At 40.4% G+C, this 243793-nt stretch overlaps 13 protein-coding genes across 15 annotated transcripts; 7 read left to right on the top strand and 6 right to left on the bottom strand.

Moving 5' to 3' along the window:
• The first annotated feature begins 2057 nt into the window (after window positions 1-2057).
• vps35 (VPS35 retromer complex component) lies at window positions 2058-49229 on the top strand. The gene is made up of 17 exons (XM_044144157.1): window positions 2058-2182; window positions 6056-6154; window positions 8957-9053; window positions 9930-10053; window positions 27217-27399; window positions 28420-28639; window positions 34531-34614; window positions 35214-35323; window positions 36297-36393; window positions 36525-36673; window positions 36770-36977; window positions 38593-38748; window positions 38995-39117; window positions 39196-39375; window positions 39498-39737; window positions 41380-41523; window positions 48472-49229. Exons 1-17 carry the CDS (start codon window positions 2135-2137, stop codon window positions 48649-48651), a joined length of 2442 nt encoding a protein of 813 aa, XP_044000092.1. The 5' UTR covers window positions 2058-2134; the 3' UTR covers window positions 48652-49229.
• A 3362-nt stretch (window positions 49230-52591) lies between these two features.
• Window positions 52592-59571, top strand: snrpa1 (small nuclear ribonucleoprotein polypeptide A'). The gene is made up of 9 exons (XM_044144143.1): window positions 52592-52881; window positions 53243-53390; window positions 53834-53912; window positions 55190-55236; window positions 55337-55439; window positions 55515-55594; window positions 55767-55839; window positions 58616-58709; window positions 59323-59571. Exons 1-9 carry the CDS (start codon window positions 52800-52802, stop codon window positions 59466-59468), a joined length of 852 nt encoding a protein of 283 aa, XP_044000078.1. The 5' UTR covers window positions 52592-52799; the 3' UTR covers window positions 59469-59571.
• Window positions 59572-63214: 3643 nt separating this feature from the next.
• On the top strand, window positions 63215-81368 carry LOC122820784 (mucin-5AC). The gene is made up of 30 exons (XM_044098387.1): window positions 63215-63282; window positions 63606-63647; window positions 63748-63997; window positions 65296-65410; window positions 66185-66269; window positions 66780-66886; window positions 67103-67313; window positions 67420-67545; window positions 67634-67751; window positions 68265-68403; window positions 68903-69013; window positions 69536-69605; window positions 70008-70145; window positions 70230-70394; window positions 71748-71842; window positions 71929-72055; window positions 72183-72438; window positions 72848-72897; window positions 73085-73194; window positions 73281-73432; window positions 73595-73733; window positions 74015-74125; window positions 74471-74647; window positions 74941-75180; window positions 75812-75968; window positions 76311-76439; window positions 76900-77047; window positions 78298-78341; window positions 78444-78629; window positions 78727-81368. Exons 3-30 carry the CDS (start codon window positions 63753-63755, stop codon window positions 81366-81368), a joined length of 6393 nt encoding a protein of 2130 aa, XP_043954322.1. The 5' UTR covers window positions 63215-63282; window positions 63606-63647; window positions 63748-63752.
• A 5221-nt stretch (window positions 81369-86589) lies between these two features.
• LOC122846882 (intestinal mucin-like protein) lies at window positions 86590-98723 on the top strand. Its single transcript, XM_044144132.1, has 19 exons — window positions 86590-88201; window positions 89058-89311; window positions 89826-89997; window positions 90238-90482; window positions 90639-90822; window positions 91705-91930; window positions 92477-92649; window positions 92731-92800; window positions 93371-93492; window positions 94042-94073; window positions 94159-94327; window positions 94529-94624; window positions 95097-95137; window positions 95939-96157; window positions 96370-96471; window positions 96657-96785; window positions 97638-97677; window positions 97835-97955; window positions 98389-98723. Exons 1-19 carry the CDS (start codon window positions 86590-86592, stop codon window positions 98588-98590), a joined length of 4209 nt encoding a protein of 1402 aa, XP_044000067.1. The 3' UTR covers window positions 98591-98723.
• A 1907-nt stretch (window positions 98724-100630) lies between these two features.
• Window positions 100631-105613, bottom strand: LOC122846871 (toll interacting protein). The gene is made up of 6 exons (XM_044144119.1): window positions 105392-105613; window positions 103666-103815; window positions 103239-103421; window positions 102760-102912; window positions 101642-101726; window positions 100631-101577 (listed from the first exon to the last, which is right to left on the bottom strand). The coding sequence occupies exons 1-6, from the start codon at window positions 105422-105424 to the stop codon at window positions 101354-101356; spliced, it is 828 nt and encodes a 275-aa protein (XP_044000054.1). The 5' UTR covers window positions 105425-105613; the 3' UTR covers window positions 100631-101353.
• An 843-nt stretch (window positions 105614-106456) lies between these two features.
• Window positions 106457-115225, bottom strand: spg21 (SPG21 abhydrolase domain containing, maspardin). The gene is made up of 8 exons (XM_044144106.1): window positions 114889-115225; window positions 109609-109770; window positions 109121-109201; window positions 108474-108619; window positions 108285-108393; window positions 108066-108173; window positions 107833-107973; window positions 106457-107009 (listed from the first exon to the last, which is right to left on the bottom strand). Exons 1-8 carry the CDS (start codon window positions 114949-114951, stop codon window positions 106884-106886), a joined length of 936 nt encoding a protein of 311 aa, XP_044000041.1. The 5' UTR covers window positions 114952-115225; the 3' UTR covers window positions 106457-106883.
• Window positions 115226-115377: 152 nt separating this feature from the next.
• On the top strand, window positions 115378-120312 carry pdcd7 (programmed cell death 7). The gene is made up of 5 exons (XM_044144093.1): window positions 115378-116980; window positions 117046-117184; window positions 118797-119027; window positions 119119-119206; window positions 119844-120312. Exons 1-5 carry the CDS (start codon window positions 116036-116038, stop codon window positions 119980-119982), a joined length of 1542 nt encoding a protein of 513 aa, XP_044000028.1. The 5' UTR covers window positions 115378-116035; the 3' UTR covers window positions 119983-120312.
• Window positions 120313-123683: 3371 nt separating this feature from the next.
• On the top strand, window positions 123684-133293 carry ubap1lb (ubiquitin associated protein 1-like b). The gene is made up of 5 exons (XM_044098378.1): window positions 123684-123791; window positions 126758-127351; window positions 130556-130762; window positions 131659-131760; window positions 131833-133293. Exons 1-5 carry the CDS (start codon window positions 123684-123686, stop codon window positions 131965-131967), a joined length of 1146 nt encoding a protein of 381 aa, XP_043954313.1. The 3' UTR covers window positions 131968-133293.
• Window positions 133294-133402: 109 nt separating this feature from the next.
• On the bottom strand, window positions 133403-135784 carry kbtbd13a (kelch repeat and BTB domain containing 13a). Of its 3 annotated transcripts, none has more exons than XM_044144072.1 (2): window positions 135059-135784; window positions 133403-134875 (listed from the first exon to the last, which is right to left on the bottom strand). In XM_044144072.1, the coding sequence occupies exons 1-2, from the start codon at window positions 135687-135689 to the stop codon at window positions 134223-134225; spliced, it is 1284 nt and encodes a 427-aa protein (XP_044000007.1). In that variant the 5' UTR covers window positions 135690-135784; the 3' UTR covers window positions 133403-134222. The 3 variants fall into 3 exon arrangements, with proteins under 3 accessions (XP_044000007.1, XP_044000015.1, XP_043999997.1); XM_044144080.1 differs by having other exon boundaries at window positions 133403-135334; window positions 135584-135784; XM_044144062.1 differs by having other exon boundaries at window positions 133403-135784.
• Window positions 135785-137389: 1605 nt separating this feature from the next.
• On the top strand, window positions 137390-141384 carry rasl12 (RAS-like, family 12). Its single transcript, XM_044144050.1, has 5 exons — window positions 137390-137538; window positions 137870-137926; window positions 138580-138653; window positions 139428-139618; window positions 140623-141384. The coding sequence occupies exons 1-5, from the start codon at window positions 137457-137459 to the stop codon at window positions 140954-140956; spliced, it is 738 nt and encodes a 245-aa protein (XP_043999985.1). The 5' UTR covers window positions 137390-137456; the 3' UTR covers window positions 140957-141384.
• Window positions 141385-141526: 142 nt separating this feature from the next.
• si:cabz01068815.1 (solute carrier family 51 subunit beta) lies at window positions 141527-148383 on the bottom strand. The gene is made up of 6 exons (XM_044144038.1): window positions 148128-148383; window positions 146003-146044; window positions 145534-145917; window positions 145139-145261; window positions 143986-144076; window positions 141527-143901 (listed from the first exon to the last, which is right to left on the bottom strand). Exons 2-6 carry the CDS (start codon window positions 146040-146042, stop codon window positions 143589-143591), a joined length of 951 nt encoding a protein of 316 aa, XP_043999973.1. The 5' UTR covers window positions 146043-146044; window positions 148128-148383; the 3' UTR covers window positions 141527-143588.
• Window positions 148384-152511: 4128 nt separating this feature from the next.
• Window positions 152512-155104, bottom strand: LOC122846824 (cytochrome b-c1 complex subunit Rieske, mitochondrial). Its single transcript, XM_044144025.1, has 2 exons — window positions 154700-155104; window positions 152512-153417 (listed from the first exon to the last, which is right to left on the bottom strand). Exons 1-2 carry the CDS (start codon window positions 154947-154949, stop codon window positions 152807-152809), a joined length of 861 nt encoding a protein of 286 aa, XP_043999960.1. The 5' UTR covers window positions 154950-155104; the 3' UTR covers window positions 152512-152806.
• Window positions 155105-165126: 10022 nt separating this feature from the next.
• vstm2b (V-set and transmembrane domain containing 2B) lies at window positions 165127-186939 on the bottom strand. Its single transcript, XM_044144010.1, has 6 exons — window positions 186839-186939; window positions 186659-186713; window positions 180746-180918; window positions 179404-179433; window positions 178555-178990; window positions 165127-165779 (listed from the first exon to the last, which is right to left on the bottom strand). Exons 2-6 carry the CDS (start codon window positions 186705-186707, stop codon window positions 165691-165693), a joined length of 777 nt encoding a protein of 258 aa, XP_043999945.1. The 5' UTR covers window positions 186708-186713; window positions 186839-186939; the 3' UTR covers window positions 165127-165690.
• Between the last annotated feature and the right edge of the window lie 56854 nt (window positions 186940-243793).

Here is a 243793-nt window from a genome sequence, read left to right as displayed (position 1 = left end):
ATGCAGTGCAACACATCTTCTTCACATATAGTTTATCAGATTGTCAATTGTGGCCTGTGGAATGTTGGTCCACTCCTCTTCAATGGCTGTGCAAAGTTGCTGGATATTATACGCCGGTCAAGCACATCCCAAACATGCTCAGTGGGTTACATGTCCGGTGAGTATGCTGGCCATGCAAGAACTGGGACATTTTCAGCTTCCAAGAATTGTGTACAGATCCTTGAACATGGGGCCGTGCATTATCTTGCTGAAACATGAGGTGATGTTCATGGATGTATGGCACAACAATGGACCTCAGGATCTCATCATGGTATCTCTGTGCATTCAAAATGCCATCAATAAAATGCACCTGTGTTCTTCGTCCATAACAGATGCCTGCCCATACCATAACCCCACCACCACCATGGGCCATTCGATCCACAACATTGGCATCAGCAAAGCGCTCACCCACACAACTCCACACACACTGTCTGCCATCCACCCTGAACAATGTAAACCGAGATTCATCGGTGAAGAGAACACCTCTCCAACGTGCCAGACGCCATCGAATGTGAGCATTTGCCCACTCAAGTCTGTTACGGCAACGATCTGGAGTCAGGTTAAGACCCTGATGAGGATGATGAGCATGCAGTTGAGCTTCCCTGAGACGGTTTCTGACAGTTTGTGCCGAAATTCTTTGGTTATGCAAACCAATTGTTTCAGCAGCTGTCTGACTGGCTGGTCTCAGACGATCTTGGGAGGTGAACCTGCAGGATGTGAAGGTCCTGGGCTGGTGTGGTTACACCTGGTCTGCAGTTGTGAGGCTGGTTGGATGTACTGCCATATTCTCTGAAACACCTTTGAAGACGGCTTATGGTGGAGAAATGGACATTCAATGCACGAGCAACAGATCTGGTTGACATTCCTGCTGTCAGCATGCCAATTGCACGCTCCCTCAATGCTTGCGACATCTGTGGCATTTTGCTGTGAGACAAAACTGCGCATTTCAGAGTGGCCTTTTATTGTGGGCGGTATAAGGTACCCCTGTACACTAATCATGATGTCAGATCAGCATCTTGATGTGGCACACCTATGAGGAGGGATGGATTATCTCAGCAAAGCAGAAGTGCTCAATATCAAACATTTAGACAGATTTGTGGACAACATTTGAAAGAAATGGTAATATTGTTTATCTGGAATGAATTTTAGATCTCTGAGTCCATCTCATGGAAAATGGGAGCAAAAACAAAAGTGTTGCGTTTATATTTTTGTTTAGTGTATTAGCTTTAGAATGAGTGGAGGATACTAATATAAATAAAATAGTTTGTAGTGATTCATTATCTGCATTGTTGTGTATTGAAAAGGGAAGTACAAATAATCATCAAAATATGTTATATTAGATTATGGCAATTCATCATAGAACATGTGAACAAAATAAAAATTGAATATTATTTCTAACTCCTGCTCACGTGGGTATTTTGGGTAATGAAAAAGCAGATAGCTTGGCTAAAGAGGCTATTAAAAAAATAAGATATTGATATGCCTGTTAAGTTATCTAAATCTGAAGGCAAAAGTATAGTTTGGAGAGAAAGTAAGAAAATATGGAATATAAGGTGGGATAATCAAATAAATGGAATGCATTTATATAGGAAACAAAATACAGTTGATGTAGTAGGACTAGAGGAATAAACAGGAGGGAGGAGTTAGTTATAAATAGAATACAAACTGGTCACAGCTTTTTTAAATGGAACTCTTTAAGACGTGGAAACATCTTACTGGTTTATGGAGTTGGTGTGATACTGTAGAAACAATGGAACATGTTTTATTAGTTGTAGGAAGTATGTAAATCCAAGAAGATTGCTAAACATGGAATTAGGTTTTAATAGGGAATTAAAATTTGAGAATGTGGTTGATTAAATAGTATTGAGGGGGGAAAAGGAGATTTTTTGTTTTTAAAAAAATACTGGGCAATATTGGGCAATACTGGGTAATAAATATGAGAATTTGAGGTATAGATATTAGGATCCAACAGATGGCAGTAGTGCAACAATAATGGATGCAAGATGCCGTTAAAATCTAAAGAAGAAGAAGAAGAAGAAGAAGAAGAAGAAGAAGAAGCACCACCCTTCACTGGTGAGACGTCATTGCGAATCACATGACAGGTCACCTCTCTGCTTGTACTGAAAAACGTCCAGTAATCATGGTAAGTACTATCTAAATTCAAAGTATTGGCCTATATTTAACATTACCATTGGCTTGGTGACATGTTTTAAACAATGATGAAGAAATCAGCAGATGTTGATGGTCCTTTGGGTGATCTCTACTTCGGATTCTTTTATTCGATCTTTTGGCCTAATGCTGCGCACACATCAGCTAGCTGAGCTAACCTCTGCTGATAAACTCATTAAAACTTCCCGTTTCAATGTTTGCAGATTTATTTAGTCCATGTTGTAGTGATATAGTGTTTTTATATTTAGTTTGTTCGGCCAGTGTTTTTCTGGAAGATAAAAGCTGAGTTTGTCAAACCTAACGTTAGCATATATTAGCTGAAGCCACAGCTCTGCTGGATCTTGTTCTTATAAACTCTTGTGAAGTGAGTTGGTTTCCTCATCTTGGACAATCTGTCTGTGTTCCTATCTAATTTCTAATTGAAATTTATGTGGGCATAACGCATGGCTACACATTTCTGCCTGTACATTATTTTTCTATATTTAAAATCTGCCGGTGTTACGGATTAATTGGTTGCGAATTTGTCTGGTTGAAACTTAAGCGCACCGCAGATGTTCTAAATTGTAGTACGTTGCGTTAATTCCTGTTAAAAAATGCTACCAGTGTAACAACTCTTTCGCAAAAAAACACACACATATATATATATATATATATATATATATATATATATATATATATATATATATATATATATATATATATATATATATATATATATATATATTTATGAATTTATGTTTAAAAACTATTCTTTCTACAGCTCAATCTGCTTCGAAAACACCGCATTTGAGCATAACAAGATAAATGAGCAACTCAATTCCATTCACATTCAGGTTCACCAGAATGAATCAATTTAATCTCATGAATAGCTGCAATCTAAACCTAAGTTGACAGTATGGATGTGCGATATGGCATTAAATTCATATCACAATGCATATTGTGATTGGTGAATATAGAATATAACGATATATACCAATATATAATTTGTAGAAAACTTAGAATAGAAACCAAAACTCATACAAATTGAGTGGAATGTATATAATCTATAAAAACTCACTTAATACTTGTTTTTGTGGGTATATGATGTCTGAAGCAGTTATGTTGCTGCCTATCACTGCTGGGCCTCCCTTAAAAAAATCTTATTATAAGGGAGACCTGGTGATGATGGGCAAAAACATACTCTTAATGATGACTACTTGATTAAATACATTATCTATATATCTATCTGTGTGTGTGTGTGTGTGTGTGTGTGTGTGTGTATATATATATACACACACACATGCGCATACAATAAACTTAATGTAGTGGATAACTGGGTCAAATCCTGCTTTTTCTTCCCAGTGTTGTGACTGAAACTTGTACTTATCTGCATTGCTGGTATTCAAGCACATGCTTCGTTTTAAGGTGGTGAAACAAAATGTGTGTATTTCCTCTCTTCCACATTCTTTGCAGATTACATTTTTCTACTCCTAGTCTGAGTTTTAAAGCTGCAGTATGTAACTTTTTTGAAACTGTGGACTTAGACTGAAAATTTGAGCAAGCCTTGCCCCCTTGCTCTCGACTGTGTCACGCAGTCCTCCCTCCACATTCCCTCCCGCACAAAGAAGACTTGCGCAGGCTAGTAAACAAGTCTCCATGGCTGCTGCTATGGCAACAGTAGGTATTAACATATGCTTTACACTTAAAAATAGTCTGTTAATATTTTATCGTTGCACTTTTTGTGTCAGCTATAGCTAGCTAGTAAGCTAACATAAAACCAGATATGTGTGTAATTACTTAATGTTAGATTGCTAACTATCTAGGTAATATGTCAAGTCGGTGAGTTAGCGATTTATATTTTTTGCTTTGTACTATATGACATTTCATCTATGTTATGCAACTAGAGTTTTGACATTTGGAATTCAGGGCTCTGATTAAGGATTTGCATTAACAGTGACGGATAGGGAGAAGAAGACGCCAATTCCATGGAGCATCAGGCAGACAGGTCAGAGGTCGCTGGAGTCAGTCCAACTCGTTACCATCTCTGTAGAGGACGTGGCTTGTTGGGAATTTAAGATCTGAGGTTGCGGCTTTTGAACGTGTAATATAGCTGTGTTTCATTTTTTTCCTTTGCACATCATAAATTATATTTACATTTTATTTTATGTGGCATAATGTTAGCCACATAAACATTATATTTATCTGTCACTAGGAGCACATTCAACAATTGAATTTACAGCTGACATAGCAATGTGTGGATCGGGATCCGGGCCTTGAGTTACTCAGCCATTGTGCTGCTTCTCCAACATCACCTCCTGTCTCCAGCAAACCATCCTGGAGCATCTACTAGAGCAGCAGAGAGATGATTCCTTATGTGGTGGAGAGAAAGTGCAGCATGTAACAGACACCTTGTTGTATTTCAGCCTTACCACACATGGAGCCTTACACTCTTAAAGCATAAGTCCTGCGTCTGGGCAGGAGCATCTGGAATGACGTGTGCTGCTGTTGAATTTCCAGATGTAGGTGAAGAACAGGCTGCATACAGACAATTTATGCCTTGGCACTATGGGACTCTGGGTCCTGATCACAGAGCGGTCATCCCAAACTGGAGTGTTTGGACAATCCAGGACAGATTTCTAGATCCCTTTGGAGAGTACAGGAGATTTATTTCAAGCAGAATATAGCTGCAGTACTTTTAAAATGTTTAATGCTTTCTGTCTGCATATTAATATTTGCCTTATTCAAAATATTTCTAATACATTTGTTGTGAATACTTCTCAGTAAATGGTTTAAAAAATATTTATCGCCTATTGCTAATTATTTGAGAACTAAGGGACAACTTTACCAAACACATTACTAAAGTCACTGTTGGAATAATAAATATTAACTTGATGAAAGTCTATGGGTCTATATTAGTCATACAACGTCAAGGAATCTTAGTAAGCCATGGGTTAACATCTTGAACAGGTTTTAGTTCGCATATGTGTAAAGTAAATTAACTTTTGTTGCAAAGTACTCCTACAGACGTAAATATGTGAATATTTTGAGATATGATGACAGATTATTCCATTCTCTGTGTCTGCTGCAATGTCTGACCTGTTGAAAAAGCAGAAACAATTAGATGGTTTCCCCCAGAAAAGTTGCTAAGTTCGGGGTGCTGAGGTGGTCCAAAGTGTTTTTGTATTAAAAGATATTGAGTTGACAGGAAAAGTAAAAACATCGCTAGTGAAATGGGCTTCAGTGCACAGAGGCGCCAGCTGTGTGATTGGTCTGCTATCCCGGCTTTAAATGCATAAACTATAAACCTTTAGGAATAAATTTTCTCACCCAGTGAAACAATCAGATCAACACACGCTTGCAATATGGCATTAACTTAAAAAAACTATTTATTTTTTATATATTGTCTTTTGCATTATTCATTTTTCTAACAAAAACAAATAAAAAAATGCTTGCCCTGGCGCAGGGGTTAGTAAAGCATGGTGGGCCGCCAGGCTTCTAATGCAGTGGGGGAAACCTTGAGACTGAAAAAAAAAAAAAAAAAGCCACACAGCATTAGCCCAATAAAAGTCTCTTTAGTAAGTTACTCTTGAGATCTTAATGGGTATCAGATAGTATTTTGCAAAGATTTGGAGTTATTTCAGCTTATCACATTGTTTATTTCCTGGTTCTGTTTTTTTTAAGTGACCCTAAAACAACCATCTCCACAGAAACCTCTGCCTCTCACAGCTCCCACCACAAGTTGGTCTCCCCACCAGTGAATCCATAACAGCGACATGGGCAATCGCCCAGGTCGGCATGTTGTGTGGGGCAACATGGAAAGACTTTTGTAGAGGAAATGCGAATAATAACTTGTTGTGGTATTTTTCAGCCAACCACGCAGCAGTCAGCTCAGGATGAACAAGAGAAGCTTCTGGATGAAGCTGTTCAGGCTGTCAAGGTCCAGTCATTCCAGATGAAACGATGCTTGGTAGGCTGATATTCATTTTGTTCTCTCTGCTTTCAATACCATTTTCACAACTTCAGTCATGTTTATTTTTCTATACAAAATATCTGAAAGGAATGCAAAACAACATTGTTTTTGTTTTTTTTCTTAAAAACAAAAACACTTTAAAATAAATATTCACAAAAAACAGCTATAAATGTATTTGGAAACCCAATTTAGGCATGATGATTTCAAGTTATGTGATTTGTTTTCTCTTTTTCTATCTATTCTGATTTTGTAAAGATTTGACCTGCCAGTATTGACTTAAGATGACGCCAGTTTCTCTTGAAAAGCTTTAATTATATAACGTTGATCTTTTTTTCTTTTCTCAAAAAACTTAATGGTGCCATAGCTTGCAAAATCCACTTTCTTTTATCCCTTAAAAGCACGTTTTGTCCAAAATTATGTTTATTCTCTGCTGGGACTGCATAGATATCTTTATATATTTTTTGGTTTATATTTTTCAGTCTCTTAATTTTTCTCTATTGCCTATGACATCTTCTTGTCTATGAAGATGTCATAGTCATGACTTGTTTAGAACTGCTAAACAAGTCATGACTTCCGGCTAATCAGTTATGTGAATCCACCATTTTTTTAAAAGCTTATTGAGGCCCAAGCAGTGAAATGCTGAGAATGCCTATTTTATCTGAATGAATTCTTCTTTTTCTATATTCTTTTCAATCCGAAATCAAAAATTTGGGACGGAAATTTGTCTGTTCCAAATTCCGGCTTGGATTTGGGACATGCCGGAGTGAATACTCACCAAACGAGAGTTTGGTGAGTATTCAGAAGCTCACCGGGTTCCCCACTATAGACAGTGTTGGTGCTGCACTGCTTCCCCCTTCTGAGACGCCGGACAGTGGACCAGAATCGCTTCGAAGCCGTGTGGAAGTCTTTCTCCATGGCCTCTCCAAACTCCTCCCACGCCCGAGTTTTTGCCTCAGCCACCACCTGGGCCGCATGCCGCTTTGCCCGCCGGTACCCATCAGCTGCTTCTGGAGTCTCACAGGCCAAAAAGGCCCGATAGGACTCCTTCTTCAGCCTGACGGTATCCCTCACCGAAGGTGTTTGCCAACGTGTTCGAGGGTTGCTGCCATGACAGGCACCGACAACCTTGCGGCCACAGCTCCGATAGGCTGCCTCGACAATGGAGGCATGGAACATGGTCCACTCAGACTCCGTGTCCCCCACCTCCCCCGGGACATGTTCGAAGTTCTGCCTGACATGGGAGTTAAAGCTCCGCTTCACAGGAGATTCCGCCAGATGTTCCCAGCAGACCCTCACAACACGTTTGGGCCTGCCAGGTCTGACCAGCATCCTCCCCCACCTGTAGAGCCAACTCACCCCCAGGTAGTGGTCAGTGGACAGCTCCGCACCTCTCCTCACCTGAGTGTCCAAGACATACAGCCGCAAATGCGATGAAACGATGACAAAATTGATCATCGAACTGCGGCCTAGTGTGTCCTGGTGCCAAGTGCACATATGGACACCCTTATGCTTGAACATGGTGTTCGTTATGGACAATCCATGACGAGCACAGAAGTCCAACAACAGAACGCCACTCGAGTTCAGATCCCATCCAGGCTCCATAGAATGGGCCTGATCGCCAATAACTTATGCTGGAAATACAAAACGGAACCAGGAACTTTTATACATGCGATATGGGAGTGTAAATGTATCTCCCCATTCTGGAAAGAAGTATTAAAACACATTGGAAAGTGGATAGGTGTGGGGATACCCATGTCACCAAGACTGCTTTTTGGGAGATCAAACAGTGATGCCTAATATGTCAAAACACCAAAGCACCGCGGTGCAGGGGGGGACGGTCACGGCTGCCAGAATAATTCTCAGACTATGGAAATCTTCAACTGTTCCAAATATTAAAAACTGGTTGGAGTTGATGTTGGAAATAGTGTCATGTGAACAAATGCTGGCCAAGTCAAATAATGACAGAAAACGTCACGAATTCCTGGTACGGTTTTCTTTTCTGCAATACTGGGACAAGTAAATTCATGTGATAAACTGCTGTTTTTGAAAGTACTGACGAGTGATTATTTCTGTTTACTGTGGTTGTTTCTGCTAAAATCGAGGATATTTGTATATGCCAATTTTTTTTGTGAAACTTTTATTGATTAGGTATGCGCTGACCTGGTGGTTTTGTTTTTCTCTGTTCTATTTGTGTTTTTTATTCATTCATTCTTTTGGGGGGGGGTTGGGAGAGGTTGTAAACATTAACTTTTATACATGCGGGCGACTGTGGCTCTATGGTAGAGTAATCGTCTTGCAATCGGAAGGTTGAAGGTTCGATTCCAGCTTCCTCCTGCCACATGTCGATGTGCCTCTGGGCAAGGCACTTAACCCCAAATTGCCTACCGATCTGTGTATCGGTGTATGAATGGGTGTGTGTTTGTGAGTGCGAATGGGTGAATGTGACTCTAGTGTAAAGCGCTTTGAGCGGTCAAAATGACTGGAAAAGCGCTATATAAGTTCAGTCCATTTACCATTTTACCATTTACATGTGCGTTCTAAAATAATAAAAACTTTAATAACAAAACAGATTTTCTAAATTTGTTTGCGAATCATTTTATCAAGTTTGCTGATTATTAATTCCAGTTTCCTGATTAGTTTATTGAGGCTGCCGGTTTTTCAATCAGAATCTTTAAGTTAAAATACACATTTTCAAATAATCATTGCACCTTTTTTTGCAATATGACAGGGCCTGAATTATGTGTGCTATTTTCAGTTTTATAATGCATTCAAAGATGGACTTTGTTTTGTGTTCTGCAGGATAAGAACAAACTGATGGATGCTTTGAAGCATGCCTCCAACATGCTAGGTGAACTGAGAACATCCATGCTCTCTCCAAAAAGCTACTATGAGTTATGTATCCTTTACATTTGTTTGTATGTTGGTCTTTTGCTAGACTCATGTGTCATTGGAAAAACAGTTGAAGTACTGCACAACATAGAGTTTTCAGAGATGGGCATTGATTTTTCTCATTTTGTTCTCCAAATTTAAGTACACGTGCATATTTCTGGGTCCCATCTGGCTTCTGTAGAAACATTCTATAACCATCAGATCTTTATATATTCATCTATTTAACAAGGACAGTGCATATAAACATAACAGATGAAAGTTTGTTACTGATGATCTGCAACAATAGTATAGAGCTACAGATAATTTGCAACTTCAATAGTTGGTTGGGCAATTCTATAAAATAGGATTATATAAATGTATATAACAGTATAATATTGCATGCATTTATTTTCCTAAATGATCATGCATACTTCCTCACATTTCATTCCCTCCTCCCCATCCTCAGACCCTCGCATAACCACATATACACTAAGCTGCATTTATGTTCTAAATGATGTAATACTAATTCACTTTTCCATACAGTTCCACATTTACTTTTTCCCTCATTGAAGCATATTACAAATGAACACATTTTTGGTTTTCTTTTAGCCAAGATTTGGTCATATGAATGAACCTTTTGAAATCAGTTTTGACATTAGTCTGAGGGCAATAAATTCCATAATATTGCACTTTTATACGAGAATGCATTCTGATCAAACGAAGTGCTACATAATGGAGGATGGCAATATCAGACCTTTCCTAATTAAATTATAAATGATGAAAGTATATTTTGTAGGTGAAAAAAGTTCTGGTACTGCAAACTTATGTTGACATAAATCTATTGGCTAGATATTGTGTTGATATGAAAAGACTGATTTTGCTTTAGTTCCTGACAGTGTTTCAGACATGGCCATTTCTGATGAACTGCACTATCTCGAGGTTTATTTGACCGATGAGTTTGCCAAGGGACGCAAGGTGGCAGATCTTTATGAGCTGGTCCAGTATGCTGGGAACATCATACCCAGGCTGTGAGTAATAATCTCAAAAAGTGTGTTGTTTTTACTCTGTGTTTTTGCAGTGCTTCTGGGTCAATCAAAAATGATGCATTAAGCAAACTATTTTTTGTGTCAAATGCCTTTATTAGAGCTAATCAAACAAAATAAATTACACTGTAAAAAACTTATTATACATCTAAAACTATTTAGATGTATAATAAAGCCATTTAATATAATGCTGACAAAATAGTGAATTACAAAAGACATAATGCACCAGTTTCAGCCCGTTTTTTTGTTTTTCCAACTAAAGGAATAAAAAATAAATAAAAATAGAAAACAAGCCCCCCTTCCCATTTCAGCTCCCCAAAGTCAACCTTTTAAACCCCCCAAAAACTCAGACATGCATACCCATATTTATAAGAATAGGAAAAGAATGACAAGTAGCATCAGTTGGGCAAAAGTTCCAAGTCTGTAAAATAGGAAAGAAAACATTTCCATTTTTTGGTAAGATCTTTCTGTAGATCTTTGTAAAGCGTATTTAATTTTTTCAGGCTTTAAAAAAAAACTTGTCTTTTACCCACAGCGATATTGTGGGACATTTATCAGACTTCCAGTGTAACAATAAAGAACATCTAGCAATTAAAGATATAAAAACAATGTCCTTTTGAGCAGAATTTAGTACTAATGAAGACTACAGGATACCAAATATAGCAGCAAATGGGCACGACCCGCAAATTTACTGTGAGATTATAAGAAATGGAGAAGTAACTAGACCAAAGCTGATAAAATGTAGGACAGAAAAAGAACATGTGGCCAAGATGACTTGGAGAGCCTTTGCATTTATCACACATATCCACAGCATTTGGGTAAATCTCAGAAACACTAGCAGTTGAGAAATGAACCCTATGTACAACTTTAAATTGAATCAGACTAAGACGAGCACAAGAGGAAGAAGACTGAATTCTGTCGATAGCATCATCCCAGGACTCTTTTTTTATCATGCATTTTTATTTTTGACACTAGAATCAACCTCTGGAGTTAAAATTATAAATCTTTGAAATCAGTCCTTTCCGAAGTGGATTATATGCAATAATTTTTTTGCCAGGACTGTTCTGGGAATACAGAAGGAAAATTTGGAAAACATTTAGAGGCAAAATTCCACATTTTTAATTGATGAAACAAATGTGTACCAGGTAAATTATATTTGTAAGACAAATTAGCAAAACTATAAAATACCCCTGATATGTATAGCTTTTGTGTTTATTAGTACATAATTATTGCATCATACCAAACTGAAAATGATGGATCCGAAAGAGATGGAGGAAACAAGTGATTGTTAGTCAAGGGGCACAAAGAAAAGGCAGCAACAAACTTAAAACGCCATCTAAATTGAAACCAGATCTTCAGTGTATTAAGAACTTGATTATTACTGAATAAAGAAGGATTTATAGGTAATGAAGAAAAAATTAGACCATATAATGAAATCCAGTACAAGAAAATGGGTCCAATTTGCAAAAAACTGGACAATTTTAATCAGTTTTTTGTATGTGAGCAGCCCAATTGAAAATCAGGCAATGCAAGTCGACCGCTGAGTTTTCATCTTTGCATATTTTACAAACTCGAGTAGGTTTCTATTTTCAAATGAAGACCCAAATTAATCTGTCCACAGAATCAAGGAATTTTTTTAGCAGATAAAGAGGAATAGGCTGAAAGAAAGAAATTTAAGTAAGATATTCAACTTTGCAACATTAATCCTACAGTTTGTCTTGAGTTGTGTCTTTTATTAGAAAGAGATGTGTTGGAAATTATTTGTCCTCTGGGAAAGGACTTTAGTTGCTGCCATAACAAAGAATGAGAAGTACAGTCATTCTTATTAAACACCAGAAACTTATCAATTGCATTAGAAATAAAGTTGCAAAATTCTTCATCTGCCAATACAAGAGAATTAAACCGCCATAGAGGTTGGATACGTTTGTGGGAAGTCAACTAAATATCTAATACTAATGGCGCATACTCTGGTATCATCACAAGAAACTACATATGAATTGATAATCTGGTCAATTAAAAAATAATCAGTTCTGGAGTAGATATTATGCACCTCAGAAAGAGATAAAATGGTAGATAAAAATGGTAACTTCTGTTGATTTGGAATTAAAATCTGAATAAAAAAAAACTTTACTAATCCAAGGGCAATGTAAAATTTTGTGATTTATTTTTTATTTTTTATTATTTTTAAATTTTTTTGGAAGAAATATTTTTTATTGAATTTTATAACAAAAGAAAGAAGAAGTGACAGTGATACACTTAACACAGATTCTCATTAAATAACTTGGTTCCCAAAGCAAACAAACACAAATAAACAATAATGAACAATGAGAAAAACCCCCCCAGCAGTCTCTGCACAGTTCTCTTAATGTCCTTTAACGTTTCAGAAACTCGGTCAACGGTGACCATGTCTTTTCAAATTTCGCTCCTTTTCCTCTGACAATATAAGTGAGTCGCTCTAGAGCCATACAGGATGACATCTCCTTCACCCACATGTGATTTGATGGTATATCCATTTTTTTCCAGTATAGAGATATTAATCTCCTGGCCTGCAGGAGTCCAAAGTCAATCAATTTTAACTGTCTGGAATTAAAAGCACAGTTCTCTGAATAAATACCCAAAACACACAATTTGGCCTCAGCAGGTACATTCACTCCATCGATCTCTGACAAAGTTTGCGTAACCAAGTTCCAATATTGTTGTAACTTTGGACACTCCCATACACCGTGAAAGAGAGTACTCCTTCCAACCAAACATTTACAGCAGATATCTGGGATGTTAGGTGCCCAGCGGTTCAATTTGACTGGAGTTATGTAAGTTCTCATCAACCACTTGTACTGAAGGAGTTTCATGCTTGTATTGATTGATTGCTTTTGGGCCTTTACACATGCAGTATTCCAGTCCGCTACTTGTATCTCTTCTCGAGTGTCAGCTCTCCATGCATACAATTTATCTATAGTGGATTCCTCATCGTGCCTTAATAAAGCTATATAAAATAAAGAAATATGACCTCTCCTCTCTAAATGTCCTAGCACAATATTCTCTAGGTATGATAGTGGTGGTTTGGATTCAATCGTTTTATGTTTTGACATAATAAAATGTTTAATTTGTAAATACTTATAAAAGTGTTTCTTTGGAATGCTATATATTTGGCATAACTGCTCAAATGTCAGAAGCCTGTCATCCTTATAAAGATCTGCCAGTTTCTGTAAACCTTTATTTGCCCAGATTTTGAAACCTCCATCAGCTGTCCCTGTCTTAAAATATCTGTTCCCCCAGATGGGTGAGAAAGAGGAAATGGAAGGGGTATCTCCAATATATTGATGGGTCCTATACCAAACATCAATTGTGTTTTTCAGAAAGGAATCTTTTTTATCAGTTGCTTTAGTCTTGCGAAATACAAATACAGATTTAATCTAAGGTTTAAATCAAATACAGATTTAATCTAACCAATAATGCAATTTAAGATTAGGAAGTTGCAACCCCCCTCTCTCATATGGCAGGTACAACAGGCGAAGTCTTAATCTAGGTTTTTTTATTATTCCAAATAAATCTACTGAAAATACCATTTAAACCATCAAAAAATGTTTTGGAAGAAGCAAAGGAATTGTCTGAAAAAGATACAAAAACTTTGGTAATATATTCATTTTAATCACATTTATTCGGCCAATCATTGATATGGGCATTATCATCCAATTATTCAGTGACTCGTTTACTTCACTGACCAGAGGATCATAGTTTGCTGATACAATTGTTTTAATGTCTGGGGTGATCTTAACACCAAGGTACACAAATCCCTCTCTTGCATTGATAAAGGGGGTTTGTATAACCGGGTTCAGTCTTTCGTCCCTGTTCAAAAATAGAATAGAGGACTTTGAATCATTTATTTTGTAGAAAACTGACCAAACAACTCTATTTGTTGCATTAAATTTGAGATGCTAATGGACAAACTTGACAAAAAAACGATCAGATTATCAGCATACAATGCCAATCTATGCTCTTGGTTTCCCAACTGAATGTCAAATAGATCAGTTCGCATTCTTATCATCATTGCCAAGGGTTCTATAGCCAAGACAAATGACATAGGAGATAACGGACAACCCTGGCGGGTGGAACGTTCCAATATGAAAGGTTTGGAGGCTAAATTATTTGTCCAAACACTGGTTTCAGGAATTGTATACAAAAGTTTAACCCATTTGAGGAAATTGGAACCAAATCCATACCTCGGAAGAACGTTAAATAGATATGACCATTCAATTCTATCGAAGGCCTGACGGGCATCAAGTGATAATAAAGCAGTATCTTTAGCATCAAATCTCTCATGAATTATATTCAGGACTCTTCTTATATTGTGAAACCCTTGACGCTTTGGTATAAAGCCATTTTGATCATTATGAACTAAATGAGATAAAGGGGTCCAGTCTGTTTGCTAGAACTTTGCAAAGTTTTTTAGTGTCCACCCCCATCAGACTGATTGGTCTAAATGAGGAGCACTCCTCAGGGGGTTTACCAGGCTTTAACATCAGTATGATCATTGCATGTCTCAGAGTAGGTGGGAACTTCACTTCTAAATGCTTCTTCATACATATTGAAGAGCGGGGTTATAAGTTTTTCTTTAAAAGTTTTGTAGAATTCAATAGGGAAACCGTCTGGCCCAGGAGCTTTACCACTGTTGATACTTTGTATGGCCTGTGAAATTTCTTCAATCGTTAAATTTGTATCCAATTCCTTTTTTGTCTCTTCTGTAAGTGTCTGAAACTGAAGTTGATCTAAGAACATATCTTGTTCTTCGAGCGTGTGCACTCCGATTTATATAGATTTACATAAAATTGCCTAAAGCTGTCGTTAATTTCAGCTGGATCTACTGTTACCCTACCAGAGGGGGTCTTTATGCTATTAATTGCTCTTTCACTTTGTATTTTCTTAATTCTCCACGCCAATAACTTCCCAGCTTTCTCTCCTTGGTCATAATAAGATTGTTTTAACCACATTAAACTTTTTGCTGCTGCTTCATAAGATAATTTATTATATTCAGTTCTCAAACGTAACAATTCACTCTGCTTTGTTTGGTCATCATTGGTATTTAATTCTAATTCCAAGAATTTTATTTGTTTATACAAAATTTCCATTCACTTCTTTTGTTGTTGTTTTTTGTACTTGTATAGCTAAGAATTTCACCTCGAATAAATGCTTTGAATCCTTCCCATCTCACTGAGGCGCAAGTCTGATCCGTATTTAATTCAAAATAAGTATCTATCTTCTCCCCTATCAATCTGACAAAGTTTTCATCTTGTAGCCATTTTGCTTGAAACCGCCAACGAGGTGTATTATGCACCAAGTTTTCTATGTAAATATTCAGTGAGATAGGTGCACGATCACTGATCACTGCTGTCATACTGACATTGTTTGATCATTGATAAAAGTTCTCTTGAAACAAGGAAATAGTCTATACGTGAGCGGGACTTATGTATACTCGAGTGACAAGAGAATTCTATTTTATCAGGATTTTATTCTCTCCACACTTCCACCAAGTTGATATCCAATATATATTGACTTATTCATTTTCTAGTTTGATTTTTATAAGCATCTGGGCCAATTGATCGGTCAATATTTGGGTTTAAAGTGCAGTTAAAATCTCCTCCAATTATATAAAGTCCTTTAAGAGTAGATATAGTAAGAAACGGGTCTTCAAAAAATGTTGCCTTATTTTCATTTGGGCCATATAAACTCACTAAATTTAAAGTAAATGAGAAAATGTTACCCTGGACAATTACATACCTACCAGCTGAATCTTTTATTGTTCTTACAATTTTGAATGGTATGGTTTTATTGATCAAAATAATTACACCTCTTGCATAATTATTATATGATGCATATATCACCTGGCCCGGCCATCTATTTTTAACAGACTATCTCACAATTTGTTAAATGTGTTTCTTGAAGAAAAATTATCTTCGATTTAAGTTGCTTAATCCTGTTTATAACCTGTTTCAGTTTAGTTTGTTTCCGAAGACCTCTCGCATTCCAACTTGTAATTTTTATGTAAGAAATGTGAGTATTAACTTGTTCCATCCTTTGTTTTTTTTTGGAAGGTTAATAACAAAACATGATGCTGAGTTAATGGAAAATACACACAGATTTGAGTAAAATAAAATAAGTAACTAAATAAAAGAAAAAAAACCCTGAAAGTGACACATAATCCTTAACTTCCCCCCTCCCTTACTCAGATTAATAAATTGGGGCTTTTGCTAATCCACTAATAAGAGGAGTAGCTGATCTATGAAATCCACTTCAAAAGCAACAGTGGTGCCCGTGAACCATACACCATAGTAAAAACATTAATACAGCGAACCCATAAATAGCCATAAATTCCCTCTTCTGAGAGGCGTTTAACCGAAGATATTTCGTATTAACGTGACATACATAACCAGCAAGTACAAAAGTATTTGTTAAGTGTTATACGAACATATAGAACTATCCCTCATAAGAGAAGAAAAAAAAGCCAAAACAAAGTCACTCCGTAGCTACCTATGACTTATATATACACCAAAAATTAACTGGATATTGTGTCAGCTGAGACAGAGAAAAACAAATATCAGTTATAAGCAGCTGATTTTGTGGTTCAGGAACTGAACCGCTCACCAGTACTGTCAGTTCTCTCCAGCGTAAGTGCGGAGGAAATCCCCAGCCTCCTTAGGAGATGAAAACAGCTGCATCTGCCCCTTGTGGAGGATCCTCATTTTGCATGGATTATATTGAAACCCGCGGAACATTCCCTTTTCAGAAAAAGCCTTCCTGATGTTATCGAACTCAGCTTGCTGTCGGATGGTTTCTGCTGAAAGATCTTGAGTGAAGAAAAGTTTATTCTCATCGTTTTGAATATTGCGTTGCTTTGTAGAGCGGAAAACAAATTCCCGATCTTGGAAATTCAGGAAACGAATGAGGACGGCTCTGTGCTGGTTCGGCTTCGGAGGTGCCAGGGTGCGATGGGCCCTCTCAATGATGAAGGATCTATCGGTCTCCAGCCAGCGCGGCAGCATCTCCTGTATAAACTCCAGTAAAGGCCGCTGACCCTCAGCACTCTCCTGGAGCCCAAAAAGGCGCAGATTCTTCCTTTGGCCTCGATTCTCCAGGTCGTCGGTCTTCGTCTCCAAGTAGGATATTCGCTTCAGGGCTTTGGTCAGACTAGCCGTACTAGCTTCTAAAAGTTCCTCCAGCGACACGATTCTGTTTTCAGCTTCCTCCAGTCTAGTAGCATTAGCCGCAACATTTTGCTTCACCTCTGCTATGTTTTTTTTCCAGAGAAGCGATGGACTTCGTCATTTCACCCATACGGTTATCTATGCTATCCAGTTTATTTCCAAATCCACCAAACTCGGAATGTAACGACCGAAGCTCAGCTAGTACTGTGCTAATGGCACACATGTTATCAATGCTAGCGGCACCTTCTTTGTCTTGATCTGTTCCCGAAATATCAATTTTAGTTGGTTTTTGGGAACCGCGTTTTTGTGTGAAAATATCACAATCCTTACCAGTGCTCGATTTTGACATCTTCAGATCCAAATTACATTTCTAATCTTGGGTTTTATTGAAGTTTTGGTGCAGGTCACACGGAGCGTCCACTTTAAGCTGCCATCTTGATTCACGGCTCCACCAAATTTTGTGATCTTTAATACAAAGATGCAGTCTCCTGTATGAACACTACAAAAAGTTTAACCGTTTCAGATGGGGGGTGACTTTTGATCTTTTGACCATGTGACCCCTGCCCTTCATATTCCAGCTAATGAAACGAAGAGATGTTCCTGGTTCTGCCAATACCAGTGTCTATATTCATATTAACCATTCAAGAAAAAAGAAAAATTATAAAGGCTGAGTTTTACGTCTCCACGCATCACACCAGAAAACAAGCGCCTCAGTGAAGTTGGGCCCCCACACCTTCTTCAAATCACACATAATTGGTGTCAAATGTTTGAGCTACATTTATGTTGGTTTGTGCAGAAAAAAAGTTTTGTTTGTTCCACTATCATTTTAAAGATATTAAGAAATATTTCCTGATGTCATGAAAGGTCAACCATTCCCCCATTGTCTTTAAATCAGACATAATTGGTGTTAATCAACTCAACTAAATTTGTACTGGTTTGTGCAGCAAAAAAAAAAAAAAATAAAACTGTTGTTTGAACTGCTATTATTCTAAATATATTAAAATGTTCATCAGGGGTCATCAGAAGTCAACCACCCATCTTCCTCCTGCTCAGATTTGCGTCTATTTGTCATTTGATCCGTTATTTTCACTATAAGGCACACCACATGATAAGGCTCACCTTCAATGAATGGCCCATTTTAAAACTTTTTTCATATATAAGGCGCACCGCATTATAAGACGCATACAATAGACGTACAGTAGAGGCTGGGATTACGTTATGCATCCATTAAATGGAGCTGCGCTAAAGGGAATGTCAACAAAACAGTCCGATAAGTCAGTCAAACTTTATTAATAGATTACAAACCAGAATTCTGACAAATCCGTTCACTCCTAAAATGAATAAACAGCTGTTTTATTATTTTCCCCGAGGTAAAGTCAGTGACATGGTAACATGTAGTGCAACATTTATATCATAGTGGAGGGGAATTTTTCCTTGATTCAATAAACACGTAAAAACATTCTGATACTGTTACAATAAATCAAACGTTAGTGCAATCGCAATATAGTAACACTCTAAATAGTGCAAAGCAATAACAATATATCAATAACTCAACGTTGTTCAAACGTTAATGTCCATATTCACAATATGACCAACCTTGTTCAGCTGTAAACACAGAAAATAAACATGTAAAGCTCACTTTATTACTTTATTCCTCATCTACAAATCCCTCGAATTCTTCTTCAGTGTCTGAATTAAACAGTTGGGCAAATACGACGTCCAACATGCCTAGCTCCTTCTCGTCAAAGTCGTCATTAATGGAGTCAGTGTCGCTGCTGTTGTCCAGCAGTTCAGTGACAATTCCTGCCTTCCTGAAAGCTCGGACCACAGTTGAGAATGATCTATCAACCCAGGCATTTACGATCCACTGGCAGATAGTGGCGTATGTCGTCCGGCGCTGTCTCCCCGTCTTGGTGAACGTGTGTTCGCTTTCTGTCATCCACTGTTCCCACGCAGTTTGCAGTCTAAATTTGAATGCCCTGTGACACCAATATATAGCGGCTGGAGTTCTTCTTCTTCTACGGGGTAAAATGAAGTCGACAGCTGCTTTCCGTTGTTGCGAGACCTGTTGTGGCTCAATATTGGTCCATATATATAAGGCGCACTGTTGGCTTTTGAGAAAATTGAAGGTTTTTAGGTGCACCTTATAGTGTGGAAAATACGTTAAAGTTTCTAGAGGTCATCAAAAGTCAATGAAAAACTGTTCATATTGGAACTGTGAATGTCCTTTAAAAATGCTTAGGTGCTGACCTATGAACATTAATAATTAGAATTTAACATGGATAAAATATACTTTGAGCTAGATCTTATTTAGAATGAACTGATACAACACCTTTCAAAACAAACTTGTACTCAATGGCCACTTTAAACCTTGCTAATACAGGGTTCGACTCCCTTTTGCCTTCAGATTTGCCTTAATCCTTCATGGCATAGATTCAACAAGGTACTGGAAGCATTCCTCATAGAGTCTGATCCATAATGATATGGTAGCATCACGCAGTTGCTGCAGATTTGTCAGCTGCTCATCAATGATGGAAATTTCCCATTTCATCACATCCCAAAGGTTCTCTATTGGATTGAGATCTGGTGACTGTGGCGGCCATTCGAGTACATTGAACTCACTGTTCAAGAAACCAGTCTGAGATGATTTGCACTTCGTAACATGGTACATTATCCTGTTGGAAATTGCCATCAGAAGATAGTCATAACGTCAGCAACAATACTCAGGTAGACTGTGGCATTGACACCATTCTCAGTTGGTACTAATGGACCCAAAGTGTGCCAGGAAAACACCCTCCACACCATTGCACCACCACCACCAGCCTGAACCATTGTAGGAATCAATGCAGGTTGGATACATGCTTTCATGTTGTTGATGCCAAATTCTGACCCTACCATCTGAATTTTGCAGGAATTGATGGAAGACCCATCAAACTAGGCAATGTCTGCATGCCTCGGTTGTAACAAGAGGTTATTTGAGTTGCTGTTGCCATTCTATCAGCTCAAACCAATCTGGCCATTCTCCTCTGGCATCAACAAGACATTTGCGCCCACAGAACTGGCGCTCACTGGATATTTTTTTCTTTTTCAGACCATTTTTTGCAAACCCTAGAGATGGTTGTGCATGAAAATCCAGTCTGAAGTACTCAGACCAGCCGTTTGGCACCAACAAAGGCACTTTAATCACCTTTCTTTCCCATTCTGATTCAGCAGATTGTCTTTGCTATGTCTACATGCCTGAATGCATTGAGTTGCTGCCATGTGATTGGCTGATTTGACATTTGCGATGATGAGCAGTTGGACAGGTGTACTTCATAAAATGGCTGTGAGTGTATTTGTGGTACTTCAAAGCAGTGCATAAAAGTAAGTTTGTCCACTTGCAGCTGCAGTATGGAAGTTTCATAAAATACATTTATTTTTACACATTTTCCAAAACTTTGTTTAGTTTGTTTATTAGTTTTATTAATACCTTGAAAATGACATCAGGAAAATCAAAAACTTTTTGCTGCAAAAACTTAGCCAAGTTGATTGACACCAGTTTTATTTATTTTTGCAAACGTGAGCAGGGGTGAGAGGGTGGTTGACCTTTAATGACCACTGGAGAACATTTCTATTATCTTTAGAATGATAACAGCACAAATGAATTTTTTTGGTCCACAAATGTTTGACACCAATTTTGTTTGATTTTGTAAAAAATCAGAACATCATGGCATGGAATGTATCCCAGTAGGCCATAATCAGTAGGCCTAGCATTACGACCTGTTTTTTTTAAGATCCTGTAGCTCCTCCTCACCTTGACTTTCCTACTGATAGGAAGAACCAAAGAGCATTGTTAAGTTAAAAACACATCTTGTGAAGTTGGGATATTTTTCCTCCAACAAGTTCCAGGGGTGTCACCTCAAACCAGATGTTGGGCTGGAATTTATTTTAGTGTCATTTTTGAATGTTAGCTCCTCATTTTCAACTGTGGAGCTACAAAGGTTGAAAAAGGTTATCATTTTGGTGAAAGTCTCAACATCAATATTTCCACTAAATAAAAGAATATAAATGGCATGTTTGATAGAAGAAAAGCTTCTCAGACTAAGTGCTCAAAACAAGATGCCAGACAGCACCAAACACTTTTTTAAAATATTGGACAATTAATTTAATTTCACATAATTATAATGGTAGAAGCCATTTGTTTGTTAAATACTTAATGAAACATATTTACTGTGTTTGATGTTTGCTGTAAATGTGTATACTCACAAACAAACAAGGTAATTAGTAGAACGGCTGTAATGCACCACAGCAAAGGTAAACAAAGGCAAAATTACGCGAACTGGTGATAAACTCAAAACCACTTGTACCTTTTTACTCTTTGTGTTGTAAACAGACTTTCATAATTGCGCAACACTTGGTTGAAACAATAATTGCTGACATTATTTTTTGGGGGGGTCATTAATTGGAATACATTTTCTTTAATATTTTTTTATTTAATTAATTTACAGACATTTTGGATCTTAGTGAATATTTTAATAAGTGAGTCAGAAGAGGACGTGCTGGTCTCCGTGTCCTGGCAGCGTTCAGTTTGTCACCTACCACACAGATCGACTCAAATAATATGAAACGAGTAAAAAAGCTATTTATTAACTGGTTAAGTTGTGTTTTAAACTGTTCTTAAAAAACTAATCAGTCACGGCTGATTTTAAATAAATAAATAAATATATATATATATGTATATGTATATTCTTTTTTTATTTTTATTTTACAGCAGACAGCCACTCCCCTCTCTTGCCAGTACTGCGTACCGGTGCCAAATCTTTTGGTGGTACGCTGTACCTGACCATACCTGCTAACTTTCACCCGAGTATGGATATCAATTTACATAAATGTGAAAAGATTACCAATTAATAGTAGGTACTAATTGAGTACATGGTAAGCTATAACAAGTTCATTAATATGTATTTTCTCAATATATTCTGTAACAACTGGTCCTTTGAGAACCATTTGTGTTCTTCATCTGGTCTGTAATTAAAAAATGAGTTTGAACCCCCTCTGCACTACAAGACAAAATAAAAAGGGTTGAAATAAAAAAGTATTTCATCTCGTATCACTAATTTTTCATAGCTAGTATCACCCTATTTTCCTTTTCATAGTATGCAAAGTCTTTCCTGAATTTTGAGATGCCATTTAAGACTGCCATAATTACCAAATCCAACATGTTTTATGGCAACCAGAGATTAAAGCTCAATTAATTGAACAGTATAGTGCCTCTTTGCTACAGACAGCCTTCCTGTCTAAACTAAAGTAATCTGAAGTGGCTTAATAAGTTGGTTGTTTCGACATTCAAAGAAAACCTATTCACTAATGGTTGATGGAATGCTCACAACCTCATGTTGGGTGGAAAGTGATGTCATTCCTAAGAAAAGAAAAAAATTAGAGGGTGCAGCAAAAAAAGAACTCTAGTAGGACAAGTCTGTTATAATGCTGGGTCAAAAATCAGTATGAAGTTGCCAGGCACATTATTAGAATATATTCACTGATGGGTATTGATATCAAAGATTTGATTTAAGGTGAGAGACTCTTATGTTATTTCAAAAGAGATACACCTGAATGACTTGAAGTTTCTATGGATGAAATCATTTCTTTTTTTTCTTGATTACCCAAACCTACTTATCGCAAGAATTGTATGATTATGTGAATCAAGTTCTGAAATCAAAGGCCAAAATCAACTATCTTTTTTACAGTTCAAAAATGCTAAAAAATACTTTAACTGGAATGTTAAAATGTCTCATTTAAACTGGGATAACAAGTCAACATTAGCTTTATTATGTTAAACCTTTCCTCAGGAATACACTGCAACTTATGTGACACATGAATTTCTCATTGTAGCTATATGAAATGATCACAAAGCACCAGCTTCATTTTCTCTTTGGATCAAATCAACACAAACAGCCATTTGGATCTTGGAGTTGTAGGCAGTTTGAATATGATCCTATCGCAAGGTTTTCCCCTAAAAATCTGCTGAACCAAGTGGTTGGGGCGCCAAGGCTGTCCACCGGTGGTTCATCATGTTTTTGTATCAAAAGATGTTAAGTTGACTAGACATGTAACAATATTATATATCACTAATAATGATAATGTAATAATGTTACTGTAAAACATTGCAGACAATACTTAAACAAATAACTATAGTACAAAAAATCAATAATCAATCAGTCAATCAATCAATAAAAAACATATATAAAATATAAAACAACAAATCAAAAAAGTGAAATTAAAATAAATATCAATTTATTTCTCCATGGGCTGTCACCTTATCATGGTGGAGGGGTTTGAGTGCCCCAATGATCCTAGGTGCTATGCTGTCTGGGGCTTCATGCCCCTGGTAGGGTCACCCAAGACAGACAGGTCCTAGGTGAGGGACCAGACAAAACGCAGCCCGAAGACCCCTATGATGAACGGAAACTTTGGACTTGGTGATCCCTCACCCGGACGCGGGCCTCTGGGGCCCTACTCTGGAGCCAGGCCTGAAGAGGGGACACAATGGCGAGTGCCTGGTGGCCGGGCTTTTTCCCACGGAGCCCGGCAGGGCTCAGCCCAAAGAGGAAACATGGGTCCCCCCTCTCATGAGCCCACTACCTATGAGAGGGGCCAAAGGGGTCGGGTGCAATGTGAGACGGGTGGTGGCTGAGGGAGGTGGCCCTGGCGGTCCAATCCTCGGTTGCAGAAACTGGCTCTTTGGGTCGTGGAGTGTCACCTCTCTAGTGGGGAAGGAGCCAGAGCTAGTGTGTGAGGTCGAGAGGTTCCGGCTAGAAATGGTCGGTCTCATCTCAATGCATGGGTCTGGTTCTGGAACCAGTCTCCTTGAGAGGGGCTGGACGTACTTCCACTCTGGAGTTACCCACGGTGAGAGGCGTCGGGCAGGAGTGGACATACTTGTTGCTCCCCATCTCGGCTCCTGTACGTTGGGGTTTACCCCGGTGAATGAAGGGGTAGCCTCCCTCTGCCTACTGGTGGGCGGACAGGTCCTGATTGTCGTTTGTGCTTACAGGCCGAACGACAGTTCAGATAACCCACTTTTTTAGAGTCCTTAGAGGGGGTACTGGAGAGTGCCCCTCTTGGGGACTGCTGATGGATACTGGTAGCCAAAGCTACCAGTATCGGGTGGTTGCTGAGGCAACAACTCGGGCGTGGGAGGAGTTTGGAGAGGCCATGGAGAAAGACTTCCACACGGCTTCAAGGCAATTTTGGTCAACCGTCCGGCGTCTCAGGAGGAGGAAGCAATACAGCACCAACACTGTTTATAGTGGGGATGGTGTGCTACTGACCTCAACTCGGGATGTTGTGGACCTGTGTCAGAATACTTCGAAGACCTCCTCAATCCCACCAACATGCCTTCTATTGTGGAAGCTGAGCCTGGGGACTCTGGGTTGGGCTCTCCAATCTGTGGGGTTCCTAGGTGGCAGGGCCCCGGGGGTGGATGAGATCCGCCCGGAGTTCCTTAAGGCTCTGGATGTTGTGGAGTTGTGTTGGTTAACGCAACTCTTCAATATCGCATGGACATCGGTGGCAGTTCCCCTGGATTGGCAGACTGGGGTAGTGGTCCCCCTGTTCAAAAAGGGTGGGAGGTTGTGCTCCAATTACAGGGGGGTCACACTCTTAAGCCTCCCTGGCAAGGTCTATTCGGGGGTTCTGGAGAGGAGGGTCCGTCGGATTGTTGAACCTCGGATTCAGGAAGAGCAGTGTGGGTTTCGTCTGGGATGGCGATCAGTGCCTCCAAATCCGAGGCCATGGCTCTCCAATCTCTGGGGATGAGGTTGCCAAGGTGGTTTAAAAGCTCCTCGGTGGCAGGGCCCCAGGAGTGGATGAGAAAGCCTGCTCGGAGTACCTTAAGGCTCTGGATGTTGCAGGGTTGTGTTGGCTGATGCGACTCTGCAATATTGTTTGGAAATCGGGGGCAGTTTCCCTGGATTGGCAGACCGGGGTGGTGGTCCCTCTGTTCAGAAAGGGGGACCGGAGGGTATACTCCAATTATAGGGGGGTCACACTCTTAAGCCTCCCTGGCAAGGTCTATTCAGGGGTCCTGGAAAGGAGGGTCCGTCGGTTAGATCAACAGGCAGATTGGTGCAGCGTCGGCCATGAAGCGGGTGTTCTACCGGTCTGTTGTGGTGAAAAAAGAGCTGAGCCAAAAAGCAAAACTCTCGATTTACTGGCCAATCTACGTTCCCACCCTCATCTATGGTCATGAGCTTTGGGTCCCGACCAAAAGAAAATCAGGGATAAAAGCGGCCGATATGGTTTTTTTCCATAGGGTGTCTGGGCTCTCCCTTATAGATAGGGTGAGAAGCTCGGTCATCCGGGAGGGACTCAGAGTAGAGCCGCTGCTACTTCACGTTGAGAGGGGCCAGTTGAGGTGGCTCGGGCATCTGGTCAGGATGCCTCCCTGGTGAGGTGTTCCAGTTACGTGCCACTGGGAGGAGGCCCCGGGGAAGATTCAAGACACGTCGGAGGGACTATGTCTCTCGGCTGGCCAGGGAACACCTTGGGATTCCCCTGGAGGAGTTGGAACAACTGGCTGGGGAGAGGGAAGTCTAAGCTTCCCTTCTTAAGCTGCTACCTCTGCGACCCGACCCCGGATAAAGCGGAAGAAAATGGATGGATGGATGGATAAATACAATTATTGGCACTTGTGTTAAATATAGAAGTCATCAGTCATCCATCCATCCAATTTCTGTTCACCCTTGTCCCTAATGGGGTCGGGAGGGTTGCTGGTGCCTATCTCCAGCTACGTTCTGGGTGAGAGGTGGGGTACACCCTGGACAGGTCACCAGTCTGTCGCAGGGCAACACAGAGACATACAGAACACAACACACTCACACACACACTCACACCTAGGGAGAATTTAGAAAGACCAATTAACCTGACAGTCATGTTTTTGGACTGTGGGAGGAAGCCGGAGAACCCAGGGAGAACCCACGCATGCACAAGGAGAACTCCATGCAGAAAGACCCCGGGCCAGGAATCGAACCCAGGACCTTCTTGCTGCAAGGCAACAGCTCTACCATCTGCGCCACTGTGCAGCCCAGTTATCAGTCAGTGGATCTAAAAACACAATCTAATCCTGATCATATTTAGGACCGGCCCATTTCATAAATGAACAAAGCAGCTGCATAAGGCCTCCCCAGGCATTCAGGGGCCCCATAAATGCTAACATTTTAACACAGAACACAGATATAGAAATGTAACATTTGTTTATTGAGAATTCCAATGCTGATGCATTTGGTTTAATTGTTTCAGCATAAAGATTTTAAGGAGCTGCAAGTTTACTTTGTAAAGGTTCAAAGAATAATTCACAATTTGATGCTGTAAATTTAATATTTGTGTATGAGCTCTATTTATTCACAGTACATCTCAGTAAATTACAATTATTAGTGATTGCTTTTAAGGTTGCACAATTAAACTATGCCGCTCTCCCGGGGAGATTTAATTTAGGTGGCTTTAGTATTTCTTATCTATTGAGTTTTTATTACGCACCACAGCAACTGTTTTGGTTCCACGAGCCCTATGTAAAGAGTATCTCTGATCTTTGTGCAGCTGCATGCAGCAACTCTATCTAACTGCAAGTAGACAAAGCATTTGATATGACACAGTTTGATTTATCATGTCACTGCAAAGAAAACAAAAACCAAAATTAAACAAGCGGGTGTATGACTACAAGACGAGTTTGACACCTCTTCCACAAGCTGAACCACTGACCTCCAATGCACTGTCTAAGCGGAAAAACGTACATAAACTTTTATTAGCTGCACTGCAGACTTGCTGAGCAGGGCGTATTATATGTAAACACAGACACGTTGCACATAATTCAACAGTGGATTGTTGATTGGTCAGGTTGTAGAAAAATAATTTCAATTTCAAACTGTTCAAAATTCAAAAACTTATGTTACCTTCTTGTTTCCTTCCTTAGCTATCTTCTGATCACAGTGGGCGTAGTGTATGTTCGCTCCTTTCCCCAGTCTCGCAAAGACATCCTGAAAGACTTGGTGGAGATGTGTCGTGGCGTCCAACACCCACTCAGAGGTCTCTTCCTGAGAAATTATCTGCTGCAGTGTACCCGTAACATTCTTCCAGATGATGGAGAACAAGTGGAGTAAGTCACTTACATTTTTTTCACTTCCTATACTTTTTAAATCCTTTTATTAAATGTTAAAGAACAATGAGAGTATGTTAGATTAAAACATGTTTTGTTGTTCTTCAGTCTCTGAATTTGGAATTTTAACTATTTCTGATTTGAAATTATACATTTCTGATAAGAAGTACCCATTTGCAAATGATAGGGACAATAGACAACCGAGTTAAAATTATAGTTATTATGGCACATCCACACATTGATTTGTTCTATACATCTACTCAGTATGTAATTATGTAGAGCTATGCATAGTCTGCACAGTTATGGTTATAAAAAGGTTTCATCACTTTGTAATTAGGAAAACTAAAAACTAAAGATTAGATATTTGAAAGACTTTGAGCTATTTTTGGTATAGAATTGTACAGCAAATCTATCTGAAAGATGGTTGATATTCCTCTTTGCCCAGTAATTTGAAATCCTATTTATAGTTTTCCAGACAATACTGGAACACAACTTACTGAAGTTTTTTTTTTGTACTGTTGTGACCATTAAACAAGCTCCTCTTCAGGTCAACCTTATAATGGAGACACATTGTTGATGTTACCATTATAAAAGACTTTTTTGCAATTAAGTATTGGCAAAGCTCAATTTAATATTCACAGGTGGTGGAGCGTTGTTAGCAACTGCTGAAAACATCTAACAAAGTTACTTTTTAAAGGCACATATCCACTGAGCCCCTTCTTGGAGCTGAAAGCTCCAGCTGAGCTTCTGCCTCACAGAGAACCTCTGCCCTGTGAGGACGGCGTCTCCATACAGCTCCTCCAGACTTGTAGCAGCACCAATTAGTAAACACCTGGTGGAACTACTCAGTACAGTGCCTGTAGGAACATTGTAAACATTCCTATGTTCACTGTTGTGAAGGGATTTTGACATCTCACCTTTGGAATGTGTACCATTACCATTTTTCAGCTCTCACTCAAATTTTTTGGTTGGGTAATAGAAGAATAAAAGTTTTGAGTCATCTTTGTTTTTGTTTCTCAGGGGCTCAGATGAGATGACTGGAGATATTAATGACTCCATAGACTTTGTCCTTCTGAACTTTGCTGAAATGAACAAACTGTGGGTTCGGATGCAGCATCAAGGTCACAGCAGAGACCGAGAGAAGAGAGAAAAAGAACGACAGGAACTTAGGATTCTGGTGGGCACCAATCTAGTTCGTCTCAGTCAACTAGAGGGTGTGAATGTGGAGAAGTACAAACAGGTCAGTGTGTCTCTTTCTCCCAGAATATCCAAGCTTTATCATTTATAGCTCTAGAGTTCAGGGCGAGAACATTGAATTTCTGTTGTTAAGCTGGTCTGTTTTCTGTCAATTTAATTTTCATGTGAATAATTTTTGAGTTTGGTAGCAAAATACTGAAATGGATAAATTAGCATGAAATACAGCAGAAGCTTCAAATTGAAGTTGCGAAACAAGTAACCTTGATAAATTCTAGATGAGTTTAAGCATTCCAGATAGCACAACTAATTATTATGTATTAATTACATTATAAAAAATTGAGGCCCAAATGATATTCAGAGACCCAGACAAAGTCAGGTTCTCTAGCAATTTTTGGATCAAGCAGGTCTCTTGAGGGGGCAGAGCTACTGTAACAACCATCTCTGTCAGTTATTATTTCAGGATTTCCCACATTGTATTAAAAGCCTGGCAGCCCACCATGCCTTACTAGCCCCCTGCCAAGCCAAGCATTGGTTGTTTTTGCATATAGATTAAATTAATAATCAAAAATAAATACATTTTTTATATATATATACATGTCGGATTGTTGAACCTCGGATTCAGAAAGAGCAGTGTGGTTTTCGTCCAGTGTTAAGTGTTCTTTTGAAAATAAAGTGTATCCGTCTTTTGCAGGAAATCACATGCATTATTATGTCATTTCCATTAAATCAGTGTAAAAAGGTCTTCAAACAGTACTATCATCTATCGCAATAGTTTTTTGAGATAATTAATCGTTCAGCAAAATTTGCTATCGTGACAGGCATATATATATATATATATATATATATATATATATATATATGTATGTATATATATATATATATATGTGAGTATGCATTTGGAAGAGCAGACCAATTACAACGCTGGGTCCTCTACGCATTGCCTTCCACCCTGCTGATTTTTTTTTTTTAAGTTTACCTAAGAGCGGATTACGCGCGCATCCTTTCACTCAAACTGGACACAGGCTGACCTGTATGGATATTTATATCAACTCCTATGTGGAGTCTTTTTTTCTCTGGCGAGCTCCATATGAAGGTAGGAGTTTAAAACGAACTGCTTTAGCTCTGGTTGCGCAGATGAATATGAACCACAGGAATAACTTGTAGTCGCACTTTCAGAATGATTTCTCTTTGTGAATCTCAAAACGCTGTCTAGCGTTTCCTTTTCCCTCTAAAGTTTATGTACCGTATTTTCCGCACTATATGGTGCGGAAAGCCTTCAATTTTCTCAAAAGCCAACAGTGCGCCTTATATATGGACCAATATTGAGCCACAACAGGTCTCGCAACAACGGAAAGCAGCCGCCGACTTCATTTTACCCCGTAGAAGAAGAAGAACTCCAGCCGCTAGATATTGGTGTCACAGGGCATTCAAATTTAGACTGCAAACTGCGTGGGAACAGTGGATGACAGAAAGCGAACACACGTTCACCAAGACGGGGAGACAGCGCCGGACGACATACGCCACTATCTGCCAGTGGATCGTAAATGCCTGGGTTGATAGATCATTCTCAACTGTGGTCCGAGCTTTCAGGAAGGCAGGAATTGTCACTGAACTGCTGGACAACAGCAGCGACACTGACTCCATTAATGACGACTTTGACGAGAAGGAGCTAGGCATGTTGGACGTCGTATTTGCCCAACTGTTTAATTCAGACACTGAAGAAGAATTCGAGGGATTTGTAGATGAGGAATAAAGTAATAAAGTGAGCTTTACATGTTTATTTTCTGTGTTTACAGCTGAACAAGGTTGGTCATATTGTGAATATGGACATTAACGTTTGAACAACGTTGAGTTATTGATATATTGTTATTGCTTTGCACTATTTAGAGTGTTACTATATTGCGATTGCACTAACGTTTGATTTATTGTAACAGTATCAGAATGTTTTTACGTGTTTATTGAATCAAGGAAAAATTCCCCTCCACTATGATATAAATGTTGCACTACATGTTACCATGTCACTGACTTTACCTCGGGGAAAATAATAAAACAGCTGTTTATTCATTTTAGGAGTGAACGGATTTGTCAGAATTCTGGTTTGTAATCTATTAATAAAGTTTGACTGACTTATCGGACTGTTTTGTTGACATTCCCTTTAGCGCAGCTCCATTTAATGGATGCATAACGTAACCCCAGCCTCTACTGTACGTCTATTGTATGCGTCTTATAATGCGGTGCGCCTTATATATGAAAAAAGTTTTAAAATGGGCCATTCATTGAAGGTACGCCTTATAGTGCGGAAAATACGGTATGTCGTCCTGGTTGGCTGGTGTGTTAATGACTAATGAACCACCACTAACCACTCATCATGCAGGTTCAGGCTGGTGAGGAGCTTTTGCGCTTGCCTCATAGTCACTCATCACGCTGGCTTTATTTTTTTATATTTTTAAATTTTTTTTTTTTTTTTTTTTTCCGGTTACACGATGCACCAAACCATATCGAATGCTACTACTTAGTCGCCAGAGTGGATGCGCGCGGCTGTGTGCAAATAAGAAAAACTTGTCCCACAAACTTGAGCAACAGGTCAGTTTCTATGACTCTTATTAAAAACTCAACAAATACAAAATGGAAGAGCTGCTAAAGCCACATTAGCAGCATTTAATTAAACCTCCCATTTGTTGTACATCTCTGCGCAGTGCAGCAGATTTAGTGCATCATGCAGGGCTGGTCCAAAGATGTATGGGGCCTTGAGCAGAATTTGATTTAGGGCCCCTCTTGCTGCTAAAAACATCAGCATCTCTAACAGTTTCTTTATTAGATTTAGTGAAATCTGGCAGATTTAATTCGCCAACCTAAAAACAATCTGTTTACTAATTTGTATTTAACAAACAGAGTTCAAACTCAAAGACTAAACTTATAGCATCAGCTTGTTGCTGTGGTAACAAAACTTTTAAGCGAATGTGTTTGTAGACTGTTTTTTGTTTGTTTGGTTTTTTTCACAAATTTTTATTCAAAAAATAAGTTTTTCCAACGTTTTGAAATTTAGTCTGTTACGATTTTTTGACAACTTCTGCTGTAGAAAACACCCTGTCACATGGCACAGATGAGGCTGGAGTGCAAAGGTATTCCAACCAAATTATTATATTTAGATTAAAGATTAAATAAATTGTATATATGTGTGGAAATTACTTTAGGTAATTTCCACACAAATCTTTCTGGCTGTCAAAGCATATGAAGGTTTAAGGACTTGAACCAGTTCCTTAAACCATTCACTCTCCACAATGCTGAGAGGCGACCAATCCTTCACAATAAAATTCAGTAGAGCCTCATCCAGCATCTGCTTCTTTGCTGGTTAAAAATTAAGTAAACAATACATTTATATAAAGTAATTTCTAAAAAGCAACTGAGTAATTTGTAGGATGGCTGTATACCTGAGTTTATCCTAGGTGTATCTTAAACTTCATTCTCATGTCTGGCCTTATAATGCCACAGCATCAAGGAGGTGGATTTGCGACACATAACCTGCAGAACATAATATGAAAGTAAACCAAGAGTCAATTTCAGCTGAATTTGGATCCAGACAGATCAAGTAAAAACTGAAAAGAACCGGATGAAACAACGAAATAAAAACGAATACCTTATTTTCTGATGTAAGATCAAAATGGTCCCACACTGCAGAAATCTTTTGTCTGACTTGAAGTTGCTCCATAGTTGAACCTGCACCGTAAAAGATCAAGAAATCTTTTGGCAAATGCATTCCATTGACAAATTTGCTTCCTTATAAACACAGTTTGGCGAATCAGTGTCATTTCGAAACAGTTCCTGTATCGGTCATGTGACTTGCCGAAAGCAATACGATCACGGACACGGGGTTTGGTCTACGGACTTGATGCATGCGCCGTTGCATCTGTGTTGCCGGACCCATCTGTCAGGCTCAAATAACCTAAGCACCTTCACGCAGACATAGACAAAGGAAAAAGAGATTAGGGAATTAAATTTTACTTGCAAGGAGATACCGACAGAAATGTGCTTTTGTTACAATTTCTTGCTGCTCTGAAGCACATTCTGCCATGCTTTCCCTTTTTAATTTACTTAGGGGCAGTCCCTAGTTAGACAGATCTTTTTTGTCATCTCAAGTCAGTTACATAGCATTGTTGTTTATGACTCAGTTTTTCCTTCTGTTATCTGGAGTGCAGACACGCTGCACCTACAAATTGACAGTTGAGTTCAGTTTCTGTTTTCTCCCTTCTGCAGCTGCAAGGCAGGAACTGAAAAATTCAGAACAATTGGAGAACACAACAACTTCACACACAAAAACAGTGAACATAGATAACATAGAAAACTACTAACTATGAAGATTGCTCTTTGAACTTTTACAAAGTAAACTTACTAGTTCCTTAAAATCTTACATTTGAATGTTAAACAATTTAAAATATTTTAATTTATGTATGTTGAAACCATTAAATCAAATTTAGCAGCATTGATAATCTCAAACAAATGTTACATTTATATATCTGTGGTCTGTGTTAAAATATTAGTATTTATGGGGCCTTCTGGAGCTGCTGACTTAATTTGGATTAAACTGAAGTGGAAACAATTAATATTAATTTTAAATGTATTTTTTGATTTGTTGTTTTTAAGACTAGTTGTGGTTGTAGATAGTGTTTCACTGGTGATGTTTTCCCACAACATATAATTACTCAGTAGTATTTTTACTTTTCCTGTCTACTCCACATCTTTTAATCCAAAAACACTTTGGACCAACCCGACCACCAGGTTTAGCAACTTTTCTAAGAAAGAAACCCTGTATTTTTTTGTGTATTTTTGGCTAACATTTTCTTAAACAGGTGAAGTGTTTCCCACTGAGGATTTGTAAGATGGATTAGATGGGCTTTTCTGCCAATCACAAGACATGAAGAGCTGTGATTTAAATAACTGCTAAATACTTCTCTCTGAAGCATAATCTAAATAGCATAGTAAATAGAATAGTAAATGGAAATTAAATAGTTCCTTTCTAAAAATTTTGACCACTAGATGGTCTGTACAGAAGAGCCACATTCAACCATTTTCACTCTGAAACATGACTCACATTTTTTACACCATTGTCCATATTGGTAGGCACCTTGATTTTAAAAGGGGTAGAATTACATATTTTTCAGGAATGAGCCATTTTATAGCATAGTATAATCAGTATACCTGTTGGTTACCTGAAGCTACTAGGTCACTGTTAGCTTCAGTTGTTTTAAAATTCCTGTTTATATCAAATCTGACATAAGAGAAATTTGTTGTAATTTAAAGCTACAATATGCTTGGCCAAGTCGGAAAAAAGGTATTTCCACTAAGTTTGACGATGTTCAGATATCCAAGCTTTTCTTCTTCCTTGGACACAGAATTACAATTACAATTGTCAGATATCCCAGCTTTTATCCAGCCTTGAACGCATCATCTCGCTTGCAAATATCATACAATAAGAAATCCTTAAAAGTCGAAAGTACAGGCAAGCTGATCCATGCGCTTGTGTTGTCCACAGCTGGTGATTTGTGCACACGCTTTTGGCAATTTCTATCCATACTTTATTATTACTTGTGCAGTTTGAAACACGTAAATTATACAAATGTGACTGGTAAGGTACATATTTATGTTGTACACACTTGTGAATTATGTTGTATGCTTAGAAATTTTATTTTACACATGTGGATCTTATTTTACACTTTGAATCTTTCTGAGATTAATTTAGCGCCATACGATACAGTTCAGCTGTTAATTCCAATAAAAAATATACATGCTTTACAGTATTTATTGTGCTGATTGCACATTATCCCTCTGAGGAACAAATTAAAGACTGTTCTTTTCTATTCTGTTGTGGGATATTCATGTTCCCTTTATGCCTAGTGAGCATTGCAATAGAATTGTTGCCTTTCCTATTATCCACAGATTGTCCTTCCTGGAGTCCTGGAGCAAGTTGTGAACTGTAGAGACTCATTGGCTCAGGAATACCTAATGGAGTGCATTATTCAGGTATATGGTGCAGAATTTCTTTCTTTCTGAGATTCTGCTTTTACCATTAGTTAGGGTCTTAGAAACATCTTGCATGATGGTAAGTAGGAATAATATGGTGTCTGCAAACAGAGAATATATTTTGGGTACATTGTTCAAATTCTTAGCCCAAGGGAACAAGATTTACAGTGAATTCTAGGCCTACACAATTAAACTTTGAGCTGATTGGTATTTTGCATGCCATGCTATCTTTAACTGCTGTAAGCATGGTGGATTGATATGTCTGTATGTGGTAAAATGAATAACAGGGGCCTTTCTGTTGAAAGACTTTTGACTATTTTTTTCAATATGAATTACAGCAAAACAGTATTCTCAAACATGCACACAGTGCATGCATAAATTAAAATACTTTCGTAGCACTCAATAAAAAATTTATTGTTTGTGTTGCTGATTCTGACTGTTTGGTTCACATTTAGATTTATTGGAATAGTAGCTGTTTAAATATATTCTCATGTTAAAGATGTCAAATATGAATGAAAGTTGTGTAACTGATTTTGTTAGCTCTGTCAATCAACAGTCTGCTCTTCCTCAATGTGTCTCCAACTCTCTGGTTCTGTTAGGTTTTTCCCGATGAGTTCCATCTTCAGACCCTGAACCCTTTTCTGCGTTCCTGTGCTGAGTTGCATCAACATGTCAATGTTAAGAACATCATCATTGCACTTATTGACAGGTACACTTTTACTTAACTCAACATGGGAAAGCCAAACGTTTTGCACTTTCTTCACCATAGATGAAAACATTTTGTAGTTTCTGTATCTGTATGCCTTCCACAGTAACAAATGATCTTTTAATGGCTGTATAATGAAATCATGACAACTGTTCATAGTTAGCTTGTAAGACATCTAAAACATCATACCTTCTCTTCATATTTTCTGTGTTTTTCATACTCTTTTGCACATTAGAGTGGACATATACCGGTGCTGGCCATAAAATTAGAATAACATGAAAAGTTCTGGAAACCATCGTAGAAATATTTACAGTAACAGTGTGGAGTGGTGACTGAGCTAAATAGCCACAGTCAGGATGGATCTTTTACTTGTGTAACCTGCACAACATTTATTTGTTTATTGTTTTCTTGTTGTGTTTATTATTTATACTTATAAGAAATTATTCTTATTATTATTTATTCAATACATTCCTAAATATATAGAAAAATATACATTAAAATACTACAAGTTTACTTTTTGTCGGATGGTGTTTATTCACACACGGGCTCCTCAGCCAAATCTTTCTGATTGCCATTCCACCATAATTGGCCGTAGTCAGGCGCCTAGCCTCAATTAGCGTTACACTTGCAGCATCTCTGGAACAAAACAGTCTGCTCCTTCTCATTTTCCACAGTAGATGACTTTTAAGTCTGTATTCATTTCACCTGCAAATACAAAACCCAGATAGTGGAAATGAACTATTTAGGGGCATTTCTGCATAAAACATGTCAACCAACTTCTGACCCATCACACAACATTTTGTGTACTGACCATTTGACCCGATGTTGAGAAGTGGAGGTGGATTCCTCTCTGAACAAAATGATGCAATTTTTATCACACATTTTATCACACAGATTGTTCTTTGTGAGTCACACACAGAACAATCTAAAGTAGATTTTACATGCTATTTATAATATGTGCTGTTTCCTCTTTCAGACTTGCTCTATTTGCTCATAGAGAAGATGGTCCAGGTATTCCACCTGAAATCAAATTGTTTGACATTTTTTCTCAACAAGTGGCCACTGTTATTCAAGTAAGATACCTATATTCATACACACAATAATGCAAAAATATATGTATCTTGTGCATGACTAGAGAAAACAAGCTAAGTTTGAACAGTATGGTGTACACATTTAACATACTACAGAATTATGTCTTCTTCAGTCACGCCAGGACATGCCATCAGAGGACATAGTATCTTTACAAGTCTCTCTCATCAATTTGGCTATGAAGTGCTACCCTGACCGTGTTGACTATGTGGACAAAGTTCTGGAAAGCACGGTAGAAATATTTAACAAGCTCAACTTGGAACAGTAAGTTTTGCAAATTCGGAAAAGCATAAGTCTGAACTGATGTATGTGCAGTGCCAGGTTTTAGTTTGCTTATTTGGACCCTCTTTTATTCTATAGCATAGCAACCAGTAGTGCTGTGTCCAAAGAACTTACCCGTCTTTTGAAGATCCCAGTGGATACCTACAACAATGTGCTGATGGTGCTGCAGCTCAAGCACTTCCCACCTCTCTTTGAATACTTTGACTTTGAGTCCCGCAAGACCATGAGTTGTTACGTACTGAGCAACACACTGGAGTCCAACACCATTATTGTTTCACAGGAACAGGTTTGCACAAATACTTCAGTTTCTGCACAGTCTTGTCGTTTTCCTAACCTCACAGTAAAAGCTTTCTTGTAGGAATATTTCATCCATTGATATGTGTGATAAATCTACATTTTATGCATACATACTCCTCTAATTCTTCTTATAGGAAGCTAATCAGAATCAAGATCAGCTTTATTGACCAAGTTTGTGCACAGAAAGGATGACACTAATTTCTGTTCCACTTTGCTCTCGGTGTACAGACATTTTAAGTATAAACGTATATATTTTTTCTGGGAAGAAAAAAATGAGAAGAGCAGGAAAAAACTAAAAGAGCTATAAAATACTCTCATTGCTCATAAAAAAAAAATGACAAAGTGCCCAGCAGATCTGTTCATCAAAGTGAAACTTTGGGGGGAAACTTTTGACTTTCTTCCAATTGTTTTTCTCAGATAGCACTGTGTAGTACAGGCAAAAAGGTAAAAGTCCGTGTCCTGTATGTGTGGGGACTGCAGAGATTTATCTACCCTTTTCTTGATCCCTAGACCTGCACAACTCCTGGTTGTAGGGAGGGCTAGCCCTGATCCGCTCTGCAGTCTAATCCTGTCCTTTTTTTGTGGCTGACCCAACTCACAGTGATTGACAAACACAGAACAGACTTAATAATGGCCATGAAGATGACCAGCAACTCCTGTGGCAGGTTCTACTTCTTACTACAGAGAACACAGATTTTTACTGGGCTTTCTTCCAAACAAAGATATGTGAGGATTAGCTCAGGTTCCAAGGAAAGGTGTATCCCAAGACTCTGAAGAGCAGCACAATAGACTGTGTTGCTTAGTATACAAAGAGAGAGGGGCGTGGGGGGTTTTCCCTCCTAGTCAGTTGTCATTTGCACAGTCTTTATCGAGTTAAGCTCCAGGTGGACCAGCTAATCAACCTTGACTTCTATGCACGGACTTGTTTACAGGATCAGACAGAGGTGTCTTATGTTAAGTTTAGTTTCACAGATTTTCACAGATGGCTCTACCATGGTAGACATTTCTAAACAGAGAAGATCACTGAAGAGAGAACACATCTCTTAGGGACTCCAGTGCTGATAGTTTTTATTAATTAGAAGAGGCTGCCCAGCCTCATCTTCTGCTGCCTGCCACTTAGGAAGTGGGCACTGTAAGCTAAGCATACTATGTATACTATGAAGTTGTATATATTGGGTGGAGGCTGATCGCCGATTACCAATCTTTAAAAAGTCTGATCTGCCAGTTTTGATTTTGACCGATAATTTGCTTACCACTTTATTGCAATAAAGTCACTGAGTTGGCAACAGTGAAGTGACTATTGTTAAATGCAAATGTGTAGCCATGACCTGAAAGCTGGTCTATCAGTCAAAGCTCTCTCAGAGCAGAGCAAAAGAGGACAGTATTTAGACCTTTGCCAATGTAGATAATATCGGCTGATGACCCAAAATTAAGGAAATCGGCACCAATAAATTTGTGCACTAATAATGTTATTTTTGGTGTGGTGTCCTTACCAAACATACGTCATTTTTCAAACCAACTACTGAATACAACAAATTCATACTGTATTATACATATTTTTAAATGATTGGATATTCCTAAATACTAATTCAATGTATATGTAGGTGGACTCAATATTAAGCTTGGTTTCCACACTGATACAAGACCAGCCAGACCAGCCAGCTGATGATCCTGACCCCGAGGATTTCGCCGAGGAGCAGAGTCTTGTTGGCCGCTTCATTCATCTTTTCCACTCTGAAGATCCTGATCAGCAGTATCTTGTAGGTTCTTCCCTTAAAGTTTGTTGTAGGGGAATGGTAAATTCTAATAGTGTGTCGTACTGTAGTGAGCTGCTTGTTATGGAAATATTTTCATACCAGAGGCCTGTTGCCAAATGCTGTTTTAAGAGCAAATAGTATTGTACCTTACAAAGGGTTTTAATGTGTTAGAGGGAGGTGTGTGGTGTTCACTGACAATGACGATGACAGTGATGCATTTTTGGCTGTAATGTTGTTTTTGGATTTTAGATTCTTAATACCGCCCGGAAACATTTTGGTGCTGGAGGAAACCAGAGGATCCGCTACACCTTGCCTCCTCTGGTGTTTGCTGCCTATCAGCTGGCCTTTCGATACAAAGCCAACTCATCAGTGGTCAGCATACTTTTATTTTCCAACATCCACCTGCTACACTCTGTTGGTATTGAAATACTGACATGTTTCTATTTTTAGGATGATAAGTGGGAAAAGAAGTGCCAGAAGATCTTTTCCTTTGCCCACCAGACTATCAGTGCACTTATCAAGGCTGAGCTTTCTGAGTTGCCTCTGCGACTGTTCCTGCAGGGAGCGCTGGCTGCTGGTGAAATTGGTTTTGAGAATCATGAAACGGTGGCATACGAGTTCATGTCACAGGTAGAGTAAATGTTTGTCTCTTGTGCTAAAACAACAGGAGCTAGGTCAGACAGAAAATCATATTTGTGAGATTGACATGAGTCGGGATGTTGTACCTCCTCCTAATGTTTCCATCTCTTTAGGCCTTTTCTTTGTATGAGGATGAGATTAGTGACTCCAAAGCCCAGCTGGCAGCCATCACTCTGATCATCGGCACCTTTGAACGAATGAGATGTTTCAGTGAGGAAAATCACGAGCCTTTGAGGACTCAATGTGCCCTGGCTGCTTCCAAACTTTTAAAGAAGCCAGACCAGTGCCGAGCCGTCAGCATATGCGCCCATCTCTTTTGGTCAGGTCGCAGCACTGACAAAAATGGTGAAGAGGTGTGTCTCATTTTATGCCTGCTAATTCCACAGAAAATATCTTGATAGATATGTTTTGTGTGTGTGTGTTTTAGCCTGGTTGTGGGCTGAATGTTTACTTCAACAATGCAGCCTATCCCTACAGTCCCTTTCAACACAAGACAAAGTTTTAAAAAAGGCTGAATAGGGTAATCTTAAAAGTCTAAGATTTTGCAACCAAAACTGGGCCCATGTTCTCAAAGATTCTCAGATTTGTTTGGGAGAGCTCACATCTTAGCCTAAAAATTCTTTCTGAGCCTAAGAGTGGTTCAGCCTTCTGCTAAGAGCAATTGAGCATGGAGTGGACAGAAATTCCTAACTTAGTGAGAAGGTGTGGTTCACCCTGAAAACATGAAACAAGACTTAAAAAACAAAAAAATACGCGCCACTTGGCAGTCAATAGAAATTAACCAATCCTGGGATCCGTTCATAATAAGCTTAATTTATAATGTTCCAAAAGCACAATTCTGGTCAATATAATTTGTGTAGCAATCCAAAATGAGCATATACTCCACAATCAGCACCTGCCATTGTTCTAAAAAAAAAAAAAAAGGTCAGACTCAACTAATCGGACCACCTTTCTGCTCTGCTGCTGATAAAGAAGTCTGGGATGATGTTCTGTTTTTTTTGTTCTTTTAATTCTGCATAATACACCATCTCAATATTTATGGAAATGTAGCCACAAAGCCTGCTGCTGTTAAGCATTTTCACTTCACTGCGACAAGTCTGTTGACTTTTATCAATTTGATGTTGACTTTAAAACAATATAAAATTGTTTAACCTCTATTCTCAACCTTATCAGCCTGGTGTCAGCTTGATGTTAACACTGTTTCCACCAGGTAGTTTAATGTGCCACACCACAAAACGTGTATGCAGTCATAAAAATGTATCTTTTCCCAGGAATGGCCAGCGGACATCCGCTTCAAGTCGATGTAGAGTTTTCAGAGTATGCACAGACCTCTGCAGACTGAAGTACACCCGAGTATGTGTGGGTCTTTAGGCTCTCTAAAAGTCCTCCTAACTACTCCTAAAATTTTGTCACTTTAGGAGCTCTTGCTAGGCCTAAGTTGGTTTGTAAATAACTTTCATCTTACCAAGTTAAAATCGTAAAATTCTAGAAATTCTATGAATTTTGCTAAACTAACTAACCCCTAGTGATGTAATTTTTGGAATTCTGGAATTCTAGAATTATAAGATTCCTTATGATTCTTCTAGAATCCTAAGAATTCTTAGTGTTAGGATTCTTTTAGAATATGAATCAAATGTGTAAAAAATAATGATGGTAGGGGTGCACTGATAAATTGTCCCAGACTTCCTTAATTTTGGAAAACTGTGATTGGTGAATACTTGCATGTGACGCCAATTTTATCCACCAATATTAACTACCTCAACAAAGATTTAAAAATCACAACGCTGAACAGCCTCAGTTAGTGAACATTCTCTTGTACAAAATTCATAAAATAAAGTGTCTATCTTATTGTTTGTTCAAATATTCACTGCCAGTAGAATATTTGAACAGTTTTTTCATGGAATTGTCACATGTAGTACACATTTAAACCAGTATACCAGGTAAAAATGTGTGCTTTGGTCCTTATTCACTTGTGTCGATTATCTTTTTCTTTAGATACGTGATGGGAAACGGGTGATGGAATGTCTAAAGAAAGCCCTGAAGATTGCCAACCAGTGCATGGATTCATCATTGCAAGTCCAGCTTTTCATTGAAATCCTCAACAGATACATCTGCTTTTATGAGAGGGAAAATGATGCGGTAGGCTTTCATCTATAAACTTCCTCTTCTTTTTTTTTGCCTTTTATGAAATATTTCTTGTTGGCTCTGCTGGGAGGATATGACAGTTTGTTTGCATTTTCTCTTACTGTCCTTTTGCACTGACAACAAATTTATTTCCTGAATATTTGTGTCCTAATAGTAGTGGCGCAAAAGGTGGCTATGTAGTGTATGCAACGCATAGGGGCGCTGCACTAGAGGGGGCGCAAAAATGATGTGGGGAATTCTTTCCTAGTCAGCATTGTATGTAGTTAACAGCTGTTTGTGAAATGATCAATAACAGAGGAACAGCACTGATTAGGCGCCCCTCCCCTCCTGCCAGCCGCTCTCCCTTCTCATACAGGTAGCTTGGGCAGCGTCCCTTCGAGAACGCGCTGAGGCGCGTTTTTTTTTTTTTCTTTTAAGTTTGTAGTAATGCCTTGAAAACAAGGAGCTAAAGATGGGGCGCAGAAAAAACTCCAGGCACAAAACAGAAAACGGAAGAGGGGGAAGGATAAAGATGTTGGAGAGACGAAGAAAAGCTTTTCAAAGTGGTTGAAAGACAGTAGGTAAGTAATGTCAGAGTATCAAGAAGAGAGTTGTAAATATGCAGGTTAGCTTAAGCTAGGCTAAAATGACAGGCGGTTGTTGTTGTTCAATACGGGACACGATTTATTCCCTATTGTTATAAATGTCTGATAGACACACCGATCACACACATCTCAACAATAAGTGTAATAATAATGACCAAAACAAAACTAGGAAAATATTAAGGTCAGCTAAATTGTGGTCGCGGGACCTAAATAGGACCCCACGAACTGATGCTGTTGTCGTGGTTACCTAGAGACTGACACTACGCAGCCGCAGTGAGCTGCAATCAACCAGTGTGTTTTTAAAATGTCCACCCGATAAAACACCGTCCTTAGAGATAAAACTTCTGGCAGAAATACAGACGGTAGTGGGAAGACACGGGCTAAACAATCACAGTGAAGTTTAATAGGGGCATTAAAATAAATGTGTTGGTGACATTCAGTGGCAACCAGTGGGTTTGATATCAGACAGAATGGATCAGGAGAGGAACCGCAGAACCTAAAGAACCTAAAGAACCAGACATCAGTCTCTTCATCCCTCAGTCATTTCCTAAAACCGAAGTAATATAAAATAATAACACAAAATAATATAGATGGCAGTTTAAAGAACAAATCATACAAATAGATTGATAGTAAATAAATAAATATTGTGAAGAGAACATTAAAAACGTTTGTTAGGATTGTGTAAGAAAAATGTTGATATCTTTTATAAATAGTGTTTCGTGGTTAATATTATTTCACCATTTTATTAATGTGGGTTGCCAGTTTGGATAAAGAATGATAGACAAAATGCTAACAAAAAGTCTCAGACCTGGAGTTCATAGGAGGTTCTAGACACAGGCTCATTGGCTCACTGGTACAAGTTTATGTCCTGGGGGGGGCGCCGGTGAGATGTTCGCATCCATCTCAAAAATATGTAGTTGCGTCCCTGCCTAATTGTATTGATTTTTCTGTCATTTGTGTGGCTGTTGTCTTTAGTTTTGCAACAAAATTATTCTTCTGATAAATACAATAAAATTATTGCTTAGATATAGCTGAGTGAAAGTGATAAACTAGATAGTTGTTTTTTTCCTGTGGAACAGTCGGATTCTTAAGTCGTCCCTTAAATTTTAAAGATGAAGTATCTTTAGAAAATTTCAGAATTTTTTTTTCTTAGGTTTCTGTAATAATTTACCTTTGTTCTTTAGCGCAGAAATTTTTTATTTTTTTCATGTTTTCTCACTTCTAGACTTCTGTGGTAACTAGTCTTTGCATCTTCTCTACAAATATCTGTCTTTACTTGTCCATATTTGTCTCTTCCGTTGCATCTTGATTTTTGCATTCCCATTAATTTCAGCAGTTTGCTTTAGAACTTTGAGACGAAAGCAATGTTTGACTTTGAAACTCAATCTTGAATTAGTTGAAGGTCTCATGTTCTTCTACATGGAGACCATGTGAAAGTGGGAAATAATTACTATGGCTTTAGCACAAACTGTAAATTTGGAGTTGAAGATTAAATGGAGCTGCCTCTGAACTGCTAAAAAATCTGGTTTAAAAGTAAAAGTCCTTCTCCATAGCTGTGAAGAACTGAGGGTACATTCACACCAGCCTACGATTAGAGACTTGAATCAGACTCTAAACTAAAATAAGCGAATTTCAATCTGCCTAACCACCTTGGTCTCGGTCCAGTTGAAGCAAACTCTGAAACGGTTGGAAGGCAGTGAGAATACAACTGGACTTGAGATAGCTACTGTGCAGGGCATTCTGGTCAACAAAGATGTTGTCGGTTGTCATGTCAACGGGTCTGCATGCCGACACAGAAAGCGAGAATAAGCAGAATATAAATGGTTTAACGTTGTTTTACAACTGTTATCAGCTTATTTTCCCTTTGCTGTGACGCACTGCAGCTGCTGTAATTTTTAAACCTTTAATAAATGGCAAAAATGGACTTATTTGCCTCGTTTGTTTGAACATAATCATCAAATAGGATAACATATTTCATGTCATATATATATAAAGTATATGAGTCATGGTTTGTTACATTTTGACAAACAAAATAAATGAAATTAACAGCGACAACTATGTAATTATTCACCAATAAAAAAGAGCAATTTGCTTAAACTCTCTTGCATCTTGACAGATCTTGCATCTGTTTATAGGGGAGAAGGAAGAATACTTAATCAGTACTAAGAGTCTTCAAGGGTTTAAACACACAAAAAACAACTGGCCCAGACATTATGTCTGCTTTCCTTTTCAAGAACTTTGCAGAGGAACTTTCTCCAATTTGGCTTAATCTTTTTCAGATCTCTATAGACACTCATTTGGTTCCAGATTCATCCATCCATCCATCTTCTTCCGCTTATCCGGGGTCGGGTCGCGGGGGTAGCAGCTTCAGAAGGGAGGCCCAGACTTCCCTCTCCCCAGCCACTTCTTCCAGCTTCTCCGGAGGAATCCCAAGGCGTTCCCAGGCCAGCCGAGAGACATAGTCCCTCCAACGTGTCCTGGGTCTTCCCCGGGGCCTCCTCCCGGTGAGACATGCCCGGAACACCTCACCAGGGAGGCGTCCAGGAGGCATCCTGACCAGATGCCCGAACCACCTCAACTGACTCCTCTCGACATGAAGGAGCAGCGGCTCTACTCTGAGTCCCTCCCGGATGACTGAGCTTCTCACCCTATCTCTAAGGGAGAGCCCAGACACCTCATGGAGAAAACCCATTACGGCCGCTTATATCCGCGATCTCGTTCTTTCAGTTATGACCCAAAGCTCATGACCATAGATGAGGGTGGGAACGTAGATCGACCGGTAAATCGAGAACTTAGCTTTTTGGCTCAGCTCTCTCTTCACCACGACGGACCAGTACAGCGCCCGCTTAACGGCAGATGCTGCGCCAATCCGCCTGTCGATCTCCAGCTCCCTTCTTCCCCCATTCGTGAACAAGATCCCGAGATACTTGAACTCCTCCACTTGGGGCAGGACACCCCCCGACCCAGAGAAGGCACTCTACCCTTTTCCGGCTCAAGACCATGGCCTCGGATTTGGAGGCACTGATCGCCATCCCAGACGAAACCCACACTGCTCTTCCTGAATCCGAGGTTCAACAATCCGACGGACCCTCCTCTCCAGAACCCCCGAATAGACCTTGCCAGGGAGGCTTAAGAGTGTGACCCCCCTGTAATTGGAGCACACCCTCCCACCCTTTTTTAACAGGGGGACCACTACCCCAGTCTGCCAATCCAGGGGAACTGCCCCCGATGTCCATGCGATATTGAAGAGTTGCGTTAACCAACACAACTCTACAACATCCAGAGCCTTAAGGAACTCCGGGCGGATCTCATCCACCCCCGGGGCCCTGCCACCTAGGAATCCCACAGATTGGAGAGCCCAACCCAGAGTCCCCAGGCTCAGCTTCCACAATAGAAGGCATGTTGGTGGGATTGAGGAGGTCTTCAAAGTACTCTGCCCACCGGCCCACAACATCCCGAGTTGAGGTCAGCAGCACACCATCCCCACTGTAGACAGTGTTGGTGCTGTACTGCTTCCCCCCCTGAGACGCCGGATGGTGAACCAGAATTCTCCATGGCCTCTCCAAACTCCTCCCACACCCGAGTTTTTGCCTCAGCTACCACCTGAGCCGACATGCCGCTTCGCCCGCCAGTACCCATTAGCTGCTTCCGGAGTCCCACAGGCCAAAAAGGCCCGATAGGACTCCTTCTTCAGCCTGATGGCTTCCCTCACCGAAGGTGTCCACCAACGGGTTCGAGGGTTGCTGCCACGACAGGCACCGACAACCTTGCGGCCACAGCTCAGATGAGCTGCCTCAACAATGGAGGCACGGAACACGGTCCACTCAGACTCCATGTCCCCCACCTCCTCCGAGACGTGTTCGAAATTCTGCCGGAGATGGGAGTTAAAGCTCCGTCTCACAGGGGATTCCGCCAGATGTTCCCAGCAGACCCTCACAACACGTTTGGGCCTGCCAGGTCTGACCGGCATCCTCCCCAATCAGCGGAGCCAACTCACCACCAGGTAGTGGTCAGTGGACAGCTCCGCATCTCGCTTCACCCGAGTGTCCAAGACATACGGCCGCAGATCCGATGAAACGATGACAAAGTCGATCGAACTGCGGCCTAGGGTGTCCTGGTGCCAAGTGCACATATGGACACCCTTATGTTTGAACATGGTGTTCGTTATGGACAATCCATGACGAGCACAGAAGTCCAACAACAGAACGCCACTCGAGTTCAGATCAGGGTGGCCGTTCCTCCCAACTACGCCCCTCCAGGCCTCACTGTCATTGCCCACGTGAGCGTTGAAGTCCCCCAGCAGAACAAGGGAGTCCCCAGGAGGAGCACTCTACAGTACCCCCTCTAGGGACTCCAAAAAGGGTGGGCAATCTGAGCTGTCGTTCGGCCCGTAAGCACAAACGACAGTCAGGACCCGTCCCCCCACCTGTAGGCGGAGGGAGGCTACCCTCTCGTTCACGGGAGTAAACTCCAACGTACAGGCGCCGAGATGGGGAGCAACAAGTATGCCCACTCCTGCCCGACGCCTCTCACCTTGGGCAACTCCAGAGTGGAAGTATGTCCAGCCCCTCTCAAGGAGACTGGTTCCAGAACCAGAGCCATGCGTCGAGGTGAGACCGACTATTTCTAGCTGGAACCTCTCGACCTCACATACTAGCTCCGGCTCCTTCCCCACCAGAGAGGTGACATTCCACGTCCCAAGAGCTACCTTCTGCAACCAAGGATCGGACCGCCAGGGCCCCCTCCGTCGGCCGCCACCCATAACACAAAGCACCTGGCCCCTTTGGCCCCTTTCATGGGTGGTGGGTCCATGTTTCCTCTTCAGGCTGAGCCCGGCCAGGCTCCATGGGTAAAAGCCCGGCCACCCAATGCTCGCCGTCGTGCCCCCCCTCCAGGCCTGGCTTCAGAGTGGGGCCCTGGTGACCCGCGTCCCGGCGAGGGAACACATAGTCCAAAGGTTTTATTCGTCATTGGGGTCTTTGGGCTGTACTTTGTCTGGCCCCTCACCTAGGACCTGTCTGCCTTGGGTGACCCTACCAGGGGCATGAAGCCCCGGACAGCAGAGCTCCTAGGATCATTGGGGCACTCATACCCCTCCACCATGATAAGGTGACAGCCCAAGGAGAGGTTGGTTCCAGATATTTGGAAGAAATCAATTGTCATTCCATTTCTAAACAATGCATGTCCTTAGACTGATAACGATTAGCGCCCAGTAGCGCATGCTTCTATTGTAATTAAATCATTTGAGAAACTCATGTTGGAGCTACTACAAGTGGAAGTGCAGCCATTTCTGGATCCTATTCAATTTGCTTACGTCAGCAGACGTAGAACCGGTGATGCTATTTTGACACTAATGCACCTCGTACTAAAGCATCTGGAGATCTCTGCAGCATATACCAGACTTCTTTTTGTCAATTTTAGTTCAGCTTTTAATTTTATAACAACTAAGAGAGACTACAATTAATATTGATAATCACAGCAGGTAGATTAAGAAAATGTGGTCCAGTCAGCTGTTGAAGAGACGTTTGTAGAAATATTTGAACCTCTGGCCTTGTTTTTTCCTGCTGCTTATGAAACTGACAGAAGAGGTGAGGGTTGAGAGGGGGAGTAATGGAGGCGTAACCGTCAGTGACATCAACCATTGTGATTCGTTGATGTTAATAGTCTTAGTTTACAAGTAATTTGAGTGAATCAATATTTAAGGTTAAAACCTTAACCTTCCAACAAGAAAGATCAGTTTTCTCGCACACCATGGTGTTATAGGCGGAATACTTTACTGCAGTCCTGTGTGTGTGTGTGTGTGTGTGTGTGTGCTTTTGTAATGCCTGGTGGAGATCATTTTGCCTAACATAGGAGTTTTTGGGTCAGGGGTTACATTTAGGACCAAGGTGTGAATTGAGTTTTGGTTCAGGTTAGGTATGTAAGGGTTAGGGTTAGGATAATGTAAGGCTTAGGGTGTAGAAATGAATGGAAGTCAATGGAAAGTCCCCACAAAGATCACCACACAAACTTGTGTGTGTTTGTTGGCTTCCAGCATTGATTGTCTATGCCAAACTGAAATTGTAAAAGCAGCATCATAAATAGTCTGTGCGTTTTCATTGTCCAATGCTTCAGCTGCACGGCTTCTGGATGTGGTCTGTTGTCATTCAGTTTTCTCTGTTAGCTGAATAGGTGAACAGAACAGCTTGAGGAACTTCACACTATTGACGGTTGATATTTTGTTGCAGCCAGTCAGGTTTGGGTTTCAGTTTTCTGAACTCCAGCATGCTTCTACTGAACAGCTTAAATCATGTGAACCTGGGAACAATTCAAACCTCCTCTGTTCAATGAAATATTAATGTTGTTCCTCTCCATCCAGGTGACTCTCCAGGTACTAAATCAGTTGATCCAAAAGATCAGGGAAGATCTTCCTAACCTGGAAGCAAGTGAAGAAACAGAGCAGATCAACAAACATTTCAACAACACGCTGGAGCATCTCCGTCTGCAGAGAGAGTCTCCCGAGTCCGAGGGACCTGCATACGAGGGACTGGTCCTTTGAAACCAGTAAAGTTTGCCCTCTGTTACATTTCAGGGAGCCATGTAAATGTATCACTATCATATTGTGACATGCATCTGCACGCCCACTTACTGAGAAACATCAGGTAGGCCAGAAATAAACAGAAATGTAGAGAACTAAATCACTCAGTCTTTCATGTTATTGTATTTTCCTTTGTTTTATTTACTTGTTACTTTCTCAAATATATATTTTTGTGCAGCTGGTTAGATCAGTTAATAAGCATGTCATTACTGCTAAAATTGTCAGTCCTCCTAGCTGGACACAGGCCGTATACGTTTAATGCCTGTTGCTGTGAGAAATTAATTATCTACAGAATTGAACTGTGATCTTCGAAAATGTACAATTTCACAGCTTTTTTGGTTATTCAGAACGTGTCTGTAGCACAAAATCTTCTTCCAAACTACAACACATCAAATGATTTTGCTCCAAGGAAAGGATTCCAATTTACAAGTTTTCAATTAAAATGTAACCAAACATTTGAACAATGAGCTAATAAATAAACACTGCATGATTATTGTTTGTAATAAATAAACTAATTAAATGTAGAAAATGTCCTGGATCTTGTGTTCTTCTGTACTTGTGCTTTTTCTTTTTTAGCTAACCAGTAGTGACCTGTTCTAGGTTGCCTCAAACTAAAGTCCTGGCAGTCAGTCAAATCTCTTTAACTTGAGCTGTGTAGTTCATGAATTAAGAGCAGTTACATTTTTCCAAGAACTGTGAGCTTCTGAACATGCTCAATTTTGTTGTTTATTTTTAGGCAAGGCTGATTATGTTAGCATTAGAATGTGTTTAAAAACATTGATTGATTGATGCATGGTTAGAATGGAAGTCATTGGGACCAAAATGGTACTGAAGGTAAAGAGTAAACACAAACTGCATATAACTTGTTCTACATACCTTACAATGAAAAGGTATGTAGAAAGGATAAAGACATTTTAAATTGAAACCAAATCCTTGCTAAGTTTTATGGAATTGACCTTCACACCGACATGGATATTGAGAATTAAAAAAAACAACAAATAAGCAGGATGTCCCACTTTGGGTCACCAAGGTATCTTGAACTTTAAACTGCTTATAAAACATTGAACTAATTTATATTAACACTGATGGTAATGTTGGCTAGCTAAAGTATCAATCTTTTGTAGTTGTTTGATTCGAATTTTGTGATTAATTTACCTTTAACTACAGATGGAAAAAAAATATTTTGAAAAGAAAAACTAAAGGGGCACTAGGGGCATCAAGGATAAAAGGGGCAGGGGCTCTAGCCCCTTTACCCCTCCCCTCCCCTCCCCACACAGTTGCCTGAAGCCATTTATAAGCTGCCTGTCATGTAAAGCAAAAACATGAAGCAATACAGCAGCTTAATAAAAGCCAGTTATAAAATAAATAAAGCTTACCATAATCTGCAATGAAATGAAACACATGAAACAAATCTTCTACAGGTAGGACGTATTTATAAGAAATCTGCTGAGTAAGCCGTATGTGACGTGCACATTACCACAAGGTAGGACGGATTAACAGAAACAGAACAACACCTGTTGGAACCGACTTTGGGCTTCCTTGTACTAGAGCTTGAAGAAGAAGCGGGAGAGAAATCTAAGGTAGAAATCTAAGCATTTTGAAACCACTGATATTGAAAGACCTACATTTTTGTTAGAAATACTTTATTAGATGTTTATTAGAGAAATCAAGTACATAAGTTGTACATTTACAAAATAAAAATGCTTTCTGTCCATAAAGGCGCATTCACAAAGCAGGCGGCTTGACGGAAGGATGACTGCAGCTGGACCGGTACTGGTACCGGTACTGGTACCGGTACTGGTACCGGTACCGCACGGCTCCTTCTTTAAGTTTTGGTCAGAGCTTCAGGATGATCAGTCTGGATTAATGTATAGCAGCAGATCAATATGATCTCTGTACACACACTCCCTCTGAATCCTTCCATTGGCGATGTTCTCTATCAGAGCCAAAGCGCTCCACAATTACACGGTTCACCTTTGTGCAGCTACTTATATTCATGTGATTGAATACACACCTTAATCACTTTAAAAATAATCAAACCTGACCCTGTTTGGAGTTAATCTGCTGATCCAACCCCGTTTTCTTTTTTAGTCAGAATGAAATTACCCCATAGATCCTTTTCATGCGCTTTGGCGCACAGACCAAGGCATTTTGCCTCATAAAGTTACATCTTTATGAGACAAAAACTGAGGAAAAGTACTATTTACACTGGAGCCAGGTTTTCACATCCTTTTAATTTAATTCCTTTCATTTGTGTGCGCGTTAGGTTTTTGTCTGAGGATAAATGGGGTTCAGTTTAATCGTTTACATTTAAACAATAAAATATTAAAATCATGAAAAAAGACATTGGGTTTGATGCTTCTTGGTCTAAATAACTGAATGTAGTCAGATTTCACTGTATTTATATGAGTTTTGATGCTTTGAAGTTTGATGTTCACAGAAAAAAATGGCTTTGCTGCCGCACATTTTATGCAAACTTTGACGCAAAGTACACTCAACAAAAATATTAACACAACACTTTTGTTTTTGCTCCCATTTTCCATGAGATGGACTCAAAGATCTAAAATTCATTCCAGATAAACAATATTACCATTTCTTTCAAATGTTGTCCACAAATCTGTCTAAATGTTTGATAGTGAGCACTTCTGTTTTGCTGAGATAATCCATCCCATTGTTGTGCCATACATCCATGAACATCACCTCATGTTTCAGCAAGATAATGCACGGCCCCATGTTCAAGGATCTGTACACAATTCTTGGAAGCTGAAAATGTCCCAGTTCTTGCATGGCCAGCATACTCACCGGACATGTAACCCACTGAGCATGTTTGGGATGTGCTTGACCGGCGTATAATATCCAGGAACTTTGCACAGCCATTGAAGAGGAGTGGACCAACATTCCACAGGCCACAATTGACAATCTGATAAACTATATGTGAAGAAGATGTGTTGCACTACATGAGGCAAATGGAGGTCACACCAGCTACTGACTGGTTCTGAGTCCCCAGACCCCAAATAAAGCAAAAAAAAAAAAAAAGAGCACATTTCAGAGTGGCCTTTTATTGTGGGCAGTATAAGGTACAGCTGTACACTAATCATGATGTCAGATCAGCATCTTGGTGTGGCACACCTATGAGGTGGGATGGATTATCTCAGCAAAACAGAAGTGCTAACTATCAAACATTTAGACAGATTTGTGGACAACATTTGAAAGAAATGTGTGTGTGTGTGTGTGATGCTGAGAAGCAGTAAATCTGGTTGTTTGAAGCTGGAACCAAGTCAAGATTTTGAGTTTTAAGCTTTTTTACTGTTAGTGACCAAAAACGCTTTATCTCAGCGTACTCAGCAAGTATAGATTTCAGTAAGATGGAGGCTAAATCAGTCTTAACTCTATTATCCATAGAATATGACAGAAATGTAGGACTACAATTAATATGCATATGCTTTAAAAATGTTTTAAGGTTGGATATAATCCATAGTCAGATTTTCTTTAAAACGCAGGAACCTCTGGAGCAGAGTTTCTGTGATTTTTCACTATCTGCTCTGCTCTCTATATTTAGAGTACAGATGTTATTTACCTATTTTAATTTCTTCTAAATAGTCAGTTGTTTTTTTATGTACACATGCAAAATGCTATTTCTGTATATTTTTAATAACTCACTCAGCTGCACATTTCTTTTGATGTATGTATGCTATTTATGTTTTTCTTCTATCCATCCTAACAAAATGCCAGAATCACCTCAGCTGATACCTGATACTAATGTGGAGGAGCAGCAGCTCTACTCTGATTCCCTCCCAGATGACAGAGCTGACTTTGGCACCCGACACTTTTGGCCCGGTCGAGCCCCGTGGATATAAGCCCAGCCACCATCTAAAGCAGAGCTCCACTGACCCCCTCTAGTTCCGCCCCTGAATAAAGACACACCTCAAACCAGTAGGTGGCGGTAATAGTGCTTTTAGGACTGTTTGCCAACCCCCCACTTACTTACCGCCGAAGAAGACAATAAAAACACGAAGAAGAAATCTTTGTTCTGGCGGCAGTGTGTGACACGTTTTGATTAGTTTGGTGAAGAAAACTCGTTCCGCCTAAAGCCTGGTTCTGTTGTCGACATGGTGAAGTTATCTGCGGAGCTCATAGAGCAGGCTGCTCAATACACCAACCCGGTGAGAGACCGAGAGTTGGACCTACGAGGTAAGTCTGAGCGCCTCCCACACAGCGGCATCAGGCCTCGTTGCTTTTGACTTCATTCAGTCGGAGAACACCAGGATAGGAAATAGCTGTGTTTGCGGACTGCAGAACCAGGCTTTGCAAGGTGTCCAGAAGAAGCTGCTTCACTTGCTTCCTTTCTAATTATGCTGGCTGACCCGGAGAAGCTAGGCTGCTAACTGCTAGCATGATAGGAAGTCAGAGTCAAACTACAAGCAGGAGACTTTCTGGCGTTTTCAAAACGGCTCTGAATGCTAGTTGAAAAAAGCAGCTGAGGACACGGTGTGTTTGCATAGAAACTATTCAAATACTTTAACTTGAACCTTTCCTGTGTTTTACCCTAAAGGTTATAAGATCCCGGTTTTGGAGAACCTGGGAGCGACTCTGGATCAGTTTGATACCATTGATTTCTCTGATAATGAAGTGAGGAAACTGGACGGCTTCCCTTTGCTCAAAAGACTTAAAACGTTGCTGATGAACAACAACAGAATCTGGTAAGATGTCATATTGAAGTGATCAGATGCTGATTGGAAGAAACTGGATCCTGCCTGGTCAGTGTTAGACCCGACAGGTGGTGCCAGTGATCCGAGGCTGTGGTCAGGGTTGCCAGCCACAACACAATGAAAATCCCGACCAAGAAAAAGGCAAAATCTCATATGACTAGAAGGGTTTTATTTATTGTTGTGTTTTAATTCTGGATATTTAAAACGTCTTCCAGTTCCAGTGATAAATGTTCTTTACAAAGTTAAAGTTTCCTGTTTTTTGACAGGATGCATTATTATGTCATCATCTATGAATTACTTGAAAATAGTCTCAAAACAACAATATTATTGTCATCATAATGATCACTGAGACAACTTGTTGTTATTGTGACAAGCCTCCATCATGTGAGGTGTTAATGTGGCTGTTGTCTCTCATGCTGCTGCTGTTCCTCCAGTCGGATCGGGGAGAACCTGGAGCAGTCCCTGCCAGATCTCAGAGAGCTGGTGCTCACCAACAACAACATCCAGGAGCTGGTGAGTAACGTTACCATGGCGCCCCAGTTTCTGCTGTTTGGAATACATGAAGGGTATAAAATCAGAGTAAACACAAGACACTGTTGAATAAAAATTGTGACCAGAACTTGGGCTGGACCAATTACAGTTTTCTAGCCGATCACAGATTATGAACTTTAAAAGGTCTAACCTGCTGGTTCCATTTCTGGCCGATACCAACTGTTTTGTTTTTGTTTTGTTTTTTGACTCAACTATTTCTAAATACAACAATAAAGTTTCTGAGTTAGCAACAGTGGGTTCACTATTGTTAACTGCAAACATGCAGACATGACCTGGTGGGTCGGGCTGTCAGTCAAACCTCTTACAGCAGAACAATAGAGGACAGTGGCTGATTTTTAGACCTTTGCTGAGAAAGATAAAATCAGTGGATAAGATCAGCTTCACACGTGTCAGCTGATCACCGATCTCCCAAAATTAGGAAAGGACATCTGGGTTGATTTACTGGTGCACCAGAACAGACAGATGAGACCTCAGTGGATCAGCAGCTCATCAGGCTGAATTGGAAGATCAAGAGTCGTTGCTGTTTGGGTCATTTGCAGCGTAGGGAGTTCAGCTGGGAGGGAGCAGAGGTCAGACCCACAGATACTTGGATCCAAGGATCACTTTGGATTCTCTACTCAGGAAAGTAGAACACCCTGAAACAGTGCAGTATTTTCCTATCTGTCATTCCAGAAAATTAAACTCATATTATATAGATTCATAACATAAAAAATGAAATATTTCAAGCCTTTTATTAGTTCCAGAACTGAACTGCTGCTCAGTGGTCCAGGACAGCAGCTGATTTTAACCAAGCCCTCCAGGTCCAATCAGTTACTGAACCTTCAGGTCTGATCTTCTGAGTTGTTACGTTCCTGAAAGAGCATTCAGGAACATCACAGTTTGAGCTCATCAATACATTGTTGTTGTCGGATTGTTCTGGTTTCTTTTCTTCCAGCATTATGGAAGCATTAAGTTAAAAAGTCAATGCTTATTTTGTCTCCATCCTGCCTTAAAGGCCACATTCAGGCAGCTATAAGGAAAAGCTGCTCAGACTCAGATCTGTTCAGGTAGCTGTATGAGATTGAAGTCAGAGCGGCTTTCATCCTTCTCCTCACTGGTTAGAAGTACAGCCTGTTGAAAGTCTGATCTGATGCTGCTCACATCTGGGCAATTTGGGGTCTAATTTAAGTAAAGTTAAAACCTGTCAATATTCATCTCTATCAGAACTTAGTTCTCCTTCTGCTCTCCTTTGGTCTCAGGGAGACTTGGATCCCCTGGCCTCGGTGAAGACGTTAACCCTCCTCAGGTAAAGCTCTCACACACATGTTCAGCTCTAAAGGGGCTGAGTGTTGGACCCCTCTTGGTCATCGCCTCCAGACATGCAGCCCTGTCCTCTCTGCTTGCAGCTTGTTGAAGAATCCTGTGACAAACAAGAAGCACTACAGGCTTTACGTCATCAACAAAATCCCACAGATCCGTGTGCTCGATTTTCAGAAAGTGAAGCTCAAGGTAAGGTCTGGCAAACCCAAAATACTGATGTATGTTAATAAAGATGAACATGTTCCCCTGTCTGTGTTGTTCCAGGAACGACAGGAGGCAGAGAAAATGTTCCGAGGCAAACGAGGCGTTCAGCTCGCCAAGGACATGGGCAGGCGAACAAAAACGTGAGTCTGATTCGACAGCAACGTCTCAGGATCCCTGATGAACTGCTTCCTTTCAGCAAACCTGAACTGCCATTATACATTTAAATGCGTGTAGTGAAGAGGACAGCAGTTGTTTCTGTTCCAGTCTCACAGACGAGGAGAAAGTTGTCTAAATGAGCCATGTCCCTTCCAGGTTTACTCCTGGGGTTGTTCAGCCAGAGAAGAGGAGGACGGGGCCGTCTCAAGCTGATGTGGAGGCCATCAAGGTCAGTTTGTCAAGTGCGATCTCTGACCCCTTCCAGTCACACAAAGATAGATGTTTTTCTCACTTTCATCCTTTTATAAAAGGACTGATGAGGACTACATCATCCATCAGTAATGACTATCTAGACTAATAGTCTAGAGCGGCGGTTTTCAAAGTGTGAGGCGCGCCTCCCCTGGGGGGCGCCAGAGCACTTTAGGGGAGGCGCGGTGCCAGGGAAAAAGTAAACCGGAAAAGCTATCTGATGTTAGAGAAACGTCTTTTACGCACACGATCAACTCTGTGGATTTAGGAAAAAGTTGGTACTGTGGGGTGCGCGTGTGGAGCGGGGATCAGTGGAAATGTTTCCCACCTTAGAGGATGTTTTGGCCAGTGATGTCAGTAACGTTACTGACGTCGGACCACTTTTTCCTTAACGAGTAATCTAACGCGTTGCTATTTCAAATCCAGTAGTCAGACTACAGTTACTTATCAAAATCATTTTTGCGTTACTGCGTTACTATCTTCTTTTGTTATTTAATCGTATTTCCTCTACTCGTCTTGTCGAGTGACCGACGTCTCTATGCGACAGAAATGTAAACAATGGAGGGAGATGCGCATTTTGTTGGTGGAAAAACTGGAACTATTTTGAGTTTCTGTCGCCAAGTCCGATTATTATAAGCGGCTTTGGGCTTCATTTTTTAAAAGTCGCTTGCAGATTTAATGAGTGGCGGGTTGCGCCTTTTTGGGCTCGTTTTTGAACGTGAAGTTTCTCATTTGGGCTTGGAAATAATCAGAGACTCATAATAAATCCCAGAATTTGTCCGTCATTAAGGTAGTTTTAGTCAGTCTCTCCCTGTCCATCATTTCCCCGATGATCCGTCCCGCTGTGTCTTTGTTAATGTCAAGTTAGTATATTACCTCTGAATGACGTCGAGCTTCGCGTTGCGCTCCAGAAAACTGCAAACAACGAGACCAATATGAACAGCGCAATAAACGTGAAAACAGCCACGAATGAACGTGTCCGTAGTTGGCAATGATTATAATGGCAAGTTAGCATCGTTATAATTATTAATATTACGGTAAGTGTCACAGCCATCTGAGCTGTGGAGCTGCAGGAGGAGATCTGTGCGCTGCGACATCAAACTCAGGGGCGTAACGCAGAATCTGGAGGCTGGGGGGAGGGGGGCTTTAAAATCCTTCTTACAGTTTTCCAGACAACAGTGGACCACACAAATTACTCATGTTTTTTATTTTTTGTACTGTTTTTTGTACAATCTCCTCTTCAGTTCAACCTTATCAGTGGAGACACATTGTTGATGTTACCATTATAAAATAACTTACAATTAAGTTTTGGCAAAGATCAATGTGATTTTCACAGGAGGTGGAGCGTTGTTGTTAGCAGCTGCTGAAAGTAACTAAAAAGTTACTTTTAGTGTAACTTAGTTACTTTCCAAGTCAAGTAATCACTAATATAACTAAGTTACTTTTTCAAGGAGTAATCAGTAGTCCGATTAAAGTTACTTTTTCAAAGTAACTATGCCATCACTGGTTTTGGCCAGAGTGGGGCTGAAGGTGGAGTTTTTACAACTCCACCCCTGTCCGCCCCCCTCCATGCTCCTTGGAGGGGGGCTCACCCTTTCATACTTTGAAAACCCCTGGTCTAGAGAATGACAGTGGGTCATTATCTATCTGCAGTAGGCTCCATTTGGAGCGCTGCAGACATATCTGTAATCAGGGTCATAGTTTGTGTTTGCTTTTTTTAAAAATATACTCCAACTGTACAACCAGCATGAGGTCCTGATTCATTTGAGAAGAACACATGAATCAGTTCTTTAGCTTCCTTTTAATGTGTTGTTAATAATCTGCATCGACTCCAGCCCAGATTGTAATAACATTTCAATAGTAGTTTTATCTGATCCCAGTGCAGCATCAGACACAGTTTACCATGACATTTAATGTCCTTATTGGAAAATTTCTGGCATGGTGCTCAGTTACCTTTCAACATAAATGAAATTATCTGGAGTTTCCCAAGGATCCGTCCTCATCCTCTCCTCTTCAACATGTACAAGCTTCATTGAAATTCTATGCAACAATAAGACAGAGTATCACATGTATGTTGATGACACACAATTGTACTTTAGGCTTTCACCAGCACATTAAAGTCTGGTGTAAATACTCACTAAATAAAGTGGAAAAAATTTCTTCAGCTAAAAAAAGATTCATCTGAAGCTTTAGTTTTTGAACCATCGACCAAAAACCAGCCCCCTCCTTCTGTCTGTTGGTTTAAAAAGCTTTGACAAAACCAGGAGTCTGGGGATGTCAGGGATCCAGATCTGAATCTCGACAGTTGCATCCAATTTCTGAAAAAGACAGAAATTAGATGTATGATCACCTAAAAAATATTTCCAAAATTAGATGACTCATGTTCCAACAGGACTCTGAAAAATGAGTTCATACTTTTGGTTTTAGCAGACTCAATAATTGCAGCACAGAAGGATCAGCATTTAGTCCAGTTCTGAGGTCTTCACACTGCCTGCCTAATGCTCACAGAATATAGTTTTAAAATCTGTTAACAAACCACTTAGCAGTAAAAGCCCAGACTATATTCCTGATCTTCATCTGCTGTAAACCATGGAGACTTTAATATCATTTGAATTAAACTTACTCTGCATTCCAAGAGTCAAACCAAAACATGCTGATCAGTGCCCTGGATCCACTTGCAAGTACTGCAATACTGACTCATCCAACTGACTGCCAGGTCCTGGATGGTGCTGAGGTTGTGTAAATGTGTGTTTCAGAATGCCATCTCCAACGCTACGTCGCTGGCAGAGGTAGAGAGGTTGAAAGGCATGCTGCAGGCCGGACAGATCCCAGGACGAGATCTCAGACAAGGTGGGTTCCAACCTGCTGCTGCTGTCCTGTGTGCTTCTACTAACAGACCCGCTCAGGTGGATGTGTGGAGGTTCTGAAGAGGCAGGATTGTTCCCTCTCAGAACTACTTCAGCACTGTTTCAGAACCACCAAACCAGTGACTGAAAAGTCAATTTGAGCAAATAATCTGCTTCCAAAGACAACAAACCAAATTTTAGTAGTTTTGGTCTCCAGGACTCTTTCCCTCAGACAACATGGAATTATTTTTTCTTTTCAATATGAGATTTTGTTGCTTAACACTGAAGTCTTAGAAGGAGTTAACACTCTGAAGAGTAAACCTGCTAGGAAAGGTTTTCTTCTGTGTTTTTTTGTGTTTTTTTTTTTTTTACATTAAGGTTTCCATTTACTGCCAAATTATTCCAAATATGATAGAATATAAAGAACCCAGCTGTTTACACAACCCATCCATGATAGAATGTGGAGCTGCTTTCTGTTGTCACTGGACTGAAGACCTGAAGTTTCACATTTCTCCATCACAATGAACCCAACGAGGTCTCAACATCACAGCAGCTTGATGTTAGTCTTCTATGTGATGATGAGTCAGAAACTCATGTCTCTTCATTTGTTGAATCAGATCCCAGTGGGATGGAGGAGGAAGAAGAGGAAGACTATAATGGTGCAGAGGCGCATATGGAGGAAGGTTATGGAGACGGCATAAACAACGGTGACCAAGCAGAGGGTGAAGACATGGAGGAGGAGCCGCATGAAAACGGCTCCTGAACCTGCGAGATATTTTTTTTCTTCCTCAGATTTCTGGTGTCGCACTGCAGTGTGCTGTTTTTATTTTGTATATTGACTCATTAAAGAGATTTCTTGCACTCTCTGAGATCACAGTCTTTTGTCAAATAAAATCTCACTTTGTTGTTTTTTTTTTTTTGTTTTTTTTCTGCAACCTTTGCTACATTCTGTTGAACCTTTCAGCCACATTTCTGCAACATCAGAACTTTTCAGGTAGTTGAGGTCCAGCCTCCTGTCAGGACGGTTCAGAAGCTGAAGCAGAGCAGCTTAGTGGTTTGGCTACCAGGCAGAGACCCAGTTGGTTCAGACAGTGGAGGAATAAATCACAGGGCTTGGGTTTTTAGATATTTTGTTTATTCTTTTTTTCTAAAATAGAAGAGTGTGAAAGTAATCAAACCCCATGAACTTTTTCTCTTTACCACCACAAGCTGTCCTTGATTTGTACACAACTGATCAGTACGAAATGGCATCATTTTGAATCAGGAGTAAAGTACTTTCTTTTGTTTGTGCCTATTTATATATTTTTGTATTTAATTTATTTGACTGCGATAGTGCACATTAATCAACTTTGTCACAATTTTTGGTAGTGTAAATATGCAGGAATTAGAACAATGTAATACAAGTAAACACAAAACAAAACACCTCACTAAACAATTCACACGACAGAACACTATTATAAAGTTCAAAAACATCAAAAGATTGACACGTGAAAATAACCAGCAGACAGAAACATGATAAAACAGGAAACAAACCCTCCACTCTGAGCAGAGGGATTCACTGGTTAGCTGCCAACCAATGCTTGAGTTTCTGTAGCTTTCATTTCCTCTGATGCTGCTAGGCTGTTCCCTAAAGGCTCTGATAGACGCCACCTTCTGGCTTCAGAATGGTTTAGCACCCATTTCTATTCCTCAGTCTACTTCAGAACCACGTGTTTGTACTCCAAGTACTATGAGAGTTACTTGTTTACTGGCTTTATGCATTCTTTTGATCAAAATGGTTGAAACTCAATCGGGTTAGAGAAAGAGAGTCTGAAAACAGAAATCTTCAAGTCCTACTGGAGATGCTCAACTGGATTTAGATCTGGACTTTGACTGGACCATCAAAATACATGATCTTCTGTAATCTAACCCATTTTGAGGCTGAATGTACAGAGCTGTGGTCCTGCTGGAGGGTGAGCCTTCATCCCAGTCTCATCTTGTGCTTCTTCTAGTCATCCATCACTGCTGAAGGAAAGCCTCTCTGCATCACCATGCTGCCACCACCATGATAGTGGGGATGTTCAGTGTGATCAGTGATATGTAGAGTGTTTTCAGCCAAAAAGTTTCACTTTGGCCCACATTGCTTGTTTGAGCAAAAAATACACAATTAAATATGTTATTATTATCAAAATTGGTCAAAATGACAGACAACAAAAGAGTCTAGTTCAATCCCTTGTTCCATCCACAGTAACATGTCCTGATGACAGTCATTTGTAGCAACTCTGCTAATCCACATCATTTGCTTTTGCTGTTCCTATTTAAATCTCCATCTGATCAGAACTCCTTTTTCTGGATATTTGAAAATCGTAAGCAGTGAAACAGAATGGTTGTCAGAATTGGATGTTGTTTCCAAAATGTGAGATCACATTAAAATACTAACCAAACTATCAAAGTGTCTCCAAGTTTCTTTTAGTAGAGGGAATGTTGTTCAAATGTCAACCGTCCAAAGTATGAGACTTTTGTGCAGGTATCTGTTTAAGAGTCTGATTCTCTCAGCTTGGTTTGAGGAGGTTCTTGACATCAAGCTGAATCCCATCAGTCAAGCTTTTCCCTCGGACACCTGCTGCGTCTTTACTCAGTGGCTCCAGCCACATCCTGCTCTCAGTTGATCTCCTAACCCTTGATATTTGCCCAAGACTTTAGAGATAAATCTCTCAAAGAAACAGCAGGGCTCTGCTAAGAAACCAAACACAACATGGCACTGAACAGAACACAGTACCTTTGGGCAAGGCGGTACCACACAGCAAACATTCCCAAGTCAGATCTTTCATAAACTAAAGGGTGGAGAAAAAAGGGATCCATGAAATCCCTGTTAAACAAGGATGTTTACAATTTGGATTTAATCCAGTCTGATATGTTAGGAAAGGTTTTGTAATCTACGTCTCTTAGAAAGAAATAGAAAGAGAAAAAGTCCTTAATAAAGTGTCTATATTATTAATATTTATTGAAATGAGGAGAATCAGAGGCTCTAAAACAGTCCAGAGCCATCTCCTAACTGCTCGTCTCAAAGATCAGTTAATGTTGGAGATTTTCCCTCAGCAGAAGAATGACTCTGCTGTGTGGAGACGGTAAGTTATGAGGTACAGCTGTAAAACATTAAAGTTGATGCTTCATTTATATCCTTTATATGAAACCCCGAGGAGAGAAAATGATGTGACCTGACAGCTTAACTCATGATATAATTTATTCAAGACTGATGATGCAGATAGGACTACAGAACCTTTCTAATGGATTGAAACGGCCGCAGACACATTGAAAGCATCTAATGTACTTTATAAAATCAGCTACAAAGCATATTAAAAAAAGATTTACTCTTAAATGAGAACTTCTAGGGCTAAGTCCAACTCCACCATGCAGACTGTTGCATTAAAAGAGAGAAGTCAAAATGTTAGAAACAGTAAAAGTCAAATATCACATATTGATACATGTAATCCCTACAAGTTAACAGGGCTAGGTGGTTAAATGTACACCACAGGATGAACATCCTGCACTGAGGGAGCTGAGTCACTCGCTGACGCAGGTTCCCATAGGCCAAAATGAGTTCAGTTTCCAACATGACAAGTGGAGACCATGATACAATATCTGCGAAATTCTAGCAAATAACTTACAACTATTATCTGTGCCTGGTTATCCCTGCAGGGTTCCAGTGGTATAGGGTAAGAATCAGTGTTCACCCTGGAGAGGTTAGGGGTTAGAGGTTAGAGGTTGGTGTTAGGACAACACAGAAGGTCAGCCATGCAGACACACACTCACCCTGCAAGTATATCTCTGGACTGGAAGCCAGAGTACCCAGAGAGGACCATCATAAGCCCAGAGAGAACAAGCAATAGAGCAGTGCAAACACTGATGAAAGCATCCCAGCATAGTTTCTGAATCAAGCATTGGTTCAAAACAGAAGCAATCGTTGTTCCCTCACAATAGTTGAACATGGATTGATGACATAAGCAGGAGGAAATGTCCACCATGTCCACGTCAGCAGTCCACCACAGACAACACGGACAATATCCATATTACTGCTGAAATACTGTGCATCCTATTTAGTCCTTAATTTCTACACACTCATGAGGAAAACAAATGTATGTCAGATGATAGACCTAAAAGACAGAAACTGTGCAGTATCTTTGATTTTGTTTCATTTTGAAAATGTAAAATCTAAGCCCCCAAGCGCTTAGATATAGTGAACTTTATTTTGGTAACAAAACAAAGCAAACAAAATCCGGCCCAGACAGCACCAGTTCTTGTTTCTTAACTTTTTATTTAATATTTTTTTTTATCAAAAGTAAAGATCAGCAGCTGTTACTCAGATGTTACTCCGGATGTAGAAGGAGCTGGGAGCAGAAACATGTTTCCTGAGTAAACAGTTTGTAATCTTGTGTATGTCCAGCTCCACCTTTGCTGGAATATTATAAAAGGACTTGATCTCCCATTGAGTTCTGTCATTGAGTCAACCTGTTGGACCGACATGGGCTCCCAACGGCTGCAGCCGACGCCATGGATCGTCTTCCTGACTCTGCTGGTCGGCTCTCTGTCTCAGACTGGTAACACATTTCTCAGCTTCACTAACTAACAGCTCAAGTAATTCTACATAAAAATGCTTTGGGTGTATGAAGTTAAATGTTTTAACCTGAGAATTTTCTTCTACTTTTAGTACTTTTGTGTTGAATTCACACGTTTTTATAGAAAGGAAAAATATTTCAAACTGAAAAACGGAAATTAAAGTCTTGTCAAACTGATTTGGAGACCTCACAGATACCCAGGCTTCATTTACTGAGCTTTGATGAAGAAGCATAAATATCTGATATTCCAAATTTTATAATAATGTGTTCAACTGGTCAGTTATAATTTCTTGTTTTCACCACAGTAACAATCGTCCCTTCTCTTCAAACACTGGATCTGACTTCAGGTAACCATGCAAAGACCAACAGTTTGGGGTTCTATTACTGCTACCAGTATTTATCAACTTGTTTGTTCATTTTTTTCTTGCTAACGTTCTCATTCCACAGCCAACATGTCTCACCTGGACCGAGTCTGCACAACTTGGGGAAACTATCACTTCAAGACCTTTGATGGGCATTTCTTCCAGTTGGCTTCCACCTGTAACCATGTGTTGGTCTCCCACTGTGGGGGAAGCTATGAGAGCTTCATCATCCAGATGAGGCGGGGCCTGATCAACAGCATCAGCAGCATCGCCATGAAGCTGGATGGCTCAGTGGTGGAGCTCTCCAACAGCTCCGTCATATTCAACGGCCAGCTGTGAGTTCAACCCAGATCTGGTCTCTGGTTCATGTTGTGTTTGCTACAGGCTGAGTCTCTGCAGGAATAGATACAGCTACGGTTAAGTTGCAACTGCATATTTACATTCATTGCTGTTCATTATTCTCATTGTTTGATATATATAATAAGAGTTTAATCATAAACTTGTGGCAAAGTTATGAAACAGCTTAGCTTTTCAGATCCGAGTTTAAGGTTTACTTTAAGCCAGAGGTGTTTATTTCTTGAATGGAAAATGTTTGGTACAATACAAAGTAATTTTGATTGTAATATCATTAAATTCAGGTCACAAACATCCAGCTCAGTTTTACTCAACAGACTCTAAGCACTCAGTCATCAAACTTCGACCAAAAACCTGAACTCCTCTCTTGTTTTTGTAAGGAAAATGTCTGAGAAAATTTCAACGACTACATATTTATATCCCCAAAATAAAACATTTACAATAAAATAATATTGGATTTTAAGTTGGAGAAAATATGGCCCCTGAATGCTTTTAACTTGGTGATTTTGGCCCACAGCACAACCAGTTTGGACACCTCTGGTTTAAGCCAATGGAGAACTGAGTTAACTTAGAGCTGGAATACCTGACATGAAATCCTGATTTTTTTTTCTAAACCAGCTCTTTGCACATCGTCTCTATGTTTGTTTCTGTCCTACAGCCTCAGTGAGGCTCACATACGCCTCATATCAACATTTCTGATCTACCTATGGCATTACTGTTGTTAATTTGATTTATGTTTTTAAGTTTAGAAGGTGAAAGAATTCTCAGCCAGTTAAAAATGCAGGATCCCTTTGAAACAAAGATGGAGAAAGTAACAGACTTGTTTTCAGCTGTTCACCTTCTATCTGCTGCACCTGCACAGTAAAACCTCAGCAGAGTTCATGCAGAAGGCTATAGGCAGACACAACGCAGCATGTGGTGTGGATTGCTTAGAAAGGAGAAAAAAAAAAAGCTCCATTAATAAGACAGGAGAAAAAGTGTTTGTGTTTTCCCTTTTTTCTCTTGTTCTCTTTGCTTTTTTTATTTTCCTTTCTCTTTTCTTGTCTTTCTTATTATTTCTTTCCCAGGGTTGTTCTTAAAGTTTGTGGGTTCCCAGAACTTGTAAAATATTAAAGTTCTTCAATTAAAAGATCTTGAAGTCAAAACTGAAGAGTTTCCTGAACATGTTTGCTGACTGATGTTGCTCATGTCTAATGCTGAATTCTTTCACCTCAGAAAGTTTCCTCAGTTTTTAGCCTCTGCTGTGTTGCTCATCCCGGATCATGTGTGTTTGCTGCAGGGTGTCTCTGCCACTCGTTGCCTTCGGAGTGACAATCAAAAGGACCACATCCAGCATCTTTGTTGAAGCCAATCTTGGGATCAAGGCTGTTTGGAACCTGGAGGACTCCTTAGATGTATGAAGGACACAAACAGACTAAGCACATTATGAAGTTTTCCAAGCAAATGTTATTCAATCTTTTACAATGAACACAAATGTCTCAGATGTAAAAACAAAACAGTTAATTTCTTTATGTGACTACATTTCAAACAAAAAGTAAGAAAACTTGTGTTTGGGAGATTAGTTCTTTGAAAGCCTGTCCCACATTCGGAATGAAAATGTGTTTTCTGGCTGAGCAGCAGTGACTCATTTTATCAGGCTGGAGGTGAAGACCCCAGCCAGGCCTGTCTGTCTGTCCTCAATGTTCCCAGATTCCAGAGGTAGTCTCTGATAAACGCGGCCATGTGGAGGATAAGTCTGAGGACAGAGTTTACTCCCTAAGAATGGAGATATGACATTACCTCCAAGCCAGACAATGATAGAACAATTAGAGAGGCAATTACTGCATGAGAGCAATCCACATAAATGATTCAGGTCTAAACTCACATACTGATTTTCTCTATATTTAAGGTAAAATTGACAAGGTTTTCAATAGTGTAAAATTATAGTTTCAAGAAATAAAACCAAATTCTAAACAAATGTATTCCTTCACTTTCTGTACTAAATGTAATTATGTTGGAGCATTTATAGCTCTGGCCTTTGTTGTTATGAAACTAAATATCTGCATTATATAGTAAACCTTTGCTAGGAAGACTGTTGACAGTAAACTTTGATATATTCATCCATGGACATGTCTTAGTGCTCACACATCACACATGACTTCATCTCTTTATGTGTCGTATCTTTACAGATCGAACTGGATAGCAAATATCAGAACCAGACCTGCGGACTGTGTGGAAACTTTGATGGGATAGCTAATGATTTTATGAAAGATGGTAACATCATTTAAAATCATATTGCAATTAATTTAGCTTCTACCAGCTATGAGAAACTCTGTACTTTTTCCAATGACAGACTTTAGGATTTAGAACACAGCACCAGATTTCAAAAGAAACGACTTCAAGCTTTCCTTGGCTGTGGGATAAAGTTTCTGGGGAAAATGTTAATGTTTTCTGCAGCTCCGAGTTTATTTTGGATGGAATTTAATTTGTCTGTAAAATAATGTGCTTCAGTATTTCTGTGCTTTATAACAGATTATGATGAGAAAATACTGTAAGCCCTCTGTTGTTCATTCAGTCAGTTATTTAAGAAATCTGGATTAATATCTTAGTTTCAGAAAGACATGGAAATTATATTTATTTATGTTTTTCCTTACTTTGTTGAATTCATTTACTTATCGATATGCACTAAGTTTGGATTGTCTTTGCTAAATATTCTACAATCACACCTGATGTGAGAGTAGTTGCTGGTTTGTGACAGGATGGTTACTGTGTGACTGACTGTAGGGGCTGTGATGTCGGTGGTGGACTTGGCTGAGACTTACAAGGTAAACGGGCCCACTGAGACGTGTGTGGAACCCGACCTCACCCCGACCCGGAGCTGTGGGGATAAGGTAATGATCCAGATCATCATCAGTCACATTAATATCAGAACAGACCCCCATCAGACCCACACACTGGGCTGTGACACTGAAGTTTGCGTCTGACTTAGAGTTTCCATTTCTGCTGTTGAATGAATGAAACAATTTATATTCAGCCCTTAATTGACCAGAAGCCTCTATGAACTGAGCTGGCCACAGACTGAAAGTGTTTGTAATTTTTACCCCCAGCTGCTTTGTGAGGAGACCTTCTCTAGCAATCCGTTCAGCAGCTGCCAGAACCTCCTGGATGTGGAATCGTTTACTAAGGCGTGCATGGCAGACATGTGTAACTATGAAGAGAACACAGAGTCCATGTTGTGCAAAACCATCTCAGAGTTCTCCAGACAGTGCGTCCATGCAGGAGGAAGCCCCCAGCCTTGGAGGAACGAAACCTTCTGCTGTAAGCTGAACACACAGTCTGAAAATTAGAGTCCTTCTTTACCATTTTGTTTTAAGATTAGCTTCCTGGACTTGATACCACAAAAAGAAACAAACTGTCTTCACAGACAAGCGATGCCCATACAACATGGAGTTTCTGGAATGTAGCCGGCCATGTCAGGACTCCTGCTCCAACCCACAGACCAGTCAGACCTGTGACAGCCACTGCCACGATGGCTGCAGCTGTCCTGCAGGTAAACACACGCTCATTTTCTAACACAAGCATCCATGCTGAGTTATTTACTGTTCAGGCATATTAATAATCATCTCTCCTGCCTTCAGGAATGGTGTTTGATGACATTGGTAACACAGGATGTGTCACAGCTGATCAGTGCCCATGTCTCCATGGCAACCAGATCTACCAGTCAGGAGAGTCCTACTCATTCAACTGTAGATCCTGGTAAGCTGGGAACATGCGTCACTTTACCAGGTCCATATATGGAAAGAGAATCTGAGTTAGTCAGTAGCATGTTCCGTATTTGACGGACATATTTTGAATAACTAATTCATTTGAAATGCATTTTATTCTTATGCTAATGTTGTCAAGATCGGTTAAAAAGTATGTAGCTGTCATAGCTTAAAATTAAATATTTACTTCCATAGTGAGTCTCTATTTGCCAAACAAAACGTTTGACTTTAAAATCATTTTCAAATGAAATATTTATTTTCCAAACAAAATATTTAACTGGCCCTAAAAGTTTAGCTATCTAACTAAATAGATAGCAACGAATATTTAAATTGCTAGCTAGATATTTACCTTGTAAGTAAATAGCTAAATTAGCGAAAGTCGATAATCAAAATGAAAGCCAGGCTTTGCTGACCCCATAGTTAACCATAGCAAAATCAGTACTATTTTTAACACTAACACCTTTCAAGTCAATTATTAACTAAATTTTGAGTATGAATTTAACAGTGTTTGTGAGAGAGGCCACTGGACGTGTAAGGAGGAAAACTGCTCGGGAACCTGTTCGGTGGAGGGAGGAGCTCACGTTACCACCTTTGACGGGAAAATGTACACCTTCCACGGAGACTGCTCCTACGTTCTGGCTAAAGTAAAGAGCTTTATACCTCTGTATACTTAGACAATGCTTAGATTCATTTTGTAATGAACATATTTAGTGCTTAACTACACAGGTGTAACATCAGTATCAAGGCATGCTGGTTCACCGAAAGACACATAAAAAACAAATGAGGGATAACAAACCAGTTTATGTTGTCTCAACTACAGTTTTAAAACTTAATGTGAGTAAAGGGGGCTGCCCAGAGGACCAGCTGTATTGTTGCCTTGCAGCAAGAAGGTCCTCGGTTCAAATCCTACCAGTGTTCTGACTATCAGTGTTGTTTGTTTCCCAATGACAAAACTGCTGCCCTCTGCCATCCTGCAAGTTTCACATCCTGTTGCCCTATGTGCTATTTGCAGTCAAAAACAATAACCTTTTAAACTCACAATATATCTTGATACTGGTCACCAGTCAGTGCTCACGCCAATATGCGTGTGTTCTAACTGGGATTGCTATTTCTGCTGACAGGTTTTGTGTCACTGTGTTGCAGCAGAGTGAAGGCTCCCTGTACACTGTGTTGGTGGACCTGGTCAAATGTGGTCTGACAGACAGCAGGACGTGTCTCAGAGCCGTTACTCTGGCCCTGGGCAGTAATGCCGTGGTAAGCTTCAGACACCGACACATTAACTCCCCGGGTTATATTTCTGTCGTTTTTCATAACATGTAGGCACAATGCAAAGACTTTCAGATCATTGGATTGTGCCCACAAGCATTTACTCAAACCTGGGATAGAACAGGTTTGAGTAGATGCTTGTGGAACTAGTTTGAACTAGTTCTAACATTGTCACTTTAAAGTTAAAATACATAAATATATAAATATTAAGACCACAGATTTTTGAGAAAGCTAATAGAAAGCAATAGCTGCAGCTAAACAAAAAGATCTGGAACAACAACCAATATATATATCTATATCAGCTGTCAAATGACAGGGAGACAGAATCTCTTCTGAGAGTGGTACATCTAGCAATATTAATTATTTTAACTGATAAGTCTCTTGATTAATATTTGACTTTTATATTATGGCAGACTTGTTTTGAAAGACAATAAATATTTAGGTTTTTATTCAGAATACAAATTAATGTATGTTTAACATAATCTAAGATGTCTTTCCACTAAACACCAGGTCATCAAAATTCAAGCATCTGGGCAAGTCTATGTCAACAATATTCTTTCTCAGCTTCCATTGTTTACATGTGAGTGAATATTATTATTACTGTTCATCTAACACACCCACACATGATGGCCATATAGCTCTACATGTAGTATTTTATTCTGCTCAGGGTTGTAAGGTTGCAGCCTTTTTTTTTTTAGCTAATATTCAGTGTGCAGCAGCATGGACTAAAACATATGACATCTATGATCAGTTTTTGAAGGTAATTAATGAAAGAAAATGGAGGAAAATCAGAAAACTCAGACACAACACCAGAGAAAGATTGAGACAGAAACCCACAGGCTGTTAGAAGACAGTTTATCACCACAACACACCATGGAAATGTTAATGAACTGTGATAAGCATGTTGATGAAATGAAACTTGTAGGACATGTTGCTTCAGTACTGACAGCTCACTGAGTACTATGTGTTCCGATCTCTGCAGCTGAGCTGAGCGCCTTTTGGCCATCCTCCTTTTATGTTGTAATCAGCACCAAAGTGGGAATCCAAGTGATGGTCCAGCTCTCTCCTGTGATGCAAGTCTTTGTTTCAGCTGATGTGTCACTCAAAGGAGCCACCTCCGGTACATCTCCATGTGTTTAACTGGATGTGAATATGCATCTTTCAGGTTACCAAAAGCTCATCTATGTTCCACAATGCTCCACAGGATTATGTGGGAACTTCAACAACATAATGAGTGATGACTTCCGGGTGATTAGTGGACTTGTGGAGGGAACTGCTGCAGCATTTGCCAACACATGGAAGACCAGAGTCAGCTGTCCTGACGTCGTGCCACACTTTGGAGATCCTTGCAGCCAGGACATTAGCAGAGGTACAGATGATCTCCTGCACACAATGTTATGTTGAATGTTTTTAAAGACAACCCAAATTCAGAAAGGTAGGCAGCAGGTGATGTTTGAATATTTAGTAATAAAAAAGATAAACCAGCAAACTTACAGATATACAAAATTCCAGAACTGAAGAAAAATAAACCATAGCAAAAAGCCAGCCAGGAGGCATGAGAAGAATGTAGCACTGGAGAGGTTACAGGGAATAAAAGAAGGAACCAGTGAGGAGTAACTGAGAAAGAGATGCTTAAGTACTGGGAGCTTGAATGCTGGACCAAAGGAACTGGGCTGATAGCTAATGGGTTCCAGGTGTGAATGGCAAGAACAGGAGGTAGACTGAGGAGAGGGAGAGAGAAAGCGGCACAGGGGGCAAAATAAACATTATAATACTAGAGTAACTAAAAACAAGTAGACACAAGACACTAGAATCACTGCGAAAGGACTGAATTAAAGAAAAATTGAAACAAGATTGAACAAAGTAAGAAACACAAAATAATGAAACTAGAATCAAATCAAATTACAAAACAATCTAACAACCCAGGATCCTAACACATAACGTGTCATCACAGCTTACCAAAGGCCCTGCAGGATGTTGTGTTATGCTTTTGTGATTGTTGTGGCCTAAAATAATTACTTTTGCAGCACCGTTTTCAAAACGTTACAGTCAATGTTTAATCTTAAATTTTGCCATAACGTGATCTTACAATAAAGTTGAAGTTGTTGAACATAACCTTCCCAATAAAGACAGAATTTTAACATAATTAATATTTAAAATGCAAACAATATTTTCAAATACCTTCTTGAAACAGCCGCCTTAATGCAAATAGAATCATAGCCTGAGAAGTTGCTAAAATGCAAAAGAGGAATTTCATGTTGATCATTCTAATTAACTTAGACTGTTTACACAGCTTAAGCAAATCCTATAGAATATTTCAAAATGTTTTTTGCCGAAAAGCAAGAAACATGCTTTCATCTTTTAAATGAATCCTTGGCCAATAATTTTAAAATGATAAGTAAGTAAGTAATTTTATGTATATCACCATTCAAAGATCAAAATTACAAAGTGCAGATTAAACAAACTAAAACAAAGATACACAGATAAAACATGATGCCAAAATAAAATACCAAATTAATCAGAAGACAGGTTTTCTGGACAAAATCTAGTTTTTACATTGGTACCATCAGCGGCAGCTTAAGTATGAGCCTTAATCCTAAAATCTCAGAAACATGTTTATGTGTGAAGCGACATCAGCCTGGGTGCCTTTCATCAGAGAAACACTATTTATTTTTCAAGATACACCTTTTATTATGACTTCTTTTATATTTGTGTGTTTCAGAGAACTTTGCACAGTACTGGTGTTCCAAATTGACTGATCCCCTGGGAGTGTTTGCCCCTTGCCACTCAGTTGTCAGCCCCAGCTCATACAAAGACGTAGGTTTGCAAACGTGAAGCATTGAGCCCGTATAAAACTCTTCTACTGTCATAGCCTTCTCCATGTCCGCTTTGTATTTGAGCAGAACTGCCTGTACGACGCCTGTAACTGTGAAAAAAGTGAGGACTGCATGTGTGCTGCGGTCTCCTCATATGTCTACGCCTGCTCAGCGGCAGGAGTCCACATCAGCGGCTGGAGGGAAACCATCTGCGGTGAGCAAAAATCTAACCTGGGATAGAAAAGCAAAAAATCAGTGAACATGTTTTTACTGTTCGGAAACTGCTTTCACTGCTGGGTAGATCGGAGTGTCTCATGACCCTTTTCACATTTTTTCAACAGGAAAATTTAGTGAATCATGTCCATCAGAAACAGTTTATGAGTACAACATGACATCCTGTGGTCGGACGTGTCGGTCCCTCAGCCAGGCTGATTACTCCTGCCAGGTCAGCTTCGCCTCTGTGGACGGCTGCGGCTGTGCTGAGGGAACCTACATGAATGAAGGGGGACAGTGTGTGTCCAGTACAAACTGCCCCTGCTACGATAAGGACACCTTTATTCCTGCTGGACAGACCATCCTCAAAGATGGAGTAACATGGTAACGACTCATAGATGCTCATTGGGGATTTTTATATCCACATAAATATGAACTGTTTTATCACCAAAGAACATTTACTTTAAAGATAAATTGTAAGCAAATCCCCTAATCTTGCCCCCGATACCAGTCCAAGTCCTGTAGGTCCAAGTAGATTAAGTTTACTAAGTTGTTATGCTGATTAAATTTGACAAACTTTATTTGACTACATGTAACAAATTAACATTTTTTTTAAGTTGGCGCTCCATTTTCTTGTCAGTAAACTGACATGGCGAGTTAGGCTAAAACCTGGAGTTTAATGGAGTTTTCAGCTTGTAAAAAATGCCTTGCCAAAGCTGTTGTTTGGGATCAGATTACTAGATCCCCACATGCCTCACATGATTCATATTGATTCTATTTGTCTCGTCCACAGTGTCTGCAGACATGGGGCCCTCAGCTGCTCAGGAGGAGCCAGACTACAAAGTAGGTTTCTACACGTCACATCTCTCTATGGGAGGGTAATTGTATCCTGTGGTGTTTCTACAATTAACACCTAAATACAACCTATAATGAGGTTTATGAATACTGTAATGTTTGGTCCTTCAGTAAAGGATGTGTTAGTCCATGATCTATAGTTTTAACATAATCTGCACTCAATTTCAATCTTCAGCCTCCACATCATGTGTCCCCCCCATGGTTTATTTTGATTGCTCCACTGCTCCGCCTGGCACCACTGGGGCTGAGTGTCAGAAGAGCTGCAGCACGGTGGACATGCCTTGTGTAAGCACAGCAAAGTATTTCAGTATTTTGATGTAAATCCACGCGCCTTGTTCAGCCTAACGTCTCTTCACTCTTGCCGGGAGCAGATCAGTACAGGCTGTACATCTGGATGTGTGTGCCCAGAAGGCCTGCTGTCAGACGGAGCAGGAGGCTGCATCAGTGAGACAAGCTGTCCATGTGTCCACAATGGACACGTCTATCAGCCAGGACAGACTCTCACAGTGGACTGTAACACCTGGTATTTATGAGGCATTTATAACCTTTGACCTTAAAAACTGTAGCACAGATATTAACTCTCTCAAGCCAATTCTCTCCCTTCCAGCTCTCCCATCTGACTTAGATATGATCAGATATCCATATATTTCTTTGATTTATTTCTGATGTTTGTATGTCACCACAGCTCATGCAGCGGACGAACGTTCACTTGTACCAGCAATGTTTGCAATGCAGTTTGTGGGATCTATGGAGATGGTCATTATATTACATTTGATGATAAAAGGTTTGACTTCAGTGGAGAATGTGAATACACACTCCTACAGGTAAGGAGGCTACTGGACAAATCAACATTGTTTATTTGTCAGAATTAAAATCCTTAAATGTGATGTACATTGATGTACAAACCTGTCACTAATACACACTGGCCCAATAACTAATAAACACTCCTGGACAGTCACCTTTTAGACATATGGAGGAGTTCAATATTGAGGAGAAATCAATCTTTCTCTAGCAATAGAAGTGATTTCAGGAACCTGTTAGTGGAGTAAACCATCAGCTGTATCAGTAATTTCTTATGACTGTATTACTGTGTGTTCTCACTCAGGATTATTGCAGCCCTGGTCAGGGAAACGGAAGCTTCAGTATTATCACTGAGAATGTTCCATGTGGAACCACTGGGACCACCTGCTCCAAGACCATTAAGATCTTCCTGGAGGTAAACACACAACACTAATTCCATCTACACATGTAATCTAGCTGTTAATATCTTCCAACTGCTGGACAAAGAGTTAAGATTCTGACAGCTTGACAACCTGCTGAGGCAAAAATACCACTGCCTCATCATAGCATAGTCCTAATCTTTCATCAAAAACCAGTTTATTTATAAAGTTTTTAGCATGTTATGTATTAGTATGCAGGGAGTTGGGAAAAAGATCAAACCTGTCAATCTTTGACATGTGAAACAAACTATATACAAAGAAAAATAGGAAGTTTCACATAAAGTCTGTGCAGTGTTTAACATTTTTTATGGTTTTTGTTTGCTTTGTAATCTTCTGTACAGGATAATGAATTCCATCTTAAGGATGATAGTTTCCACGTGATAAAAGGAAATATCAATGTTCTCCCTGGTTCTGTACAAAAAATGGGTGTTTACCTGGTGGTGACCGTCCATTCAGGGCTGGTAGTCATGTGGGACCAGAAGACCAGCCTTTTCATTTCTCTCAGTCCACAGTTCCAGGTACAGCATTAAGTGTGTGGGTGTGTGTGTGTGTGTGTGTGTGTGTGTGTGTGTGTGTGTTGTGATGAACTAAATCTGAGCTTGGTTCCTTAGGTTTTATTTTAGACGACCCAATAAAAGAAAACACTATCAAAATGCTTAAACATGAACACAAATCCTTGTAACGTTTCGTTTGATATTTAGACCAACTCTGATCAATGTTGGATATTTTTACTAAGCTGGTAATATACATGTTGTTGATAAGATCAAATCAAATCAAATTTGTGACTGCTCTGTTTTTTTCACCATGCCAGGGTGAAGTGTGTGGCCTGTGTGGGAACTACGATGGCAACAGTAAAAATGATTTTACCACACGCTCTCAAGAGACTGTGACAGATGTTTTAGAGTTTGGGAACAGCTGGAAAGTGTCATCTAGTTGCTCTAATGCCCAGCTTCTCAGTGATCCCTGTGCCTCCAACCGCTACCGGGCAGCCTGGTCTCAGAAGCAGTGCAGCATCATAACCAGCGACACCTTCCACAGCTGTCATGCAAAAGTAACATGCACACTGCACAGCTACACCTAAATGGATCCGTCTTTACTTTAATTTAAAACTGTAAATGCTCCACTCTTTGGGAGATTACATACTTTTTTCTTCTTCTCTTCATCTTTATCACTACATGCACAGAATGCCTCTTTCTTTGCCTGGTGATGCAACTGTTGTTCATTTATCTATCGAAAACATCTTGTTTTAGAAAAAAATGACCAAGCACTGTAAGGTGAAATTTCACTCAGTCAGGTTTATTTTATACCATGCTTAAGAATATAAAGCACTCATAAACAGGACAGAGTAAAAGCTCTGAGTCATAGTATAGTCTGTCAGAGTCCAGATATTTGTCTTGTACCAAGGATAAGGGATCCTGAAGAGAGGAGAGACAGTCTGGTTTTTAATATATATCTTAACTTTACCGTATGATAAAATTTTCCACTACAAGCCTAACAAACTTTATTTTAGAATGTTTTAAATATGGAAAAACTTGATGGGAGAATATTTGTAGTTTTTCTGCAAAGTCTTCTATTTATTGGCCTCTTTTGAACTTCTTTCAAAATATGTAACAGTACAGCTTATATGAGTATAATTAGAATGAGAAAGACACCATGTTTGATGTAACTGCTTTGTGTTTCAGGTTGATCCTGGCCCATACTATGATTCTTGTGTGAGAGACTCCTGTGCTTGTGATACTGGAGGTGACTGTGAGTGTTTCTGCACCGCTGTGGCTGCCTATGCCAAAGCTTGCAGCACAGCTGGAGCCTGCGTCCGCTGGAGAACTCCAAAGTTGTGCCGTAAGTTTGACCATCACAACTGCTGTCATGGTGATGGAGCTATTCGATGATATAACAAAATCAAAAATTGGATTTTGTTTCATTTCAAGATAATTTTATCTTTACAAGCACCAGTTCAAAGCTTTAGTAATCTCAAAACGCACACAAAAAAATCACATGTAAATCACATTAAATACATATTTCGATATAACTGACTTTTTAAGTACCAATGAAATTATTCCAATTTGAATGAAGTAAGCCTTCAACGGGGAATGTAACGAGGAGTTTCCAGTTATATCAGGTGAAACTTAATTTTATATATATAAATAAAGATATATAATGTTCACATTTTGTGTCTACTAGCTATTTTCTGTGACTATTATAACTCCCATGGTGGCTGTGAATGGCATTACAAGCCTTGTGGAGCTGACTGCATGAAGACTTGTAGGAATCCCTCAGGAAACTGTGCCAAACTCATCACTCACATGGAAGGTAAACATTTGTTCAGCATGCTAGGTAAATGACTTGTAACTTTACTTACGTATTGTTTTTGTTAAACACAGTATTGTTTAACAAAAACAATACTGTGTTTGTTAAACACAGTATTTTGTTTAACAAGCAAAATATTGTTTATTAAACAGTATTTCAAATAAGACAAAATATTTGGGGCTAAGGAAAGTTGGATTACTGTTACTAAATAATATTCATACCACAACCTAATTTTCCTACAATATTATGTACAGTAATCAAATCATTACGAGTGAAAAATTAAGATGCAAGGAAGCTAATGTTTGGTAAAAGTGACTTGTTTTTCCACATTACAGGAGGCATGTTATGTTTTTACTGAGTGAGTCGTAAAAATATCATGATGGAAAAGTCAACTCCTCACTTTACACCCTTAGTGGACATTTCATTTCCCATTAATTAACATATATATTCTTGTATTACATAGGTTGCTATCCACAGTGTTCTCACACCAAGCCTTTCTTTGATGAAGACTCAATGAAATGTGTGAGCTGGGACCAGTGTGGATGCTATGATGACAAAGGCATTCATTACAGCACAGGCGAGAAGGTTCCATCCAACAGCTGTTACACTTGGTATGTCTCATATAACACTGATCATCGTATTAGCATAACTGGTCCAGTAAACACTAACAAATTGGTGATGATGTGTATACTATCTGATTCATACATGCATTGTCATACTATAGAAGGTTGTATAACTAGACGTTGTGGGTTTGTGTGGTCTTTATTTTGGGCAATGTTTCATTTGGGGCCTCACACAATAGTGTGAATCTTAGTTAAGGATTTGTAGTTTGCCCCAACTGTAATTTAGCATTTATTTTTGTTATTACTTGGGCAACTCCTTCTTGAATTGTCTTTTCTGTTGAATCTAACATTTGTTATTTGGGGTTGTTATTTTTTTTTTGCCTATGACAAAAGCTAAGGCAAAAAAGGTATGCAACTTAACTTCATTAAAAAAGTATTTATTTATTTACTTTACATATTTGTTAAATTTTCACTGTTTTGTGGCAGTTTGACAGAAAAAAATGAGCTCCTCTGCTTTCTCCAAGTGCTATCAGTAATTATTGAGAAATAAATCGCACATTCAGAAACACCCAATAATGGCCAGGAGGAGGTTTTTAGTCTTATTTAGTAACAATAACACAGCCTGAGTCTAGGAATCCCTACTTAGGCTACTACCTTCATGACCCTTGTCCACATAAGCGGAAGAAGATGGATGGATGGATAGATAGATGGATTGATGAATGAAAGGAAGGAAAGAAGGAAGAAAGGAAGGAAGGATGTTCTTTGTACTGTCAGTCATGCTTGTGTGTTCAGAGCTTAGACAATAGCATTGTCCCAAGAGTAGAGCCTGTCATGAATGACAAGCTCTACAGCAATAATGGCCCATGAACAACTGAGGAGCAATTTTTCTGTAACAATAAGATGTTTCTCTGCCATTAGTAGATTAAGAGAAGTTGTTGAATCTACAACTGGAATACCAGGAATCATGTCAACATTAGTACATAGTTGCCATAGAACACCTTCCTCCTGGCTCTAATAGGTTGTTTTTGACAGGGAGTGGTGCAATTCTGCATATTGATATAGTTGTTGAAGGAGGAAGTGGATGAGTGTGATTTTTTCCATCTCTATCATAACACATAGTGACAGTTAAAAAAAATAAATTAAAAACTGTTTTTTAAAGATAAAAGTTACATGTGCAACTTTTATTTGTGTCACATGTTTTTAGAAAAATTATGAAATTTAAATTCATGAGGAACAATTCTGTTTTTAACCAGTTAATAAAAAATTGTGGGATTAACACAGTGTTCTATTTTTCAAAGCTCCTGTACATTATCTGGGATAATATGCATCTACAGTGTTGATTGTGAGTATATATTGCAATTTATAGTAATCAGGATATCTAATAAATGTAAATATTGAAAGTATTATATTGTTTAAATTAACAATGTAATATATCTACCTACAGCATGTACATGTACGATTAATGGAAAAACTTACAACTATGGTGCCACAATATATAACACTTCGGATGGTCTGGGAAACTGCATTGCAGCTGAATGTGGCGCTAATGGAACTATATCTAGAAGCATGTACACATGCATGAATACTACAACCGCTGGGCCTACAACAACTCCATTTAAATTTAGCACAGGTTTGAGACTGACTATTATTACTAGAAAACGCTATGATACTGTTTGAATTTGAAATGTTTGCCATAAATGTTTTAAGACATGTTTCCAACCCCACAGAGGGCCCTATAACATCCACCCAGAGAGCCACAACTGAATCTGTCGAAACTACGTTCTCAGAAACAACAGTGAAGATTGGAACAACAAACCCCTCAAAGGTTGGCACAACAGGTCCAGTGACTGGCTCCATTACAGAAGTTGTTGAATCCACAACTGAAGTACCAGGAATCATTTCAACCAGCCCAGAAACAACACTTGTCACATCTAAGCCCTCTGTTGTTACCAAAACTACAGCTACACCTTCCAGAACAACCGAAGCAATTACAACCAAAGCTTCTGAAGCATCTACAACCCAAGGTCCCTCAACTAATGTAGGTACAAGAAAGCCCATTGAAGCTACCTCTGGTCAATTAACATTCTCCACCACAGCAATTGTTGAAATGACAAGTTCAGTGCCAGAAGGAACAAGCAGAAAGAGTGAAACTACCACCATATCATCAAAGCCATCTCGTCATACAACCACTACAGAAGGCCCTGTAACATCCACCCAGAGAGCCACAACTGAATCTGTCGAAACTACGTTCTCGGAAACAACAGTGAAGATTGGAACAACAAACCCCTCAAAGGTTGGCACAACAGGTCCAGTGACTGGCTCCATTACAGAAGTTGTTGAATCCACAACTGAAGTACCAGGAATCATTTCAACCAGCCCAGAAACAACACTTGTCACATCTAAGCCCTCTGTTGTTACCAAAACTACAGCTACACCTTCCAGAACAACCGCAATTACAACCAAAGCTTCTGAAGCATCTACAACCCAAGGTCCCTCAACTAATGTAGGTACAAGAAAGCCCATTGAAGCTACCTCTGGTCAATTAACATTCTCCACCACAGCAATTGTTGAAATGACAAGTTCAGTGCCAGAAGGAACAAGCAGAAAGAGTGAAACTACCACCATATCATCAAAGCCATCTCGTCATACAACCACTACAGAAGGCCCTGTAACATCCACCCAGAGAGCCACAACTGAATCTGTCGAAACTACGTTCTCGGAAACAACAGTGAAGATTGGAACAACAAACCCCTCAAAGGTTGGCACAACAGGTCCAGTGACTGGCTCCATTACAGAAGTTGTTGAATCCACAACTGAAGTACCAGGAATCATTTCAACCAGCCCAGAAACAACACTTGTCACATCTAAGCCCTCTGTTGTTACCAAAACTACAGCTACACCTTCCAGAACAACCGGAGCAATTACAACCAAAGCTTCTGAAGCATCTACAACCCAAGGTCCCTCAACTAATGTAGGTACAAGAAAGCCCATTGAAGCTACCTCTGGTCAATTAACATTCTCCACCACAGCAATTGTTGAAATGACAAGTTCAGTGCCAGAAGGAACAAGCAGAAAGAGTGAAACTACCACCATATCATCAAAGCCATCTCTTCATACAACCACTACAGAAGGCCCTGTAACATCCACCCAGAGAGCCACAACTGAATCTGTCGAAACTACGTTCTCAGAAACAACAGTGAAGATTGGAACAACAAACCCCTCAAAGGTTGGCACATCAGGTCCAGTGACTGGCTCCATTACAGAAGTTGTTGAATCCACAACTGAAGTACCAGGAATCATTTCAACCAGCCCAGAAACAACACTTGTCACATCTAAGCCCTCTGTTGTTACCAAAACTACAGCTACACCTTCCAGAACAACCGGAGCAATTACAACCAAAGCTTCTGAAGCATCTACAACCCAAGGTCCCTCAACTAATGTAGGTACAAGAAAGCCCATTGAAGCTACCTCTGGTCAATTAACATTCTCCACCACAGCAATTGTTGAAATGACAAGTTCAGTGCCAGAAGGAACAAGCAGAAAGAGTGAAACTACCACCATATCATCAAAGCCATCTCGTCATACAACCACTACAGAAGGCCCTGTAACATCCACCCAGAGAGCCACAACTGAATATGTCGAAACTACGTTCTCAGAAACAACAGTGAAGATTGGAACAACAAACCCCTCAAAGGTTGGCACAACAGGTCCAGTGATTGGCTCCATTACAGAAGTTGTTGAATCCACAACTGAAGTACCAGGAATCATTTCAACCAGCCCAGAAACAACACTTGTCACATCTAAGCCCTCTGTTGTTACCAAAATTACAGCTACACCTTCCAGAACAACCGGAGCAATTACAACCAAAGCTTCTGAAGCATCTACAACCCAAGGTCCCTCAACTAATGTAGGTACAAGAAAGCCCATTGAAGCTACCTCTGGTCAATTAACATTCTCCACCACAGCAATTGTTGAAATGACAAGTTCAGTGCCAGAAGGAACAAGCAGAAAGAGTGAAACTACCACCATATCATCAAAGCCATCTCTTCATACAACCACTACAGAAGGCCCTGTAACATCCACCCAGAGAGCCACAACTGAATCTGTCGAAACTACGTTCTCAGAAACAACAGTGAAGATTGGAACAACAAACCCCTCAAAGGTTGGCACAACAGGTCCAGTGACTGGCTCCATTACAGAAGTTGTTGAATCCACAACTGAAGTACCAGGAATCATTTCAACCAGCCCAGAAACAACACTTGTCACATCTAAGCCCTCTGTTGTTACCAAAACTACAGCTACACCTTCCAGAACAACCGAACAATTACAACCGAAGCTTCAGAAGCATCTACAACCCAAGGTCCCTTAACAAATGTAGGTACAAGAAAGCCCATTGAAGCTACCTCTGGTCAATTAACATTCTCCACCACAGCAATTGTTGAAATGACAAGTTCAGTGCCAGAAGGAACAAGCAGAAAGAGTGAAACTACCACCATATCATCAAAGCCATCTCTTCATACAACCACTACAGAAGGCCCTGTAACATCCACCCAGAGAGCCACAACTGAATCTGTCGAAACTACGTTCTCAGAAACAACAGTGAAGATTGGAACAACAAACCCCTCAAAGGTTGGCACAACAGGTCCAGTGACTGGCTCCATTACAGAAGTTGTTGAATCCACAACTGAAGTACCAGGAATCATTTCAACCAGCCCAGAAACAACACTTGTCACATCTAAGCCCTCTGTTGTTACCAAAACTACAGCTACACCTTCCAGAACAACCGGAGCAATTACAACCAAAGCTTCTGAAGCATCTACAACCCAAGGTTCCTCAACTAATGTAGGTACAAGAAAGCCCATTGAAGCTACCTCTGGTCAATTAACATTCTCCACCACAGCAATTGTTGAAATGACAAGTTCAGTGCCAGAAGGAACAAGCAGAAAGAGTGAAACTACCACCATATCATCAAAGCCATCTCTTCATACAACCACTACAGAAGGCCCTGTAACATCCACCCAGAGAGCCACAACTGAATCTGTCGAAACTACGTTCTCAGAAACAACAGTGAAGATTGGAACAACAAACCCCTCAAAGGTTGGCACAACAGGTCCAGTGACTGGCTCCATTACAGAAGTTGTTGAATCCACAACTGAAGTACCAGGAATCATTTCAACCAGCCCAGAAACAACACTTGTCACATCTAAGCCCTCTGTTGTTACCAAAATTACAGCTACACCTTCCAGAACAACCGGAGCAATTACAACCAAAGCTTCTGAAGCATCTACAACCCAAGGTCCCTCAACTAATGTAGGTACAAGAAAGCCCATTGAAGCTACCTCTGGTCAATTAACATTCTCCACCACAGCAATTGTTGAAATGACAAGTTCAGTGCCAGAAGGAACAAGCAGAAAGAGTGAAACTACCACCATATCATCAAAGCCATCTCTTCATACAACCACTACAGAAGGCCCTGTAACATCCACCCAGAGAGCCACAACTGAATCTGTCGAAACTACGTTCTCAGAAACAACAGTGAAGATTGGAACAACAAACCCCTCAAAGGTTGGCACAACAGGTCCAGTGACTGGCTCCATTACAGAAGTTGTTGAATCCACAACTGAAGTACCAGGAATCATTTCAACCAGCCCAGAAACAACACTTGTCACATCTAAGCCCTCTGTTGTTACCAAAACTACAGCTACACCTTCCAGAACAACCGGAGCAATTACAACCGAAGCTTCTGAAGCATCTACAACCCAAGGTCCCTTAACAAATGTAGGTACAAGAAAGCCCATTGAAGCTACCTCTGGTCAATTAACATTCTCCACCACAGCAATTGTTGAAATGACAAGTTCAGTGCCAGAAGGAACAAGCAGAAAGAGTGAAACTACCACCATATCATCAAAGCCATCTCTTCATACAACCACTACAGAAGGCCCTGTAACATCCACCCAGAGAGCCACAACTGAATCTGTCGAAACTACGTTCTCAGAAACAACAGTGAAGATTGGAACAACAAACCCCTCAAAGGTTGGCACAACAGGTCCAGTGACTGGCTCCATTACAGAAGTTGTTGAATCCACAACTGAAGTACCAGGAATCATTTCAACCAGCCCAGAAACAACACTTGTCACATCTAAGCCCTCTGTTGTTACCAAAACTACAGCTACACCTTCCAGAACAACCGGAGCAATTACAACCAAAGCTTCTGAAGCATCTACAACCCAAGGTTCCTCAACTAATGTCGGTACAAGAAAGCCCATTGAAGCTACCTCTGGTCAATTAACATTCTCCACCACAGCAATTGTTGAAATGACAAGTTCAGTGCCAGAAGGAACAAGCAGAAAGAGTGAAACTACCACCATATCATCAAAGCCATCTCTTCATACAACCACTACAGAAGGCCCTGTAACATCCACCCAGAGAGCCACAACTGAATCTGTCGAAACTACGTTCTCAGAAACAACAGTGAAGATTGGAACAACAAACCCCTCAAAGGTTGGCACAACAGGTCCAGTGACCGGCTCCATTACAGAAGTTGTTGAATCCACAACTGAAGTACCAGGAATCATTTCAACCAGCCCAGAAACAACACTTGTCACATCTAAGCCCTCTGTTGTCACCAAAACTACAGCTACACCTTCTAGAACAACCGGAGCAATTACAACAAAAGCTTCTGAAGCATCTACAACCCAAGGTCCCTCAACTAATGTAGGTACAAGAAAGCCCATTGAAGCTACCTCTGGTCAATTAACATTCTCCACCACAGCAATTGTTGAAATGACAAGTTCAGTGCCAGAAGGAACAAGCAGAAAGAGTGAAACTACCACCATATCATCAAAGCCATCTCTTCATACAACCACTACAGAAGGCCCTGTAACATCCACCCAGAGAGCCACAACTGAATCTGTCGAAACTACGTTCTCAGAAACAACAGTGAAGATTGGAACAACAAACCCCTCAAAGGTTGGCACAACAGGTCCAGTGACTGGCTCCATTACAGAAGTTGTTGAATCCACAACTGAAGTACCAGGAATCATTTCAACCAGCCCAGAAACAACACTTGTCACATCTAAGCCCTCTGTTGTTACCAAAATTACAGCTACACCTTCCAGAACAACCGGAGCAATTACAACCAAAGCTTCTGAAGCATCTACAACCCAAGGTCCCTCAACTAATGTAGGTACAAGAAAGCCCATTGAAGCTACCTCTGGTCAATTAACATTCTCCACCACAGCAATTGTTGAAATGACAAGTTCAGTGCCAGAAGGAACAAGCAGAAAGAGTGAAACTACCACCATATCATCAAAGCCATCTCTTCATACAACCACTACAGAAGGCCCTGTAACATCCACCCAGAGAGCCACAACTGAATCTGTCGAAACTACGTTCTCAGAAACAACAGTGAAGATTGGAACAACAAACCCCTCAAAGGTTGGCACAACAGGTCCAGTGACTGGCTCCATTACAGAAGTTGTTGAATCCACAACTGAAGTACCAGGAATCATTTCAACCAGCCCAGAAACAACACTTGTCACATCTAAGCCCTCTGTTGTTACCAAAACTACAGCTACACCTTCCAGAACAACCGGAGCAATTACAACCAAAGCTTCTGAAGCATCTACAACCCAAGGTCCCTCAACTAATGTAGGTACAAGAAAGCCCATTGAAGCTACCTCTGGTCAATTAACATTCTCCACCACAGCAATTGTTGAAATGACAAGTTCAGTGCCAGAAGGAACAAGCAGAAAGAGTGAAACTACCACCATATCATCAAAGCCATCTCTTCATACAACCACTACAGAAGGCCCTGTAACATCCACCCAGAGAGCCACAACTGAATCTGTCGAAACTACGTTCTCAGAAACAACAGTGAAGATTGGAACAACAAACCCCTCAAAGGTTGGCACAACAGGTCCAGTGACTGGCTCCATTACAGAAGTTGTTGAATCCACAACTGAAGTACCAGGAATCATTTCAACCAGCCCAGAAACAACACTTGTCACATCTAAGCCCTCTGTTGTTACCAAAACTACAGCTATACCTTCCAGAACAACCGGAGCAATTACAACCGAAGCTTCTGAAGCATCTACAACCCAAGGTCCCTCAACTAATGTAGGTACAAGAAAGCCCATTGAAGCTACCTCTGGTCAATTAACATTCTCCACCACAGCAATTGTTGAAATGACAAGTTCAGTGCCAGAAGGAACAAGCAGAAAGAGTGAAACTACCACCATATCATCAAAGCCATCTCTTCATACAACCACTACAGAAGGCCCTGTAACATCCACCCAGAGAGCCACAACTGAATCTGTCGAAACTACGTTCTCAGAAACAACAGTGAAGATTGGAACAACAAACCCCTCAAAGGTTGGCACAACAGGTCCAGTGACTGGCTCCATTACAGAAGTTGTTGAATCCACAACTGAAGTACCAGGAATCATTTCAACCAGCCCAGAAACAACACTTGTCACATCTAAGCCCTCTGTTGTTACCAAAACTACAGCTACACCTTCCAGAACAACCGGAGCAATTACAACCAAAGCTTCTGAAGCATCTACAACCCAAGGTTCCTCAACTAATGTCGGTACAAGAAAGCCCATTGAAGCTACCTCTGGTCAATTAACATTCTCCACCACAGCAATTGTTGAAATGACAAGTTCAGTGCCAGAAGGAACAAGCAGAAAGAGTGAAACTACCACCATATCATCAAAGCCATCTCTTCATACAACCACTACAGAAGGCCCTGTAACATCCACCCAGAGAGCCACAACTGAATCTGTCGAAACTACGTTCTCAGAAACAACAGTGAAGATTGGAACAACAAACCCCTCAAAGGTTGGCACAACAGGTCCAGTGACTGGCTCCATTACAGAAGTTGTTGAATCCACAACTGAAGTACCAGGAATCATTTCAACCAGCCCAGAAACAACACTTGTCACATCTAAGCCCTCTGTTGTTACCAAAATTACAGCTACACCTTCCAGAACAACCGGAGCAATTACAACCAAAGCTTCTGAAGCATCTACAACCCAAGGTCCCTCAACTAATGTAGGTACAAGAAAGCCCATTGAAGCTACCTCTGGTCAATTAACATTCTCCACCACAGCAATTGTTGAAATGACAAGTTCAGTGCCAGAAGGAACAAGCAGAAAGAGTGAAACTACCACCATATCATCAAAGCCATCTCTTCATACAACCACTACAGAAGGCCCTGTAACATCCACCCAGAGAGCCACAACTGAATCTGTCGAAACTACGTTCTCAGAAACAACAGTGAAGATTGGAACAACAAACCCCTCAAAGGTTGGCACAACAGGTCCAGTGACTGGCTCCATTACAGAAGTTGTTGAATCCACAACTGAAGTACCAGGAATCATTTCAACCAGCCCAGAAACAACACTTGTCACATCTAAGCCCTCTGTTGTTACCAAAACTACAGCTATACCTTCCAGAACAACCGGAGCAATTACAACCAAGCTTCTGAAGCATCTACAACCCAAGGTCCCTCAACTAATGTAGGTACAAGAAAGCCCATTGAAGCTACCTCTGGTCAATTAACATTCTCCACCACAGCAATTGTTGAAATGACAAGTTCAGTGCCAGAAGGAACAAGCAGAAAGAGTGAAACTACCACCATATCATCAAAGCCATCTCTTCATACAACCACTACAGAAGGCCCTGTAACATCCACCCAGAGAGCCACAACTGAATCTGTCGAAACTACGTTCTCAGAAACAACAGTGAAGATTGGAACAACAAACCCCTCAAAGGTTGGCACAACAGGTCCAGTGACTGGCTCCATTACAGAAGTTGTTGAATCCACAACTGAAGTACCAGGAATCATTTCAACCAGCCCAGAAACAACACTTGTCACATCTAAGCCCTCTGTTGTTACCAAAACTACAGCTACACCTTCCAGAACAACCGGAGCAATTACAACCAAAGCTTCTGAAGCATCTACAACCCAAGGTTCCTCAACTAATGTCGGTACAAGAAAGCCCATTGAAGCTACCTCTGGTCAATTAACATTCTCCACCACAGCAATTGTTGAAATGACAAGTTCAGTGCCAGAAGGAACAAGCAGAAAGAGTGAAACTACCACCATATCATCAAAGCCATCTCTTCATACAACCACTACAGAAGGCCCTGTAACATCCACCCAGAGAGCCACAACTGAATATGTCGAAACTACGTTCTCAGAAACAACAGTGAAGATTGGAACAACAAACCCCTCAAAGGTTGGCACAACAGGTCCAGTGACTGGCTCCATTACAGAAGTTGTTGAATCCACAACTGAAGTACCAGGAATCATTTCAACCAGCCCAGAAACAACACTTGTCACATCTAAGCCCTCTGTTGTTACCAAAACTACAGCTACACCTTCCAGAACAACCGGAGCAATTACAACCAAAGCTTCTGAAGCATCTACAACCCAAGGTTCCTCAACTAATGTCGGTACAAGAAAGCCCATTGAAGCTACCTCTGGTCAATTAACATTCTCCACCACAGCAATTGTTGAAATGACAAGTTCAGTGCCAGAAGGAACAAGCAGAAAGAGTGAAACTACCACCATATCATCAAAGCCATCTCTTCATACAACCACTACAGAAGGCCCTGTAACATCCACCCAGAGAGCCACAACTGAATCTGTCGAAACTACGTTCTCAGAAACAACAGTGAAGATTGGAACAACAAACCCCTCAAAAGTTGGCACAACAGGTCCAATTAATGTAACTGTTCCACTCTCAACCTCTCGTACTTCAATTCCTACTCCTACAACCAGCTCAATCTTTCAGTCTTTACCGACACATCATAGAAGTACAACATCATTTTTTCCTTCAATATCAACACAGGTATTTCCCCTTCGTACAACAAGGGTCACAATTCAGACCGAGTCTCCAAGAATATCACCTCTTGTCACAAGCTCTGAAACAACCTTTGCTGTTATAACCGGACAGCTACACACATCAAGCGTGCTTACAAACCCATCCATAAAAATCACAACAGGCTTAACCACTGAAAGTCCAGTAACTGCTACAACTGTCATTGCACCCATGACAAAGACACTCCCAGGAAGTACAACAATTTATCCTCCTACATCAACTACACACACAACCGGAGCAACTTTTCCTTCAACGTCACAGTTTACCACTGCTTCATGTGTGTGTAATATTAACGGAACATCTCATCTTCCGGGTATGTTCTTTTACATCTTAAGGTTTATTTTTCTTTATTTTTATAGCATTTTCAACAGTAAGCATTTTCAGATATGTGTAATTAACGTAATAAATATGAACAATCATTTATAAATGAACAGTTTCAGACATAAAATTACAAATCCCTGATAATATCACAAAATTTCATAGATAATACACCTATACACACACTTCTGGGAGGCACATTCTGTTGCAGTAGTATCTATATAAGTTTGACTCCTCAAGAATGTAAGCAAACCGTTGAGCTTTAATTTTGTTTTCTTCTGTTTTCAAAATTTATCTTATGTATACATGTATAACTACCATTTGTTTTTTTTTCTTTATCTGCTACATAAACAATTTGGTCTCCAATGACTTATTCATTACAGAATTTAAAACAAACTTGTCAGATTTATCAGTATTGTTTTCCAAATTAAGGACTGATTGACTTTTGACCATCGTGCCGTCTTGTTGCAGTTTTTTTAGGGAATCAGATTTACAGATGATCTTTGAGGACTCCACATAAGGCCAAAACAGCTTTAGAAAATTACATTATGTTGGTAATTATTATTGGAATAGAGAGTACAGATATCTTCTCAAACTCATCCACACTTCATGATACTCGGTACATCTTTTAGATTGATAGGACTATTTTTGTTTAAATTAAGCAATGCATTTCTAAATTCTGTGAGTACTACAGCTAAATCTTTAAAGGCTGTAATATTTATCTTAATATAAAAATTTTTCAGTATTCACTTTTTTGATCCTTATTTCATTACTACCCTTGCATTTAAAATGTAATGAATGCATTTGTTATTTAATGTTCTAAACTTTGCTCTATAATGTTTTATTCACAGGAGACTTGTTATACAATGTTACTGATGGCCTTGGGTGGTGTTACAGTGCATATTGCAATGCATCCTGTAAAGTTGAAACACAGTCCAGCCCATGTCCAACCACATCAATGTCTAGCACTACTGCACGTTCTTCTACTTCATTACTGAGCTCAACCACAAAGGCCCCATCTTCAAGCTCTGGACCCCTGACCACAGTAACAACAGTAGCATCTACAGCTACTCTAGAGTGCTCTGATGTGTATCCACCTAGAAAGGTAAGGCATACATATGTCGTCAGCTAATGTATGCAATTCATCAATAATTGGTTTCAACAAAGATAGATTTTTTTTGGGAACAGTCTGAACTTAGAGCACAAAGTACGACCAAAGATATCCAGATCCTGATCAACTGAGGGAATATTTTAATGCACAAATAATTTATGCATTAAAAAGATATAGTTTATCCTATAAATGTAAAACAAATTGACTACTGTTTAAAAACGTTAACTTTCCACTATTGATTTGATTTCATTACTAGCTAAAACAAATCCAGTAAGCTTTCTTTACTCCTTAATATTGCTTATTGTTATTATTTGTCAAGATATATACATTTCATGAGTCAATTCTGCAGTATTGACTGTAGAATTGTAGTCATCATATTGGATTACGATGACAAATGACTTCTGACTTGATTTATGCAAAATAATTGGTATTTCCAGTTTGCAAGAACAAAGCCCTTCAGTGATAAATGATATCTTACCGATGTGTTTTTGATTTTGTTTCCTATTAGAATGGAGAGTCCTGGAATACTAGCAATTGCACCACAGCGACTTGCGTCGAAGGCAAGGTAACGGTCACAGCTACAGTCTGTCCAAATGTAACCCTCCCCATCTGTACCAATGGGAGGAAACCTGTCAAGATTTATGAACAAAATGGATGTTGCTTCCACTATGAATGTGAATGTAAGTTTAAAATTGAATCGTTCCGTAATAATTTGCCTGCCTACAAGAAACTATACGGTCCTTTATATCTTTGCATTTAGTGTTCCATTTGAACCAGATGACATACCTTTGTAGCCTTGTATTAGCATTTCATATAGTCTCATTAGTTGATAACATTTCACAAAAATACGATCATTTTGGCAGCACTTCCTAATGTCATGTTTTTTTAATTCTTGAGATTTTCTCTTTCTCTTCCTGAAGGTGTATGTAATGTCTGGAGTGGATCCAACTACATGACATTTGATGGACAAATGTATAATTTTCAACAGAATTGCTCTTATTACTTAGTTAAGGAGATTATTTCAAAATATAACTTGACAATTACTAGAAGCAATATCTGTGATCCTTCAGACAGCACATTCTGTCCTCTGGCTCTAAGTGTCACATATCAATCAGTAAAGGTAGTTTTGACTCAAGTGAAAACTTCAGGAACACCAACCAATGTGGTAAGCAGCAGTCTAACTGGAACAATTTCAGCTTGTGATATTTTTTGTACAGATAAGACGTAATAAATATTCTGCATAATATGATGTAATTGACAGTTGTTTCGACTTCACAACCTTCATTAATGTGATATTTTTCTTGTTTTTGGGGTCCTACAGGTGTATGTGAATCAGAAACGTGTCTATCCAGCATATAGCAATTCTGTCATGCTGCTCTATGGCACAGATATGGAGATCACAGCAGTGATACAGGATATCAACACAAAAATAGTCTATCGGGGCTCCTCCTTCAGTATTGACCTTCCTTATTCTCTATTTGGGGGAAACACTGAGGGACAATGTGGTGAGTTATCAGAGAGCTTGCTATCAGTCGTGATTATTGATGATTATTTGGACATATGAAACAAAAGACAATGGATTAGATGGAAAAATGATCTCACTTGGAAAGTTAGGGGTGCATTTATATTTACACTTTTTTAGGATGACTGAGAATGATCCAAAGGTCAGTAAATGTAGCAAGAGCCAAATCAGACTTGACTTCATTTTGATTCCAACCCAAATCAAGTAGGTAGAAAAGTTTTAAACAGCCTTTGTTTAAGGTTTTCATGCATGCCAGGTAGATGTATATATTCTTTCACATTAATCAAGGACACATTGGAGGGGTTAGATGCCAACCTTCAAATGTTGGTGCACACAGTAACACAGAGATAAACACACGAGGTTCTACTGGTAGAAAACTGCCTTTATATTATATCTGAGATTGCTGAGCATGATTTCTCTTAGTTTCTTGTGCCATGGAAAAATGTTGAGCTCAAACAAAGCAGAAACCATCTCCTGAACTTTAGCTGCTCTGCCTGAAATTCGTTTGTTTTGTGTAAAATAGACAATTCCTGCCTATTTCTTTTCTGTACATTTTCTGTTTTAGAATGAATATCAACTGGTTAGATGGTCTTTATTTAGGTTTAAGAATATTTCACACTTACAATTATGCAATTTTACTGTAGATATTGAAATGGATTTAATGGATATTTTCCTTCTACAATGACAAATAAAAGGAAACATATTTGTTCCATATGTTAAGGATGGAATATTTATGCCCCTTCCACAAGATGAAAGAAACAAGTCAACTTGTTGTCTGAGCTGCTTGTGAATTTCCAGAGAATATCCAGAGAATGACTTCTTTGAGTTTTCTAGCTCTGCTGCTAACTGCTTCCTCTGTTGGTAGGTACCTGTGACAACTCGCAGGCCAATGACTGCCGTTCTCCAAATGGCCAGATAGAAAGCTGCTCAGAATCTGCAGGACTCTGGACTGTCCCTGGGACCAGCTGTGTCTCCCCAAGCCTCCCTTCTGTTACTGCAACAGCACAACCTCTAACATCTTCATCCCAGCACCCAAATCCAACAACACAACCAACCTGCAAACCTGCCATCTGTGAGCTACTTATGAGCAGGTCAGAAAAACTCAAAATGTGTCATTCATTTTTTTTTATAAATCTATCTTAATGTTTATTATATTTCAAGTGATATTTGCAGAAACTTGAGATTAATTCCAGTCATTTTTTCTGCATCTCCTAGCTTCACATGAATGGCACTAAGTTTTAACAGACAGGAAGAGGGAAGCTGTTGTGATTCTTTCATGCTTATTTGAGAAATCCCTTAATTTGACCTGTGTCTTACAGAGACAGGTCAAATTCCAAACATGTCAAATTACAAAGTCAAATTTATTTATATGTTTGATATGTACAGTGTTTTACAATAACTGAAGGTAACATAGTTAGTTGATTGTGTTATAAAATGGAGCTTTTTTGTCTGGAAAATACATAATATCGCCTCTTTAAAGGTCATCCAACACTTGCTTTAAGACGGTGGGTTAAATTGAGTTGTCAGTTTTTTCTTGTTCTGTCTTTGAACATATTGAATTGCAGTTCTTTGAATTTGTCTCTGCAACTTTTTTAACCATTTTCTGCTGATCTAATATGTAACTATGGTCTTTGTAGTTTATTCACCCCGTGCCACTCATTCATATCCCCTTCACCATTTGTGAGCTCTTGCACCTATGAAATTTGTAATGGCGGTAATGACACGTGCTCCAGCCTGGAGGCGTATGCTGCTGAGTGTTCCAAAGCAGGAGTCTGTATTGACTGGAGGAGTGACACCAACGGACTGTGTGGTGAGACATTTAGTCATTATCACATATCTCATCTTCTGGAGATCTGGAATATATTAAAATTAACATGATTATATGTTACAGAGCACAGATGTCCAAACAACAAAGTGTACATGGCCTGTGGTCCCTTAGTAGAGCCCACATGCAATGACAGGTACAGTAAACATTTTCTCACTCTGCTGCATTTGTATTATTTGTTGCAGGTTGCTTATTTTTCTTTGTAGATGGTAAAATTTAGAGTTAAATAAACTTACTTGTTGCACAACAGCTACAAATGTCAGTATGTTCAATACAGGATTTCATTTTGCATCAGGAAGTAGTGCTTAACTGTGAAGTGAAAGAAAATGTTAATCTTTTATTTCTCAATTGAATTTAAGTTTGGACTTTGACTGGACCATCCCAAAACTTGACCATGCTTTGATCTAATCATTTAGCAATGTCTCTTTTCAATCAATGATGAATTGAACAGAGCTTTATTAGATACATTGTTTTACAACAGAGGTGTCCAAACTTTTTGACCAAAATTGTTGTACTTGCAAGCATTTTCTATTGTAAGAACATTTTGTCTGTGATTATTTTCTTACAAAATGTGAAAAAGTTCAAAGGGTGTAAGGGTGAAGATTAAGTAACAGGCTAACCTTCACTCCACCCCCAGATCAATTATTAAAAATGAAAAATGTAATCAGAGCTTGGCAGTAATCCACCTTTCCATCAATCCCATCAGATACAACAAGATGTTTCAGGCAGATGTGACATCTTCAGCCAACTACACCCAGGAAGGCTGCTTCTGTCCTCAGGGCACCACGTTGTTCAACACAGTCTATGACACATGTGTCGCCTCCTGCGGTAAGATGATTGAGAAGAAAAGCTTGGAGTGAGTCTTCAGAGAATTTTAGGTTCAGTCTGACTGAGCAGTCTTAGTGTTTTCATGGGAGATCCATTTTTATCACCTGTTTCTCTTAAAGTTCAGAAAATTACACATAAATTAACACAGCTTTTAAAACACTTTTTTATATGACTTTCTGCCTTTTCATATTGTAAAGGACTTTGTTTTTATGCTTTTATTATCTACAAGGTTTTTATGAAGCACTTTGAAGTGCCTTGCTGCTGAAACGTGCTCAATAAAGGAACTTGATTGATTGATTCCCTACCAGATGAAATGCTGGTAAAAGCTGTAGAAAATAGAGCTGACAACACATTTTGTTCAAGTTACTGAAATATTTCAGTTTTGAAGAAATGAGCCAGTCAGTGGAGCTCAGTCAGATATATGCACCATTATTTTACTGGATTCCTCAGAACTGGGATGGTGGTGGCCTGCCCTCACACTCAATAAAGCAGCAAATTATTTGTCAATCATAAATTCCCCCTGTTCCCCTTCCTGTGCTTTGATTGCAGATTGTGTTGGACCAGATGGAAAACCCAAACAGGTGAAAACTGCACCCAGCAGACATCTACATGTACTCTGTTAAATCATAACCTGCTGGTCTAAACTAGCTCATGTGTCCCCATCAGCCAGGGGAAACATGGACCAGTGAGTGCAGCAGCTGTGAGTGTGACCAGGACTCCATGAGTGTCCGCTGTGAGCCGGTGACCTGTCCTGAGGTCCAGGAGCCCAACTGCAGTGAGCCCGGCCAGCAGCTGACCAACACAACCCAAGGCTGCTGCACAACGCAGACCTGTGGTCAGTTATGTTACATGTTATCATGTGAACACAGCTGATTCGCTGCCATTGTGAGCTCAGACTTTCTGGACACAAGGTCCAGCAATAATAGCAAACAATAAGAATGAAAATTTCAGAACTCCTGCTTTGATTCTTGTTGTTTGTGATGAGAAAGTTTAATTCAGGTTTTACAGCAACATGTATTGCCATTGCCTCCAACAGAATGCAACCTGAACCTGTGTGCTGGTCCTTCGGCCTGCCCTCTGGGCTTCCAGCTTCACGTGTCCAACAGGACCTGCTGCCCATCCTATGAGTGTGGTGAGTGACTCCAGTCTGGACCAGTTACTGCATCAGTTCTGGATGCCAGGAGAGGATTTAAAACACAACGAAAAGGTCCAACATGATGAAAGACGTGACGAAGCAGGCAGCCCCGTTGTCCCTACAGTCTAACTACCTCCTGCTTTTCTTAATTCCCTTATTAATGACAGTGAAATCTGCAGTGCATCTTCTATGATTTCAATGTTTGATTTAAATCATTGTACAACCTGCTAACTATCTGATTCTTCACGTTAAACCACAGAACTGATGCAACTAATTCATGTTGAGGAAAGTAATTAAACAGCTCAGGATTTTCATAAACTGTAGATTAAATACTCATATGAAGAACTTTGTTTAACATCAGTGAATGAATTCATGTAATCGTTTTAAGTCCAGATTTCTGTTCACTTGAAATAGAGCTGGATCATTTATTTTACATAATAACTGTATTGTCTCTTTTCCGTCTCTGTAGTTCCTAAAGGTGTGTGTGTCTATGACATGACTGAGTTCCAGGTGAGGAAACTAATCTTTTTGAATGATTATGTCAGACTGTTCAGTTTGCTATCAAATCATTTATTTTCCCTATTAAAGACTGACAGGTTCTGTTCTGTTCATAACTATAATAAGCCTTTTCTTTTATTTCATCTTTACCATAAAAGAATGATGTACGGCGTCTCATTCATGCCCACATCCACTCCTTTTGGCCTGTTTGGTTAGTTCATTTAGGATCCACGTTGAGCCTTAGCAATGCTGCCGCTCTTCTTACAGTGGTCCCACATCATTTCATTAAATCACTAAAACAATTATTAGGAATGAAATAAACACTAAATGAAAAGACAGGGAAGACAAAAAAGCTGCCTCACTTCTCAGCCAAAACGTTTTCATCTGAACTTCCAATTGAGATAATTTGGATGCTAAGGTTGTTTTAAGTCAATAATTCTTAAAAATAGATAAAATAGTTTTTAGATTTTCTTCATTTAAAACTGGAAAAATGCCTTGATATTAGTGAAAAAATCAGCCAGTGAAACTATTTCATCTATATTGAAACATTATTGACGTTTATTTATCTTGGTAACGAGTTACTACTAAGTTATTTGTGTCTTATTTCAAGTGTAATACATATTTGCACTAGAAACTAGATGGAAACATTTAGTAAAATGTTGTGTTTTTGCTGTAGCATCCAGTATCTTTTTACATTTTTTGGACTTTACTGTCAGACTGTTTGAACTCAGTCACTGTAGATGCAAATCTCTGGAAGAGCTTCTTTAGAGTTTAACACCTGAGGAAAGTAACTAAAGCTGTGTGGCTTTACAGCCTGGTACCAAGATACCGACACCTCAGACAATAACAGAAGCTCCACTGGAGGAGGTGTCGATCGCCGCAGCACCATCCGGGACAGGAGGAGGTGGACAGGAGGAGTCTTTCATTCCTGCAGCCTGCCAGGAGTGTTACTGCGGCCCCGACACACACCCCACCACCAAACTCAACGTCATCACATGCACACCTGTTGTCTGCCACACAAACTGCTCTGAAGTAAGAGAATTCACCGAACATCACTCAGGATGCTGCTGCACGCTTTATTACTGTGTACATTCTGGTACCAATCAATGACTGTCTGTCTGTCTGTCTGTCTGTCTGTCTGTCTGTCTGTCTGTCTGTCTGTCTGTCTGTCTGTCTGTCTGTCTGTCTGTCTGTCTGTCTGTCTGTCTGTCTGTCTGTCTGTCTGTCTGTCTGTCTGTCTCCAGGGGTTTGAGTATCAACCTGCAGCAGGTCAGTGCTGTGGTTCATGTGTACAGAAAAGCTGCATTCTCACCACTTCTGGGAACAACACAGTCCAGATCATTGAGGTCAGTCAACATACTGTGTTTAAGTGTATTAAGAATTGACATATTAATCACAGCAGTATGAAGCTATGTAGCCTTTAGCACTACGGAGCAGACCTTTCATTCCTGACCTTACTGGACATGCTGTGTGTGTTTTAAACATGTTCAGGCCTGCTGCCTTTAGCTGACTGCTCTTCATTTCTGTTCAGGTCAACAACACGTTTGTCCCACCTGGTGATAAGTGTGTGCAATACACATGTGAGGAGATTAACGGACAGATTTTGATGAAGGAAACAAAGACCATTTGTCCTCCCTTCAACCCGCTGGACTGTGAACCTGTGAGTTCCTCAGATGTAGACAAGCTTTCATGTTTGATCTCATTGGGAAGATGGTGGCAAAGGAAGAAAAAGACAAAAAACTTATCCAACAATAAAAAACTTGGACTAATGGATTCTTTGCTGGAGACACAAAAAGACACACTCAACATCTCACACTGTTTGGGACACTGTGGGTGTATGCTGTATTTATTTACATGACTTTCAGTTAGCAGTTAGCATTGCTTTATGGGGTGAAGCCACTAAGGTTTGTGTGAAAGAATCATCACCTTTCCTTCTACCAGTAAAACCTCAAAAAATGTGAATATTAGGTGATACTTCAATATTTCTAGTCGGTCATCCCAGAAAATGAAGCAGTCATTTTACAGGGATTCATTGTACATAGAGTAAAGTATGACAGGTAAAACAAAAATCTGTTTCATAAAATCAAAATATCACATTAGATTAAAAAAAAGCAGATGTTTTTAGCATAAATGTCAGGCATCTGAAAAATCTGTACATTTCTATGCACTCAATACTTGATTGTTCCACTGGCATGAATTAGTGCTTCAATGCAGTCTACCTACACAGTGCTGCACAGCCTGTAGCACTGTGTAGGTAATGGAGGCTCAGCATGTACTAGCAAACTGAGGAAGATGATAAACCAGCAACAGCTTTCATAACTGACCCAAACTGACCGGCTCAGTGGAGGCGTTAAACTTCCAGAACCTTCCAGTCACATTATGGTGATACACGGTGATGGATGTATTATGCTGTAGTGTTAATGCTTTTTCAAGAGACTGAGAACTAGCTGAACTCCACACTGCTTCCATAAAGCTCTGCTGCTCTCTGCTAACCCTCCTTGTTGTCCTGCAGGAAACTGAAAAGACCGACGCCTCTGGCTGCTGCACAACCTGTAAGTTTCCACATCCTGCATGGAGGGAGGCATGAGCTGCAGCACAGAACACAGAATACACAACACACAGCACAAAACACACAACACAGCACAAAACACAGCACAGAACACACTACACTCGGCACCCGGGTGTATGATGAGTTGTGGTGTGTTCCAGGTCGGCTCCAGAGTGTCTGCCAGGTGGAGAGTCAGCAGATCAGAGTTGAGGTGAACCACTGTGTCAGTGCCATGCCGGTCAATGTTACATCATGTGTGGGAAACTGCAGGAGCTCATCTATGTAAGTAATGTTCTTAGGAGTTCCTAATCTTACACTGAGGCATAGAAAATGTTAGGCATGAAAACAGAGAAATATTTTGTAAATACCTCGAGCCAAAATGAGAATAATTGCAGTTAATTTGTGACTCCACTCTATGAAGAGAAAGATTTTACATTGCATCAGTACCTGGATAACCAGACTTAGCTGTTGAGTTTGCATTTTATTTGCATGTCTAAATAAATTTGTCACTGTCAGTAAACTGAAATAATCTATGAGAACCCCTATTATGTCAAAATTTGTGAAAAATCTTTTTACTGAACATCTATTCACATTCAATTGCTAAATTTAGTCTAAAGAATAAGTTTGGGGGAAGAGGAGCCATTTTAAATGGAGAACAGGTAGAAACCATGCGGTTAGAGGCTGACGCTGTCATTGTCTGTGTGGGTTTCTGCAGGTACTCAGCTGCAGCCAACTCCATGATGCACCAGTGTGAGTGTTGCCAGGAGGCCACAACCAGCAGGAAGCAGGTGGAGCTGACCTGTGCTGACGGCTCCACCCTGCAGCATAGCTACAGCCATGTGGAAAGCTGCCGCTGCAGGACGGAGACGTGCTCAGCTGGCGCCACAACCAGAGCCCAGCGCCGCAGGAAGCGCTGACCTGTTCCTCAATCACACCAGGGAACAACTTTTTCACACTTTATAGCACAATATGCTCTTCTACAGAGTCTGTTAGGATTAAACTATGTCTGTATTTCTCACTGATAAGAAATAAAATATGTCTGCAAAATGATGTTTTGTATGCAGAACTTTTGTGGCACATGGGGAACATTACTGAATGACAACACAGTGAGGATTGGAGGAGCTCAGGCCCCTGCAGGGGGGAAGGGCATCGCTACAGGTTGATGTAGCTGAACAAGCTCAATAAAATGTGTGAACCAGAAATTCAGCACATTGATTTATGCAGTTATGATGAAACAAATAGATTTTTAAAATAGTTTTTATTAAAGAGAGAAGCTGTTGCTGTAGGCAGATGACTGTTCATATAATCATCCATCCATCCATTTTCTGAACACCCTTCATCCCTAACGGGGTCAGGAGGGTTGCTGGTGTCTATCCAGCTGCGTCCCGGGTCACCCTGGACAGGTCGCCAGTCTGTTGCATGGCAACACAATCATTCACACGCACACCTAGGGAGAATTTAGAGAGACAAATTAACCTGACAGTCATGTTTTTGGACTGTGGGAGGAAGCCGGAGAACCCGGAGAGAACCCACCATGCACAGGGAGAACATGGAAACTCCACGCAGAAAGACCCCGGGCCGGGAATCGAACCCAGGACCTTCTTGCTGCAAGGCAACAGCTCTACCAACTGCACCACTGTGCAGCCCTCATATAATCATAATGACTGTAAATAGAATTAGATGGTTTCCATATTAGCATCAGCAGCATGTAGCATCAGCTGTCCTTCCTTACATAAAACAGACAGATTACATTTACACAAATCATATTACAGATGAAACATTAAAACACTTTATATCACTTTTAAACAGACACAGACCAGTGTAAGACAGGGAGATACTTCAGATATATTTAACATAATAAAAATATAGAGCTTCATTTAAAGTGTGCTTCCCTTTTACACACTAATACACATGTAGTTGCATCTGGCTTACAGAAATCAGATGCAACTACATTCAGAAATGCAGAACTGCGCACAGATATTTAAATGATAAATTATTGTAAAATAGATTTCCAGTTGCTTCTTAAACCTGTAAGCAGTGATTTGTTTCATGTTTCATGGTGATGAGTTTGTTCATGTTTTAGTTTAGACCACTCTTCCATTTTAGCAGAGTGAAACAATCCCACCATGTTGAAGAATCAGGAGTATTTTTGACAAAAGTTAGTTCTTGGTAAAACAAATGGTTTGTGGGTGGTGTATATAATGGTGTATATTTTACTGTAATAATATTATTTAGAAAATGCAGTTTAAGGAAGCCAAGGAACCAAACATGCAGGTTCTGGATGGTAGGATGGAGCTGGAGTACTGGAGTTCAAACCCAGAACCTTCCACTGGGTTCTAACAACACATCACCAACCAGCCAGTCACATACAGCTGATTATAAAATAACTAGTAACCAAGTTACATCTCCAGTCAGTTACACTGAGCCTGTTCTGTTGGTCCTTCATCAACTGAGAATCCAGTTTGGAAACTAAACTAGTTATGAGACTAACTTATACTTGGACTAGTTCCCCATTTCTCAGATCAGTAGACTCAGTGGCTTCTTTCAAAGGTCAACTAAAAATGATTTAAATCCGCTTTTACTTAAATTTGTTTTGTGTATTTGTTATTTTGTTTGTCGTAGCACTTTCATTTTTATCTTAAACGGTGCTATAAAAGTAAAAAATTAACTTTAGTTCTGCAAGGAAAATTAATCTCTACTTGTACAAAATGAAGATTTCTATTACCTGCAAAATCTCATTCCAAAAAGTCAGAACTATACCTTTAAAACCTGGAGATTGTTTTTTAACAGATGCTGCGTGTAGCTACTGGTATCCATGTATTCTTGTGTCCGTTGTGTGTGTTGTGTGTGTTGTGTGTGTGTCGGTCCTGTCAGACTGTGTTCAGTTCTAGATGAAACCGATGAAGATAAAACTAATGACTGTTTCAACTTGAAGTGAACAAAGAAAAACTTCAAAGTATTTTGGCCTCAGAAGCTTTATTGGCAAGCTAATCATGGAACAAAGCGACATCGTCACGCTGCACTTCAGACACTAAGGTTCATTAACAAGCCACTGCACAGACACTTTTAGATTTTATATCAAAATAAATTTAAAATACTTTTCTTAGTGTTTTTAAAGACACATCTAAGACAGTTGGGTAATATTTCATAATTTCCTTATGATGGATCATTTACCCCAAATTTTGTATTGTATAGATTTCTATATAATTTATAGATTTCTCATATAGCTAACATTTTATGTCTAAAGGTGAAGGAGGAGCTGTACAACACAGAGACACAAACACTATTCAGCTAAAAACGCCAAAACAAACGGCAGATTGACTCGATCAGTGCAAATCAAACCCTGAAGTCAGCAAACCTTCAACAACTCAAACCAAACATCTACACACTCCACCGCCGAGTCCAACCTCTACACACCTGGCTGCTCCTATCAATGCAGCCACTCAGCGTGTGTATCTACACACACTCTGCCAGGCTAACTGAACTGAGAGGAAACGGACCTCTGAGCAGCAGCCGGTGGATCAATCTCAGGGTTAAAGTTCTTTGGGAGAACTGTGTGTACATGTGGAAAGCTGCAGTAGTCTCTGTGGGCGATAGCTGACTGGTCAAGGCCTCCTTGCTGCATCATGCATGTTTCTGTTGGAATGTCTGCTGCCCGCTGCGCCCTGCTGCTGCTGCAGCTACAGCTCCTCGGTCATCTGCAGGAGGGAGTTGATGGCGGCGTCCTTGTTGCCCTGCTGCGCCTCCAGCACCGTGCGGACCACCTCCTTGTCCAGGTTGGGAAACATGTCCTGAAGAGCCTGCAGGTCCTCCTCGCTGCACGCTGGGCCCTGGCCCCCCATAGCCGGCATGCTGCTTGGTACGGCCATGGGGACCACACCCTGGTTATAGACTCCTGGCACCCCTTAAGATACCACATAGGCAGTGAGACAGCAGCCATTGTGTGCGTGTGTGTGTGTGTGTCTTACCTGCAATAGGCACATAGCCTACTCCTTCCTGGTAGACAGAGGGCATTAGAACGACAGGCTGGGTCATCATTGCTGCTGGTAGGGACTGGAATAAAGACATTAACCATTAGAACAGACGGTTGCTATGGACACTTGTGATACTCATTGTAGTGAACTTGTTCAGCTTTCTATAAGCTCCATTATGTGGAAATAATGCAAGGCTGGTGTTTAGGGAGCAGCTTCTATTGGGTCTATGCACCACCAGAGGAAGGAGTTATGACTTTATTACAGCAGAAAAACACAAACATCTGGAGTATCTAGAGTGACGCATCACCGCTGGACGTTTTCCTCAACATGTTAGCACCGAGTGTAGAACTAGAAAACACTTAAAGCCTGGTGGCCTACCAGGCTTATAACACACTGAGAGAAACCTGGGAACCTGCAGGTACCTCAACTAAAACTTTTATTGAAGTCCCACCACTAATACTGACAATGTTATTGACTCAGTTTACCTGAGATCTTACAGAAACATTCATAGACTAGAAATATGATTTGGCCAAAGATCCAAGCTGAAACATTCTGACTGTAACCATGAGAGCAGCAACTGCAATTCATAAAACTGTCTAAAATCTAAACACTTTACCATGAAATATCAATACTGTCACAAAGTTTCCTGGAGTTCTAGTTAGTTAACCAGTATTATTGTTAGAGTAAATCTGTAGAACAGCAGGTTTGTGTTTTATTCATCACTCTGTGAGTTTTATAACAGACATAAAAATCATTCAGAATGTCAACCAAAGCTTCAGAGTTCTGACCATTACAGTTTCCTAAACTCTGAACCCAAGTCAGAAGAAACAACAGTTAGTGTGTTAGCTAACCATGCCTCCATCTCTAGTACACACACACACACACACACACATACACACGAGCCCGCACGTAGACACACACACACACACCTGTCACTGCTGCTGACCTAGTTTAGATTTCATTTCAATTCCTAGAGAAGTTGGAAATAAAACTGTTAGGATGGTTCACCTGTAACACTGACATCTTTATTACATCATGTTGGATTAGAAAATGTGTGTCAGTTGTTAAGACTGTGCATGTGTGTGTGTATGTGTGTGTGTGTGTGCACTCACAGCAAATGACATGACCAGGTTAATCATGCCCTCCTTGTCGTCTCCCTGCCTCCCACTGAGGCTGAACCACTCGTCCACCACGTTCCCGTCCCTCAGGCCCTCAGGAATGGTGACGTGTGTCCAGGCAATCCTGTCATCCATGGAGAACGCTCTCTGCACGCACACGCACACACACACACACACACCCACACACACACACACACACACACATCAACTCAGACTAATTCAGCCAATTTAGGATCATTTCACTAGAACCCACAGCTCCCATTTCAAATATCTATTCATATTTTTGGAGACAGACATTAAATAAATTCTGAAAACATAAACTTGAATTGTTTTATTTATTTCAACTGAATTTATTTGTTCAGATGGTTGAACTATAGTTCAGCCCATCAGCAGTGTCCACCTACAAGTTGCAGTTTCATCTCAGTGTACTTTAAGGTTTAGTTTTTTGTTGGGTATTTTCCAGAGCTCCTCACCTCATCAAAGATCTCCAGGTAGAAGGAGTCGACGCCTGGTGGTACCGTACACTGGATCACTTTGTTCCAGCGCGGGTTCTTTGCTCCGTTATGAGCAGTTGGGGTCTCATAGACCGCATAGCCCAGCCTGATCCTGCAGTACGGATCCATCCGGGTCATCCCGTAGTTTTTAGCCAGCTTGGCCTGAACAGGTAAAGACACAGCAGCATCAGTAAGGAAGTAAACACAAGTTGGCTCCAATCAATGGATGGGAGGAAAAAGGGTTCAAATCTATGATGAGGACATAATGCAAAATTCTTTCACATGTTCAGCCCAATAACTGCAATTTACATCATGAATAACAAATAGTAGAGACAGCTGGGTGCTAACATACCCAGCTAAATACACTAAGTTGACACCTGGCTGCCGCTTGAACGGTCCATCTTACCTGGACCACAGTGATGCTGAGTCGCCCCACAGTGTTCACCGAGCCTCCATACTGCAGCTGGCGGGCCGTCTGGGCGTCCAGCTGGACCTGCTGCTGCTGCTGGGTGGGAGCGATCCGCAGGAAGTCCTGCGGCAGCTCCCCGATGTACACCTGGAGACACGACACACTGCTGAGGACGAGGCAGGGCAGGCACCGAACACGACTAACAAGAAGGCCTGGAACCAGAACTAATTTTGCTGGATGATAAATTGACCAAAAAGCAGTGCACCAATTTATGCCCCAGTCGATTTATTGGTTTCGATTTCCGTCATTTTGGGAGATTAGTGATCAGCTGATACTTACATGTGAAGCTGATCTTATCTCCAATCTTATTTACCTCAGCAAAGGTCTAAAAATCAACCACTGTTCTCTTCTGCTCTCCCCTGAGAGGTTTGACTGACAGACTGACACCACCAGTTCATGTCTGTCACCCCCACTGTTGCAAAGTCAGCAACTTACTTGCTGCATTTAAAAACATTTTAATAATAATAAAAAAAATAAAATAAAAAAAAAAAAACAAACAAGAAAATTATCGGCCAAAATCAAAATCACCAGGTTAGGTTTTTTAAAAGATCCGTAATCGGCAATCATCCAGAAAATCAGTGCACACCTAGTTGCAATAATTGATTATGTTGTTTTGTGATCATTTTAATATAATATAATGATAATGACATTACAAATACACCCTCTGGTGGTAGCTTTTAGCCAGTACAACAGTCCCTTAGTCACTTCACATTGTTGGGAAAGTTATGCTAGCCTGATGCAATTACTCTGTTGCATTAAGCTGCTTGTCAACAACAATTTTACAGCCTACTACATAGGGATGCTCCAATATAAAATGTCTATTAATATTTATAGCCAATATTAATACTGCTGTTATGTCCGATAACGGACATTTACCAAAGTCATATACTCATTATACTCCTTACACTTACTGTAAAAGTGACCACACCAACTTCATTCTCTACTTCAGCTGAATACTCCATAAACTTGCACTGCATCACATTTCCATGTTTTCCAAACAAGATTTTAAATTAAATTTGTAGTGTGTCCGCTGGTAAATACAAATTTAAATGATGTGTCATGTTTAGTTGAACTAGAACGAGGGGGTGGGGGGGTTGAATGTTGTTTGCCCAGCCCAGGGCACCGAACAGGCTAGGACCGCCTAAGCTCTTTAATGTATTTTATCCTGATTTTAACTTTAGTTTAGCACATCCACTAGTATGAATCTCTGCTGTTGTCAGCGAGGAAACGCAGTCATTAAGGAATCTGAGCGCGGCTCAGCCTGGCTTCAGGCTCGGTCTGAAGAGCTCCTCCATCATTGAGGTTAAAAACAAAAAACAGACATGATGCGATCTGATGAATCCCTAAATGTGGTAGAAGAAAACCATTAGTCGACGTGTCTGTGTGTCATGATGTGACCGCAGCAGCGCAGATCTGACAGGGAACTGAGCAGAGAAATGGGAAGATGTCCAAGATGCGGAAAACATTCAACAAGAAGATGAAGCTAGCACCGACAGAACAGAAGCTAGCTGACCAACAGCTAACTAGCGGCTAATTGGACGATAAATCCGAGTAAATGAGTCTGTCACAGGCTGAGGCTGTCTGTCAGCGAGAGTCAGAAATCAGGACACAAGTTGCGCCTAGCTGTCACTCAGTCAGTCCTGGAGCTAATTCAGTCCGTTACCTGTCCCCGCTGGGTGCTGATGGTAGTCGCCATGTCGTTCCTCCAAGAACTGGACTCAAATACTGTCGAGTCGTGACGCTTCTTGAAACAATAAAAAAAAAAAAGTCCTTAGTGACTCATTAAAAACAACCGAGCTTCTGTGTTTGGGCTGAAACTGACTCCGGAAATGTCTTGCTATGGAAGATAATGGTGCAGTGCTGCCTCCAGTGTCCGGCGGTTTGCTTCCTGCTTATTCTCGCTTTGTAGCGCAGTACCGCCGCCAACCAGCAGAGTGGGCCAGAAGCAACCATTTTCCCCAGTCAAAAATGCAAAACAGAACAATCAAATTTACTGTTCGTCTCTACAAAATACTTGCCTCCTCCTTTTCAGTGCAAATTGTAAGATGTTACTTTTATTTACTTTTAAGAACTGAAAGAAAACATTTCTTATTAAACATCCTCTTTCTATGGTGCATTCCTAACAATTTAGAATAATTTATCAGGTGTAAGTTTTTAATAAATCTTATTTGGTCACCAAGCAAGATTTATATATCAGATATTTTCTTAAATTTGTTTCTTTCAATCCCTTTTTCAATATGGACACTATTGAGTAATACATACAGCTTCCTGTCACCCTGTCATAAATGTCAAGTTTCAACTGATTGTCATTGATGGGTCCTTAGGATTGATATGAACATAAAGCTTGTTCATATCAATGGACCCACTCATCCAGGATCAGATTCTTTCAGGGCTACAAAATCGATGCAGAAAAACTCCAGAATCCAGGACCCTGTTTGCTGCAAAGAATTACTACTAGGAACTACTGTATGAAGATTGCCACTTTCATAACATGTTGAGATTATGATTCAAACTATTTTCCTACTTCTTTGAGATTAGATAAAAGTGAATAAAGGTCTTTGGAATAGACTGTGGAACAACACTTGGTCAACTCTAGAGAGTTGGATCATTCATTTTAACGTTAAAATTCAGTAGCATCCATCCATCCATCGTCTACCCAGATGGTGCTTCTAGTACTTCAAGCACTAGAAATTTGTTGGGAAAAAAAAGGACAAAAGCCAACAAAATATGAAATCAAAAAGAAAAATTGTATTCCAAAAAAACAAAACAAAAACAAAATTCTTATTGGTAAATTACACAAACTTTCAGATGTACAGTGTGTCTTTGTATATCCAGTGTGTTCAATATTCTGTCAACAGCTGGTACAGTCTACAACAATTTCTCTTTCAAACAGACGTGAACACACCATTCAGGCAGTTTATGAGTGCAGGAATCATTCCACATAAGGCAAGGTGTTGTGTATGGTTTGCAGAGCAAAGCAGCGGTAATGTACCACACATCAATATGAAAATATTGCTCCATCTGACAAATAAAAACATTCTTAGTTGAATTTTTGATTATATGTTAGACCCCACAGGAAAGTCCCAGGAGCCTGGTATGAAATGAGTTCAGGAGTCAACGTGTCCTGGTGAGCCAGACTGCAGGGAAACGTCGGCTCATTGGTTGTCCTCAGAGTCCTGGTTGTAGCTCAGGTGGCTCCGCTGAACCTCTAGCTCCTCTGCACTTACCATGGCAGGATCTATGGCAGCATACCTGGTTCCATGGAACTGACGCAAGTGAATCTGAAAAGTGGTAGAAACCAAAATGCCATCATTTAACATTTACATCACATCATATAGGTAGTGTTTTGTGGTCAGATTTCTGTGTGCAGGTGAGAGGACCTTGTCTAAAGTAGATTGTGAAAAAGTCACAATATATCATAGACATGATGTGATACTCTTATAAATCTGTATGGTCTTCTTGTAGCACAATCTGCTTTGGAATAAATTTCTTAATTACATTTCATCTTAAATGAAATATAGTCAAGAATCAGACTGCCGAGGTTCCCGCCTGGAATGGAAGAAGATGGATGGATAAAGTCACAAGATGTCGGTCCTTTAAATAGAAGGTACCTCTCACATAGCAAAAAGACTCACCTTTCAGATTGATCCTTGTAATAAATGACAGATTAATATTCACTAAAGATGATACATTTTTGAAACATTAATAGAGTTTAACAGAACCCATTACTCTGTTAAATCAACTTGTCCAGGATTGTTCCTGCCTGAACAGGGTTGAAGTCAGGAGTCCAATTAAGGTCAAGATGAACTTTGAGGTATTTGCAGATAATTCATCCAGTAAAAGATGAATTATCCCATTATCTGTTGAACAGACAGACTGTTGTCAATCTTTGCTTCCCAAAGATTGAGAATACTCCCAGTAAAAATCTTCTCTGCATCCTAAATCACAAATCTTCCTTGGACTTTGTACTCAGAACAATGAAAGCTTCCTGGCAAACACGCAGGGCGTTGGCCCATTTCTGGTTGCAAACAATAACTTTCCTCACTTCAGAGAGAATGCAAATACTGTAGATTAGTGGGTTAAACATTGTGAATCAGAACCAACCTGTATGTAAAGGTTGACCTCAGCGCTCCTGCACAAATATGGGAAGTTTCCTCCGGTTTTCAGATGTGCCCGTCTAGCATTGGGATACAGTTTATACATCTCTTCTTTGGCCTCCAGTGAGAGGGCGCTCTGATCAAACACCTCAACACCGACAATATAGCTAGGTCAGACGTGCTTGGAATACACAGGATAGAATCAGATAAAGGAGATTTTAAAAAAACAACAAAACTTACATCTATGATGGTCACAGCAACATCTTTTATTTTGTGAGGCTCAACGTAGGAGTTCTGACAGTTAAGTGTTAGCCTTGAAGCTAGCTCGCTTTGGCTCAGACTCTCCAGCTGCATAAGGAAAACACAGACTGATGTGTTTAACATATAAACATAAGCATGAAGACAGGAATCAACTGTTAATGTCATTCCTAAAGCTGACTGACATCCATGGTTACATACCCTATCTACCATGAAGTCGATTGCATCTGCCATCTTAGGGTCCACAGGCCCTTTAGCAAAGTTTCCCAGGACGATCTTCTTCAGCAGGAAAGCTGGCATGAGCCAGAAACTGGCAGCAACACAGAAGCAGCATGATTAAAGAGACTCTAAAATGAAACCATCATGTCAGTGAGAGTAAGTCAGTGGCACCTGTTTGCAGTCCATGTCTGGTGAAATATGGACGTGTCACTGAATGAGTTACACAGGATCAAAGAGTGCACTCTGGGAGACTTGTGAGTATACTCTGCAAACTTCTGAGCCAAGAATCCTCCCAAAGACGCCCCGAACAGGTGGACCTGAGTGTGACATGAGGTCACCGTTACACAGACGTCATAAACACGTCACACATAAACCAGTCATATTGGGCCAGGTCATTTCCAAAAGTGTAGCCAAACACAACAAAAGGTGCGATATCACCAATAATCATTTAGAAGGTGTGGCACACCTCATGCACGACTAGTGCAAGAAACCAAGAAGAAGAAGACAGAAAAAAAAGTTAATCTTTTCCATCCACATACCCTGATGGCTGCACAGAAAACGTCTGTCTACTGCAGGACCTCTACTGAAGTTTTTTCAGAGAATGTGAATTATCAAAATTTCCTCCACCTTTATTTTCCTCTGAATGAACTCTGAACTGTCTTATGATGGCTATATTGCCTAACAACAATGGCAACCTAACAACACATTAAAAGCATGAGGCTGTCTGTTACTCAACACATTAACAGACATGGGGACTTATTATCATACGTAAGGAGGCATAAATGGGCCTCAAGGGATCTATGAGAACAAAGTTGGACCTTGTCCAGTTGAAGGTGATCCAGAAGCTTCCGGAAGCCATCACAGAACTCCATGAGGTCCCAGTACACCGGATACTGCAGCTAAAACAGAACAACATATGATTAAAACAAATCGGAAAATTAAGCAACCAATATTTCTGATCACTTATCAATAAATTTGAGATTTGATACAAAAACAAATGTGAGGCATCAGGAATTGCTGAAAAGAGTCACAACAGCTTGAACAAGAACAGGCTTTGCACTGCATTGGCTCTGTAAGAAGATATGGTAACAGCGGCGCAGGGGTCAGTCCTGTAACCAGTGGGTTGCTGGTTCAAACCCCAGCTCCATCCATCTCAGCCGTTGTGTCCTTGGACAAGACACTAAAACTTTAGACTGTAAAAAGTTTATGTGTATTTCTACACAATGTTGGAGGTAAGAAATGAGTGAAGCAGAGATGATTTATCCTGGCAGTGATCACATGAGGATTCCTGCTGTGGTGAACTCACCGAGATGACCCTGTAACCCCAGCCAGTCAGGGCCTGCACCTGCTGGAAGAACACCTCCGCAGTCCCACTGACTGGGGGAAGGAAGATGATTGGACACCTGATACTTTTTGGGCCAGCATCATACAGAGACCACACCTTGCTGTCGTCATCGTCAACAATAATCTGGAAAACACACACACACACGCACACACACACACACACACACACACTTTATTAAATGCCCATAAAAATAATAAAATCCCACATGAAACATTACTATTCTACCTGGTTGCTGCTGTACACATTTCAAAACATGATTCTCCTGACAGCTTAAAGCCGTCGTCTCAAACTCCAGTCCTGAAGGGCCGGTGGACTGTTAGAAGTCTCTTTGCTTCAGCACACCTGGCTCTGATTGGCTCATCAGCATGAAGTCAAGATCAATGGTGAAGCAGTTTCAGAATTTAATTCCAGAGTGTAGGACGATTCACACTTCTAAAATTTGCTGGATTCTGGTCTTTGAAAACTGCAGTTTGAGACTGCTGGCTTAAGCAGGTGGTAGCTGACTTCTTCTCTTGTTTCTTAAGAAAGTTTTTCCTCTCTTCAAAAAGACTTCTTCAGTTCTGAACATATGGGAGCCCAAATAGGTTTGAGAGTTAAAGAACACTCACAATAATAAGGTTAGTAAGGTTACTGATGAGGCAATTAGGACACAAGAGTCACCAGCTTTTCCCTCTATTGAGCTCAATGTTCAGGTCTTGTTCCTTTAAAGTGGCCAAACCATGGCACTTTCTAAACACAATGTACCAGGCCATGTTAAAACTAACAACACCCTCAAACAGAAAGTAGTTCACCCCAAGGCCAAAACACCCAAACACAAATTGAGAGGTGGGGTCCGGTCCAGTGAGGAATGTTTAAACCTCTACACTGGAGAAACTAAACAGCATGGGCCAAAAGAACAGCCCAACACAGAAGAACCAGCACTTCACTTACATCTTAGGGACAATTTCTTGAAGACAGTGATGTGGACATTTCACACAGGAAGACAGGTGGTTTGAGAGGAATGAAAGAAGTCATCTTTCAGTTAAACATGAAAAAACAACACTAAACATAAGAGACAGCATCAGATTTCATCTTTCTGACTTACTCTTCGTTAGGAGTAGGGCTGTAGTGATACACTAATCTCACGATACAGTATGTGATATTCTGCTCACAATACGATATATATCACGGTGTTCAGCATTTGATGCGATTCGCTACATTTGTAAGATTTTCTGAGAGATTTTAGAGGGACAGAGTGATTTTGGTAACATTTTGTGACCGTTGCATAGATTTGGATCGCATTAATTGAACTAATGGTGTAATACTGGTGTAATAAATGTTTTTGTTATACATTTACTTGGTTTAAATGTTGTGTATTTGGTTATGCATAAAAGGAACCTTTTTTGTCTTATGTACTTATATTAGATAATGTAATTTATCCATTTAATTTGATTATTTAATCAATTGTAAGTGGTTATTTCATTACGCGTCATTTTAATGTACATGTGCAACTGGGTAAAAAATGTCATCTGTGATAGCTGTCATTTAGTTCATGTGGATTTGAAATTAAATTCAAAGTAGGATTTAATGTATCAATACTAGTGGATGAAAAATCAATACTTTATGAGTAAAAGAATATTGATAAAAATTGTAGAACCAATAAAATTACACAGCCGTTGTCCATGAGGAAGTTTACAGCAGTGCTCCTGGAACTGTGCTCAGACATGCAGTCCATTTTGGAGAGCAAGACGCTAAGGGAGGTCTTGGTAACAAAACCTTTACTGAAAATATCATCAAGGTTTTTCATACAAGTATCTTTATGTCTTGCTTGTTGACTTAAGCTGAAATTGGGCTTTTCCTTTCACAACAAATGTTACTTTTCTCCTAAGATGAAGAAACAGCTTACTGCAGCAACATTTTTATCCATTTTGGATTACTCAGACCTGTTTTGTATGAACACCTCAGCTCCATATCTTTTTTTGTAAGACTATATTGTATGTCAAAAATAAAGATTTTTAAAATGTGCAACTTGGTTGCAATTTTTTTGAAAAAGGTTCCACAAAAATCTGTTATTTTAAGCTGCAACAATTACAAAAAACATTGCAGCATCCTGGATGTAGCAGTGCGACTGATTAAAAGTCCCACTACTGTGCAGCTGGTTTGTCAGATGTAACAGAGCATTTAGAGGCTCACCCCAAGATTAACACGAGAAGCATTTTTATTCAATGTACAAAATACGTGATGTGCATCGAACCAACCTGGAGGTGAGGTGGCCTTGATCAATGCACAGTCCACTTTTGTAACCAGACGGTTATAAACAGATTATAAAGTGTCATAATGAAAGATTGGTGGTTTCATGGAGAATACATCCATTTATTGTCCTGATAGCAACTTGAAGAAAATTACTAGTCAGTGGTTCAAGTGAGCAACTTGGTTAAATTAGTTTCCCAGTGTTCTGTCAAGCCCCCAGTGCCTCTGTGTTGACAGTATCGTCACGCCAATAAACAGGTTTACAGGTTCAAAGGCCTCAGCCTCTTCCCTTCCCACGATCACTTCCAGTAACAGCGTGTCGGTCCATGTCGGTGCAATGAAACAATAACAGGACAGGCTGATTCTACTGTTCAGAGCCTCTTGCTTCATAAGGACCATCTCTAAACAGATTCTCTTCTCTTCATGTGTGGAGATGATGTTGGGTCATGCAAAAAAGAGAATGGAGACATGTTGAAAAAGAAGACTGGAACTCCCTCATTGAACTGAACTGAGTGTGTATCAAAAGAGGAAGTTTATATTCCTTTCTCCACACTTCATCCCTCAAAGTAAACATGCTTGGATTCATGTGTTCACCCTTTCATACAGGTTTGTTTGGACACATTCTCTTATTTGAATTTATGACATACATCAACAGGACACCTCAGGTGTTTCAGATATTATATTACAATCTTAAAAATGACACACGGTGGGCTTTACATTTTCTTTTTTAAATGCGACATGTTCAAAAACTGCAGCTAGACTTTGATTTTTTTAACATTTCCTCACAATATTCAGGAAAAACCCTCATACCACACTGATGTTTACCTTCAGATTTTCCAGTGAAAATCATGCCTCACTCACAGCTTAGATGCAACATGTGATAGTGAGCAGCGTGTGATCCAAAGGCCCCCGAGAGTGGAATCATGTGACCATGACTGAATAAGCTCAGTGCTGTTGGATAAGCACCTTCAGCCCTCATTCAGGGCAGAAAGCAGTGAGTTTCCACCAGTGAGGCCAAATAGATTCTGTGATTAGCAAACAACCCACTCCTGATAAGTTGCTGATGCACCACAGCTCAACACAGAGCCACTGTGAGAACCTCACATCTGAGTGGAACCGCAGCGACACAGAGTGAGTGGCTATTAGCAAACAGTGGCCTGAAGTACAGTGTAAAACTACTGAATAAATGGCCGTGCTTAATCCATCAGGAGAAGAAAGTTAGTGGACCAGTCAAAGTCCAGTCCCAGATCAGCAGGATTTACATAGCAGCTCTTTAAAAAGCAAGGTTTTAGCAGCTGGTTGGACTCACAGCAGAATGTTTGGGAGCTGAGGAACACCAGCTGAGGAACAACTCTTCCTGACTGCATTCATTTCAGTTGTTCAAGTTTATTATATCAGAATAGCTACTGACATTCTCAAACTATGAACTTTTTTCCAACTCACACTTTTTAATCTATTAGAAGTTTTAAACAGACCACGATGCTGGCCTTTAGGATGTCCCCCGCCCCATGCATGTAGCTGTGGCTGAGCTGGAGAAATGCATCCTGGGTGCTGTAAGCAGGGTTACCACAGATCCTTCCTCCCAGCAGTGGTCAGACTCTAGAACCATCCCTGCTGTTATTTACAGTTTTGCCATGTCTTGTAAATAGTTTGTTTCTTTCTGCGACAAATATAAATGCAACATTATTTTTCCACTGTGTCAATCTGACTATGCTATTTTAGTATTTCTTTCATGTGCTATAAATCTGCCTGTCCTCTATAGTATCTTTTCTTACTTCCTGTTTTTATATTTTTGCCTTGATGTGAATCTACATGCTTTGCCTTGCCTGTCACTTCACTTCGGTTATTTCTAGTCTCTATTCTATGATTTATACCCCAGAGATCTCACTTTTTAAAACCAGACTGACTGCAGCAGGGGGGGGGGGGGGGACGACAGCTCTGCTGGAGAGTGCAGCTTCAAGGAGGAGCTTTGTGGAAATAGGTGGGGCTTTGTGAGAGGAAGAGTTTAGGCACCCCTGAATGGTTGCCATAGGAGATAAAATGATTTTTACAAGCATACATGAAAGAATCAAAGCAAAACTAACAGTATGTTTATGATGAGGGAATATTATAACATGACGTGAAGCTAGATTTTACATAACACTTCCACTTTAATATTCAAATGCAGACATTTCCAGGTGTTTTAATTAAATCATGGCAAGTCTCTGGTTTAAGCAACTTGCATGTACATTGACATAGCAGCCAATTACAACTTTACATATGAAAATATACTGACCAATTATACCTAGAGCTCTGAAATACACAGTTAGCCTGGCAGGATCAGCATGAGCAAAATCATAATCGCACAGGACAGCTGGGGTGCAATTTATGGTAGGCTTCAACATCTCAAGTTCAAAGAATTAAAACTCTGCCAATACTTCATCAAACTGACACAGAATATCCGTTTTGCCCACAGCCAATTCTTTCCTAAAGCCTTTGGGATTAATAAAGCATTTCTGAATCAAATTTAGCCATTAAAAAGGTCTTTCAGTCCCCGTTGTCTCCTCTTTGTTTTCTCCCTGATATCACTATTGCTAATGAAGATCCTAAAGCTCCAAGAGAGCAGTGAGGACCGTGATATGATAGAGTAGTGTATAGATATATATAGCGTAGTGTGTTCAATGTGGTTGACTGATAATATTTCCTGTTATTGTAACACACAGGCATCAGCCCACAAACCCTTCTTCAGTAACTACCATCCACGCCATTAGGAGGGCCAGTCTGGACCGTATCTGGCACCACACTGTCAGTAAGGATGGCTGGGATCTCCATTGACTGGATCCCTTCATAAATCTGGAGATTCCGGAGCTCCATGCAATATTTCTGATCTGACGGTAGCACACCTTATTAACAGGCACATGAGCACATCCAGTTATGCTTCCTAATACAAAACACATGAGTGTTTAATCAACCTTCCAATGCTGTCTCCGGATAACTTGATGGATCTTAACACCAGGAGGTGGGTGTACTTACTCTCTTCAAGGGTACCGTGCTTCTGAACCAGTTGTAGTCAGGAGACACTTTGATCTCCTCCATCTGAGCTGTCACATGCAGGCGGAACTGAATCAGCTCGGAAAGCGCTCCCTCTCCTCCGGACAGCCAGCCGAACAAACCCCGCTGCTAGCTGCTAACGGTGCTCACAAATTCACCGGGTCGGGCCGCCACTTCAGGCCGCTGCTGCCGTCCTGCTGCAAGTGGCGGTGAGTCACGGTGCCCGGGGGTGTTCATCCATGTCACGGTTGCATGTTTTTTCTATCTTCAGGCTGGTCTTATGACTCTTTTTTATCTACTTCCGCAAAGCGTCTACCGCGACTCACGCAAAAAGGTGCGTTTTAATACAACCGGAAATCGGAAACCATAGTTTTTTTTTTGGCTGCATCAACCAACTACGGAATATTATCTTCCTTGCTTTGCTATTTTAAATCAAAAGATTTTCGGCTGTGTTTGGAGTTCTGTCAAACGATTGCAACTGCCCACACGTATTAACAATAAATTAGTATTGCAGTATTTTAGAACTAAAATAACCATTACTTTTACATTTACATTTTCATATCTTCTCTGACTTTCTTTCTTTCTTTTTTTTTTTTTTACATAAATGTCCAAACCGGGAGCAATCGGTTGTGTTTTAAATTCACTTCAAGTATGTGCCATTAAGTCATAGCTGGTGCTACCTGAAGAAACTGGCAGACACTTAAGTCCACATATTTAGACGAAAAACACTTTTCACATTTTTATTGTAAACGCTCAGATATTCTGACTGAATGCAACAAACTTTTCTAGTATTTGTATGTGGCCATCTTTGAAAGCCAAGAAATCTGACTACGTCTGTTAAACAAAAATGACCAGTACTTTAAACCATAGACACAATAAAAGTTATTATGGTTGTGCTTCAAACTTCATTTTGCCTTTTTGGTATTAGTTTGACAGGGCTGATCTTATACCCAGATTGCCCTGGACCACTTCACTGTCTGACTAACAAAATAAGATTTTGGAAAATGTTCTGCTACACTCCATTCCAGATGGTGGCAGTAAATGCACCAAAAGCTGGTTTGTCTGCCGCTAATCAACAACAGAAGAAGGGGACGAAAAAGTTGTGTGAAGGTAGTAACGGGCAGACAGCATGGAGGGTTCATATCAGCACGGACAGGTAGATGTTCCCCAGCATCATGTCTTCCGGGGAGGGATACAACAGCCCGCCTCAGAGCAGCCGAACCACACCGCTCCACCATGGATTCCTCCTACCGCTAACTTCCCCGCACTTCCTCCTGGGGGAGCAGGTTTCAGTACATCTCGGTTTCCCCTTCCTTATGGATACGACCCATCTTTCCCTCCGCCTAATTTTGTCTGTCCTCCACCGGGACACTTCCCGGGAATGGCGCCTCCCGCCCCTGAAAACGCGCTCCGTACCCCTGGAGTCCCTACGTTTCAGCCTGCGTCCCAGCAGCTCGGTGCCGCTCCTTTCCGGATAGACTGCGGACTCAGGCAGCGGGAGAACTACCATGATGGAGGCCTCTCCTACCGGGGCTTATCGGCCCCCCCCCAGCCTCATTCTCTGCAACGGGACAGCAGCTGGGAAACTGTAGCACACCCAGAGGATGAGGAGGAGTTGCAGAGGAGGCAGGACCGGCAGTGGTTAACCCGGTTCCTCCAGAGCCGAGGTGGACCTCCCGACAATCCGCAGGAGCAGCGGTCAGACTTCGGCTCCGTCCCCGTCTTCAAAGCGGCTCTGTACGGCACAGGTCGGCTGCTCTCCCGGCTGAAGGAGCTCTGTCTCTCTCTCCAGCACAATCTTCACTCAGACAGCGGCTGGTCTGAGTCCTATCAGATGGCTTTGCATGTGAAGAGAGAAGTTCAGGACAAAGTTCAGAAACTCACTGACTCCCAGAGTTTAGATCTACTTAAAGTTAAAGTGGCTCGCATAGCGAAGAGGAGGGCCCGGCGCCTGAGAGCCAAGAAGGACCGGCAGGTGGAGCAGGTGCTGGCAGAAGAACTCAGCACTGAGAAAGAGGCCTCCATAGACAAATGGAGGATGAGACAGATACAAAAAGTAGAAGAAAAGAAGAAGGTAATACTGTGTTTATGTAGAGAAGGATGAAGATGAGGGTTTTGCTGAATGCCTTTGGTTCTCAGGAGCAGGAGCTGAAGCTGTCTGCAGACGCCGTCCTGTGTGAGGTGAGGAGGAAGCAGGCCGATGTGAAGAGGATGCAGGACATAATGAGATCTCTGGAGAAGCTGCGCCGGCTCAGGAAGGAGGCGGCGTCCAGGAAAGGTCGGTTAATGCTGTTCTGCTGTTTATTATTGGAACAGAAATTTAAGCCATTTTCCTCAGAAATAATTCAGCTGTTGAACCGTTAAAATGTGATGGAAACTCGCTGGTGTTAAGTCAACTAGCAGATGATAGAATCAGTTTTTAAGAGACGGCACAAATCTGAGATCTGCAGAGGGACAGCTTCACCATCATTCCCCTGTTTCTCTTTTCATGTCCCAGTTAGAAAAGAAGTGAAGTTTCCAGGAGTTAGTCATATAAAAGACAACAGAAACATCCAAAATAGAAAAAAAGTAAAGTTGTTCTCAATGTTCTGCTCCAAATTTATCTAAGTTTTTAATGGTTTCTACTCCCTAAAATGGAACTTTTATCTCAGCTTATTTACCCAGATTAGTCCTCATATTTATCTGATCAAATGATCATAAAGATAAGTCAGGTCAGCTGTCATTTTACTTGGAATCTAGATACCTTTAGGTGCAGTGATGTAATTAAATCTGTGGAGGTTTAAATCTGATCAGTTCTGATCCAACAATTGGTTCCATCAAACTCAGATGGTTACAAAAGTCTGCTTTCATTTTCCATGTCAGATCTTTAAAGATATTGTTGAATATATTCCATCATCTTTATGATGAAATGTGATAAAACTCCGACTTTCATAAACAGGCTCTGTAATATTGGACATTTCGTTTTTAGGTTTTTGCACCGTTAAACCGAAGAGGCCGGCAGTGAGACGGTTTTAGGCAAAATAATGCAGAACTAAGCAAATTTACATGAAAATGTTCAAGTTCACACAGCCATATTTATGGCTCTATATTTATGGTTGTAAAAATAGAATCATAAATAACATTTAGACATTTTATCAGCAAAACAAAAGTTGATTTGGGGGTTACTGTAGTTAACAAAAGTTCTCCATTTCAGAATCATCGTTTAACTTTAACGTAATACCACTTCCAGCTATAAAATGTTTTTTGGAAGCATTTTCAAAGCTAGATCTTAAATAAGAATCTTTACTTCTTCTACTTTAAACTTTTGATCTGGTAGAAGTTGGTCTTCTAGCAGGGACCAAGCATCAAAGTGCAATAATAACAATTTAATATTCGGACTACATTTTCATGTTGTTTTATAATGCACCCCCCACGTCCAACTGTTCTTATTTTTAAGGGTTATTTTACTTAAGAAAGCACTAAATTGTTGCAACGACACAAAATGCCAGTCATTAATATCATATACCAATAATTCACTTTAAAGTTCTTGTGATGATTTCTACTATTCATACCAAGTTGCTTGTTTTGTATTTGAATTGTCTTTTATTGACTTTTCTGTTCAGTTGTATTAAATTTCCCTTTTATGTTATGAAGTATGCCTTATTACATTGTTCAGAATTTTAACAAAGTAAAAAAAAAAAAATTAAAGCAGAGGTGGTTTGTTCCTCCAGATCAGCAGACTCTTTTTGGCTCTGAAGCAAAAAATGAAAACATTTCCAAAAATCTTCTTTGATGATGACATTCAGGATCAAGTGGCTTAAAGGCTAACTCAGCAAAACTGCTGCTGTTCTAGTGAGCTGACTACAGAGCCGTAAGCGCAGCCATAACTCTGTAAGCCGTGCTGTTTACAGGGATCGGCACGGAGCTGCAGTGTGACGAGGCGTTCAGCGATCAGCTGGAGCAGCTGAGGGGCGTGATGAAGAGGAGGACGGAGCTGTACTCGGCCGAGGAGAAGGCTCTGATGGTGATGCTGGAAGGAGAGCAGCAGGAGGAGCGGAGGAGGGAGCAGGAGAGGCGAGTCCGGAAGGAGAGGGAGCGGCAGCTGGAGAGGAAGCGTAGGGTGGACTCCATGTTGTTTGGAGGTAGCAGCTCTTCCAGCCAGGCTGTCAGATTCCTCCAGGTCGGCTCTGGATCTTCATCCTCCTCCTCCTCATGGCTGTGTTTGTCTTGCAGATGAGCCTCCAGCTGACGGCGTCCTGCAGCCTTTCACCGACTACTACAGCCAGGCGGAGCACTCCCTGCAGGCGCTCATACACATCAGGTTGGGCTGCACCAGGGCCGGCCAAAGCCTTTTTAGGCACCTAGGAAGATTTTCATCTTGGGCCCCCCACATTTGGTGTCAACACCACATTGAGGTTTTATCAATATACTGTTGGCCAGATGGAAAAGCATCTGATCAACACCAGATGCTTTATCATTCCTACGCCACTCTGTATGTCCAGTGTTATTATATCTATTGATTTTAACTTTACAAGAGTAGCAAACTGAAAAAAAAAAATTCTGAAATGAGTAGTTATTTAAGCGTAATACTATTTATTTGAAAGTAATATTCAACTGATAAACACTACAGTAAACAAGTCAACAAGTTTTATATTTTAACAATTGTTCCAGCAGACTATAAAGTATAACAACTATACAGATAAAACAGAAAAGGTTTTCTTGCTGTGTGGTTGGGGCCCCACACAGACTCTTGAGGAGTCTTGCCTTGGGGCTGCTCTGGTCTTTTGCCTCTAACTTTAGATGTAGAATGAATTAACTGGTTCGTTTGACTTTTTTGCTACCAAGGTGACTGAACACCATCCAGTCGTAGCAACACTGTTTTTTTTTAGTTCTCCATCAGCAGATGTTGTGAGCTCTGTGTTGAGAGAAGGTCCTGATAAGGTGTGTTGATGTTTCAGGAGGGACTGGGACGTGTTCCTGGTGGCAGCAGATCATCCTGATGGATCCGGGGTTCCTCAGGGCTGGGTCCTGCCTGACTCCCCGTCCGACCAGAACTGGGCCTCGGCCCTGCAGGCTGCTGATGCTGACGGCCTCTGACTCATCCAATCAGCTGGATCAGACGATGAACTCGCTTTATAGTGAACACGTCTTCTTTAAAGATGGTATTTTCATTATGTGGATTCTAATTTAATGTTGCAGTCTTCCTTGGGATGGGTTTGTGTTTTTTTTTTACACCAAAATGTGTATTTTGGACATGTAGTTTGATATTTTTATTACATCATCTGGCGTAAAATGTCTACCAATTCCATGTTCATTCAGCTGTGCATTGGGACACGCTGGTGGCTTTGGAGGGATGTTTCAAAGCAACTATGTTCATTTTCTATTTTGCCAGTCTATGCGTTTGAAAATAAAGCTGAATGAAAACAATGTATTTGCCAATTTGAGTCATGCCTAAGTGGAAGTAAACTCTAAATTTTAAGTTTTTGCAAATTAAAAATAAAAAAATTTAACCCTGGTGCTCAAAGTGGCTGGATTAGAAAGAGATGAACGGTGTCTGGTTTTGCTTGTTTTGAAACCGGCCTGCAGACCTGACTGGGAACAACCCATTCTCCTCAGAGGTTTACATTTAATTAGGCATCAGAAATTAATGTCTTTTTCTGGTCGAGGTAACATGGTTATGTAAAAGTTTTAGTTTTTAGTAATTAATTTCAGAATTATGGCTGAAATCTATTAATATGGATCTGGAGGTTGTATGATCCCATTGATGGCAGTTATTATTGAGTGTAGCTAGGAGTTTATCACTACTCAAAACTTCCTCAGCGTCAGCTTGAATCAACTTGGTTTATATTTGGACACAGTTGGGTGTTTCAATAGGATAATGACCTCAAACACACATCCAGACAGGTGATGGATGGATTAAACTGGCTAATATCTCAACCCTTGTTAAAATTCGTGACTTAATAGATTCATTAGTGCCAAGAAACCTACAAACCCACCAATTGAGTAATTCACATAAGACAGAAATCTGTAGAGAAATCATAAGATTACCATGAAGACCGTCACCCTCATCTGTGCACGTTGTTGGACTAAAGCAGGTACCACTTTCTGCCAGAAGGGGGCATTCTATTATAAAAGTATTGGACTCAGCACGTACTACTGCCTGGCAGTGATACATTTCTGCCAGGCAGATGAGTTTCATCTATTTGAAGTGACTGTTAACAAAAATGTAAACTTGTACGGAAATAAATGTGGTGCTCTAAGCGCAATGTGTTTTCAAATCTTTTAAAGAAGGTTTTTTAGAGTTTACCATGTAACATAAAGTCAGAAAATTACAGAAACTTGATTCTTGTCACCTAATTACTGAAATTCTAATTAATAAAATGAACAGCAAAATGTTAGTAAACATGGGATGCTGTCTGATATGCGCTCTGTGCCTCCTAATGGGGTTAACTGAGGTTAATGGATTAGAGGTTCAGCTGCTTCTGACAGAAGAGGGAGGTTTCACTCCAGCTTCACACAGCGATTCACTGAGGCACAGAGAACTCACAGGTAGGTTCCCTCTTCATGCTGGTTTTGGATCATGCGTAACTGATTATTTTCAAGAATTACTTTTCTATGAAATTTCTGTGCTTTTTGTGGATAATCATCTTTTACGTCTATTTGCTTTGCTTGCTTCAGAATAAAAGCTCACAGGAACAAGAACTTAGAAAGTAATGTTACAAAACTCCTGAGTCTCAAAGTCTTGGAATCCTTTTGCTGACTGTGTGCTATTGGTTGACAGTGCAGAGGTAGAGAAATAAGTTCATTGTTATGACTGCTGAATCTGGAAAATATTGTTGTGATTTTTCTGTTAAGTTCAACTCTGAGTGAGGCGAGGTGAAATGTTCCTTCATCAAAGCCTGATGTCTCCTAGGACACTCAGTAGAGTTACTGAAAAGTACAGAAGCGTATCACTGCCAGTCAGACACTTTAGGATGACAGTTATATTTTTATAATGACATGAAAATATATCCCTCTGAAAGATTACTACTTCTTAAAAAGGCACAGAGATTTAAGACACATTAAAACAAGAGCGTTTCTTGTTATAACGCAGTGGTTCCCAAAGTGTGGGGCGGGCCCCCTAGGGGGGGCGCAGGAAGCGGTATGGATGAATGGAAAAAAAAACCCAAAAAACAATAAAACAGTTACGCAAAAGTGTTTCACTGTAAAGGTGGTTTGTAGTGTGTTTTGTTGCAATCTGAAGTGTGAAATAAACTTCAGAGGAGTTTGAAAACAAAATATGTGTGTAGGTTTATGTCTGGCTGAACGATGTGTGTGCCCAGTTGATTCTTTTTTTCTACTTTGGGGAGGATTTTATTGTAATCCATAGAGGGGCTTAGAAAATATTTGGGAAGGGGGGGCAGACGAAAAACTTTGGGAACTACTGCTGCTCCTGATAGTGAAAAGACTCCAAAAATAGTGGTGAGTATTTACCACACTTTGCATAATGCTTGCTGGAAGAACTAAAATTTTATTAAAACCTATTTGAAAAAAATCAAGATGATAACACTATGTCTGGTGTTACAGTGTAGTCTGTGTAAACGGGGTTTTGTAATGTACATTTGCAATGTAATGTTTTGTACAGACCTTTAAAGAAAATCTTGTTCTGGTTTAGCTTTAAATGAGCTTCTCTGTTAGCACCAGGATTTGCATGTCAAAGACAACACATTAAGCTCAAGAAACATGTTTCCTCTGCTGTTGGAAGTCCTGCACCATCTGCTCTGGGTCTTATTCTCACTACAGCACATGTCTGATTAACTTTCAGTGGACAGAAGGAGCAGAAGCTGAGCATCTGCTCTGACGTCACTGCACATAAATACTTACGTGTGAAATGTTTATGTGGCTTACTCTCTTGTCACCGATACAATGCCGTAAACTTGCATAGTATCTAATAGGAGTACATGGCTTTTATTCTTCACCAAACCAATAAAGGAATGTATGAGTGAAATCAGTCAGGGTTCCTGGGAAAGAAAACTGATTTAGACCTCAGCTTTCCTCTGTACTCTGGCATCTTGTAAACAACTACACTTTTTTTGCCATCTGTTAACTTGGACATCGCTACTGAACTGAAAAATAACTTCTAAACACCTCTTTCGGGGACTTTAATATTTGCTCATTCTGTAAACATCTATTTCCTTGGTAGAGTGAGGTTAGAGAGGACATGTTTGCTTGGTTAGGAACAGACTGGACTCATCAGAATCCTCCCGGCTTTAAGGTTCACAACACAAGCAGAGCACAAGCTTCCTGTTTACAAATATATGCATATTGGCCAAGCAAATCCCACCCCCATCCTATATAACACACACATACCCCCCCACCCCCCCCCACCCCCCCACACACACACATATGTTTGTTTCTCTATCGTTGCAAAAAAATTTTATTGACTTCCATTCATTTCTACAACATAATCCTGATCCTGACACTGATCATTCCAGTACATGCTTAACCCTAAGCCTAACCAAATATCATTTCACACTTTAGTCCTAACCCTAACCCATAAAACAGAATTTCCTCTCAATGTAATATGTGTTATGAAAATAGTCCCTGCAATGTATTAAATAAATAATACAAACACAAACAAACTGTTAAAATGGTGACAAGTGTTTTGGAGATATAGGTTTAAAACAATGCCAGTTAACTGTGTTTACAAGATGGGTGTACTCTTTCCACATCCTGTGTGTGTGTGTGTGCGCGCGTGTGTGTGCGCGTGTGTGTGTGTGCGTGTGCGTGGGTGTGTGTGTCTCAGTGAACTGAATAGGATGGAAGGTCTTCCACTGAAGATGCCCCAGGCTGTCGTCTTACAAGAAGTAAAAGATGATGTCAAAGTGACAATGCCTGATTACCTCAGCATATTACGAGAAACAGCGGTACGGATTCTTTCTTTACTCTGTGTGTTTCTGTGTTTCATTTGTTTGCTTGTTCAGTGTTTCATGCAGCTCTGGGCATGCTAGAGAACAGAATTTTATCTAGCCTCTGAGGAAAATTTAGCTTACATGACATGGCCCATGTCATCAGAATGTGAACCAAATTTCACTGTATTTTACACTAAGACTGAAGACTCCGATGATGTATAATAACTTTGGACTACGTGTTCCCTCGCCCGGACGCGGGTCACCGGGGCCCCACTCTGGAGCCAGGCCTGGAGGGGGGGCACGACGGCGAGCGTCTGGTGGCCGGGCTTTTACCCATGCTGGGTAAAAGCTGCTGGGGGACTTCAACGCTCACGTGGACAATGACAGTGAGGCCTGGAGGGGCGTGGTTGGGAGGAACGGCCCCCGTCCCCGTCTGAACTCGAGTGGTGTTCTGTTGTTGGACTTCTGTGCTCGTCATGGATTGTCCATAACGAACACCATGTTCAAGCATAAGGGTGTCCATATGTGCACTTGGCACCAGGACACACTAGGCCGCAGTTCGATGATCGACTTTGTCATCGTTTCATCGGACCTGCGGCCGTATGTCTTGGACACTTGGGTGAAGAGAGGTGCAGAGCTGTCCACTGACCACTACCTGGTGGTGAGTTGGCTCCGCTGGTGGGGGAGGATGCCGGTCAGACCTGGCAGGCCCAAACGTGTTGTGAGGGTCTGCTGGGAACGTCTGACGGAATCCCCTGTGAGACGGAGCTTTAACTTCCATCTCCAGCAGAACACGTCCCGGGGGAGGTGGGGGACATGGAGTCTGAGTGGACCGTGTTCCGTGCCTCCATTGTCGAGGCGGCTCATCTGAGCTGTGGCCGCAAGGTTGTCGGTGCCTGTCGCGGTGGCAACCCTCAAACCCGTTGGTGGACACCTTCGGTGAGGGAAGCCGTCAGGCTGAAGAAGGAGTCCTATCGGGCCTTTTTGGCCTGTGGGTCTCCGGAAGCAGCTGATGGGTACCGGGTGTGGGAGGAGTTTGGAGAGGCCATGGAGAAAGACTTCCATACGGCTTCGAGGCGATTCTGGTCCACCATCCGGCGTCTCAGGAGGGGGAAGCAGTGCAGCACCAACACTGTTTACAGTGGGGATGGTGTGCTGCTGACCTCAACTCGGGATGTTGTGGGCCAGTGGGCAGAATACTTCGAAGACCTCCTCAATCCCACCGACATGCCTTCTATTTTGGAAGCTGAGCCTGGGGACTCTGGGTTGGGCTCTCCAATCTCTGGGGTCGAGGTCGCCGAGGTGGTCAAAAAGCTCCTCGGTGGCAGGGCCCCGGGGGTGGATGAGATCCGCCCGGAGTTCCTCAAGGATCTGGATGTTGTAGGGTTGTGTTGGCTAACGCGACTCTGCAATATCGCATGGACATTGGGTGCAGTGTTCCCCTGGATTGGCAGACCGGGTTGGTGGTCCCCTTGTTCAAAAAGGGGGACTGGAGGGTGTGCTCCAATTATAGGGGGGTCACACTCTTAAGCCTCCCTGGCAAGGTCTATTCGGGGGTTCTCGAGAGGAGGGTCCGTCGGATTGTCGAACCTTGGATTCAGGAAGAGCAGTGTGGTTCTGGTTCTGGTCGTGGAACACTGGACCAGCTCTACACCCTCAGCAGGGTCCTGGAGGGTGCATGGGAGTTCGCCCAACCAGTCTACATGTGTTTTGTGGACTTGGAGAAGGCGTTCGACCGTGTCCCTCTGGGAGCCCTGTGGGGGGTTCTCCGGGAGTATGGGGTACCGGGCTCCTTGATACGGGCTGTCAGGTCTCTGTATGACCGGTGTCAGAGTCTGGTCCACATTGCCGGCAGTAAGTCGGGCTCGTTTCCGGTGAGAGTTGGACTCCGCCAGGGCTGCCCTTTGTCACCGATTCTGTTCATTACTTTTATGGACAGAATTTCTAGGCGCAGCCAGGGTGTTGAGGGGATCCGTTTTGGTGGCCTTAGGATTGCATCTCTGCTTTTTGCTGATGATGGGGCCCTTTTGGCTTCATCGGGACGTGATCTGCAGCTCTTGCTGGAGCGGTTCGCAGCCGAGTGTGAAGCGACTGGGAAGGCGATCAGTGCCTCCAAATCCGAGGCCATGGTCTTGAGCCGGAAAAGGGTAGAGTGCCTTCTCCAGGTCAGGGGGGGTGTCCTGCCCCAAGTGGAGGAGTTTAAGTATCTCGGGATCTTGTTCGCGAATGGGGGAAGAAGGGAGCGGGAGATCGACAGGCGGATTGGTGCAGCGTCTGCCGTCAAGCGGGCGTTGTACCGGTCCGTCGTGGTGAAGAGAGAGCTGAGCCAAAAAGCGAAGCTCTCGATTTACCGGTCGATCTACGTTCCCACCCTCATCTATGGTCATGAGCTTTGGGTCATGACCGAAAGAACGAGATCACGGATACAAGCGGCCGAAATGGGTTTTCTCCGCAAGGTGGCTGGGCTCTCCCTTAGAGATAGTGTGAGAAGCTCAGTCATCCGGGAGGGACTCAGAGTAGAGCGGCTGCTCCTTGACGTCGAGAGGGGCCAGTTGAGGTGGCTGGGGCATCTGGTCAGGATGCCTCCTGGACGCCTCCCTGGTGAGGTGTTCCGGGCACGTCCCACCGGGAGGAGACCCCGGGGAAGACCCAGGACACGTTGGAGGGACTATGTCTCTCGGCTGGCCTGGTAACGCCTTGGGATTCCTCCAGAGGAGCTGGAAGAGGCTGGGGAGAGGGAAGTCTGGGCCTCCCTTCTGAGGCTGCTACCCCCGCGACCCGACCCCGGATAAGCGGAAGAAGATGGATGGATGGATGGATTTACACTAAGAATGGATACAATTTTGCTAAACAATGAAAATAAAGACAGAAGCCACATGATTTCCCTTAATGGGGTTAACAAAAAGTCAGTCAATTTTAAAAGTTCATACCTCCAGTTAAACAGGTAGTAAAAGGTTGCATATTGTTTCCTGATATTACAGTACGAGTTCAGCTTGGAGAACTGGGTGTTAACTGGCTTACAGAACGGCCCCATCCACCATCAGCGGCCTCAGCCATTCACCTCTCCAGCCGAATTTTTACCATCTTGTCCTCCGTACTGGATGATGTTCAGCAGCCCACAGCAGAGTCGTCTGGCCAGCCGCCACAGTTCTGACTTTTGGGAACCAAACCCTCGACAACGCTCCCACAGCCTCAACCCTGCTGTACTTCGCACCACCTTCGCCATCTCAGACTGGGAGGATGAAGGAGGAAGTACTGCGCAGGAAGCCAAGGAAAACCTGACATCTAAAGCTTGTTTGAAGGAAGAGCACCCAGCTGCTTCATGTCAGAGCGGTCAAAGAAAAGCACAGAGAGCCTTCATCCCAGACCTGCTGAATCCTCCGTCCTGCCTGAGCAGCCTCCCCCACAAGCGCAGGAAGAACCTCCGGCAGTGTTCTGTCTCTGGGACGGACATGTCCAAAAATCAAGAGTCCAACACGGACAGTCAGCCTCTGAGCTCATTCTCATACAAAGCTCCCAACACCAGGACCCTTACCACCAACAAATACACTGACAACCATAAAACAGCAGATATGGTAAGACATGCTCTTCATATTACATCTAAACAACTTGATCATTTGTGGGAAAAAGTACTTCTATCTTTCAGCTGAGACAGCCATTATTATGTGTGTGAATTAGGACATAAACATACATGCACTGAGTTTTTATTCTTTACAGTATAATTTGCTATTTGCAAACATTGTCCATCATTACCGTTAATTCAGCTAAAAGTCAGTCTCAGAGCTCATTACCACGCTCATCCAAATGAGGATTTTTATTGCTTTTTTTGCACAATATGAGAACATAACCATACTATAAAGCACTCCACACCAAGTCAACGTAGAAATGATTGATGATGACACGGGTTACTTTTTCAATAATTTTCAGTAAGATTAGAGAGATTAATGGATATAGGGAAAGCTAAAAGTCTCACAATATGCTTTGCAAAGACTTCAATTAAACTTAAAACCAGACATTTCACCACTAGATACTAAACACTTACATATTTACCAGGTTCTGAACTTAGCCATAGACTAACTTGGTCCAGTTCAGATGTAACTCCGTTCTGTTCATATGTCCTGTCTTCATATATCTTCTCTCTGCTTTGTGTTAAATTATGTCCAGGAGTTTTTTGTAACTGTCTAATCTGCATGGAACAAAATATGCACTGGTCAACAATCATGGATTCACTCCAGTGGGTACAGCATCTTATGAACAACAGCTTTTCACCTTAGCATCAAACCAGTGGATATTTTTAAAGTCTGTATTAATCCATTGCACTGTTACTAAATCCACAAATTTACAACATGCAATTCATTAGGATTCTGACTGATATCAGTACATATAATAGTGACCCAATGACCAAATTTACCAGCTAGCCCAGGGTATGAGGGCCAGTGCTTTTTCATGAGAGCACAGAACAAAAGAATAAAACAAACAAACAAAAAAAAGAACAGGCAATATTTCATAGTCTAATATATCAAGTGAGCCACTTGCATGTCTGCAACTACAGGTTGGAGACCCCTGGAATAATACGGCTGAGGTTAAAAGTGCAATTAATCATTAAAGTAAAGCTATGACGGTAAAAATGGTCCACTCCTTTCAGTACAGGACCAGTACTGCAGGGACCCTGGCCCCTGTGGCCCCCCTGTGTAGAACCGCCCATGCCAGGAATAGGGGTTGAACGACTACATATTTTTTAAGGTCGACTACATCATGATAATAGTCGAGTCGATGTCGAGTAGTCGCGGTGACGTCACAGTGACGTAAGCGCAAAAACCCTTCACAACTACTTGGAGGCTTTATTAGCTATTTTCACGGCAAATATTGACCCCCCGCCCACCCCCTCCCACACACACACACACACACACACACACACACACACACTCCCCTTCTCCTGCTTTTACTAAGTCTATTATGGAGAATTAAAAGAGCAATAAACAGATCATTCTTCCTGAGCAGCGGGGAAAATGTTGTTGCACAAAGTCGGGTCTGACTGTTTTTTTCTAAACACCGGCTGATGCTGATGATCTCTGGATAGTTACTATAGGAGTCAAATGATCACACTGACTACATGGTGCTTTTGGAACATCACAAGCCAAACTTGTTATGAACGGATCCCGTTTGGTTACAGCTGAATTCAACGAAACCACCTGCTTCTCCTCCGCCCGATGCGCGGCAGGAAGCTCTGCTGACTCAGCAGATTGAACGATTTAAGATATTTTCTAGTCAACGTCAACATGATAAAAGTCGAGTCGATGTCGAGTTGACTAGTCGTTGTGACGTCATAGCAACGCAAGACGCAAAGCTTTGGAGTAACGTACAGGCTTTATTACCCGTTTTCACGGAAAAATACGGCATTTACACAGAACAGCAATAAATGAAACAACAAAACATCGGGATAGTTTATGATAAATAATAAGTTGCTGGGAAACCAACATTCAAAAGGAAACGCACATCTTTTAGATGGCATTACCACAGATCTTTATTTAATCAGGAACATAACATCATAATGTATTAGTTAGATCGTCGTGACAAAGACACTCGCGAGCCGGCTAAGTGACATCCTTAGCGGGAAGGGGGCGAGTTTTAGACGGCTCGTGTTTTGTAGTTGACTGCAGCTGCAACTCCATCTCCTTTTAAAAACACTGTAAAACCACAAATATGCATCCATCTACATATCATTTAAACTAATGTATTAACTTATTTTTCTTGTGTCTTGTGATGTTTACTGTGCTGTCAGATCAGCACAGGCTGTCACATGACTGCGACTAGTCGACATGAAATGTAAAAACTCGCGAGACTAGTCGACTAATTGGTTCAACCCCTAGCCAGGAATAATAAAAGAATAATAAAAGAATAATAAAAGAGGAAGGACAGTTACGATGCTTTACCATCATGATAATATCAGTGAACTTCTTGTCTGTCTCTCTCAGAATGTCAACATGACCCCTGTGCCCTTTGCCCTTGTCACAACTAACTACCAAAAGGAAGTGCTGTTTCCACCATAATACAGAAACTCAAATGAAAAGTAGTGACAGCTGAAGTCATGACTTTAAACTCTGTTTCATTTACTCTGGTAAAAGTTAATCAACTCATGATTCCACATCCTGTTGTCTGAACACAACTAAACCAGCTTCTGCTCTCTGAGAGCTAACATCAACAAAGCTTCTGTTTTAAATACATATTCAGTTCCTTGAGAACAAATCAGGACAGTTTAACATGGAGAAAGTCTCTGTCAGCGAGGTTTTTCTAACTAACTGTTTCACTTGTTTCTGTCAAATGAGCAGCTGAGACTCATCATAACAGATCCTTTACAGGTTAGCATAAATCTGCTCCGTTAACAGATTTACTCTGAATATCTTTATCAGATGACCTTTTGAATTTCTTTAGAGCTGCAATTTAAATCCAATCCCAACAAATTCTGTTTTCTTCACAGTTTCAAATGCTGGAAAAATTCTGCTTGGATGTCATCACTTAACATTTAGTCATTTAAAGATTAAATTAGTTCTCAGCATCTATTTTTATTTTTCTTAGCAACTTTAAAATGCTTCCATGGTGTAAAAATAGACTTGGTAAAGCCTAGGAGCAGACATGTTACCACCTTGATCAGGATTACAGTGTGTGACTTGTCTCCTTCCACTGCTGTGTGACGCTCTGACCTGCAGTCAGGGTTCTGGAAAATATGAGTTGTCAAAGCCATGATTTCATAACTAACAGCTGTCTGCTGCATTTTCCAGATGCGTCTCAGACCAAACTGCTGCAGAGCTCACCTCAGAGCCTCTCCATGCGGGAGCCTGAGCTCTGCTCTGGACTCGTCTGTGGAGCTCCTGTCAGCTCTGAGTCCAGAGGAGAGAGAGCTGCTCAGGGTCATCACTGGCCGGGGATACCCCCTCCGCACTGCCATCATTGCCCTGCAGAGGGCAGGACAACAGACCCCAGATCAGGTTAGTGTCAAAATGATCTTACCAGGTAAGGAATCAACCACTAAGGCTGAAACAGGAGATTGCCAACTCATGATGTCTGTTTATGCAAAACCTTTTAAAAGTCCTGACTCTATATTTAGAACCAAATCGGCCAGACATCTGGTAATCTTTAAAGTGGTCTTGATCAGTAAGTTTCCAGGATTCCTGTAAGTCCTTTCAAATCTGGAAATAGAAAACAGAAGAGCACAAAGCAGTAGTGGATATGGGTTGTGGGAGGTGAAACAGAAATACTGTATACTAAGCCACTTTAAGCCAGTTTAAAAATAGTCAAGACTTCCACAGCTTGTGTGTTTTCCCATGACATGAAAAGCCCTTTGCTCTGAGAGGAGAGACAGTCAAACTGCAGGACATACTGGAACATACTGGGACAACAGGACAGGAACTTATGGGAGACATGGAAACTTATACCATAAAACGGTTTCATGAATAAAGTTTAATTGAAACATGTTTATTATTTCCTTTACATTTCTTCACATCTCATCTTTAACTCATTTTTTCTCCATGGGAAACAAAACTGAGACTACTCATTTAATGTTTTCTGGTGGAGTTTCACCAACATGAAGCTCAGAAAGTCAGCAGGCAGGCAGTGGCCAGACTGATCCGCCTCGTCTCGTCTCAGACTAAAATATCCATGATATTGATACCAAGTCAATAAATAATACTGTGGTACGAACGATACTTTAGTTTCATATCTCTTCTTAAAATTAAATTTTATTATTGTATTGCAATTCCTCAACTCAACCTCAAAAAATTTTTTTTTAGGATTTACTCTCAAATGGCATTTATTTCACAATTTTTGTAAGAAAAAAAACGCACACCTATCATGTTAATATGTTTGAATGTGTTTCTGTTTGCAGATCCTGAGTTACCTGGTTGCGTGTGATCACCTGTGTCAGCTGGGCTATGACATGGCGCAGGTGGAAGAAGCCCTGGAGATGTTTCAGAACTGTGAAACAAAGGTAAGCAGCGTATGAATCCTGGAGACTTGACTCAATTCAACACTCGACTCATTTCAACTTCTTCCTGTTTAGGCAGAGGAGTTCCTCCTCCTCCTGACTCAGTTCAATGAGATGGGCTTCCAGCCACACACCGTCAAAGAAGTGCTGCTTGTCCATGAGAATCACAGAGAGCGGGCGCTTGAGGAGCTGATGATGCGTGTGGCGTGACGGCACGGCTCCATGCAGCTCGTTTCAAACTGGAGAGTGGGTTTTAGGCAGTGGGTTTTGGTTGTGTTCAGTAATGCTGTGTTCATGATTGTCATATTATTTTTTTGTTCTAAAGCACTTAAACGCTCAGCATGTCACAGTGAGTTTTGGGACAGTTTTATTTTGTAGAAGTTATTTTAAGAAGCATAAAAACAAAACCATGAATTATTGCGTTGTATCTAAAAGCAAAGAAGGTCCAGATGTCATTTTATTTATCTCCATTTAGCTCTCCTGCCTGTGTTTGATGTTCATTGGTTTGACCGACTGCAGAGTGAGGGGTCTGGGTTGTTCAATCAAAGTGGACCTGCAGCTGCATCCAGCAGGCGCAATGACTTCCTTTTTAAATTCTTTGGTTTATACTTCAGATCAATGTTACACTACAAAATGCAGCTCATTAATGAAGCCCACCTGATGGGGCCACTCTTTAGAGACAGTTTACATGGGCAGCAGCCCAGGGCCCTAAAGTGTTGTTTTTTTCTTTTTCATTTAATGGAAGGGTCTTTTGAAACATTTCACTTTATATAAAAGTCATAGACTTAAATCATGTGAGTTGTATTATTTTAGGATTTTTAGACTGTAAACATTGACCAAGGAGTTATTGACTATAGGACGTATTTAACCGAGCAAGCATCTGGTCATACCAGCTGATGTATATAGGGTTATATTATTTACTGTAATTTGCATTAGCAAAATATTTCTTTGTTAGCAGATAGGGCACCAAAGCTGGCTGCACCCCAGGGCCCACATCCTTTTAAATCCAGCCCTGGTCATTAATGACTTTCCACGTCTACAGTCAGTCTACAGAAAATACAAACTCCATCAGCTCAAGAGTCAGTACATATGAATGATTTAGTTTATACCAGCATTTAAAATGATTATTACAGATGAATTATTATCACCACAGCAATGAAGGGGTGAAAACCGAAAGCTGCTTAAATATTTATTCAGTCTTTTTCTCTTTGGTTTGCTCTGATCAGTTGCTCTCCGTGCTGTCTGCAGGACGTAGGCTAAGAGTGTTTTGTCATTTCTTTGAACACTGAACCATTGCCACACAGCACCAAGAAAGCACCCAGTGTCAACTTTTCTATTTTTACTTCTTCTTTGTATAATACCTAACAGTGCAGAACCTGTTCCACATTTAGATCTGAATCATTTTCGAACCTGATAAATACCAGATATTGGTCATACGTTCTGACATGGAAAATCCAAACCTTGAAGCAGGGTGTACTTTCTTTTTATCAAGGCTGTCTGTGCTGGATGATGATGATGAGCTCACAGAGTATAAATTCCCAAATTGCTGTAAATGCTTTCATCTTAACTGTAATTTTGAATCACAACTAAAACATGTTCAAATATAAAAACTGCATCTTCTGATTGAATTCAATGACTTCTTTATTTTTTTTATGCTTGTATACTAAATCATGTATTTATACAAAATAAATACCCGAAGAAATAAAATGTTGCTACTGTAGCTACTTTAGTTTAACAGACAGAAAAGTGAGGGCTTCTCTGGGAGGCTGGTGTTTTGGCATCCCTACTGGTTGCCATGGGAGATTCAAGGATTTCTCAAACATGCATGAAAGAATCAAAGCAACATAAAACTACAACATATAACATAAAACTGAACTCAACACAACACATTTTAAGCTGTGACAGGAGAAAGTACCCAACACACAAAATTCCATGATCATCCGTCATATTAGTTCAGTCTTTTTCTCATTGTTCAGCTATGAACATTAATATAATCTAATATATTATCTAATTTCTGCAGTCTGACATAGACTTCTTGATTTTTTTTCTCTTAGTGTTGATTGATGGAGGAATTTACTGGGATGTCCACTCCTGTGGAGACTGAAGTCTGGGTTGCTTTCCACTCATGAATAACTTTCCTCTCTGTGGAATGATGATCTTTACATAGATCAGAAATGGTTTTTCACAAAGCTAAAATGTTCTATGTGAAACATTCTTCAAAACGTCTTCAGTGTAACTAGCAGGACTTAGCACATTATTCAAAAATGTGATGTGAAAACTTAAATTATCAACATGCTTCAGATATTATTGAACTGTTTTTCCATCAAAAAGTTTCTTTGACTCCACTTGATGAAATCCGTGATCCGTGTTTCACATCATACTACTCTGGAACAATCCTACTCCAACAAGTTTTTCATTCTGACTGCTTATTAGTGCTCCACAAAAGCCAACTTCAGAATTTCTCTTCAGAAGTCATAGGAGCACTGTAAAGGCAGGGTGGGAACAATATGTTTGTCTCTAAAGCTTCCTTCTGAAGTTTGATCCAAACATCTATCCCTGAGAGAGACGGTGTGCTTAGGAAGCCTCATCTGGAACGTGTAGATGGATCCAACCCGACCGAAACCTTCCATCTCACACTTTCGCCTCCACTGGGTCTTCTCCACCGTGTACTCAGTGGTAACATGTCTACTAAGGGTGAACACTGAATCGCCCCTGACCACAGCGGTGAACAGAGAGCCTTTGCTGTTGCAATAGTTACCGGACATGGCCGTCCACTGACCTGAGGTCAGGTTGTAGCAGTCCATCACGCAAAGCAAAAAGTCCTCAGCTGGTCCATTCCGCATCATGTACAGATTATCCCTGTGGCCCACCATGTAAAGTCCATAGCTCTGCTGGCGGATGAGGGTTGTGACCAAAACCCAGCGGTCGTCCTCTGGGATGTACTCATGGACCTCCGTGGCCCCTTTCCCTCTCCAGAGACAGATGAAGATCCTGTTCATGGCTACAGCCGACACAACGGATGCTGCCTGGCAGGGCAGGGCTGAGACGAAGCCCCAGCTCCCCTCAGACGTCCGAAGTTTCTCCACCGATGACAGATCTTTCATGTTGAACGTCCCCCCTAAGGCATAGAGACATCCCTCATGACCAATCAGTGTGAAGCTGTAGCGCAGCTGCTGCGGACCACAGACTGTGGACCAAGTATCATCTGTAGGGTTGTAGCAGAACCCGGCCTCCACAACCCTCTTACTGACATCATGCACTCCTCCTATGATGTACAGTTTGTTGTCAAGGACAGCCACACCTGCCATGGTGGTGCTGGTGCTCAGTGGCAGTTGAGTGAGGGTCCTCCACTTCCTGTGTTCCTCATCCAGATAGCAAATTGTTCTCTGGACATCATGTAGCAGCTCTGAGGATGGAGAGTGGCTGCACACGGCCATGTAGCTGCTCGGGGAAACAGACTCCACGTACTCCACCATCTGGCTGGGTAAGGCGTGCGCATCCTCCTTCAGATCAGCATACATGTCCCTGATGAATAAGGCCGAGTGGTGGGACAGCTCCCACACCCCGTAGACAGCAGCTGTGTGATACATAAGCAAACAGTTTTCAGAGCTGATGATGTTCATCATGTGTTTGGTCAGAGCTGGTACCTGGAGAAAAGCTGTGCATTCAATAGATTCAACAATCTGGTCACAGTTGAGCATGGGCCGCTCCCCCTGCAGCACCCGCAGCAGCACCAGGAACCCCTGAACGCCAACGCTTCGCAGCTGTACCTCTTCCTGCTGGCATTCTCTCATTCCAGACTGGAACAACGCTCTGAAGTACTCACAGTTGTCTGCCATGACGGTTCTGTCCACGCTGAAAATATTGCCGTTGACGTTGACCCTCACCCTCTCTGCTGCCTCACCATGTCCCTGGCAGCTGCTGGCCGCCATTACTTTCTGCTGCAGCTCCCTACCAAACGCTCATTCATTTAAAGCAGTTCAGTCTGTTTTAAAATCCAACCACACGCGCAACTTGTTGAACTACCAAAGACAGTATTCTCTCTGTATCTGTTGAGAGCACACTCTATACATAGCAGCAGCAGATGCAGAGGTGTGACACAGTCCAAGACCAAATGTAACCTGAGTGGAGAAGTGAGCTGGATGGTGTAATGGTGGCTGGAAATCAATAATGATTCCCTCTTTGTTTGTGGAACAGCTGAAGATTTGACCTTGAGCATCAAGCCAAGTCGATGAGACAATGGTTGACTCCTCTGGGAGTCATACCACACATGCCACCACTTCAACACCCAATCTGTTCACAGGACAGCTGTGCTGTCAGGTTTATGGCTCATCTTCTACTGAGACACAGAGAGCTGTGGTGGAACATTTTATTATGAGGTTTTACATTATGACTTTGATCATATGATCAGCTGGTTATGTTATGTTACTCTGATAATAAACTCTCACCAAATCAACCTGTCTGGGTGATAATTGAAGATGCCCCGATATAATATTAATATCTGTGTCAATCCCGATGTTGAAAACATTTCTAGGTCAGGTATTGGTGACAATGTGCCTGATCCACAATGGTGGATCTATTGAGTCTAATTCTATGCTTTGTTCTCTAGTGGCATCTTGCTTTATTTATTTTTTACATTATATTTAGGATTTATAACTGCACTTTTAAAACCATTTCAAGTCTGTTACAGCTTATTTTTTGTCAGTTTTAGTTTCTTAATTATTTATTTTACATTGACTGTTATGCTCCTCATAGGACTTATAGACTTTACAAATGAAAGTTGTGTTGTTTTAATATGTTTGATCAAGCTTGTCAAGCTATTGGTGTATTTAAATGTGCTGTAGTGGTGCAGAGTTATCGAATAAACTTGTAATTCAGTACACTTACGTCTGAATTTCTTTTCTTTTGAACAACTATTGAGTCAAATAAGCTCTGTTACTCTGTATCAGAGCGGTATTGACTGATATTAAATCAGCTGATACCGATCCAAAATATAAAAAGTCCAACTTCTGGGTATTGTGAATTTAATTCTGCTGATATAATTCAGAGAAAAATAATTTTCAGCTAATGTATGTGTTTATCTGTTATCAGAGTGATTTGAATAAACCTGCTTGTTGACTTTATTAAGAATTTTTCAGAAGGAATTAAAAGCTGTAAGTCAAACATCACAACTGTTTTGAAGAGGAAAGTTGGAAATGTTCCTGTACAGAACCAAAACAAACAGCTGCAAAAATATCAAAACAAGGATGTCTCACATATCTATGTCACAAGCACTGAACTGTATGGAAGTATTGAGTCTGACCACGCAGCTTTGACTCAGCCGACGTTTCCATTAAGTTTATTATTTGTTTATTATTTTTCTTTGAAGCTTTTTTACCTAAAATGGCCAGATGAGTGAATGAGCTGCACACGGCCCTACTCACTCTGGACTGTGACCACAGGTCTGAAGCATCATCATCATCATCATCATCATCATCATCATCATCATCATCATCATCATCATCATCATCATCATCATCATCATCATCATCATCATCATCATCATCATCATCATCATCATCATCATCATCATCATCCCTCCCTCCTCAGTGTCAGCTTGGGGCTTCTGCCACATCTCCTCTCCCTGCTCGTCTGTAAGGACATGATCCCCAGCAGAGGGAGGACAGTCAGAATCATCGTGCAGCAGTCTGGACCTGACCATGACCGGGATGTTTGGGAAGGTAAAGCCATGTGCTGAGTGCAACCTGGTTCTGCTCGGAGCGATGGGCTGTGGAAAATCAGGTCTGTGTTCCTTTTTAACAACTTGTTAGGAAAACATTGTAGATGAACCTCCTTCATTTCTTGGTTGTAAATCTTCTGATCAGGATTTTAGAATCTATTTTTAGTTCAGAGAGAATCCGACTGACTTTATGTCAGCTATTATTTGTGTAGCAAAGAGAATTTGTTTTCACGGTGGTTCATCAGAACAGTTCCACCATTACTCCTGGTAAACGGGACAGTTTATGAAGCTCTGACTTTCCCAGGACTCTGACTGACCCCCGGCTGCCGTGGGTCCCCTGAGATCCAGATTCACTTACGCAACTTGCTTTATGCTCCTTTTCTCATTTTACAGCTCTCACTGTCAAGTTTCTCACAAAGCGCTTCATCAGTGAATATGATCCTTATCTTGGTGAGTATTTTATTCCACACTGATTAAAAAAGATAGTTAAAGTTAATAGATTTACTGCAATGATTGCATTACTCATGCCAACATGGGACTACAATGTGAAACCAATAAGTGGGTGAGAGACCACAAAGAACTTTGAAATATAATACAAATTTCTATATACAGTTATATTTAGCAGTCTATAATGATACAGTACATTACCAGTAAGTCAATTCATTGAGTGAAACATTATATAGATCAATTCCAAACTACAAGCAGATATTGTGTTTGTCATAAATTGTACATCTACTGTATATTCTTTTCAAATGATCCCTCTAAAGATGGTGGGAGAAAAATAATCCTCATCTCAGATACTGGGGCAGAAAAATTTGCTGGGATGTGTTTGGCTTGAACATTTGGGTCCAGAATTTTGATCAACACTTTGACAAACATCAGAGGATCACAAAACAAAAAGTGTTATTTTCGACTGGAGGAGATTTAATAAATACAGGAACATACAGGAACATAGTGAGGTTTGGTCTACACCACCATGATGTGAACATCCCACAAAATCCTGAAATCAGACAGATATTTGACCATTAGAAACTTAGCTTCATTCAGCTATGAGACAATACATCTAGAAGAATCTCAGCTCTTCTGCTGTCTGTGTTTTTCAGAGGATATCTACTCATCAGATGAGCTTGTGGACCAGCAGCCTGTTACAGTACGAGTGATGGACACCTGTGACCAGGTATGAGCCTCAGCAATAGGCTCCACATTTACCAGAACAGCATCAGACCTGCAGTGACGTTCTGAGCCATCAGATGATTCTACTGCAGGCACAGGTTAGCTCTGAAGGTTCATAGAAAAGAAGTTAGTCAGAAGCAGACATGCGGGGAAGGCGCTCCCTCTAGTGGTGAAACACTGGAATAGTCTGATTCCAGGCCTTGAAACATTGCAGATCAAATGAAAGCCACTCGGAGGAGGATTTGTTTTAGGACTAAATGTAACGCTGATCTGAAGTTCTTGTAAACAATACTTTCATTTCAATGCCACCAGTATGATTGCAGCCAGTTTAATGACATCATGTTTTCCCATGACGGTATAATGTATTGAAAATTGCATGTATTAAATATTTATTAACACTTCTGGAAGTTTTAATCATACTAAGCTGTTGTAATAGATGATGTTTGTGACCTTGTTAGCACATTCCTTTTCAACATATTAAAGAGAAATACAATAATATCAGCTTCCTGCCAATAATAATCAAAATTATTAGCAAATCTCACAATTTCCCAGTTTGCAAAACAACTTGTTATGAATAATTTCATGAATGTTGTGCCAGTTCAACCAAGTTCAAAAAAATTAATCCCTGAAGTCATTCTCAGCTGTTTATTTATTTGAGCGGAAAAAACAGTTTTGGCTTAATGGTAAAAAAAATAACTTGTCATGAATGTGTGTGTGTGGGCGTGTGTGGGGGTGCGCTTGTGTGTGTGTGTGTGCGCGCGTGCACATGTGTGTGTAGGAGGGTCCAGTGAATTGTGAGCGCTATCTTTCATGGGCCAATGCCTTCCTGGTGGTCTACAGCATCAACGACATGGAGAGCTTTAAAGGCTGCCAGCTCTACCTGCAGACTCTCTCCATGCATAAGAACACCTTCAGGTCCCAGACTCCCATCATCCTGGTGGGCAACAAGCTGGACATGGACAGATACAGGCATGTAAATCTTTCTGTGGGTCTTTTTTATACCTGGTGGGTTGCTTGATGTGTGTTATATGGGTCTGCAGGAAGAAAGCTCAGCCTTTCAGGCTCCATAGAGCTGAAGTTTGTGGTAACATTTTACTGTTAGGGATCTAGGCTGAACACCTTATGTATGTAATATTTCAATAACTGATGCCAAAGTTATTTATTTGTAGCAGTGGGTACAATAAGATAACAGCTCTTTCATTACACGGTGAGCCCATCATGAAAACTAAGGACAGTAAGTAACATGGAAACAGCTTTGAACACTGCCTGAGGTAAACCTAGAGGATTTTGGCAACATAACGGTACACTGTAGAGATAAATGTGTTTGACTACAACTTCAGCAAATAAGCTTTATTTTTCACCAGCGAGAGAAAACCTGTGAAGGAAAACTAGAAAGCATAGAAGTAGAGCTCAAGAAAATAAAACAAACTTTGTTTTCTTGAGATTCATTCATTATCTCAAGAAACCCATTGGGGAAAATTTCTGCTCTTGGTTTTCATACAAAATCAACCAAAATACTGATCATTTTTTACTGTGTAATTGTGCAAACAGCACACACAGAAGTGTGGCTGAAATGTTCAGAAATGTTCTAACTTAGTAGACACTAACTGCGTCTGATGGTACAGTTAGATAACCAAAGCTGATTTCTCAAGAAACATCAGGTTAAGGTTGGGGATGCAATGATCCACTTTTTTCACTTCTGGAACCGATACAAACGTCTGAGGTTTAGTATCCATAGACATCGATCTGATGCAGAAAAATAGCTGAATTGACATTAATAAGGAATTGGTGCATCTCTAGTTGATGTTGTAAAAGCAAAGTCTGATCTTCTGTCAGACAATGAAGAATGAAAGGTTATGTGTTTTTTTTCTACAGCTGCATGAAGACGTCTGAACGACTAGCTTGTAAAAGAAGAAGAAACAAAAAAAAAAAGAATTCAAAATAAGTGTCTAAAGGCTGATTTCTCCTGTCAGGCAGGTGAGTCAGAGTGATGGTGAGGCTGTGGCGATTCGCTTCGACTGCTCCTTCTTCGAGGTGTCCGCCTGTTGGGACTTCCTCTCTGTCCAGTACATCTTCCATGAGGCAGTCCGGAGGGCCAAGCGAGGTGGTGAACGCAGCAATTTGCTCAGTGCTGCCTACGTCAGTGAGGACAAAGCTCTGCTGGGTGTCCACTCCTTCTCCACTCTATGCTACAAGGAGCTGCCGGCGCCTGCCACCGCCAAGCTGGTCACAGTGAAGACATCCAGAGCTCAGAGCAAACGGAGGGTCGCCACACTCACCCTGCTCAAGGGCTTTAAGATCTTCTGACACGTCTGCCATCCAACTGTGACTTTGATGTCTTTCAGACCGAAAGACATCTTGATGCAACACAGCAGAGAACAGAGTAGGAAGAAGAGCTGGTATACTAGTATGGTATATTTTTCCTTTGTAAGGAAATCAAAGATTCTGGTTCATAAAAGCCTTCCTACTGGTTTGGATCTGAACTTTGAACAACTCCTGCTGGGTTGTATTTCTCCTACACGTTCTGGCTGTATGCTTCAGTTGTTTGTGTCTGATTCTGATTTACTCCAGGCTTTTTGTATCACCCTTAAATCCCAACAAGTGGAAGACCAGAAATCCTTCAAAGGAATCGGTCATCACATCCTGTAGATGGCTGTGTAAGATGTAAAGTCATCCTCGCTCCTGTCAGACTGCACCATGGCAACTGTAGCTACAATGTAGCTCTCCACCATCAGTGTGTAGATGTGTGTAGGTTCAATTTCAGCTTCCTCCTGTCACATGTCAATGAACCCCTTGGTAAGGCACTTAACCTCAAGTTACCTACTGATCTGCATTCAGATGTATAAATGTGTGTGTGAATGAGTAAATGTGAGTCTAGTGTAAGTCACATTTATTTTAGTGATTAAAATGATTGCAAAATCAGTTCAGTCCATTTACCACTTAGGTATAACCTTATTCCATTTTGGAAAAAGTTTCAACAAAACAAGATGGAAAATTGATTTAACAACACATTACAGAGAAGACAGACATATGCTAAATGGAAACTTTAACCACTTACTTCTAATGTTGCGCTTTTACTGTCAAGCAGATTGTAAATTGATTTTGAATATAACACATACAAGTTACCATATACAGGATGCAAAGTTGTGAAATTAGTCATACTTTGGCTTACCGAGTTCACTACATGGCAGCAAAGTGGCATAATTAGTCCTTCTGATCAGCCACAAATGAGCAGTGGAAATGAATAAGATGAAGCAGAAAGTACAATGTCCCACTGATGGTGGTGAGGAGTTGAACCAAATAGACACAAAGGGCAACAGGTGTTCTATAAATTAGAAAGACTGAAAACAATAAGAAAAGTACAAGAACACTGAGTGAGAATAGAACTGTTCCAGAACGACTCTCCTCCATGCTGATCAGCTCCATTAAAGCTGCCAGATTTTTAAAACTGAAGCAATTTTTTACAAAAGTGACACAAAGATTTGTGGGAATAGACTTTATATTAAAAACATAGTGAGATCATTTTAAATTTTAGTTAAAAAGGAATCAACCAAAAAAAAATATTAAAAAATCTAATTTCAGTTTATATAAAATAGTATTCTGTTGTTTTTGCCATAGTGTTGTTATCATGTATAGAATTGATTAAAGCACAATTGAAAGCTTCTAATACAATTAAATGTTTAAGTTAAGGCCAAAATATCAGCTAAATTTAAATCTCAGCTTCTATTTTGGGTTTTAATTTGTACACCTGACTCCAGAGGAGTCATGAATCTCATTGGATGACACTGATGCATACTCCATGTACTCCATCAGGTCACTGCATTAAGACCTGCAGTGGTTTCAGGTGAGCTTGTGGCAGCAGTCATCATTGGGTCAAGATTACATAAGACAGAAACAGAAGAGGTTGAGGGGATTTAAAGATTTCTGAATAGTTCACATCAAAGAGTACCGAGCAGGTAGTCAGTCACATGATTGTTGAAAAAACATCTTTAGAGCTTTGTAGTTTATTAAATCTGAATGAAAGGAAATGTTAAAGTGATCCACAGTTAGTTGAACATGTCCTAAATTTGTTCCATCTTTCCTATTAACTCAAAAATTGCAGTTTGTGAGATGTCAAAAGTCATAATTACTTCAAAAAATTTAGATCTATCATATTTTTCACCCATGGATGTAGTCATTTTTCACCTTGCTGGTTTGATGATGTGGTTGGTCCATTTTGTACTGGAATCTGAGAGTAAACACAGGAAGGCTAACTTAACCCAAGTTGTTCATCATATTGCATGTTGTGTAATTTTAGACTTAAAAAAAGTAATGAGGTGAGTCTGCTTTGCTTCCCACATGAAAAAAAGAGAACAGTGGGACAGAGCTGAACACAATTTCTGAAGGACACAATAGTGCCCTCAACATTTCTCTCCAGAAGACTGAATCATTAGTATGAGCAAAACTGATGAAGGATCTAGCAGGTTACCTTCACAAGCTAAAACCAAATGCAATGCCAACAGTTTTTATCCACAAAGCACATAAATCCCGCATTTATCGTTTCATTTATGAAACTGAATGTGGCAGCAGCACAAAGACCAGATTCTTCAGTGACTTTGTCCTCTTCCTCTGTTTGTTTCTCCTCATCTTCATTATTTCTTGTGATTTCTACATCCAGATCAATTTCAATGAACTCCAGTTCAAATTGAAAAGTCTTAATGTTATCATTGCTGTTTTAGCTGGACGGAGCTAGCACAACTGGACCAAGCAAACGTCATTTACCCAGAATGCATTGCAGTGTAAACAATATGGCAACGTCCATGTGACAATATTTTATTTAAATTTATAAAAACGGTATTTTCACTGTATTGTTTTTATATCTAAATAAATATTTCTCAAATAAAGTCTATTGTTACAACTAATGGTGGATCCGTTTAAAAGCTAAGGAACAGACCAGTATTCACTCTGTCATCCTCCCCTCATCATGAGCCTCTCGTTCCTGCCACACTTCCTCCTGTTTCTCCAGCTCCTCCTGTCTCTCCTCTAAAATATGATCTGGATACAAGCAGGAGGTATTGCCGTCTTTCCATGTGACCACAATGTCCCCTGTTTTCAGTTCCTTTGTGTCCCCTTCAGACACGGATGACGTGTGGCCCTGTGGCAACGGAGATGTGCCGTTATCCCAAAGAGCAGAAACGACTTGAAGCTCTTCACCTTCATGCCTCTTAACAAGGGATGCTTGGGCTTTGTATTTAGCTATCTTCTTTCTGCTCCTGTTGGAGATGAAGCAGGAAATCTTTAAAATGGAACATTACATTTTTCTCCTTGGTGCTAAGATTTGATGTGTAATTTCCTACTTATTGGCCATGGCTCCCATTCCCAGCAGCAAAAACCCAATGAGCAAACAGACAAAAGCCAGAACCAAAAGCACAAATGTCCAAATAGTTGCTGCAAGACAGAAAAGAACATAATCACAAAGTTAGGCCATCTCTGCACTGGATCAAGACCTAGCAAAGCTAGAACCTTCTGAAACAACGTTGGGCCACAGAAATTACACACTCAAATCTTTTCTCCTGCCCTCATTGAGTTCTGTAAGGAAGGAGTAGCTGGGGGATGATGCTGGCAGGACCCAGAACTCCAATCAGCTGCAAACATGATAATAAATCACTGCTATCTGCTGCCGACTGTTTCTATGCTGGCAAACAGCTGGGAAACTCTCTTGTTCTGTGACTCAAAGTGAGAGGCCACTGTAGGTGGAGTCAAAGTCAGTTTATTAAAATATTAATTTATTACAATCAAATTCTCTTTTATATAAGTACTGACCTTATGTTAAAGCTGCAGTATGTAACTTTCAATTTTAAAAAGAGACTTTTACAGAACTGCACAGTGGCACAATTGGTAGCAGTGTTGCCTTCCAAAGAAGGTCCTGGTTTAAAATGCAGTTTGCGTTTTCTTCCTGTGTTCCTCTTGCCTGTTGTCTGCTGGACATGGGCACCAGCACCCCTTGTGGCCCCACTAGGAATAAGCATGTAAGATAATGGATGGATGTTTTTTACATTTTGCTAAAACTGTCACCAGGTTGTGACCTCTGCCTCCTCCCTATGGTCCACCACAGTGGAGTCACCATGAACGCTCTGGCTAATTAGCATGGCCACTGATGACAGCAGATAAACAGTTTTCCTGTAAAGGTTGTTTCTCTGCCATTAGCACATTGCATATACAGGAGCAGCTGACAGCACTGAGAGGAGATGGAGGAGGTTGAGTCTTTCAGATTATCTGTCTCATATTGTGCTGTCACAATACGGTGACAGCACAATAAATGTATACATATTGGTTTAAACCAATATGTATAAGCACTTTTTTTCTTTAAAAGGAACATACTGTAGCTGTAGCGGTATGCTTTTATGTATGAAAGATTCAGATTCAGCTTCTGAATTCACCAAACATTTTAACGTGAACCATCTTCAGCTGAAGGATTTTATAACCTTTATGAAAAGCGGTGGTACTTACGGTCCTCGGTACGGTAGAACCAGCGGAAATACTCTCTCTGCTCCTCTGTCATGCCTTTCATCCCGTCTGCTGCCTCCTCCGGATCCTCTAACGGGTCCTGGTCCTCAGACGCTCTCCGGAGCCCTGAGAGGAACACACAGGAACACGGTAAATCCTTCGGTTTTCAGAAACAGATCAATTACTGTGCTGGTACACCAAATTCTGGAAGAAATTTAATACACAAGCAGTTATTATTGACATGACTTTTACATGTGATAAAGTATTACTGTATTGCTTTGCAGTTTAGTTGTTGAAAGTGCTGCAAAGAAATGACACGGTTGGCTTTATATTTCAGATATTGCTGTATATTTCTGAAATCGACTGCACCAGATCTACTTTGGTTCATTCAGACTTACGGAGGCTCGTCTGACAGACGTCCACCTCGTCAAGAGACTTCCACTCAAAGTGCTTGAGGTGGTTTGTGAGAATCACACGCTGGCCGTCGGTGGACAGCATTAAGGAAGTGTTTCTGCTGCTGAGTCTGTTACTGCTACAGTCCCACATCAGCTCTGGAGCTTCCTGGTCTGACTCCGGACAGGCCTGGGTTTGGACCGGATGGTTCTGCTGAGCCGACAGACACCTGGAGGATCCGACACACGTCAGCATGCCCTGGTTGATCCAGAGCCACTGCTGAGCCTGAGAGTCCAGGTCACACTGTTTCAGGAGAACTTGACTAGTGTCAGCTGACTCCTCCAGACACAGGCCATGCTGCGTGTTATGGATCATAAACATCTGCCCCCCTGCAGAGGTCAAAAGGTTGACTTTTTGAAAAGCATGGATGCTAACTCGGTTAGTCAGTTTCTACTTTATTTTACTTTTATTTACCTGGAACAAGGAGAAGCAGGAACAGGCAAGAGTCAAGCATTTCTGAAATGAATAAAGAACTGTAAGAACACAAAGAAATTACGGAACTTTTTGTACCGCCTTTTACAGTTTTGGATTTATGTAGTCACATTTAACCTTTTAACTGCCATGATGACACCGGTGTCCCCATTCACCCATTGACCTGCAGCTGCAGTTCTACAGAGATGGTAATCTACGTATATCTCCATCTCATCTCAGAATTTATGGTGCTAAGATCTTTATCATAGTTGGTAGGGATATGACTTTTCACTGAATGAGGATCAATAAAGATACTAATCTACTCTCTCTGCATATCCACCCACAATCAGATGACCCCAGCCTGCATGGCAACACTAAGGTCACTGTTTTATACCCTGTTTTATTGTGAAATAAAATATCTTAAAAAGAGTAAAACATTTACTAGATATGACTTAAAGCTTTGATTGTGTAAACTGTAAAATCTTGTGGATTCAATTTCCCATGAGGTGCCAAAAGTGAATAGAAACAATAATCTACCGGTAATTGATAATAATCTGTTAAAACCAGAAGCTCCTCTCCTCTCCTTTATTCGTCCACAGGTGTCTCACAAGAATGTATTTTGGGACCATTACTCCTTTCCCTTTGCATGAATTATCTTTCACCTCGGTGTCCTAATAACTGCTGTATATCCTAATAACAAAACATGTGCAGATAATAAAGTATTTTCCATATGTTAACAATACCATACAAGTTGTGGAAAGACTAACATCTCATAGAATTATTAGATTACGGTTGTTAAAACTTCTTGTAACAAAAACAGAAAATATGTTTTTAAACCAGATCCAGCATAACTGGAATCAGTCAGAATATCTGCATGATTGGACTGAAATGACTTTTTTGCCTAAGTTGATATTTTGTGAATTGGTTCAATAGAAATGAACTGAACTGAATCCAGTATTGCGTAAGACGTTTCAGAATCATTGGGTTTGGATTGAATCTAAATGAATTTTTAAATCCCAAGTAAAAGGTCTGGTCAGACACAATAATCACAAATTATTTTCACCTGGTCACATTTATCAATGCAGGAAGCTAAATTGTGCAAGAATGGACATTCCACATTTCAATTACTTGGCATTAAAGTATCTAGGAGTACCTGACAGTATCACCACTGTGCAATGTTACAGAACTGTAACCTACTGAGCTATGAGACTGCCAGAATATACATGTACAAAATTGTTCACGGTGTGTCATCTTCTGCCCTTATTTTGTTAATATTAGCACTGACTCGTATTGAAAAGACAGCACTGCATTGTTGGTCATTGTTTGTGATATATCACTTCCTTATTTTCAGGAGCAGGTAAAATCAGTGCTAACCAGACTGTTGTTCATGATGGATCTTCAAAAGAAATGGCATATCCAATTATTACTGAACATACAATTTTACCAAGTGGTTCAATTTAATTCAGTTTATTTAAATAGTGCCAATTCACAGTAAATGACGTCTCAAGGCACTTCACAAAAAACAACAAAAACAGTCAATTCAGTCATACATACATTCTAAATGATCCCAGTTATCAAACAGTACATTAAGTGCAGTTAATTAGTTAAAGTCGTTTAAGAAGTTTCTATGGAGACCCAGTAGAAGCAGAAGACTACTACAGCAATTCCTCAAACTGAGCATACATGTAGAGACAGTGGAGAGGACAAACTCCTCTTTAACAAGAAGAGACCTCCAGCAGAACCAGAACCAGAACCAAAACCTGGCTCAGTACAAGCGGCCATCTGCCACGACTGACTGGAGGTTTGAGAAGAAAGAGCAGAAACACAAGAAGAAACAGATGAACTGATGTAGGATTGTTTTCTATCCAACCATTTCCTCCTGCATCATGAAAAGCAAAACCCACTACACTGTTAATGGAAACCAGCTAGAAATTATATTCACAGTTAATAAGCAACAATTCAAAACTGGAGCTGGACCAAATCTGCCTCTCTGGATGAATCCTAAACTGAACAGATAAACAAAATCATTCCATAACACCCAGAAAATAGCAAATATTTATGTAGCAACAATTTCCTTCCCAGCAGCACTCATCTGCTGTGAATTGATTAGATTTTTTGTTGTACTCACTGTAGATTGACTTCTGCTGCGTCTGTGGCTGAGATGAGGAGGAGGGAACATGTAACTCAGCAGGTGCTCAACAGAATGAAAAACTCTGAAAGATTTTACAAAGGTCACGGGGAGGAGTCTGCACTCTACTTGTTTTTCCTGATGAGGGAAATGCAGACGGAGGCTACATTTAGCTATTTAGCTCCAAAAATCTTCTCTATTCACTCTGCTGCTCAACTTTTTCATTTTTGTCCAACAAGCTCACAGACCTCTGCATGTTTGCTTTACCAATTCAGTTCTCCTTGTCATATTGAGAATATCTACACGTGATATGAAACATAAACTCACCCTAACAAATGTGTTTGTGTTGAGCCTGTAAAGCAAAGTTCAGTGAGATCCTTCAGGTCTTTGACCTTGTTATATGGTTACTGTTTACTCAGCCTCATAGTAGCCTTGGTTCCTGTGTGTGTGAAGGTAAATGACTCATCGGTCAAATCCCTGCCTGCTGAGCATGAAACGTACAATTAACTGCTAAGAGATTTGATTTTTATGCCATTGAGGTGGGTCTGTGGCTTAAGTCTGTGCTGTTAAAAATTAATCTGAAACCTTCATTTTAAATTAAACTAACAGTTGTAGGAATGAGAAGATGTGAATATTATACTGTATGTATTTTTACAGAGAGCAACAAAACATATTTTACTGCTTCTGCAGCATTTCTTTACCAACAGAAACGTTACGGGGTTAAAGCGGACCACAGGATCAGGGCTGGGATGTCACTGTTGGTCTATTGAGCTGATTTTGTTTCTCAGGGTAATTCTTGCTGGTCCACCCAAAAATGTTCATTTCTCACCTTTTCAAACCACCAAACAACCTCTACTCTGAATTTGGATGGCCATTTATTTCAAATAAAGAGAAGTGAAAAGAAAAAGCATCATATTTCCAGGTTTTTTTCCTGACCCACATCCATATGTGGTACCATTTGTACACACACACACACACACACACACACACATATATATATATATATATATATATATATATATATATATATATATACATATATATATATCTGCGACAGACTGGCGACCTGTCCAGGGTGACCCCGCCTCTCGCCCGGGACGCAGCTGGAGAGGAACCAGCAACCCTCCCGACCCCATTAGGGACGAAGGGTGAACAGAAAATGGATGGATGGATATATATAGATATATATATATATATATATATATATATATATATATATATATATATATATATATACACACACACAAGAGAAGACAAGATTTTTATATATTTCTTTTATTTTGACAACATTTAAAAATGTTCCCTAATATTATACTCTGTGGCACCAAGTCAACATTTATCAGAAGTCAAACCAATATTCTCAGCCTCACTAGAACCAACACAGATGTTTTTATCAATTCAATAATGCAAAGTCCCCATATACAATATGGTTGACTGATTCACAGGGATATCTTCACTTAAATGTTTTCATTCTATCACAGCCAACACCCATGGAAAGAAACTAGTTTTAAATCCAGCCAAAATTTTTGGAAAATTCAAAATGAAAACCCAACTTCTGTTCCTGTTCTGTGTTGCTAGCTGTAGAAGTTGAATGAGTACAATCAGGACATTGAGATATTTCTTTCTCCAATTCCTGTGATAAAGAAGAAAGATTGATTGTTTTATCCCCACAGAAGATTTTCTGACGTAGCAAACAAAGTAATTTGGTGGTTAACCCAAGTGTTTTGAATTCTGGAAACAGTCTGGAAGACAAACGCTAAGAAACACGATGACTATTAGAGTTTCACCAGCACTGACCAAATTGAAGTCTGATTCTGTTAGATTAAAATCACCAAAACGAAATATATTTTTTGTAACCTAAAAGAAATTTAAATATTTACTCTCCCAATATATTCTGTGAAGCCAAATCAACATTTATCAGAGGTCAAATCAATATTTACAAGGTCACAAAAAACCAAAACATATGTTTTTATCAATTCATTCAGGTCCACACACAGACACACTGAAGTTGAACAGGTTGGCTGACTGACATCATTTAGCTGCACCTTAAAAATAAAATACCTCTGAATTGATGGGCAGTGAATCCAGGACTGGATCTGTCTCGTTTGGGACATTGGTTGTCATCTGATCCTGGTCATTTTCAGCTCTGATCTGAAACAGAAAATAAATACAAGTCAACACCATACTGCCCTTGACTAATTCAAAGAGAGTTCTTCACTTATATTCAGATTTTGTCTTATTAAAACTTTCAATAGAATCATTTGCCCACAGCTTTATTTGGTCTTTGCTTGATACCGTTCCATAGTACGAAACACACTGTGATGTGGATGGTACCTCAACATCTTGCCCAGTTGGAGACATCGCACTCAAGTTCTGTTAAACATTTGTGACTGTAAATCATTTTAAAAGCAGCTCCACATGCAACTTTATTGAATAAGTAAGATTTTTTTAAAATATGTCCTGAGAAATTCATGAAATGAAATAAAAGCGGAAGCAGAAAACCAAAGTTGAATTCATGGGGAACATAAGAGAGCTGCCCTGCATGCCAACAGAGCAGCTCAGCCGTTAGGAACCTCCTGGCATAACCCACTCACCTTAAACAGTGGGGCTCCGTCCTGAAAGCCGTGACAAGTGAAAGGCTCTGTAGTGGAGCAGAGATGACAAGAGATGTCAGAGATGCAGAAGAATCCCAGAGAAGAAGGAGTTGGGTCAGACCGCAAGGCTCTCTGCCCTACAGCAAAGCTGTCACTGTGGATTCAAGTATGAAGCTTCCACTCTGCTCTCCCTCAAGTGATGGAAGCATTTCACCTCCTTCACCTTCCCCAGTCACACCTGACTGCTTTCTAAAACTCTAAGGGCAGCCATGAGGAAAGGCAGCGCTCTGCTACAGCAGGACGGAAACATCCATCCATCCATCCATCCATCCATCCATCCATCCATCCATCCATCCATCCATCCATCCATCCATCCATCCATCCATCCATCCATCCATCCATCCATCCATCCATCCATCCATCCATCCATCCATCCATCCATCCATCCATCCATCCATCCATCCATCCATCCATCCATCCATCCATCCATCCATCCATCCATCCATCCATCCATCCATCCATCCATCCATCCATCCATCCATCCATCCATCCATCCATCCATCCATCCATCCATCCATCCATCCATCCATCCATCCATCCATCCATCCATCCATCCATCCATCCATCCATCCATCCATCCATCCATCCATCCATCCATCCATCCATCCATCCATCCATCCATCCATCCATCCATCCATCCATCCATCCATCCATCCATCCATCCTCTGTTCAAAGCTAGCCTTAAGATATTTATTTAGAATGACTTTTAGTACATGGAAGTAGTTTTTTGTCATTTTTATGTTTCTACTAATGTTATTTTATTGATTTATTTTTTTGGTTTCTTTTCTCATTTTCTTTTCTCATTTTCATTCCTGAACTACTGGAAAGTACATGGCTAGACTGTGTGCAGTACATCATTCTTTTGTTTCTAGCTGTGTGTCTTGGGTCGTTATCTTACTGGAAGACCCATGAGCAAGCTTTCTGACACAAGGAACCACATTTCTCTCCAGAATGCCTTGATAGTGTCGAGACAAAGTGGATGAATGGGACGTAACTGTTAAAGTCATAGGAGAATAAAAGCTGCACAGGGAGGAATATTACAGAGAGCTCCACCGACTGAAAGAAACCCAACCACCTCCTTCTGGAGGTCATGCAACACAGACATGTCACACAACATGTCCTGTTTTTTATCTTGCACATGGTTGAACTAAGGTTATGTTGGTACCACAGCAACTTTTGGACAGGATATATCATGTCTCTTTAGCGTGTTCTGTAATTCCTTTTATAGGATAACATTTTTTTTTTCTGTCACCATGAGGCCAGAGGCATCAGAGGTGTGAATGAACATGATTAAAGAGTGATTACACATAGAGAACCATGGTGAATCTGTCATGCTTCCAGGCTGCAGTGTGTGCAGGGGGATGATCAGTGGTTCTGAGCGGCAGTATTAATGAGACTGCTGGAGCTTTGCACGTCATCAGCTGCTGCTTGTGTGAGAATATAGAATATAGTAGAATATATGAGCTCAGCCAACACGCAGTTCCACCAGGTGTTTGCTGCTGACTAGTCTGAAGGAGCCGAGTAGGGGAACCAAGGAGATTAAAGGATTTCCCAAGAAAACAAAAAGAAAATTAAGGCAACAATCCAGGCTATGGTTTTGATGAAGGAATAACTTTATAACTTCATATAAAGCTCAACATTGTTGATTTTACATAACACTGGCCCTTTAAGCTCGTGGTGTGTTAACAGAACCACGAGGCTCTGAAGAAGGCTCAGCAGTCTCTCAGAGGTCAAATAAAATAGAAATCTTTATTGAGCACAACAGGAGATGGAGCAAGACATGTGATAACGTATGGTTTAATTTACATTTACATCATATTCAACCAATGAGAAGCAGAAAGGGTGGCATCTTCCAAGTGTCCAGCTGCATAACCGGAGCTAAGGTCAGAGCAACTTCAGCCTCCACATCTTAACATAACTGGAGACGATTCAAAGTTATGAAATTAAAGACAAATGTTGCCATGGAGAACTGAAGTCTTGTTGCTCCCAGTTGGGTTAGCTCAGCCTTTCTCTGACTGGGAAAGTTTATCCCACTATCACCGTGTCGTCATCTGGAAACTCATAGTAAGGGACCTCCAGGTTGAGAGGGGCGGGGCCTTTCCTGATGCGGCCGGAGGCGTCGTAGTGCGAGCCGTGGCAGGGGCAGTAGTAACCTCCATAATCTCCAGCGTTGGCGATGGGCACGCAGCCCAGGTGTGTGCACACACCGATGACGATCACCCACTTGGGCTTGACCACCCGATCCTTGTCGAGCTCCGGGTGCCGCAGCTCCGAGAGGTTGACGGTGGCTTCGGCTTCGATCTCCTTCTCGGTGCGGTGGCGGACAAACAGCGGCTTGCCTCGCCACTTGAAGGTCATGTTCTTCCCTTCAGGGATGTCGCCCAGCTTGATCTCGATCTTGGACATGGCCAGAACGTCGGCGGATGCGCTCATGGAGGAGACGAACTGAGTCACCACAGTCTTGGCGGCGTAGACGCTGACCACGGCGGTGACGCCGGTGAACAGGTAGGAGAAGGTCCTCCGGGACTCGCTGCTCTCCTGGGATGACTTGTAGGGGTCCAGCACCTCTTGACGCCTGTAGTCAGAGAAGTCTGGGACTTTGATGTCGGTGTGGGCGAACCGGACTCCGGCACATCCTGCAAAAACAGTCTGTCATTAGTTCAGGTGCTTACAGGTCAACACACCCAGCACCCTGACTTCAGCTGCAGATTCAATGTCCTCTGTTTAAGAACGCTTTAAAAAAAAACAACTAATGTAATAACTTTCCACAACAAGAGATCAACATGGATTATTTTCTAATGCATTTCTGTGAGATTTATGTTTGACTAGGGCTGCATCACTGCAGTTTTCTGGCAAATCACCAATTACATATGAAATATGTGTGTGTGAAAGTGGCAGTATGTTTAATGCAATCTTTCTCAAACTGTGGTCCGCGAGGTACTGTGTGTAAATGACCGTTTGTTTACAGTGACGTGAGCACAAAGTGTGACATTACAGCTAGCTTACCAAAGGATTGTGTTCAAAAATAATGATGGAAAACTGGCTGAAAACCGGGTCACTCAAAAGAAAAGCTTCAGATACTGAGGAAAGAAAATAACTCCAAGACTATTTATATTAACAGAGGAAGCTGAATCATACTAGCTGCTGATTGTTGATGTGTTGTTCACTAGCGAATGGATTCCTTTGAACAGCTCTATCCAGTGAGGGTCGGACTCGTCTCATTTAGTCAGAACAGTTCTTTGTTTTTAGGACTTTGTTTGGTAATGAATGGTGCTCTGCTTACACGTCTACAGCTATTGTTATTTTTATTTAATTAAATGATTAAATTAATTAAATACAATTAATAAATACAACTGATAGAAATGGGTGGGTTATTTTATATTTAATGGTGCAAAAAAATTTTTTGGTTTCTGTTAAAGCAACTCAAGTCTATTTTTCTTTAACTGGGCTTCTAAATCACAAATAGCTCTAAATGTTATTAATGCTCATAACGCTTGGTAGTAAAGAACAATTTCTTTTTTATTTCCATGTGTTTGACATCATTAGAAAGCTTAGACTTCATACTTTCAGAATCTGTAAATAACTCAAAATACCCAAGAAGACCTGTTCATGGTTTTGTTGTAACCTGTCACATTTACCAGCAGCTCTCTTCTCATTAGGATGAACAAAGAAAACAACAATATGCGAGTTGAGAGACTATTATTTCAGGTTGCATTATATATTATTATATGTGTTAACGCGGAGCAATGGTTCTCCCAGAAGTGAAGCTACTCATAGCGCTAATGTTAACCGGTGGCTAGCTACAAACACAGGAAAGCCCTCTTTCAACTTGAAATAAAGCCTTAGACTATTTATACACCATCTTTGCCTTTTAAACAATTCTGAGCCAGATAAGCTAAAGCCAATGACAGAACTCACCGTTGATGCTAACAGTTACAGCAGGGCCTGTCTTTGGGCTTTGACCGCTCAGCGACTCTCGGCACAGGAACAGCTTCTTCGGGTCCATCAGAATTTTCTCTGCCTTTACAACAACACCCGGGACCAGAGGCTTCAGAGGCCCCGCCACAGCAAATGCTGTAGCCTGCATGTAAGGGGAAAATACCCCCGATCGGGCAGCTAGGGACATCATGCTTACGCTACTGCTGAGACGACCTTGTGCGCCGCGCATGCGCACTCTTCTTCTTCTTCTTCTTTCTTTTTTCTTCTTTTCTATTTCGCATGCGCACTCTTCTTCTTCTTCTTCTTTCTTTTTTCTTCTTTTCTATTTCGCATGCGCACTCTTCTTCTTCTTCTTTCTTTTTTCTTCTTTTCTATTTCGCATGCGCACTCTGCGAGCTAACGTGACTAAATATATTGCGTGACACTAAGCAAAAAGAAGTCTGCTGTATGACCTTTATTTAAATTTTGGTTTTGGTCTGTAAACGAATTATTATTACTGGAGGAACAATATTAGGAAGAACAACAACTGGAGCTGAGATAAACAACTGCTTCATTAACACATCTCTTCTCACCGGCTTTAATACAGCTTTAGTTGCTGTTTTTCTCATACTTCTTTTCTCTTTCCTTTCTTTCCTGTTTAATATAGCAGTGTTATATTTTTATTGTTTTAATTTTTGTTTATGTTGTGATAGTTGGTGTAAACTATGGAGCACTTTGTTCAACATTAGTTGTTTTAAATGTGCTATACAAATAAAATTGACATTGTCTGCCCTACTTCATGATAAAGCCAGAGTCACATAAAATCATATCAGGTAAGATCAGTGGTTGGTACTTTTTCAGTGTTACCCAAGTCCTCAAATTTCTAGCAATCTAGTTCAATGTAGAGAGAATAGTAACTGTTAGGGCTGGGTAAATCAATGACTTAATGGAATCTGCTGAGATTCCTTACATTAAATGAATGAATTAACCTATTTGAATAATAATCAGAACTTGAGCGCATTGACTGATAACCAAGAAATTTTGTACTTGATTTGGAATCTGTTTGAAACTGAACTAAGACAAGTTTGAAGTCTGAAGTCATTAAATTTATGACTTGATTCAATTCCAACTCACATGATTTGGAATCAAACTAATTTGATTAGTTTCCAGTCTGTGACTGGGAATTAGTCACCAACCTCAGTTCCAAATAAAATACATTACATAACTACTACATTTTAAAATTACTTAACAAACCTGGGATTTGGTCCATATCTCATGGCTACAGGTGAGGATCAGAACATTACAGGTTTTAGGCTTCGCTCTGTCTTCACCATAATTCTGTTTGCAAATAGATCAGCTACATGAAGTGACTTCTTCTGTTTAACTCAGATTCTAACTATCTGTTGTTATTTTATCAGTTGTTTTATTGTTCTGTACCATCTGTTGGCTGAATAAAGGTATTATCAAAGATGTGTAATTCCATGTGTCACGTTTTTAGTTTGTCTTTATTATTTACTGTCATTTTGACAGACTATAGTAAATTCTCCCACAAATCAAGCACCTTTAACGAGGCAGTGGTTCATTAATGGTTCATCCGAGTCCAGCGGATGTTCAATAGTGACGTGTTTGATGGAGCTTATTCCATTTAAACTTAATGTTCCATGTAACTGTGTGTTACATGCATGAAGCAGTGCTGCTTTTTGATTAATGATTGTCACATGTTTGACTCAAAATTTTATCCTCAATTACTTTACACAACACACACACACTTACTTTTCTCCGCTGTCTCCAGGCGATACATCCATATCAATTTAATGCAAGCTGACTTTCTAATTACACTAATGGCCTGAGCCAGAGCCACGAGAAATTTATTATACAGACTAAATGTATTTTTCAACATTTCCTAAAGTGACTGATTATCTCCTGAGAATGGCTGATGGTCTTTTTAAAATCACTCGCAAAAGTCTTACTTAATTTTAAAACAGTTGCCGATACAATCTGTGACTTTAAAATAAGCTTATTTTAGTGCATGTTTTATTGTGCTTCTGATCAGTTTCAGAAAACACAGGTCTTCTTTACTGTTTTATTTACATGTAAAAAGTTGAAAAAGAAAAAAATAGATTTCCCTTTTGGATTAGATGTATTATATGTAAAGTATTTTTTAAATTTGAATTGAAATTTGAATTGGAGTCACTTTTCAGCAAGTTTTTCCTTTCCCCTTATACAGATGTGTAAAGCCTTAAAATGTACTTTCTAGGACTAGAATTGCAGCCGATCATACAGCTGCAATTCAGTACAACTAAGCATCTAGATGTGACGATGGAAAACATAAATATCTTAATGTATAAAAAACCCCACTTTATGTATGTATTTCACAAACTCTATTATGATCTATTTTGATTTTCATGCACAATCATTCTATTGAGTTTACAGAAAATGATAAAATAAAGAGGACATATACAGTAAACAGGAAGTTGTATGGACAGGAATACTTTCTTAATATCAGGGACCTGAAGAGATGGAATGGCAAAAGTAGCTTCTGCCACTGTTGTCAATATGACTGTAGTTATTAAATGGTTTGGCATGAAGGACTGTACAAGCCATTAAACGTACTGCCACTTTCACACATACATATTTTAGCACATACACACATTCTTCTCTCATCTACATATATTCTTCAATATACACACATACATTCTCCAGAAATTAAATGTGAAGTATGTGAGATATAAAATATATGTATATGTGAGTGGCAGTATATTTTATGACTGCACAATCCCTCATATTAAAAGCATATTTGGCAAACATGACATAATAAATTAAGGGGACATTATCTAGCTAATAGACTAATTTGTAAGCTGAGGATTAGATCTTTGTTTTATGATTTAAAAAAACTATAAATCCACTATTCCACAAATATTTCATGTGAGAGACAGAAGTTGACCATATGGCATGTTCCTCTCTATCTCTCTCTCTTGCTGAACACACTGTTCTGTATTTTTTTCCACTCTTTGGTTTTAAAGACATAATCATCTCTGCAGACTGCAGAAACAGTGAAGCGGCTATGATTAGAGGCTGTTGTGGCTCTTTTCCGCCTCTGTGAGCCGGGGCAACGGGAGGAGAGCTGGCAGGAACCTAGGCTGACTGAATGGGGTCACAGTGAAGGGCCACAGGTAGACTCCCATGGCGAGTCAGCTCAATGACGTCAGATAACTCTGCAGACTCTGGAGCAGAGAGAAAAGTAATAATGAGGCACCTATAACTACAACCAACTAAAATATCCAGGAAGGCTGTTTTATTTGATCAAATGTATTTAGCAGGAGATTTTCAGATACCTTTGAATATTTATTGAACTGAAAAATATTCTTTTTATATCTTCTCCTACCATTTATAGTAAGTTGTGCATTCTAAGAAAAAGAACACATAACTGTGCAGGTAACAGGCAGGGAAGTTAAGAATCAAAATGAAAATTAAGACAAAAATTCAAGTACTATTACTAATGACCTATTTATTTAACTTGCAAGTTCCATATAAGATAATTATTGTTTCCTTTTAATATTTTAAGGCAAATATAAATTACACTGGGTCTAAGTGCAATATCTCCCCTTACACCATTATGCTGTAATTATTCTTTTCAACCTGGGCTCATGGATAATGTCGTAGCTGGTCTGGAAAGTGTTTGTCAACCTGTGAGGGTTTTTACATCTTTACAAGTTTTACATATAACTGTGATCCATATACCAACTAAATATTGATACATGCCAGAAATAAACTTTCTGCTCTCCACAGTTTAGTGACATGCATATCCATTTATGGGTTTCTCATCAAACCTGCTTCAAAACGTTTAGTGTCTAAATTTTCTAATCTGTCTCAGCACCCTGTGTTCATCCTTCAGACTAGATTCATGTATGAATGTGTCCTTTATTTAAAAGCTCTTTTCCAAGAGTGACTGGACTAGGACAGCAGAATGTTTTTGTTTTTAAAGCAAACACAACCTGTATAGATAGCATAAGGCAGGGGCAGGTCTTTAGACTTTGGTGCTCCTCTCTTTTCAGATCCAGTGAGGGTCTCTGGCCCCCACATCTCCAGTCCTGGATGCTCAGTCATTTCCCCTCAGCAGATAGCGAATCTTTGCAATCAGGCAATTCTTCTGGTTGTGGTGGATTATAACTCTGCTGGTGGTGACATTATCAACACATCTGCTAATGTAACTTTTGACGTAAACTCAGTCTGCTCCATCATATGATGCTGCTTCCCTGAACATCTGGCAGCCTGGGTTTCAGAAGCAACCCAGCCTCATTGGTTCCCTCCATCTTCTCTATTTGCACATATTTACGCTCACTTCACACCTTTCTCTTATTTACATCCGTATTTGATAACCTGTGTGGTGCTACTGCCACCTATTGATGTGACGGTAGAACTACATTTATAATATTTTTTCAATAGATCAATAGACAATATTTTAGACATATTTTAGCGATACACTTAACCAAGTGGAGACAAATACCTGTTAGTTTTAGTTTGTTGGGTTTAAAGTCTACCACCATGTTTTTAGTGTATTTGTGTGTTTTCTACTAAAGCTGTGGCTTTATGTGGAGGGCAGGACAGAGCAGAAAGCAATTGTGGCACCACATCTGTTGACATTGGCTGCGTTTTCATTAAAATTGCGCAAACTGGAATTGCGAAGACAAATTAGCTGAATGGAAACACCAACTTCAACAAAACTCACGTTTTTCAATTAAAAGTTTTTGTGCTAACTGTAGTTGTTTCTTTTGGTTGTATCAAAAGTTGTGTATTTCAATGGAAACACTTTATGCACGTCACATCAGTCATGTCATCAGCAACCGGATGTTACTACAGGCAGAAAAGAGGAAGGAGTCGACAGGAAGTGGTAGGCAGATGATGGCATCAAGTTTTTTAATTACTCACGATGTGAATAAACTTATTCATATAGTTTTAACTTTAATCCTCATTTAATTGACTGTCACACTGAGTGACCTGACCAGGGAGGCTGAAGCGCTGAACATTTTCCCAGAAACCTCTTACCTCGAAAGATAGCTTTTGTAAAGGGAAGCTTAACAGAGGCAATAAGTTGTGTGAAAGGCACTTCATCAAGCAGCACTCAACAGGAAGGTCCTGTCCAGCCAGAATATTAAAGATTTCAGTGTTTCAGTCACCTAATAATATTTCACTGTTAGATCTCCATATTGAACCTGCAGATTATTTACAAGAGTCTCTCGATTTCCATGATAAGTCACGGTTTTTAATAACAACTTAATGCTATTGTGGTCACTATTTTCCAAATAAAATCAGATGGCTTTTCAATATGATTTATTGATATAATTTAACTACTGTAATTAAAATGTAAATAAGTGAGATTATTTAGATAAATGTAATCAAATAAACATTAACTTCAGTTAACAAATTGATCACAGAAATTGCTTTCAGGGAGGAAGATCATTTAACTAAACAACTGAAAATCCTTTGATATCATGTGATGACAGTAGAGACTAATGAAGCTTATGAGTCTCCCTTCAGATTTGATAGAGATTACGACTCTGCTCTTTCTTATGTTTCCGGGCTTTTGTGTCTTTTTTTAGATTAAGGAGGTAAGGAGATTAGAGGGTAGAGAACGATGGACATCTGCCCAGCCACTGCAGCAGCTGCGGCCAACAGTATGCAAAACGCATCCATGTTAGCAACATCCTTGCTGCTATGTCAGGTTGCCAAGGTTTTTTTTCAAGACAATGTTTTTGATTTTTATGCATTATCTGTGTCCTGGAACTCTCTGAAAAGTTATGAAAATGATTCTTTGTGATTGTTCTTATGGCATAAGATGTCAAATATTTCTTATTTTATTAACGTGTTCTTTCTGTAATCTGGAGGGTCAGACCTTGGTTTTATTTGAATGCTGTTCTTGTTTTGCATAAAACTGTATGTTACAATAGTGTGTTAGGTTGGGATGACTGTGTCTTTCTCCTTTATTGCTGTATTTTTATGTTTTCTATTCAATTTCATTGTATCTTGTTTTCTTATTTCCCTGCTCATCAGCGAAGCTAAGCTAGTTTAGTTGTTCCAATTTTTACTATGCAACATAAATTTTATTGCTGCAGTTCAGCTCCTTTTCTCTGAAACTTTATCAGCCTTTGAATCTCCACATCCAAATGCATGATATGATATTAAAATGCAGGTCAGTTTTGATATGTAGAACATCTGTCAGACGGGGATGGGGGAGAGGTTATGAAGAATTGTAAATGAAACTAAATTAGCCATAACGCCAATAAAGAACAGAATGTGGATTGGTTCAAAAACCAGTTCACAATGCAAAGTAAAATGGAAAGTACAACAGTATTTTCAAAATAAATCATATTTAAAAAATCATTTGCTAAATTAGAACTCTCTAACAACCAAGATATATGACAAAACTGTGTACAGGCAAGGAAGGCCGATGGACTGATGGAAGGCCGAAACTAGTGGCTCAACAATCAGAAGTTTAGCGCTAGCAGCCGAGATAAACAAATTGCATCTCACCAGTTTCTAAGGACAATGCTGCCTTTTCCTTTCATCCTGGTTAGTGAGAGGAGAATGAGAAGAAATATAGACAAAACTGAATAACCTCAGGCTACCAGACAACCAGTACTCCAAGCACAGCCTCAGGTTAGCGTCACGAGGCCTGTTGTGGCCCGATTCAGGCAAGTATAAAAACTAGATGGCTGGATGGATAAAAGGCTTAGAAGAACATTAACATTAAACAGGAATAATCCTTTAATCAAGTGGTCATGCCATCAAATATAGCGGAAATGTACGTAGTATAACATAAAGTAATATAGAACATGAAATTATGGACCTTAAATAATATTTCCTAGAAATATAAAACTTTTTTTTTCCATTTATTTTTCAGATTTTACTTTTAAAAAGTGACCAAAATGAAATAGATCCTGTAGAAATTGCCACGCTTTACTTGCTTACCACATACTGTTTGAATTCCTTAATTTATTCAAAGAGGGTTTTTTCTCTCACTAATGGCAGAGTTTGTGGTAGAGATAATCTTGTTGTCTGTTGTGAGTGTAATCTGGTCTTGGTGAAGTCAAAATCAAGAAAAAGTGCAAATGGACCACATGTCTGCCTCATGGCACAAGACTATTCTGACAGGCCACTGAAGACAATTCAGTGATGGAAGGAGGCCAGTGATGGTTCAAGCTTCACCAGTGGGAGGATTATACTGAAAGGTTCAAGTCAAACTACAGTATTACCATTGTTTTACATAAATCCACACAGAGGAATAATAATAACAGCAATTATAATAATTGAATAATATAACTGTACGTGCATAAAACATAAACATACTTACCCACTTAAAGTTTTGGGTCATAAATACATTCTCAAGTTAAAGAGCATAAATACTGAGTTGTATTGGAACTACTATTTAGATGAAGGATCAGTCCACTTTATATATTGCATTTGCTGCAGCCGACCACTCTGTTGTCCTTTCTGACCTTCTGTAACCTGGAATCCAATCAGATTAGTGCAAAGACCAGAGGCCCTGCCTGATATGTGAGCTGCAGCTCACCGTGTGCTTGAGTGCCAGATGTTCACTGTGGCATCATCATTGTGCTTAAACTGTCCCACTGTTTCCTTCTCAGCTGCTTTCTCTCTCTCTCTCTCTCTCTCTCTCTCTCTCTCTCTCTCTCTCTCTCTATATATATATATATATATATATATATATATATATATATATATATATATAATATTATGCTATATAATAATAAAGTCCACAGTGGACCCTTGACAACTTAGATAGCTTTCAGAGGCTGGCAGCACATAACACACTGAAAGCTTCCTCAGGCACTGGTTATTGGATATGCTTGATGACATATCATTCTGGGTTATGTAAGGTGCAGGTTAGTCATATTCTAACTACTTGGCTCAGCTTCCATGAGATGATATTAGTTCAGCGGTGAGTCTGCAGCTTCTGCCTCAGTCTGACATGATATTTGCTCTCTGGTCCTGTGGTAATCTGAAAAGCTGCATCTCAGGACATGCAAATTGAGTCTCCTCCTGACAACCCTATCTATCTTATTAAGTCTCCTAATCTCCCAACAAGGATCTTTAATGTCACCCTTTTAACATATGCTGTACATACAATATTATGAACAGATTTTTTTCTCCGCACAAAATCTTGGAAATTTAAAACCATTTGACATTTGGAGCATCCAGCAAGGGCACAAACATTTAAAAGAGCTACTTGAAAACATATTGTCAGCTTTGGTGATAAGAGAAAATACATTAGCTGATTATTCTCCACTAGGGTGTGTCTAATGTAACTCTGATATATAAATATAGAACCGCAGAGGAAAGGGGGAGGGTTAGAGTTAGGGACGGGCTAAGGAGGACTGAGTCATTTCATCGGAGAAGCCCAGTGTCTGTCATTAAAATTGACCAATGGACTGTTGTGGGCAATTAATATAATATTTAATATACTTTGTTTGTTAAATTATGGCAGTTTGGCACCACTTCATTTATGGGCATCACTCTATTAGCCAGATGGCCACTCCTCCCCTGGATGGGAGTTCAAACTGGACTGTCTTTTATTCTGTTCAATTTGCCAAATTTGAACTTGGGTAAATTTGAACCCAAATTGCTCAAATTTACACGCCACTTAATTCTTTTACCAGCATTTTGCCAGTGGTACTAATTTCCACCCCCGGTCCAGAGTCTCTGTCGGAACCAAAGCATAGAGGAAGGGTCTGGGTTTTACCAGGGTAGTGGTCCCCTAAGGTACATCAAGTATTCAGTAAAAACAAAGCATACTAATGCACTGTTTAATTACTTGGACCAATTGCAATGTATGTGTAACTGAATTGAAATGACGTTTTTGTGCCTTGAGACATTTGTTGTGAATTGGTGCCACATCAATAAATTTGATTAAATTGTACTCTACTTATCACCTCGCTGACTCTGCCGTTTAAAGATCTCCTTCCAGAATCCCAACTTCATTGCAGTTCCCTTTAAACCCGTCCAGACCAGTGGCATAGTCCATGGAAGATGACATCAGGAACTCTCTTGAGGCTGTATCATCCACCATTCTTCCTCTTTCTTAGGTTCTTTTGAGTTTAAAACAGATGGTTCTCTTCACCCATACTTTGGGTTGACACTCTGGGTATTTGAATGCTCAATCTACTTCACACTGCATGTGAAACATTGACCCTTCATATATTGCAAAGTGTGGGTATGCTAATGGTCCTATATTGGGCCCCAGGTTGGTTAGGGTGTTGGACCCTCTCAGCTGTGACTCTGTGCAGATAGTAGTCATTGTAACCCCGCCATTGAGATACAGCAGGTCTACACTGGTTTTGCTGGGAAACATTTGAGGAACTAGTCAGTACTCAGGAGGAGCGTCACATCATGCAGGAAGTCCAGAGAGAATTTGGCTGTTTCTAGAAAATCAGTTTCTGGCTAAGAAATTGCAACAAGAATTTGTCTTAGGAACGGGAAGGTGTGCAAGCACCTCCCGTTGGGACTATAACATGCACACATCCCATGATCTATGGTAATGCATGATGAAATGTTATGAGTGATGCACCACTCATCAGTCCATCCCTCTGGGTTATGACATTACTCCAGATGCTGCTATCTCTGATGTTCTGAGTCTATGAAACACTAAACCAAAGTTGCTGAAGACTTTGTGCAAGGAGACACAACATGTTGCTAAGAGTTCAGTATCTATGCCTAAATGGCAGGCATATCCTGGGGTTCCATGATTCTTGCCACACAATCAAATAATCTTTGGGCAAATGGTGGTCTACTCATGCTGAGCAACTGGACAAAACAACTGAATGACATAATAACAAGGGCAACCTGTTCAAACGCTAGTGAAGTTGTTTAATGTATCTATGAGACATGTGATGTCTCATAGATAGGTGTCTGCTGAAGTCAATTCATTGTTCTGATGGGCTGTTTGATGTTTGTCATTCCAATTCTGGTGTTGTAACCTATCTGTTCTACTAACCTTTCCACCCCTGGCAGCTCCTTGGAATACATGTTCAGTGGCATGCTTGTGTACCGAATTAAATCAAAACTGAACTTAAGTCATTTCTGAGTATCATAGCAATGCCAAATGTTCACTGAAAACTGAGGCATAATCACAAAGTTTCTCTCATATAAAATGGTTACTGCAGAGAAGTACTGAGGTAAAGGCAACACCAAAGAAAGGACGGGTGAGATCTCATCTTGTGATTCAAGGAGAGACATTAACTTAACATGTCTGTAATATTTTATTATATTAGCCTTCATCTAAATAGCTGGTGCAAGTTATCAATAAATCTATGGGTCAACAAGGTGAAATGTGTCTCTGATCACCATAAGGTCAATAAAAAAAAGACATTGTAGGAAGTATTTGATAATAACAATACTAAGGTGCATCTTGCTGAAAATATATTATCATAAATTTGTTTTTATTATGTAACAGAGTATTGGGGTACACCAAATGTATTTGTGGAGAAATGGGTAGACGTTAAACTCAAACGCATTTTGAACAATAGGTCTGTTTACTGAGGAGGTGTGACGATGATCAAGCTGTGGAGAAATAGACATCGGAAGTGATATGCCATGCTAATTAAACTTCAAGAACAAAGAACAAAGAATAATGGAAGTCTCTTGAAGAGCTGGCTTTCAGTCCTCTGATGGTCACACAGTGGAGAGGCTGACAAGAACATGAGAAAGTGTGAAGCAGACCACATCCATTCTGCTGCTCTGGCTCCTTGGGGAACTGTACTGATGCTCTCTTTAATCTCTAAGCTAGTTTCTCTTGTCCACATTCTTAACAGTTACCGGTCCTGCTGCTACATGTCCATGGCAGATCTGTCTCCTATCTGTGCATGGCTCCCACAGCTGGACCCGGCTCTCCCTGCTGGTCTCTGATTGTTGCTTGGTTTCAGTTTGGTTTTGAAAGTAAAAACCTGTAAGCCCAACTGCAATTCTGTAGAGTTTCTTCAATGGGCCAACAGTATAAATATGAGTTTATGCAAGAAAAGAAGAGTGATGAAGCAGAGAGGGTCCATAGTGCTCATCATGCTGCAGGCTGAATGAAAGACAGAGACAAGGGAAAAGCATTAGAACACACTGGAATGATGTGAGTCAACTTTACACTGTATCTATATTCATGAGAAATAAACACTGTGTTAGGATCCTGGGTTGTTTTGAAGTTTTTTTATTATTCTTTGTTCATTGGTGTCTTTCTTTCTGTGCTTTTACTTTTGTTTTACTTTAGTTCTGTCCATCTTTGTGATTCATGTTTATTTCTTGCGTGTAGTTATATTTAGTTACTATAGTTTAATTTATGTCTAGTTATTCCTTAGTGTAGGATTTATTTCTTGTTCCCTGTGTACTCTACCTCGTCCCCTGTGGTAATCCCTCTCTCTCTCTTTCTCTCTTCGGCTGGCCTTCTGCTCTCTCCCTTCACACCCAGAACCCTTTTCTAACCAGCCATCTGTTCCTTCTTCAGTAATCAACGTCCCCAGTATATATAAAACTCAGTTCCTCCTTGCTGGTTCCTCCTGTCAAACCCTGTTAAATCATGTCCAATCCCATTACCTCCCTGTTGTTCCTGTTATTTCTGTTCTACTCTGGCTCCCTGCACCCTTCATGGTTTTTTGTATTTTCATTTTTCATTTAATATTCAAAATTAACTCAAAGTCTCAGCCTTCTGCATTTGGTTCCAAAACCAACACACATCATGACACACAGTCATAAAATGAGTCATTTATTTGTTATGTCTTAAATAATGTAAAGCTGCAGTGTGTAACTTTTGTTAAAAATACGTTTTTTTTTTTTTTTTTAAAAAAAACTTTTTTGCAAAAGAAAAATAATTGCGTTAAACTGTTAAAACTTTTTAACAGTTTTATTTGTTAAAACTGTCACCCTGTGGTGACAGCATGAAACAGATAATCTGTGAAAAAATTTAGTTCTGCCTTCTCTCTGTGCGCTTACTATCATTTACAGAACTACATAAATCAGTTAGAAACAACCAATCAGAGCCAGGAGGAGGGTGTTAGCGCTGTCAATCACTCTTATGTTGGAGGAAGACCTTGTCTGTATTTAAATAGAGCAGTGAAAAGGCACTTACTCCCTTGAACAAAATGCCTTATCCTACAGGCTGTAAAAAGACACAGCCTGTAGGCTGTGTCCCTTTTCACATGTGCCTTATTGAGAAAATTGAAAAAGTAAATTTTCTCAATTCCTAAATTCCAACCTGTTTTTTCGTTTTTTTTAAAGAAACTTCAATAAATCTTCTCTAAATCATTTAACTCAAGTTGTGAATTAACTGGAAGGATATTTTAAATGTCATTTACGTAATAAAAATAACTCACATTTATTAAATCTTAATTTAAATTTAAATTTTAAATTGAAAAATGTTTCATATTCAAAAATAGGAAACAATACAAACATAATGTTTTCTTCTAATTTGCAGTCAAGGTTTTCATGTCTCTGATCATTCATTTTGTGTTGCAGTTCTAAATTATAGATATTTCTGAAGTCATCTACATTTTGATGTTCCTCATGGGTCTAGTTTGGGGCCCTTATTATGATTTACATGCTCCCTGGTCAACATATTCTGAGCACATTTAAATAAGCTCCTCCCTATGCAGATAATATTCATTTATGCATTTCTTCTAAGCATCATGAAGTATTGAAACTGTGAGGCTGCATGTAAAAAGCTGAATGGCATACTTTTTCTCCAACTTAATAAAAAAATATATATATATATTTTTTTGCTTCAGAAAAGATTACACCTTTAATAATGGGACTGTAGTTTTACAATCCATCCATCCATTTTCTATTCACCCTTTGTCCCTAATACAAAGTGTGTAAGAACACAGAAAGGTGTTCTCTCCTCCAGGAATGTAAATCTCTTCCTGTTTTTGCATCCTTGGGACTTGTTGAAGCTGTTTCCTGACACAACATCTAAGCTCAAACCTTTTTTACTTGTGTGCCTTCAGATGACTTTTATATATAAATACTGCAGTTGGATGGATCTGTGAGAATATGCTGAGTTCTACATTTGAGTTCTTCTGAAGCATGAAACATTATGAACAGAACAAACTTTCAGAAAACTGTCCTGCTCATTAAATTATAAAATATTTATTTCAGCTACTCAATGAACCATGATTCTAGGGACTAGATATGTACATCCACAACTCCACATCAGAATTGAATGTTAAGTATAGTTAACTTTACACAACAGTAATTACTTAATCATGAAAGTTGACATTAAGAATGGAGAAATTAAAAGTAAGAGATAAAAATAGCAGTCCAAAGATGGCTGGTATTTTACCTCAGAGGCAGGTCAGCTGTCAGGAAGCACCACTCAAACTATTGCCACTTAAAATTACAGTGAAATGGGGATGATAGATGCCAAAGGCAATTGGGCTAACATCAGCAAGCTGAAACTGAGAATATGTTGAGTTCAGCTTGATCAGACTGAGAGCAGACTGTCTGTGTGCTTCCACCAGATCATTTTGTTAATCTGTCAACTAAAAACTCTGAATCAGGACCTCGGGGACTCTGTCTGTGAAGCTAATGCTAATGTTAGCATAAAATGTGCTCTAGTCTTGTGGAGAATGTGTCATTTGAGCCTGCAAGTCCACTCAGTGCTTTTTATTCAGTCTTAGAGTTGTAGCCAGTCAGCAGTTGTTTCTAAATTCATTTGAGCCTTTGTGTCCTTAAAATACCAGGACAAGTTGACAACTTAGGTGAAGCTTTTCATTTTTACCAGAGATAAATGATTCACTGTGTTGCCCTGACTGACGTGGATCTTCATGGAGACAGACGACTTGCTCTCCAGATGTTTGGCAGTGCTACAGGGTACAATGGTGATGGATTAAAGGGGAGAAATAAAAATGTGAGAAGTACTTTGAGGCACACAGCAGCTCATCTCTCCTACACTGCTCTATCCATCCAGCACTTTTGTGACAATCAGATGACATTGCAGAAAAGTAACAGTTTCTGTATTTTTCGAGCAGAACCTTCCATGATTGCTCACTGTGTCAGAGGTTATTTTCTGGGGACCTGTGAGCTGAAATAACCCTTCAGTTTTGCCAGTTGATCTGATGATAAATGCTTCCAAATCACCATTCAGAGGAAAAACTGCTGAAGACACTACTCCTGGCCAATCAAAAAAAAAAAAAAAAACATTCACAGAAGAAGTTTACCTGCTTTTCATTCAGGTTGTGCTACTGGCTGTCCTCATGAAGCGTGTCGGAGAGCGGTGGTAATAACAAAAAGATGAAGCTTAAAATCACTATGCTGGAGGCATAATAGTAATAAGACTGAGTTGTTTCAATGTGGAACAACTCAGCAATAAAAATATGTAAATATTACTAAATATAAATCTCTAAACAGTTGTATTTAACTCTCACCTTTCCATGCTTTCCAATCTTAACTCCAATCTAACATGACATTTTGGGAACAAGTGACATTACTGACCTGACCAAACATTATACATTAAGATATGCCCATTTTAATTTATTACAAAGTTAAGGAGAGGTGGCAGCCCTCTCCTTGGGCTGCCACCTTATCGTGGTGGTGGGGTTTGAGTGCTCCAATGATCCTGGGAGCTATGCTGTCCGGGGCTTCATGCCCCTGGTAGGGTCACCCAAGGCAGACAGATCCCAGGTGAGGGGTCAGACAAAGTGCAGCCCGAAGACCCCAATGATGGATTCAAACTTTAGACTACGTGTTCCCTCGCCCGGACGCGGGTCACCGGGGCCCCACTCTGGAGCCAGGCCTGGAGGGGGGGCACGACGGCGAGCGTCTGGTGGCCGGGCTTTTACCCATGGAGCCCAGCCGGGCACAGCCCGAAGAGGAAACATGGGTCCCCCCTCCCATGGGCCCACCACCTGTGAGAGGGGCCAACGGGGTCGGGTGCATTGTGTTATGGGTGGCAGCCGAGGGAGGGGACCCTGGCGGTCCGATCCGTGGTTGCAGAAGCTAGCTCTTGGGACGTGGAATGTCACCTCTCTGGTGGGGAAGGAGCCAGAGCTAGTATGTGAGGCTGAGAGGTTCCGGATAGAAATAGTCGGTCTCACCTCAATGCATGGCTCTGGTTCTGGAACCAGTCTCCTTGAGAGGGGCTGGACATACTTCCACTCTGGAGTTGCCCAAGGTGAGAGGCGTCGGGCAGGAGTGAGCATACTTGTTGCTCCCCATCTCGGCGCCTGTACGTTGGAGTTTACCCCGGTGAACAAGAGGGTAGCCTCCCTCCGCCTACGGGTGGGGGGACGGGTCCTGACTGTCGTTTGTGCTTACGGGCCGAATGACAGTTCAGATTACACACCCTTTTTGGAGTCCCTAGAGGGGGTACTGGAGAGTGCTCCACCTGGGGACTCCCTTGTTCTGCTGGGGGACTTCAACGCTCACGTGGGCAATGACAGTGAGGCCTGGAGGGGCGTGGTTGGGAGGAACGGCCCCCCCGATCTGAACTCGAGTGGCGTTCTGTTGTTGGACTTCTGTACTCGTCATGGATTGTCCATAACGAACACCATGTTCAAGCATAAGGGTGTCCATATGTGCACTTGGCACCAGGACACACTAGGCCGCAGTTCGATGATCGACTTTGTCCTCGTTTCATCGGACCTGCGGCCGTATGTCTTGGACACTTGGGTGAAGAAAGGTGCGGAGCTGTCCACTGACCACTACCTGGTGGTGAGTTGGCTCCGCTGGTGGTGGAGGATGCCGGTCAGACCTGGCAGGCCCAAACGTGTTGTGAGGGTCTGCTGGGAACGTCTGGTGGAATCCCCTGTGAGACGAAGCTTTAACTCCCACCTCCGGCAGAACTTCGAACACGTCCCAGGGGAGGTGGGGGACATGGAGTCTGAGTGGACCGTGTTCCGTGCCTCCATTGTCGAGGCGGCTCATCTGAGCTGTGGCCGCAAGGTTGTCGGTGCCTGTCGCGGCGGCAACCCTCGAACCCGTTGGTGGACACCTTCGGTGAGGGAAGCCGTCAGACTGAAGAAGGAGTCCTGTCGCGCCTTTTTGGCCTGTGGGTCTCCGGAAGCAGCTAATGGGTACTGGCGGGCAAAGCGGCATGCGGCTCGGGTGGTTGCAGAGGCAAAAACTCGGGTGTGGGAGGAGTTCGGAGAGGCCATGGAGAAAGACTTCCGTACGGCTTCGAGGCGATTCTGGTCCACCATCCGGCGTCTCAGGAGGGGGAAGCAGTGCAGCACCAACACTGTCTACAGTGAGGATGGTGTGGGTCAGTGGGCAGAATACTTCGAAGACCTCCTCAATCCCACCAACATGCCTTCTATTTTGGAAGCTGAGCCTGGGGACTCTGGGTTGGGCTCTCCAATCTCTGGGGTCGAGGTCGCCGAGGTGGTTAAAAAGCTCCTCGGTGGCAGGGCCCCGGGGGTGGATGAGATCCGCCCGGAGTTCCTCAAGGATCTGGATGTTGTAGGGTTGTGTTGGCTAACGCGACTCTTCAATATCGCATGGACATTGGGTGCAGTGTTCCCCTGGATTGGCAGACCGGGTTGGTGGTCCCCTTGTTCAAAAAGGGGGACCGGAGGGTGTGCTCCAATTACAGGGGGGTCACACTCTTAAGCCTCCCAGGCAAGGTCTATTCGGGGGTTCTGGAGAGGAGGGTCCGTCAGATTGTCGAACCTCGGATTCAGGAAGAGCAGTGTGGTTTTCGTCCTGGTCGTGGAACACTGGACCAGCTCTACACCCTCAGCAGGGTCCTGGAGGGTTCTGGGAGTTCGCCCAACCAGTCTACATGTGTTTTGTGGACTTGGAGAAGGCGTTCGACCGTGTCCCTCAGGGAGCCCTGTGGGGGGTTCTCCGGGAGTATGGGGTACCGGGCTCCTTGATACGGGCTGTCAGGTCTCTGTATGACCGGTGTCAGAGTCTGGTCCGCATTGCCGGCAGTAAGTCGGGCTCGTTTCCGGTGAGAGTTGGACTCCGCCAGGGCTGCCCTTTGTCACCGATTCTGTTCATTACTTTTATGGACAGAATTTCTAGGCACAGCCAGGGTGTTGAGGGGATCCGTTTTGGTGGCCTTAGGATTGCATCTCTGCTTTTTGCGGATGATGTGGTCCTTTTGGCTTCATCGGGACGTGATCTGCAGCTCTCGCTGGAGCGGTTCGCAGCCGAGTTTGAAGCGGCTGGGATGGCGATCAGTGCCTCCAAATCCGAGGCCATGGTCTTGAGCCGGAAAAGGGTAGAGTGCCTTCTCCGGGTCAGGGGGGGTGTCCTGCCCCAAGTGGAGGAGTTTAAGTATCTCGGGATCTTGTTCACGAATGGGGGAAGAAGGGAGCGGGAGATCGACAGGCGGATTGGTGCAGCGTCTGCCGTCAAGCGGGCGTTGTACCGGTCCGTCGTGGTGAAGAGAGAGCTGAGCCAAAAAGCGAAGCTCTTGATTTACCGGTTGATCTACGTTCCCACCCTCATCTATGGTCATGAGCTTTGGGTCATGACCGAAAGAACGAGATCACGGATAGAAGCGGCCGAAATGGGTTTTCTCCGTAGGGTGGCTGGGCTCTCCCTTAGAGATAGGGTGAGAAGCTCAGTCATCCGGGAGGGACTCAGAGTAGAGCCGCTGCTCCTTCACGTTGAGAGGGGCCAGTTGAGGTGGCTGGGGCATCTGGTCAGGATGCCTCCTGGACGCCTCCCTGGTGAGGTGTTCTGGGCACGTCCCACCGGGAGGAGACCCCGGGGAAGACCCAGGACACGCTGGAGGGACTTTGTCTCTCGGCTGGCCTGGGAACGCCTTGGGATTCCTCTGGAGGAGCTGGTGGAAGTGGCTGGGGAGAGGGAAGTCTGGGCCTCCCTTCTGAAGCTGCTACCCCCACGACCCGACCCCGGATGGATGGACAAAGTTAATATGCCCGTCATAAAGGGACGTTGAGTTGGGGGGGGGGGGCGGGGGGGACTCTTCCTCACAGGACAATTCTTTTGACTTGCTTTATCTTCAACATCCATGTGGATCTGTGATGTTTTTTGTTAATGTTCAGTTTTCTTTAAGTACCATAATATTGAACTTTAGTCGTGGTGTTTTGTATTTTGGTTTAAATGCATAAATATTGTCAGTAGTCTGGCTGCATTGATCTGTCCTGTTCAATTTGTGGAACATGCAGCAGAAGAATATCATCTGCACCAGCTTTTCGTCTTCTGGGCTTTACAGACACGCTGCAGAGCATCACAACATAACGGTGAGTTGGTGCACTGGAATCACTCAGTAATTATGCAGCTTAAAATATGCACTGCTGTAGAATATATTGCATTTTAATATTTTTACTTTATATTCTTTAAATGTTAGAAATATTTGCCTTCTATAACTGTATTTATGCCTTCCATTTTGATGTGTCTGTGTCCCATTTTGCACCTGCTTTTCAAACATTCTCAATATAGATATAGAATGTTTGAAAAACAGCAAAGATTAGGTTTAATAAATTGCAGATGGTAAGTCATTATATTTGTATTTCCCTCTCCCAGTGTTTTGAACTTTTTGCTTTATTGCGCCTGCTATTCTCCTCAGTTTGCTGATGCAGTCCTGTACGCATGTTGATCAGGTTTGCACCTGTTTTTGTACACGCAAACCTTCTGAAGAATAAAAAGACTTAGGGTTCTAGCAAAGTCTCATTACCAGACGGCTGCTGTTGTAAGCTGTGAGGTAACAACTCTCTACAGCTCCAAGGAAACATCAGTGGGGAAGCCCACACTAAAAAAATGAAACGCCAACATTCACATGCAGATGAGTTGTTCTCTGGTTGTGATTAATGGATGCTCATAGAGGAGCAATTCAGTTCATTAAATAGGAATACAAATCATGACAAGGAAGCCTAATGATGTCTTCTAATACATGAACAGAGAACGAGGGATTTTTTATTCATAAAAATCCACAATTAGTGGCAAAGCCCACAAGTGAACTGCCATGTTCATGCAGCACATCATAAAACAGTAAAAGAAGAGGAGTGGGGGAGGAAACTGCTGATTCATAAGCCACAATAATTCATGTGGATCAAAGAGGGCAGCACAGGATCATCTGGATAAGGATTAAAGCAAAGACTATGATCAGCCATTTTGGTTCAGATGCCTACAAAGCTGTGCTCCAAGTTACACTAGGTCACTTCTGTATTGACCGATATTTGCCAGAACAGTATGCATGCAAATGTTAGAGATGCAGCTGCCAGGAAACAAAGAGGTGTGTGGATGAAGTTAGAGGATTTGGAGGAGAAGCCAGAGTTAGATGGAAGAGGATGACTCACTGTGGTGATCACTGAAAAGAGATATGAAATTTGCTGCTATCTAAATAGCTGGAAAGTTGTGTTTTCTATATTGTTGTTGACCAATCACTTTATCATAGATTGTAATATTTTTAAAGATGCATAATAGCAAGTAATTTAATATTTTTTATGGTGTTCAACCAGTATCATCTGGGAGGGGGGCAAGTATTGAAAATCAGCCTTCGCCTGCACGTGGATGCATTTTATCCCTGCATACTGTCCATCTTGAGGTAATTAAATTAAACAAATACATTTTGCAAATAGATTACATCCCATCATTCTTCATAGCTGCCTAAATCAATCCCAATTGATGAGGCAGTAAAGGTTCCATCACCGCTGTCAGTCCCTGAAACCTAAGGCCACAACTGTTGGGGCTGTAAGCGTTTATGCACCGCTTCAGTAATCATCCAGAGCACAAAAAACAGATGCAGGTTACATAAATGAACAGTGATCGCATGGAATTGTAGCTGTATAGTCTTATTTTGGCACAGAGTTCACCACAGAGTTCAAATGTACACAAGATAATGTTTGTTCTGAGAAAAAAAACAACCTTACTATTTATTTTTGAAGCCTATTTAGACAATTTTATTCCCAGCAAAAGGGGAGGTTTGACTGCTGGGGACCAATCTGATGAATTGAAACCACAAGTATTTAACAGTAAGGTATTCTCCATTTGCTGACTGGAACAGAGAATACCTGAAACAAGTACGGCCTAGTTCCACGTTACACAAAACACCAACATCTCAAAGTGCCTGCATAAGCAGATATTGCTAAGTAAAAAAATGGTTGGTAGGATCCTAGTTGAATAAACCTATTAGCTGTAAACACATCAAATATTATTTTACTAAATAGTGTTATAAAATATCTGCCAATGATTTGTATTTATAGTTACTTTGATGGGGCTGTACAGTGGTGCAGTTGGTAGAGCTGCTGCCTTGCAGCAAGAAGGTCCTGGGTTCGATTCCCGGCCCGGGGTCTTTCTGCATGGAATTTGCATGTTCTCCCTGTGCATGGTGGGTTCTCTCCGGGTTCTCCAGCTTCCTCCCACAGTCCAAAAACATGACTGTCAGGTTAATTGGTTTCTCTAAATTCTCCCTAGGTGTGAGTGTGTGTGTGAATGGTTGTTAGGGTTAGGGTTAAGTCTTTGTGTTGCCCTGCGACAGACTGGCGACCTGTCCAGGGTGAACCCGCCTCTCGCCCGGGACTCAGCTGGAGATAGACACCAGCAACCCTCCCGACCCCATTTAGGGAAGAAGGGTGTTCAGATAATGGATGGATTATGGGTTACTTTGATGTTAATACAAAGACTGAGAGGGACATGAGAGAACACAGATGAGTGTTAACATTCCCATTAAATTTTGTCTTGTTTCAAGATGTCATGCAATTGTTATGGAATTAACCAATCTGCTTTTTATTAGGCAAAGGCATTTATAAAAATCAAAGATTCCTTTTCACTTCATTCAGAAGTAATGACATAAATTTAAAGAGTGTCTGCTGAGATATTAAAAATATATATTTATATTACATAATGAAAAGGAAAACACTGATCTTTGTTTATGCCTTATTCTGGTATCATTGATGGCTTTTTAGCAGCACTAACGCAGCCTGGTGTCAGTTCTAGATTCCAGTTCCTTACAGATCGTATCATTAGTTCAGTTTATACATGGATGTTGAACTTTTTTTTGTCAGGAATGATAAAATATGATAAGAAAGATTAGTATACTTTCAACCCCTATCCTTGCTTTTGCAATAAAATATAATTTCCTTCAGAGTTGTTTCTAGTGCTTCTTCTGAGTAGCAACCGAAGCAGTGTCCTGGTTACCGATAGCAACCCACTGCACAGCATACTCCAACAATAGGCCTGTCACAATAACAAATTTTGCTGAACGATTAATTGTCTCAAAAATTATTGCGATAAACGATAATATTGTTTGAAGACCTTTTCACTGATTTAATGGAAAAGACGTAATAATGCATGTGCTTTATAGATACACTTTATTTTCAAAAGAACACTTAACACTGGACTGTGACAGACTGGCGACCTGTCCAGGGTGACCCCGCCTCTCGCCCGGAACGCAGCTGGAGATAGGCACCAGCAACCCTCCTGACCCCATTAGGGAAGAAGGGTGTAAGAAAATGGATGGATGGACTTAACACTGGAACTGATCAAATAAACAAAACAACCAAAAACAAAAATAAAGTGGATTCTCAGTCTCCTCTAACAAAAATGTACTTGAATAAAAACACCAAAGTGTAAATAAATACTGCATTCAACCAAAAGAGTGCAGATTATGAAGTCTGTATCCCATATTGCCCTTCAGTAATCATTAGATTTAAATAGAGAAGATGGGCACATTCGTTAACGTGACATAAATAGTTTATAATGATCATCAGTGTCATCAACAGAAAGAGAAAAAGGCCATAAGAGACGATAAAGGCAATAATTAAAATGATGTTGATAGTTTCAATTTATCTACGATTAATTGATTTATCGTTTATCGTGACAGGCCTATCTAACAATAAACAAAGTGAACCATTAGTGCAGTCTGCTGAACACTGGATGAACTAACATCAGTCCCACTGACATCTGACAATAGCTAGCTTGCATCAGAAGGTGATGGAACTTTAACAGTGCTAGTGCTAACGGTACAGCTGAAGTAACGGCAGGAGATGATTGAACTGCAGACCTGTGTAAAACATCTTTTCTGGAATGAAGTCAAACAAAGGCATACACTGATATTTTTCAAAATAAAAGTAGTTTTTTAAAAATGAAACTCTCTACAAACTGTAGTGAAAATGAGAACTGGTCATGTAAGTGGGAGATGCCACTCCTGCTCTGACCCCTGGAAGGGCTTCAGCACACAGGGCAGCAACTTTCACTGGCTTCAGTCATCCAGCAACACACAGAGACAAGATGGATGCATGAACACCTGAGTGAGCCAAGGCTGGATCCATCATGACAACTTACAGCAGTGGTGCACAAACGTTTTGTCCTTAGGGCCACAACTGGAAAATTTTAGCACCTCACGGGCCAAACAATTCATTTACTCAAAACTGCAAAAATGACTGTATTTTGTAATTTTTCTTTGTTTGTTTTGTTTTACCTGCTCGATAATAAACAACGTTTTAATGAAACCTAAAATTGTTAAAGATCCAAATTATAAAAAAGTGGTCTTATTTAAAAAAACAAAACAAAAAAAAAAAACAACAGACAATATCAACAATTTTGGAGGTTATTGGTTATCTTCTAATTTGTTGGCTACATTTTTAATGTTCTTAACTTGTGGCTGGGGGACTGATCAAAATCATTTCAAGGGCCACAAATGGCCCCGGGCCACACTCTGGACACTCCTGGTTTTCAGTATTTAAATGTCAGTTTGATTTTTCTTCCAGACTGGTGGCTCTTTGCCTCAGCAGCCGGCCGGACAAAAATCTACAAGCCTGCTTAGAGTTTTAATTATTTGTGAGCATGCTCCCACAAACAGAAGTAGGGCAGGAGAAAGCAATGAGGTGGTAGATTACAACCCTCAGCCTCATACCATCTGCTCTGCAGCTGGCACAGGTGGATAAAAATGGGTTTCAAACATCTATATACGAGTGAACTAAAGCTTTTCTCCTTGACCAAAAGGTTTGAAATGTGACAGAGTTCTGGAAAAGGTCAGCATGAAGAAAGATTCATGCAGATTTAGCGCTGCGTTTCACAACTCAAAGCTAACAAGCTCTTATCAAGATAACAAACATTAAATTTTATTTTCTACAACAGAACAAGAGCAGACAGAGCAACGTAGCCACATTATTTGTTGAGTGTGTGTGGCTGCGTGTGTGTGTGTGTGTAGCATTAAATTTGATACATTGCAAGGACCATTTTTCCAACAAATATGACATTGTGGGGGCCGCAAGCCCCTTATGGGGCCCAAGGCCTGGGTGTGATTTGAGTTTAGGTTAGGTCTGGGGTTAGGCATGTACTGGCACCGGATGGGCCCCCAAACTTTTCCAGACTATGGCCCCCCAAGAGACCCCCTTTACAAACGCACAGACAATGCTTCAAAATATGTAAAGAAACATCAACTTTTAATTTTTTTTCTCACTTTTACTCACTATTCAATAGTTATTACATTTGTTTAGCAGATGCTGCCTTAGACCTTCTGATTTCAGTGAACATGAGGTCTCAATGATTTCTGTTTTGTCTAGAAGCTATGCTAGCTTGAGAAGGAAAGCAGTTGGATAAATTTGACTGGCCGCCAATCAGAAAGATGAGAATGGCCAATAATATTTGAATGAATTATCTTAACTCATATTTTAGAATAATGATTGAAAAACAGATGAGAGTTTATGGTTAAAAAAGAGGATTAAAAAATTATGATTAAAATTTCTTAGATTGCATTTGGAAAAAACTGGTTTAGTGTAAGACTCATGGTTTGGTTTTAGAAATGAATGAAAAAGGATGAGAGCCGACACAAAGTCCTTGTGAAAATAGAAAGAAGAACTGTGTGTGTGTTTCTGGTTATAATGTGTGTGTATCTGGTGATGGTACTGCAGCTCTGTTTCAGGCCCAATCGACCTTCCAGTACTCACAAGCTCTGTGCCAGAGGACTGCTGCGATCCCTGGCAGCTGGGAGGCGGCGGACCTGGCCACTGAGGTAGTAGTGGTGGACGACACGGAGGGCAGGAGGTCAGACTGGGCCAGCTGAGGAACCCGTTGCTTCTCCTGCCCTTCCCTGGATCCTCCTGTCAGTCCCTGGCTGGGTTTGGAAGTGACTCCTCCCACTTGGCCCCCTCCCAGAGCTGCGTTGGTATTCCTTAGCAACCAGCGGTTCTGAATGTGTGACACAGCCTCCTCTGCCACCATGCCGCCTCCCGCAGTGATGGTCAGCGTAGCATGAACTGTAAAGTCCTGATCCTCTTCAGCCCACAGATCAGACACACGGCACTCATACACCCCCCCGTCCTCCTTCTTCACTTTGGACAGGCTGAGGCGGTGGGAGATGGCGTTCCCCTGAACACGCACAGTCTGAAAGCCCAAGGCAGAGACATGTGGAAGTATTACAAAGCTGGCTAACGTTTGGATAACAGCTGGTTTTAGGAGCCATTAATCATGGGCTTAATGAGGCTGGCTTCATGTTCTATAACTGGGTGGAGGGGAGGGAGGCTCCAGCACCAAATAATGATACTTTGTTGACTGATAGTCATTCTCATAAAACCTCAGAATGAACCTTTTCCTTGACTAAAATGTGACAACTGGACCTGAGCAAGTTTAAAAGTAGAAGGAGAAAAGTTATGTTAGCAGAAATGGGTAAATAAAGAATGAAATGAGGTTCTGATGCCAATGCTCAAACTCATCTCTTTAATAAACAGAGTTACTGTTTACTAGGAGCTGTATTTTTCTAGCTTGTTTTGCTCAGTTTTATAAAAGTGGTCACTTACACTTATTTTTGTAGCTTCTCTTAAGCTGCCCTGAAACGACAAAGTATATTGAGTTAAACAGAAAGAGTTCGTACATAAATAAAAACAAGCAAACAAACAAACAAGCAAACAACACATAAACACCTTGTTGAAGGAATTTCAAACAGGATTTACATTTTGTTCACTGGAAACAGCAACAGAAGAAATGTTGCAGATGTGACTGCATCTCCCAGACCAATGAGTTGGCAAAAAAATCTGTTCCTTCCAGTTTAATTGTCACGGTCCCAGAAAGAGTTTAGGGCAACATTGCTGCAACATCCCATCATTACGCCGTCAAGTGGAGGGTCTGAATGTGATGGTTACTGACTCAAGGGCCCTTCCTGCAGTCAGGATGCTATTGTCCTGGTACTCACTTGACTCAGTTCAAACAGATGCAGCAACAGTGGAACATATGACAATGTTAGGATGGAGATAAACTGGAATAGATGTCTTGGAACAACTGCTTAAAGGGACAGTATTATGTGTTTTCCAGGATCATTTTATAGCACAATTGAGAAACTATGTTACCTTCAGTTAGCATAAAAATGTTTTATATTTCAAATATGACTTAAAATAAATTTGACATTATAATTTCATGCCTTGACATCGGACCTTTGTCTCTTTAAAAACGCCTGCTCTTTGTGAAACTCCAGCATGAAAAGTTATTACAACATGGCTGCTCTGTTAACCCTTTAACAATGTTTTTCCCAGCGTTGCTCTGAGAAGCAGCTTGTATAATGAGATCAGCAGATACGTAGTTCCACCAGGTGTTTGCTAATAGATGCTGGCTAGAAGGAGCTGAATGGAAGAGTCGCAAAGGCAGGATGGCCTGTGAGGCAGAAGCTCAGTAGCTTGGAAATATTTTACACAACTGAATGGTTGCCATGGAAATTAAAGGATTTCTCAAACATGCATGAAAGAAACAAAGCAACACTTCAGGTATGTTTATAATGAGGGAATAACATTATAACATGGTGTAAAGCTAAAAAAAAAAAAAAAAAAAAAAAAAATCAGTTTTACATAAATCCTGTCCCTCTAAACAGGTTAAAGCTCCAAAGACTAAAAACTGTCTGGACTTTCTTGATGGATAGAGATACTGTATATTTTGTGGTAGGGAGCATTCTGTTCCTGATGGTATGTTTAAAAAATGTCTAAATGCTCCATAGTTATGAAAGCTGAAACTGGTAGCTATTTGGTCTATTTTCTATATTTATAGAAATTTGTCAGATGTCTAAAAGTTGACCTGCTATTGGGGAACACGTTTCTTGGGACATGTTTGACACGTCTTAGGAATGTCTGACGGACCAGGTGGGGCTGCAGGTACCTTGGCCCTGTTCTGCAGCTCATCAGGTCCTTCTTTGGGGCCGTCCATCTTGATGTACCACCACTGAATTTCCAAAGACATGGGAGCAGAGCTGAGGGCTTTGAAGGCGCAGGCCATCTCCACGTCCTCTCCTTCCCCAACGCTCACATCCTTCGGGACTTCAGTGAACACGGCTTCGGTTCCATGCATGAAGAGAAAAACAGTAGATGTATAAGTAGCTATTAACTGAAACTGGATTTATTTGTTTTCTGAAAGTCCAACAGTATACCCCAACTTCTCCTGACTTTGCTATTCTTAAGCTTTATTATCACATATTATCATTTATTATCATTTGTCTCTCCTTTATCAAATCAAGCCATTAGAACAAAAGCAATTTGATCTGCTCTAATGCTACAGCAGACTGTGCTGCTAAGTTTTACCATTAGAATGAGAAGTGCTGGCTGGTGCAGGTTGCTCTACTGTCTGCTTCAGGTTACTCACCATCTGCATATATCACCAAGGGTGAATTGAGAATGAAATAATAGAAGAGTCTACAGAGTCTGGACTTTTCCATGTCACAGGGAGGCTGGCACTTTCACGGCAGGCATGAAAAGGTCATGGTATGAACCTGGAAGCAATGAGACCCGTCAGCTCCAATAAGTGGGAATTCAGACTGAAGCCCAGCAGCAACATGTAGCTGCCCTGACACCCGGAGCTGGACACTCAGTCTGCCCACACTTCAGCCCGGCAGCAGAGGGGCTGGAAGCAGCGGTGCAGGGAAGCGGCTTTAATCTCCTGCTGATCCAGTGGCTGGGTAATTCCCCACCGAGGCTGTGGGAGGACACAGATAAGTTTCCTGCGGTCAGCGGCGCTCCATCATCAGCCCGACGCCCCGCTGCAGGAAGCCTCTCCTGGGCTGGGCTCAGATCCAAACCCCATCACATCTCTGGCTCCAGAGAGAGCAGGGAGAGGCGGCAGCGTGGGGCTGCAGCAGGCTGAGACCGGGGAGGAGAATTTCTCCCTGCTGAAAATCTGAGTGTGTCCTCACTGCTCCTGTCACGGCGCTGGAGTCCTCCCACTGCTCTGAGCTCAGCTCTCAGCTCTCTCTTCTCTGCAGGCAGCCTGTGGTCTAAGCACACTGTTCTCCTCCTCCTTACTTAACTGGGACTCTAACACTTCTGATGACATCTTACCACCCACAGCTCATACCTACAAATAAAAATATTTCAAATGATGTACACTTTTTGAAAAGCTGTATTTTTTTAGGGAATATTTTGAAACAACTCCAGAGTTCTAAGCCAATGAAAAATGTTAATAAACCTGAGCCTTCACATGTATCAAAGTTAAAAAGTAAGATTATAGCTGTCCTGTCTCTGTGCACAAATATTGAACAAGTGTGCATAATTACTGTGATGTTAAATTTTACTCAAGTGTTACATACAAAGCTAAAAGGATTGTTAAATGCTTCTAATAAATTTTCTGATACAATGAGCCAAAGGGCTACATGAGTAAAACTACATCAGCCTTAACTCCATGTGGGAGTAGCAGCTTATCAGGTGACAGCGACTGAAAACTGATACATATCAAGACTTTTGTACACCTTTAAGTCAACTTTGATGCAAGAGGAATCAGTTCATGACAAACTGGTACAAATTATATGGCAAGAATTCATGCCACAAGACTTGAAGAAAATACTATAACAATTACTAACAGACCAGACTGGATTAATTAAAAATCAGAATGCTATAAGAGCAAGCAACCATGGTTGCGATGTCTTTCTTTTGCATTGGTCCTCCTGTCTCAATCTGCCTTCATCTTTTGGGAAACAGCTGTGAACATGAGTTAAGGGGATTCTCTCATTCTACAGAATCATTGCCTTTTTATGAGATTTTACTTCAGATAATATATCAGATCTTCAAAGCCCCAGCTCTCATCTGCAGCCTTGCAACTTCTTCTGAGGCAAATGTATTATTAACATGACAAAAGCGAGGTGGCCTTTCACTGCCCTGCCATCATTAGCATTTATATAGACCTTGGACAGCAGGGCAGAGTGGTGCACTGTGCAATTCAGTCCAGCATGCTCAAGCAGCAACATCAGTATAGCATTATGTATTCATAACTGGTGGATATGCAGTTCAAGAGCTTCTTTCAGCTCCAGGAATGATACAGGAGCTGACTGCATAGAAAGTTAATCCTGCTAAAATCAATGCAGCTTCATTATGACAGTTGTGATACAATTTGGTTTTAATACCAGGAGACTGGGCAAGAAGCACAAACACAGCGCACAGTAAAATCAGTCCTCAGTTCAGACTAGTTCAACTTGAATGTCTAAATGTTGCCGTTTACTTCACATGACTTCTTTAAGCATGCCAGTGGTTTTTGATCCGTTCTGACAGTGTTACAGCGCCAATCGGTGGCGCTGTAACACTCCTCCAGTCGGTGCAGGGTTATACCATACCTACTGCAGCCTTTTCTGTGGTGATGAACTGGACACATTTTTTCTTAATTGTTCACAAAAATATACTGTTTGTCTCTGTGAGGAGAGAAACCATGAATCCATGTTTCCACATTCAGTTCATCGTTGATATGTGTGTGAAAAAGGTGTTAAATACATTTTGTAGTTTGCCCCTTTCATAAATAAGGGTCCAAGGTTGTTCTTTGATTTCTCCACATCTGAGCATTTTAAGTTTAATTGATACAGTCTTGTTTTTATTCAATTCCTTCACCAGAAACATGTTTGTCCTACAGATGCTTGCAAGTCCAACAATTTACTCACACTGTAAATGAGGATACAAAGATTTCAGCTGGGATGGCAGTGCTGTCAGCGCTGTGCATGTTCAAAATGAATGGAGTTTAAATGAACAGGACAAACCCAGGTCTATCTGCCAGAACGTATAGTATTTTGATTCTTTTAGATTGGAAAAAAAGGACTAAATAAAAACATTTATCTGATAGAAACAAAATAAAAATCAGCGTATGCCAGTGTGACCTGAATGCTCACACTCCTCTGTCACCTTAAAGCAGCGAACAAATTTCCGTGTCAGATCATAAAGACTGCAGCGTCACACAGAATAACATCAAGGTCACACGCAGCAGATGCATCTGAAGCTGAGAAGCTGCTGAGAAAGTTTATTTACATTCCTTGTTGATATGATGAGATATTTATTTTGAGCCTGTGTTGGCAAATTCAGAATTTTCTTTATTAAGGTAGTAATGGTAACAGTGATGATTGTGGTAGGAGTTCATCCTGTAATAGTTGGGTTCCCGGTTCAAATCCCTGCTTTCTCTCTCTTGGTCAAACATCAGGCCTCCCAAGCATTAGCTCAAAATGTTTGTCTGCTCTTCAGATTCAGCTTTAAAAAAATTATGACGTCATATGCAGATTTTTCTGAAGCTTCTCGAGAGTCGTTTTTTTTTCTGTCAACATCCGTTCACCATCCCTGCTAGTACTCACATTGATAAAATCAGACACTAACACTATGTATGCAAAACTGTTTAGTACAGTCATTGTAAACATTCTTTGAATTCAACATTTACTTTTTATGTTTAAATATTTTTGAGTATTTATTCTAAAACCTAGAAGAGCTCAATTTCAACCACTTATAAACAAAATGAAAAGCAAAGAATAACAATTACATTTTAATAGCTTCTTTAAATGTATGATAGTGAACTTTAGAAAGCAGTCATGTTTAAATCATTTGCATTTGATTTAAATTGTGCACAACCGCTGCAAGCAAACTCCAGGCAACCTTTCTCTCAAGTCCTTTAACTGAGAATAAACTGAATTAATCATACAGTGAGTCAGTTTGGGACTTCTCAATTATTTACTTAAGCTTCAATCAGCTGCTGTTTAAACACACACACACACACACGCACACACACCCAGGCATCCACACACACACACACACAAAAGGTTTAAGGGGTGAGTTCTTTAGTTTTGTATTGCTTCCATTGTACTTTTTTCCCAAACAAAAAAGATTCCTCAGTTGTTCCCTTGACAATTTAACACAAATGTCACAGATTACATCTCTAATTTCATTTGCTTTAGAGATATTCCATTTTTCAAAAGCGTTCCTCCATTTTCTGTGAATGGAGGAAAGCTTGTTGAAGAGAAATGTGTTTATTTTAAAACACTGCTCATTCTTGGCTGTATTCATTACTTGGGTATGCGATACCTTGTCCTCATTTCAGATTGGCACAACAAAAAGCATCTAATAAAACGGGATAAACAGATTAAGATTTGAAATGCAGTGTTCAACTTCTGTTTTCAAAAAATGCTGGTCAAAATGTACTGGCATCACAGGACCAGCTTTGTCCTGTGAAGCCTCACAGATAAAGAGCAGAACTGTAACTCCTCTAACATCAGTCCTGGAGAAAAACCGCTACATGAAAACATTCTCAGCATCAGGAGCTGCTTCTACAATACATCCACCAATGGTATAAGAGCTGGTGTATATATGAATTCTGCACCAAAAGTAAAAACGCAATTTGTACAGCACACTTTATTATTATTTGCAATATTAGCAGTAACTGTCATAACAGTAATTCTATTCCTGCATAAAGTTACTTTTCACCACTAGATGGTGACACAGACCTTCACATAATTTTCCTCTTAAATCTGAAGTCACAGTTTCGTTACCAGCAATGTCTTCCCTCATCATAGTTCCCAAAAAACAGACTTTCAGTGTGCTGGACTAATGTCAGAGAGCAGTGTATTCAAATATTAAAACTCATATTGTACAACTGAATAGAGACAAAACCCTGAGCTGATATAAAACCAAACACAAGGCGTCTCTCTGCCTTTGGATGTTCTATCAATATTCTTGGTATTCTCTGGTTAAAGGTTTTCAGGGTCTTAGTTGGGAAGCCTGAATTTATAACAGTTCAGAAATATACAGATGGTGGATTAAAAGCCAGAGAAACATTTGACACCACAGAGATTAGCATAATCTGCGTTTTTTCCTGCTGCACAGAGGATTTCACAACATATGTCTTTACATCCAGACAAATGTGTGTACAGTCTTTTGAACTCATATCTTGAACTCATATCTATCTAGCTATCTATGACAAAGCAATAGTCTTTGATTTAACCTTTAGGCATATGATATAATGATGATAAAACCTTCATATGAAAATATTGTTGTGTTGCTGTAATACTGTGGATCACTGTAGTATTCCACTGTGGATTAGATCGGCCACAGGCATTTATACATCTTTTGCATTATTTCAGACTCCAGTTTTGGAAATGGAATAAACAATAGAGCCACCAGATTGACTGACAGGTGTCATCATGTCAACTGAACATGTGTTGCTGACATTCAAGGTGCATAACAGAAGGGACAGAGCACTGTTATGGACCCACCCCCACCTCAAAAATGAATCCAGCATGGCTGCTCTAGTGATTGCTTTAAGAACTTTCTGTGTGAACCTTTATGTCTGACGCTGCTGCAACACCTGAATTTTCCCTTTGCAGGACAATAAGGGCTGTTTCCATTCTGTTCTATAAAAAATTGGTTTTGCCTATATCCAGGGCAGGGGTGCCCAAAGTGGGTCCTGAAGGCTGGCCTCCTCCATGTTTTAGTTCTCTCCCTGGTTTAACACACCTGGATCCAATGATGGCTTGTTAGAAGGTCTAAGAAGAACATTGACATGCTGGAAAGGTTGTTACTACCACCAGGGAGAGAAATAAAACATGCAGCAGCATGCTGGCCCTCCAGGACCCACTTTGGGCACTCCTGCTCTAGTGTCATCACATCAAGGAATCAATGAAAGGAATTTCCAGTTTCCTCTGGATTACCCGTGGCCATGAATTTTAAGCTACATTTAGATAATCTTTTCAGTCTGGGATTGACATGTTATCTAGGCCTATGGATGTCATCCATATAGGGTTGTATGCAATAGAGTGTGTGTTTTATATTTGTGTGTTTTTCCTACCTTCATTACAGGGTAAGAATGGCAGGTGTGGTCTCCAGCTGGGGCTCATCAAGACCTTAAATATGAGAGCTTAAATAGGGATGGAACCCCTGAGGCTGACACCAGATTTTTAACTCACTTCATGTGGCATTCAGGTTCTTCTTAGATTAGTGGTTGCTAGTTTCAAGTAACAGTACTTACCTTGCCACTCTTTTTCTTCCTTGCAGTCCGTTGCGATGTGGATGTCTCACTCCTGGATCTTCATGATTACCTTCCTTGTCATCACTTATGTTCTATGAATCCTTAAAGAAAATTTATACATGGATGTGCCTTAGCTTTATCTGGGGTCCAGAAGACCCCAAAGCTCTTCACACTACGTTCAGTCATTCATCTATTCACTCACACATTGATGGTATATGCATCTGCTCAGTTGCTGAATGTTTTCATAGTCACTTGGGGACATTGTAATGTTGAGTTGTGTATCATCTAAACAGTTATATCTTAACACCTTACTTAAGAATTAAAAAAGAGCTGTGCCAAGATGGAGTCATGGAATCTCCTGCATATAACTTTTTCTCAGCTCTGAGGTAAAGTTACCTGAAGACCCAAAGGAGTCCTTGTCCTTCAGGCAAGACTTGAACTAGTCAAGTACAGCACCACATAATCCAACCCAGCTCTCAATAATCTCTAGGTCAACAGTGTTAAATGCTGCACTGAGGTCCAAAAGTACCAGCACTGTGGTTTTCCCACAGTCAGGTGTCACTAAACACTTTAACCCTCTAATTGTTTGCAAATTTCTCCGTAAAGAAGCTAACAAATTAATTGCAGAACATACTAGAGTGGATTCAGATACTACAGTCACAGGTGTCAGGATCTGGGGTTGTTTGAGTTTGGTTTTGGGTTGTTAGTTTGTGTTCTTTAGCTTTCTCTAATAGTTCTGCCTTATTTCCATTTTCCATTTCAGTTTAATCAGTTCTTTCTTAGTGATTCTAGCTTATCATGTTTATTTCTTATTTACAGTTTTACAGTTTTACAGTCTTTGTCACTATTTTAATTGTTTCTTTAGTCCAGTTCTTTCTTTGATTTATTCCTCTTCCCCTGCTTACTCTCCCTCTCCTCTGCGTGCCTCCTTCTTTCTCCACTCACACATGTGCAACCCGTTAGCTCATCAGCCTCAGTCTTTTGTCTCAGCATCCAATCTCCCAGTACTTCTCCTTCAGTTGATCTTTGCTGGTTCCTCTCGTTACGTCTCTGTTATTTCCTCGTACTTCCTTGCAATCTCCTCGAGTTCCCCTTGCTGGTTTGTTTCCTAAGATATATGGTTTTTGTTCTCTCTTGATTCCCTTTGGATTTTGTAAGTTTCATCCTTTATTTTTTCATAAAAAAATTTAACTATGTCTCTGCTGCTCTGTGTTTGTGTCATCATACCAACAAAACACAACAGGAGAATTTCTTAATCTGTCAACCATGACAAACAAGGCAAGGGCATTGTTGATGAGCAAAAAACCCCCCCAAAACTAAAACTTTTGAACTTAGGTGATATTGTAGCTCTCATTTCTCTTGATATATGGAACTTGGATGGAGAACCAATAGCTCACCACATCAGGTTCCAGTAACAGGATTATTTACTACTTTCAACACTCAGCTACCTGGCAAATTAATGTTATTATAAAGGCTTTGCCATGTATTTTGGTCATGTTAATTACTAGATGTTGCACAGAGGCCTATGTGCCTCGAATTTAATGCAAACTATTAGAACTGCAAATAAGGTTTGCTATTTTTTATCATCAATACTGCCATGTTGGAATTTTTTTTTGATGAGAAACATTAATTTTGATTTTGATGTATGCATTTTACTGGATTTTCCAGATTCAGAACTTGAAAATTCTAACTTCCAAGTACAAATCAATCTCAACCTCAAATAAATGGCTTTGTTTAATAATACTATATAGAAATTTTACTTTCATAGTTGCACGTCAAAAAATAAGATCTATGATTTTAAAGTACTACAAAAAGAAAGTGAGCCCAGCTTTAGCCATGAAATAAATTTTTGAATTGTTGCGAACCAAAGTTGCAGCACACATTGTGCTGTGGGGTTAGAAGGTGTCTTCAGTCGCTCACTGAAAGCAGCATCCTAGTTCTGAGTTGTCTGATTATTGCTGCAGATCTGGAAATATGTTCAGCTGTGTTTCATCTTATAGAACCGCCCTCATCAGCTTACACTGTATGTTTATGTAACAAGACCATGAGAAGTTTACACCCTGAAGTTTTGTGTATATATATATGTTTGTCTGTGCATGTGTGTGGGGTTGTGTGAGTGTGTGCAAGGAAGGATAGGTAAGGGGGTGGAATGGCTTGATCTTCAGCAGGTTGGGGTGAACATGAGAAGGGTCAGTAATCCAGCGTCTTGGGTTTCCATTTAATCGCTCTTAAAGGAAGTGTTCAGAGGTTCCCACACATGCAGGACAATGAGGCCAGTCTGCTGCTGGAATGCTGCTAAAGCTACCTGCCATCCATGCATCCATCCATGCATCTGTCTTCCACAAACCTCGTCTCTTTCACTTTCCTTGTTGCTCCGGGATTCTCATTCTTCTTCTGGGCAGAAAATGCTTCTCAAAAAGTAGATGTCAACGCAAAATATGGTCAGGTAGGAGTTGGAATTATTTGTTGAAAAAACACGTTTGGCTAAACCATATGCCTAGATATTTTGTAAAGATTGATTTATTTTAATGCTGAATGTTCTTGTAAGCTCATTTCTTTTATTAAGAGTTAGTGTTTTGAAGTGCAGTAAACAGTACCAGAATTGCAGGCATTTTCATTCAAAAAGAAAATATGAATCACAGTAAACTATACGTTCCTCCATTTTTCTCCTTCCACTTGCTTTTGTGTCATAATACTTAATGACACATTAAGTATATGTCATTAACATACTTAATGTTAATGACACATTAACATTAATGCTAATGTGTTAAGGTGTCATTAACACATTAACATTAATTTTGTGTGTATGTTTATCAGCTTTTGAATTTCTAATAATTCTTAAACTTTTTGTAGTGTGCATTTATGCATATTTTTCTCTTCGGAGGAACTACATCCGGCCTGGTGTTCAGGTGTTTCCTGTTCCTTGCTCTACTACGCTCTCCATCTCTCTAATTTGGCATTATTTGCTGTTAATTCAACTTTATGTTCTGTTTTTTTATTTTTTATTTTATTATTATTTTTTATTACGTTCATGAACGCTAGTTCTGGTCTGCTGTTCTGTTTAGCTGTAACATTTTTCTGCAGGGGTATTTGGCTGCCAGCACCTTAACGTTCTGCTAGACACACTTGGCTCTGCCTTTCAGAGTTTAACCCGTCTCTCTGCTAGACAAAGCTATGGACCTTACCAAGCTCCGCCCACAACCGACCCACGTGACCGCAAGTCTCACAAGCAAAGCCTCTAGCGCGTTGTTTCTATGTCAACATGACTCCATTAGTGCATAATTTCTACCTGATTTTCACAATATATCAGCTACTACAATGGACAGAGGAAATAAGTTCATGTCATCATCTGGGAGGAGGTTACTGGTTTCTCAGTCACAAGCTGGTTGCAAACCTGAGGCCAGCAAGTGTCAGTCAGTCAGTTATGGTAGATCTGAAATTTGGTTTGATGATCTCAATATGAGAAGCTACAGACTGTTAAGAGGAACCAAAAAGCTCTGTTACGGTAAAGAATCCATTTGTTTGTTAAAATTTTATGAAATCTATTTGTTCTATTTGATGTTTGTTATGAATGACGTATAATCATAAACAAACAGGGTAATTGGTCCAACCTTTAGAAACTACAGCGGCTGTAATGAGCCACAGCAAATGTAAACAAAGGTAAAATAACCCGAACAGGTGATCAACTCAAAACCACTCGTACCTTTTTAGTCTGTCTCTCTTTGTAGTTTAAGCACACTTGTTACTGTATCAACCGCCTGCGCCCCGCAAGACGAGCAAAGATTACGTTAAAAACATAACATTCACTCCGTTACGATATCAAGTTTCCAGGCTTGATATTTATTTCTGGATTATTAATCAGCGCTTCCCTGAACACAGCGATGGTTGATTGACCAGCTGTACTTTGTGCTAGAGAGGCTAACAGGAGTAACAGTTTAGTCCAAAGCCTTTTCTGCTAAAATAAAATCTTTAGTGTGTGTCAGATACACGTTGCATATTGATCTGTTTAGCTAACGTTAGACTGTGTAGCAGACAGGCTTCAAGGTGTAGAAGTTGTATCAGAACTGCTATTATGCTGTACTTAGCTAACGGGAAGCTCGTGTTTGTGAGACTGCCACCCACGTGACCACGTAGAATGAGCATCAGCCAATGAAAAGCGGCCCCTCTGGTAAGGTCCATTGGCTGAGCCTTTGCTGTGACTAACCGTGTGTGCCTTCTGGTGGATTTCCTTAGAAAACTTAACTAATTTGAATAATAATCTGAACTTGACTGCATTGTTTGACAACCATCAATTGGAATATATGTGACTTAGACATTGTCTGCATTATTATATGATTTCAAGACCAAGGTTCATCCTTGCCTCCAGGGGACTTGAGAAAGAGGTCTGGATTCTACAATATTATTGATATTGTTGTGTATGATATTTTTATTGTACTTAACCAGTTATAACATTTATGAAAGGACAGGGAACATAACAGTAGCCAGATCCTTTTCACTGATTCATTTGATTTGATCTAGATCTACATTGTCCTTCCATATTATGCAAACCAAGGTAAAAGTTAAGATTTAGGTTAAACCAGACTTCCATTTATAGCCCAAGTGGAACAATGTCTAGCTGTAATGGCAATCGGTTTGGTCCATGCATGCATCATAGCAGACAGTCTGTGAGGCCCCAGGGCTCCTCTCCTCTGGAGGGTAAAGGTCACCGTCTTCAGGTCCCAGTTGGGGGTGGTGGGTGTGCAGTATGAAGAGAGGAGAGTGGAGTCTATACAAGGTGTCTGACATGATAAACGTGGACAAAGAGGAACAATCAATGGCCAACCCACTGACCCTTTTGTGATCTTCATCCATAGTTAAGTATGAGGCATAAACTGAGGGTAGCCAGTAACACTCTACCACTTAATAATGGGGATAAATGAGATCACACTGCACTAATAAAACAATTTACACTCAAATGTACACAAAGTCTCGAGGTAAACAAAACTTTTATTATTTTAATGTGGAAACCATGTCAACTATATGAAGTTAGGAATTAATCAAGTGTGATTCAAGTGAATGTACTAGATCATCAGCTTCAGTTGGTGACGGTTGCAGTTCAGAAGTCAATCAACAATGAAGACACAACCTAAAAAAACATCTAGTTTTCACTGTTTTACCGTCTTGGAGTCAGTTATGACAAAAAATACGTTTCACTAAAGTTTTTGCTTCAATCACAAGGTGTAGACCAAGAGTGACAAAAGATGCTCAAGCCTCTGTTTACTTTAATGAAGTTAATGTGTTAACTTAAGTTTGGGAGCAGGGCCACGCCCAAACCACATCTCTAATCTTTCCAAGCAGCCTATTTATACTTCATTCATCCATTCATCTCAGTTCGTTACAATTTTGTCAACGTTATGTTTCATCAACTATCAGACTTTTATAATTGTTTGGCCAACTCAACTCACCATGGCAGACGCCTTGACAATCCAACTCAACACTTCAGATTCGGCGGATCTCTTCAACATTCCATCCACAACCAAAAATTCCCCTCCTTCGCACCTTCAGTTCTTCGTTCTTCGGAAGTTCATCTGTCACCTCCATCAACTTCCCATTCCTGTGGTGGCAGTCAATAAGCTCGTTCTCCCGGACCTTGGCTTCATTCCTGAGTCTCTCTGCCAAATTACAGCATGTCTACTTCTCAGCGTTCCTCTTCATGCATTCCAACAGGCCAACTTCTTAAATCCTGGTCTGTCGCCTGCCTTCAACTCTCCCCAAGAGAAAAGGGAATCCCATTGAGTCATTCGGACAACAAATCAAGACTCTTCAAACTGCTTTCGTCCTCTATACCTCACCAAACATCAGCATCGCCATCATCTGAACAACCCGGGTTTCTGGCTTTTGCTGTAGCATCCGCATCCCCCTCCAATGTCTCCTGTGATGTCATTCCATCGTCAACTGCAGGTACTCCCGTCGATTCGGTAGCTCCCCCTCGTGGGAGCCAGGTCATATTACCCCTGTGCCTGCACCTTCTATGTCAGAATGTTCCCAGCTCTTATCTACCATTATTCAGTTCCTGTCCTCGCAGGCTTCACAAAATTCCTATGCACATACATCCTCCCAACCACCCATCCCTTCCTCTTCTCTTCAAACACCCGTGAATGCCCAGCTCAGCCAACTACGCCAGGACTTCTTCCTACAATTCCATCTAATTTAACTTTACCCCCCTCCCTTCCAAACCCTGTCCTTCTCCCCATTTCCAAATACATTTCCTGATGTCAATAATCCTTACAATCTCGCCACGGCAGTTCCGCCTGCCCAGCCTTCTCCATCAGTTCTACGTCCTTCTCCTGTTTCACCATCACTATGCCAGGAAATTTTAGATGGTAATTGCATAGATCTAGCCCTTCTTTTCAAGCCATCTCTAAGCAGCTTCAGTCAGCCTACGGAGTTATATAGACAAGTCAGGGATTCATGCAATTAAGTCATTCTTTAAGTCCTTGCTCTAAAGAGCTTTTGCCCATTGAATTTGCTTTAGCATTTTCACTATTCAGGAATACAATCTGTTCAGTTTTTCCAGATTGCAGGTCTGAATTAGACAATTATCTCTCAACTGTTCTTGATATGGCTCTCCATTTCCGGGGCATAGAAGCAGCCCGCTTACATCAATTCAATCAGGACACATACTGGGGGTCCCTTGACTCTGAATTGTATTGTCGGGTTTTTGTGCCCGTGGTTCTCTGTCCTGTAATATCTGTGGAGCTCCATCCCATCCATCTACTGCCTGTATATAAGTTATCAGTCTCTGCCCTCGTCAGTCAGCTTGCACTTCTTCAGTCTCTTTTTGTCTGTCCACCGCCGTCCTGCCCCTCCTATTATTCTAAAATCTAGAGATACCCATACCTCTGTCAATATCCCAACACCTAAAGGTGTCAACAAATGGGGCCACGCCGGTCTGTACCAAGGAGGCAGCATGATCTGTAATAACTTTAACAATCTTGGCTGCTCCATGTCCAACTGCAGATTGCTCCACGCCTGCTCCTTCTGTGGCGGCGCTCATGCTAGGAATTCCTGCCCTCACAATCCTACCCCTACAGCAGATTGACTAGGATGTCATCTCTCTAGTCCAGTCAAGGTGAATGCACTTATATCTGCCCTAAAAAGTAATCCCAATAGAATTTGTCAACTTTCTCTTTAATGGTTTTACTCCATGGCTTCCATCTGGGCATAGATATCATTCCAAATTCCACCTATCACTGTCACAATCTTCAGTCCACTCTTTCAGATCCTGACATGGGCAATCTTCTTCTAGCTAAAGAAGTTAAATAAGGGTTCATGATAGGATCATTTGATGATAAACCACCCTTCCCTATTTTCTGTGTCAGTCCCATTGGTATCGTTGCATGGAAATACTCTGGCAAGAAAAGATTAATCATAGATCTCTTAGCTCCTCACGGTTCCGACATTCCCAGTATTAATAGTGTCATTCTATTTCTTGAGTTTTCAATGCAATAAGCTGCCATAGATCACGCCATAAAACTCATTTGTTTGGCGGGGCAAGGGGACTGGCTTTCTAAATCTGACATTACCAGCTTGTTTAAAGTTCTTCCCATTCACCCAGATTTTTGACGTTTCTTTGGTGTGCTTTGGAAAGTGGCATTTTACTTCACAGTTCGCCTCACTTTTGGCTGTCGTAGTAGCCCCAAAATATTCAACTCTCTATCAGAAGCTCTATGCTGGATTCTCATCAACAATTGCAATCTTCCTTACATTATTCATCTTCTTGATGACTTCCTGATCATGAGCCCTTCATCTTCTCTTCGCCATGGGTTAAGCGCTTTCGTCAAAACCTTCTCAGAGCTCGGTGTCCCTCTTCTGAGGAGAAAACTATCTCTTCAGAAATTGTTTTCTGAATCCACCTCTAAAGAGGTGGATTGGCATTACTTTTGACTTCTTATCCTTCCAAGTATCTTTACCGCTTGAAAAAATTAATAGCATCACTTTACTCTTGTCAAACTTCCTGCTGACTGACAGATGCTCTACACAACAGTTGGTTACACTTCTCAGACATCTTGACTACGCCATCCGACTCATTCCTCAGGGCAAATCTTTCCTCTCTAATCTCTTGTTAAAAGCAGATTTTCTCTCACAGCTCTCTCATCCTTGATCGGGCCTGTAAGATGGAAATGCATCTTTGGCATAATTTTCTTTCATATTGGAACGGCATATCTTTCTTTTATGATGACCTCCTCACTTATCCAGACGATATTCAGCTTCACACAGATGCGGCTCCCCCCATAGGTTTTGGCAACTCTTACAGAGGCAAGTGGTTCGCAGCAAGACAGCCTAAAGAATTCTTGCTTCAGTCACACTTTCATATGAACTTTACCCCATAATCATTGCAGCAATCCTTTGGGGGCACGCATGGTCAAAAAAGTCTATTCTCATCCACTCAGATAATATGGCAGTCGTAGCAATCATCAACAAAGGCCGATCTCGCTCCCCAGTTATCATGCAGTTTAGTCGCAGACTAACTCTAATTTCAGCCCAACATCAGTTCTTGCTTTAAGTAGCTCACATATTGCTGATGCTCTGTCTCGCTTTTCTTTCCAGAAATTCAGACTCTTGGCTACAGACTCTGAATTCACCCTACTCTGGTTCCACAGTTTTCTTCAACAATATTCAACTGACTCCTCAGTTATTTGACCTCCTCAACACTTCTCAGGAATCAATCCTCAATAGTCTAGCTCCTCACACCCTATCAGCATATTTGTCAGGGTGGAATCGTTTTAAATCTTTCCATACACTTTATCAACTTCAATTTCCATCCCTTGATGTCACAATCCTCTGTCTCTCAATTCTCAAAATTCGTACTTCTACCATCCAGACTTATCTGTCCGGCATAAGTGTTTTCTTCAAGATAGTAACGGGATCCTGCTGCCTATCTATTTCTCACAGTCATATTCCCATGATCCTCAAAGGTTGCAAAAAAGCAAGAACCTTTAAGCGTTACCCAGCGACTGCCACTCACAGCAGATCTACTCAGTAGATGCATCCTTACTTTGGAGTCAGGTTATCTATCCACCTCCATAGACTGGACTTTAGAGTCCATGTTTCTGTGAGCTTTCTTTGGCTTTCTTTGTTGCTCTGAATTTGCTCCATCTTTATCCACGCATGATACTTCTATCCATCCCTACCTCTCTGACGTCTCCATCCTCAGACATGACACCTGATTTTTACCCTCTGAAGAAGTAAAACCGACCAGTTTGCCGTATCCTGCCCTATTTATATCTTTGGTCTTAACTCCTTCCTCAGCCCTTACGAGCCAGTCTTTAATTACATTCAGTCCAGGTTATCAGCAAACGCTTTTTCCCAAGATCCTCTCTTCATCACAGAATCTGGAGGTCAAGCCACTCGTTTCTGGTTCTCCGGTAATCTCCATCAAGTCCTGTTCAAGTTAGGCATCTCTCCTGATCATCATTTTGCTCATTCGTTTGAATAGGAGCTGCCTCTTCTGCATCTAGGCAGGGCATGCCAGATTAGATTATCCAAGTTTTAGGTCGTTTGTCATCTCAGGCGTACCAGTCATACATCTGCAATAGCCTCAGTGATGTATTTCAAGCTCACACTCTTCTCTGTTCAATTTAGTCAGTCTCTTATGGGGTCCTACATGGGCTCAGGAAAACAAGAAGATTGGTTTCCGAAAACCAAATTCATTCATTCCTTCATCTCCCCTTCATCCCTATGTCCTTTCATCCCTCCATCTCCCCATCCCTCATCCATACATCCCTTCATCTCCTCCTCCCATCATCCCTCATCCTTCCATCCCCTTCCTCCTCTCATCCTTTCATTCTTCCTTCAATAAATCTTTAAACTTATATCTTTGTGGCGTGGTCCTTGGTAGTGAATCAGGACTTGTCAGCAGTCATCCCGGATCCCCATTCTCTACCATGTTGTGCCTCCATTTGTCTCCAATTATGTTGACAAAAATGTTTTTGCTCACAAATGCCCCAACAAATTTTGTAAAACAAAATTCAAACCTCAACGTTTTTCCATTCTGTTATGATTTCCATGAACTGTTTATGTTCAGTCTGTAGGTGCCAGAATAGTAGCAAACTAAGGTTGGGAAAAATTAACATGGCTTCATCATATAATCTGCTGGTCTATTATCCTTTAGACTTCTAATACTGCGGAAGAAAATATTTGTTTAACAATATATTTTGTGGGCTGATACACGGGAAGAAAAACTATGAGAAAATCAACAGAAAGCTGCAAAATAGGCTAAAGAAGAAGGAGTGAAGCAATGCCTACGTTGGAGCAGGGGGAGCGGTGTCTTCTGCAGCTGTCATGAGGGTAAGCCTGGGATGCCTGTGATCAATTAACCATGAAATCTGGCCTGCACAACTTTGCATTCAGTTGTGCACACACAAAGAAATTCCTTTCTGTGTTCAATCTTCAAATATTTAGATTCTATTAATTTGTTCTGTAACAACTTCACTTTTAAGGAAAAACACACAAACAGAATTTTATTAGTTTTGTAATTGTGTTTGTGAGCACAGCAGGAGCATACAGAGAAACTGGCAGCAGGAAATGTTTGACTGTATGACTATCACTGGCAAGTGAAACACAAATTTAACATCAACTCAAAACTGGGAATGCAAGACAGACATAAGCCCCTTTCATTGATGGATTTGTTGAAAGTCACTGTCTGCAGAGCAAATTATCTGAGGGCTATTTATTATTTGAGACAGTTGTGTTATTTCTTTTTGTTTTGCTCCAATGTTTTTTGACAGTGTTTATGTAATACAGAAAATGCTACCTCTTTCCCTTTAAAGGAGACATATTGTGCTTCACTTTAAACAATTTAGGCCTGTTATTCAAAACATGTTAATTACATTTTTAGCATAAAATCTGCAGATAATGAGATTTTAAAACTCCTTTCAGAAGGACCTGTTTAAGAAATGACAGAGCCCAGCTGGTGATCATTAACCTGCTCCCTTCCCCAGCTGCATCCACTCACCGGGATATAGCTCCTCCACTTCCTTCAGTCATTTCAACATTTCAGCATTCAAGCTACGTACTCTCTCCATCTCCACTTGCTCCTACTCCTTTTCCATGTGCTATGTTCTACAGTGATTTTTAATTACAAAACAAAATATTCATATGAAAGAGAATCACATCTTTTAATGGAAGGAGGGGGGTCCCTTGATTTAAAGTCTCCAGCATCTGATCCCCCACCTGGGCGATGAGCTGTTCTTTACTTTAAATTCTTTTTGTTTCTTCTTTCTTTTTCAGAGGACGTTTTAATGTCATCCTGATCTCCTGTTGTTCTTCCAGTCCTGTTTATCCCTGCATTTCAACAGTAGGTCTTCAGTTGTGCTCAGTGTAAATTAATCCAGTCCTCAATAAGTATTTCATTATAATAACATATTATCCAGGAATGCAGCATAAAAGCTGTTGCGTTGCAGCCAGATAACTCGTGTAGCCTGGATCAGTGTTTCCCAACCCTGGTCCTCAAGGCACACTGTCCTACATGTTTTAGAGGTTTCCCTGCTTTAATGTGCCTGATTCAACTGATTGCAGTTCAACAAACACCTGTTAATCAGTCATCAATTGAAATCAGCTGCACTGAAGCAAGGAAATACCTAAAACATGCAGGGCAGTGTGCCTTGAGGACCAGGGTTGGGAAACACTGGCCTGGATAGATGCATTTCTAAGAAACAACCTGGACAGCAAATCATTTTGCTCATGTGGATGTGATGTCAGCGTACGTGCAAAGAGCCCATGGCGCTGAACCAAACAGTTCTTCTTCTGGTCCACAAAACATCCTTCAAATGATATCAGCTATGTTTTTGTTCACTCCAGATGCAGGTTGCTAACTCTAGATAGAACAAGTTCTGACTATTCAGTAGTCATCATGTGAATATTCTTCATACACCTGGTCGAAGGCCTTGGTGGCGCTTACTCTGCATCTGATTAGTTAGAGAAACCAATTTGATTGGCAGTTACCTGCCAGAGAGCCTGCAGAACAGATTGTGAGGGCCTCCATGCAGATTTCTCTGTTCAACAAATGATGGCTAAAATGTACGGTAATTGGTGAAAAGTTTTAATAAATAAAAAAAATCTCTCCAGGAAGCAGAAACCAGGGGAAAAGCTAGGAGAGGAACTGGAAAGACAATCTGACATTTTTACTAATCATAGACCAATAAATTAACAATCGGACTGACTTTTTAGGCCTACAGACCCTGACAGATCACCACTGATAAAATTGGTGTTTATGTTTTAGGTTTTTTCAATCTAAAACATAAACACCAAGCAAAAGCAAATTCCACATTAATCTGTTTGGGTTTTGCACTAACAGATTATTGTGGGCAATATTTTCATGGACATAACCTACATTTTTAAGTCAGCTCATCAACCCACAAATATGTTTCTTCTTGTGACACAATTTAACACAAAACACAGGTTTTCTATCCACCCATCCATCCTTCCATTTTCTGCACACCCTGGTCCCTAGTGGGTTTGGGAGGGGTACAGGTTTTCTAATGATATAGAATTTATTTCTAAAGAACATATGAGCATGAACAACAAGAAAATTACTGACCAAGCACAAATTTCCTTTCTTATGCTGAGCATATGTATGAAATATACATTCTTTTTTTTTTTCTTTTGTAGCTCTCTGAGTCACCACTCACAGATTCTGCTAAATGCATTGGATACTGTCATTCAGGAAAAGTCATCTAGTATGATTCGAAGAGACCATATTTTCCTGCTTTCCTTGAGCTCTTTTATTGACCATTGTCATTCAGCTTAATATAGATGTGTGTGAACACACTTGACTATGACCAAACTGTCGCACCTTGACACTGAAGAGCTCTGACTGCCAGAGATTATACAATCAACCAGAGCCTGCTTAGAGATCAGGCCCGCCAGCTGGCCTAACTTTTGGGACAAACAAAACGGGGGATAAAAAAATTTCCACAGCCACAAGAAAAATGTCTACCTTAAGTTTCACAGCCAGTGTCTCTGTGTTGATGCAGTTTGGCCACAAAGTATTAAGAAATTACTCATACATACATTCAGTCTACAATTATAAATACAACAAAAATATATTACTACGCTCTGTCAAAGTAAAACACTCAAATCTCTCCTGAAAATGACACTTTTTGTACATGTTGGATTTATGGCCAAGATTTTTACTGCAGCCACAGAACAATAAAGTACACCAATCAAAGCTGTATGGCTTTCTACACAATAAGCCTCAACTAGTTCAAGTGTTTAGTGCCACAAGTCAAAAGCTCTTCATTAGTATTGCGTTTGTCTGGTTGAAATGCTGCTGCCTAGACGCCCATGGTGCCAAAGAGGCAGCTGAACAGGCCAGCCCACCCATGGAGCTGTACCCTCCACACACACACATTCACTGGCTACAGTGCCATGTTGTCTGTGAAGTGTGCCACCCTGCACTGATCCTGGCTGTGGAAGTTACTAGTTTGGCTGGGAGCCTTGGGCTTGGATAGTAACCTAGACAAACACATATGCAGGGGCATATGTACCCTCATGCATACACACACACGCACGTACATTCTTTATAAACTATGCCAAATTAGCAGGGAGCTTGATCCTTGATTGTCTGGCAACATACTGTTCCCTTTTCCCGTCCCTTCTGTTCACTAGTTTTTTTTGCTGTTGTTTCACTCAGAGGATGACTAACAGGATTGTATTAATCTTTACTTTAAATATGTCAAAGTAAATTGCTTCTCTGTCTCCAATGTATGGCTAGTTGACTTTTGTGTTTAGGGTTAGTGTTAGCATCTTTTTCCATATCATTACTGTATAAAAACAGGAAGAGATAAGGGAGTCACTTCTTTATCAAATTCAGAATCAACTGGAAGCACATGGTATTAAAACTGTTAATAATAGACATGACTGATTTCCTAATTCATAATCTTGAAGTTACCATTTTTAATTTAACCTCCCAGGGCTGCATGGTGGCGCATTTGTTTGCATGATTGCCTTGTGGCAAAAGGTCCTGGGTTTGAATCCCAGCCTGGGGTCTTTCTACATGGAGTGTGTGTGTTCTCCATGTGCATTCTGGGTCTCTCCATTGGAACTTCAGCTTCCTCTCACTGATCTGTGTGAGAGGATGCTGAAGTGTGTATGGGTGTGTGTGTGTGTGTGTGCATGGTTATTTATCCTCTCTTTGTTACTCTGCAATGTACCAGAGACATTTCCAGGGTTATCCTACCGTTCGAGACGCGCACCAATACCCCACCAACTTTGCAGGGAAAAGCAGGTACAGACAATGGATGGATGAACTGCAGTTAGAATAATTGAGTTGGGTGATAAAACTCAGTCCTGACTCACTCTGAGATATATTATTAGACTCTCGATGTATATCTCTGGGTGTTCTGGAACTAGAGGGTCAGTCACCCATCCGTTCATTGTCTTCTGCTTATCTGAGACTGGGTCATGGAGGCAACAAGTCAAGGCATCTTGTGCATCCTTCTAACCAGGGACGTCCTCTTGCTCATGCTGTTGGATCCCAGATCAGACTGAGCTCCTCCCAGTGGGATATTTCTGGAAACCCTCCACATGGAGCCCTCCAGGGGGAATCCTGATCAGATGCTTGAAACTCCTCAGCTGACTCCTTTTGATGCAGAGAAGCAGCAGCTCTACATTGAGCTCCCCAGGCTAACAGAACTCCTCACTCCATCTCCATGGCTGAGGCCAGCCCCCCTCTGGAGGAAGCTCAGAACAGCCAGATGAAACCTCAACCTGTCTGTCCATTTCCAGTTCCATCCCACCATAACTCACAGAGAAAAGCTACAGTACAAGAGGTATTGAGTACTATTGTATCAGATGCTAATCAGTATATAATCATTATACATGTAGCCTACTAAACAAAGGTTTAAGCAAAGAACCTTATTATCTGAGAAGTAAGGAATATATGTATACAGAATATTTGTGCATTCATGGAACTTTCATTATGTACAATTTAATCTTTATGATTTATCATGATTTTCAGAGTTCCAGAATATAGTAAAAGTGTTATTTATGACCACTCTTAAATGGCCTTTTAAATGCATCTGTACTACCATTTCCTTCCATACACATAACATTCAAATCTGCTGTACATTTTTTTGGATCTCAATACACTGAGTATTTCTTGACATGCTTTAAAGTTTAAAGACTCTTTTCTGAATTCTTAAAGCACGTAGTTGTCATACAAATAATTTCTAAGTAGTGTACAGACATTGGCTGTGTTGAAGACTAACTTCAGATCTATAGAAAAGCCTCAGCTTCAGAAACTTCAAACATGATCAGCAGGTATCTGGTGGAATTTTTGGAAGTCATATTAAAAAAGTAGTTTCAGTATGCAGTTGCTTTGAAACATGAGGTGCAATGCACATTACAACCTGTAGGGGCTGCTATAATAATTTTAAAAATGTTTTCCCATGACAAAGAATTTTACACTTCTCATTCTACACAGATGCTAATATCTCATAAAACATTAGATTATTTATAGCTTAATTATTATTTTATCTTCTGGACTGTTTACCATTAAATTTTATGGCTAATAAAACTGCATTTCAAGAGAAATTTAAGTGACATGGATAACAGCTTTGTTCCATCCCTACTAAATATGACAGATAAAACCAGTAGGTCTACACAGAAATTTTCTGTCTGGACTGAGTATTTATGTATACAGCCTCATTAAGTTTGCCTCTGAGCACATCAAGACACTGTGCTGCTGAACTCACCCATCCACCCACCTTCAATATAGTACAGTAGAGGGGCGACAGAAGGAGATGTGAGGCGATAGTCCCCTTTTTTCAGGACAGAAAAAGACCCCAATTGTGTCTGAGCGCCCTCCTCTCCCTCGCCTCGCCTCGCCTCACATGCCTCTGAAAGTGCAAAGAAAAGAGAGAAAGAGACTTAGAGAAAGGGAGAGGGAAGGAGGGAAGACTGGTTCGCTGTGCAGCTGCTCCTGTGGAGGCCTTTGGATTACATCAGAGTGGCAAAGAAGAAAGGAACGAGAGAAAAGAGAGAGAGAGGAGAGGGGCACCCAAAGGAAAGGGGGCACCCAGAGGAGGGTGTGAGGCACACTCCACAAATCAGACCTCTTTTTTCCCCTGATCTCTATCCCTACTCCCTCTCTCTCTCTGTATCTCTATCAAGGGTTGTAGTGGTGCATACCCTCCACAGAGCTATTATTGTTATCAGAGGGCGGAGGATGTTCACACACATGCATAGACACACAGACACACACACACACCGACCAGAGGTAACAGATTATTTTAAGACTATAGATTGTCGTCTTCAGTTTCTAAGTTATTCCTCATGAATGAAGACAAAACACAAAACTAAACTCTTTCAGTGACTCACCAACGTTTGTAGGTCATTAGATTGGCCATGTATACAACTCTGTTAAAAATTTTAAAAAAGTCTTCAGGACTATGTTAAGGAGGAAATTTCATCACCCTTACCTTATAGCAGGCTTTGAAGGGGACATATGCACTTTTTTAACCCTTAAAAACATTTTTGGGTACTTTGAGTGTCTAGGAGTTACAAAATGTAAACTTACGTTCTCTGGTGCTCCGTAGATATCTTTATATTAATTTTGGGTTAAATTTGTCAGTCTGTTAATTTTCCTCTATTTACTATAACGTCACCACATTTGCTGTGGAACTGCTAAACAAAGTCATCACTTCCGGCTAATCAGTTTTATGAATCTGCCATTGTTTTCCTTGCAATTTTGTAGTCCAAGTTTAATTTTACAGAAGTTGCAAGTAATCGAGTCAAAATGTTTGGTTCTCGTGTGTATGAACACAGTATTTGTGTTCATACACAAAATCTGTTTGCATGGATCACTCAAGGACGATTGGTTCAGCAACCTCCACCAGCATCCGACTTGGAGGCCTCAGTTCTTTCTCTCTACTAAAACAAGCGGTAAATTGCTAATAACACTGAAATGACAGCAGGGCTAATTTCAGAGATAAATTTAGTGTGTTAATAATCACGTCCTAGTCGTTGGGTTGATAGTAGCTTTAAGGCTTCTGCTTCTGTTAGCGCTGTGTGCTAGCACTTAGCTGACTCCTTGAATGCTTAGCACTTTGTTGTTTTTTTAAGACCTTAGAGGTTTGTTAGGTATTTGAATTTATGGTTTTGCAGGTTGGTCGTCTTCATTCTCCTGCTCTGGGTCAGACTCTGGCTCCAACATGGAAGGCTGGAAGAACATTTCACAGGGCATGCAATGTCTCATTCACTTTAAAAAAAAATACAGCAAAATTCTGAAACTCGCCTCAGAACAAAGGTACACCAGCAGTCTGTTCAGCTAAAATAACCAAGAATTCAGACCAAGGCAGCCAAGTTCTACTTTATATAGGCCATAAGTGAATTATTTACATGTGAAAATGAAGGATTTAAAAGCATGATACATCCACTTAAGAAGTCTGTCCAGCCTTAATCTCAGGTTGTTTTGCATGGACCTTCTTCAGAAGCAGTTCTGGCAATCTGTGGGTTTCACCAGGTCAGCTTCATTGTTCTCTAGCTGAGCAATGTCCATAACACACCTGGTTTCAGTCTAAGAATTAACTTGAGTGTGAAGTTGGCATTTTTTGGTTTGAACAGTTAATACATTTTTCATCTTAATTTTAAGGAGATTTACCATGCAGGCCAGGATCTTGAAAATATGGATTTATACAAATTAATTCAACAACTATTAAAACTGTTGTTTTAATAACGGTCTTCTGGTTTATCCAATTTTTAGCTGTTGTTATTTTTGTTGTTGTTGTTAGCTGTTTTTTAGCGTTATCATTTCTTTCAGTTTTAACAAATGTGTATTTTAAAGGAGAAACATTTACTCAGAATAGACCGAGAGAGAAGCTGGGAAGACAGTAAAGAAGGTAACGTCGGTTCAGTGACTAATCGTATTTAGTGTCTTCATTCTGTCACACAGTCACTGGTACCCTCACCATCTGTTACTATAGTAATCAATTACTTCCTGTACTCTTGAAGCCTTTCCTTTCATCCTGTTGCTGTTTATCGCCTGTTGCACCAGTTGAAGCTACAGTTAATATATGTGTAATTTTTCAACATTTGCCTCTATTTGGCTACAGATTTGTCCATTTTTTCATGCAGTTTATCTGTGGCAACCTTTCCCTTCAGGCCTTCCTCTTTCAGGTAATTCTGCCTCTGCTTAGTTCTGTTCAGGTCAGTTCTGTTTAATTAAAATCTTAAAGGGAAATTTAGTTGCAGAAACATCCCGAACACAAGAACGAAGGACACACTCATATAAAACATCAGTAGAACACAATTACAAATCCAGGAGAGATAACTGATGAAGGGCAAACCTCTCTCCTCCCATATACTAATGATGCATCACAGCACATGATAAACTAAATGCATCGCATCCCAAAGTTACAGGGACATGAAGTGTGTATCATTTTAAAAACCTGAGAGGTGGTCTAGTCTGGGCAGTGCAGGAAGAATAAGTTCAGCAATGACAGTGGGAATGATGTTAGGCATCCTAAAGCAGCGGCCAGATGGAAGGAGATCAAATTCACTATAAAGTGGTTTTCAGCACAGCTGACAATAAATTTAGCCGCAGTTCTCACTCGCTTAGGGTGTATGTTCTGTAGCTGGGTGTGCTGCTCTCCAGTTACATGGTTTGAACCTCATCTGCCTATTTTTGCTGAACACAGTAAGGAAATCAAATCAAGTGACAACAGTAAGAGAGAACTGCTTCAACAAAATATTCATAAAATAGGATCATTAATAGATTACAAACGTTAAAGGAACTCAGTTTTTTAAAAAAGGACCTTCCTGTACACACTTTTTATGTTTGATTCAAAATACAGAAACAGACTTTTCTTATTCTCAGTAACAGTTCCCAAGTATTAAAACCCAACTGATACCCCACTGCCGTTTACAACTTCTATGTTCTGAATGATTGTACAAGAAGTGCTGCTAGATGGAGGTTCCCAAAAGTCGAAGAGCATGTTCTTAGTTTGTGATTAATAGAGTAGAATAGAATAGAATAGAATAGAATAGAATAGAATAGAATAGAATGCACTTTATTGATCCCCAAGGGGAAATTGCTTATTTGTTGACAAGCTGTTCCATCTGAGGTATTAAATAATCAATAATACAAATATAACCATATAAGACTGTGAGGGTTTTGCATAGACCAGCCAGAGAGACGTAAAAGAATTTCAAAAAATAATCTTAATTTATTACAAAAAATGTCCAAAAATAATTCAAAAATGACAAACTGGACCCATACTGAGGTCAACATAACAAAGTATAACTCAGGGGGTAACAAAACAAACTCAAGCACAAACTGACCTCACAAACAAGACATGAGGGGAACTTAAATAGTGGCTGATCAGAGCACTGCTAACACACAAGGGGGCAACTAAACACACAAGAACCTAACAAATACTGGTGAGAATATTATTAAATCTGTAAATTAAATAAATATCATATTTAAACTAACTTTCAAAAAGAAAAAAACATATAATAAATGGTCAAAATAAACTATAAACCAAATGTCCCCTTCCCCTGCTGAACAAATGGACCGGCCCGCTGAGGAAGTTTGACAGCCATGGATGGACCTCAGTCAGCTGGAACTCATCTGTAATTTCCAGGGGCAGGTCCAGAGGAAACTAATAACAATTCTGTCTCTGTGTGACAGCAGGTATATATCAAGGGAAAATTAGTATTATTAGCTCAGATTTGGTTGTTGTAAAGCCTAATAATTTTCTGTGGCGCTCTGTGGTTCACTTTGGCAAAACGAGTCTCTGGCTGAAGGGGCTTCTGTATTCGACCAGCACGTCATGAAGTGGATGACACTGGACAAAAAGTCCTTGCACCAATTGTTAAAGGATCAATTACAAAACTGTGCTCAGTTTCAGTCATTTAAAAGATTTATCAGCAAAATTCAAAATATGCCTATTCTCACAGGCTTTATAATTTGTGTAAAAAATGACCAGCAGTGCAGAAAGAAACCAACCCAGAGGGAAGCCTGTGGACAGGGACCTGGATGGCAGCATACTGTTAATTCTCACACATTGTAACCAACCTGACAGCTTGGCAGTTGACACTAGAAAATTGGCCCAACAAATGTTCTTTTTACATTTATGTGGTTTGAGTGGAGCTAAAGTGCTAACTGGCAACACAGCAAGAGACTAAAGAGGAGGTGTGTTTATGATTCAGCTCTAACTAAAAGTTTGGCTTCCCAGGTGTAATTTTTTTAAGATTTTTTTTTTTTTATATATATATAACAAACATTTAATAGTAAATATCCTGTTTATGCTTGTCAAAATAAACATGCTTTCTGACGCTGCCTTGCCTTCCATTTTGGTGGAGGCCTCTTCATATAGTCAGCATGTAGACTGCTGCAAAGACCGGGACGACTGAATGGACTGAGGCAACCAGCCACACCGCCAAAACGCAGCCTACAAGGAATTTGTTAACCAGACAGGTTAAAAAAAGGGGAAGATGTTTCACTTTTGGCTTTCTGTACCTGGCTATGCTGTGCCATGTCACTATTTTTGAGAGAAACTGTGAATGTAAACAAAGTTATCAACTCTGCTGACATGGCAGGAAGTGGAGGAAAACAGCTTGGAGATGAGGAGGATGGGTTAAGAAATGTGATTGACTCAGCCCAATGTTAGGAAATAATTGAATGACACTGTTTTGGGCCGATCGCTAAACATAAAAAAAGTTTCAGCTCCAAAGTCCAAAACCCACATGGAAAATGACCAGTTGGCCTGATTACTGGTCCACTTTGGGTGCAACCAATGTGTGAAATGGTCAAATGGCAATCATTTCTTTTCACCCCAGGGCCTTTAGATGACATAAGCAATAACTTCTAAAAAAATAAAAATAAATAAATAAATAAAAATAAATCCTCCAAGCAAATAGGATTTAGTAATGCATTGACATGCAAAGCTGCCATCTGAGTTCTAAAATAAATGATTGCCTCAAAAGTTTTTCTCTTCTATAAAGGCTTGTTATAAGTTGTGTAAAAGTGAAAGGTGTTTAATTTTTTTTAATTTTAGCATTTGAAATGATGTCTTATTGTTATGCAAAAACGATCTTTTGTGACAGTTAAACAGGTATGAATAAGGAGGAGATGTCTTAGGAATGCGGTAGACAGATGTCACCACAAAGGCCTGGGAGCTGAGAGGAGGGGGGCTGGGGGTGGGTGGTGGGGGTGGTGGTGGGGGGTCGGGGGGGGGAAGAGCCACCAGAACTGCCTGTGCTCTGAAAGGCCACAGACCAGACCTGGAGTACAGTAAGAGAGGGAAGGAAAAGTTATCTCAAAACTCTGCTCTTTAATTTTGGAAAAATAATAACACACATATCATGTGCTTTGAGGATGTTTATTAAAATCCTGAAAAACGACATTACACATTGCCTTGGAGCCATATGATGGCTTACAAAAATATTTGTTATCATTGAACAGGTTTTTTTCTAATCAAATAAATCCAAATATATAAACATCAAAATTCACTTATATCTCTTCCTATGCAGTCCTAGCTAAGGCAAAAATCTAGGTTTAAGGTTATTATAAGCTCACTGAAGTCTATTTATAAATTATAATTTATAAATTTAAAAATTCAACAGCTTGGTTTTGTAATCAAATGTTGGACTTTCACAGAGTGGTACTCTTTATCTTTCTGTTGAAATTGAAAGTAGGTTAATGCAATGCATTGTGGGACTCCAGCCTTCTGTAGACAGCCCTTCATGTCTGGAGAGGAGACCCAACAGCGCCCCCCATCTTTAGTCAGTGGAAGAAGTTTGAAACCAGCAGGACTCTTCCTAGAGCTGCCCGGCTGTCTGGACTGAGCCATCAGTGGAGAAGGTCAGAGAGGAGACCAAGATCCTGATGGTCACTCTGTCAGAGCTCCATGTTCCTCTGTGGAGAGAGGAGAACCTTCCAGAAGGAGCAACCATCTCTGCAGCAACCCACCAATCAGGCCTAGAAGGCAGAGCGGTCAGATGAAAGCCACCTGCCTGGAGTTTATCCAAATATACCTGAAGGACTCTCAGACCAGGAGGAACAATTTAAAGCATGGGGTGATTTTTTTCATGACTTCCACTAGTCTATTTTGCAAAAAAAGAACCGCTGGCCTCCAAAGTCACTATTTCCTCTGAAACTGCTGGGTTTTTTTCTCTGTTTCTGCTCTGGTTACTTGTTCCTGGTTTTCTCATTGCATGTCACATTTATAGTGTTTAGTTAAAATTAGGAAAGAATAGGGAAGTATGGGCTTGGTTGGTAGCAAGCCTTGCAGCAAGAAGGTCCTGGATTCAATTCCTGGTCCGGTGTCTTTCTGCATGAAGTGTGCATGTTCTCTTTGTCCATGCATGGGTTCTCTCTTGGTACTCTGGCTTCCTCTTACAGTCCAAAACATGACTGTCCAGTTGATTGGTCTCTAATTTCTCCTTAGGTGTGTGTGGGCGTGTGTGTGGGTGTGTGCACCATTGTTTGTCCTGTCTGCCTCTGTGTTTTCCTGTGATGGACTGGCAACCTGTCCAGGGTGACCCCACCTCTCACCCTTTGACCTCTGGAGATAGGCACCAGCACTGATGACATATTCATGTAAGTTAATGGTTCTCCCTTTCTTAAGCCTAGATTCGCAATTTTAGTTTCTAAAATGAGCTAAATTCATTTGTAGAAAACCATAGACCACACTTTCCACCATGTCATTCTGTGATTCTTTATTTAGTAAAGGTGGTGTGATTGCTGTCTTTTTATTATTTCATGCACTCCTATTGCACATTGCAAGAATGTGGGGGAAGGCTGAAGATTGTGCACAATGGGTCTGTGGTATATGACAGGGTCAAATGTGACAAAAAATTATTTTCATCTATATTTTCAATTACTTCTTCTTTCCAAAAAAAGAAGTTGTTGGAAACTGTCCATCCAGAAGATTTTCTTTGGGCTGATAAAGATGATATAACCATGCAGTTTGGACATTCTGTTATTTCCAGTTACTCTTGCTAAGGTCTTTGAGACCTGGGAGCTGCATCATCTTGTTTCCAGATGACTTAGATAAGGAAGCTTTGCAGCACAGGATGGTTGGAGGCTGAGATTCAGCTTAAGCTCTATTAAGGTAATGTTATTTATACATCTCATCTTCAGCAACAAGGCAGTTCAAAGTGCTTTACATGAGTTATGGAAATACAAACAAAACAATAAACCAAAAGAAAGACAAAAATGTAAGTATAAAACTACATATTGGTTCCCCATATTTAATAAGAATAAGCAATCTAAGTAACTATAATTTACAAAGTAGTTGGGCTTTCTTTGTATTCTTGTTCTGAGAAGAATAGATTTTGGTTCTCCATGTTCTATAATAATATTAGTTTAACCAATGCAAATCCATTGAATTATAAATGACTGTTTCAATGAAATCTAGTTCCTGCAGTTTAATCTTGCTTAGTCCGTTACATCATTTGAGCCACATTGATCTGCAGACTCCAAAGTCACATAATGCACAAAGCACTTAGATCAATATTTACTCTAATTAGCAAAGAAAAGTTTTGCTGTTTGCACATGTTCATATTCAACCAAACAATCCAAATTCACACTTCCAGCAACTTTTCAAATCCTTGTTTCAGTTCCCAACAGAAGGTCAGTGGTGACCGAGTTCTTTCCAGTAGCACAGGAGTTGGACAACACAGTGATTGCCTTGAACTGTTGCATGCAACTCTGGAATTCTTTATTCTTTGAAGCTCCAGAATACAACAGAAGACATTTTCAGATGTTTGCATTTAATGAATGTGTGATTATAGTTCTTTGTGTCTGGCAGCCACGGCAGTAGCGGCCTGTCCGCTCGCATTAAGTTGACTTAATTGTGTTAACATCTCGAGACAAAAATGGCCTGAATCTTGCTGATAGATGGGGGTGTGGTGAGTGGGCGTGTGTGTGTGTGTGTGGGGGTGACAGTTGCTATATTGAGAAGACAGTAATGCATCGATGCAAGTTTGTGTGCTAATTGTTCTTTTATATCAAATCATAGAAGTGATTTTAGACAGCATGTCTGTTCCTCATCCTCTAATGCCATGTTGTTTCTGAGTCAACAGTTGAAGTGTGTGAGTGTCGTGTCAGCTTATGGGGAGGTTGGAGAAGGCAATTACTGGTATTGTTCACCATCCCTTTTGAATTGACGCCTTATCTAGAAAAAGCAGGAGGATTTATGTGTTCAGTTCCTCCCTCCTTTAAAAGCAACCTTGTCCTCTGTGTTTCTCTACACGTCTCCATTCAGCTTTCAAAAGGCCTCAGTTTAGAGAAACTTTTGTAGGAAGACAGCTAAAAAGTTTCAAACAAAAAGAGCTTTAACTCTATAATTGTCTTCAAATACAGAAGATGGATTTAATCATAAAAGCTGCATATTTATACTACTGTGCTTAGTAGGTTTAGGTTTTTATTATTAGTGACAGTAGTCCTGTAACATCACACCCATCAATGTGGCCCAGGTACATAAACACACGTTCTCTCTCAGGTCTCAAAATGATGCTGCTTCTCAGCCGGTTTGAAGATCCTGATGAGGAGCAAAGATTCTCCTAAAACTAAAACCAAAAACCTTCATCCTGGCGTCTGAGGTGGGGAAAATGTTGGAGGGGCTTTTGGAATAAAACAACAATAAACAAATGTAATAATTGTATTTTCCTAAAGTATATTTATCAGATTAATGAGATATAATTGGCTCTCTTGACATTTTGAAACTGTGTACCACATGCCATAAGCAACAAAATGACATATTTTCTGCTTTTGATCCTGCCCTTGTTTGTCGAGTCCAGTTTTTTTTTTTTTTTGGTTGGTGAATGAGTCAGTGATAAAAGTAAAAGAAATGCCTAACCACATGTCTCAGTCCTTTTACTCTCATTATCTGCTCAGTTTAGCTCACGCTGTTTGCATTTTACTACCGGATGTTGATCTTGATGTCTGTGCCAACAGCATTACAGCTCTTGTGTGGGAGCTTGAGGGTTAGCTGTTCAAAGTCACCGCCACTTTATCACTAACTCGTCACTGTTTGCACACACCAACAAACAGAGATACTGAAGTTATTACTCAGGCATGTGTCCTCTGCAGGTCAATGTGTCTTTGCTGTGCTTGCATTTTACCTTTTTTCTTTGAAAGTTCAGAACATCCTGAATAACCCAGATGCCAACAGGGCTTTTGATTTACCGCTACAGAGACCCCTGAGACTCCTGAGAAGGAGTATCCAGGAAAAATAAAGTTTTTTATGTAAGTAATCATCTCACCTAGACCTGCTCAACGGTTTACTGTGGAAGCTCAGCAGTGGCATCTACCTTTCCTTCCACAGGAACTTTTAGTATGTGACCTTCCTTTGTACCCAGGAAAGTTACAGGAGACTCTCCAAAGTCACACTTTGCAAGATCTAATGTGAGGGATGTGTCTGTGACTACTTGTTTGTCAATACCTGAGACATTAATAACTGACATTTTTGTCAAAGAACAAAAATGAGACTAACTCATATCAGAGAAATATAACTAAATGATGTCATCCAGGACTGGATCTTTGTGTTAAGACTGACTGCTACCAAAAATCCTTCCTGCTCACAGTCCCAACACAATGACTCTCTTTAGATACCTGGATGATACGACTTATGACAACATCCAATTTCTCATTGAAATAAACTACTTTTATTAATTGAATTGAACTGATTTGTTTCAGTTTACAACCCAGTTATACTCTTTTCTATTTCTATCAAAATACATACTAGAATACTGGAAGCAATAAATAAAAAAAAACATTAATCATTTGTTTCCTTTCATAATTTATCGATAAACATGTTTGATGTCCCTTATCATGATAAATTATATATTTCATCTGGTTAAAGACAAGTTGACTAGTTTTCAACTTCTTCATGAGAATGCCATGTTTATTCACAAAACTGTTTGATCAGGAGTGAAACTTCTTTTCAATTTATTCATATATTGAAAATAGCTGTTTATCAAACGTCAGCTTTAAATACTTTAACCTGCTGTACAGACACTGAGCACATTAAAAAGATTTACGTGGGGGTTCTGATACTACTGTCAGCAAAAGAAAACACAGTGACTCTCTTAAATAACAGGAGATGCTAAAGCCAAGCAGCTATAGCTGAGCCTGCCTATGTCTCCTTGGATGACTGTCAATAGACGGCTGGTTGAATCAACAGAGCCTCTCTTTCTGAAGCTTGTAATTGGGCATGCATTGGAGGACAGATGTGCAACAAGTGTTTTAGTGTTGCTTCCGCTCCGCACACACACAGATGGACAGATTGACCTGTTGTTAATCAGGCACATGACAACATGATGCTTCTCTGTGGCTCACAAATGGCTGGGTGACTTTGTGTGTGTGTTTCTACAGTGTGGTGTGCAGTCTGGCGCACTGCAGAACAGATGTAGATTCAACAAGCCTGACCTTCCCGCCAAACTGACTCCTACTGTGAGCATTCCCACCCCCATGCACATACACAAAAACACCCAGCTAACATACACGCACCCCCATCACTCTCCCGCCAATGGCCATAACCTCTGCACGCACATTCACAGAAACACATAAGGCTGGAGTGTGTGTTTCATGTCAATTCCCAGATCCCTTGTATGGACACAAAGTGGCCTTGTGTTAGGCACATGGCAGACCCGTTCGCGCGTGTGTGTGTGTGAGTGTGTCTGCGGAGATCGGGCAGGTGCTTCTTTTGTCTCAGAGACAGTAGCGCTTATCCAGACAATAGTTCAGAACGGACAGTTGCCCTCAACACAATATCACAGCCTATCAGGCCTGTGGCCTGCGGCATGCTGCCTTGTCATATTGTCAGGGACCCTTCAGCAGACAAACAGGATGGCTGGCAAGCACACTCTGGAGAATTTGTGCATTTGTAATTGAGTAGGAAATGATCTGATAAAGTGAAGGATGGAGGAGCAGAGAAGTGCAGCTACAGGCCAGGTTTGTCCTGAAGCTGCACGTCTCTGCTGCCTCTGCTTCCAAGAATTAGGCAACATGAATCGGATTCTCCTCATCAAAGTGTGGAATAAGTTTAAAGATTGCAGATAATGTGAACATCATCCTAAACTATATCATGTAAAGTCTAAAGACACTGAGCAGTAGATGTAGATCTTTGTTGAAATGATAGAATGTGACCTGTCTTCTTTTCATGGCAGAATAAAAACAGTTTGATTCACATATTAGTATAGGTTTATGTCACTGGTTGTTCTCATCAGAAACAAGTTTTTAGATATCAAGATTTGACATTATGAATGACTCTTTAAGTGTATGTGTCTCAGAGGGTCCTGTACCTGCTGTCCTGCCAGCAGACACAGATCAGGGAGTCCCATGGAGTTCAGGCCTGTTTAACATGGATTTACATCTGAGTAAAAATATTTCACATTAGTTTTCAATCAGGAAACGTTTGAAACGAGTCTTGCACTTAATCTGCAGAAACTGCTTTGACAGGATTGTTTTTATTAACTGCGAACTTGAACAAGTTCACATTTAAAAATAAAAATGAACTTGTTCAGACTTTGAGTAGTGAAAGTCTGAGAGCAAAAATCTGTTTATGAAAAAGAAAACAATGTCTTCAATTCCTGGTCATATTCAAACATCAAACCCAACATTGTGTCCCCTCGTCTCTTGTCTTGACATCATTGTTAAATCATCCGTTTGCTGACAACAGTTAAATCCGTCTTGCCACCTGTTGTCCAGATAACAGACATGTGTCCAGCCTGTGGTCACTTCTGCACAACAATATGGATCCATGAAAAAAAGTGAGGTTTCTTTCCTCAAGGATGGCCTTGTGTTCTCACGCCATCCTCGTCTTCCCACACATCCCTTTGACCTCATTGCATACACTTGATCAACTTCCTTATGCTTGTGGGTTTGTGTCTTGAAGCGTGGCCGTGGTGCAGTGATGAGTCCTTCTCACCAGGAGGCCTGTGACCTCTTGTAGAGCTGACCTGCATCTCAACTCATTAGTAACAACCACACATATCTAGCAACAAAACAACCCACATTTTTAAATGCTGGCAGCCTCTTTGTGCAGTCATACCTGAGTGAAGATAAAATCTCTGTTTTTTGTTTTGTTTTACTTTTGTCCATTCCCAACAAACTTTGGCATTTGGTTTACCAATATGACCTTTTTTTACAGACAAATAATATATGGGGATATAATATTTGCAATTAGTAAGTGAGTGGAACACAGCAGTTAAAGTGTGTTAAACCACAAAATCACCAACTGCAGATTTTTTTTAAGTTAATTAACTCTCACACCCAAACAAATGATTTACATCTGCTTCCTAAAGGATCTGATGGACAGTCTGAAGACACATAAATGTCCCAATTTTATGTGCAATTAATTGTGTCAAAAGGTCAACGGGTCGCTGGTCAAGCAGAGCTGGGTCGTCTGCTCCCACTGGTCAAGTGTTTCAGGCACTGCAGTGAACTTAGGGGGTTATCACATTAACAAAAGAATCTCATGTACTTTTAACTAAATAATTTCATGTTTCAAACAAAAACGTGATACAATCATGTTGGATAAACAAGAAAATCAACAACTTAATGTTTATGAAATTTAATCATGTTGAGATAACATGATTCATTCTAGTCAGACTGATCTTGTGCTGAAGACGACGAGTGAGATCACACAAGATCATGGGAAATCACGGGGTATCACACAAGACCACGCGAGACAATCATTTTTGTCTCAACTTGAAGAACGTATTCAAGTTGAGATAACGTGATTCAAATAAGTCAGATTCATTTCCCTCCGAAGAGGATCTAGTGAGATCAGGGAATCACGAGTTATGAGACTTAACTGTTTTGCACCTGGGAAGACTTCAGAGTGGTTTTAGTTACACATTAAACTATAGATATTTGTTTTTCTCTGCAGGGCACTATTGGCATTTAATAACTGCACTGAAACAGCATTTTAAATGCACTGATACAGAGCATTTAAGAACTGTAAAACAGTCTTTGACTCTTTTAAAAAAAATGTCTTTGAATTAACGTAATTAAATCATGGAAAGATTATTATTATCTAATATCTAGATACATCCTAACATCAGTGTCGCAGTTAGCAGCACTGTTGCCTTGCTGGGTTCAATTCATGGAGTTTGCATGTTCTCCTGGTTGCATGTGTGGTTCTCTCCAGGTACTCCGGCTTCCTCCCACAGTCCAAAAACATGACTGTATAAATTCTCCTTAGGTGTGTGAGTGTGTGCATGGTTGTTTGCCCTGTCTGTCTCTGTGTTGACCTGTGATGGACTGGCGACCTGTCCAGATGAACATGTGAAAGTCTAGAATAACCAATGTAGAAACTTGAAACTCCCACAGAACTGTGGAGGTCAGCCCACAGGCCAGGTTGCTTCCTCCACCTTGTGTAGATCAGTTCTCCAGAGCCTTAATGACCTAATTATTCTATTCAGGTGTGGTGCAGCAGAGGCACATAGTTGCTGGACACCGACCCTAGAGGACTGGAGTTTGACACTCCTGGTTTCAGGCCACTGCTGGTGTGACTGTTCAGATTTGAGCTATAGACGCCATTCACACAACATCCCTTTATTTTATAATGGGATTATCCATTGCCTTCCTGTGCAATTCCACTCAAAACATATCCAAGCTTCCAGAACAGTCTGGACTTTCTCCCGTTGAATCGGATTGTCTCTGGTCAATTTGTTACCTGCCCAACCAGTGAACAGAAGAAGTAGTTGAGAATGATGACTTTGGTTCTCTGCGTTGTTTTAGAGTTGTAGTCTGCCTGTAATTTTAGCAACGGCAGTGCAGGAAGTAAATAAAGCCGTTCAGTCCATGTTGGTCATTCCAAATACTGAATTAACATGAAAAGCTGTTTCGTTCCGATCGGGAATCCTGTCCTCACTGTGGACGATGGTTGTTTACAGCAGTGGCAATTTCTGGTTAGCTTCTTAGCATCAAACTGGTGCATTACAAATGTCATGAACAAACATTAGCTATTGGATAAGATTTAAAATCTGGACAAAGCAAAACGCAGAACAAGGAGTTGGTTTTCACCAGATTTATTGTGACATGATGTGCTGCTTTTTGAGATCTGTCAGCTAACTTCATGTTTTTATTGAAATTATTTTAGATTTTAAAGAGCAGGCTGCAATCAGGACATCATGATATTGTTTGATTGTTACTGAAGAAATAAAATACTGTGCAGTTTGTACAATATTAAATCATGGTTTAATTTTTCCCATCTTGCAGGAATACATAAATCTCATAATCAACACCAACTGGCATACGACTGCTGTCATATTATATCGCTATCATATGTTACATGATAGAGAGCACCAGTCTGTGAGTTTGGTGAGAGTCAATAATGTTTTCTACAAATTCTCATATTATAGGAACCTTCTTGAATTCAAACACAGTTGATATGATCGCTTTCACTAAGGAGTTCCAGAACTGTTGCTATTGGTTCTTTGTAACCTCTAACAAAAGCATCCTAACCAATGAGCTTTTCATTGGCCATTAGTCAAACAGCCCTGTCAGACTGTAGATGTAAGAGATATTAATGATTTGTGAAATGTGATCATTCATTGTGTTTCAAGGAATAATAGAGGGCAAAGGTTCACGAAATCTGGAGAAATTTCAATTTGAAAGTGAAAGCAGAACTTCAAAGTGTCTGGTTGAGAGGCTGAAAGCTCTCTGCAGATGGCGGGTTTGGACCACAACTGCTTGTAATTGTTGAGCTTTCCATTAAGAAGGCCTTCAGGTTTGGAACTTATTTAGTAACAGGTGATCTGATTTATCCTAAAACTTAACTTTATATTATCAAAAAGGCCAGGTGTTATTTATGTGTGTTTGGTTTGTTACTTTTGCTTGAAAGCGGTACTATTGTTATTTGCAGTTTTATTTCCTCTTCTTGTAAATAGTCTTGTTTTTTAATGCACAAGGACATGTGAATTTTTTTTGCATCTTTTTTTAAAATTATTCTGTTCATTTGCACATTTCTTTGCATTGTCGTATAAACAGAAGTTATTCTTGATAACTTAAGTTGTAAATTGGCCTTTACTGTACAGCATGTTATTCTTAACTCTGTTTTATACTTTTATGTAGATGCTTTGGCTTTTCTGTCTCTTTGGTGCTGGTTCACTTAAATTTCCCTACTGAGGGAAAATAAATCATTTTTGTTTCTATTCTTCATTTTCGCACATTCCGGCTAATCTGTTCTAGAAAAGCAAGAGTCTTTGCCTTTAAACTGGAAAGCTAATCCCTTTGACATCTTTAATCACTCCATTATCATATATTCATCCATCCATACATACATTTTCTGTAAAGCGTGGTCCCTGGTGGGGTCAGGAGGTGCTGGTGCCCATCTCTGTTTCGGCCTAGAGGCGGGGTTCACCCTGGACAGTCTGTCGCAGTCCATTATTATTCATTTGGAGTTAAAATTATTTTATATTTTCACTAACATATTTTTCCAACTGAAAATAATAACATTTTGGAGTGGCCTTGTCAAAGGCAAGGCAACAAGAAGAATCCCGCAAAATACACATGGAAAAAGCTGGTCAGTGGGGGAGTTGACCGCTGTAATTACAGTGAAGAATTTTCCATTGATTATGGAAAAGGGTATAAATGTTTTGACATGCCATTTATATGAAAATACTAATAGCAAATTTTATTGCAAAAGCAGTAGCAAATAAATAAACATTTCTTTTTTCAAAACGGATGCTATTGTTTACATAGTTTTATCTTTTTAAATGATACCTGCCTTTTTCAGAAACAAACATTTTAGTCGAGAGAAAAAATGTCAAACCTTTCTGTAAAGTAATGTGTTCTCATCTCCTAGATGTGCAGCATATCTTTTTGTTATGCCTTACCAAAGTTTCAGTTAAGAGATGTGTTTGCTTCCACTATGTTGCTGTGTTTGCTCTGCTGCCTACACTCACCTGTCGGGTTTTTCCCTAAACACTGTGCAGATGTTGAGTGTTCATGGGGGAAGTTAACTACCTTAAAGCAACAACAGTCGTCTGTTCATTACCTGACCCACACTGCTCTCCCACAGAGGAAGTTTGCTGAGGGCGATGGCAGCATGCTCGACCCAATATCAGTAAAACCCTGTTAAGAGATTATTTGCAGTGTTACACTTGGAAAGAATGGAGGACAGAGATCCAAATTCCATTGTTCTACTGTGTGTGTCAAAAAACTGACACACGCCCACACAAACTAAAGTGAGTAAGTCAAGGTACTTTATTATGTACTGTAAAAAATAAATTATTTTGCTGTTTTTCAGTCACATAACATGAAACGACTGAGGCTCTCTTCCTTTAGAATAATCTGCATGTTTAAAAATAAACTTCAGGATCATTTACTTCACTAATAACTTCTTTTTTTATTAAAACTACAGACCAACACTGCTCTCTGTTTCTCTGCCACTAATGTACAGGATCTTGTGAAAGTATTCAACTCCTTTACCAGATTGTGTCTTACACACAAACTGGAATTAGATTGAAGTATTTTAGGGTTTGCATCATTTACAGAACATACCTACAACTTTGGACATTTCACATGTTTATTGTGGCAAAAACAACAAGTATGACAAAATAACAGAAATTGTCCGTGTGCATCACTATTTCATTCCCCTTAATACAACATGTTTTCATTTTGCAGCAGTCAGCAGGTCTCTGTGAACTTTTCTCCTTCCTCAAGACCAAACTGTTCCATCTCCTATTTCCACTGGTGAACAGCAACCTTCATGTCTGACCAAAAATTCTCAATTGGATTGAGGTCTGAACTTTGACTAGGCCAATTCAATACATCCACAGGGTTGCCCTTAAACCACACAAGTGTTGCTTTAGCAGGAGAATTGCTTTGATCATTCTCTTGTTGGAAAGTGAACCTTCCTCTCAGCCTGACATCACTGACACACTGACTCTCAATTACAAGATTGTATCAGAATTTTTTATCTGATTTAGTGGTAAATAATGAGAAGGACATTATAGTGGGGAACTTGAACATTTACGTTGACACTGAGGGTGATAGCCTACACCAGTGGTGTCCAAAGTCAATGATGTTGCCATGGTTACCATGTAAGGCTCCTGAGGGGTCTGGGCTGGTGCAGGTGCAGAGTGGTGGATATTTGGTTTGTTTTGCTGGTGGGCCATGAATGAAGGTGAGTTGTCTGTGTGATGTGCAAGTGCAGAGGGGCTGTGAGATGATGGGGTGAGCCACAATGGGGCCGTGGCTGGAATAGGAGGCATTGCCTGCTGTGTGGTAGGTGATTTATTTATTTGAGTTTATTTGATAGGGACAGATACACATAGACAAACTGAACAAAACAGCAGTCCCATGTTTGTGACATAGTGGAATAGCAACAGCTAATTCGCAGCACTTGTCCCTAAATGGGCTTTTTAAAAAGTACCTCTAAAAGTTAAAATGATAATCATTTAAAATAGCACAGCATGATGTTGTGCTGTCATGGGGTGGGAAATTGTAGCATGAAGAAAATGTTTAGATGTATATGATCAGGTACCTGATCACACCTGTCAATAAGGACTTCAGAGTTTTATGTCATCAGAGTCCTTGTTGCAATAAAATTAGGAGCAGAATATCTCAGTTTCACACATTATATATGATAAGACATGATATAACAGAATAGGATGAAACTTTGAACTGAAATATAAAGTTGACATGAACACATGAACAGAGGGTAAACATCTCAATCACGCTTTCTGCCACTGACAGCAGCAGTTACTGATGACTGCAGGTGTTGTATGGTAGCAGAGTGAAGTCAAACTGTCAGCTCGTAGGCGGAGTGGGTGGCCCTCAGCGCCGAGACAGACCAGCAGCCCCATGAGCACTCCTGTGTGGGGGGCAGGGTGCTGACAGAGCTGTGGTGGTGTGTGTGAGTCCTTTTGTACATGTTAGTTCCTGTGTGTGAGTATGTATAGAAGATCAAGGGTAACCCTAAGCATAGAGGAGGTCAGTGGTGTGACAGTGAGGCTCTCCTAGCTACGGAGTGCAGGAATGTTCTCAGGGCCTGGGCCAGGGGAAGTCGGCTGCCCTGGAACAATCACACAAGAGTTAATATTGGCCCTGAAGGTCAGAGGTTAAATGCCTACAGGTCACAGGATGGAGGAGGACTGCAACCAGACTTAGGGGAGGGGAGCCACAGGCTGGGGCCATGCTGCTTCAACCAGCATTATGTTGTCCTGCCATCTCAGCAGTCTCTAAAGCACACCACCAGAGGAGGAGCAAACATTCTCCTGAACTTTCTCTTTTTCTCAAGAGTTCAATCAGGATTCTCAGGAACATAAAAGAGTGTGTGAGAAAGAAATGTCATGTGGATTTTAAGCTTGATCATTTTTTGTTTCGAGAATTTCAATACAGTGATGACACAAGACAAAGCAAAACCAACTGAAAGTAAATGCACATTGAATGAGGTGAAGAACAAACAGAAATGATTAACAAAGAGATTATTATTGGGGATTGCATGTTGTAAAATCAATCCATCTCTCCATCTGTCATCTTTCTTATTCCATATTGGGTTCTACGTTAACTCAGAAGGGAAACCCATACAATGCTCTACCTACCTCGGTAAACCTTCAGGTCCTTCTAGGAGAACTGAAAATGTCCCGAAGCCACTAGGGATACAAATCCCTCCAGCATGTCGGGTCTGGCCTGGAATGAAGCCTTTGTAATTTTGTTGTTCCTACAGTAAGGCTGGGAACCATGACAATAAAAGCTTCCTATTCTGTTGTACTGACTTCAATCGGCTCCATTTTGTGCTGAGTCTCTAGTTGTATTTTTAGAGTTCTTGTCTTATTTCTAAGGTTCAGTCTGGTCACCCTACAGAGGTCATTTCAGCCTCGTGTTCCTGAGTTTTTGTTGTTTTGATCATGATTTATATCTCATGATGATGAGGGTAGACAGACTGTCTTTAGGCTCAGCTCCTTCCTCACTACAAGCTCCAGCCCTCAAGGTTCAATCAACAGTTATCACCAAGCTGAACTGGCTCTACAGATACATGTCCATGTAAAACCATCCACCTGGCCATCGCCTTCCTGTGCAACTCTGGTCGAAAAACAAGTCACGCCTCCTGCAAAGTCTGGGGTTTTTTCCGCTGACTCGAATTGTCTCCGGTAGATTTTTTACCAGGCCAATCAGCAAACAGAAGAAGAAATGAACAATGACGTAGATTTTCTGTGTTGTTTTAGAATTGTAGTCTGCCTGTATTTTTAGCAATGGCAGCAGAAGGAGTGAAGGATGCCATTCAGTCCTTGTTGGTCACACTTCCAAATACTGAATTAACATCAACAGTCACTTCGTTCAGATCTGCACTCCTGTCTTTGGCACAAAGGAGCTTCCCAGAAATGACCAGAGCTGTAAACAACCATCTTCCACTGCAAACTGGTACATTACAAACGTCACAGGCAGGAATTAGTGATTGGATAAAATTTATAGAGTCTATGCTGAGAGCCCAGATCCTCTGGATGTAGTACTGGTTTTTACCAGGCTAATAAACCACAGCCTTCACATGGAGTCTTCTGTAATTGTTCAAGAGTCTAGCACCTTTCTTGATGAACTCTAGTATGTGAGCTGGGTGCCTTGATTCCTACAAGGTGAAGATAAGTAGCAGTTTGAATTCATCTGGGTGCCACAGTGCTTCATGCTTCTGCCTCTTCACAAGAATGATTTGTGTGTCCTCCATTACATGAGAAGCATGAAGTCCAACAGCCACCTTTTCATTAGTGCTGACAAACCAGTCTAGTAAAACAGAATGCCATACAGTCCTGTTGTTAGAGGAGATGCAACTCCCATTAACCACACCTCATTAAACAGCATATTACTTTCACTTCAGAATTTTTATTCCAGTCCGATGTATTCACAGATCATCATTCATCACACTTAAGTTATGGTTCTGTTGTGTAGAACAAGATCATGCTCAAAAGTATACTTTGATCGAAGTAAAGCTTTGGTTCTGTGGCTCAAACAGCCAGAGGAATAAATACACTGGAACAAAAGATATAAAAACTGATAACTGGAGACATGATTATTGGTTATTTATTATATTGGTTTAGTGTCCCACAGTTGAACAGGCCTCTTAACCTTTCAATTGCGCCTCCTGTCCATCAGCCTGCATGCTGCTTTGATTCAAGTTGACTTGGCAGCCAGGAAAGTTGAGTCATTTATCTGGAATGGTGGATTTTATACACAGAAGGAGACTCCAGCCTGGCTTTCTCCCACTCTGTTCCTCTACTTCCCATTCCTCCCCCAACAAGGCTCAGGTTACAGTGGGAGCAAGGAATGTATGAATGGACAGCCCCCCACACACAAGTGTGTGCACAGCGCCACAGACACACTGACATGAATTTCTGCTGATGCATTCATCAGTTGTTCATTCACAAATATCTGGCTGAGTCTGTCACCTGACCTCGTGCAAACAGAGGAAACCCAGAAAGATAAAGCTGTTGACTTATTAAGGAAATGCTTTAAAAAGCCTCTGCAGTTAATAATGGTACAAAACCCACATCTCATGCATTTGTGATTTTGATTGCATTATTGTGTCTAAATATGTTACTCTCACATGGACAGAAGCTTTTGCATTTATTTCGAGTGATCATGTTCTTAACCACTGTGAAGGGTGGTATAGACTTTGAACATTTGCAGCTTTTTGTTGAATTTTGGTTCATGTTAATATACTTGACCATTTTCAGATAAATGTTTTTTTTTTTTTTTTTTTTTTTTGCTTGTTAAGCCATTTAATTCTGAAATAAGAGTCCATTCATCCATCTATTACCATATACGCTTTTATCCCTTGCAGGGGTGCTGATGCCTATCTTTAGCCGTCAATGGGCAAGAGGCGGAGTCACCCTGGACAGGTCAGCAGTCCATCGCAGGAAATAAAAGTCTTTTTAGAATAAAAAGGCTTCTATGCTCATTGAAAAAAAAAAAAAAAAAAAAAAACTGGTATGGTTTATCTATCATATCCTGTTTTCCTGGCAATAAGTTAAAGAATTTGAGGAATTGTGAGAACTTAATAAATCAAGGAAAAATTATTGCTCATAATAAAAATAATTTCAAAATCTTATTTTTTTCAGTTTATCAAAACCTCTCTCCTGTTCCATAAATAAAGCTGCACTGTTAGTAGAAATGTTCATAAAGTTGATTGAAGCTGAATAAAGCTTGCCACAGATGGAGTGGCCTGTCAGGATCCGGCCTCACCGTTTGGAGATAGCCATCCAGAGGGGATTTAGAGTTACTGTTTGGCCAAGGAGAGGCTTGGTCACCGTTATCTCTTTAACTGAAGCAGAAACAGCATGAGACACTGGAGCTAAGTTATTGCTGATGAATAAAACACTCAAACGACTTGTTCTCACCTAATTGTTTTGTGCGCGTTTAGCACAGCAGAGGAGCTGAAAAGATTTGCTTTTAAAATGGTCAGAAAGTACAAAATGTACACTCTGAAAAAGCCTCTGCATGCTTTGTTTAGCTGCCTGCTCCCTTTATTGTAGAGGCTCAGGCAAACAGAGTGTAAACAAAAGTAGAGATATCATTAATCTCACAAGCCAGTCATCAGAGTAATGACTGGCCTGCTGCTGAGAGTATCTGTTAAACCTTCACTGAACTGGATTGCTGTAGAAGCTAGACAGATTTTTTTAAATCTAAGGTGTTCTTCAATTATGGCCCTGCAAAGTTCAGTCATGCCACCTCTTCACCTACATAGTGTGGGTGGATCAGCGCTCTGCCCACACCTCAGTATACATTTCTCTCACATCGCTATGGCTTTGTTTGATGTGCCCTTTGGTTTCTTCCGACTGTAATGCACTGTAACTATAAATGGTTTTATCAACTCCGGCAGGCTCACGTAACATTCCAGCTGTCGGCACATCAAACCCCATGGAGGGTGAGGCCACGCTCACGTCCAGTTCTCTGGCCCATATCTGCATCCTAAAACTAAGCTGATATGCTTAATGCCTAACTACACAGATACAGTAACAGCTCTGGATTTACAGGAATCTGAAACTAAAAGGAAAGCTTTTTGAATGCTGATCCCCCAAATACGAGGAATATGTTTAGTCATCATTCTCCCCATCAGTGCTTCAAATAATGAAACCTACAAGTTAAAATGTGCTTTTTAAAAAGATGTGTGAATCCTCTAGAGGGAGCATAAGAGCTGTGTCTGAGCACAGCATGTTGAACACACTTGATGGGGGAGAAATGAACTACACCGATGAAAATTCATTCATTCACAAACAGCTAACACGAAGAAAGCAGAAACTCTTCAGGTGTGGTTACATGTTACACCACTGACTTTAGTGAGGCTGGCTGTCATTCTGACAGGATAACATGGCTATGCATGTTTTTGTGCTACAGTATCCATTGCCTACAGAGATGGACATCTGAATGCATTCACTAACAGCTGCTATTCTCTGAGATAATAAACCACAAAATGTGATGCCTTCACATTAGACTATATGATGAGAGCCATTAAATACATCTCTACTAATCAACAGAGAAGAGCTCACAACTATTTCAGTTTTATATATACAACCTTAATCAACTCAGCTGTCTTTACTGCACAACATTGTTAACATGTTTAGATTTTTTATACATACATTTTTCACAAAGCCAGTGTGCATTATGTTCTGATATACGTGTCTAAGATTTGTATGTGCTAATCAGTTTCAGGGTTGCAGTGAATGCGCAGGCACACCAGCATTCAGTGGACAAGAGCTCAGGGAGACCCTGGATCTGTCACAACACCAGCCAAGTGCCATGCAGGACAGAAAACCACACACACACACACACACACACACACATGCCCACGCCCACACATACCTCTGTACACAAATGCCTGCATACACATAACGTGTCGGTGTTTTTTTATTTATCTCACAGGAACTTTGCATTGATGTTCATTCATTTTTCATTAATTTCTGTAGTCCAACCCTGATCATTACCCAAACCAAACATATTCTCAATCACACCTTGGCCTAAAACCTTCTTCTTGTAGGACCCAGGCTCTAGGCCCTATAAGGAGCGGTTGGTCCCCACAAGTTAAAACACTATTTCTTGGTATGATTGGCCTTTCATGGTGAGAAATCCTGAAACACACAATTACTTTGAAGGATGAATGTTAGAATGGCCAATTAACAGACATGTTTTGGGATTTTGAGGAGGAAGTTACAACCACATGTTTTTAGGAATCACTTCATACCTAAAAATGATGTGGTCTGCTCCTAAAAGGATTAAAATGTATTTTGATGGGCACAAAAACAAGCCTGTTTCAGATATTTGCAGTGTTAGATTGTACATTAGTATGCACCACTTGACACTTGTTTTGGTGCATACTGTGTATGACCAGCTGACTAGTGACTTGCAATTACAATATTTTACTAATGCAGCTCTGGTCAGTGAAGAGCCTTATTGGCTTTATGTGTTGCAACTGGAACTTTAGTGCAGCTAAAGTTCAGTCAACTTGAGCTGCACTGCTGCTTTACATGTTATATTTCACACCCTTTGCAGAATATATCAAGGATATTCCTACAATTTGAGTTGTGCTGTAAAGCACCTTGCTGCATCCTGCAGGTCAAGGCCTGTGTCCTGCCTGCTAGTTGCTAGCTTCTGCTCAGTTCTCCTGATCCCCTGTTGGGCTTCGGTAGCAGAGACCCTCTCCTCACTTCCTGATGAAGAACACATGTTTAGAAGGTATAGTTGACCTTATCACTCTATGACATGTTGAGCAGCATGACTATTGGGTGATGGAATCAGAGCCAAACTCAAACTTTTTTCATATTGGCTGATATAGATGTACTTGTTTTCTTCTTATTCAGTCTGCTCAGCGTCACGGCCCCGTTAACACAGAGTGAGTTTTTATGAAACTGTAACATTTTGTTGCGACTCATGATGAGCTATGTAAACACTTGGTGGGTTACTGATTCTGGAAGCAAAGCGTCAAAAGCGTATAAAACAAACATCCTAAAATCACAGCGCCTTATAGTGGCCTGGCATGGCAACTACAGCAGATACATGGCATCTTGGTGGTCTCATGTAAATGCCGAACTTTCCCCCATTCAACATCCAGAAATACCTGCAGTTTCCAGACAGCAGTCTGATGTAAACGTGGCCTTAGTGTTACTACAGAGGGAGCAGGGGAGGGAGCATTGTTCAGGCCCATTCATTTCTATCCTGTGAAGCTTTATCACTCAGATCTGTCTGTCATCAAGTGGCAGCCTGCAGAGAATACTCTTAGCATGTGTTTCCACAAAGTGAGATTCTTCCACAACCTCCACCCACATGAACCCACTCCTTACCATGGTGGTTTAATGTGCTGGGGGAGGCAGGCTTTTACAGCATAAGCAGACAAAACATTGAAGAGTGGAAGAGAAAGGGGAAAGGAAAGAGCACAATAATGTGAGGGAGACAGTGAAAGCAGTGAAGGGCTTAACGATGTAGCAAGTATAGAGGAGCAGGATCTACATCTGTGGGGCTGAGGGGTTGGAGGGGTTCCTTTAGCTTCATGCTTTCAAAGGTTTGAGTTCAAAAAGGGCCAAGGATAAAATTCTGAATATGTGTTAGCATAAAATCCTGTCATTCACTGAGATTATTCTGAATGAAAAGATTCAAGAAGCATTTAAACATGATGATAGTGGCACTATTAGCCGTTGAACTCTCAAAAAAGTTATTGTTCTATAAATGCTGTAACCATCAATTAATGGTGAATTAGAATCAGTACTTGTGAAGCAAACTGTAATAACAGAAATCGTCACCAAGCATAAAACAATAAAACAATCACTTGCTCACCTGGTGCAAGTGAATCTGGTGTCTAGGCTTTTATTCCATTTATTTTTAAAAATATTCCTTTATTATTATTATTATTATTATACATTATAATTGATAATAATAATAATAATAATAATAATAATAATAATAATAATAATAATAATAATAATAATAATAATAATAATAATAATAATAATAATAATAATAATAATAATAATAATAATGGGCTGCACAGTGGCACAGTTGGTAGAGCTGTTACCTTGCAGCAAGAAGGTCCTGGGTTCGATTCCCGGCCCGGGGTCTTTCTGCATGGAGTTTGCATGTTCTCCCTGTGCATGGTGGGTTCTCTCCGGGTTCTCCGGTTTCCTCCCACAGTCCAAAAACATGACTGTCAGGTTAACTGGTCTCTCTAAATTCTCCCTAGGTGTGAGTGTGCGTGTGCACGGCTGTGTTGCCCTGCGACAGACTGTCGACCTTTCCAGGGTGAACCCCGCCTCTCGCCCGGGACGCAGCTGGAGATAGACACCAGCAACCCTCCTGACCCCGTTAGGGACGAAGGGTGTTCAGAAAATGGATGGATGGACGGATGGATAATAATGATAATACACTTTATGTAGCAGTTTTCTAAAAACTCAAAGGCACTTTATAGGAACCAATCTAATTTAGCAACAGAGCACTGAAGTGCATTAACCAAAATCATTAAGGGAAAAAAAAGTTTTTCTGTTTTGAAGTGCAAGTTAAAAGTTAAAAATGTAAATGCTGAAAGAAACCTGGACCTCAGAATCCAGCATGGCTGGCATACTTATAAAATATAATTTAAGCTGTAATATATATATATATATATATATATATATATATATATATATATATATATATATATATATATATACACAGTGTGGAGAACAAGTATTTGATACACGGTTGATTTCCCACTTGCAAAGCTTGAAGAAGACTGTAATTTTTATCATAGTTACTCTTCAACTGTGAGTGATGGAATCTAAAACAAAAATACAATGTATGATTTTTAAATAATTAATTTCCATTTTATTGTGTGAAATAAGTATTTGATACACCAGAAAAATGAAACTTAATATTTGGTACAGAAACCTTTGTTTGCAATTACAGAGATCAGACGTTTCCTGTAGTTCTTGACCAGGTTTGCACACACTGCAGCAGGGATTTTGGCCCACTCCTCCATACAGATCTCCTCCAGAGCCTTCAGGTTTCGGGGCTGTCGCCGGGCCACATGGACTTTAAGCTCCCTCCAAAGATTTTCTATTGGATTCAGGTCTGGAGACTGGTTAGGCCATTCCAGGACCTTAAGATGTTTCCTACGGAGCCACTCTTTAGTTGCCCTGGCTGTGTGTTTTGGGTCGTTATATCATGCTGGAAGACCCAGCCACGACCCATCTTCAGTGCTCTTACTGAGGGAAGGAGGTTGTTGGCCAAAATCTCACGATACATGGCCCCATCCATCCTTCCTACAATATGGTGCAGTCGTCCTGTTCCCTTTGCAGAAAAGCATCCCCAAAGAATGATGCTTCCACCGCCATGCTTCACGGTTGGGATGGTGTTCTTGGGGTTGTACTCATCATTCTTCTTCCTCCAAACATGACGAGTGGAGTTTAAACCAAAAAGTTCTATTTTTGTCTCATCAGACCACATGACCTTCTCCCATTCCTCCTGTGGATCATTCAGATGGTCATTTACAAACATCAGACGGGCTTTGACATGCGTTGGCTTGAGGAAGGGCACCTTGCGTGCACTGCAGGATTTTAATCCTTGACGGCGTAGAGTGTTATTGATTGTTTTCTTTGAGACTGTGGTCCCAGCTCTATTCAGGTCATTGACCAGGTCCTGCCGTGTATTTCTGGGCTCATTCCTCACCTTCCTCAAGATCAGTCATGCTCCACGAGGTGAGATCTTGCATGGCGCCCCAGACTGAGGGAGATTTTCCATTATTTTGTATTTCTTCCATTTTCTAAAAATTGCACCAACTGTTGTTGCCTTCTCACCAAGCTGCTTGCCTATTGTCCTGTAGCCCATCCCAGCCTTGTGCAGGTCTACAATTTTATCCCTGATGTCCTTACACAGCTCTCTGGTCTTGGGCATTGTGGAGATGCTGGAGTCTGATTGATTGAGTGTGTGGACAGGTGTCTTTTATACAGGTAACGAGTTCAAACAGGTGCAGTTAATACAGGTAATGAGTGGAGAACAGGAGGGCTTCTTAAAGAAGAACTAACATGTCTGTGAGAGCCAAAATTCTTACTGGTTGATAGTTGATCAAATACTTATTTCACACAATAAAATGGAAATTAATTATTTAAAAATCATACATTATATTTTTCTGGATTTTTGTTTTAGATTCCATCACTCACAGTTGAAGAGTACCTATGATAAAAATGACAGTCTTATTCAAGCTTTGCAAGTGAGAAAACATGAAAAATCAACAGTGTATCAGTAACAACCATGGTATTGTTCAACATATCTGTTCTGAAAAAACTGTACTTGTTATATCAAAACACAAAATGCTACAATTTGGGTTTTTTATCTGACCTCCAACTGAAACATTAAGATGTGTGTGATAATTAATTGCAAATTCAGAAATTCTTAATCCAAAAGGGAAGTTAATGTTGTCATAATTCATATTATCCAAGTATCTTCCAAGAGATGAATATACTTTGAATAGGAAGCAGTCCTGTCCAGTAGCAGTCAGTCTGAAGAAACCTCTGACTGGAGACGGTTTCAGTTGGACAGTCTCACGAGTGCATGATGCTGTCAGCTCAGATTCCAGGCTGCAGAGCCGATAGATATCTGCAAGAGCAGAGAGATTTGCTCTCTCTGGTGCCTCCTGACCAGACAGGATTAGTTCATGTTTTTGCTACCTTTGTAAAAAAAAAAACTCAAACAAACAAACAATCAAAAACCAACTTAAGTTTTTTTGGACAGTTAAAATTTCTTTACTGCAGTTTAGTTTAGGGCAGAAAGGTGAGTAACTTCCTCTTCTGGGCAGATCGTGCTTTAGGAAACATTGAAGGAACATAAATTTGCCGAGCTCGAGGGATCCGATTGGTATCAGGGTTCTTCCTGCCACAGTAGTCATGGTGTAGAAAACATCAAAAGACATCTGCCCCACAGGCTGCTGGTGACCACCCTGTGTGGTCAGGCTTTGTTCAGACCTATCACACTCAGCCAGTCTTGACACAGTCATAGAACTATCAGTTTCAAATAACATATTCTACATCTTTTATTTTGCTGTATATTTCTGAAGCAAACTCTTAAAAGAACAAGTTTAGATTTAACTGCATAATTCCCTTTTGTATGTTACTCAGCCTATTTTTACCGATAGGAAGTTGTTGCTTTATCAGTATGTTGTGGCTAGGCATGTGCCTTTTAGAATAAGTGGAAAAATGGCTGCTATTAGGAGTGTTGGTTAAAACACTCCTAATAGCAGCAGCTCCTTATAGAGAAAGAAAAGCAGTTTCTAGTCGGTCCAAATAACCCATTTCAGAGCTGATGATCCTGAGACAGAAGGATGCTTACTGTACATATTTTAAATGATACAACAACAAAACAAATATTCAAAATGAAAACATCATTTGAATGTTTAGCAAAGTTTGCTACAGTTTGAATGAAACAGCTGGACAGGCATTTAACTGTGTAATAACAGAACTGCATAAAATGGCTCCATCTAGAGAGAGCAGTGAGTCCTTTCTCATCTAATCCCACTCTGCATGACCCCTCCACCCTGATAACTGCTATCAGGGGTGGAGTCAGAGGGAGGTGGTTTTCAAACGAATACTGCTCAAGTCAAGACTTCTAATACTGTCCCTCAGGGACCTAAAGAAAGTCCCTGTACATGACAGACAAGTCAGTGAGAGATCAGAAAGGCCAAGTCCAGAAAGCTGCAGTGGTGTTTACTTCATTCAGGCTTTGTAGCTTTGATTCAGTGAGATTTGATTTTAAACAAGCCTTCCACATCAGCTGTCCTCCATGATGCCGCAGCTGATGAGGCTCTTTTTTACTTCAAAAGATTTTATTAGACTAAACTGTGATTGTACAATGTTTTCATCTGTTTAATGAAACAGTCTAAATTGTCTAAAGGTTGTGGGACTGAATAATATTCACGTTAAATGCATGGTACAGCACCTTATCAAGTCCAAAGGACGCCAAACACTTCACGCATTCAGTCATTCATCCATTCACACACTGATGGTGGCAAGCTACTAGCTAATAGCCACAACTGCCCTGGAGGACACTGACATGGTAAGATGTTGGCTGTGCCACCTGTGTATGAATTTACTCAGATCCTTGATGGAGAACAAATAGCTGCACACTCACACATTTAACAAGATCTGTATTTACTGAGGTTCTCTGACTGTCGTCTTTTTAATAGTGTTTTAGAAATCCAGTATAATCGTCTCCAGTCTTCACTTTTCAGAACCAGAGCTTTTTACAGAAACCTCATCTCTGTCTGGCCAGCATGTTACCAGGCAGCAGCAACTTCAGAGGCCCTGCCACACATCCTGTGTTATATTTTTAAATAGGTTTCTGAAAGTTGCTTAATACTGAAGACTTCTACTTTTGTCTGTTAAAGAAACTTTTGAAATGAATTTAAAATGATAGCAAAAAGGCTTAGTTACAATTTTCTCAACACACGGCAAACACAAAAATCTGAACCGGTACATCAAATCTGAACTTTGACCAGAAAACAATCAGCTGAAAAACAAATGTTAAAAGAATAAAACACACGAGGAGAAAGTGCACAGGCTGCTTTACATTTTGTTCTGCTGCTTGACGGAGGCAGCTGATTCCCACAGGCCTCAGTAAAGTCCACAGTGTGGCAGGGGATCCCCTGTCCATGCAGACATGTGTGGTCCCTTCTTCATCCCTTTTCCCTCCCCCTCTATGGTACTGTTTCACTGGCTGAGGCTCCCCACCAACAATCAGGGCCTTCATGGGGGCCATAATGACAAAATGAAAGCCAGTTGTGTGTCTGTGGAGGTTTTAATGACTTTCAGAGCTGCTGTGGAAATGCTGGGCTCAGTCCTAATGCACAGTGGCTGCTGCCTCACAAAGACAAAGCTGCTCAGGAGAGGTTTACAGGCCTGATGCGAGTATTGTTTTTACAGGATTAGAAATGCTAGCACTTCTAATGACTGTAGATATTAGAACTGTAGAGCATGTGGACCATGCAGACATAAACAAAGTGGGGCATGATAATTAAGTAGGACAGTATATTAGAAGTTGATAAAAAGAAAGGGTTGTGCTTTTATCAGATATGTGGATTTTCTGTTTGATTCTGTTTTGAAGAAATCTAAATCTGAGCCTGTTCATTTTTTATGCTTATCTCAACAGATTGTAGAAATAAATAGTAGATGTTTTAGTCTATCGATAGACACAAATCTTTTTCAGAAGAAAGTGACTTAGCAAGCTGTGTGGACATTCAGAAAGTGTCTCCTTCATCCCAAATGGATCTTCCCTACTAGCCCCATGACTCAGCCTGACTACACTGTAGAGAGTTCGGGTCACTTTTTTTTTTACAGTTGAGTAACAACTCTAGTGTGTGAAAAAGTAGCACAATGTGTCTATGGACAACACAAAGACCATTAGACCTTTCCTTCTTGTATACAGAGACAGTACGGTATTTCATTGACGTTTTCAAAGGAAAGATGTGTGGTAGCCGGTTGTAGAAAAACATGCTAATTTGCAGCTGTATTCCCCAGACAGGTAATCAAGTACAATTTAACAAAGGTTGTAAACCAAAAGGAAAGATGATGTGCTTTTGTACACAACACAACAACAATGGAGGACATGGAAGTTATGTTGAACATTCTGCAGCCATTGTTCTTAAAAGCTCCAAATATTCTCAATCGTTGTGAGTTTGAGAAATGGTTGGATAAATGTAAGGGAGCCATTAGTATTATGCAAACAGTAAGTCCACGGTCCAGCCAATCAGTGACGTAGAGTTGAGTCGAGCCAGGCTGATTCTGCCCTATAGAGGAAACAGAACCAAATGAGAAGCGACACCATGCTGGTTCTCATTAGCTGATAAAAAGCTGAGTTTTGTGTCTATTTCTTTCAAATGCCAGACAGAAGAAATGCAGCCAAAACAAGACTCATGTATTTAAGAAGGCTTACTTGATTGCTTTATGGTAGACAGATAGAACAATTGAACAAGGAAAAGGGAAAGTGGAAGTCAGGGAAATTGGGTTGGAGAACTTGACCAATCAGATCAAATATCAAACAGGGCAAATCTGGCTCCTCTTCCTGAGCCTTCTGGACTGAGTGAAGTGACATGGGTTTCCCACACACTTTAGGATGGGAGGTCAACATTTGACAAAGAAACAGGTGCTGGAGTCTCATAATTCACAAATGCACAGAACAAGATTCACATTTGTATTTTTGCATCAAAAATACAAATGTGAATCTTAGTCCCAATGAAGGTACTTGGTCATAGTTTCTGATTATATCAAAGGTCATAGAACCATGAGAGTTTTATTATATCTCCTAAGACAGTTTTTTCCCTATAGGGACAAATCTTTAAAGTCTTGACTGCCACAATTCAAGTTTGCAAGACATGGGTTATTCATAAAAGGATAATTCAAATGTTATCCTTTTAATGTTTGCATAATTTTGTGTCTCTGCAATATAGTCTCTAATAGTTGAAATGTGGGAGGAAAGATTTGATGCTGAAAGAATTTCTAAACATCATAATCAGGGGAAAATGCACAACTCTTTTGACAGCAAATTAAGCTGTTTGAGCTTTTAGGAGTTCCTTATCACAGTATTAAACATGTCTTTGTTTGTAGAATACCTTGTAAATCTGGCTGACATTTGTCATTCCAAATGGTCCTGGGCTTGTGTTTGACTGACGGTGTGTTTGTCTCTGCAGCTTTAAAAAAAACCTTTCCCACATGCCAGAGTTAAAGTTTAGTAAACCAAGCCTTCTGATGAGCCTGTATAAACAGGAATGAACCTGTTAACAGGTTGGCCTGCTGATGTGGTGAGAGAATACCGTGTGGGAAGTGAGAGCACATTCTTGTTAGTTTTCCCACACATATAGACAAGTACAAGGAAAAATGACTGCTGTCTTACCTAAGCCTGCCCACAAGGAGATGCATGCATGAAATGCATTGGTTTTTCTCCCGTAGTTGCATTTTGAGTTAGAGGATTAATGCTTTTTGGAAACTAAGTATAATTACCAATGTCACAACTGGAACAACTTTAGAAGCAGCAGCCAGAGGCATCAGTCAGTTGGAAAGGTGGGTGAAGGCTGCTGACATTAAGGAAGCTCAGAGGTGTGTTGCATGACTTTACCAACAAGTGGAGTTTCAGGTTAAACTATACACCAGTTAGGGCAGGCAGATGTCACAGAGAAATACTGGACCCTGTGGTTACCATGGATCAAGAAAAACTGCAAATTGCAAGTCAGTTGCCATTTGTGGAATATTTTTGAATTTTCGTCCCACACCAACTCTGGTAAAGGTGCAGAAAGCTGCAGGCGCAATGAGAAGAGGAGTTTAGTGGTTTATACAAGCGGATAAATGCCATGAAGGAGTGATGGAGCCCAGAGAGTCAATTCACATGGAGGTTTGGAGCCAATGGGACAGTAAGAGCGATCGGAAACAATCATTCTTACTGTCATGAAGGTTCCCAGACATGGCGATGAAGATCCAGAGATAATTGTTAGATAGTTATTGGAACCACACAGGAAACAACACAGAGGCTTCCTTGAGATGGAGCACAAAGGAGATTATTAGTTTTTGCCTTTAGCACACAGGGAAACTCGCAGAAGGGCTTGGAGACACCATGAAGGTTAACGTCTATGACTGGCAGCTAGCTCCTCTAATCGTCCCGCTGATTGCTTGATGAACTGCAGGTGTGCAGAAGAAGACCTGTGGCTCCAAACCAGGACAAAAATACTACACAAAAACATCTGATTTCTGACAATTACATATATATTCATGTTACATACTGATATTTTGATTACAAAAAAAAAACAAAAAAAAAAACATGAGGCTAATAATAAAAGCTAACTGGTACCAGCTATATATATGCAACCCTTTGTTTTTCTCTGTGGTTTCTACCTACAGATCAGATATAACTGCTACCTAATGTCATTGTTCAACAAAAAGGAAGCAGGAGTTTTCCAAAGCGTGACCTCAGCTGTTCATTTTAGTCCAGCTGCTTGGTGGAAGTCGTCTCTAGAGCTCCGTCCCTCCTTATGCCTCTGGGCACTTATCCACCTGCTGCTGTTGCTTCCTGGTTGTGTGATGAGTAACAACCAGTGGCTTTCCCCTGAAAATTTGCACACACAAATATGCAAATAACGTGGAAATATGCAAAGATATGAAAATGTGATAGGCAAAGTGGGCATAAAGGTTCTGGGTTATGCATTTTATGAAATAATAAAAAAAATTGAACCAAGGTAGGAGCAGCAAAGTGAGGAAGTTCTCTGTGAATAAAATATGAAGTCAAGACTCTAGTCAGATCATTACTGATTGGTCAGTGCAGCCTGGCTACATGTTCTGTCTTATTTATCTACTGTAAAACCACAGAGCTCTTAAGAACAAAAAATGGCATTCAGTTAGTTCATTTTATTAAGTATGTAATTATTACTTGTCTCTGTACCTGTTCCATTTGTATGACTTATATGACTTATAATATTTTATCATTTCCAGCATTAAAGCCTATTATATGCAACTGAACTCTCCTGAATTGCTTAATAAATCAAACTATGAAGTACTTAAAAATTCTCAGCTCTCATGCACATCCAGTTAAGCTAAACTGTTACAATGACATCACATTTCAAATATCTGAATCACGGCAGAATTCAGATTAGCTTTCTTACCTGATCAACCAAAAGCTAACCAAAAGTAGCAACCAAAAGTGGGCCACCAGTACAAACGTGAGAGTGGAAGAAGCAATTGCAGGCATTGCGAAAGAGCGAGGAGGGACAGTTGAGCAGAAACGTCAAAGAACAGAGAACAACATGAAACATGGATGAGTGATGACATTCCATTTATATTAGTAAATGGACGATGTGTCGATGCTGGGAAATTGATTCCTTGTTTATTTAGATCAAGATATAAAAATAAAGTTCTCCCACTATAATCAAGCACCAGTTAACCTTCAAATTATGATTATTTACATCAAGATGGAGGAGTTCTGCATGCGGTAGGTCAGTGGGAAAACACAAACAACTTTTTTTCATGACCAAACTTGCAGTTTCTCTAGCTCACCATCTCTTGTGTGCTTTTTTTCAAATTTCTTTTCATTTTTAACTTGTGAGGCATTTTATGTGGCACCTGAAGAGGATGCTGCAAAAACAACAACAACAACAACAACAACAAAAAACGGTACAAACATAAAAATTAATGCTCTACAGAAAAGTGAGCCAGAAATAAAAAATAATAATAAAAAAATCCATGTTATTAATTTCTTGACAAAACCTGTGTCCCACTGCCCTTTGCAGAAATACACCACTCCCTATCAGAAACAATCTATCAGAGAGGAGAGTCTTAGCGCTGTCAATCATGCTCATGTACACACCGCTCAGTGTGGTAATGGCAGGGAAATGAATTACTGTTACAGAAAAACTGTTTTTCATCAGTGGCCATGCATGGTGAACCAGCTCTACCTTAGCAACGCCAAAGTCATTCTGAAAATAAATGCCATTTTCCTTAGCATCCAAATGACACCATGAACAATAAAATGTTAGATAGTGATGATAAAGTAGAAAACCATCAAAAAGGCCATCCAACCAGATACAATATTATATGTATTATAAAGTCAGAATTTTACATCTGACAATTGTTCTAATGTCAGATCCATATCTAATGTAGTAGAACCACATCTGAACAGATTAGTCCATATTGGAACATTGTTAGCCACTGGCCCCAAACCATATAGTCACTGTGCTATCAGTTATAAATCAGCTTTTGCTTTATTCACTGTATTAGTAAACAATATAAACTAATGAGTGCTGCTACTTCCCAATGTGATAGCAAAGAAAAATTTAAGCCAAAATTAAACTAAAGGACCTTACTTCATTTAACTGGTCAGAGAATTTTTAAAATCGATGTTATTGGATTATAGACATGCAATATCCATTACTGTAACTGCAGTCTCTTACACAAAACTGTGTTAGACATACAAGATGAGTATATTGTGGTTGCCTCTTTTGGCTTCAGTGAAGCTGTCCTTCCTCCTGAGCCCCTTCAGCTCTCACCACATCCCTCTGAGGTGAGCTGAGAAACCTCAAGCTATTTGTTCTTCCAACTACCATCCAGCAAGGCTACACTTCCTTTTTCAACTGCCAGGCAGATTTCTTCATACTGGATTGCCCATGTTTATCTTTGTGTGTCTGTAAAGTAGAAAAAAACAAAAAACAAATGTGTATTGCTTACTTTTTTTTTTTGTACCTCAGTGATCACTGCATCACCTGCCTGTTGGGATCTTGGGATGTTTTGATTATTTCATCCTAGTATAATCATTCTGTGTTCCTTGATTAGATCAGTCTTGTTGCTGTTTTATTTTGGTTCAGTACTTCCTTAGGCATTCTAGTTTACTATGTTTATTTCTGATGTCTAGTTATTCTTTGTTACTCTAGTTTAATTAAGTTTCTTAGGTCTAGCTATTCATTCATTTTAGATTTATTTCCAAGTCCCCTATGTACTCTCCCTTACCCCTGTGCCATTTTCTTTCTTTCTGTCTCTCTCTCTCCTCAGTCTACCTTCTGCTCTCTCCCTTCACACCTGGAACCCGTTTCTAATTAGCCATCTGTTCCTTCTTCAGTAATCAACCTCCCCAGTATATATAAAACTCATTCGCAGTTCCTCCTAGCTGGTTCCTCCAGTCTAATCCTGTTGTCTACCTCTTGTTTCCCTGCTTGTTTGCTCCTAGATTCCTGTTTTTGTTCTACTCTGGCTCCCTGTGTCTCCTGTGGTTTTTCTAATTTTTCATCAGTTCTGGACATTAAACATTCTTTGTCTACAAGCTGCCTCTGCCTTTCTGCATTTGGGTCCACTTTAAAACTACACATCATGACACTGTCTGTGTTCATAGAGGGTCAAATGGCTAGTTGTAATAAGCTACAAACTTTTCTCTTTGCTGAGGTTGTTAACCGAGTTTGTCATGCTTTAATAATAATCACAGTGAATAATCATTCCTGCTCTTTAGCAGGAATGATTATTCAGTGCTGCTAAATCTATAGTCATAAAGGACAGAGTTTAAGAGCAATCTATGTAGAAATGATCAATTAAACAAATAATAATGTTCTTAAACATAAATATTACAAAGTAAATTTCTATGCAAAAAACCCACAAAATGCTCTTATCATCTTTAATAATAGCCAAGATGACACCAATCGACTTTGTGATTCTTCCCTTTCTGTGGATGATGATGTGATCCTCAGACTGGCAACAAATGACAGTACTAAGAAATAGATTAAACTTGTATTCTTTTTAAATGTATGACACAATGTTGATTTTTCAAGTTACTTCACTTCACTAAGAAGTCTGTGATTATCATCCAAGGTATACCTCAACCACACCAGAGAAAATCCAAAATAATTCCATTAAAATCACTTTATAATAATTTATAGTAGTTCATTGCGAATTTATGGCATGAAATAAGTATTTGATAGGAAAACAAATCTTAGTATTTGCTCCAGAATCCTTTGTTTCCAGGTCAGAGGTCAGTCGTCTCCTGTGGTTCTGGTCCACTCCTGCATACTGATCTTCAGATTGCTCAGGTTTCAGGACCTGTTGCTAGTTCCCTCCAAATGTTCTGTTTCTGAACAGATGACCCACCCAGCCTCTCCTCAGTACACTGCAGCCATCCTGCCTGCTTTACAGACATTCAGACCCAAAGTATGATGCTTCCACCCCCGTGCTTCACAGTTGAGATGCTTCTTCCTCCTCCTAACACAGTGAGTGGACTTCATTCCAGAAAGTTCTATTTTGGTCTCATCTGACCTCATGACCTTTCCAAGCCTCATCTGGACTGTCCAGATGGTCATCCTAATTCAAAAGGGGCTGAACACGAACTGGGGACCTTTAATACTCTGTAGGATTTTAACCCATGATGGTCTGTGCGTTATGGTTACCTTATGGTTACAGGTTTAATTAATCCAGTAGAGGGTAGGAAGGCTTCTTAACAACACACTACATCTGAGACAGAATTTAAATGCTTATTCTATGCAAAAAAATATTTTAAAATCGTCCAATGTGAGACTGAGAAATGTGTCCGGATTATGGATTATTTTTGTTTAGCTACTGTTTCTTCCATTTGAGGTGTACTTATGTTGAAAATCCAGACCTGAGGGGGAAACTGAGATGTATCAAATACTTATCTACCCACTTTATGTATAAGCTCAATATGAGAGGATAATAATTCACATTAAGTTGATTGGGTTATTACTGAAATAATAACCTAATCACCAAGCCCAATAACCCAATTACCAAGGATTTAATTAATTCCTTGGTAGTAAGATTTTACAAGCTGAGCTTGATGGGTAGAGCTCACCACATGAATTCATTTTGGGACCAAAGAAACTTATGGCATCAGTAAAGAAGTGTAAAAGCAGCTTGTTAGAAGCCAACCACAGTGAGACAGGTACTGAGGTCTGTGACTGACGGCAGCAGAGAGTGTGTCCAGCTGCTCAGTGAGACAGGCAGTAAAGGGCCTTGATTGACAAGAGGTCTTGTGGCTCGAGCCTCAGCATGCCACTCACCCGCCACTTCCTGGGCTTTTGTGTTTCAGATACACACACACACACACACACACACACACACGCCCTCACCCGCCCACGCACACATACACGCACACACCATCTGCTGTGGTAATTCACAGACTGCATGCCAGCGCAGCACACGGCCTCCTCTCTTACTTTGCTTTCTCCTATTCATCCTTCTTTCACTCACTCGTTGTCTTTTATTTGAAGGGAGAAAGCCAGGCTATTCAGAACTTTTGTTTGTACTGCCACTTCCAATATGCACTCTCTCTCTTATTTTCACACGCAATAATTTCCCTCCACTTAAAAGCAGCCTGATCTACTGACGTTTTCACATTAATTTAATATTTGATAATATTATTGAAGCATAGAGGGAAAGATCTGCTTTGGATAAGAGTTTTGAAAATAACTCATTGTGATTTTACACTTAACATATCTTTGTGGTTATTAACAAATATTTAATGAGTCTGAGCTCATATTAAATTACATGCCTATGATCACACAATAATATTGTGCTAATTAACTACATTGTTCATTAGATGCTTATGTCCTCCAAAATGTAATTACAGTGGATAATTACCTGTGTTTGAGAGAGTTAGGGACCACAGCCACCTACAAATAGCCAAAAGTTTTGAACATGTCAGACCACCTTTAAGAACACTTAAAGGAGCTTATATTAATAGCTGAAATATCAAATAAATCTTGACAGGCATCATTTTACATCATAGAAATCATATGGGTACTACAGCAGAATTAATATCTAAAGTGTTCTTTTGCTCCATTCTTGGGTTTACTCTTAGTCACATATTTATGTGCTCCTGGATTGGCTACTTAGCAGGTGCCAACTAAGATTTATGCTACCTTTATACATTTAATATATCCTGCCTGACCAAAAAAAAAGTAATAATGTTGCCACCTGAATTTAACTGAGTTATGGTATAAGACTCTTCTTGGATAATTACTACAACGACAACTGTCTTCCAGCTGGAACTAATTATTTAAATCCAGATGACACTATGAATAGGTTATTAGGTCATTTCTTAAACAACTGTGTGAAAAGCCACATCCTGTGGCTCTTCTTATGTCTGTGCAGCATTAGTGAGGCTAACTGGAGAAAAAGGCTTCAGTTTATTAGGAAGCATAACGATTCAACTCTAGACTGATGGAAGGTCATGTGGTCTGGTGAGTCCAGATTTACCCTCTACCAGAGTGATGGGTGCATCAGGGTAAGAAGAGAGGCAGGTGAAGTGGTTACCCATCATGCTTAGTGCCTACTGTACAAACCTTTGTGAGCAAAGCAAAGATCTGGGATTGCTGCAGTTTTTTATGTCTAGGTTCAGCAACCATGGCCATCTACAACAACTCTAATGATACATGTACAATATGAGTAACAACAACATTTAATTTGCATTTAAACTAAATAAAGTATTTTTGAATTGAACTGAATAAACAGGGATAATTACCTTGACCAGTATCCCCATATCTACTAGGCTCCCCATTTTGGCCAAACTAGGCATGAGGAAATGTAACACCCCCTCATCACAGAGGCACTCTTTAGCCTTAAAACAATGTTGTCTCTCATCTGGAGTCAAGCTAGCGTCTCAATTCTTAATGGATCCCTTTGGATGTTGGCAGAACGTAAAACTGAGCTGAGAGACTCCTAATAGAAAAGCATGTTAGATTGATTGTTTAATTTTTGTTCTCTTAAAACAATTATCAATTATCAATTCATATTGCAAAATAGATTAGATCTTTTTAAGTTATTTATTTTAAGCTATTATTTTGTTAAGTTACCCCTAACTTAATCAGTTAGGGGTAAGTAATATGCTACCCCAAAGAATATCTGAATACCACAGTGGTATTCAGATATACCCCTAGTTATCCCTAGGGGTATATCCAGAATGAAATATCTGATTGAGTTACAGAGTGAATAACTTAGCACTTTACAGCAATTTGTCAAACTTAGGGAAGTACAAACAATACCATCACAAGTTAGGTGTTTTCTCTCAAAGATCAAAAAATTATTTTTAACAATTCTACAGAAATATTGTTTTCCTTCAACATACTAGTACTTCCACCTTAGTTTCCGATGAACTGGTCTAAGCATTTTGACAAGTTGGAACAGATAGGTCCCTTGCTATTTCAGCTTTATGGTTACTAAACTATGCAGCTGGGTTTCTGGTTCCTTTTAAATACCCTAAACTTTTCATTATGTTGTATTCAAGCTGCTCTTCTCGCTTCTGAGAGGCATTTTTGGAATGGACAGAAAGCATATTTTCTGACTATTAAAAGATTATCTCTGCAGCCATTTTAACTTTGCTCTTCAGCAAAAACCAATGAAGGAATTATAAACACACAGCCCATATTTTTACACCAGTCTGACAGCATTTGCATTACACATTTTACAAGACCAGACTAAAAATGGTATTTCCAATTAGTTGCCTCAGATGGTGAAATTTCTATATTTAACTTGCAATAAACTATATTACTTAGTGAATGTTAAAAAAGTGGATGATGGTCTTTGCTTAAATTGCCTTCTTTGAAATATCTCTTTCCTAGAGCTGTTTGAGCCTTGAAGGATTGTGAGATGACTTCAGAATTTAAGTCAACTAATATAAAGAAGTACAATAGCATTTGTAATCTTGTACAGATTACATAAATGAAATCAGTGACTGAAAGTCAAGTTATATTTTTTTTCCTAATTTAGTCATGTTACAATCACTATAACCTGTGCATTCTAATGGAGTTTTATATGATAGTCCAATACAAACTAGCTCATTACTATGAGTTACAAGAAACTGTATGTATTTCACATAATTATTGGGCAACTATTAGTGTGCAGAATTATTATGCACACTAATAATTAAAACTGAAAATTTTCTTATCTCACTTGTTTATTGTCATCTGTCAAAGTGAGAATAATGAACATACAAATGAAAATTTACAAACATTTCTGACATTTTCAGCAAAAAAATCTACGACCACCATAGCCACCCTCTTTTCAATAGTCATTATAAGCCCTCCGTTCTTGGAGTCTGTCAATTTCTTGATCTGATCAACTTCTTGTGCAGCAGCAATCACAGTCTCCCAGACACCGTTCAGAGATGTGTTCTGTTTTCCTTCACCATAAATCTCCCATTTAAGAAGGGCCCACAAGTTCTCAAGGTTTGTTGAGGAAGGGGGCCACTTCATAACTTCTTAATCTTTAAAGTGATCAAGGATTAGTTCAACATGTTGGCTAAATATGTTGCAATTGTCCTATTAGCTAAAAATTTGTTGTTATGCCAAAACTCATATTATTTAAAAAAATGTATATCTTTTCTTGTATTTTTCGCCCATGGAGGTCGTCATGTTTTCACGTGATGGGTTGATGATGTCATTAGATCCATTCTGTACTGGAATCTAGAGAGTAAACAAGAAAGTTTAACTTTACCTGAGTTGTTGTATAACATATTGGATTTGACTCGTGTAATTT

The sequence above is a fragment of the Gambusia affinis genome, linkage group LG02 (genome assembly GCF_019740435.1).
Source record: "Gambusia affinis linkage group LG02, SWU_Gaff_1.0, whole genome shotgun sequence".
Taxonomy (NCBI): Eukaryota; Metazoa; Chordata; class Actinopteri; order Cyprinodontiformes; family Poeciliidae; genus Gambusia; species Gambusia affinis.
This window is presented reverse-complemented; position numbering and strand designations above follow the sequence as displayed.

What these genes read in the sequence shown, in the direction of transcription:
- vps35 (XM_044144157.1), top strand. Translation starts at nt 2,135, where the DNA reads ATGACAGGTCACCTCTCTGCTTGTACTGAAAAACGTCCAGTAATCATG. An exon ending in AAAAAGCTACTATGAGTTAT is followed by an intron (nt 9,054 to 9,929) that starts GTATCCTTTACA and finishes ACAGTGTTTCAG; the next exon opens with ACATGGCCATTTCTGATGAA. An exon ending in TTATTGTTTCACAGGAACAG is followed by an intron (nt 36,978 to 38,592) that starts GTTTGCACAAAT and finishes ATGTATATGTAG; the next exon opens with GTGGACTCAATATTAAGCTT.
- snrpa1 (XM_044144143.1), top strand. Translation starts at nt 52,800, where the DNA reads ATGGTGAAGTTATCTGCGGAGCTCATAGAGCAGGCTGCTCAATACACC. An exon ending in ATGAACAACAACAGAATCTG is followed by an intron (nt 53,391 to 53,833) that starts GTAAGATGTCAT and finishes CTGTTCCTCCAG; the next exon opens with TCGGATCGGGGAGAACCTGG. An exon ending in TTCAGAAAGTGAAGCTCAAG is followed by an intron (nt 55,440 to 55,514) that starts GTAAGGTCTGGC and finishes GTGTTGTTCCAG; the next exon opens with GAACGACAGGAGGCAGAGAA.
- LOC122820784 (XM_044098387.1), top strand. Translation starts at nt 63,753, where the DNA reads ATGTCTCACCTGGACCGAGTCTGCACAACTTGGGGAAACTATCACTTC. An exon ending in ACAGTGGACTGTAACACCTG is followed by an intron (nt 73,433 to 73,594) that starts GTATTTATGAGG and finishes ATGTCACCACAG; the next exon opens with CTCATGCAGCGGACGAACGT. An exon ending in TCCACAGCTGTCATGCAAAA is followed by an intron (nt 75,181 to 75,811) that starts GTAACATGCACA and finishes TTTGTGTTTCAG; the next exon opens with GTTGATCCTGGCCCATACTA.
- LOC122846882 (XM_044144132.1), top strand. Translation starts at nt 86,590, where the DNA reads ATGACAAGTTCAGTGCCAGAAGGAACAAGCAGAAAGAGTGAAACTACC. An exon ending in ATGTGTATCCACCTAGAAAG is followed by an intron (nt 89,312 to 89,825) that starts GTAAGGCATACA and finishes GTTTCCTATTAG; the next exon opens with AATGGAGAGTCCTGGAATAC. An exon ending in TGTGAGCTACTTATGAGCAG is followed by an intron (nt 91,931 to 92,476) that starts GTCAGAAAAACT and finishes TGGTCTTTGTAG; the next exon opens with TTTATTCACCCCGTGCCACT.
- LOC122846871 (XM_044144119.1), bottom strand. Translation starts at nt 105,424, where the DNA reads ATGGCGACTACCATCAGCACCCAGCGGGGACAG. An exon ending in TCAGCATCACTGTGGTCCAG is followed by an intron (nt 103,422 to 103,665) that starts GTAAGATGGACC and finishes TTACCTGTTCAG; the next exon opens with GCCAAGCTGGCTAAAAACTA. An exon ending in ACCTGGAGATCTTTGATGAG is followed by an intron (nt 102,913 to 103,238) that starts GTGAGGAGCTCT and finishes GTGTGCGTGCAG; the next exon opens with AGAGCGTTCTCCATGGATGA.
- spg21 (XM_044144106.1), bottom strand. Translation starts at nt 114,951, where the DNA reads ATGGAGGAGATCAAAGTGTCTCCTGACTACAACTGGTTCAGAAGCACG. An exon ending in CAGACATGGACTGCAAACAG is followed by an intron (nt 108,394 to 108,473) that starts GTGCCACTGACT and finishes TGTTGCTGCCAG; the next exon opens with TTTCTGGCTCATGCCAGCTT. An exon ending in TTGCTGTGACCATCATAGAT is followed by an intron (nt 107,974 to 108,065) that starts GTAAGTTTTGTT and finishes GTCGGTGTTGAG; the next exon opens with GTGTTTGATCAGAGCGCCCT.
- pdcd7 (XM_044144093.1), top strand. Translation starts at nt 116,036, where the DNA reads ATGGAGGGTTCATATCAGCACGGACAGGTAGATGTTCCCCAGCATCAT. An exon ending in GGACTCCATGTTGTTTGGAG is followed by an intron (nt 119,028 to 119,118) that starts GTAGCAGCTCTT and finishes TTTGTCTTGCAG; the next exon opens with ATGAGCCTCCAGCTGACGGC. An exon ending in CAGGCGCTCATACACATCAG is followed by an intron (nt 119,207 to 119,843) that starts GTTGGGCTGCAC and finishes TTGATGTTTCAG; the next exon opens with GAGGGACTGGGACGTGTTCC.
- ubap1lb (XM_044098378.1), top strand. Translation starts at nt 123,684, where the DNA reads ATGGAAGGTCTTCCACTGAAGATGCCCCAGGCTGTCGTCTTACAAGAA. An exon ending in GCATATTACGAGAAACAGCG is followed by an intron (nt 123,792 to 126,757) that starts GTACGGATTCTT and finishes CTGATATTACAG; the next exon opens with TACGAGTTCAGCTTGGAGAA. An exon ending in ACCATAAAACAGCAGATATG is followed by an intron (nt 127,352 to 130,555) that starts GTAAGACATGCT and finishes TGCATTTTCCAG; the next exon opens with ATGCGTCTCAGACCAAACTG.
- kbtbd13a (XM_044144062.1), bottom strand. Translation starts at nt 135,689, where the DNA reads ATGGCGGCCAGCAGCTGCCAGGGACATGGTGAGGCAGCAGAGAGGGTG.
- rasl12 (XM_044144050.1), top strand. Translation starts at nt 137,457, where the DNA reads ATGACCGGGATGTTTGGGAAGGTAAAGCCATGTGCTGAGTGCAACCTG. An exon ending in GATGGGCTGTGGAAAATCAG is followed by an intron (nt 137,539 to 137,869) that starts GTCTGTGTTCCT and finishes CTCATTTTACAG; the next exon opens with CTCTCACTGTCAAGTTTCTC. An exon ending in CTGGACATGGACAGATACAG is followed by an intron (nt 139,619 to 140,622) that starts GCATGTAAATCT and finishes TTCTCCTGTCAG; the next exon opens with GCAGGTGAGTCAGAGTGATG.
- si:cabz01068815.1 (XM_044144038.1), bottom strand. Translation starts at nt 146,042, where the DNA reads ATGCTTGACTCTTGCCTGTTCCTGCTTCTCCTTGTTCCAG. An exon ending in CGTCTGTCAGACGAGCCTCC is followed by an intron (nt 145,262 to 145,533) that starts GTAAGTCTGAAT and finishes TGTTCCTCTCAG; the next exon opens with GGCTCCGGAGAGCGTCTGAG. An exon ending in ATGGGAGCCATGGCCAATAA is followed by an intron (nt 143,902 to 143,985) that starts GTAGGAAATTAC and finishes CATCTCCAACAG; the next exon opens with GAGCAGAAAGAAGATAGCTA.
- LOC122846824 (XM_044144025.1), bottom strand. Translation starts at nt 154,949, where the DNA reads ATGCGCGGCGCACAAGGTCGTCTCAGCAGTAGCGTAAGCATGATGTCC. An exon ending in TGTAACTGTTAGCATCAACG is followed by an intron (nt 153,418 to 154,699) that starts GTGAGTTCTGTC and finishes CTGTTTTTGCAG; the next exon opens with GATGTGCCGGAGTCCGGTTC.
- vstm2b (XM_044144010.1), bottom strand. Translation starts at nt 186,707, where the DNA reads ATGAGCCCCAGCTGGAGACCACACCTGCCATTCTTACCCTGTAATGAA. An exon ending in GAGAAGCTACAAAAATAAGT is followed by an intron (nt 178,991 to 179,403) that starts GTAAGTGACCAC and finishes TTGGGCTTTCAG; the next exon opens with ACTGTGCGTGTTCAGGGGAA. An exon ending in AGTCCTCTGGCACAGAGCTT is followed by an intron (nt 165,780 to 178,554) that starts GTGAGTACTGGA and finishes TCTTTCATTCAG; the next exon opens with CCTGCAGCATGATGAGCACT.